The 234,281-nt window shown below is 36.4% G+C and overlaps 3 protein-coding genes across 7 annotated transcripts; 1 reads left to right on the forward strand and 2 right to left on the reverse strand.

The window, feature by feature from the left end:
• Positions 1 to 17,117: 17,117 nt before the first annotated feature.
• si:dkey-262k9.2 (uncharacterized) lies at positions 17,118 to 41,949 on the forward strand. Of its 3 annotated transcripts, XM_058413564.1 has the most exons (9): positions 17,215 to 17,262; positions 17,558 to 17,642; positions 31,346 to 31,397; positions 32,696 to 32,734; positions 32,871 to 32,897; positions 34,002 to 34,055; positions 34,311 to 34,379; positions 37,349 to 37,391; positions 40,420 to 41,949. In XM_058413564.1, the coding sequence occupies exons 3-9, from the start codon at positions 31,352 to 31,354 to the stop codon at positions 40,460 to 40,462; spliced, it is 321 nt and encodes a 106-aa protein (XP_058269547.1). In that variant the 5' UTR covers positions 17,215 to 17,262; positions 17,558 to 17,642; positions 31,346 to 31,351; the 3' UTR covers positions 40,463 to 41,949. The 3 variants fall into 3 exon arrangements, with proteins under 3 accessions (XP_058269545.1, XP_058269547.1, XP_058269546.1); XM_058413562.1 differs by lacking the exon at positions 17,558 to 17,642 and having other exon boundaries at positions 17,118 to 17,262; XM_058413563.1 differs by lacking the exons at positions 17,215 to 17,262; positions 17,558 to 17,642 and adding an exon at positions 20,367 to 20,562.
• A 497-nt stretch (positions 41,950 to 42,446) lies between these two features.
• On the reverse strand, positions 42,447 to 61,558 carry fxyd5 (FXYD domain containing ion transport regulator 5). Its single transcript, XM_058413561.1, has 9 exons — positions 61,281 to 61,558; positions 53,766 to 53,817; positions 53,033 to 53,107; positions 51,900 to 52,058; positions 49,505 to 49,585; positions 48,911 to 48,940; positions 48,216 to 48,290; positions 45,876 to 45,921; positions 42,447 to 43,681 (listed from the first exon to the last, which is right to left on the reverse strand). Exons 1-9 carry the CDS (start codon positions 61,290 to 61,292, stop codon positions 43,657 to 43,659), a joined length of 555 nt encoding a protein of 184 aa, XP_058269544.1. The 5' UTR covers positions 61,293 to 61,558; the 3' UTR covers positions 42,447 to 43,656.
• A 15,204-nt stretch (positions 61,559 to 76,762) lies between these two features.
• nphs1 (NPHS1 adhesion molecule, nephrin) lies at positions 76,763 to 191,221 on the reverse strand. 3 transcript variants are annotated; one of them, XM_058413559.1, is made up of 31 exons: positions 191,098 to 191,221; positions 186,714 to 186,806; positions 174,605 to 174,799; positions 168,779 to 168,901; positions 142,821 to 142,940; positions 140,735 to 140,816; positions 137,731 to 137,834; positions 130,855 to 130,976; positions 127,037 to 127,208; positions 120,925 to 121,082; positions 115,008 to 115,149; positions 114,393 to 114,517; positions 113,584 to 113,752; positions 112,917 to 113,046; positions 109,779 to 109,951; positions 106,583 to 106,723; positions 105,153 to 105,293; positions 100,901 to 101,022; positions 99,321 to 99,483; positions 98,543 to 98,699; positions 96,759 to 96,910; positions 92,119 to 92,230; positions 91,381 to 91,562; positions 88,719 to 88,772; positions 83,659 to 83,769; positions 83,051 to 83,093; positions 80,106 to 80,217; positions 78,768 to 78,843; positions 78,493 to 78,638; positions 77,470 to 77,622; positions 76,764 to 77,266 (listed from the first exon to the last, which is right to left on the reverse strand). In XM_058413559.1, exons 2-30 carry the CDS (start codon positions 186,778 to 186,780, stop codon positions 77,503 to 77,505), a joined length of 3,714 nt encoding a protein of 1,237 aa, XP_058269542.1. In that variant the 5' UTR covers positions 186,781 to 186,806; positions 191,098 to 191,221; the 3' UTR covers positions 76,764 to 77,266; positions 77,470 to 77,502. The 3 variants fall into 3 exon arrangements, with proteins under 3 accessions (XP_058269543.1, XP_058269541.1, XP_058269542.1); XM_058413560.1 differs by having other exon boundaries at positions 76,763 to 77,619; XM_058413558.1 differs by having other exon boundaries at positions 76,763 to 77,622.
• Between the last annotated feature and the right edge of the window lie 43,060 nt (positions 191,222 to 234,281).

Consider the following 234,281-nt stretch of genomic DNA (forward strand, 5'->3'; position numbering starts at 1 on the left):
TTGACATGTACAGTATATGTAGGATGCTGCTTAGGGACCAAGCAGGTTCAGAAACAACCCTGGATTAACAAAAATAAAAATTAAGGTCACTGCTTTTCATATTCTACTCCTGGAATATTGTAACTACACAATTTAATACACTCTCAGGTAATTTTCGAAGTCTAACTTTTGAATAGACTTCCTTCTCCCTCACCTTGTGCCGATTGATTGAAGTTTCTACTGATAGTACAAGAAGATAACTTTAGAAATATTCTCTTCCTAGTTTGATCCTGAGTTTGGATTACTGTTTGTGAGGAGATTTTCATATCCTTTTCATATCCTCCCCAACTCTGCATGGGTTTCCTCTACGTTCATTTGCTTCCTCTGTTCTTCCAAGAACACCCTGGTAGATGGATCGATTATGCTAAATTGCCCCTAGGTATAAAAATAAGTGATCCTGTCCAGAGTGTATTCTTACCAAATGCCCAGTGTTCCCAGGATGTGGTATTTTGTGGCACAGCATTGCAATCGTATTGCATCAGTTTTTTGACAGAATCTTTGCTAAATCACTGCTGTACTGCTGTGTACCAATGCCCTGGAACAACAACACCTAGCAGACATCTTAGAAAAGCTTCATGGAACCATTGGGAATCCCTACTGTAATCAGTGGATCATGACCCTTCACATTGGTGGAGGTGTTTTTCTTTATTTTAGACTCAACAGGCTTGTGATTGTCACTGGAGTGTTCCATGATTTTCATTAAAATTGTGAACTGAAGACAAGGTTTTATGATTATAGGAAGGCAGTTAACTTTCTAACAGTGGGCAACTAGCATCATTATGAATTACCTCAGTGGCATTACCTAGTGAGTGAAGTAAAGGGGAAACATGCCCCTAAATATTTACATGCTGTACCATGACATCTGAAGTAATTTGAATTGTACCATCTCAAATGCAAAATCATGAACAACAAATCAGACCTTCAAAATTTAAGTCTGACTCTAAAATGCATTGTCCAGAGTGAATCTAGTGAATCCCTCAAACTGTTTCAGTGGTAATGTTGGTATTTTGTCTGGAGTGTCACTTTAGATAAAAATCTAATCTCATTTTCGACATTTACACACTCAAAAGCAAGAAAAGATAAAGAAAAAAGAAAAAGAAAACTCAGAAACGAAGTGTTTCCCTTTCAGGAAAGGTTGAAGTAGAACTTCTTCAGAAGGCTATACAATCAATCACCCTAAAAGACCCTTAATAAGACTCTAGTTGTATATAAGTGTTTCTGTGTTCTACTATAGGTTAACCATTTTACCTATACTAAAATGTTGGGTATTTTCCACATGAATAATAGATACAGATGGTGCTAAATATAACTGCTCTGTGGTTTACTGTGTCCAAGTCCCACAAGATGAACCATGAACAAATGACTAGCTTCTGCACAAATGGCATGAAAGACAAATGTAAGTTACCACAAAAATGCTAGTGCGGCAAACACACATTGCCGAGAATTGTGGTTGCATGATCTTCAATTTGAGTGAGAGAAGTGAAGGAAAAAAAGAGACAGCAATAGAAAAGTAGAATGAAAGGTAGAGACATCCGTGTGAATTTCTTTGTAATGTGTAGGTGTAAGCAGAGAGAGAGAGAGAGAGAGGGAGAGAGAGAGAGAGAGAGAGAGAGAGAGAAAATGAACCTGACAGTCAGCCATTTACTAGTCAATAGAACCACAAAATGGGAAACATTTTTCCAGTTCATGAGAAAATGAGATAATGTAAGTTTATGTAAGTTTATTGTCAGGGTTTTTTTTTAACCAGTGGAAATGGGGCAATGACAATTCAAATCAGCAAAGGTGATCAACATTTACTGTACACCTTTGCTGATGGTTAAAAACATTTACATTAAAATACGTGCTAATTGTTAGTCATATATATATATATATATATATATGTATATATATATGTATATATATATATATATATATATATATATATATATATATATATATATATATATATATATATATATATATATATATATATATATTGTAATCAGTAGACATATATTGTTCAGTTGAAATCCACTAAATAAATTATTGCATAATAATTACAAGATATATTCAGTCAATTAGTCTTATTCCTAGATTGTGGAAATAATATGTGAATATAAAAATAAAAAAGGTACTGAATATATTGAAATAACAAGATATCATGTGGAAAGAATGATATAACCCATTCAAATAATAAGTTAATAAACTAATAAGATTTTATGTCAAAATAATGAGATATCAAGCAAAAAAAAAAAAAAAAGACATAGCACTCCAACCATTTAAAGCAACATACAGACAAGAAAATACAACTTTTATGTTTTGTTTGTTTGTTTGCTTGTTTGTTTGTAAAAATATATATAAAATTATATATTCTCTCTCTCTCTCTCTCTCTCTCTCTCTATATATATATATATATATATATATTATATTATATTTTATATTCCATTGACTAATGGGTTGCTGAGTAACAGAAAAAAAAAAAAAAACTATGAAGAAAATGTTTCCTGATAACATAAATTTATATTTGTCATTATCATTAATAATAATAATAATAATAATGATATAGTAATAGTAGTATAAAATGGTAGTGAGAACTCTGATCATATATATATATATATATATATATATATATATATATATATATATATATATATATGAAACACATTACAGCAATTATTATTTTTTTATTATTATTTTTTATTATTATTACAACAATAGCTACATTGTTGTATAGATTTGGTAGCAAAATATAGTATGCAACATTACACCGAAAAACAAGTTGCTATTTGTCATTTATCCCATTCTGTGGTATTATTATTAAAACATACTTTAATGTCATATCCATCACTGGAGATTCCCTCTGTATCTAGAGCTCCTTATAAGCTGTGTGAGAGATGTTACAGTATAATGAGTGAATTGCTAAAAGGATATATTTCATTTCAACTTCTCATTAGTTTGTGCATTTTAATTCAGCTACTTGCACTACACCTACAGTTATGACTGCACTACAGTTACATTTGCATGGTGATTCATATAACTGCAGCTTTCCGAAGTTTGAGGTCAGTGTTTTTACGATACATAGTGAAGATTAGTTCTATCGTTATGAGTCTTGGAGAAATGACAAGTCATGCATGCACCTATAAACTGAGTGAATCACAACAGACATGATTATGTCTGTGATGGCTTGCTAGATTATTTTACCATGAATGGGTCTACATTCGAATGGGAGTGTATGTGATAAGTAGATCTCAGTTAAGAGTCTCAATGTTTTAGTGTTATAGCAGGGTCAAAGGGGACATGTTAAGAATATTCAAAGAGAATGTACTCTAGATTAATATGAATATAATACCAAAGAAATCCTGAATCCAATACTTGAATGACATCCTTCAACTGAGGTATCAAAATGCAATGAAGCATAATAGGCATAAGCTGAAGAAATAAACTGAAGGAAACATTGATGAATTCTATGAAATCTATGATAACCACTTTACTGAAACTATGTTCTTAAAAAATCCTTTTAATTATACAAACAAATCACTATTATATTCTAAGTGAAAGATGCAAGGGTGGCTAAGCCCCCAAGCAGTTTACTGCAATCTGGATTGAATGAACAGGTTATAGGTTTTCTGTATACCATGTTGGTAAACAGTTAGTTTAGCATGTTGGAGAAAAGGCATTATAGGTGTAAAATACTTATTTCTTTTATTATTTTATTATGTTATTTATTAATTTATTAATAATTATTGATAGAAATCAATAATGCAGCTGATTATCTGTCTTATGTACTGTGGGTGTGTTATAGTTTAACCCATATCATTCTTATCATTTCGTCAATGAGAACTAATTGTTTTAATTTAATTTCAAGTTCTTGATAGATATTTAATTTTAGTCTCATGTTTAACTTCATAACCACCTGTCACTGGAAAGACGCATATTATTTGCAAGGTCAAGATGGCCCCACAGATCATGGGTAGGATGACAAATTTTGAACTGACTAAAGCTATCATGTAAGCAGTCATGTACTCCTCTTCATCACACAGCCCCCTAAAGTTACCTCAAGTGCAAAATGGAAAATAATAGCAATGGCTTAAAATGCAAATATCATTCTAATGGATTGTTGTTGCATATCACAAACCATTACAGACTATGTTAAAAAACAGTACATAAGGGTCATGAATGAAATGGGAAAACTGTGTGTAAGTGTGTGGGTGTGGGTGTTTGCATAAGTGTGTGTGCAGCTTTAAGTTTCTAATTCCTTAGAATTGTTGCTAAATACCTATTCAATAAGTGTATCTTAGTCCCTGGGGTTCTGCTCCACCTCTCACTGGTGGGGTTAGTTTGAGTCACAGGGATTCCCCCTACATGTTCACTTGAAATTATGCAATCTGTTTGTACGTGTACTGGACAAATCATTCATTTACTATCTAAAAAAAAATGAGCCTTGCTTAAGAAAGTGCTGTACTAGACCAGAAATCCCAGGTTTGTGCTGTATAGTTTACACATGTTTAACATTCACTGCATTCACTTTGTTATTTTGGCAGTGGCCAACTCCAGTCACAGAGGGCAGGGGGCCAAAACATTCTAATGATTTGTTTTGTTCAAACCAAATTATATACTGGATAATACTATGAATTTAACTCAGTTTGTTTGTTTGTTTGTTTGTTTGTTTATTTATTTATTTATTTATTTATTTATTTATTGCATAGGCTACTAGGTTTAAATGATACCATTTTACTGTGGTAGTTTTATTGTATACAGTGTTTTACTACTAGTCTAAATTATTTAGCCATGAAGTCTATTTTATCTCTGTACCAATATTATTGTTGAGATGTATGAATTGATTGCCCAGTGTACTGTGAACGTCACATTAATACACTGTAAGTATTTTTATCAAGGTAAGTTAATATGCTTAGAAGAAGGACAAGCATTTATTTGTCACATATCATCACATTACAGTTATGTACAATACAATAAAATAATTTCTTCAAATTTACAAGCATATATTTCTACCTAACAAGCTGAGGTCAGAGCACAGGTTCAGACATCATATGACACCTCTGGTGCAGATTGGACTAAGGGCCTTGCTCAAGGACCCATCAGTGACTGTGTCGTTAACTGCTGAGACACATCTGCTTATATAAAAAACAAATAATATAATATAACAAAACGTAAGAATTACAACTGTGATTAGATACAATTAAATTACACAATGAATGAAATTAAATTAAATAATTAAATTCAACAGGATTCATACTGAAAATTGCCTTATTAACAACCAGAAACAGTGAAAGAAAGAAAGAAAGAAAGAAAGAAAGAAAGAAAGAAAGAAAGAAAGAAAGAAAGAAAGAAAGAAAGAAAGAAAGAAAGAAAGAAAGAATCAAAGAGTCACATAACTCTTCTCTACCCTCTAGCGGTTCAAACTCATATTACTTAATTTTATTTATTTATTTATTTATTTATTTATTTATTTATTTATTTATTTATTTATTTATTTATTTATTTGCCTTACTAGAATCACAACTAGGTGTTGCTTTAACAGCATTTGTTTGACATTCACACACAAACAGTACTGTGCAAAGATTTAAGGCAGGTGTAAAAAAAACGTAAGAATGCTTTCAGTGGTATATATTTCTTTTTTTTTTTATTGTTAATTTAAAAAATGCAAAATGAGTGAACAAAAGAAAAATCTAAATCAAATCAATATTAGGTGTGACTCCCCTTGGATCAGAGTGAGGTGTATGATTAACCAGTTATACCAAGCAGGTGTTAATGATCATCACTTTCATATGTAGTTTGAAACACAGTCATTAACTGAAACAGAAACCGCTGTGTAGGAGGCTTAAAACTGTCCAAGGAACAGAAAAACTCTGCTACCATGCTGAGGCTGTGGAAGACAGTTTCATGTCACAGGTCACTGGCGGAAACTAGTGGGACCTAGGTACAGCCATTTACTGTCCAGAGAAGTCTGACCAGAAGTGGTCTCTATGGAAGAATTACGTCAAAATGCCATACCTCTGACATGAAAACAAGACTAAGCGACTTAATTATGCATGAAAATATAGAATCTGGGGTGCCGGAAAATGGCAGCAGGTGCTCTGGACTGATGAGTCAAAATGTGAAATATTTGGCTGTAGTAGGAGGTAGGTTGTTCACTGAAGGGCTGGAGAGTGGTAGAATAATGAATGTCTGCAGGCAACAGTGGAAACAGTGGAGGTTCCTTGCAAGTTTGGGGCTGCATTTCTGCAAATGGTGTTGGAGATTTGGTCAGGATTAATGGTGTCCTCACTGCTGAAAAATACAGGCAGATACTTATCCATCATGCAATACCATCAGGGAGGCATTTGCTTGGTCCCAAATTTATCCTGCAGCAGGACAACAACCACAAACATACAGTTAATGTTATTAAGAACTATCTTCAGTGTATTTTCAAGTGTATACGCACTGTTAATTGAAATAATATTAGAGCCATAATTGAACATGACATTTTAATTCCCAATCAGTGAAGTAAATTCCCAATCAGATACTCAGCACCATCCTTTGAATCTTCTTGACTGTAACAATAGTGAAGACTGGATTTAAAAAAAAGATCACACTTCTAATAATAGGCCTGTATTTATATCTTTAGGTTAAATTAGATAATCAGGAGATAAATACACGTAATAGTTTACGTACACTAAAACAGTTCATGTAGTGCTCAGGCTGCATTTTTTGTTTTGGTCACTAGATGAGGACATTTTGCAGCTTTGTGTGTCTTTTTCTAATATACTTCTTTTTTTTTATTCTCTTCACCTTTGTTGATTAATCGTTGTATTCACATTATTTTGCTTTTTCAACCCTGTTTTGTATTCAGGTGCCTTGTAAGTCCTCTTAGGGTTTTTTGTGTTTTTTAATACACTTAGTCAGTTACTTGCATTTTGTGGCTATACATGTTTGCCTAGATTTGTTTAAAATGCTAAATTTAGCTCTTTGTTTTTTAGATTTTGTGCCACACACTGGCCACTATCTTTCAGTATGTTTTGTTTTTCTCTTTGTTCTGTGGATACTTATCCATCCAATAGTTATCCAACATAACATCATAACTATAACTTAGCATCACTGAGTCTATTAATAGAATGGTTTTGACATTTAGAATATGAGTGTAACATAACCTGTTCTTATTTATTGTTAGTCTGTTTAGTGTTATAGTTATTAAAAAAGCATCTTCGGTCTAGTGAAATGTATTATTATAATTAAAATGGCCTTTTGTATGGTGAATGATAATAATAGTGTGATTCTAATAATTGAGAATAATTATACCTTTAATTATCAAAAGTTATTTTTTTATATCCATATGAAAGGTTAGAAGGCAAAACAAGGTAAGCATGTACACAAGCAGTAACTCAAGCTCAGGATCGAACCCAGGAGTGTCACTCCATTTAAGGCTGTGATAGACTACATATTACTGTCCTGTTGGCGTTTGGTTATCATAAATATCTTCAGCGTAACTGATATTACAAGTGAAAAAACTGCAAACTCACTAGAGTTTCAACTGACATTAGTAAGCACTTCTCCAGTTTCATCCTCACCCACACAAAACTTGTTCCTATGCTCAGGGATCCTCCTGATGGCAGATAAATGCAGAACCAGCAGGCACTTAATTTGGGTGCTAAAGTATTTTTTTTAATCTTAGAGGCTCAAGAATGGTATTTTGTGTGTCTCTCTTTTTGCTGTAAAAGGCTAAGACATTCTCTGCATGCTCACACACACACACACACACACAGAAGATGTATTTACAAACACACAGTCTCCTCCAGAAGTATTGGAATTGAAAAGTTTTGTTTTTTACAACTTTAGAACAGGCTAGAACATGGCAGACCACCCATGTTTTAGGTGTGGTCTGTAAGTATAGGCACAGATGGCCTAAAATGAAAGCACACTCTTGATTGCAAGTTCCTTGCTTGAAATAACTGCTTCAAACCACTGACCCACTGACATCAAACTGTTGCATACTTCTTTTGTGATATTTTTCCATGCTGGTACCACAACTTCTTTCAGTTGTTTGTTTTGGGGGGTTCTCCTTTCAAGTGGTTACATGCTGGTTAATTAGGTCTAGTGATTGACCTTTTACTTTTTTTCTGCTGATGAAATGCTTTGTTAAGTTGGCAGTGTGTTCTGGGTCATTGTCTTGCTGAAGGTGGAAGTTCAAGCACATAAAGTTTTATTTTTGGGGATTCCATCAATCATTTTGAATCTAATAATTAAGATATTAGAGGTTGTACTCTGGATTTCCATTGGGATTAAAATTATTTTCTCTCTGCTCCAGTATTCATGACACATGCAGCATGTAATCCTGCTTGTCTTCTATTCTTTAATTACTGTTTTCAGTTGTGCTGGAGGAGAAATAATGCACTCACGGTAATATAACTAATATTTTCGCTAGTCTGACTGGCACCAAGGTGCAAAAACATGTTATGCTAATAAGGTTTGCTGTGTCATGTCCATCAAAACAGATGGAACCTGTCCTGTAAGATCTGGGGTTAGAGATGTACTTCCCATCGAGGCCACAGGGGACAGCAGAACACTTGCTGCATTATGAAAGACCAGCTATGTGCAGTAATACATTGGGAGTGACAAAGAACATCAGGCCCTTTCAAGACTCATCCATCTATAAAACAGGATACAATAATTCCTTCTGCAACATTTAGTTTAAAATATTGAGAAGCAAGACCTTTGATTCCTTTTAAAATGCTATTCCACAGAAGTCTTTTCAAAGGTCGACATTTTTCAAAAGGTCTTCTAAAGGCTTGATGAAATGCAGCTTGAGCAAGCAATGGCTTGATTAATAACTGCTCTTAGGGGTAATCCAGACTGAATCATTTAGTTTCGTAATTGATTGTCTTGTGTTTGGTAGAAGGTTCAGTAGACGTGAGGTTGGCCATGTCAAGCAGTTCTCTTCTTCCATAAATCACAAAAAGGCACTAGAATTTGTATGACTACAGAGAGAAATATATTTTGTAGAAATATGTTCCAAAGATTGCAACACTACAACATGCTCCTCGAAAAAAACAGACCAAGAAATTCTTGACCATGCGAAAGTCTTACTATTTGACATGAACTTGTAAAGTTTGACAGCTTTTCTGTTATATTCATCATTGTCCCTATAACCCGGGTTATTCCTTAAAATTTTGCATCAATACAACAGTGGATTTCATTTCAAATACCCGAATAAAGCATGTCTTTATCTTTAATATTTTTAGGTTAAACATTATATCTGGAAACTTACATATGTCTGGGATAACCTCTGCTTACAGAAGCTTTAACCTTTACCCTGCTTGAATTGTGCTTGGCCCTAACTGACCTGATATCAGAAAGGAAGGCCCAGAAGGATCTGAGATATGGTATTCTCTCTCCATCATTATTGTATTATGCTTACTGACACTATCATTATTATTTAATCTTGAGTACTAAAACACAAAAGGGAGCAAACTGAGTATAAAGAACGAGGGGATCTATAATTGGTGCCACATGTTGATTGAATTCAATTTGAACTGTAGAATAGGACTGGGAATAATTAAACATTTTTCAAGGTTATTATTATTTCTTTTATTAATTTTTAATGAGCTGTCAAGTAGGGCATCTAATTCTGTCAACACTGGATTTTTTTTTTTTCACTGTGTAATTTATTTAGACACCTGAATGCCAGTGAGTTTATCTGTAACCTCAACTTGAGGCTTTTGTAAGGGTACAAAACATGACCTGTTCTTCAACTCTGCAACAAGTCTAAACTGTGACAGCATGTTCCACCTTCTTGTTGGATCATGCAGTTACTGAGTAGAAACCCTTTTGTCTTGGAACCAACTATTGTTAACAGAACGTGTGCTGTTTAAACAATAATGTCACTATTAAACCAGGACATTCACTGGTATTGAGATTTAATGAGGGGACAGTCTGGTTTTCTCTAGACATTCTAGTATTCTAGAATAAACTAGTATTCTGTCTATTTGTTTCATTCATTTAATAGCTGTATACCATGGTATATATCCAACAGATGGAGCTATTGAACATTCTGAAATCTGACTGTTTTGAAGCATAATCCTGAAAGCATTGTACAGCACCATTATCTGGCACCATTTCTCACTGGTGATATTTTACAAAAAATACACAATTTCCAGAGACCATTACTGGCTCATTATTGCCTTTTCTGACATAATGGACTGACAAAGGTCAGCAAGGGTACTGACTTTTACTAGAGGGCTTCAGGTTTAATAGCCTTCCCTGTCCAGGGTTTATGTCAGTGGGGAGAACCTGTGCTATTTTGACTGGCAAATGACTCAAAACTCCAGTAATTTGTCTCTACTTGGAAATAATAATTCACTTCACATTAATTAACTACCGGCCATTTCTAAACACATCTTTTCTCATTTGTATTTGCAAATATAAGTGCTTGCTGACATCCAGCCTAACCAGTATACGTGTTTTTGCTGATGTAGCTGAACAGATTGTTTTTGAGGAGACCGTCTGGGGCCTCAGGGCTAGGAGCAGTTTTGGCAGTGCAGCCTGCCAGAAGTCATGCTGCCACACCTCCACCTGCAGTCTAACTGTTGAAGAAAGATCTGAATCAGCAGGTTGCTCAACCAGATTATTAACCAATACTGAAAACCAAAAGCAGTTGGCTATGCACTAATGGACAGTGCACACAGATGGCAAAGCTAAACCTTGCCAGGGCCCATATTTCTGAAATGTCAGTGTGTGGCATGGATGTTTTTGGCCTTCTCTTCAACAACACTCTTTGCATGCAGTAATTACAGAAATATAGGAAGCAGGTCAATTCTAGACCTTCAGCTTTCAGGTTTAGATAAAAACACAAACTTACATTAATGAACCAACTACAATGCACAGGTCATGGGATCACTAGCATAGCTAATATTCTTTTGTGTACACCTGATAATCACACCCATATGTGCTTTTTGAGCATGCTATTCCAGATTTTGTCCTCCTTTCACAGTCCTGCTGTTATAATAACCTCCACTCTTCTGGCAAGGATTTCCACTGTGAGGATTTGCCCATTCAGCTACAACAGCATTAGTGAGTTCAGGCACAAGTGAGGCCTGGGTTGCTTCCAACTTTGTGGCAACACCTTGTGGAAGACCCACTTATGTGGCTGTAATGGTCAGGTGTCCACAAATATTTGGACCTTTAAAAAATTTGAGTCATGTAAGCATAATTATCAATGTCAGAACAATCAGTTTTTATTAAAATGAGGTGTGTGTAGTAGGCCTCCTGCATACACTGTGAAGACACTCCCATTTCTGTTATATACAGAGATAGCTTATCCTGTCTTAATCAATCATCATTACTCCACACAACATTACTTAAAAGACGTATGTCCGGAAACGTCTTCCTGTCCAAATAGTACTTAGGGGTGTAATTAAGGTTTAGTTCTTGTGACAGTGTAATTCCATGACCACACCACAATTTCTGTTGATCACTTTTCTGAAACAAGTTGTGCAAAATGATAATGCTGCTATTGAGCAATATGACGTTGGCAACAATAAGAATTATTTTAATTAATCACCCAGACTTAAAGCTATTATATTTTATTTATTGTTAGTTAAGCTTGTGTCCTATTTAAACAAAAATGCTGGACTAACTAATACCCACTCAGACAAATCAAGCCGATGTGCAGAGATGTGGCACATGCTGTGTGGCTGTGCATGTCAGAGCTGAAAGGCAAACAAGCAGGATGACATGCGGATTAAACTGATACAAAGCCACGGCTATATTACTCAGAAATGTGTTGTTGAAACAAGCTCTCTTCTCAAAGCTTTCTTATATACAGCTAATAGATAGAAATTTCAACCAAGGGACCTATGTGCTGAACAAAAATACTCACTGATTAACACTGAAAAACCATAAACCATGAAAATTCACGCTGTTACTGAGTAAAGTGTTTTGTTCTTTACAAATATTAGTTCTTATAGTCCAGGTCCTGGTACAGATCAAAATTATTGCAAAAATGTTCAAATCATACACCATGTAAAGTGTTTTCTACACAGCATTATTAAGATAGTCTAAATTGTTCTCCATCATCCTGTTTTGCGAAGACTTCCACAATAATAAACCAGAAACCAAAAAAAAAAAATGGGGACAAATTGCAAACAATCATAAAACTCTTGCTGGTACCCTGTTTTACAAACAGAGTGTGTTTAAAGTATATTTAATGTACAAAGAGGAGCTTTATAAAGCACAAATAAATATGCATAAAATGCACTTACGCAGCACAGATGACCTGTAAATATTTTAGTCTTGGACAAATTATAGAGAAGTAGATGCTCTTTCCTGGAGTTTATTTTAATACTTTTAGATGACAATCAGCTACTGCAAAGTCTTGGATACAGAAGGTCATAGGCTGCTGTTAAAATGGATGGCCTAAATGAGTAAGGAAGAATCCAGGAAGTAAAATCACTTCTGTAATATTTGTAGACAAATAATAAACAAATACAAAAGGTTTCCAGAGAACAGAGAAGTGCACATAGTCATGGTGGTTTATCCTCATCAAACCATTCAGTGAACCTTCATGCCTAGTGGATGGCATAGGGTCATCCTGGAAGAGACATAGGATAAAGCTAATCCTGCAGTGGACCCAACCCTTCACCAAAAAAAAAATTAACTTATAATAGCATAATAAAGCCTTCTTTTTTCCTGCAATGTTTCATTGGTTTGTATTTTTCACAATTGGATTTTTTCAAGTATAACATCCATTAAACCTCCATCAAATTCATTGCATTCTAAACCAGGATAAAATCCTATTTTTTTTAGTCGGTTAGACTGTTGCCAGTGCATGAAAAAGCTGATTAAATATCGGATGGATTGTTATAGGAAGACGGTTGTTATTGGTTTATTAGGCTAATTGCGTTCTGTTGTCCAATTATGGAATGTTTTGTGATCAATCACACTAAGTGGCCATATGGTAATGACTTTGCACCAGAGATTGTGGGATTTATTTTTTTGATGCACTGACAACAGTCCAAACAACCTGAAAACATGCTGTATTTTTGTGAATTTTTTTTTTATTGTTAATTGAGTCTAAAATATAAGATTAACAATTGCAATTGTCATTTTTAACAATGGGGCAACCCCAAAATTCCTTTTCCCTAAAGAATTCTTCCAATTATTTGAATACGAATTTAATTAAAAACAAAAGCCTGGAATATTTAGTGCTTCTTAGGTGGCCTCTTAATGGTTTATATACACACACACATATATATATATATATATATATATATATATATATATATATACACTATATTGCCAAAAGTATTCGCTCACCAATCCAAATAATCAGAATCAGGTGTTCCAATCACTTCCATGGCCACAGGTGTATAAAATCAAGCACCTAGGCATGCAGACTGTTTTTACAAACATTTGTGAAAGAATGGGTCGCTCCTAGGATGCCACCTGTGCAACAAATCCAGTCGTGAAATTTCCTCGCTCCTAAATATTCCACAGTCAACTGTCAGCTGTATTATAAGAACGTGGAAGTGTTTGGGAACGACAGCAACTCAGCCACGAAGTGGTAGGCCACGTAAACTGACGGAGCGGGTCAGCGGATGCTGAGGCGCATAGTGCGAAGAGGTCGCCAACTTTCTGCAGAGTCAATCGCTACAGACCTCCAAACTTCAGCAGTGAAGACGCGTTCTCTGGAGTGACGAATCGCGCTTCTCCAACTGGCAATCTGATGGACGAGTCTGGGTTTGGCGGTTGCCAGGAGAACGGTACTTGTCTGACTGCATTGTGCCAAGTGTAAAGTTTGGTGGAGGGGGGATTATGGTGTGGGGTTGTTTTTCAGGAGCTGGGCTTGGCCCCTTAGTTCCAGTGAAAGGAACTCTGAATGCTTCAGCATACCAAGACATTTTGGACAATTCCATGCTCCCAACTTTGTGGGAACAGTTTGGAGCTGGCCCCTTCCTCTTCCAACATGACTGTGCACCAGTGCACAAAGCAAGGTCCATAAAGACATGGATGACAGAGTCTGGTGTGGATGAACTTGACTGGCCTGCACAGAGTCCTGACCTCAACCCGATAGAACACCTTTGGGATGAATTAGAGCGGAGACTGAGAGCCAGGCCTTCTCGTCCAACATCAATGTGTGACCTTACAAATGCACTTCTGGAAGAATGGTCAAAAATTCCCATAAACACACTCCTAAACCTTGTGGACAGCCTTCCCAGAAGAGTTGAAGCTGTTATAGCTGCAAAGGGTGGACCGACGTCATATTGAACCCTATGGATTAGGAATGGGATGTCACTTAAGTTCATATGTGAGTCAAGGCAGGTGAGCGAATACTTTTGGCAATATAGTGTATATATATATATATATTGTTTTGGCTATGATGACAGATTATTTTATTAATTTCAAGTAACTGTGGAATAGAAATGTGCTCAGGGGTAAATTAGCTGTCAGAAATCAAATTTAGCTTGAAGGTCAAGGATACAACAAGGTCCTAGTCCAGGGGTCTCCAATTCTGACAAACACAGTGCAACAGAAAATGTTTAGTTTTTCAACTGCAGAGTGCCAAGCCATCTAATGTAAATTATCAGCTAATTAGCAAGCTCATCATGAGTTGGACAGGGTGCTCAGAGTCCAGCACATTTAATTCAAAATGTCTCCAGATGGTGTTCCTGTAGTTGGTTATTTGGAGTCACTTTTAGCCAAACCTAGAATAGCATGCATTTTTCAAGTGAGGTTCTTCCCCTCTGACACATTCAGTGGTGTTCTTACCTCAGCATTCTTTAAGTGGTTTTAGTCTGTCTCTGCAGGAGAAGCATATATGTGACAAAACTTTCGGCATGTCTACTTAGTGTATTGTTTCTGACTAATAACACTACTCCAGAGCTTCTGAGTAAAAGACATTTACTGCTAAGAATACAGCAATTCTTCAGTTTGTGGTCTCACATTTTAATCTCCTGCCAGTAGAAGTGATATGGTTGACAGTCTAAGCTTGAGACAGAGCATCTCAGCATGCACAAAACATCAAATTTGAGGTTGATAAGCTACAAAAGCAGAAGACCACTTTGGCTTCCACTGCAATAAGCCAAGAACATTGTTCTGAGGCTATGATGGGCACAGGCTCATCCACACTTGACAGCTAAAGACTAAGTTTTATATAACATCTGTTTAACTTATAACATGAAAGTAAGGTTAATAATATAACTTAGAGAACATTTCAGTTTTACTCAAATTAGGGTGATGCAAAAATGAGTACACCCCACTGAAAGTCTCTGGAGCAAAGCTAAATTTTAGACTACAAATGTCTAATTTAACAAGAATTCAACCACAGGTGAGTTTAATTATTCATTACAACTGTCCAGCAGACAGTTGACTATAAAAGGGTGTTACTTAAAGAAAACCCCTTCCCATTTCATGCTGTCAGCAATGGCACCACATGGAATAGAAATGTCACAAGACCTGAGAAAGAAAATAATTTCTTTACACCAGAAAGGTGAAGGCTACTAGAAGGTCAGCAAAGCTTTACTTATCAATCAGAATACTGTAACAAAAATAAAACAAATATGGAATTGCAACCATCTCACAGAGATGTCCAGGTTGTCCGCAGAAGTTAACACCTCGACAGGAGCGTCTTCTGATGAGAAGCGTTGAAGAAAATCAAGTTCACTGCAGTTATCTAAAGAAGTAGAAAGCCAAAGTGGGGTGACTGTTTCCCGTGACACAATGTGGTGTACACTGCAGAGGAATGGCATGCATGTGTGCCGTCCATGAAAGAAGTCTCTCCTAAAGCCCAGGCACAAAAAAGCCCACCTAGAGTTTGCCAGGGCCCATGCTGACAAAGATGAAGACTACTGGGACTCTATACTCTGGAGTTATGAGACCAAGATAAATGTTTTTGGAACTGATGGCCTCAAAATTGTATGGCGTTGCAAAGGTGAGGAATACAAAGAAAAATGCATGGTGCCTACAGTGAAACATGGTGGTGGCAGTGTCCTTATGTGGGGCTGCATGAGTGCTGCTGGTGTTGGGGAGCTGCATTTCATTGATGGCATAATGAATTCACAGATGTATTGCTCTACACTGAAAGAGAAAATGCTACCATCACTTTTCCAACATGACAATGATCCTAAACACACATCTAAGTTGGATTTCTGAAGAAGAACAGGGTGAAAGTAATTCAGTGGCCAAGTATGTCTCCTGATCTGAACCCAATCGAACACCTATGGGGAATTCTGAAGAGACAAGTTGAGCATCATTCTCCATCCAGCATCCAGTCTCTAAAAGAGGTCATTATTGAAGAATGGAAAAAGATAGATGTTGCAAAATGTCGCCAACTTGTTCATTCCATGCCTAGAAGACTTGGTGCTGTCATTAAAAATCATGGAGGCCATACCAAGTACTTGATGTAGTAGTTTTTGTTGTGGGGTGTACTCATTTTTGTATCACCCTAATTTGAGTAAAACTGAAAAATGTGTAATCTAAGTTATATTATTAACCTTACTTTCATGTTATAAGTTAAACACGTTATATTAAACTTGTGTACTCATTTACCCTGATATATATATATATATATATAAACAACATTTGTAATCACAATACACATACAATACAATTCTAAATTAATTTTCATTAAGAAATTTTTATTAATTTCTTAAAAATATACCAAGTTATTGCTTAGACAACATCTAGATATGGGAATGAAGATAACAACAACAACAACAACAAAAAACAATAATGACAGTGTATTCAACACTACAATAGTCCGTTATATAAGTTTGCACCTGTTTCGTGTTCCTTTCCAAGTTTCCAGATTATTGACATTACATTTCAAAAAGAAAGGAATTAAATTTCCCCAGCTTAAACCTCTGCAAGCTTGTTCTATTACCTCATTTTCAGCATGTTTTTACTGATAAACAAAACCTTCAGTTGGTGAAGTCCTACACAAGTTACACTTAAGATACACAAGCCTACCGCAAACAATGTTTAAAATGGCAACTTGCCAAGTGCAGTAAAATATGTCTATAACACATATCCTAGTCAGAATAATGCATGTGAAACTTAGGCAGGTGTTGAATTTCATGAGGCATGTCAGCCAATGAGATGTCCACACCTCCCTGTTTCGCAGATCCTGTCTGAACAGCCAAGGCATTAAGACGGCCAGGAAGTATTCATACTGCCAGTTTCACAAAGGAGTCCAGAAAGAAAACACACTGTAATAGCACACGTCTCCAAGCTACTGAACGTGAACATATACTGGTGAGTGGATTTTATTTCAGTATTTTGACAACGTTAATAAAATTGAAAAGACACAGAACTCTTAACATATTAAGCAATAAGTAATGAGAAAGAAATAGTTTTGACTTTAAACTTTAAAGATTTAGGTGAGTTCTATTGTAAATGAGTTGCATGTGCTTGTAGACACTTGTCTAGAATGTATTCTACAAATTGCATAGAATTTGCAGAAAGTACTAACTACATAGATTTTGCATGGTATAATAACAGTGTATGACATTTGGGAAGACTGTCAAAGTGTAATGTGTTCTGTTGGTAGATCTTGAGTTGAAAAAGATCTTACAGAGGAACTCGGCTACTCTAGCAACATCCTGGACATGTGGGTTAAGATGTAACAAGGACAGGTAGATAACAAGCGCTTGCCACTCCTGTGACAGCAGAAGTCTGTTGCAACAGATGAAGCCGCAGGGAGTGCGAGAAGCTCGAGTTATTTCTAGACGTGTTTAAGGAAAATGAGTTCGTATGAGTTCATCAACACTTGGCTGTCAGGCAAGCAGCCTGACCCATAAAACATGCTGTGAACTGGAAACAACCCCAAAGCATTCTTAAAATATTAGTGGAGAAAAACACTGAGAAGTGTTTTTAGACACAAAACATTCCCCTAAAATGGTAAATTAATAATGGATCTGGTAATCTTGCAATAAAGCAAGCACAGGGTTTAACTTCACTATGAAGCCTGACTTAAGCCAGACACTTAGACAGTATAGCAGGGCATAGGGAACGGGACGTTCTCCAGAGACTGCCTTCAACTTTTGGTTTATTTAGCTGCAGGATTTCACAACATAGTCTGACACTTGCATGGTCATCACAATCCTAACGAGGTTAAGCTAAGGTTATTAACATTTTTTTAACCATTGCATCTTTGTTTTTATATATTATTAAAAACTAAATTCATAATTGCCCTATGTTATATACAATATGTAGAAATATCTCAGTCCTCCTGCCATAGCAGGTGTGGCAGAGAACCACTATATATCAGATGTTTCATAATTCCACATATTTAAATTCTAAATGCTCATCCATAAAGTTGTTATTTCACCTAGTGGTCAAATATGAGAACTGCAACAAGCACAAATATAAGCCCACTGGAGCAGGAATCACACTGGCCTATACTTGCTCTATAAATATTTATAGTGGAGGAGAAACTGCAGACCTGCCATAATTACAAGGTGCCAGGTTTCTGGGTGTTTAAAAGAACCAATATAAAAATACTCTAAGGTCATGTTTTATAGCAAATAATTAGAGTTAAATCTAATAAAACAAAGACAAACACAATGTGTGAATATGATGTAAAGAACATCATATTTACTGTATGATATATTGCAAGTATTAAGAGAGAGAAAGGAAGATTATGGAGAGGATAATGTGCATATGTCAGAAGTGCACATGCACCACCAGTGAGAACATTTCCTATGCAAAGGCTAAGAAAAATAAATGACTCCTTTTTCAAATATCTAATTGTCTTGGCATAGTTTCAGATCTGGTTGTTTTTTTTAATTATTATTATTTTTTATTTCTATTTTTTTTTTTTTTTTTTTTTGGAAACTTTTTTTGGTAGAGTTCAGCTGAAACCTGAAAACTGTGGTAAATGGTCTCTTCCGTGTGTATCTCACTAGCAACAGGAAACACACATGTTGTATCAAAGATAAAACCACTCAAAAGTAGCTGCTGAACTGTATGCTGAAAGTCACGTTTCAACTGCCTTCTTATGAGCTTACTCTGAAAAAAAGTCCCAAGACAGTGGTCTATAGCATAAGTCAACCATGATAGCATCTCAGTTAATTCTGTTTGAGGTTACATCATTATTAATGTCATCCTGCTACATCAAAACCCATGGTTATGAACTGCTGCTGCCTGTATGACATGTTATTGCCAAAAGTTCCTAATCTTAAGCTCTGCACTCACACTGAGAGGCTAGTAGTGCAAACACGTAAGAGAAACTGATAACTACTGCTATGCAAATTACTTGTCTAAATCATTGTATACTCACCTCAAACCAATGTGTTTATTCTGGGGTTGTGACAGCTACAAAACTAGTTAGGTGAAGGGTAGAAATTGTTACTTTCAGAGGTGGGAAGATTTAACAGTACTATTTAAAAGGAAATTATACAGTTTTAACCAGTTTTAACATGACTTGTAATAATAAAACATTATTAACTCCAAAAATGTATTTTGATGCAGGTGTGTGATTAATCAGGCATCTTAGCATGGTTAGGTTAAGCATGTAGGTGTAATAGTCTCTTGGGGATACTGTTAGATGCAGTGAAAAACTAAAATAAAGCAAATTTTATATATAACATCTCAAATCTGTGCTAAAAGGAAAATTATGTATTTTTAATTTCTTAATAAAATTGTTCTTTAATATGTTCCTATAACAAAGCAGATAAAACCAAACTATGCAAGCAAGTCCTGAAATGTGTTAAGAAAGAAGTAATAATGTAGTTAATCTGAGCTAATTAAATTTGTGAACATTAAAGCTAAATGCTAAAATTCATACAATCACTAGATTAAATTTCCATTTAAACAAATTTCTTTCACATTTGGTGGCATAATTAGATATGTGTTACATAAAACATGTAAACAACCCTTCTTAATATTATTAAAGCAAAGGATAGTTATAAAAAATCTCTAAATTATGTTCTTTCCATAAATGTTTTCTAGTAGCTCAGGTATAATTAATCAGGCTAATGTGTCTAGCAAATAATTAAAATAGTTGCATCAGACATGCTGGAAATTTCTCACTTTCACCTCAAACCACAAAGATACTTATGATGTAATTAAATTGATTGTAATGTCTGATACTGAATGTGCTCATTCATAAAAGCTAGAAAACTAGAAACATTACAGATAATATAATGCAATAGAAGTGATAGAAATTAAGTTTTAACTATAGTGAGGAGTACGTTTTAGTGACTAAGTAATTTCGCAAAGTGATTTTTGGTGGGAGGGTCTAATTCGAGGACAGAATACCAAGGGTGCCAACACTTATCAGTGTGTGTGAAAGTGTATGTGTGAGCTCTGCACTTAGGTCAAAGTCCTTTTCGACCACCAACCCACTAATTTCCAAAACATAGCAGTCCTGTTCATAAAAATTGAGCCACAGTGTTAGGTGATTTCCAGAGAAAAGTGCACATCTGTGAAATAAACAGGACTGCGTAAGCTTGTGTCTTCTTCATGCTTGTGTGAATCCCCCACTTGGTTCTATCGAAGAGTGAAAAGTGTGTGTATTTCCTGTTCCCGCTCGGTGCATGTTCTGAAGCTAACGTGAGTCTTTTTTCTCTTTTTTCTCACCTGTTTTCTCTTGTTTTCTGATAAATCATTTGATTTCAAGAGGAACTGTGATTTAAAAGATGTGTAGCAAATGCCACACATCTTTTAAAATATTTTAAAACTTTTAAGCTCAGACAGTAATATATTTTCCCTAAAGAGCTCGTTAATATGAATCAGAATTCATAAAGTGTCACAGCAAGGCTTTTTTTTCTCAATACTGTGTGCTAATGAGTGTGGAGGTGTCCGATCTAAACTGCTCTGTCGGGAGTATGAGTGTTTATTGTGGCATAAATACAAGACAGTTGCATAGCACATTAATAGAGTGTTTGCACTGTAGACCATTGAAAGGTCCTGTTCAGAGTTTATTGATCATGGAATGCTAATAATCAAGGAGAAAGAGGTAGAAGTACGAAAAAACAAAGAGAATAATATGGAAATAATTCCATCTACAACGTAGATGTGAACATTGACAAAGAAATTTGTTCACCGTACCGTAAAGTTTATTATATGTTATTTTAGGAATAACACCCTGGGGGCCATGCTGTTATAGGCAAAAAAAATCAGCTTAAGTGAAATATTTTCCTATAACAGTATTGCCCTAAGTGTGTTATTCCTCTTATACCTCTTATGCCAATTAGAGGTAATAATTAATAAATTAATTTAATAGTTAATATGTGAATAGATAGTTAATTATTTAAGGTACATTTAATGTTACAGAATGTCCATGAAACAGGTTCCTGTCATCACTTATCTTATAGCAGCTATAAACAGTTATTTCATAACTAAATCTAGCCTTTCTTTTTTTGTTGTTGTTGTTGAAGTTAATATCAGGAAGAAAAGTCCTGATGTCTAAATCACTTTTAGATTCCTTTTTCAAATGGCTTTGTGTGTAAATGAGTATTTCTCTGTTCAAAAATCTTCGGCTGAGACAATGAAAAGATGTTATAGAGGGGATGTTTAAGCTCTGCATTGGATATGTAGGTCATGATTTTTAATGAGGACAGGTACTCAGAAAGCTGAAAGTGCAAATTCACGTCTTGAAGACTTTCCTGTGGGGGAAAACTTAGTGACATTTACAAAGCATGGGCATCTGTGACTTCTTCTGTAAGGACGGTCCTAACAGAGACATTCTCACATCATTATTTTTATTTAAATAACATTTTTTACTTATTATAACTAGGTGTGATAACCAGGTATCTGACATGAAGACGTTAGCAGCAGATTATTGAGGTCCTGGTGTGATGAATCGTGTTTTCTTTTAAATCATATGGAAGGGCAGGAATCTGTCCGTTGCTTACCTGGGGAAGAGTTTGCTTAAGGACTCTCAAGCTGATTTAGGCAGAGTGATGCTCTGGGCAATGTTCTGTTGAGTAAATTTGGGTCCTGGCATTTGTGTGGATGTTACTGATATGTACCACTTAACACTGTTGCAGACCAAGTACACTCCTTCATGGCAACAGCATTTCATAATGTCAGCATTCTCTTTCAGTGGGATAATGTTGCCTGCCACACTGCAAAAATTGTTCAGGAATGGCTTGAGGAATATGTCAAAGAGTTCAATGTTGACTTGGGCTCCAAATTCCCCAGATCTCAATCTGATTGAGTATCTGTGGAATGTGCTGGACAAACAGATTCAATCCATAGAGGCCCCACCATGAAACTTACAAGATTTAAAGGATCTGCTGCTAGAGTCTTGGTGCCAGATACCACAGCACACCTTCAGAAGCCATGTGGAGTCCATGACTTGATGCTTCAGAGCTGTTTTGGTCTGCACAATATTAGACAGGTGATTTTAATACTATGGCTGATTTGATAACTATGATGATGTTGATGATTATCATATTGAAGAAGAAAAACAGCTTTTAAATTTTAATAAGCTGTAGTAATAGCCATTTTAATAATTTGTTGATGAAAAAGGAATTCCTTGGGGCTTTTTTTTTGGTTGGGGGGTGATTTCCTCTTTGCAATGTTTCACTTACCTTACACAACAGTGTGAGACTGGATGAGCTGATAAACACTGTAGGGAACTTCCTCTCTTTCACAGGACACTTTATTATATTGATGCTTAATATCCATGGCTGCTCTCTCTCTCTCTCTTTCTCTCTGCCATAAGTATTTTTTTATATGACTGCAATGATACACTGCACAAACATTTTAAAGGTTTTGTTAGTTTAGTTTTCTATGTTTTTCAGGTTAGAATCTGCTCTTGAACTTACAAAAGGCCACAGTGCACATTTTAGTGTAACCCAACTAACCAAAAGCTTAATGATTATCTAATATGTTAGCACACTGTCCCTTGGAAACTGCATGTGGTTATTCTGCAACATCTTGACAAGGCAATGCTTCACATTCCCATGAACTAGAATCATATATGTACAACTTTTTAACATTATCCTGTTGTTTCAAGCTATCAGTCTTCATTATCAAAACAATGGGTAAAGCACAATGTTCTTACTTTCACTTCTCTAGAACAATTTCTGTGCTGTATGATGTGATGTCTAATTTGCGTGTCTGTCGCTGTCAGCAATATTTTTTGTCTACAGGAAGTCCTTAATTTAGCAACGTGATATGTAAATGTCACTTATCTGCACATTTTCATATCCTTTCTGACATGTGTCACATGAGATATGCTTAAGTTCTGTGGTAATTCCGTTGGTGTAAGTATGTTTAGAGTCTAAACATTCCTAACTCATCAAGAATTGTTTCTAAGTAAACAACTTCTGTTTTGCTTCATTATCTTGAAGGCACTGATTGAATTCACTTCCACTTCAGGAGAACATGCCAGAAACAACATCATCCAAAAAAAAAATACACACCATCCAAAACTCCCAAACACTTTTACTAATATAATGCAATATACCATAGTAGCCAACATTATAACAAATCGCATGTTAATATGAACGCTCTTGTTTTAATTGATCATTTCTATAGTAACAGCATACATAGGGGCTATTCTGGTGGACACACTAATTTAAAACTAAGAATAACCTTTTTTTAATGTACTGCTATTTAGAAAAGGAAATGTGGAATTATTGATCTGGTAATACTTTACATAAAAAGACAATTTATTATTCATGAAAAGGGTCTGCAATGTCAGCACTTTATAACAGACTCTGTTAGTTTTCCAATACAATAGATTTTGAGCTTTCTGGTTTCTCAGCATGCCAAGCTGAATTTTTAACATCAAGTGTAAGCGATAACAAGAAATTTTTCATTTTGTTTGCCCAGATTTCCATTAATGAATTCACTGCCACTTTAGAAATAATTTCTAAATTTGTAAGTATGTTAAACACAACTACAAGCTGATAAAACATATCTTGTTATTCTTTTAGAAATAGAAAATTTGGAGTTGAGTCAATTTGCTGTCGAATAAGAGGAATAAAACATTTTTTCAGAGATTTTCAGTTTTGGTTTTATTCTTCACTTTGATTTGTTGTGTGTCAATTTAGTTTTTAGTTAAAGTCTGGTTCTGTCATGTTGCATTCAGTGATGTACACACTGCCCTTTTACACCACTAACCTTCGTTCCTGGAGCTTGTGATTAATCTGGAAGCATTTTAAGTTTCTGTCACAATGAAGCCAGTTCTTCTTTATTAGAGTCAGTTTGGTTCCAGCAGATGAATGCTCCTTGTCTGAACAAGTAATGACTTGAAAGTTCACTCAGTAGCAATTACTTTTGGAAAAAATAACAAGACTCTCAAAGATGAGAAAATCTCAACAATGAGTCACCATTCTGAAGTAAAATAAAGCAAAAAAAGTACTTGCTTATAGCTGACTGATTGTTGTATCCAAACAAACTGGTAGCCTACACTGTAAAAGAAAATCTCGTAAACAAACGGTCAAATCACTGGCAGCAGTGGCTGCCAAACAAAAACCGTAAAATTAAAGTAAAATACGTTCATTCAAATAAAGTGCAAAAACAATCATTTTACATACATTTTTCTTAAATATTTTACAGAAAAACACTGTAATTTTACGGATTTTTCCTTTACTATTATGACCCACTACTTTCAATAAAATGACAGCATTAAATATTTTACAGAAAAACACTGTAATTTTACAGATGTTTCCTTTATTATTATATGACATCAAATTGACGCCAAAAAATTATGTCAAAAAACAAGTCAAAAAAGCAAATCAAATTGACGTCAACATATTGAGGTCTTATTTTGAACACCAAAATAATGACACAAAAGTAATTAAAGTAAGAAATATTTTATTTATCAGGCCCTTTTGGACACTTTCTTAGTCTGAACAGATCCATTTTCTATACCAGCTTTATTCCTAACTAGAGTCACAGGGGTCTACTAGAGCCTATCCCACCCTGCCAGTCCATCACAGGGTCACACATATAGACAGACAACCACACACTTACTTCTATGTGAGTATTCCAATTTAGAATTACCAACCAACCTAATGTACATGTCGAACCCGGGATTCAAACCTTAAAACCCGAAATGAAAATGACCCCAAAATTAACATTACTCTTTTGACATTACAAAACCAGCTTCAGATGCCAAATGCCTTATAAGAAAAAGTGCTAAACAGCTGAATTATTGATGTCGATGTGATGTCAATATGACATCAATTTCACAACTAAAACATGACATTGATTTGATGTCAATTGAACGTCAAACATTTTGGCCTACATATATTTTAAAAAAACTTTAAGTTTTAAAATTTTAAAAAAACATGCGTTGGTGTAATGACAAATGTTAACTAAATTTCTTTTTAGAATTACAGAGTTTGAATGTAGAAATACACATACAACACATACACATACAAATGAGTTTTACTGTAAAATGAAGGTGGGAAATGTTAAAATGTTATTATGGGCATAAACATTTAATATAATAAGCTACCTGTTTATTTACAATTTATTATTGTAATTTTACATAAATTGCTATGTAATTTAAGATAACAGAAAAAATACAGTTAAAATAATACAGTATTTTTTTGTAAAAAAAAATGAGAATTACTGTAATTTTTCATTAATGGTATAATCCTTAAAATTGCAGTTAATTTGTTAATTTAAAGATAATATTGGTCATTTTACTGGTTTTTAAATATAATTTTAAATAACGGGAAACTATTGTAAAAAATTAGAGTTATTTTCTGTAAAATTAGGATTTTTTTTACAGTGTATGTAATGTTGACTCTAGATTTTAGGTATATATTTTTCATAATCATTAGGAGTGCTGGGAAAATCTAAATTAAATTCAAATTGTAGGGTTTGGCCAAGAAAATGCAAACAAATATGAGTTTTAACTTTCTGTTATATTTCAGTTGAAATCTCCCAATTTAATGCATAAATATAGTACAAATACTAGTTTTTGGTGATATTTTCACATCTTGAATAGACACTGAAACATTTGATGTTAGATGTTTCCACACCTTTACTTATTTGGAACCAAGAACAATAGCACAACCAACAACTGTAAGTAACAACTGTAAGTAAAACACATATCATAAGGAAAAAAAAACACAGACTGATTATTTCCTTGCCCAGACAGTATAGTAACATTATCATTATTAGTCATGTCAAAAGATCAGGTTGTAGGACCTTCTAGAGGTTTTGCGAGATTAGAGCTGATTTATTTAATCTTCAATGACACATCCATAACATGCCATGAGCAATGACTGAAATATAATAGAGGGAATAAAAAACATGAACAAGTTGGATTAGTTTTTTAAACATTGATTTTTGCAAAATATCACTGGAGGAGAAACTAGAAGTAAATATTGACAGAAGCATGTGTTTTGTGGGGTTTGTCCAAAAGATGTGGCTAATGGACCGCAAAGCAGAGATTTTCTGTTTACCACACTTGTTATTTGAAAAAAAAAACATACTTACAGATTTGAAACACTTGATTTAAGAAATCTCAATCACAAACAGTATTGCCTTTCTTTCTTTCAGCGAATGTGTTATGGTGTATATATGTAATAGCTTTATGCCTAAGTGGAGAGCCTATGCTATAAGCCTCAGCCATAATAGTTTTATATTATGACCAGGTTACTGATAGGCAGTAGAATTTTTCCATTCAACACTGTGACCAGTCTTCACTGCAAATGATTATAAAATTGTGTACACATGGCTTAGGGTTTAAGAGTTTTGCTGGTTCACTGATTGAGCACAATGTCCAGCAAACAACAACAAAAAAAAGGCAACAAAGACCTGAAACTTGTTCCTATAATCCCTAGTAATAAACAATCTCAGTGAACATCACACATTCTGAATAGGTTGAATGCAAGAGTTCAGTGTGAGGGCAACATGAAATGTAATGGAAGTACGCTATCATTTTTGGATACAGGCCTATCTCTGCATGGGCTGTGGACACTCACAACTGACTCATGCATGGTCCACAGACAGGCAGGACTCATTTCCTTCTTCTCTGCATCAGTACACCATGAATGAATAAACATATCCATAGCTTATCCCCTTTCTCACTGTACTCTCTTTGTCCAGTCTGTATCCATTTTTTCCCCCTTCATTTTAATGAGGCTTTTCTATCTCTGCATCTTTTGAATAGCACTCTTGCATAACCAAGGTTTATTTTAGTAAGCCCTCTGTTCATATGTTTTAAAGATTCTACCACAGATTCTTATCCAGCTACATCATGACTCCTTTGTAGATGTGAATAAGAGTGTGTCTGTGTGTGTGTGTGTGTGTGTGTGTGCACGTGTGTGTGTGCATGTGTGTGTTTGCTGGTACAAGCAACAGTGTAGCAGCTCAAGCCTTTAGGAGACACATGGAAAGAATGTTGCATTGTAATTTTGCCCACTTAATTTTATAGCCATGAAATAAAAAAGATGATGTGTTCCAAACAGATAAAAATTCAGATATGAAGGAGGTGGTGTTTATTGCTTTTTTTTTTTTTTTTTTTTTGAGAAAGCTTGCCAGAAAGGTTCATGGGGCATCTGATTTAAACTAAACTGTGCATTGGGACTGGGATCCTATGAGACACAACCAAAAAGTTCTATGATTGAAAGGATGATTTTACTTTCATGCAGGCTTTAGTGAGCAGTCAGATATGAAGCTCATGGGACAAACAAAGCCCAGGAACTGTGTGATTCATTCATTCATTCATTCATTCATCCGTAGTAACTACCTGCATTAAATTAAACCATGCCCACTTTGGGTTTAAACACAATACAAATACAGATATGGATATTTGGAGCACTACACAGATAGAGATATATAATACTGTTTGTGCTTTTAGATTTCCACCCTGTGTATTCTTATTTTAATTTCAGGCCCCAATTTTCCATGCTGAACTATCTCTGGATGAATGGTGAAGGATAGAAAGGCATTGCACTTTAAACAGTTCTTCCTTGCTGAGCTATGCTCATGTTTTCTAGTTTTTAGTTACTCACTATCAAGCTTCAATGGACATCTATCTCTGTTGTGCATAAAAAAAGCTGCACTTGTTAATAATAAGGGGTATTAGGACTGAAGCCAAACAAGTGTGGAAACCAAAGAATAAGGCTAATTCAATTAGAATTCACATCTACACGAAGATATTAGCCAATTGATACAGTAGCTCTGGCTTCAGGAGAAACTGTAATCGCAGTATCAGGCTGTGCTGATAAATATTCCCAAATTGGTTCAGCTTATTATTTGACCCAGAGCAGCCCAGCTCACTAAATTGGATGCACGGGGATTTTATTTGGCCTGCTGAGGTTATTGCTAGTGGAAAATTTGCCCTGGCAGTCTATGATCAGGAGTTGTGTTTTTGCTGAAGCGAGCTCTGCATTGTCTGATTAGTGCAGTAAATGAGTGACTCTCACTCACTGTGATGACCTGAAGTAAGCATGGAAATTCTCAATTAGACCCCAAGTAGACTTGTTTTCTCCCATCTTGTGTTTCTCCTAGCACAACAGAGATGGATGCTGTTTTTCCTTACTGCAGTCCTAGAAGAAGAATGTTTCTGTCTAGACAGTATATCAGATGCTGTGCCGCTGTTGAAAATGGTTATTTAGATAAACGTACCAAAAAGACTACAATTACAATGAAACTGCCATGGTGTAACATGTAACAAGCAAATAAGAAACATGTTGATTATTTATTTTATTTAGATTTTCTTAGTTCATTATTTGTGCAGTTGGTCAAAAAACATACACCATACAAAAAAATTACATTTAAAACAAACACAATCCTATTTCATTTTTACTCATTGTTAAAAAATGACCATTTGAAATGATTTATGCCCAAATATTTCATCTGAAATGCCAGATTTCTTATTATTGTTGTAATATCTCACAACATTGACATGGTTTCACATGTTTGTATTAACACCTTGGTAACATCTCTCTTTACTTTGCTGGGCTGGAGTGAAAAATGCAGTGGTTGAAGGAATTGCCATGAATACATGTGACTTCAGTGGTAACATAGTAGTAGGTTTGAGTAGCTAGCTTGCTAGTAAATACCATTAAACTGTTTTTCCGTTCATTCATTCATTCATTCATTCATTCATTCATTCATTCATTCATTCATTCATTCATCTTCAGTTAGAAATATATCCTCATCAGGATGTGTTGGATGTGGTGGGTATCCCATGTGGGAATACACACTGGATGGGATGCCAGACCTATTTGTTTGTTTGTTTGTTTTAAAAAGACAATATACTCTTGTTCAGTTGCATCGCATTGCTATTGCACCAAGGTTGCCAGTTTGATTCTAACTTAACTATGTAGAATTTCACATCTTCTCCAGGTTTCCTCTATGTTTCTCTTTCCTTCCACTTCCCAAAAAAACATGCCAGTAGGTGAATTGGAGTGTGTGATTGTGTGATGACCTATAAAATTACAATATAATATATAATATAAAAATTCTTTCTAGGGTGTAGAAGGGTGTAGGGTGTGCCCAGTGTTCTCTGGAATTGGCTCCAAATACACAGTGACCCTGACTCGATTAAACAGTTACTGATGAGGAAGGAATGAATATAATTACTTTAATATGTCAGTGTTATATTGTTATCTAGTACTTGAAGTGAGAAATTCCAATAATACGTGAGTTATATTTATATAGTGCTTTTGAGCGCTTGGTGGCTTAGTGGTTAGCACATTTGTTGTGCACCTCCTGCTTTGGAGTTAGATTCCTGTCTCAACCCTGCATGTGTGTGGTTTTCACAAATGATATTGTCACAGTGCGGCTTTGTGTGAGAATATTGATTTAGACTTATGACACTAATGAGCAAGCCAGAGGACATTGGCAAGGAAGAAACCTTGAGAGGAACCAGACTCAAAAGGGAACACCTCCTCTTTTGGGTGACTCCAGATAGTGTGATTATGACTTATTGTTAGCATACGCACACACACACACACACACACACACCATCTGCCATAAGCAGTGAGTTCACTCTAATACATCCAACTACTATACAGCAACACCAGTGCAAGCAGTATTGCATGGCGCAGGTGCACTATGCCTCTGGCATCATTTCCTTACATACCAAAGTGTTGTGTTTTGCTACTCAACAAAGCCAGTTGACAAAGAAATCCACTGATATCCTTTAGCACCAGGAAGTGGAGGTCGATACAATGGACATAAAGAACAATAACCAGAGCAAAGGAAGTTAAAATCTGGGAACTGTACTGGTGAGTTCTCAGTCAGGGTAAAGGAAGTGCCATTCTAAAATAAGCAGCCGTCTGACGCTGTGGTTTACTTCAGTCGTATTTTAAGAACATATACATGGTAAGATTAAGGAAGAGGTAATTCCCAGCAATCTGTTTTAATACACAATTATAATGACGCCCAGGAAATAGAAGTTCATTGCGGGCAGCACTGAGCCTCATACACATCTGTGAGGCATTTAAAGAAGAACTTTTGTTCCAAGGAAGTACAGTAGAACTGTAAACTGTGTGTGTGTGTGTGTGTGTGTGTGAATATTTTGTATGTGGGGGGGGGGGTAGTCAGTTAAGTCAAACTGTCACAAGATTAATCTCATCAACACCTTTTGAAAAAATGAGCTGTTTGTCTTTACATTTTGAGTCAATGAATCACTGACTTATTCATTTGGTTCCATATGAATCGCAAATCAAGATTCTTTAAAGCCCTGTTTTCTTTTATTCTTTCCGTTTTCTTTACGTAAGATTCTACATAGGACCTTCCTGTTTAACAGCTTATAATAATGAACCTTTTTCTTGCAGACAAAACAAGTTGACTGACTTTCTGAGCAGGAGGAAAATAAACTGTCATGTTTCAATGCCACTAAACTTATCTTTTATGCAAATCAGTACATTTAGTGTTTATGTGCTGAGCATGCCTGCGGGGTGATAGATTTTTTTTTTTTTAAAGATGTGGTTGAAGTCATATTAGCACATGCTTTAAATAGTTCAGGGCTCATACTGTTTTATGCCACACTACATCTTCCATTTGACCTGGAAATGTGGGTTGACATCTCCGCCCATAGACAACTACATGCCTGAATGGCTGAAAACAGACAACACACACATTCACACACTCATTTCCATTTCTCGCTGAGGGTTGCAAGAATCAAAGATCAAAATATCACATAGAGCCAGCATGCAAAATCCCAGAGAGCATCATGACTCCTAAGTTTCCCATGGAACCTGCTCCCAGAAAACATCATTGTCTGGAAATTTAAGTGATCTCAAATAGAACAAGGCATGTTTACCAAACCAGAGTTGCTATTTTCTCATGAACCAGAAATCACTTTATTAAAATTTAAAAACAAAAAACTTTAAGATTTTATGATATTATGACACATTCCAGGCTGAAATGTCAAGATTTAATCTGAATACTGTTTTATTTGCAGAATAGCATGATGTTGCGGTTATTCCTCCTGACTTTGCTTCTCACAGTGAAGGGTAGGTTCATTCTGTCTCTAATAAAATACTGTTTTGCATTAATAATTTAATATATAATCACACTGGAATTTCTGGATTTTACTGGAAAAAAATATGCAGAATTAACATAGCTCCTATGATGCAGTTTATTGATCCTAGCATTAGACCTATGGTATGTCTAGACCTCCCTACACTTAAAAACATGCTCCTGTAATTTTAACTCTTTCATGTCCCAGCATGACATCCAATTAGTCATTTTAATGCATATTGTTCAACATTAGCTGTGAGGTATTTGTAACTTCAGTGCAATTAATTGGAAAGGTTTATAGAATGTATCAGAAGTTTAATTTGAATAATAAATATATTTAAAATTAGTGCAAATTTGTAAACATACATACACATACATACATCGCTTGCCTCAGCAGTTTAAAACTAATATTCTAATAGAAACACTTTCTAATATGCAATTCATTTGACGTTTTAAACATAGAACCTATGCTGAAATCCTGCAAGCTAGTTTACTCCCAGTAAGCTGGTCATCTAGCTAGTTTAAACAGAGTACATTACACTTGTACAGTGGTAATGACCAATGAATGCAAATGCAAGGAAATAACTGAACCTGTCCTGAGATTTCTGTAGTTGCTCCATGGTGGTGAAAAAAAATTCTCCTCCTCACTTTAAAAATCAGTCTGTTCAACATGCAGGGTCTCATTTCCCCAATATGTCTCCTTCCTTTCCATAATAACAGTACATCATAGTACATCAGCACAGCATAACCAGGTTAGTGGGGGAAATGCTGCATTGACATCTTTTGTGAGGTAGTGTAATCACCACCTTCTTCTGGGAGTCGGAATTTCTGGATCTTTCTGACAGTCTCAGTTTCAAGCTTCCAGTTGTTAGCAGCTTCTCGAAATATGAGGAGCTTTGGGTGTTTTTTTTTCAGTTTCTACTGTATTAGAACTTATAAACTGTAGAACTTGCTTTAGTTTCTTGCTTTAGGAGATTAAGGATTTTGAGAGACGTGTTAATGTTTGACATAAGGTGCTATATTTTAATGCTAATTTTACTTAGAAATGGCAACCACCATTCTTACCAAGTAGATGTATTGAATATGCATGAAAGGTATCTAATCAAAATAATGGGAAGTTTTTCCCACATTCATGTACCTGCATAATTAGGTATGGGGAGGGGACGGCAAGTAGATATGGATATGTTTCCAATTTGCATATTCATGTATATTCATAAATTCTGCTTTTTTTATTGAAAGAAAGAAGTAAGATGTTTCGACAAAGGTCTAATTTATTCCTTCATGTCCTCAGCTTTTGAAACAGACACTGATGGTTCAGGATACGTAGGAGGTAAGTTCACTTTTAAAGTCTTCTTGTTTGACAGTCTTAGTCTTTTCATGCCTAATCTAAATTTGTTTACAAATTAAAAAGTAAATTATTTTTTATTAGAGAGTCTTGTCTAATTGCACTTAATTTCCACCCACAGATGATGAAGAAGATGAGGAAACACAAAGTAAGCATTCTATAGTGCCACGATCAGATGAAGCATGAAGGCAGGTCGTTACTGTAAGGTCAGCCATCATGTTAATTCCTGAAAGTAATCAGTTAACTGCTCCCAGATGAACCCGGCTCTCTGAACGCTGCTGTCTCTCTGCTTAACATGCACTGTCATTCTTCATCAGCTCGATGATTGCCTTGTGATAGAATCACTGAGCTGTTAAAGCAAGAACTGCTTACCTCTGGCTAAAATTGCAGAATTAGCACAAGCGGAATAAGGAAATGGGAATTTCGGTTCCTGTAAAAAAAATTCCCATGTGCTTTTCTGACTTCCTTTAACACCATAAACAAGTACTATAACACATCTATAAGGCATTATACATATTTGATCATGTTTTTGTGTATACGCTTGGGTGTGCCTATACAATATGCATGCATAATATGTTAGCTGGTATGATAGAATAAAGCCATTTATACTATAGCACTGTTGTATTCTCAGTTCTGTGTAGAAGGTGTAGATTTATTTCTAGATCCAAACCACAGGCTTGTATTAATAAACTCATTCTAATATGTTATTATATCTGTAGTAACAACTTACACAGCAATGTGTATGACTGATGCGCCTTATAAATCAAGTTTCAGCAAAGCTCAAATGAACATCATTGGCAGTAGCATAAACTTTAGCCAAAAAGGTAAAACTTCACAAAGAAGGTTGAGATTTAATTTGCCACAACCACATCCCTGTAAATATCATAAAACATTTACAAGTAGTGAGTAGAGTGAGATTGTACGACAACAGTATGATTCTGTAAAATATTGTGCTATTTAATGCTTTGGTTTGGTTTAAACAGGGATTACATAATGCACTTTTGTTACAGAAAGACAGAACATTTAGAGGGTCTGAGAGAAATAATGGAGGATATATTAACCTCCCTCAATAGGGTCTTGAATAACAGGTGGTGTGAAGGTACAATTTATGTCACAATGACCATTTTTATTATCACATACTATAGAAGCTATAGATTTGTAAAGTATTGACCGTGAGGTCTGTTTCAAAAATCTTAGTTTCAAATTTTATGTGAGATTTTTGTCAGTATGTATGATTGCGTTTTCTTTTCAGCACCAGGAACACATCTTGCTGTGAAAAATGAATTCAGCAATGTCGACCATGATGGTAAAAAATTAATGACCATATTTGATGCTAATCAGATTGATCTAATACTGCATTCAATTAAATTTTATTAATTAATTATATGTGATTTCTTTTTTTTTATTATTCCAATCTAGGGACTGGTGTCTCTAGTAGATGCATCAATATCTCTATAATGATATGAACATTATAGAGATATTGATGCATCTACTAGAGACAACAGTCCCTAGATTGGAATAAAAGAAAAATAAGAAATTCTTGTTCTTGTTTGTGTTGTAGACGGAAGCACCACAATCATTATCATAGCAGCAGTGAGTGTGGTCACTCTGGCCATTGTGGCTATAATAGGTAAGAAAGGCAAATTGGATAATCATTAATGATCATTTGTAGTAATTTCTGATCAGCATGTCCAGAATACTGCAAATGCTAACAGCACTGAATAGGCCTGAAAGTCAGTGTGTACTACCAAGAACCATTTTTTCCCATTTTATCGATAATAAAAAAAAACGCTATTGATTTTGACACATTATATTTCTTAAAAAGATTACATTGTTCAAAAAAGGGCTGCTTTTGCATAAGCCTTATGACATTATGACAACTCACAGTATCTCACAAAAGTGAGTACACCCCCCCTCACATTTTTGTAAATATTTTATTATATCTTTTCATGTGACAACACTGAAGAAGTGACACTCTGCTACAATGTAAAGTAGTGAGTGTACAGCCTGTATAACAGTGTAAATTTGCTGTCCCCTCAAAATAACTCAACACACAGCCATTAATGTCTGAACTGTTGGCAAAAAAAGTGAGTACACCCATAAGTGGAAATGTCCAAATTGGGCCCAATTTACCCTCCCCAGTGTCATGTGACTTGTTAGTGTTACAAGGTCTCAGGTGTGAATGGGGAGCAGGCGTGTTAACTTTGGTGTTATCGCTCTCACACTCTCTCATACTGGTCACTGGAAGTTCAACATGGCACCTCATGGCAAAGAACTCTCTGAGGATCTGAAAAAAAAATTGTTGCTCTACATAAAGATGGCCTAGGCTATAAGAAGATTGCCAAGACCCTGAAACTGAGCTGCAGCACGGTGGACAAGACCATACAGCGGTTTTACAGGACAGGTTCCACTCAGAACAGGCCTCGCCATGGTCAACCAAAGAAGTTGAGTGCATGTGCTCAGCATCATATCCGGAGGTTGTCTTTGGGAAATAGACGTATGAGTGCTGCCAGCATTGCTGCAGAGGTTGAAGGGGTGAGGGGTCAGCCTGTCAGTGCTCAGACCATACGCCGCACTGCATCAAATTGGTCTGCATGGCTGTCGTCCCAGAAGGAAGCCTCTACTAAAGATGAAGCACATAAAAGCCTGCATACAGTTTGCTGAAGATAAGCAGACTAAGGACATGGCCAGAACCATATCATGTGGTTCGATAAGACCAAGATAAACTTATTTGGTTCAGATGGTGTCAAGCATGTGTGGTGGCAACCAGGTGAAGAGTACAAAGACAAGTGTGCCTTGCCTACAGTCAAGCATGGTGGTGGGAGTGTCATGGTCTGGGTCTGCATGAGTGCTGCCGGCACTGGGGAGCTACAGTTCACTGAGGGAACCATGAATGCCAACATGTACTGTGACATACTGAAGCAGAGCATGATCCCCTCCCTTTGGAGACTGGGCCTCAGGGCAGTATTCCGACAAGATAACGACCCCAAACACACCTCCAAGACGACCACTGCCTTGCTAAAGAAGCTGAGGGTAAAGGTGATGGACTGGCCAAGCATGTCTCCGGACCTAAACCCTAAGGTGGGGGAGCACAAGGTCTCTAACATCCACCAGCTCTGTGATATCAACATGAAAAAGTGGAGGAGGACTCCAGTGGCAATGGTGAACTACATGCCCAAGAGGGTTAAGGCAGTGCTGGAAAATAATGGTGGCCACACAAAATATTGACACTTTGGGCCCAATTTGGACATTTCCACTTAGGGGTGTACTCAATTTTGTTGCCAACGGTTTAGACATTAATGTCTGTGTGTTGAGTTATTTTGAGGGGACAGCAAATTTACACTGTTATACAGGCTGTACACTCACTACTTTACATTGTAGCAGAGTGTCATTTCCTCAGTGTTGTCACATGAAAAGTGTATAATAAAATATTTGCAAAAATGTGAGGGGTGTACTCACTTTTGTGAGATACTGTATATACACCTACAGAAATATTTATTTAAAAAAAAAAAATCCAGTAGGCATCTGCTATCCTGGAGGCTGCTTTTGTCAATTTTGATGTCAAGTCTACACAGCACCCATATCAGTTTTTTTTTTTTTTAAACATCGATGACTTACCTTATGTTGACATAAGGTTGCACTATAACACTTTCCGGGCTGATTTACATTAGAGCATCATGATAACCGACTGTATAGCTGAGTAAACATGTAATGCCTGTTTTCAATTCCACTCAATTTTCAGGCCAAAGAAAATATTAATAATTATACAGGCATTATGGTGTCATGACACTTCTGTAGGATATTATCTTATAAATATTGCATTTAAAAGCACTTCAAGTGCTACAGAAATTATATAGCTCTCTCATCGTAGAAACCATCAATACAAGTTGATGCCTTTTGGATAAAACATTTATAAATGTTTATAAGTATTGTTTTAGAACTATTCCTAGTAGAAAATTTCCAAAATACACCATTTAATCAGTTTCCCAGGCTGCCTCAGTATGACACATATTTAAATGAACAAAAACACTATAATAATAATAATAATAATAATAATAATAATAATAATAATAATAATAATAATAATAATAATAATAATGATGATGATGTGTTAATCCAGGCACTGACAGTTCCTCAACTGCAGCTACATCGCCCCTTGAGTCAATAATTACTTTGAACTAGATATCTGGGTTTTAAATTTCACTTAAGCAGTTTGTTTGTACCTGCCTGCAAATCATTTCTGAAGAATTCTGCTTTTCAGACTGTACACAATGTACAAGTAGCACCTTGACTCTGACCAGGCAATTCCTAATGATGCATGAATTAATGGAAGCTGTGAATGCATGTTTAATGAATGTGTCTGTTATACAAGCTTCACACAATAATCACTAAACAATATTTTCACAAAGTTGCTTATAATGTTACCTTAATCTTGCAAAAATCTGTATCAGAACTTATCAAATCTTATCAGAACTATCAGAATGTGTCAACATTTAAACACTTACAGAAAACCATCAGTCTGGATTTGACAGATTATTCATTGAAAGCGTGTTTATGACCATGTAGAGAAGTTTAATTGCTGTCTTTTTCTACCTACAGCTGTAATACTTTTCAAACGTCATTTGCAGAGACGGGAACAAGGGTGAGAACAGCTTTGTTTATTTATATACACATATCTCAATTTTGCTGAGGGTGTTGTGGACAAAACCTGTCACTGCTTTACTGTAAGGTGGAGGATGATTAGCACATACTGTGTTAGACTAGCTGTAGTGCCAGCTATGCAAAAAAAAAAAAAAAAAAAAAAAGTAGATGAACCTGATAACCTGAGGCTCGTGCATGTACTTAATTTTGCAAAGGTTTGAGACTCAGTTTAAAGCCTGTTAACATTAATGTCTGTATAATGTATTTGCAGTCAGCTGAAATGCTTATGACATTTTAGATCAATCACTTTTCTAACACCACTGTCACTGTGTGTGTATGTTAATTACCAAATGTCACTCCTGCACATATTATAAATAATAAGCATTTGGCAATATTTCAAGGTAAAACAAAACACCCAATTGTAAAGTCTGCCCATTTTAGCGCTAAACCATTTTCATTGTTCTCACATGAAAAATTGTGTCTCACTGAGCTATGCCCCTGGGCGTCAGAGTGCACTAGCACATGTATTAGGTGACACGTCGCTGGCCAGGTTTTGTGAGAACAGGGCAGGAGCGGAAGAACAGGAACAAGATGAGACCTGCAGGGCTGCGAGAACGTGACTCCCTGTGCAACACACCAAAATGTTCAAAGAAAACAGCAGGCCACGCTGAGCTGAAAATCAGCCGTGTAAATCATATCTGATGGATAAGGACAGAGTTCAGACCGGCCAAACCAGTTAACCTGGGACTGAAAGAATAACAGTGCTGCAGAAAAATATTGAATGAGCAGCTAGAGCATGTTATTTTGATTTTTTTTCTGAGTGCAGCCTTAAAGTGATGATTTAGTCAGAAATTCAATATGAGCAATGTTACGTTTAATACAGTTGTAGTCTTAGTTTAGAATCAGAAATTTGCTCCTTTACTTATAAAGTAAAGTGATACAGTCGTATTCCATAGTGCATCTTGTTTTCTATGTTAATACACAAAACAAAACAAATAACTGATAGATAGATAGATAGATAGATAGATAGATAGATAGATAGATAGATAGATAGATAGATAGATAGATAGATAGATAGATAGATAGTGATCATTTTTTGTGACCTGTCATTGCTTGCTTTTCACACAAAATAAAAAAAAATAACAAAAGTTAAATCTATTCATGACAGATCCAGAGTGCATTAACATCATTCATGCTGGATCAAGTGCTATTTTATAGGCAAATGTAGGTGCAGTGCATATTCATTATCTGTCCACATTTTTTTTAAAACTTTCTTAAGCATTATAGTAAATATGTCATTGTATTCCTTGAACCTAGTAGCCATGTTAGATCTCATGATTTAGTCCTTGGCCTCTGTATATATAGTATACACAAGTTAGGAACGTTTACCCCACCCCTATCCATAACATTTACCTTTGTTTCATTTTTGTATGGCTTCAGAGGTCAGTGTTACATCTGACCGACTATCTAGGTACAATCAGGTCAGTTTTATCCCACAGTCAGTTTTTTTTCCCCAACATTTATTTATCAAATTGTATTGAACATTACATTATTTATGGTTATTCTTACTTTTGGAACTTTTTTTTTTAGGTTTTTGTTGAATGAGAAACTTCTGACTGTTTAGACAAGTCTTATATCGGCATTATGTCTTTGTCTGAGTGAATGTCTTTGCCTCAAGCTCCAGTATTGCACAGTAATCAGTTTCACTTCAGCTGTTAGTGGTGCTATGTGACCTCAGCAAATTTCCTATATATAATATAAAGCCATCATTCTTGGCTTTGTATTTCTTTGTCTTTTTATATTTTTTTTCTTAATTCTCACTTCACTCTTTTATCAAGGCTAAATTCTTCTGCAGGATTATAGATTACCTCTAGGGAATGTCGTTTGCTGAGCATAGATTTTTTTTCTCTCTCTTCTTGTTGAGAGATAAGGAGGCTGAAAAGTGGCTTAATCTCACAGCAACCCGAGGCTCTGTGGATCAACACTGAGCCTGCCAGGACACGGCGGTGTTTCCAAGCACACTAAGCTAATACAGGCACAAAAAAAAGACAAATTAAAGCAAAGAAATAAGTACATAACCATACAATGCTTCACATGTACTTTGGACAATTTGAGGACCACCAAATACACATGACCTCCACCTGCTCAGTTGAAATTCATCAGAGGCAGAAAATAAGCACATGTTTACATGGTGTGAGGGAAAACTTTGTGTACTGGGTTTGTTTGAACAGTCTGAATAAGTCACCAGCCTCACAAAGAGAACTATTCAGTCTCATGTTTTTGGAGCAATAATTAAATATGTTTCTCTATTCAAATGTCAAAAACGGGGCCGCCAGCACCAATAATGCTCTATGTGTGTAACCTGAGCCACATAATACTAGTGCAACCTAATTCACGCAGTGTGGTCAAAAGGTTTATAGGTACACGGGTTTGGAAAAAAAAAATTACCACAAGTTAGGTCCTGTTACTACAGTTTCAACCATCTTTGTTAAAATGTAATGTAAAAGTGCACTGTGTATTATTATATGGAAGGCTTGTTAATGTGCCTATGTATGATCGGTATAATTACACATAGCCGGGGTTACAATTATGCATATTACACAAAGGTAAAGACATTTTCTACAAACATAAACAGTTTCTTTCACAACAGTCTAAATGAATATTTTAATAATTCATTTCATAGACATTTCACAACATTCATTGTAACTATAAATGAATAAAACTGCAATTAATTCCATATTTCCACAATTCCATAAAGTGGTAGCAGTAACTCTCATATCAGGCCATGCTGTTGTTGATTATGTTCCTGGTGTCCTTCAGCACAAATAAACCTACCAAAATCCCAAGCCAGCTGCTCTGAAGTACCCAAGTGAGCATTATTTCTACCTAGGTTACTGGAAATGCACCATCTCTGTTGGGATCTCTAAGCCAGACTCACTTTGATGAAGGTCTCCATGACACACTGTTAGGTGTTCAAGATTTGTTTCAGACTCAGTTGTCTGACAGAATCTGTCTTCTTCTCTCTTTAGTGTGTACAGTGTACCAGTGGAGCAGGGCCAGAAATGCATCTAAACTTGCAGTTCTCCACTTCTGCTTCTGGGATCTCAGCAGGGACACCTCAACACAAAAAGAGCTTCATTTATGCAGCCTGCCATTATGTCAAAGCAGACCTATTTTCTTACTGTCATCAACTTTAACTTGTCTTTAGATTAATCGATTTTAAATGAATGCACTCTTTTGTTGAAATACTATGGACCAAAGAATGATTTCTGCACCACTGATATCATTTGTTTCTAACTGAGACCAGATGTTTTATTTTTTATTATTTTTATTTTTATTTTTTTAGTTTTCAACATCTCTAAATGTGCTATTCGCTGCATGGTAGCCCTCATGATTCTTTATCTGGTCCAAATCAGATGCACTTTAAGCACCTGTGGTTAGTCAGAGCAATCAGATAAACTTCCTACAATTTTTTCCATTTATGGTAAGCATATCTTCCATTGCCCTCATGCAGAATCTCGAAGGCATTCAAGGGTGTAGGGAAAAGAACAGAAACTTTGTTACATGCGTAGGGCCAGACTGGGTTTAGTAAAAAAAAAAAAAAAAAAGTAACCAGATGGTGACTGAGAAACTACGGATAGACCAGTGACAGTTCTATATCATACAAGAATAAGTTGGACATCTAGTCTTTTATTTTTGCTCTACCTTCACTGGAGTGCTAATCACCTCAAATTTAAATGGCTGGTGCTAGCACAAACAAACCCTCTGAAATCCAAGGATTTGGAGGGGTCAAGAAGGCACTATTTCACCCAGGGAATCTCTTACAGGGATAGCTTTGTAACATATACATTAAAGTGACTAATCCAAATCACCTGTGTGTGGGCGAGAAGGAGGTGTGAAACACACCTACACAGGTGCTGTACATTCATCCTTGCTTTTACTTGTTTTTCTTGCTTTAGGTCTTTCTTTCAAATAAAGTGGTGCTCTAATTGCATAGGCCTCTAGGTGTTTGAGCTTGACAGTTAAGAGTGTGTGTGTGTTTGTGCTGAGCAGCACTCGTCTAAAACCAGTGTAGCCTACAGTATAACAATCCTGTAAAGTCACTCACTGAATGAATTCTTGCACTGATGCAATATTAGATTTTAAAAAACATTTCAATTAATTGTAGCAATATTTAATTTAATTGGGTTTGACAATACAAATTCATCTTTCTAGGAAAACCTGTAAGGATTATTGGTATTATTATTTTTTTTTTAGTACAAAGCCTCATCTAAAACCCATTTTTCCGTTTAAGGTTTTTTTTCTATCTGCTTTGCACCAAGTATTGATTTTACTCATGATGACAGATTTCTTTTGAGTGCCTGTTCTTTGTCCTGTCTCAAACTGTTTTACTAGAAGAAGAGAAACGAACATGAACTTAGCCATTTTATGACATCTGTTACTGGCTTGTAATGAGGCAATTTATTACAGCTTTGATGGATACAATAAGAAAAGAAATATATGTTATATGGAATGTAGGGTTTAAATAAAGCCTAAAAAAAAAAAAAAAAAAAAAACAAGGCATATTTTTAGATCTTAAGATTTTTCATATTTTCAAAATCTCATAAATCATGATATGGTTGAAAATAAATTCATCACAGAATTATCTGAAATCATCAGCCTCCAGGCACATCTCACAGACATTTATAGAAATTTGAAAGTAGCATGTTTGATCAATTGTCTGTCATCAGACTCTACTTACGTTTTCACATTTTATTAGCACTCATGATTTTAATGCTTTGTTTTTAAGGCGTGGTGTTAAGAAGCTGTGCTATAACTGCTTTGTTAATATATTCTGTTTAGGATTAGTTTTGTCATTTAGATATTTTTTATAAGAAAATGAAATGTTTATACCGCATTCTCTATCAGCAAGTTTGCTTTCTATTCATGTGAAATTATATTTCAGTTCAGGTTTGATTAATAAATAGGGAGTGTGAGTGTGTACTTGTAGGAATACAAACTGTCACACTTATCAGTGGGTGTTTTGTTTGTTCTGTAATCAGTAATCATTTAACCATATATATATATATATATATATATATATATATATATATATATATATATATATATATGTGTGTGTGTATGTATGTATACACATGGCAATTTTCACTCATTGATGTTGAAATGATGCAATAGTTTTATAATTTCTACTGAAGATAAAGACTCTTCACTTTGTTTATGTTTATCTACCAAGATATCAAAATAAAATATATGTTTTTTTTTCTTTCTCTTCAATCATCATCATTTAGCCGTTATTTTTTACATTGTTTTTCTACAGTGTTGAAAGCAAAGAAAAGCTCCTAATCTTAAAGAAAAGCTTACATGCAGGTGTGAGTTTAAACCACCGAACAAGCCAGTTGAGTGTTTTGGACATGTTTGTACCATTTCAACATGTTTTCTCATTTAGTCATGGAAATATTCCAGTACAAAGATTACAACGTTGATAGCTGTTGTCTGCCGTCAGCATGTTCCTGTTTTCCATTGTTTACAGTCATCCTTTGTGCCCTGGTGAAGTTTCGTAACCTGTAAAAAGACTCTTTTTTTCCTGTGTGCTCTGAAGCAGTGAGCAAGTATTGACAAGTCCTTAATAGGTTGGGAGGCCAGTCATGTGATTCAAGACACATTGAGAACAAATAATGACCTCATCCAAATAAAATAGCTTTATTTTCTTCTCTGACACCTCAGAATTGTTGGTTTTGTGCCAAAATTAATTTTAGGCCTCTTGAGGGCACTTTTGAGCCACAAAAGCCCCTTTTTCCCATTAAATAAGGGTGATAAATGCAGGGTGTTATGGAAGGAAACACAGACATAGAGCAGTGTAAAAGGTGTGACAGCACAGAGAGCAGACAAAGTCAGACACTCAGAGATGTGTGTGTCAGAGATGTGTTAGTCAGAGGTGTATGTGGTTTGTCTGGAAGGGAGTGGATGCCCTTTGGTGTAGCATGATGGCACATGTCCCTATTCTCCTGCACTTCTTTTGTTACAAACAAGGAAGTCAGGTTTACATTGTGACAAATATACAGGTACATGCACAGGTACACACAGTAAAGCTTAAGTACTGGGGATAGGCCAAAAATCTCCCCATCATCTATTATTCATAATTATTATGAATAAATTACACATACACATACAAACACACACAGAGCATGCGGTGAGAACAGGTCTGACTGGATGGCTGTCCTATGTTGCTGCTCGCCTGCTGGCCCTTTTTGAGTTTGAGACCAGAGTTACATTCTGGTCACATCATATGATCTGAAAACAGGAGAACACATCACACATATTACATCCATGAACACACACTATAAGCCGAATGTTATGTTTACTTGATTTTATTAACTGTTGGATGTTAACACAGAGTTGGGTTCATTTTTAAATCTGTTGTGATGCTGTATTTTTTAAACACACCAATGCTCTTAACTCAGTGCTGATTTATAATGCATTCCTTATTATATTATTCTGAAATCTGCCTTGAAAATAATTGTATTATTTGTGCTGCCCCCAGGGAAAAGCATTTTGTTTCTGAAAACTACAGGTTGAACTGTACTAAACTGAACTGAACTAAAATAATGTACATGGTCAAATGTATGTGAACAATTTTAGCCACATAAAACTTATAACAAGTGTTCCAGCTTTAAATCCCCCTTTCCAGTTGTAATGAGCTCCACTCTTCTCAGAAAGCTTTCCACTAGATGTCGGAGCGTGGTTGTGGGGATTTGTGTTCATTCAGCTACAGGAGCATTACTTTAATCAAAGTACTGATAATAAAACCAGGTACTATTCACTTAAGTATGTAATGCAAGTAAAGCATTATAAAGTACTATAAGACACTATTATATACAGAACTATTTATATGCTTTACATTAATTCTTAGATTAGGGCTTTGATAGATGTATAGTTCAGTAGGTCCTCTGCAGCACAGACAGGACAGAGCAGCATTCGCAATACTATAATACAATGATAAATGCTGATTTGGTACTTTAGCACCTTTTCAATCTCTCAAACTCTCTGGAAAGCTTGTGGAACCTATTATTATCTCTGCCTCACAACGTTCAAATGACATAATTGCCTCTTTTTTTAATGGATGGCCTTATGCTCATGTCATGCCAGCCCATGTCATCCTGACATAATGTGAACACTGGTAAACTGTCAGCTTAGAGCTTTAATTATATTTAACTGCTCTGGATAGCTGTGATTTTGTGCCATAAACACCACTAAGATGCCTACAGAGACAACAGGTTCTCAAAGAAAGACTTGTTCAGTGACCTTCTAAATACATTGTATCATCTGCCAAGTCATATTATAGAATTGTCATAATTCAAGTGTATAGTGTAACTGACATCAAATCACCAGCTGAACCCAGAGAATGAATTCATTCATTCATTCATTCATTCATTCATTCATTCATATTCATATAGAGTAACTATTTAATCCCTGTAAGGATCACCTGTTGACCCAAAGCCTAACCCAGAAACATAATCTTTTTGGTTTTGTACCCATTAAAATTGATATCTGTTGGTATTCAGTTACACCCTTACTATAACTATTAGTGACTGTCAATTCTGTTTGCACATGTCCATTAAAATAAAAAATGCATCAAAGATAGTAGACAGGCAAATTTGAAGCGCAGTTGATGGGATAAAAACAGAATAAAAAACAAAATTATTAGAAATGATCAATCAATGCAAATATTTGCACTGTTTTTCTAATGTAATATGTAGAAAACACAACCATGCCCTTTGTTTGTAGTAGTCTGATATATTGAATGTTACTCCTTTTTATTACCCTTGATTTACCCTTGATTTATAATCTGATCGAATTAATCAACCCGATGATTCAACGAAAAACAAGACTTGCAATAAAACACTATCTAAATTGTAACTGATTGCTGCAGATATTCAGTCAAAACCTTTTGTCTAGTGTTAATAAATATATTATAGATTGATATCTATTAGGGAAAATATGTTATATATTTTTTGCAATGTTTGTCTTGCTACCTGTCTTTCAATCTGATTTGTTTGTAATTGCTGTATAAAAATGTGTTCTCATGTTTTTATTGTCTTTAAATTGATGGCACAAGCCAAAATAGCAACATATCTATGTTGTCAGCCAAACAGGTTTGTACAGCACATAGCAAAGTAGCTGCTATTTTGATATTGTACACACAAAGCATCAAATACTCGACAGGCTCTTTCTGCTTCAGCAAAGACTGGAGTCGAGCAGAAACAATCACTATAATTACTTGACTTTCAGGTTACCCTGACCTGAGAGCAGCACTGGGTTCTACACATTATTAACTGCAGTTTTCAAGAAAATAATAAAGGTCCTCATGGGTACCAGAGTCCCCACAACTTCAAAACTGTCATATATTCCGATCTCTGACTTGGTCCCAACCAACATATAATATCTGCCCACACACACATTAACTCATTGAGATGGCCACACTTACCTTCCTTTGCCCACGTGACAGCAGCGACTACATCTGATTTTCCCACCTTGGTTTACAAAAAAAGAAAAAATGAAATTTTTCACAATGAAATCTCATATATACAGTATATATATATATATAAATATATATATATATATATATATATATATATATATATATATATATATACAGTATATGTACAGTATATTCTAGATTCTCAAGGTTCTTCATATTCATTATCCACTGCCAGTTTGCACATGTGTACTGTGATGCAAATACTAATGTAAATATGTTTCATATCATATCTGCACTAATTCATTTAACTTATTGTATTCTATATATATCATATTTTATATTTTGTGTGTGTTTGTATTATATATTTTTATTGACTAAGCTACTGTACCAAGAGTATTTCCCTCATGGGATAAATAAAGTATATCTATCTAACTATCTTGTAAAAAGTGAAAAAGTTCATATATTAATCAGCATCACTTTTGGCCTTCACAGTTAATTTGTGAGATAAAGTTAAATAGTTGACTGAAATTAGATCATTTTTTTGCGTTTTAGAAAAAAAAAAACACACACACACACACAACCTTGCACATTTCCCTCCTTCCTACGTTTTCTCTATAATTTGTTCATTTGCTAATTCCCATCCACTAGCTGCCCCTATAATAGAACAGCTACCAGCTGGAATGGTTGAACTCTAGCACATGTATCTTCCGAACCATTGCATCTTCTGAACGCGCTTAGAGACCACTCTCTTCTAAGAGCTAACAGATGCCCATGATTAGCTACTGTCACTCTGATTGACAGAAGAAAGTTATACTTTCACTCACACACACTGACAACACAGCCGATTTTGCTCTCTTGGATTACATCTACTCACTATCTCCCAGTGACAGAGAGAACACCTTTCTGTCATGCCATTCAAAAGATCCCTATTCATAGGTTTAAACTGTGTGATACTAAGATGGCAGACATATTCATTTGTATTCATTATAAGCCTAATCATCTTTCTGTTTAGCAGTTAAAAGATTACTAATTTACAACAAAAAATTGAATAATAATAATAAGCTTACAATGCAAAACAGAGCGTCAGCTTTTTCAAGCCGACATAATCAAAAACTCACCAGAGTGCTGTTATAGGACAATAATTGGCTATATTCAATGTTTTTAATCCTCTACAAAACATCTGACAGGGAAAACTTTTTACAGAACTCCCTCATAAATGTTTTCCTAAAAAATAGCTTCACTATTCCGACAACAAACACATTTTAAAAAAATGAATACAAAAGGATTTCTTAGGTTTTCCTGTGAATTCGAGAGGAAAAAAAATTGCATTGTGCAAAAATTTGCATTGTGCTCTTAAGTACATGTAAACATTCACAAAAGAAGACTAACAAATGTAAATCTTGATTTAAGTACTCCTTATAATACAATTTGCAGGCAGTACCATAGTTTTATCTATCTATCTATCTATCTATCTATCTATCTATCTATCTATCTATATATATATATATATATATATATATATATATATATATATATATATATATATATTACTATTATTATTATTATTATTATTATTATTATTATTATTATTATTATTATTTACACCATTTCGCAGACATACTTACACAGAGCAACTTATAGAAGTGCTTTAGGAGTCTCTAACAAAAACACATTCTCATGCTAGTTCACTAGGTCAGGGACTTTTTACTGTTTTCCAGGGAATTTTCCAGGGAAAATTACTGTTCCATTTTGATAAAACTAGTTTTTTAAATTATTTTCACTAATTAAAAAAGATTATTAAAATTAAAAACAAAGAAAATGAACTTATACAAATGCATAAATTAAGCCAATCAAACTGAGATTGACAAAAGACAAAAGAAGCGAGGTACAAAAGGCAGGTCTGTCTGTATGTAACTGCAAGCTGTAAACAAATACCTCCACTAATGGAAGATTTAGCACACGCTTACTATTGTTTAATATTTTTTATGGGGAAACAAGTGAGTCAAAATAAATGAAATTTCTGCTTTTACCTTGTGCTGTATGTGTGTTTTACCTTGTATGGAGTTTGTGTATGTCACTACATGCAAATGAGCTATGATTGGAACACGATTTGCATTTTATCATGCAGTGTGTGAAGAAGTTTGAAGAAAATCAGTGTTTCTGAGATGTTTGTCAGTCTGGCAGAGAATTCTAAACTGGTTTGGCTTATTCAAATGTTTATACACACCTTCACTAAAACATTACTAAATGAGACCCAATGTGTACATGTGTAACTAGCTGATATATTGTAGCACATTATGACAATTATATTAAAAGATCATATCAGAAACTTTGTAAATTACTCACATGTAATCACCATGATGCCCAACACGAAGAGCACAGCAGCTATGGTCAGCCCTGCCTTTCTCAGAGAGCTATAATCTGTGAGAAGAAACAACAACACATATACTTAAATCCTATACTAAATGATAATGTTTAATCAATTCTGAATGTCAATTTTAGAAAATCAAATCAGTCTTCAACTGAGATTTAACCATGTTTTAATTTTGTCTAGGACTTTCAACATTGGCAGAAATTGAAAATGAAAAGCTTTTTAAACATTTTAAATGCAAATAAAAAGACCCACACAAATGGTATAGCTCTTATGCTTTCATTTCTTTCATTTCATTATATCCTCCATTATATGGTTCGTATGTATAGAGAACATTCTGGGCCAGATCGAAAAGCAATCAAGCTTCAGTAGAAAAGATCTTATAACATAAGCTTTGTGTTTCAGTTTTCCATGTTGTCCTTGTGTCACAATTTAAAAGCAATATTAACCATGTAGTGTGTTTCAATACTCCATGTTCGAGTGTGTGAATTTTTATCTGAAACAGAACCTGCTCCAAAAGTACAGTATATACTATAATAATAATAATAATAATAATAATAATAATAATTATTATTATTATTATTATTATTATTATTATTATTATTATTATTTATTTTTTTTATTTTTTTTTCAATTTATTTATTTATTTATTTTTTTGTGGTTCTCTTACCATATATGAATGGCTTGTCCCATTCATCAACTGTGGAGAAAATACAACAACAGAATTGGTACAACTTTACAGCAAATGTAATTTACTGACAGCTTAAAATTACCCTACCATTATTTGGCACAGTAATAACACATAATAGCGTAATAAATATGCTAATGAAATCGGAACTATACTTTTGTCTAAATCACTTCTAACATACAGTACTGCATACGGACTCAATGATTGAGAGATGCACTTTGCTGCATATGAAATGTGAAGCTTTCCTTAATTATTCGCAACATTACCGTGTAGCTTAAGTTCAAAACTAAATGAATTAAAATAACTTCAGTCACCAGAGATGTCTTGGTTAATCAGCATTGTATATATATGGTTTGTGTGTGACTGCAGTGACTAAACAAATGGTATGAGAGATACACACTCATCTGTCTGAGCAGTGAATCCCTATTTATCTGATCCTGAAATAGCTTGAGAGTGTATGTGCTACTGCTCTAGCAGGGTGCATTGTTCCATGAACAGGGAGCTGTTAATGTCAGCTACAGGGATGTGATAAAGAGAGAGAGAGAGAGAGAGAGAGAGAAGTTTAATTTACTTTACCCAATTTGATATCCTTAGCCCTAGTTCTGTTAGGATCATTGGGTCTTGGGCTCGTTGTTGTTAAATTGGTGATCGGTGAAGCTGCAATGTTAAGAGAGATACAGTAACTGATGGAGAGAAACTACTGAATATGCTGAATACACAAAATGGCAAAAAAGATCCTTTATTTCCAGCTCATTTTGTATGTGTGGAAAATAATTTCCTTCCTTAAAAGAGAAGAATGTTCACAATGCATGGAGATATCCAGTTCTTATTAGACTCTTCGCCTGGGAGGTACAATCCTCTTATCACACTCATATGGATCCATCCATAATTACTTCTAATTAATTTCCAGGTGCACTCATTTTCTTTCTGACCTGTCTTTCAAATTGATTTTTAATATATTTCAATGACGTGCCTCTCTGAGGGAATGTGCTCAGTTTAATGGCACGCCATAACGCATAGCAGCAGAAATCCTACATATCTTTAAGCCTCTCAACATGCGACGAGGGTTGAACACTTTTCTAATTACCTGCTAATTAGTTTTTGAATTACGAGTGCCCTTGGTATGCACTACAGACTGACAGTCACCCTGTTTTATTTTCCCTCAGGAACTCACAGCCTTCTAAACACTTACTGAAAAACATATTTTTGTTGTCAGTGGTCATTAAAAAGGACTTGAGCAGGTTTACACCACTCTGATCTACTGATTAAGAAATGCCACAGGTTTGCATTAATGCACTCATTCTAATTGTTTCTAAATGAACAGATTTGGTTTTTTTGGTTGATGGACGTTTCACATTACAACAAAACGTGCAATTGTTGATATGGTGATTTTTAGTGAGGAGACGTTTATGTAACATTTTTGGAAGGAGTCTCCAGCATCAGAGCTTTGTAACAATCAGGGCTATAAATCCTTTGGGAAAATCATCAGGACAAAGGGCTCAGTAAATGACAAGGTGTATTTTTTTCTTATCAGAGAATTTAAGAAAGGCTTGTGAGTGAATGATTGTTTAGCTACTATGCTAACTACTGTATAGATACTATAATTAAATGCAATGAAGTTTAACATTTATTAATGGATACAATTCTGCTGTTGTTGGTAAACTGCTGTGGTATAAAGGAATATAAAACTTATAGGATATATATATAGGATATGTTATCATAGGGTAAAGCGAAGCATCAGGTCACATCACATCATCCCTTTACTGACTATTTTCTTTATTTTATTATTTTACACCTCTTAATGTTTTCCTCCAGACTTAATTCAGTGGTTAAAGTTTTGTGATAGTAAGCAAAAGGTGAGCTCAAATTTCAAGAATGCCAGCCAAGGCCAGTGCATCTACTATTTTATCTGTCTCACTGAATCTGTGCTGACATTTTTGTGCTGTCTTGGTCACCTGAACTTGCACAATACAAATGTGTGGGCAAATGCTTTGTACATTTCCATTTATAGCATATAGCAAATACCCTTTTCCAGACTGACAAAATAGCTTTATAGTCGATGAACAGCACATTATCAGGCTAAAATAAAAAAATCACTTTGTTCAGGGTATTATGTGTATTATATATGTGTATTATTATATTTGTGTATTATGTTCTATAGGTGCTTTAGCACTATTGTACAGGTGCAAAAATAGTTTTATTCCATCCATAGTTATGATGTTGATGACCAGATGAGTTGTGCGCACTACTGATCAAAGATTGACATTGTCACACAGAGGCCCATTATTAGCAACTATCAGTCATCCGTTTCAGTCTCATGTTGTGTTTGTTAATCCAAGTTAATAATTTTATAAAGCTAATTGATTATTAGAAAACCCTTCTACAATTGTGTGAGCACAGCTTAAAACTGTTGTACTCAATAAGGGAGTCATAAAAGTGGCCTTCTTTAGATTAGTTTAGTATCTGGAGCATCAGGAGTTGTAGTTTGTTTACAGGCTCAAAATGACCTGAAAGAAACAACATTCTTTCTTTTCATGGTAAGAACTTATCTTACCATGCTGTGAACTACTCCCTTCATAGAACAGCGCAAACTGGTTCTAAGCAAAATAGAAACAGGAGTGGGAGGGAGGCCCAAGTGCAAAACTTGAAAACAAGGAAATTTCCAAGTAGTAGTACAAGTAGTATTATAATCCTTTTGGTTTTTATTATCTCTCTTTTTCCAACAGCATCTGGTTTCATAAAAGATAATTCATTCAAATTGATTTCCTTGGCATGTGTCCATGGTATAAGAGGAATGGCAATCACCCCTTACTTCTGTCATCTGTATTACAATAGTGATGTAAAAATAGATCTACCCTATTTACCAATGTCCCTAAGAACCCCTAGCTACCTCTAGTTTCTCCCACTGGATCTTGTCTTGAATAGTGAAGCATTTGTAAATGTATCATTAAAACAAGACTGATAGCATTACCTAGTGTTGTTTTCATTCTGACACTGGTTTCGTTTTTATCGTTGTCCAAGTCACTGGAACGCACTGTAGTAGTGACTGCAGTACCATTTGTTATCCCATCATTGTAATTGACTTCCAAGGGTAATGTAGTCAAACCAAGTTTGGTTGTTTCCTCTCCATCTGGGAATGTAAAAGAGATTTTAAAGATCTAATTATTGCATGCACTCCATATTATGGATGCACAAGCCATATAAATATGGGGCATATTCAGAGAAGTAGTAAGAAGTCTAGAAGTGTGCAAATTGATATCTCATTACTAAATTGAGATGCAATAATAAAGTGTATTATCCAGAAAGTATTCACCACCACCTTGGCACTTTTTTTTTGCTGTATTGTAGCATCAAATTTAGAATGACTGTCTACTAGACAAATTTAGAATGACTGTAAAGTAACTGTCTACAAAAATAGTGGTATACTTATCAATTAAGATTTTTTTTTTTTAATGAAAATTTTCTGAAAAAATCCAGTGTGAATTTTCTTTGTGTAGCAGATACAGACTTGTGTTTTCTCAGAAGTGTTTATATTAGCTTTACACATTTTGATTTTGGTTTGATTTTGGATAAATGATCGTAGACAGCAATTTTCAGATCAGGCAACAGATTTTTAACTAGACATCAAGTCTGGCCTTTCCTTGTCACTGGGGTGGTACCTATAACCTTTATCTTTTAATAAGAGTGGTGCATTTTGTCTAGTTTTACAGATTTACTGCAAAAGATACATATAGTTTTGTATCGTAAACCATTTTTAATGCACAACATACCCAAAACTCCAGCTAAAACGTATTTTAAAGGTAGAAAGATTAAGGTTACCAATGGCAAAAAGGCACCAGACAGAAGGAAATGTATAGTTTAATATGTTTTATCTGACAGTGTAGATCTTTGTTTTAATAATTGCCTTCTTCTCATATGTTTATTAGTCTATTGATCTTTATGTCATTTTTATTTATGATACATAATATTGCATTTTCCTGCCTATCTATTGACATACAATTTGACCTATATCACCCTATATTGATACAGGGAATTCTGCAGTAACAACATATAAACATAATGTACAATTGCTGTGTAAGGCAGCTAGGAAATGAGAAAGATTACCTGTCTCAGCTATAAGGTTTGTGGTAACTGGAGGTGGGACATCAAGTGAGAGTGAAACATTTTCAACAGCAGACGCTTTGGAATGATGGAATAAACATGTGAGAAACCTTAATACTTACAGTATGTAATTATATAATTGTGCATTGTAAGTGCCTGAAACTTCCAGAGGGAGTTGGAAACCCCCTGGAAACCAAGAAAACCATTAAATTCTTTATGATAATTCATGCAGATGGAAACAGTGCTAGTTTAGAGTTTGAAGATCTACGAATTGCTGCATCAACAAGAAGAAAAAAAAATCAATAATTATGGCATTATGATGCATTAGGAGAAAGGGAACAATAAGAACGGTAATGCTCTTCCAGTCTGCACAGTCTTTGTATAAAAAAATAAAACCTTGCTATTCTCAGATGGATGCAAATGTATGTGACTGCTGACATAATAGTGATGTGATGTAGAGATTCTGTTCCTGTGTTATAAAAGGAGCTTTTCTCTCTAAAATCATCACACAAAGAAAAGGATTGTGGTGAAAATGACTATGGTCCACTTAACACATTCCTAAAATTTCCATATCATTCTTTCTTTTAGAGAGAACGAATGAAGATCTGAGCTCTATGTAAGAGGGAGAGAAAGACAAGGAAGCGTGTGTGTGGGAGACGTTTTCAGGAATTAGTAAGTGAGAGACGAATACAAATACAGATTAAATGTTCTGAGTTGGGGTATTTTGATGACTCACCTCTGAAGAAGAAGAAGAAGAACAGTAATAGTACACTTCCTTCCCAGACTTTCTGTAAAATAGAGCACACTCATAATCACGCAAATACACATCTGCTCTAATGGAACTATGTGCTCCATTCATCTCCATAAACCTCAGTTTTAGTGATCTGATTACATTTTTCTGCCTCTTTTTTTCTTATTATATCAGAATTCTCTTGAATTTTCAAAAAACAATTGTCAAATGTGTTAGCTGTAATTCAAATCATAAGTTTATAATATATGACAGAAAAACACGCAATCCTAATATGTTGAACCTTCTGTAAGAAGACATTTATTTAACATTTATGAAAGGAGTAGTTTATATGCACTTAGAGTACAGACACCAAGCATAACCGGTTTTCCAGTTGTCCATACTTGAAACACTTTTGGTAAGTACTAACCACTGCATGCTGGGAACATCCCCTGTTTTGGAGATGCTTCCATCAGATTCATTTACACTTGCCCATTTTTCTCTGGTTTCAATACATCAACATTGAGAACCGACTGTTCACTTGCTGCCTAATTTAGCACACCCATCGGAAGGTACCAGGTGTCTCGAGAATCAGTATTATTCGCTTCACCTGTCAATGGTTTTAATGTTATGGTCAATCGATGTACATTTCCTGTTTTTATTAGGGGTACTTTCACTTCAAAATAATAGCTGAGACCCATTTTTGTCATCTATTATTTACCACAAGACTTTTTAAGTGGCTCACTAGTTTATACAAATATGTTAATATTTGGTGTCATTGCTTACATTTTGGCTTGAACTTAAAACACTCAGACAGCTTTCCCCAAGCTTCACACAATACTTTGCGGGAAAGTCTGCTTCTTCAGACAGAACGGGTGTAACTCAGTCAGGTTTGTGGGCCTCAAGTTTCTGTAGGATTCAGGTCAAGTCTTTGTGATGGCCACTCCATTACTTTGACCTTGTTGTCTTTTAGCTATTTTGTTACAACTTTAGAGATGAGGATCACTGCTGTTGTGGCCACCTGTTGGCTGATGTCTTGAGTTTTTTTTTTTTTTTCATTCATTAATTCTATGTACTCAGTCTTCATAATGATGCTATATATTTTCTGAAGTGCACCAGTCATTTTTTTTTCTATAAAAACACACACACAACATGATGCTACCACCACCATGCTTTACAGTTACAACAGTATACAGTATAAAGCCTTTTTTACTCTATATATTGCATTGATCATTGGTCTAACAGTTATAAGTTATATTTGGTTTCTTCAGACCAGAGAATACTCCACTGGTGAAGTCAGGCTTCATGGTAGATGTATATACTTTTGTACCTGAGGTGTCCTACTCCTTCATGAGTTGCTTTGTTTTTGTCTTCAGATTCAGTAAATCTTTCTGACCAAAGTTTGTCATCTCTAGAAGTCTAATTCGCACTCTGTGTGTGATGCATTGTCGGTGTGGCCCCAGACCTATTTATTTGCATACAGTTGCATGTACAGATGTTTGTGGAACCTTCAGTACAACTCTCTAGTGGTCGACCATTTTATAGCAAATGGTGTGCTGCTTTTAACTCCTAATAATGACAATCTGCAAATCAGAGGTTTCTAAAAGTCATTACATCAATTTCTAGAACTTTCAGAATGTCAGCTTGGTGTCGTTAACTTGGGGCCTACTGAAATTCTGATATACTGAATTAAAGCTGAAATAAATCTCTCTTGTTTTTTTTTTGTTTGTTGTTTATTGTTAATTGTTTATTATTAATTGCTTTAAAATGAGTGAGATCACACCAAGTGCTCCAGTACACATAACAGCCTGCATGCTCTTCTGTGTTTATCATGTATTTGTTTACTTTGCCATGTGTTTTGCATTGGATTGTGTCCTGTACCTGCCCTTGTATTGTCATTGGTTGTCTTACACATGTTTCCCAATTACTCACAACTGTTTTCAGCTCACCCTTAGTCACTAATTAGTTTTTGTATTTACACCCTCATGTGTTTTAGTTATGTGCACATTATTGTTCAGTGTTTACCCGCCTGCTTGTACTGAGCCTGTTCTGTATCTGTCAGTACTATCCTGGTTACCTGACTTTGCAAGTTTCCTGTTTTTCATGTTTTGACCTAGCCCAGTTTGCTCTGTTTGTAGATCGCCAGACTTGCCCTGCTTTTGACCCTGTTCTTGCCTGACGTTTTGAATTTGTCTGCATGCTTCATTAATAAAAGACTTAAACTGCATTTGCATCTGTCTGAACTATTTGTTCATGACAGTGGAGTTCTGAAAAACTGAGACTGAATAGCTTTAGGCTGGTTTAACTTTAGACTTTAATACATTTTAACTTTTGACCTTGAATGTACATTCCACAACATTAAATATGAATATATTTCTATGGTATAGGAGGAATAAAATTCAATTAAATTCAATTTATTTTTATAGCGCTTTTAACCCTAGACATTGTCTCAAAGCAGCTTTACAGAAGTACTGAAACATAGAGAAGGGAAAAAAAACGTTGCTATAGGACAATACTTAATGGTGGTAACATTAACTCTGCTTCATATTGCACGGCCCTTTTTGCTGGCTATCTTCTGGACATCTTTTATTCCTTACATATTGTACATTAATCATCCAGGAATTTTTTTCTAAATGTACAGGTCAAAATTATTGGAATATCAAGGTAAATTATTTTTGTTTTTTGCTATACAAGGCATTTGTGATCAAAGGATGAACATGAAGACTGATCAGAATTTCAGCTTTTACTTCCCTATATTTCCCTATATTTCCCTATATAAGTCAGGATGCATTAACATTTAACTTGCCAATGCTAGTGTTAGACCACAAGTACTGTTCCAGTACTTTTGGAGGGGACTGTATAATGTGTGCAGCTGTCAAAAATCCCATTATGTAGGAAGTGACCTAGAATTTAAAATCTATTTCCCCTGTCTTAACTTTCATTTTTTGACAAATATTTAGTTTTTCAGTTGCAAATTTAAGTTGTATATAGTGCTGCCCCTCTCTCATGTTGTTTGAAAAGATTATGGCCAGGATGTCCAATCTGATCCACAAAGGATCAATGTGGGTGCAGGTTTTTATACCAATCAAGCAGGAGCCCGTCTGATTCCACCTGTTTAATCAGTTGATCTTGACTTTCAATAGACTCAGATGTGGCTTCTGCTTGGTTAGAATGAAAACCTGCACCCACACTTTCTGGATAAAATTAGACATCGTTGGACTATGGTGCTTCTCTTTCCATTTGTCACATCTGAATCCTCAACTAATCCAGGAGCCACCACAAATCCACAATCCACTCCAGTCCAGACATTAGCTCACTCTCAGGTTCCCTCTAACTGAACTCACCTATTTCCTGTTAACCCTCATTTACTTCTGTGTATTTATACAGTACCAGTTCATACCTCATCTGTAAGGTTGTTGCCTTTTCAGTGCATTTCTGAGCACTGTTTGTAAGACCTGCTTTCTGAGGTTTTTGTTTCTGCTCATATACACGGAAGTAGAAACCCAAAATGTTTATGATTATCAGTATGCATGCACCCTTATTACTGAAATCAGTTCTTTATTTACTTTGATTTTCATCTGATATAAAATATTACAGTATGGTGGTATAAGGTGGTGTTGGTCTTGTAAAGGCTACAAAATAGGTCTTTGTGGAGAACATGGTGCTACTATGAGAACATAGTATTGAATTTGTTTGCTTGTTTGTTTGTTTTAATATGTATCTAGGAAAAATGGCTGGAGAATGTTACCCTGTCATGTGACTCAATAAACTATTCATGATTGGCTTTGCATAAAAACTGATTCTGGTACAGATGGAATGCCACCGGTTAGCTGGTGACTCCATCCTGCTAGCATTATATGTATAAAAAGATTTGCGTACATTCATCCTCCAATTCATCTGAAGTAGTATATCCAAATATGTTTCTATGACATAAGAAATGTTGGAATATGTATTTTTAAAATCTTTATTTAAAAAAATCTTAATGAACAATCATTCATGCTGTAATACCAATTGTACTTTCTGCTGTCCACAAGAGGTATCAATGGCTTTCAACTAATTCCTGTTATTAGTCATCATGTGCACCTGTTGTACATTTATTCTGTGTATCTCTATTTACTCTAGTATCTATTTACTTTTTAGGTTTAGGTTTGTTAAATTTTAAAATATTTAGGTAAGTAGAAATAGGTGCTCAATGGAAGTGGGTTTGGAATTTCCACTACAGTTTGTGTATAGAAACTGAGAACACAATGAATTTTATTTTCTTGGTAAACAGTAAAATAGGAAATTAAGAAAAGTAAGATTTAAAAAACAATTTTTGAAAAAATACCAACTATTTCAGTGTGATTAGAGTTGAACTGCAAACTATTTTACATGCTTTATTAGTCTGAATAGGGTATTAAATCTGGAACCTTATTCTGTTTACATTACAGATCTGATAAATATGGGATCACACTTGAGCTGATTTAAAAGGTTTCTAAACTGCAGCCCCTATCTCATCTTCATTTACTGTCACACTCCTGCATTTTTTTAAAGCATGCAGTGATTCACATTTGGAATACATCAGGCAATGGCCACAGCTCTTCGAGATGTTTAGCTACACAGTATTTACTGACAAATATTGGAGTTATTCAGGATCCTTTGTTCATTTTAGTCCTAAATGAAAAAGCTCATAATTCATTTTGTGTGCATTTGTGCACTTTATCCAACCACCTGCAGCTATCAATAAGCAATTATGAGCCATTATTATTGTTACATATACATTACAGCACATTTCTTTACATATTCAAACTTTGGAGGTTGGGGCCAGAGAACAGGGCCAGCCATGACACAGCGATTCTGGATAGGGCAGGGTTAAGGACCTTGCTCAGGGGCCCAACAGTGGTAGCTTGGCAGTGCTAGACCTTGAATCAACACTTAACTGGTCAACCAGCTTGGCCTGTGTTTTGTCAGAACTAGCTGGATTTCTGACAAGGGTTATGCCTCTGAATTCACTCTTGTTTGTGCCTGTCTGGAACACCAGCATTTGTACAACTCATGTTGAAGTGTTTGGTTGAAAGAAAAAAAAAAGATTTATATCATGTTTGCACTGGTCTCTGCTGAGAGATTAATGCTTAATACACATTGAATATGGATTGTTTCTATGTTCCAGAGTCGAAATTGTTCCATAAGCCATACTAAATTTACTCTAGCTGCTTGAATTTGGGTAAATCTCTATCATGGACCTTAGGGCTTCAGAAGCAGAAGAACCAAAATCTGGTTTGATACCCACAATAAGAAGTTGAACACAATTTTCTTAAATGTTTGGAAAGAACCATATAAGGAACTAACTAATTAAAAATAGGAAACTGCTAAATAAAGCTAAATGCCCTTTGAATGAGGTGGAATAAAACACTCCCATCAGGATCCAAACCCTTAATCATGGGATAATGGTGATCTGACAGAAGAACTTTCTGTTGATTTGGAGAAACAAGTGGACTCCATCCATGCCATGTCTCACTATGTTATGTTTACATGTGACCATTTTGGTTAGTCTGATTGCAGATTCTGAATGTTCTGTTTAGCTGGACCCTAAGCATTGCACTGTAATTCAAATATTTGTCTACAAGTGCATAACATAAATTGTGAACTAAACATCTGCCTTGAGCATCTGTTGTCATGTTCACACCACTGAACTGTGCATATGCACAAGATCTTTTAGGATCTAATCAAGAACATAGGTTGGTTTAAGCATTTGCATGACTGTTTTTTTCTTATTTATTTCCTATATATTATTTCAGCTGTACACCACACTGACTAAATTTACGTTCAAACCGAGCTTAATGAGGTGTTTACCTGAAGATATTTCAATCCAGGTGATGTATCAATCTGGTTGATTGCATGTAAACATACTGACTGTTGGGGCAAACATTCAGCCCCTGCACCATAGTAATTTACTCTTTTACACTTGTATAATATGAGAAAACAATGATTATATTCATACTATTTGGTGTGACTCAGAGGAGGTTGAGTTAAATCTTCAACTGCATGTCTGTAAAACTAGTGCAAATGCAAATAAAATTGTCATGACCTCACCCAATTGTGGTGAAAGCAGCCACTCATATGATGTAAGTGATTTTGAGAGGAAGTTGAAGAAACCATTAGAAGAAGTGGTCTATCAGTTACAGTCCCCATTTGCCATGGATGTGCTTGCAAACATTACACTATATATATATATATATATATATATATATATATATATAACAGCTACATAGTAATGGTGTGACAGCACAATAATCTCCAAAGACTAGAAGCAAAACCTTTTATAACAAATTTATAATTTGTTTTATAAATTAAAACACTGCTACAAATGATAAACTTGTCTAACAGCCACACCCTGAGAAAGATTCTCACTGTTAAAACACGCCACTCTTCAGCATGTATCCCATTTCGGTCTCTGCACCTTAAAATATTGTAGCATCTTCTGTAGTCAGTCAGCAGTCAAAAGTATAGAAGACAGTACAAGCATGATTTAAGTGCAATTAGTATGCAGCAAGCAGAAAATAACAACAAACACTACAGGTAGATAAACGATGCTACGTGAGTGGAACTTTCAGGATTTAAAAGCTCTGTGGCTCTAAGTGGACAAAATATTATTGAACACATTTAAATAATGTACCTCATATTTGAATAATTGAATTTGCAAAATTATGATGTTTGTAAGAGGAATTTGCACAGATGGGGTCTGTCTATTTATTTATTTACTTACTTACTTACTTACTTATTTAGGGACTGTATTTAGGACAAAAAAAAAAAGAACCACACTCTTACAACATTTTGACAAAACTTGGTTTTACTCTTTAGTTACTGAATAGTGAATAATTATAAATGATATACTGTACATAGCTATTCTAAGGGGGAAAAAAAAACATCAAAGATAATAAGAATAAGTATGAAAAATGTGCAGCTATTAAATGTACCTAAGGAAATATCATGTTCCATCTTACTTGATGTCACTTGAATTTCACATGCAATAATGTGTTAGATGATGAGCAGGTGACAATCAGTGTATGCTGTCATATGCTCTGAAATTAAGCAATTAGCTCAGCATTAAAAATAAGATCATGTAACTAGAAAGATCTACTCTTTTACTATTCTTTTTAAATCAGATTTCCGTTATGAGCATATGATTTTGTGCAGAGCAGATTAAGCAGGTTATACTAGAATATAAGATGGAGGACATCTTGCTGACACACTACTCCGCTCTGATGATATATTGATTTCATATTGACAATCTAAGCTACATAAAACATTTCTCTATGTTTATTGAGTTAGAACTGGCATTTGGTAGCATTGTGAGTGCCACAATAATAAAAACAGGTAGGATCTGACCTCAGAACAAAGGAGCACGTGTGTTTCTGACACTGCAGCCATGATGTTCAATTAGCATAGAGCTCTTATCTCATTCACAATCTTCTAAAACTAATCTTTTGTATTTTGTATTGTATTGCTCTCTTGTTGCTACAATCCAACAAACATTAAGCTTACCTTAGTTGCCATACTGAAAAAGTTTCAGGTTTCAGCGTCCGACAGTCCAGATGCTGAAAATTGAACCGTTGTTTGGCCACACCCTTTCCTTTCTACTTCCTTTTTTCACCTCGTGGTTTGTTTCTTTCTCCCTTTCTGGCACTCATGTAATACATTCTATTCAACCCACCCTCTCTCTTTTAGTCTACCAGCACCAGCCTTTGTCTGCCAGTCTATGCCCAGGTCACATGCTCTCTCTGACATTGCGAATGTGTTTGTGTTGGAAGATGAGACACACTGGTTGTGTGCATGTCTGTGTTCTAGCTAAACTCAGATTAAGAAATTGTTACTCATAGGGTTTTTTTTCTGCATTTTTTCTACATTACACCAAGTTAACTCCCTTTATCTGTTGATAAGCTGCATTTTTAGTCCAAATTACCCATTTATTCAACACGCTGTTAGAGTAGGTAGCAAATGTGTAGTGGCCTGGGGAAAATCCATCAGATTTTGTTGTGGTTACAAGCATTCTAGCAACAAGGCAAAAACAAAATACTTTTCTTTTTTCATCATTCATCAAACGATATTGAAATCTTGTTAAAGAGAAGAGCCAGTTTATATGTAGGAGCCAGTTTAAATATGTAGGTCACATACCTAAAGCCTTGCTGCTATAGCAGAGTGTGACTTCCTTAAAACACAGAGAATGTCCTTTTGAGTAATATTTATGCTCTAGCAAAATGGACATGCCTAATGCCTAATCAGGTCAGCTCGTAACCAGATAACAGCTGTCAAAATGTCATCGATTCTTTCTTTTCTCAGATCTTTCTCCTCTCCAACATAATAATATTTTGTTTCTTTCCATTTTCCATTTTGTCCATCCACTGTCTATCAGTATTAAAATGGAATGTTTTACCTTTAATTTAGTCTTATACAACATAAGTTATACTATTAATAATGAAGTTCTCACAGTGATTATTCCTTCTCTTCAACCTATGAGCCCACTTTCATTCCGGTCGGCATTTGTTTTCCAGCTTGAGCATGGGTTACATGATCTCTCACTTAGTGTGTGGGTGCATATGCTGATGTTCACTGTTTGATTAACTGCTCATGAACACACACACACACACACATGCACGCATAACTCCAGCAAATTAATGTGCTTTTCAAATGAAACAATTTTTATTCCAGTACACATTAAGTGCAACATTCTCCAGTCTATTGAATATATTCACAGTAAAACATACTAATAGTATAAGTAAGGCATAGCACACAGTGCTTAATAGTGCAGCCCTTTTTTCTGACCTGGTTATGTCCCAGGTCAATTTGACCCAGCAGAGAACTCTCTTACTCCATGGTCTCTAACTCCCTTACGAATGATGATGACAAATCTGTTTGATATTTACTTTTTTACTAAAATTTACTTCTACTAAGTCACTTAAAAATGAAAATGTCATCTGTTTTTTTGTAACATAAGCAATGAATCAGCATCACACATTGGTATAAAGCATAAATCATGTTTTTGCTGAAAAACATAAATAGGGGAAATGGTTTCATGGCTATTGAGTTTACCTCTATCCATCCATCCATCTGTCTGTCCGTCCATCTGTCCATCCATCCATCTCTTCATCTAGCCCCTCATCGGACCATCTGTCTGCATGTCCATTTGTCTGACCCATCCATCCATCCAGCCAGCCAGCCATCCAGCCAGCCAGCCATCCATCCATCCATCCATCCATCCATCCATCTTCTTCCACTTATGGTATGGGTTCTACTTATGGTATGAGTCATGGGTGCATCAGTCTAAACACAGATGCCCAGACCTATGTAATTTTACTATGTGATGCAGTACCCCGGTTAAATCCTGAGCTTAAATAACCAACTGTGTGAAGTTTCTCATGTTCTCCTCATGTCCATATGTTTACTCTATTTTCCTCCCAGACTGTGTGTGTGTGTGTGTGTTCATGGTGCTCTGAAATAGAACGGTATCCCATCCAGGGTGTATTCCCATCTCACCCCCAGCATTCCTAGAACAGGCTCTGGACCCATCATGGATGAAACCATCAAGATCAGGAAGGGCTCAAAATGAATTGTACATTGTGAACGAAAAAGCAAGCAGAAAGTCTGCATGAAAATCTCACAGTGAATAACCTTTATTTCTGTTTCTCAAATCAACACCTGCTTTCTCTAAATGACAGTGAGACTGAGTATGTTTTTTTACTGAAGACTAAAGATGGCACAACTCTAGCCTCTTGCTTTTATGGCACGGCAGGAAGGAAGAGTGGAAACTGTGGTTTGAAAATTAACAGAACACATCAACGTGCCATCCTCGATCTTGCTTAGCTTGCTGACATGCAAACTGTAACATTCCTTCATTGTGTCATCTGTAGGTTTTAACTCCATTTTGATATCACCCAACTGACTCTTTAATTCAAATGTCACAATTTGGCACTAGAAGTGTCTGAATTACACAATGTTCTAAAAAAAATGGCCTTACCAAAGTAATTAGCGCTTGCAACATCTATTCTGAATGACACAAGAGATGAGACAGTGTTGACTGAACCCAGCAGGCACTGATACTCTCACTGACTGGTTGATTAGCTTTATTTAGATTTGTCACAGCTGCAATAGGATACTATTACTCTATGAAATTAACATCAACAGCCTGCACCCATGCTCATTAAGTAGTGCACATGTTGTGTGCAATCATTCAAGATGGTGAAGGTTTACCTGTGCATTAAGCCATGCCAGCCAGCTGGCTAACAAACACACAAACCTGATTTACCTGCTTTTATAATACAGAATAGGAATAGCTATCAATATGAGTTCATTAACTTGATGATGATTGAGTAATAATTTTATTGCATAACAGCAAAGACAAAGTTAAAACGAAAACATCAAACAAAGACACACAGGAGCTAGGTCATTTGATATTAAATGGATTATTAAATGTCCATTGATGTTAATTAGATGAATACTTCCAAACATTATGTTTTTATGCCACCATTACCACCACTGCCTGGCTTCGATTTTTGATCAGAGAACCAACTCAGACACTGAGGGGTTAACTCTCAGTGCCAGTCCCAATGAAGGGTTAAGTCAGGAAGAGTCATCTGGTATAAAGCCTGACCCTTATCAAAATATATGTGGTTTGGATGATCTGAACAGAGCAGCTGAAAGACAACACATGAATGTATTATAGCAGTTGTTGAGTATTAGTATTCATATTAGTATAAGTAAGTATTAGTATTGTGGGATGTGGTAGCTTAGTGGTTATGGTGTTACTGATCAGAAGGTTGGGAGTTTGAATCCCCGGTCCACCAAGCTGCCACTGCTGAGGCCCTGAGCAAGGCCCTTAACCCTCAGGTGTCTAAAATGAGATAAAATGTAAGTTGCTCTGGATAAGGGCATCTGCCAAATTCTGTAAATGTAATGGTAGCCCACCATGTTAGTTTGTCTGAGATTATATTGAGACACATGCACTGATGTGTTCTGTTACAACATTAAATACCTTTTCATAAAACAAATAAAACCAAAGTTGAACTCTATGGGTGTGTCTCAATCAGCTCTTTAGGTGGTGAATCAGTACAGATTGCAGATTTCGTGCACTGGTAAGTACTCTGACTAACGACCCATTGTGACACTGATGACACAATTTCCGACGACATTCAAATTTCCTCACCAGTCACTGTAAAAACCCAAAGATATCTAAAACATTTAAGTTTTATTTGTCATATAAATGTATTAATCGCATGTGTTTTGGTCATGGTACTTCAAGCAGTACTAGGCTAGCTAGTGTATTTAAAAACCTAAAAGTATTAGAACTGTATAAACAACTGTACATCAAATAAATGTAAAAAATGGCTAATGCAAGTAATCATTTGAGAGCTACAACAGTGATAACAAGATACTTAGATTTGTGAACAAATTTGGCTGAGAGTTTGTTTGAGCTCGGGGGTTGCAGAAAATATTTCCACTAATGGAACATAGTCACCATCAATACTCCCCAGTTTTTGTAGTGCATTGTTGGATTTTTTAGGGAGCAAATGTTCCAGTGCAGTAGAAGGATTTTTTTGTAATTCAGACAGCCCTGAAAATGTCTGACTCCCTGACAAGTGCCCTTGACTACTGACCATGCATTCCATAAATGGTTTTGAATATTTAGAGTTGCTTTCTAGGGAATAAAGGTTCAATAATGTTTTGGGGTTTTATCGTGTAAAGTCAATTTATATGTCCAATTTATATGTCCAATTGACCTCGTTACTAAGGACTTGTTTTTTTTTTTATTCTGGTATGTGTCACCCATAACACAAAGACATGACTGGACCATGAAGAGCGTTTCAACCCGTCACTGTCTGTCATAAGTTGGCACATACTGAATGTGTTCTGTACGCTGAAATATGCTACAACTTGCCTAGTGTTGACACACAATGGTGGATATTCAGGCAGCTACACAAGTGGAGTCGGGGGTGGTTCTGAAACTCTTCAGGCAGGGTCACATTCTCACCATTGACCCACGCACTCCACACATTCCTGTTTATATTTGCATTCGACAGAAATCTGCAGAAATGTTTGTCTCATGCCATTCTAAAGTTTCAAGGGCATCGCTTCTTTTTCCCACACTTGGAGAAACTGAACCATTAATACAGAGATCTGTGAATGCTTTTCTCAAATACAGTCATATTTTAAGTACATTAAGTATATAATTATACCATTTATCCTTATATTCAGGGGTTTAAGAGATGAATCATAAGAACCTCTAGTCAGCTTTTACTAAACAAACTGAATTCCTGTGAACTTCTGGATTCAAAAGCATAGTTTTTATTTAAAGTTAAACTATTTAGCATCCTACACAGCACAGGGACAATCACATGCAAGAAACTGCATAAACTACAATTGCCTGCAAAATGAAAACCCCATCTCACAGTAAGTGAGTGAAATAGTTTCTTCTTACATACTATACCTGGTTAATTTGATATTATAAGAATTACTGTACAAGTAGAGAGAAGTGTCTCTGTTTATTTTTTATTATTATTATTTTTTGGATGATTGCTGTTTTGTGCTTTATGGTAACTACTGCTTACTAAGAGTGGTCTACAAACAAAAAAACAAGTGAAATATCTGTTATGGCAAACCCTACACAATAAATAAATTGGTTAAAAAATCTTTAAATAAAATTGTTGTACTTTTGGTCATTTTGACAGAGTAATAAGTATAAAGCTACTTTTTTCTAGTAGTGTAGCTAGCTACTTTATCAGAAGTGAAGCTTGGCTCTAGCTTAGATATTTTGACCCCCCACCCCATAGACTATTGGATCAGGTGCCACAACAGCTTCAAGGAGCCCAGTTTGATCCTGAGCTCTGATTACTGTTTCCATGTGGGTTTCCTTTGATTTCCTTTGACTTTCTTCCCAAACTTGTAGCTAAACTGCCCCAATGTGTGTGTGTGTGTGTGTGTGTGTGTGTGTGTGTGTGGGTGTGTGTGTGTTTTCGTGAATACATATATTCATTCTGTATTTCAATAGACTGACTTCCCACCATTAATATATTCTTGCCTCAAACCTAGTGTTCACACCACACCTAATTTGAATAGCTTCAGACCCAGCACAACCCTGACCAAGATACAACACTTACTTAACATGAATATAAATGGCCAGGAAAAAATTAAATTAAAAATTAGATTAAAATTAATTAAAAAAAAAAAAAAAAGTTTGTTCAGCAGTGTTATAAATTTTGTGGTTTTCTTCAAATAACATTTTCTTCCTACATACTTCATGTCTTACTTTAAAGGTATTCTTGTAAATAACTTGCTTGAATCAGCACCATGATCATAGAAAAGATGCTATCAATCATACCAAGTATTTAAATTAAGGATGTGTAAAATGCATGCTCCCAAGTGGCACTGCATGCACTGCCGAGGTGTGCATACCAGTTCCCAAGGGAAAAACTGTTTCCTTAGAGGAAAGTCTGCGGTCAAGAAGAGGTCTTGCTGTTATGAATAATGCTAGATAGTATGTTTTGAAAAGAGTACAAGTTTTTGTTTGTCATATTTCCATTTGAAAAATGACCATGAAAATTTGTGCAAGCAACAACAGAATTTAGTGGCCAAGAGTGTTTTAATCTACTTTTTATGCAAAGAGCTTCAAAGAGAGGCAGAATCCAGTCCAAATATTAATCTGAGAAATTGAGGAAGCTGAAGCTTTTATGTGGAACTCTTAAAAGTATAGCCAGGGCTTTCAACTCACTGCAAGAGATTCCTAGAAGGAGTGTGTTTTATTTCTGTTACCAGAGCTGATATAGTGGAAGTTTGAAAGCTCGACCACCTTAACTAAGTTTCACAGGGAATCGGGATCTAAGCTAATTGTTGGAACTAATAGATTAAACAATGACTACTTCTGCTACTCATTGGCTTCCAGTATTTCACAGCATTAAAAGATGGCATTGAATTTTTTCAGAATTTGCGCACTAAGGGTCATTAACAAAAGCAATTGATCATTAGCCAGTAAACATCTAGGTGGCTGATTTTCATTCTTAAAAGCTAGTTAGAACTTGTGTTAACAAATCGGTTGAAAAAAACGTTGAAAAGACGTGTAACATAAAACCACATAGTATCTTGCCAATGAATCAACTCTAACAGCACTCCCAATTAGCCGTTCTTAATTGTCCCACTGTATTCTGTCATAAACTGTAAATTCACAAGAGGATTGCTGTCCTCAAACTGTCACTAAAACACTTTGTTGTATTTTAATTATTGTCATGGACATACCCTAACTTGGCTAGTTTGTCGACCTACTTTCTACATCTACGTTAAGTACGATCTACGATACGTTAAATGCAAATTGTGCCAATTAGCTGCAATAATCATCATCCACAGCAGTTTCTCTAGTATTTCCTGAGTTAAATATCAGTCATTTTAACCCAAACCTCATCACTGCTCTTCATTTGACTGATCATTGTCTGCTCTACAGTGTCAGTGGAGGTGTGTGTGTGTGCATTGTGTTTAATTTGACAGCTGGTATTTAGACTGTTTATGATGTGAATTAGGCTTTTGTCCATTACACAATGGAATGTACCCAAAAACTTGATCAAAGCATAACTGGCTGTTTATACAGTCAAGCTTGTTAAACTGTCTCCTGTCGTACCTAGCGTTATGTCTGCAGGCTAAAAGCCTACGCAATTTTAGCAATGTAATAAAATCATTTTTGCATTGTTTTGGTGGAGTATACTTGTTTTCTTAACGTAGACAAATCAAAGCATGGTAAAGGAGCCAGAATTCAGTCTCAGCCAAAAACCGTTCTCCATTAGTCCTTCACAATGTAACAAGAGACCAAATGGTGCCAGATGTCATGGTAAGTTCTTGTTCATTAAATTTTGGAACATTTTTTGGTACATTCCATTCAGTGCCTTTGTTGATAGACGCTGATGCTCTCTGCTATGAGGTCCATTTAAAACCATCAATATTTAAACACTCTCATTAAGCATGCAATTCCAGAACTGTCTTGGAAAAATCCTCATCTAATATTAACCTTCATGTGCTTGGAATTTTGGTCTCTGTCCTGAAAATAGAATGTTAATTAAGGCATGCAAAATATGTGCTGTTTAATTAACTCCTGCAAACAAATCTGGTTTAAAGGATTGTCTTGTATAATAAAAACCCTTTGGATGTTTGCATTGAACTGAAGCTTACAGCAGCAGAACAACAATTTTATCTGCATTTATGAGCCACCAGTTTGATGCCTGTTTTTGTCAAGAAATGGCTTTTTTTTAATGTGTCCTAGAAAACTGATAAAGAGACAGACCTGAGTGGGATGGTTTGAATAAGGCTGGCAGACAGACAGTTTAGCACATTAGCGTATTTCTCAGTAGGCACATCATGCTCCATATATGACTCTATTTAAATTCTGTCAATCACACTGACATACACACAATAGCTTAGTAATGAATAAAGACACCAGGCAGGCTAAATAATAAATTATGAAAAATGGCAGGTGTAATATATAAACAGTGACATGCTATGTAGCTAGAAGCACCTTATGATCTAACGCATCTTGACATGAGAGGAGTTTTTTCCATTCATTATGTTGCAAAAATGTCTGGAGGTAAACCTTCAGTATAACTTCCTTCTCAACATAGCTGTATGTTCAGCTCATTTCAATTACCGGTGTTGTGTTTTATTTTGGATCAGGTTGTACCAAGGTTAGTCTAATATGAGAATGAGATGTTAAATATACCATTTAGTTGGTTTATGCAATGCTTACTTATAATCAATATGTTATTAATTATATTAATAGCATTGATAACTTTAAGAATGAAATAACTAAATGATGCATTCCATTTATTTAAAGTGTATAACATTTTACATTTTACATTTAAACTTCCCATTAACAGCAAAAGCCCACAGACTATTTGACACATAGCACACAGTAATTTGACTGGATTGTGAAAATTCCTAACTGGAAAGATTGATGTGACATACAGCAGATGCCACAAATTCCCCTTTTCAGAGTGTTGCTTGCTCATTTATTCATTCTGCATGTGCCTTTGTTTTGGTACCTCCACCCCTGTCATGTCATTGGTTTGTTCCCCAAGTGTAATGCACCTTATCCCTTTTCTCCATTTAGCCCTCAATTATGTTGTATAGCTGTACCCTGCTATTGCTTTGTTTGCTTGTTTCTTTGTCTCATGATCCATTTAAGATACTTAAATCTAAGGCTTAGTGGCTCAAGTGGTTAAGGCTCTGGGTCTTTGATTGGAAGATCAGGGTTCATTCCCCAGCACCACCAAGTTGCCACTGTTGCAAGGCAAGGCCCCTAGGCAAGGCCCTCAACTGTAATGCTCCAGGAGAGCTGCATCATCTCTGAAAGAAATAATTTCACCGTACTGTATATGTGACGATAATAAACACTTGTTATTATTATTTTACAATTTTGCATGTTTTGGATTTTATTGCTATTTACCTGTGTATTGAATAATGATATGCATTCTGACCATATGTGGTGTTTTTCTCTCTGAAGGTTCATCGTGTGTATTATGAGATGTCTTTCTGCTCACTACGCTTGTAAAGAGTGATTATTTGAGGTACTGTGACAGAACTCATCAACCCTAAGTTCTTGATCTGTCTGTTTTTATGCATAGCATTGCTGCTATTGATGGGCTGATTTAGATAATTACATGAATAAGCATTAATGTTCCTAATAAAGTCAGGGGTGAGTGTATACCCTAAAAGACACTCATATTGAGACAACGAATGCCATTGTGCAAGGCAGAATGTGCTCTTGCCCACTCCTCCCATGGCATTGACAGCTGTTCTGAACATCTGTTCCACAAATCCCAATTAGCAGTTGATTTCGATTACTAGTGCTATGCTATTGTTTATATTTTTAAACTCCTACTCACTGCCGCCATTCCTGTTTATTGTTTTTAACTTGTCGGTAAGATTAAAGCATTGAGCATTTACATTGTGGTGTATGCCTGGTTGTTACATTAAGTGTTTGTGACTGATTGCCAAGCAGAGCTCCCTCAGACAACAATATGACAATAAACCTCAAAGTACAATCTGACATAAAAATAGCCTGCTGCGTTAACTGGAAAAAATGTCCTAGCTAATGAGGGAAAACACACACAAAATCAGCCCTGCTTTATGCCCCTCCTGTAAATCTGTGTATGGAATTGTGTTTACCTTCAGATTAAGGCTCTGCTCCTATACTGTACTTAACAAGCCCGCTTCAAATTGCCCTTGCTGTTTGATGGAATATCCTTTTATTAAACCAGCAGAATTACTGAATCTAAACATAAACACGGGCAAGGAAGTAGTTGCTATATCATATTATGTCAAAGTAAACAGTCTGTAAATTAGCATGCAGCCTTCCAACATAGACATTAAGAACATCCAAGACGGGAAGTTTACAAAGATTAAAAACACTACTGAAACACAGATTTAGTTTGAGTTAAACCTAAAGACTATGTGGTTTTCATATAAGTCATTGTCCACTATCATTATTTACAGTATTTCAACTTCACTTAAGTCAAAGGATTATACTAAGAAAAAAAATAACATCCAAGCATTGATAGAATCTTATTATTCTGTAAGTTCAAATGCTGTTTAATTTTAGAAGGTTATATCTTTTCATTAAGCACTCCCTCAGTCTCAAACTAATGAATATATTATAATAAAATTCATCAGTGAATGAAAGTCAGCCTATTAAATCAGCCACACTATGATCAGGATGCTTTTAAATCAATTTTATTTTTCTGAATATTTTCTCTCAAATCCAGGCTGCAATTTGTTGCCATTTAAACATTTAAGTTGCTTCTATGAAATATATTTTACCTTTAAATTTGAATTCTATTACGGCTAATCAGAAGCACATCAACACATCTTTTCAGACTCTTGAAAAGATCTTGAAGTATACCTTATCAGACTATTCCTAATTCATACACAGTGGCAAATACACACTTAAAGGAGATGTGGAGCTGCCTGAGTAATAATAATAATAATAATAATAATAATAATAATAATAATAATAATTATTATTATTATTATTATTATTATTATTATTATTATTATTATTATTATTATTATTATTTATTTATTTATTTATTTATTTATTTATTTATTTTTTTTTATTTTTTTTGTATGTGCATGCTTCAAGCCTGTAATTCATGCTGTGTGTATGTGTGTGTGTGTGTGTGTGTGTGTGTTTTCTGAAACAGAGGTTTTACTTTAACTATTTCTTTTAAACCCAACAACCCACTAAATTCTGCCATCTGTCCTTTAGTGTAATTTGTACTTTAATTAGACAGTGTCTGTTCAATCTATGAACTTTTGCTTTCTCTTTTAAAATACTTTCAGGGGAAAATGATAAAATTAAGCAAATAAGCACTTCACTCACTTTTATTACATCTAAGTCTGTGACTGCTGATTACATATGATGGAAATATCACTGAAGCAGGCTTTGAGATTATCAGAGCTTGGATGTATGGGTTGTATAGGTCATGAGTCATGTGACATGACTGGACTGGCTGTGTGAAGCTAGAGCACTGAGTTTATTAAACTTAACCCACAGACTCTCTTCATAGCACTGTTTCTGTTTTCCTAATGAGCACTACTGGCACTATAAACCAAAATAATCCCCTATAAAGCATATATTAACTGCAAATAAGATGACATGGATACCACAATGTATCCCTAACCTTACGTTTAACCACTTAACCCTGGGTTATCAACACCCAAGTAAGAAACTGAAAAGCACATACCTCATATCATGAAAAAGCACTGAAAAATATGACACTGAAAAATTTGCAGACATCAGTGGATATCAACGAGCACCTTGTCAACTACGTGACAAACTTTCAAAAATAGATTACAAAGCTGTGAAAGATATCAATACCCAATCAGGTGCAGAACGACAGACCTGTTATTTATTCCCCTCACAAGGGGGCTGGAATTTAAAATAGGTGCACACTGTATTTATCCAGTCATGGTTGTTGATGATGCAAATATGCAAATAAGAACATTAAGCCAGGGTTTAGAAATGAACAGTGTGAAATGTTAGATTATGAATCCACACAATTAACTGTTAACCCCAGGTAAAGTATGAGCCGTGTGAAACCTCAAATAAGGTAACCCAGGGTTAACTATTTCAAGTGTGAAAAGCCATCTTATATTGATTTTTGTTTTAGTTTTAAAAGACAAGTGGGCCTTAGTCCCTGTAGCCCAATTATCTGAGCTGACCCTGCTGTTTTAGCATTTTTGCATGTTTCTACTTTAAACCTTATTAGCCACTTGCTAAAAACACACTCATTCCCACTGAGATTTTGTCATCATATTTTCTCTGTAGGGAAATAGTAAACTGTAGAAATTGTAGCAGAATGGTCAGTGTTTTGCAGAGTAATACTGTTACCCTAAGGTATAGTTACTAAATGGGTAAGTGGGTAATGGTGTTTAATAAATAAATAAATAAATAAATAGAAACAAAACAGTCCAGCTCTTGCATTTAGAGTAACAGAGTGGTAATGTTTGTACATATCCTGACTGAATTTCACTGTCAGGTTCACCTGTTAAATGTGTAAGTAAACAGAATGAAACGTGACACTTTTTGGAATTAAAAAAATAAATAAATGAATGACAAAGGCATTATTGCAAAATTAGACTACAATAAACTCAATCTTTCTTTTCTATTAACTAATATATTTGCGTAAGTGAAAAATAAAAATACAATTATCATACATAACAACTGCCTGGAAACTTAATTACCTTAAATCACTTTTTCTGTAACTGGTGCTATGTTTCCACACTTTCCAGTGGTTTTATCAGAGGAGCTTAGAATTAAATGAGTGTACTTATACCTACTGTTTACAAGACCCCAAAAAAGAGGAAGAAATATAATGCTGAAGTTTAAAAAAAAAAAGGTTTAGTGAGTAATGAAGTAGTGACAGTTACATTAGTGGTTGTATTAAATGAACGAACATACCAGATGGTGAACTAGTAAGTATGAATTCAGCTTAAGTTGCTTGTTAGTAGACACCTACAAAATGGGAAAAGATCCAAAGGATCCACATTCTGTTTGAACTACTTGTAATTATGTGGAATGAAATTCATTAAGGCTATATATTTTTTCACATTTAGATTTACATTTGCTTCCTATTGCGTGACTCCAACCCACTTATTTCATTAGTTTTCCAGAAATAACTCTGATAAAAACATACCTGCAAAAAAATACAGACCCTGCGAAAAATTTTTTTAAATATACACTGTATGTTCAAAAGTTTGTGGACATCTGTCCATCATGCCAATATGTGTGGGCCCTCCCCAAACGGTTGGCACAAAGTTTGAAAGCACACAGTTATATAGAAATCGCTGTAGTACTAGAATTTCTCTTTACTTTATGTTCCAGCATGACAATGCCCCTGTGCAGAAAGCGAGGCCCATGAGGACATGTGTTGCCAAGGTTGGAGAGGAAGAACTCAAGTGACCTGCACAGAGCCCTGACTCTGACTCAACAACACTGAGCACCTCTGGGATGAACTGGAACACTGACTGCACTCTGGACCTCCTCACCCAAAATAATTGCCTGACCTCACGAATGCTCTTGTGGTTGAATGGGCAAATCCTCACAGCCATGCTTCAAATTCTAGTGGAAAACCTTCCCAGAAGAGAAAATTAAATCTGAAATGAGCACATGGTCAGGCGATGGTCAGGTGTCCAAAAACCTTTAACCACACTGTAAACACTACTTCACATGTCATAATCTTGTGTATCATCCAGAATCATTTTTCAGAATCATCAGGTTTTTGAGTGGGTGTGTATGTTTATAGGATGTCCCTGGAATGTGACCTGGGATTTCAAAGACCTTTTCAAAAATGATCATTACCACCAAAGCCCTGTGTGATCTTGATCTGGGCATGCCAGCTAAATAACGCTGCATGTAATATACAGTATATACACCAGTGGTTTAACTACAAAGACAGAAATGATCAAAGGATGACTGTTTGTTATATAAGAGAATTTATTTAGAATCACACTATTCCATGTCATCCAGATCAGGATGAATTCCCTTTAGAGTCTGGTTCTTCTCAAAGTTTTTTTTTTTTGCCTCATATCATCTCGAGGAGATTTTCTTTACTACAGGAAGGAACCTTTACTTTGCTCATTATGAATAATTTTATGAATGAATAAATTTATGAACCAAGAATTTATATATTTCTGTAAATGGCCATTGATAACACATTCAATTTATTTGTAAAGAACTTTTATCACTGTGGAAAATAAAACTGCATAGTATATTCTACATATTCTAAGTAACTTTAACAATATTAACCACATGAATAGCCACACGATCCACCTTATTATTCTGATTTTTAAAAAAATCTAAATGGAAACCATGAATGGCGTGCTAATGATGAGGTTAGAATTTGGATGCGGGTCAGACTACCAGCGTAAGTCTATTGTGTTGTGACTGCATTACAGGGAGTTAACTGCCTGTAATAATGTTTCAGGACATTGAACAAACAACCCTGCTTCCTTGTCAGCTTTCAAATGACACACATACGCATGTGTCGAAATCCAGATGTTTCTGAATGGCTGGTAACTTGAAAGCAGGTTCACACACATTCAACAGTGACAATTCATCATCGCCGTAAGAGTCCGGAGTAAATTAGCTCTATTCTGTATCCTAGTCTCTAAGGATGCTTGTTCCAATCTACTCAGAGAATTTAGGAGTTTATCTATTTTTAGGCTAATATCCTCCGGGGAAATAACACACCACATATTGCATAGTGATTCTTATTAGATGAGCAAATTGCCAGCTTTGACTGTGCTTGGGACTCTGTCATTAAATTAGCAAGGGAATTCTGGGTTTAAATCCTGTAAATATTAATACACTCCACTGAAGTCTGGGGTTTATTTAAAAGCATGGATAAGCAGCTTAAACACTATTGGCAATGCTGTGTTTTGCAGTCACAGTAGTTCTATGTAATGAGTGTTGATAGTGATAATTTTCATACATACAAACATTAAATTACTGATTAGTTTATATCAAGCAAAAAGACTAAAACTATCTATCTCAGTTTTGTTGAAAAGTGTGACAGACGACATGGCAGCCAAATTAGTAAATGATATAAATACAAGTAGCACAGTACAATAAGAACTACAATTTGCACAGTATCAGGGCACATGCATGAAAACAGTTGTCAGACTTCGTTTTTTCTTCTTCTTTCGCCTCCATTGCCCTGCTTTTTAATTGCTGTCTCTCTGCTCTGAGTAATTACCATTTATTTATCATTTTTTAAATTATATGTCAAATTAATCCAGTGGTCCTGGTATGAGTATCTGACTATAATCTTTTGAGCCAAGCCATGCTGTACTGACACCCAGAGAAAATTTAAATTAAAAAGCCTCAGAGGAATTGCAAGAAAAAAAAAAGACAGAATGCTTGAGCAAAAATTATATTTGTTAGTAACCAGAACTAATCACCATTGGATTCTTTCCAAATCTGCAGCAAATTTGGAATAAAACAGGATTAGAGGCCCAGATGCAGCTCCTGCTTAAAGACCACAATGCCACACTCATTTAATGATAAACAGCCGACCGTCTACCAGCCAGGCATCATGCCAAAATGAGAAACACTTACAAATTAGGGTTATGGTCTGTGTAGGGTTCTGCTTGTTCACCCTCATGTCCGTGTGAATTTCTTCCAGGTTCTATAGATTCTTCCCACATCTGAAAAACATGTTCCTGGTTCCAGACTCTAAGTGACCATGACCAGGAAGAGGTTACTGAAGATGAATGTATAAATGAATGAATCATGTATATACTGTATATAATGTTACACGTTATTCATTTATTAATAACTTTCTTTCCAAGCATTTTATAATAAAGCAAAGAAAGTTTAGAATGTCACTTTTTATTTCAGACTACTATGTGTACAGAATATTATATCTACATATTACATAGAAAATGACATCGGATTGTTCAGAAACAGTGTGAAACTATGATAATTTCAAACTGATACTGATCATCATAGCACAATACACAAATGTTAGAAATGTTAGAATTTTATGATATGGTGTAATAACTACAATTACTACGTACACTTTTAGAAAGATTTTTTTTTTTATAATTTGCAAATGAATACATAACAATGACCAGAAATTGAAAAAAAAAGTTTGTTTTAATGCTTTTAATACCATTATCTTTTTTTCATTGCCTTTTAATTTTATGATATTCAGCTATTATTTTTTTTTAAATGTAATTTCCTTCAAATATATTACATAACCAGTTTGGTATGAAGGATACTTTCCAATAGGTCATGTGAAAAGATAAGGAAATAAGATAAGGGTATAGTAATGACTGCATTGTTTACTTCCAGGAATCACGCAGTTTGGCCCCGAAGTCTTCACCCTCGACATAGATTTTGTAGCAGGCTATCCTCTCAGATTTCCCAGACAATAATATGACTACAGAAGTCAAAGTAAGAAACTTCTATGTGTACTATTTAGCTTCCAGACAGTGCCCTATCACCAAAAAGAAAACAAAAACAACAAAAAAAAAACAAAATTCAATTTTAAGATCACATCACTATATGTATATTCCTGAAATTACTAAAAATGATAGCTTTGTCTCTATAACATAAACTTAAAAACAGATTGAATGAATATAAAAAAGTAAAAGAAATATAGTAATGATGAATGCTTTGAGTTATACAGAGAATACAGACCTATTAGAGAGTTTTCTAAGATAATGGGAGCTCTTAAACCAGCTCACCCCTCAGTTCAAAGGGCAAGCCTGGGTTCTTTCTGTGTCTGTAAGTGACTGAACTGTTAACTCCACTTGCTGTGTCCAACTCTGCTACACCAAACCATCTACTCTGCTGGAGAAAACATAGGGAAGAACAATAATAAGTTAAAGGAAAAGATTAGACAATATTTTTTTTTACTTGAAATGTATCAGTGACATTTAAAGTCAGTTTAGTGATAGTTTTAATCATCAAATACTAGGAGTATATTTATATCACATTTTGTGGTTAGTATTTAATGGTTAATATTTATTTATAATCCCAATTCCACCCACTTCTGTTGAAAGACATAAGCTTATTTGCAGTGTACTCTCAGTTACAGGTTCAAACATTTCATTTGAGCCACAAGTGTATCATGACTTAAAAGTCATGATTTGGCTCAGCAATATCGTTAGAACATTGACTATTTCGTTTGTACGTTGACTTAAACATAGTAATATTGTTTCAAATATTATTCACATCTGAATCACAATGCCTTCTACCTTCTAAGTAAATATTGAGAAAGAAAGAGCTTTGGCCTTTTGAAAGCCTGTAATGTCCAATTGTAAAGAAGCACAATGCCCTAATGTGTCAGAAACCACATACACAAGACTAAAATAATGAGCACCTCACTGTGCTTTGCGGTGAGTGTGAAGATTTATGCATGTAGTTTGCACCGTGTTAGCCTTAAGGGTTTAATTTTCAACTGCAAAAACAAAGAAACAAAACTTAGACACTAAACAGGTCTTCTTGCAGAGCAAGTATGCTTGAGGTAAGGGAAATATGTAGGGCATGTATTCAAATAGCATTCTAAAATGCCAGTAACTTCCATCAGCATTTACTCCAGATTGAGTCCATACTAAATGACCAATTGCATGCGGCTGAAATCATTTTAACATGTCTACCTCGCTAATACTGAATTACAGTAGGGCTTGTGTAAATACCTGCATATGCTTTCAGACATACCTCATAAGTGGATGCTGGAATTTGACCTGCTCCATCAACTCCAAAATTCAGAGCTGGGAGATTTGACCCAAATAGATCCTGATATGGCCCAAAGTCTTTGACTTCCTCATAGTCATGGCTGATCGGGTTTGTAATGTGTCTGCTATCTGCAGGGAGAAAATAACACAAGCTAAGTCATTAAGCACATTTCAGCTTTCCTGAAATGTTAGTAAACATTCCACTAATGCTTCATAACCAAATGAAGATTTGAGTAAAATAGTGTGCTGAACTCTTACCAAGCTTCTCTGGTGCCTCCAGATGGGTATAAAGAGCAGGACTATAGGCCTCAATGGGGTAATAACAGTGATAGCTCTATGATTAGAACATAAAAGAACATGATGGAACAGTCAGTAAATCAAATTTTCCTGGCAAAATGTTGTCATGATTAGGGTGTACGCACACATATACTCTCAGCATTAGCAATAAGATTAAGTAATGATTTCCAGTCTGTGATATCACCAGGAGAAATTGTCAAAACTATGGAATCGGTCTTCCCATTTGGATAGAAGGGGTGTGTTTAATACTTTATTAAATATAGTCTTTTCAAGTAATTCAGATAAAAACAGAAAGAGAAGTAACAGGTCCTGTACACATTTGCAGCACCTAGATACCCCTTTGATTTAGAGCCTCAGCCAACAAGTTTTCAAATATCAAATAAACAGCATGAAGCTGAAGATATGAAACTTAATATGCAGTACATGCTTTATACCATGTTCATGAATTATGGAATTTTCTGATTGGCTGACAGGTGGGCAATCATTTTACATGTCAGGGCACACAGGGCTGGTTAGAAATTCAAACATAAACCAAAATATGTGCACATATACATGGTTTAATACGCTTTAAAAAATCCAAGACAGACTATAAACTAAATAAGATCAAAAGTTGAATTAGGGATAATGCCGAAGCTTCAGCAGCTATCAACGTGTAGTATTTATTATTATTATTATTATTATTATTATTTTTACAAACACAGGCACACACAGTCCATCATGATTACTGTCGTGATTGATTTGGTTGGGACTAGAATCAGAGTTGCTCTGGTAATATCATCGCCATGAAAAATTAATCCAATCCGAATAAAAAAAGATAAATTACACGGATTTTAATATCAGATTTAATTTCTTGGGAGAGCAAAAATATTGGGAGGAATACGAGAAAGCAGATTCAGCACTAGAGAATTGTAACAGCAATCTTCTAAGGCCAGCCTGTGGACATGAGAAATTAAAAATAATAATAATATATAAAAAAAAGTAGCTACATAAAATATGATACAAGCCATGATTCATTTATTGCCACACGTGCAAGCCAGGTGGATTTATTTCTTGCACATAATTTCTAATGATTATAGATTTTTCTCTTTGCATCACTATCACCATGTTGAAATGACTTGTGCAATTTCATTCTACAGAACGTGGGAAAAAAAACACTTCTGCATTACTTGCATAATCAATTGTCTACATGCCAAATGTACGTATGTGATTTTTCCATAAGGGATAACTTGGCAGGATTTCCCATCCCTTCATTTTCTCCTCTTTCTTTCCCTTTCCTCTCCCATGCACCTTGACCCTCACCCCTCCGTAGCTCTCGTAGACGCTGCTGCTGCTCTCTGGCTCCGAGTTTGTGTTGATGAGAAGTGTTCGCTGTGCTGAGGCATTGATCGGTTCTCTGCTGCTCACCGATGACCTGTGTGAAAAATCAAGATGTTTCTCATCTAATACTGGAAAATAAAGGTTTACAGGAAGATTCATTTGGAAGCTCCTTCTGACCAGCTGTAATATTTTTTCTGCTTTACTGTGGAATAGCAAAGTCGGCCTGATCTGACCCAACTAACACTTTCTAACAGTAGCCAAGCCAAATAAAGACCAAGAGTTTGAAGATGACTAATATTCTATTTTATCATTTATCAAAAATTACCAGCAATATAATTTTGACACGTTTCCCTTCATATCCAAAAACAAATCTAAAAAATCTATTAGATCTAAATTAACTAAGAGAGGTCTAAAGTGCGTGTACAAAACACTTGCACGTGCTGTTATAGGGAAAGATGGTGGTGTGATTAAATTCAGTGTGAATTGGTGCTACTGTTCCCACACTGAATTTTTTTCTTATGACAGTGCATAACGAATGTTTTATTCTTCTTTTTATCCTTATATTTCACAACAATTTCCATATTTTATATTACAGTTAATGTTGAAGATCATTTTCAAAACAAGTTAATGTTACATTAACTATAAACAGCTAATAAATAAGCAGATATAAACACTTTCACTCTCTCCACACTACAACATTATATTTCCTTGTCTCATGAAGTTGAAAAGATACAGCTAGTCATGTTACTGAAAAACAGCAAAATTCCTCTGCTTTCCCATGCTAGAAAAAGCTGCTGACTGTTACAAAGTGCTGATACACAAAGATTCAAAATATTAATAATTATAATTATCATTTTTTTAACAACCTAATAGTATCATTTTTAAGACAAATCATTATCAGTCTTAGATTGTGTGGAGTGTCCACCATAACAGTCCATCTGAATCTTCTGTTACAGAAGAAACTATAGAACAATACCATAGAACTTAGAAGTACATTAATATAAACCTGTGGTTTAAAATACAACCTAAACTACTGTCAGAACCGCTGTTCTAAACAAACTAAAACAGCATATGAATAGTTTTATCTCATTTTTCATGTAAGGTCTTTTACTGCTAAAGTACATATCATTACCATGTTGTCCTTGTGTCACAATTTAAAAGCAATATTAACCCTGTAGAGTGTTTCAATACTCACTGTTCGAGTGTGTGAATTTCTGTCTGAAAAAGAACCTTCTCCAAAAGTACAGTTTATACTACAGATAGATAAATAAATAAATAAATAAATAAATAAATAAATAAATTAATAAATTAATAATAATAATAATAATAATAATAATAATAATAATAATAATAATAGGGATAGGGATAAATGTTAGGGCTAAATAGTAACTTAACTTTAAACCTTATAATTTTTCTATGTTTCTATACTTCTGTAAAGCTGCTATGTCCATTGTTAAAAGTGCTATACAAACAAATTGATTAATACTAATAAATTAAAAATACAATTCAAAATACTTTAGTAGAAAAAAGAGCAATGGAAAGCATTCAAAAACAAAGGTAAACTAAACTAGAAATTATAAAAAATAATCAGCCATAAACCTTTGGGACAAGTACCTCTCCCACATCTCTCCCACACCTTTGTAAGCTGATATTTAATCTGACTGACCTGATATTTAATCTAACTGACTTTAAAACCTGCATTTCTTCACCCATTTTTATTAAATAGAATGGTTCAGTCACAGCACCATGCAGGACAGATGAGCTCTTCAGAGGGTGGGGCGATCAGCTGAGCACATCATCTATACCAAGCTACCTGACCTGTACTCAATCTACAACAAGCAGTGCTGGACCAAGGCCAGGAAGACCTCAGCCACCCCAACAATGGACTGTTCTCTCTGTTGAGGTCAGGAAATCGCTTCCGTTCTCTGAAGGCAAACACAGAGAGACTGAGGAGAAGCTTCTTCCCGCAGGCTATACAGACTCTCAACCAGAACTCCACATAGGACTCAACTGATTGGACGTTTTATGTTTCCTTCACACATGTGTTGGAACTCCAACCAACCACTCTAAACATTTTCACATTTGCACATTGCAGGACTGAAGTACATAAAACATATATGTTGCACATTTCTACTCCTGTTTACATATAAAGTATGTGGACTACAGGGACTACTGTGCACAACTGCACTTTAAAGATGGACAGTAACCCTGCTGCTCATCATTTCATTTCACTCCATGACCACTCCGTACTGCTGCTGTCTGCACATTGCACGTTTCACATATATACACTTTATACAGTTTATTTACACAGATCTACTTTTTTTTTTTTTATATATTTTTATATGCATTTTAACAGATTTCTGCTTCTACTTTATTTTATTTATATTTTATTTTATATTACTGTAACAAAACTGTAGATTTTATATTTTATATTTTATTCTTTCCTTTGCCATTTTAGCTCCTTATTTCCTTTTCCTTTTCAAGGTCACAAACAGTTGTTTAAGCATTTCACTGCATATCGTACCGTGTAGGATTGTGTATGTGACAAATAAAATTTGAATTTGAAAAATACATACCAACCATTGAACTTTAATCTAAATTAAGGTGTAAATTATTGTATTATACTATATTGTGTAAATTGTCCCATCTCCAAAACTGACATATTCGGTGTCCATTCAGGCCTGTTACCTGTGAGTATTTTTAAAGTATAGTGGCATTATCATATTTAAACTTAAATGTTTGTTATCAGAACTTAAAACCAAATAAAAAATTCTTCATTCTCATCAGTTGGTAGTCACACATTTGCTCCCGATGCATGTGTACAGACAGATCTTAGGTTGTAAAGTGCTGTAGTATTTCTTTAAGCTGGGATTTAGTAACTGTTGCTGTAACTGTATTTAACTGATCATGAGATTTGCATGCCTCACCCCTCATCGCTCCTCTTGCCCTCTGAAAAGCTGCCTGCTCCCTCTGGAGGAGGAAAAAAGAGATGGTTAAAGACAGCTGAGGGTAAGATGCATCGACTCTGTTCCTATATTATACGAAAACGGGTCATAGTGAGATGTTTTTTTCTTATTATTCTTATTTATCACCTCTACTCTACAAATCACACTACATTTGCAAGAACTATATTTTTTCAAATAGATGAAGAATGGTGAGGGCAAAAATATGGAAGGAAAAAAGAAAACAGACTGAAATACAAGATGATTTGACGGAAATGGAGAGTCGAGTAAAGCCAGAGTGAACCTGAACTGAGATAGACAGAACAGAGAGCGACGATCGAAAGCAATAGGGCAAGATGAAGGCAAAAAGACAGGGAGCGGAAATGACAGCTGCCGAGGAAAAAAGACACGACAGATGTGTGAGGAGATGAGGGTGAGATGAGACAGAGAAAGATGGATTTGAAAGTGACAGGCATATTAGGATGCAGACAGGCTGTTCCTTTTGAGTGCTATACACTTGCTGGTGGAAGTAGTACACACTGTCTGACAACACGGCGGCAAAGACGCGGCATGCCAACTCCTCCTTTCTTTACCTTTCAGACTCCGTCCCTTCTTCCACTTGACCAATAGAAAGAAGCCTAAGGCGTTGACCAGCAGCAGAATTCCCACAAGGATGGGGATGACAAACACTGGTATAGCTAGGACTGAACAAAGAAATGCAGAACTGTGAAACAGTGGATAATTCTTTGAAAAATTTAATAAAGGTCTAATTAAGTCTGAGCCTAGAAGCAAGTACTGGTTTTATTTAAATATTAATGCTAAATTTGACTCATTTCACACTGCATATATTATTTACAACTGTCCATCTTGTAGCTGTTTGGCAAGTCTTTGTCTGAAATAATATTTGAATATGCTGTACACACACTATACAGCTATTAGGATTACCATGACAATATATATTTCCTTTAAACATGCTATTCTTAACACACAATAAATCTTTAAATAGCAAGGTATATAAATGTTCCAAACCAAACAAAATAATCCTGCAAGATTTACAAAAGGTTTGCTAATGTTCTTCATTCTACAATCACAAGCAAATTAAGAAGGGCATTCATGGTACAGCTGATTTTGTATTTAGCAACACCCACAAAACTCTGTCAAAGGCAAAGAACTAAAGATGATAAAATAGCAGCTGAACGGTGAGAGTGCTCTGCAAATAATGTAGCTAGAGTTAGACAGCTACCATAAACACACAACAGCTCTTACTCCCTATTTCTTTTGTGCTAAATGAATGGCTATTCCATACGGTTCACTTTCTATACAGCAGGCGGTTTTATGAAATGACTGGGTTTTACTAAATTGTCATTAAATTAGAATTAAATAAAACAAAGAATGAGGGGATGTGGTAGCTTAGTGGTAAAGGTTTTGGACCACTGATCAGAAGGATGTGAACTTAAATCCAAAGTCCACCAAGCTGCGCCTGAGCACGGCCCTTATCCCTCAATTGCTCTGCTGTATAAAATGAGATAAAATTGTAAGTCGCTCTATATAAGGGCATCTGCCAAATGCCAGGAATGTAAATGTAAATAAGCAGTTTCATCTTGACAGCATAATAAACGCACAACATTAGAGCAACTTGTGCCAATTATACAGTTTGAAAGTTTGGAAACTGACAACTCAGGAGCTTTTGTATGAAATGAGCATTTGACTTTTAGCGTGAGACTGCTTTTTACCTCTTTTGAGATAAGTGTATGCAGATTTGTACTGGTTGTAGATAACACCTTCAAATTTACCTTATGAACAAACACTTGGGGCATCACAGAAAGCAGAAATGGATTTGATATCACCATTTACTTTGAAGACAGAAACAATTGTGTAAAAATATATATAACCATTCTGATTTTGTGGAGCTTTTCTGTAAATATATCGCCCCTAGTAGATTAGGTATTAAACGGAAATACTTATGAAAATCACCAAATTCTTAAAGCCTTTTAAAGAAAGTGTTAATTTCATATGAGTTATTAACCACCACTGTGGGGTTAATAGAAGAAATTCGATGTTAAACATGGACACCAAAAAACAACCGCAAATTCAATTTCTGGCCTCTGTTAAAGAGTTGTAACTGTACATTACTGTGGACCTGAAAACATTTAGAAATTATGGGATGTAGAGAAATGTCCTGTTTGATTTGTGGAATCAATGTGGTTGCTTGTAACACTCCTGATGCACATCATGTTCCTAAACATTGCTTTCATTAAGATTTTAAAGATCTGTGAGAATGGATCAAAACACTTTACGCATGCTGGTGGGTTAAAAGTGGTCAAATTCGACATGAAAAGCAATACAGCTCCAAACATTCACTAATTTACAACTCAAAAAAAATAAATAAATAAAAAGTCACAGGAACAAAAAAAACCTCAGCACTACTCAAAGTTTAGCATAATTATGATTAGACACTTATTTTTGCAATCTTTTTTTTTCCCCGACAATGCTCCATCGAATGCATATGTATGAGGGAGAGAAGTGCAAATAAAGCACACATACATCATCCTCCTTCATATGGAATTTTTCTGTACTTAATCAGGGTACGTGTCTAACATCACAGCCTATTCAGCCCATGAACCAGACACCTTGTGGAACTTTCTAGAAAGCCTTCCCTCTTCTATCTGAGAAGGCAAGCTAACCATGCTTCAAAGTATATACTGTATGTCTTACGTCCCAGTTAAATGCTGTATGTCCTTCCCAAGTGAATAAATTGTTTATTACAGTTGACAGCAATCACCATCTGATAATAATGTATCAGAATTTCTTTTGTGTGTTACGTAGCAGTTTAAAAAAGATCTGGACATGCTAACAGAATCTATTATAAACCTAGGATGGGTACAAATAGCTTGTTTACATGTAGTTGTGAATATTTTCAGGCAAGTTACTGACATGATTTTAAAAAATGTTGACTATTTTTGCAATTTTTGCTGCCATGCATTGAGGTTTACCCTCCATATTTCCCAGTTGCCTAGCACCAGTGTTCACATGAATTCTAATGTAAGGCATCAATTATGCTGGAAGTGCTGGGTACATTTTATTATTATTATTTTTTTTAATAATGTACTAGCTTGTCATAGAGAATGATCCAAGCAATTTCTATAAATATAATTTAATCCATATTTGCAGCGTTAGTGTGGCCATGGCATCTAAATTTTAAAAGACTTCCAAAGCATCCATCATTCTCTCATTTTATGATTGCTTAAAAGCTGTTTTGGATTTAAACTCTCCGGTGCAGATATCTTTTCCCTTCCTTTTATTTTTCACCGTCATTTTTGTCCCCTCCACTTCTCAAAAGCCCATAATCAAAAAGAGACATTCATCAATGCCATTTAAATGCACTGTTATTAGCCAAAAATGATTTTACATTGTCTAATAAATATCATCGTTAATGTTTGGTAACTGATGAAACAAAAACAGTTCTTGGTTTACTCTGACATTTGCGATGGTTTCCTGACAGCTGCATTTGCATTCTTTTATCCTGCGTGTCAACGGATTCTCACTGTCGCACATTAAAGTGCAGATTGTGAGTGCTCTCACAGATGCAGCTCAAACAGAGTGTGTCACTTCTGAGCGACGTTTAACAGCACTGTAGACTTGCTAAAAACAGACACCCATAAGCTATATTTATGTAAAATTCAAAATATAAAATATTTATTTAAAATATAAAATATGCATGTAAAAGGCAATCAGAGATGCACAGAGCATTTAGTAGAACTGCTAAAGTCTTACATAAACTCTGAGATGAAGAGTAATATGCCTAAATGTTGTGTTCTGTTCAGGTTTAAGTAACACAAGTAAAAATCTGAAATGATATGCAAACCTCTAGGTTAGGGTACGGCCTTTGGGGTAAACAGTATAAATGATTTTCGTGGTTATTTAGTTTTATACTGGATATTCTGACCAGTCTAATCTGAGAAAAATCCTGATGTGATGTAATCAGACTACAGCCCAATCTGCTTCATGACTCAACCTAACATAAGAAGTCAGTTGAACTGGTATTCTTCAGCCTACATCAATTATTACGGTATATGGTATATTTGCTAAGTTAGTGTTCGCTTGCTAGCTTGTTCTTATTAGCTTGTTTGGTTTTGCTTGCTAGTTCGCATTTTGCTTACTTGTTTGCTTCCCTTTGCTAGTTTTACACTGGCTAATTTTCTTTTGTTAGGTTGTTGCTTTAGCTAGTTTACTTACACTTGTTTTTGATAACTAGTTTACTTTTGCTCACTTGGTTGCTTTCCTTCACTAGTTTGCTTTCACTTGCTATTTTGCTTATATATGCTAGTTTGCTTTAACTTGCTTCTTTTGATCACTAGTTTGCTTTTGTTTTGCTTCTACATTTTGGTTGGCCTTAAGTAGCTTCTTGGTGTCTTTAGTTTGCTTTTGCTTGCTTATTTAGTCTCCATTTCTACTTTCCCAGTTATTAGTTTGTGCTTGCTAGCTAGTTTCCTTTCAAATGGTGTTTTGCTTTCATAAGGTAGGAGGTATTTTTACTCACTAGTTTGCTTTTTCGCTTTCCTTTGATAGTTTTTTACTTGCTGGTTTGCTGTCACTATATAGTTTGCTTTCAGTGGCTAGTTAATTTCTTTGCTTGCTAGTTTACTTTTGATAATATAGATAAGATAAGATAAGATAAGATAAGATAAGATAAGATAAGATAAGATAAGATTTTTTTTTGCTAAAACTAGTTTGATTTTGCTAGCTAGTTTGCCTTCACTTGCCGAATTGCTTTCATTAAGTAGTAGATATGTTTGATCTCAAGTTTGCTCTCAGCTGCTAGTTTGTTTTATTTGCTTTCAGCTGTTTTTACTTGTGTTCATTAGTTTATTTGTTGCTTTCTAGTTTGCTTTTGTTTTTCAGGTCTAAATTTGTTCATTATTTACAGAGTTAGTCAGTTTGTAGTTTTATTGAATACTCAGAAGACAGGCAATGGCAACTTTGGCCTACTTATTATTGTGAGATGCTCACGTTTTTATTTTTGTCTTTGTATGATTAGCTTCTGTCAGTTCCACCCACTTTACAGTGAAAGGGAAAAAATTCTGCAGAAGTACATATGAACTTTGGAAAGTCAAAAATTACTGATGCTCAGTGCTACAAGAACAACATTAACCTAATTAGAAAGCAGTCACAGATTTAGGCTCTCTGGGGCATTAGCAATATATTACGTTTCATCATGTCTCTGTACTGTCACACATATCAATGGAACAATATTAAAAATTAATTTTACCACATGAAAATTTATAAACATTTTAAAAATATTTTAGATTTCTGTACTGTTACATTTGTTAGTGAATAAAAGAGATATGCAGTGTGTTTTACGTAGCATTTTATGACTCTATTAATACATTTAAAAGAGCTGCCCAGAGCCAGTGCTAAATAGTGAATAGAGCATGACAGTTCTGACTTCAGCCTGATCAAGATTGCATTTGATTACATCAGGTATGACATCACGGTCCAGCTGCGTAGCTGCATCACTGTGCATTAAAGGAGAAGCCCTGGCTAATTAGCCGTGTGAGTGCAGATATTGATCCTGAATGTAAAATGACAGATTGGCTCTGCACTTGATGGATAGCAGCAGCAAAAAAGCTGATCAGAAATGCCAACACAGCACCTTCTTTACGCTCTGGGGCTTCGGGATGGGGCTCGTCTGGCGCAGGATCAAGATCTGATGAATGAGAAGGGAGGGGAGAGTCAGCACCAAATACACACCACACATACATATTACAGGAAAAATATGTACGAGAACAAGATTTCAGGTTTGAGTACACACTTGTTTATGCTCACAGACACTCATACAGATCATTTCAATTGATTTTAGAATTTTAATTTGTAATTCAACAAGGAAATGTCTGGGGTTTTGACATTGGGGTCAGTGTTGGGCAGTGGCAAGGATCTGGGTTACTAATCAGAAGGTCAGAGGTTCAAGCCTCAGCATCGTCAAAATGCCACTGTTTGGGCCCTTAAGCAAGGCCGTTAGCCCACTGTGCTACATCATATCTGACCCCAGCTTCCTAACAAAGTAGGACATGAAAAGAATTGCACTGTGCTGTAATGTATACAAAAGAAATACCAGGCTTCTTCATCTAAATGTGCACTGAGATTTCACTGAACACTAAGGCTATATTAATTAAATAGATTTTTGCAGCTATTGTTATTGTAATTATGTATTTATATTAGTCAGTATTTAATAGAATAAAACCAGTACTGTTTACCGATGCTTGCTTAAACCTATGCCAAGTTTACTGCGGTACTCTTATTCAAAAGGGCTACTGAGATTTCAACATAAATCCTATGTTAGTATATTTTTTCCCCTTCCTCCTTATTTTTTTCCTGTAAACACTTTTATGAGTAAAACGAATGATCCAGCCCTGTATATTAATAATTTTCTGTAAAACGAACAGCAAAAGATTTTTTGCACAACACTGCAGAAATGCATTTTTCCCACCGCAGTAATTTGAGACAGGGCTGAGTTGCTAACGATGTGCTTTATCTGGACCGATCCGCAACAACACAACATGATTACAGTGATCTGAATGTGCTGTTTTATGGCTAACACGCACTCTGTTTTCTGAGAAAACCTCAGCCTAACGTTCAAACACTTAATTACTTTTAGTGGCATACACAGAGTAATAACTCTCTTTGCTTGTGCTGATTTTGCTATAACGGTTACTCTTTTCAAACAAACTTTGGAGCTGTCAAAGTATTTCCTGTTTATTTACATTATAATTTTTTTTGTTGCTCTTAGAGAGAGACATTCAGGAGGGTCCATTACATATTTCCTAAAATGTACACTGTGTTTACACTACAACCTTGTGAAATTGAATACTTAGTTTTCTCTAGCAGCAGCTCTTCCATTAGTCCCAAATGCAAGGTTTAGGTTGAGGCTGTTTTTGATTGACATTTGCTCTTTCTTTAAATGATAAATAATATCTGCTCAGACACTGACTTGTTCCAAAGATGTTCTACAACATTAAACATAATTCTAATAAATAAAAAGCATTCATTAGTAAATAACCATTGGAAAAAATGCTGCGGTATGAAACACGTCAGGATGAGCTGTTATTGGAAAATATTAAACTTCACAACTTCCTCGTGTGATTATTTTCCAATAACAGCATCTCCTAGCTTGCTCTATTTTGTATGTAATCATCATTGTTACATGAATTCATCTAGTGGCATGGAATGAAAACTCCAATTCTATCTAAATAAACACTTAATATCTGATTTTTGGTGACCTTGCCATGCAGGCAGGTATATATTTAACGTCATGTGTCACTTTCCCCTTCCTCAAACCCTGTTATTAAGTGGAAATGTGGGGCTGTTTCATTTAAATACACAGAAATATGTCACGCTGCAATACAAGAACAATAATTTTTACTCACCTTGCAAGGGAAAAATACCGTAATTGCTATAATGATATGCACAAACTCAAACAAAACAAAATCAATGAGTGTGATGTTTTATGTCTATCTTGTACATTATAAAGTATGGCCAAAAGTGTATGGACAGCTGACCATCACACCCAAATGTGTTCCTTCCCCGAACTGTCGCCATGAAGTTTGAAACACACAATCATTATGACTTTCCTTCGCTGAGGCACAAACTTTTTCCATCATGACAATGCCCCTGTGCAAAAAGACATGGCTTAACAAGATTGGAATGGAAGAACTCGTTTCCTTCACAGAGCCCTGACTCCAACCCCACTGAACACCTTTGAAATGAATAGGAACAGACTGCACCCCAGATCTCCTCACTCAACATCACTGTCTGATCTCACTAATGCTCTTGTAACTGAACTCAGAAAAGTGGAGCTTATTATAACAGAAAAGGAGGACTGAAACTAACATGGGATTTTCAACAAACACATACAGGTGTGATGGTCAAACATTTGGCCGTATAGTATAATGCTGTCTAACCATGACTTATGTGAGATTTAATACAGATTAAATAGAACACAAACTGTGGGTACATATGTGAGATTTTATATTACAAACAACTTTTCGACATTTTTTCTTATATAATTTCAAAGATAATTGGAACTGTAGTGGAGATTTTCATCTAGACTCAGTAGGAGATATTTTTTTTCCAGATCATAAGAGTCTAAATCCTCTTTAACCCTCAATTGCTATTTGTTTTGGGTAAAACTGTCTCCCGGATAAATATTAAAATAACGTTGTCAGCACAACAAGTTGAAACACACCAGGAAGTTGGTATAATCCTGACAGAGGGCACTGATTCCACCGTAAAGTCGCATGTCAGAGCTCCATACTGACCCTTAGTGATGATGATGAGTACTGCACCATTGTCTGCGTAGCCACTCTCTCCCATTGAGTTAATGGCGTTAACTGAGAAGTTGTACGTGGTGGAAGGCTTCAAGCCGGTCACTGTGTACACGGTTGATCTCGGAGGAAAAACATCAACGTATAGGTAACTAGCAGACTCCGCCCACCGGTACCTGAATGTCAGACACAGGCAGAGGAAACACGGTAGATGTTAATTCAGCATTAAAAGATTTTAGTGTTAAATACAACACATGTCTTCAATCCTTTATTATTAGGCTTTGATAATGTGGAATGTCTATCATGTAAGTTCCTGTAAATGAGTTGTTACTATGGAAACAAAAATGTATTAGAAAGAGCAAATTAATATAAACCTATCATTAACATTACAGCTGGTGTTAAAGCTGTGCTATAAAATGAGTAAATTAAACACTGAAGGTGATAATCCTGAAGTATAGTTGAGGTTGTAGATGATAAATTTGTAATAAAAGTGTATGTTAAATAATTAACAAGATCACAACCCTAAATCTCCACCTACTTACATTCTCAGTCACTGTTCCCTCGTCAACAGATCATGTATTTTTCGCTTTGCCTTTACAAGGTTACTGATAAGACAGTTGACGTGATAATATTAAAATGTTGGAAAGCATGGCAGGGTGTGACAGATCCACTCACAACACTTACCTGACATAATTTACAAGCACTAATTTCTAACTAGTCTGTGTGTCTGACCTGACTCTGAAATTCTGAGTGAGTCCTCCGTCAAAGCCAGGCATCCACTCTAGAGTAACGGAGTTTGAGGAGACTCTAAGAATCTTCAGGTCTGAGGGAGGGTCAGGGTAATCTGTCAGACAAACAATAACAGAGAGAGAGAGAGAGAGAGAGAGAGAGAGAGAGAGTCAGAAAGATGCACCCAATATTGAAAATGTTGAGAGAACACAAAGTAAATAACTGGAAATAAAATTGAGCTTTTTCGAGAAAAAAAACAACAAAAAACAGAAACAGTCTAATCTTGTCCCATCATTCATCACTCGTTCGTGTATAAATATTAACACTGAAAGCACAGAGCTGAATGCAGTCCATACAGATGCAAGCGTTTCTGCACAAACGACATTCTGACAGCGCAGACTAAATGCACCGGCCATGCAGTAATGCAGAGCTACTATTAGGAAAGCAAAACACACACAGCAATTACAACCCTGGTGGAGCCTGACACTGCCGCAGTGCTGGCAAGATGAGCCTTTGCTGATCATACGGTTTGCCATTCCAAAACTGGCAACAACACTGGGATTTAATTATTAACGCTCAACTTCAGGCTCTGCTCACGACATACAACCTTCCACCGTGATGCAATGAAAAAAGTTGCCATTGAACATTTTTATTGCTTGTTGCATAGTCCTGATAATGGAAAAAACGAATGACTTGCTCCTATTTTGAATGGAAAAGGTCTATAAAGGCATTTGCATGGTTTAGCTATACAAAATTCTCCTGTGACTCAAATATAATGCAAGACCTTCATGCCCTAGCCTTTTAATGTACTGCTTTAAGTACTCTAACCTTGCTAGTCATATATTTTTAGTGCTGTAGTTTCAAAATAAAACAAAGTGCAGGACCTATGTTTATTGCCAGTAAAATTGATTAATAGTTAAACTGGAATAAAATGAATTCATTTGCACCTAAATTATTGGAAAGGAAGAGAGGAAAATAAAATAATGCTTGAAATATAGGATCTGAATCATTTAATATTTTGACAGTGCGGTAATCTGACTGCATCCCTGATTGCATTGTGAGATGCTTTTCTACCCACCATGATTGTAAAGAGTGACTGGGTTATTGTAGCTCTCCTGTCAACTGGAACCAGTCTAGCCATTCTCCCCTGATCTTTCTCATGCCCAAGGTGTCTGTGCTTCTCACTGACTTTTTTTGGTGCATAAACTCTACAGATTGTTGTGAGGGAAAATCCCAGGAGATCAGCAGTTTCTGAAATACTCAAACAACCACCAACCATACCACAGTCGTCACGGAAATCTTTGATACTGGATGTGAATATTAGCTTAATCTCTGACCTTGACCTGTATCTGCATGATTTTATTCATAGAGCTAATGCTTCCTTATTGGCTGACTGGATAATCGAATGGATGTGCAGAGATTCAAATTAAAGTCAGTATAAATTGCTAGTCTACAGGTGCAGACTCTGGTTCAGCAGCTACAGAAGTTAAAAAAAATACACCAAAAGGCTCCCACAGTTCTCCAATATGTTACTGTAATAGGAAGCCTTGCTGTCTGGAGAAGACCAGATAAGATATTTTATTTAACAAACAGACTTCTGAATAAAGTGTTCTGTTAGGGATTTGTAATGTGCTGTAAGCTGTTTATATGCCATGGGTGTGATAATTGTCTGCTTTCTCCTGTTTCTCCAGAACTACTGAGACAATTATAATAGTTTAGGCTTTTGTGTTCAAAATACAAGTAATAAAATAATTTTTGTGAGTGTGTGTGTGGACTGCTATTGAGCAGTTAGACATCCTGTATGAAAAGAGACAATGATGATGATGATGAGGGCTGCTGACAGTGGTGATGAAGTCAAAGATGATGCTGGTTAATGGCAGCGATGGTGATATGGTGATGATGATGATGGTGATGATAAGGTTAAAGCAGATAATAATGAAAGCTTTGACAGAAGTGATGATGAAGATGAGGATGATGATGTTTGTTGGCAGTGATGATGATGATGATGATGATGATGAGGATGGTTGATCATGATTATGAATGTGGTGGCAGTTATTCTGATGATGATGGCTCCTGATGGCACCACTGGTGATGATGATGCTGGTTGAATGCAGAGGCAATTGATAGCTGATGGGACAATAATTATTGCTGATGATCAAGAAGGTTGTGGTGGTAGCGATAATCATGATGATAATAATAGCTCATGACTGTGACGATCATTCTAATGATAATAATAATGATTATAATCTTCGTGTTTGACATTGATGATTATGAAGACAAAGACGATGGCAGCAATGATGAAGAAGTGGTTGTGGTGTTAGCTGCTGATGATCTGACTGTGATGATGATGAAGGTTGTAGTTGTGATCATTCTAATGATAATATTGATTGGTGTGTGACAATGATGGTGATGAAAATAAAGATGATGGCAATGATGACAATGATGATGAAGGTTTTTGTAATGATGGTGGTGGCAGTACCCAAAATAAATGCAAATGTAAGAAGTTTCTCAGTGCAGATGTAAGGTGATGACCTTACGTAGACCTGTGAGTATACATAAACAAATAAATTTTCCCTCGCTGCTATCTTGAGGACAGGAAGTGATGGAGAATGAATATATAAGCCCAAGGAAAAGTGTCCTTCAGAGCGACTGAAGAAAAGAATCACTGCATGGGGGAGAAAAGAGAGAGGGATGTCTAATTTATTTCCCCTGGTGAGTAAATAGTAATTATGTGCTACCACTCCAAGTACAGAGTAGAGCAGAAGGGTCAGTCTTGCTTCTTTAACTTTCCAAAAACTCAGAAAAAAATGTAATGTCATGTAAAAATGATTGAGTTTCTCCTCAGGCATCTAATGATAAGAAGCATATAGTATTTATGATCACTCTATCAGATTAATTATGAATATTCACAGCTGTAAAAATATAAAAAGGAGGGAGCAACATGAATATTGGATTGTATTTCATGGTTTTTATGGTAAACATTAAACATACTGACGGGGTGTAGTGGACTCGCTGGAAGACAGAGAGAGAGAGACAGAGAGAGAGAGAGAGAGGGAGATGAAAGTATAGAAAATAAAGAGAGGCTGATACAGTTAGAGGAGAAATGAGAGCACTAAAAGTGATTCAAAAGAAAAGGAAACGAGGAAGGAAGACAGAGAGTGATTGCTTTGCTGTTGCTTAGGCAATAGTGAGAAACTTTGACTTTTAAAATGCCCTTAATGCACCAGCATAGAAAATTTAATAGACGCCACTATCAACTTTCAACCCAATTTTATAGAATGTGTATTTTCACGGCTAGTTCACGTTTCCTTAAGGAGTGCAAAGCCCAAACAAAAAAGCATATAAACACAGAGACAGTCCTGCTTACTTCCAAATTCAGTCCCAACCAAAAATAACGCTAGCTAGTTACTGTAGCAGTGAGGTTAGCAAGCCAAGCTAATTGTTCTGAACCTATGACAAATGAAACAATCTGTTAACAAATAAAAAGGGAAGGCTGGTGGAAGCTGGTAGAGAATTACAGGATTCACACGGCTGTAATTCTCCATCAACCTCCAGTTGTGACAGTTAGCCATGCAGAGTGGAACCTGAGATAAACTTTTGACATATTTATCATGCCAGTTATAGATTTTAGGACATGTCTTTATCTTCTCTTCACCATTCTGACATTGTCCAGGTTTTAAAAAATGCTTGTTTACCTGAAAGCAAGCTTTCTGTATATTTCACTCGTCCCCCTAGATTGCAATACCATACAAGACTTTACTTGTGTAACCTGTGCCAGTAACACTTATACACCTGCTCATTCATGAAATGATCCAGTTATGCAGGTACAGAAAGAGTTTCAGTTCACATCGAACATCAGAAAGGGAGAAAATGTGACCTCATTGATGCTGACAGTGGCATGATTGTTGGTGCCAGACGTGTTGGTTCAAATGTTTAAGAAATTGTGATCTCACACAACATGCTTGTTAAGGAAAATGGCCAGACCCGTGTGAACTAACAGGAAGGCTGTAATAACACTCTTTAAAACCATGGCAAGCAGAAAAGCATCTCAGAATGCACAACATATTAGGGACAAGACATCTATGGGACAAGTGCAGGAATCTAAGGCTACAGTAGTCACATGCACACTGGACAATTGAGGATTGGAAAAATATAGTATGACATAAAAAATGTTATGCCTACTGTGGTGCAGGAGCATCATAGACACTTTGACAACTGGATTATAAACTGGGTTGATCAGATGTGTCTACATTGTGCTACAGAACATATCCAAACACTTGATCAAAGCATGACTTTTACTATGTGAGGAAATTAGCTAGCAAGGGTTTAAGCTAGCAATGTCTTTAAGCAGACTGTGTTAACAAGCTTGATTTTTGCAAGATTAAAAGGTAAATAACATTTTCATCTAGTTGTGATCAAATATATTTAGCTTTCTTGTTGAGTTGTAGAAAATTCAGCCTCTGCATCAACCGTAAAAACTGTGTAATATCATTTACTGCTGATCCTGTGATACTCTCACTTCCTCCGGCCCCCTACATGGCAAATACACAATGAAAAGTTGGTTGGGTAAGGTGTTGGGTATTTAGCTGATTTCAAAGTCACCGGAAAAAAAGCAATATTGCTGTGTGTGTGCATGTGCATACTGGTGCTGAGCAGCTGGATATCGAGTGTGTCCTCTCCAAGGCTGTTTCGGGCAGTGCAGGTAAACACAGCATAGTCCAGAGCTGCACTCACATTTACTACAGTCAGAGTGCTGGTGTGTACAGCCCCCTCTTTCACTGTCCGCTCCAGATACCTTCACACACACACACATACACACACACACACACCACATCACATCAGTGTGTTGTAATACAGCTGAATCTAATCTACTTTTTTCTGATTTGTATCCAGCCGGTATTTTCATAATTTGCTAGCTTAAATGCTGCTGTACTGATGTGGGTGAAGTGGAAGTGTGCAGTGATATTTTCAAACCCACTTTGGTGTATAATTGCTCTAATCTCTCAAGACTTGCTTTTAGCTCAGACATTAAGCAAAATGGTTTGTTCAGAACATAAAGTAAGTTGTTTCTTACAACCCAGTTTTGGGCATTTATGTTACAACAGCTAACTCAAGACAATACAGATGATTATATTAATTAATAGAATCAACAAAATGTCTTGCATTACTTAATACTGACAGTTATGTTATCCAAATATCACCAAAATATACTGCATACATACAGTATATAATGATGTGATCTTCTAGCTTACGAATATTTATTTATAGTCACAGTAATAGTAGTAGTAGGGATATCAGTGGTGGCAGTAGTGGTAACAGTAGTAGTTGTAGTAGTAGCTGCACTATTGGTATTGGTATTGGTAACAGGAGTAGTGTTAGTGTTACTGGCATTAGTGCGGCAAATGTAGTAGTAATCGCAAAAGCAGTAGTAATAGTAGTGGTGCAAGATTTTGTATTAATAGCAGCAGTAGTAGTAATAGTTGTAGTGAAAGATTTTGTACTAACAGCAGGAGTAGTAGTAATAGTTGTAGTGAAAGATTTTGTATTAATAGCAGCAGTAGTAGTAATAGTTGTAGTGAAAGATTTTGTATTAATAGCAGCAGTAGTAGTAATAGTTGTAGTGAAAGATTTTGTATTAATAGCAGCAGTAGTAGTAATAGTTGTAGTGAAAGATTTTGTACTAACAGCAGGAGTAGTAGTAATAGTTGTAGTGAAAGATTTTGTATTAATAGCAGCAGTAGTAGTAATAGTTGTAGTGAAAGATTTTGTATTAATAGCAGCAGTAGTAGTAATAGTAGTTGTGGAATATTTTGTAGTAATAGCAGCTGTAGTAATAACAGTAGTGGAAGATTTTATAGTAATAGCAGCAGTAGTAGTAATATTAGTTGTGGAATATTTTGTAGTAATAGCAGCTGTAGTAATAATAGTAGTGGAAGATTTTATAGTAATAGCAGCAGTAGTAGTAATGGTAGTAGTGTCAGATTTTGTAGTAATAGCAGCTGTAGTAATAATAGTTGTAGCAATAACATTCATAGAAGTAATTTGAGCAGTAGTAGTAATATTAGTGGAAAAATTAGTAGTAGTAGTTATAGCAGCAGCAGTAGTAGTAATATTAGTGGACAATTTAGTAGTAGAAGTAGAAGAAAATCTAGTAAAAGTGACAGCATCAGTAGTAGCTCTAGCAGCAGCAGTAATAGTAGTGGAAAATTTAGTGTAAGTAAAAGTGGTAATAGTAATAGCTATAGCAGCAGCAGCAGTAGTGGTGGAAAATCTAGAATTAGTGGTAATAGTAGATGTAGAAATAGCAGTAGTATTATTAATAGCAACATTAGTCCTAGTAGTTAAACCTCTGAGGTGTTATCTCGGAGAGGGCCTCCATTCCTTTGTGTGTGTGTGTGTGTGTGTGTATGTGTATGTGTGCACACACCGTGGGTTGCCGAAGTTCAGTGGTATGCCGTTCTTTGCCCAGCTGAATTTGACACGTGGGACTCCTTCAGCCTGACAAATCACATCAGCGTCAGTAGCACCGTCTCCTCGACTCGCCACTTTTCTCCACTGTGCCCCCTTCTGCAGCTCTGGAGCAACTTCACCACAACACACAATATTCATTAAAAGATTAACAGTACAATGACCAAGAAATATGGTCTCCATATAATCTAGAGACAAATCTCAGTGCTATGGCAGCATCCCTGCATATTCACTTCTCACTGCTTACAAATCTGAGAGGGGGAAATTTGTTTTCTGAAGTCATTTATACAGTATATTCACACATGTTCGGTCTAGTGTCTAAGAGTGATAGACAAACTTGCATAATGTGTACAAACTCTTAGTTCAATCAGTAGCTTTAAAGCATTAGTCATTATAGTGAGTAGGTGATGTTTTGAACACAATGAAAGAGTGGATAATTGCTTGTGCTGTCTGTGTGGGATGGATGGCATTGCTTTATCCCCTTTTAAATCAAGGCGACATTAACAAATTGCATGTGTCGGTAAGCTCATGTATATGGAAAAGTTAATTTAGTACTTTCTTCAAAGTGTGTTGTTAGGCTGCTGTGGGAAGCAGCATTTTGAAAAGAGTTGAACATTTCTTGAAGAAATCTTAGTTTATAGCCTTGCAGAGTGGAGCATTTCGTATTCCTAGCTCTGTTGCTTAATTTTGCTTAACACTTAATTTTGCTTAAGTGTTAATGTAAGTGAAGAACTTACAGCGTACAACAAGCTGGCCCACCACGCTGGCAGAGGGCACTATGCCGTTGTTTGCAGTACACTGGTAAGGACCTGCATGAGCTCGGGTCACCTCATAGATGGTCAAAAGTCCAGTTGATTTGTCTTGACTCTTCTCTCCAAACACCTCACGCTCACCTTCTCCCTGTATGACACACAAATGACACACACAGAACACTACAATGATTGAGTTGAGCTCACACAAACACATACATGTACACATTGAAAGTATTTAAGTAAGTATTGAAATTTACAAAACAAAAAAATAGTGTTTTTATAAACTAGTCGGCTTTTCCATAATTAAAGCAAAAACTGATTTGGGGGGATAATTTTGTTTAGCAAAAATAGAGATTATTTGTCATGACACAAAGCTTGTTACTGCTAAATGATGGATAGATGGAGAACATGATGTCTACAACAGTGTCAGTTCCACCATGTTCATTCCCAAAAATGTCTTGATTGGCCTCTGTAATGAACGTCTGCCCTGACGCCACCTGAATCTAAACTATATGAGTGGGATACGATAATGATGTGCAACCCGTGGCTTCAAAAGTGCTGGTCACAACAGAATTCACAGTGAAACGGTTATAAGACTTTTTAGTTTATTTTTTTTACATTTTATGTATCTTTAAAAGACAAAAAAATAAATAAATAACCAAACACACACCTTCCCACTCCATGCAAAGTGAAAAAGTGTTCATTTTCCATAAAAGCAAAAGGAATTAAAACAAGATTTTTCCAAGCATAGCCTTTCAGACTGTAGAATTTGCTTCATCAATATTTTCTGATTAAGAAAGTAGATTACCTGCCTTCTGCCTGCGTTTCCTTACCATCTGCCTCTCTGCTTTTCAACTACCACAACTATTAGACATTCTAAAAGCGAGGACTTGCAAATTCTATGCAACAGTCACATCTTTCCCTCACAAGCACATCTTCATGATTAAGAATAGTCTCCTATAATATCAGAAAGCACAATGGTTGTGAACTTTGGACAGGAAATGCAAAAAAAAAGCACTAAAACGGCACAGCCTGAGCTAACAGTGACGAATGTAGCCTGTGGCAAAGCCGCTTTAATGAAAGCTATTTTTCTCCATTTGGGACGGAGAAGGCGGAGCGCAGAAGGGCGAGACACTTAGAGCACACTTACGGCAGTGAAATATAGCACGTCCTCTCGCTAAAGAGTCGCCAGCGTTACACTGAGAGCAGGAGAACGCGAAGAGAAAGAGGAGGAGGAGGAGGAGATCGAGAGAGGCACTGAGAGTGATGGAGAGAGACATAGAGGGAGGAGATTATTCAAAGAGATTGAGGAAGGGTGGGGAAAAAAAAGAAGAAGAAGGAAAAGCAATCATTGATTTCAATTTCAGTTTCATTTTCAGCATGCTGTCATGGTCTGACAAACACCTGCACTGTCTTATGAAGAACATGAATATTAAAGAATAACAAAAGAGGGAAATAGAACATTTGTACTTCAAACAAGTCTGTTATAGTTTAAACAAAGTATAAAAAGGGAAAGCTGTTAGGAGGAAATACTGTAACGAATAAAGTATGTGGTAGTGTCGCACCATCCACTTCCAGGAAAACATGTCATCAGTCACAGGGTTGGCGTCAGCGATGCAGAACAGATCTGCGGTGTCTCCAACATTCACCTGCACTGGATCTGTCTTCATCTTCACACTGGGGGGATCTGGGGGAGGGAAATGCAGGTTGTTGAGTATAATTCATTTTAATATAGTGAAATGCAGCCTTTTATAGTGAATGTAGTAAAATGTAGGTGTGATCTGGCCTCACATAAAGCTGAGTTACTGCAACATCCCTTATTTTGTATGGAACCATGTTGTATTTTTTAAACATTTATAGGTATATTTGATGTGGAATATCCAGGAAACTACTATCCCGGCTACTATTTAGACTGTAGCAGCTATAAACATCCTTACCTCACTAGCACCATTTCTTTCTCTCTGTTTAAGTAACAAACTGCAGCATGTCATGTTACTAAGTAGCTTCAGTACTGAATACCTGAAGCACTAACACTGGGGACTCTTTCTTTAATAAATCTCACGAAACAGTTGTGTGAACATAATGGGAATTTTACCTTGCGTTATGTTTTGTGCATTTTTCATGTGTAGTGGATGTGTTTTTATATTTACTATAAAGTCTATATTTTTTTTTATATTTGTTTCACGGTTCATTTATTTTGCACTTATTTTTTATGCATGATTAATTTATTATCAAATGTTCCTTACATGTGAAAAATGTATGATCATACTGTAGGTAAAAGATTTTTTATTTTTTCCAAAGGGTTAAAGAGGGAGTTGTAGATGTTCTTTAAAAAGAGTCTGCTGGTTGCTCTCTCTCTCTCTCTCTCTCTCTCACACACACACACTCACTCTCTTCTCCCACTGGGCTCATAGCCTTGAGAAAAGCAGCCCATTAGTACTTGTGTAAGCTCTCGCCTGTTGACACACTCGAGACGCTTCCCATTGTCTCAGACATAGAAAATAGGAAGTCCTATGTGGAAAACAGGGCCATCTGTAAAAGCTATTAAAACGTTCTATACATAATGAATGTGTAGCTCTGTCAGGCGCTATTGTAGCAGGACGCAGGGATCCATTAGTGACGGAGGATTTTCTAGAACATGTAGGCCTAGTTTTGGTACAAAGCAGTTATTAAATCATTAAGGAGGTAATTGCAGGTCAGTAGCATGCGCTCTCTGTCTCCCTCTCATGCGTGCTCTCTCTCTCTCTCTCTCTCTCTCTCTCTCTCTCTCCCTTTGTCTCATCTTTTGCTTAAAACATCAGAATAAATTTCCTAACCATACAAGTAATAATTATGGTTACATCTGCAGTATCCAAAAAACCCTAATAGAATGTTGTCTGTTTGATACATTAATTCAAGAATATTTTATTTGCAACATGGTCGTGTACATATTCATAACACGGTATGAAAAGATACGAAAGTCAAGGTTGAGAAAATCTTTGGTTCGTATAAGCTTTGCTTGTGTAAACATATTAATTGTTATTGGAACGTATTTGAGAAATCCTGATATAATTCAATCCTGATTCAATTCAAATATGAACAAAATGTCATTTTAATGTTAAATCCGGTTAAATACATTTGAATACTGAGTTTTGAAGGTGATTGTTGCAGGACTTTTGGAGTTGTCAGGACTCTACTGCATGTCTATAGCAGAAACATTTGTTATACAGGATGTTTGGAAGACAGAGGTATTTAAACCAGTCCCTGAAGCAGGGCCCTTCTAATTTCCACCCAAGGACAAAAATGGTTAGTTTCAAAAAGTTCAACCAGTTTGAATAAACCACCACTAATTGAATTGAAACTTTAATCAATTTAAGGCTCTATAGCCTTAAATATCTGAACAGCGTACGTAACCTGGTGTGATATTTCAAATCATGTACCGACAAGCAAACGTAAAAATTATGAGAGTTTAAAAAAAAAAATGGCTGTACAAGCAATTTTCCAGACAATATATTCAGTTATCTGGGCAAGCTACTAGCCTATATATCAGCCAATGCACTGGTGAATGAAGAGGATAAATGTGTGCCTGTGAAATACAGTAAGGAAATCTGCTTGCTTGCATGAACACTCTTTCTTGATAAATCTATTTATTTCATTACATTCTGCTCTTGTTCATTAGCCAGGTAGCATCTGTGACCGGTTCACATGGAATGAATTTCTAAAGAGTAAACATTATAGACCCACATCCAACAATAGCACTTTCTATTAACTGTAGACTTCACTTAAAATCATAATATATAACAATGTCATGCCTGTTGTGTGTTCAGAAATGACAGTCATGAGTAAACACGTGTTCTATTTATTCACTGTCCTGCTGTCGCATGTCTTTATTTTGACATGTTGTAATTACACCTTGTGCAACATCAGCTGTTCAACTTCAATCCATCATGTTTTATTTGACACTGTCATACAAATACAGGGACAAGCACTTTGTGTGTCCAGGTTATTTGGTTTAGATTCATAGTTGCCTAGGGCTGGAGTAGTGAAGGAAATTGCCACTGAGGTGCATCACCCTAATGATTTTTGCATGTTTTCATTTGGTGTATGTCTGCATGTTTTATAGTTTGACTTAATCCTTTATGACTAATAATATTTAGTAATATAGGACTGTAATATAGAAGCAGATGTATGAACCCCACTTCTTAGTTTAAAAAAAGCCACTTTATTTTATTGCCATTTGTTAACTGAAAAATAAATAAAATAAAATAAAATAAAAAACAACGCGAAAACAAGTCTTGTAATAGAGCGGAAGGGGTGGTGAATACAGTGAACTGTATGAAACGTAACAGTAAAAAAAAAATCCTTTTACAAATTGTCTAATGTTCCCTTATTCAACCATAAATGCTATTTAGAAGTGTTACATTTGAAACTTAATAATATAGGCATATTTGCTTGTTGCTTGGTTGTATTCAGAGGGTTCATAAAACTCCTACACAAATGTCAAGCATTCCAGACTGATGTCAATTGACTTATCTGTCCATTTTATTACAGGAGAAAACTGCTATTTTTTTCTATACATATTTCAACATTCTCTTAAAATGCAGAGCTCTCAGGCAAAGTGTGATAGACAAATAGACAAGTCTAAATGGTCATTTAAATATTCATATTTTTTTGTAACTACTTTCAGTCTCACTAGTAAATGCCTCTAGACTATTGTTTAGCCATTTATATATTAGCCAACATACAAGAACATGCCACTAACAATAATCTATGCTCATATCTATCTATCTATCTATCTATCTATCTATCTATCTATCTATCTATCTATCTATCTATCTATCTATCTATCTATCTATCTATCTATCTATCTATCTATCTATCTATCTCAATATAAATTAAAATAGTACACAGTTTTAGCTTTTAACCAGTATAAAATGAATTCATACAATTATCACTCTTATAGTTTGTTTAGTTACACAGCATTGGTACATACAAATCAGACTCAAATAGCTTAATAGTATAAATAAGTTCGTCCAGGTAATGTTAAAAAGGGGGCTGATTTAACAACCGCCTGAAGAAAAGAAGATGGTTAAAACAAACATTTAAAGTCCCTGTTGTTTTTACTGTCATCTGTTCGTGACCCTTAAACTACAACTGCATTCTTTTGCCTCCCTTTCATGTCTGTGAACATTTATATTAAAAAGAAGGGAAAAAAAAGAATTCCTGTTGATTATAACCAAACAAGACTTGGTTTCATCATTTTCTCATTTTCATACACTGTTTTGACAGTGTCTCGCAGAACTCGTTTAACAGCTCTATGCTTAGATTGGATTCTGCTGCACATCTGAGTCCCTTTGGATAAAAGCTTCCGCCAAGTGAATAAATATAAATGTAGACATAAGACATGCTGATGCTGATGTGTGAGCTTCAGAAGTAATGGGTCTTTCATGTTTTCTCTCCTATATTGTGTGTCTCTCTAACATTACAGAGACACTAATCTTGTTTCATCAATGACAATGATGCAACTCCTTTTAGAACACTGTCTTCCATTTACATAATGCCAATGTGACGATAAACAGCAGGAGGAAGATCCTTCTCTTTTATAAGGTCTGGGTTTCAAGCTCTTTAAATGCATATATGTTGCTGTGTGGTCTGGGTAAACCAGTAACTTTGGAGACAGATAATAGTATTATGTTTGTTTTTTGGACAAAATATCAGTTTTCCGCCTATGAAATTTTGACCTAAACGTTAAAGAAACTATTTCACCATGTTCAATGGTACCATGCTGTCACAATAATGGAGTTTAAAGTGTGTGGTGGTTCTGTGAAAGGTTCTTACACTGGACATCCAGTTTGATTTTGGTTCTGTTGCTTCCTTCTGTGTTGGAACACTCCACTGTGTACACACCTGCATCACGCCTGGTCACATTCCAAATCTCCAGACCCCAGGTCTCGGGGAAATGGTAACGAGGATCCCGATCTGTTTACACACACACACGAATACATACAGAGACACAGTATAAGAATTGAAACTTAGAATTGAATGCAAATTTTACCAAAAAAAACAAAAAAACCAAAAAAATTTAGAGTTGTTAGTTGATTTACCATGCTTTACCTGCAATTAATTGACAAAGAGCTGTGCACATAATAATAATAATAATAATAATAATAATAATGATAATAATAAGAAGAAGAAGAAGAAGAAGAAGAAGAAGAAAAAGAAGAAAAAGAAGAAATTGTGGTCTTTTAGTATCCCAGCATTCTAGGGTTTTTTTTTTTTTTTGATCATCTCATGTTTAAAATATGCACGTTCTTTCTTTTTTTTTCCCTTTCCTTTTAGACACCATGGGAAATTCTAACTTTTGCACTTAACTATAATTTGAATCTATCTGAACAAGTACAAACGTTTTTTTAAGCATCTGAAAAGGTCATGCACATTCTTATTTTTATCTAAGCTGTAGTTAAGTTTCTTTAGAAGTGCAGCTCTGGCACACACACACACACAAACACACACACACACACAAACACACACACACACACACACACACACACACACACACTATACTGTGAAGTTCTGAAGTCGGAGTCCATTAGATTACTTGGTTTATTTTCTTTCATCCGGTATGAAAATGAATACTTGCAGTTGCCAGAGCTTCCTTTATTCTTCACTAATAAAAGTCAGGGTTTTTTTTTTTTGTTGTTGTTGTTCTTGTTGACTAACTGCAACAGATTTCGGTGTAACGGGTAAGAAGCGTACTAATCGAGTCGGAATTAGGTGTGAGAGGAAAACAATTAACCGTGTGTTTGCACTGGGCATGTGCTGGCGCTTGAGTGAAATGTGTGAACAGGATATTTAGATAAATTTCAGCTTGCTCCAAGAATTCTGCCAACAAATTTTAAATGATGTGATCTCAGTTTTAAATGAGGTGATCCTAATTAATTGGTAACTTTAGAATTCTGCCATACATGCACCAGATGCGTGAAAATAATCAAGCGTGCTCAGATTTCCAGTGTACCATAAACACAGCTTGTAACACACCTACGCTTAGAGACGAGCACAACGTGGTGAAAAATAGTCAGCATTAAGACTGCACATGCCGTGTCTCATTCCAAGTGACAGCCATCTTCATTTAACCTGCACGCATTAACACTCCAGGCAGGAGCACATCTGGCATAGAAGCTGCCAATGCTTCATTCAGTGCACATATAGTATGTTGTGACAGAACAAATGTGAGACAGCTTGTACTGAGATGTTAAAATGCCTATTACCTCTAAGCACCTTCTCGCCATGGAAGATCCACTCACAGGAGATATTGTCTGGATTGGCTGAGACCTTAACAGGAAGTGTTGCGACGTCATCTTTAATCACCTCCACTAGTTTTACCTGGTCTTCTGCAAACTCAGGAGAGACTAACACACACACACACTTTTGCTATTTGTCTCATTATAAAATCATTCAAAATTTCATGTCACTATTTATTAGTATTATTAATAAAAACACCATCAGCATTAATACATGATCAGTAATGTTTGCCGAGTAACTACACAGCAGATGTTAAATGATGTTTAAGTGCTAATTAAATACGCCTGCATTAACAATTTTTTTTTCAATCATCCTTGACTTAAGATAAATCCACCTCATTTAGCGCAGATTAAATTATAGCATGGATAGTGTACGCTAATAATTAGTCAGTTCTCAAGGTGTGAATACTGGATCCCACATTGGATTTTTTTTTTCTGCACCAGAAACACATTATTTATGGCTTAATTTATTCAAGACTTTTTTTTTTTCCTCACAGAAATAAATAATTAATGCACTGTTCATCGTGTGGCTTGTTTGGTCACTCAATGGATAATTAATGGACAGATCTGAAGAATCATCAATAAATATATTCATAATAAACTTCACAGATTGTTAACTGTTAACTACTGGCTTCATGGACATGGGTCATGGCTAACTCACTCTTCACTCATTCATACACTTGTTCATACGCCCACTTACTCACTACCAAATTCTCCAGTCCATCACTCACTCATCTTAATCACCCACGTATAAACTCACTCATTCATTCAGTCACACATCCATTCCCTTTTTCAGTTCATTCTTCACTCAGTCACTCACTCGTTCACTAGCTAACCCACATTCATTCATTGTTTCAATCACTTACTCAGTTATCCTTTAAGCCATAGACTCATACTCTCACTCACTCATTTACTCACTCTCTTGCTCATATACTGTATTTCTGTAGTTCTTGTTCCATTCTTGTACTAGTTTGTGATAAATTGTGAAAGCTCAGTCTTGTTGAGCTTTTATCACTCACGGCTCATGTAACAGCTGGATTAATTTCCGTATCGCTTCTATGTCCCTTTGGATAAAAGCATCTGCCTGAAAAATCCATGTAAATACAAATATAACACACACTGATCTGTGAACTTCAGAAATGACAGGCCTTTCATCTCCCTCGCTCTCTCTCTCATTACAGAGCTGTTACTACACACTAATGTCACTGTGTGCAAGTGAAGCAATGCAGAATTGACCTTAAAATAACATTTAAAAATGAACGTAGTTCTTTTTTTTGTTATAAAATAAGCACATACAGTATATGTGCATTAAGCACACATATGTCAGACTTATAGGTTAGCCTCCAGTGATTTTCGGAATTCGGGATAATGAAATTCACTCAGTCTCAATGCAAGGGATTTTTATTTTTGCATTTTAAAATTTTTTGCACTTTTTTTTCCCTTGCATTTTTGTTGTCTAGAGGACAAAAAAAGCCACTTTCTTTACCATCTGCCTCTTCCAGCACCCTGTCTAATCATCCACACAGGAGCAGCAGTGACTAGTGAATGTATTAATAGACATGTCTGTGCAACCCCTTAATACCACAGGACTGCTGAATCTGTGATTCTTATTGGTCACAGTGTTACAGCTCTGACAGTATTCCCAGTTGTAATTTAAATCACAGTTTTTGTTCTGATACATGATCGTTTTTGACAGTTCCAGCTAGGTCAAAGGAAGGAGGGCATTCCCTGAACTTTGCTTTAAATAGATGTTGCTGTACTTGTTATCATGGCATCATTGTCAAGAGAACACATTGATATTTATTAGCCTATAAACTGTATAAACTCTCTCCTCTTTCTCCATCCTCCATTTGCATACCTTGAGACATGCAATAGTGCTTTATTTATGAAAGCTCCACTTGAGTTTAATGTGTAATGGATTTCCTTACTCGCTCAGCCATGAAAGATTTTGCCAGCTTATGGATTCCATAAAGTTCACTTGAGTTATTTGTGTGTACTGGTGAGCGCTTTCATATTTGGGAGCCTTGTTTGTGCACAGTGTTGATGCAGACATTTACCGTTTACACAGACAGGCACTTGGACAGCTTTAAGGGAAAAAGAAACGAAACAAAAAAAAAACCCGAATCATCTCGAGAAAACAATTGCAAACAAAAGCAGTAATTAATGTTAAGCGTGAAATTCACACTGCAACCTCGATTAGATGAATGAAAGCAACTCATGAGAAGCCGAGGGCCACAACAGGACAAAAACATTTTCAGCATGTTAACACACACACACACACACACAGTCCTTTGTGCTTTTAATTCACTGCAGGCTTTGAAGAGGTGGCTGAAAACATCAGGCAAAACAGCATCAAAGTGAAGCGAGTCTGTCGAGCTTGAAAAATGCATAATCTCCCCACACACATGCATGCACGCACACACACACACACACAAACACACACACACACCGTAACACAATGTTTACTATTACAAGCACATTACAATACCTAGCAAAAACTGTCTTTCCACAAATGCACACAAAAATGTCCTGGCCAAATGTAAATGCTTTCTCAGGGGTAGCACACACACACACACACATCCTGGCCAAAAACAGTGTTGAAGTTGAACACTAACCCTATGTTCATGTAGGGTCCTACAGACTCACTCTTGTAATTTTCAGTCTGTCTCTTGTGTACAAAATACACAAAGGGTGAAAATTGGTTGTTTGATCTACATTAAGTGCCAGGCTTTATATATTAACTTTGTTAGCAGATTAGCAGTGCAAGCTACCTGTAGTTACATACACTCACCAGAGTCACTACTATAGTCTACTGTATATACTGTATCTATATATCTTATACATAAACACTTATGCATTTAGTACAATATCTACTGCATTTAATTTTGTACATGCTGTGTTTGATTCAGTACCTGCTGCATTCTATTCAGTACCTGCTGCTCGGCCGTTGTTACAGTATGAACCAATCAGTATATATGTGTAGTATGAATACAATATGGACATAACTACATCCACCAAGTTAGCAGTTAACCTTAAAATGTACCTCCACCTGTGAAAAGTGATTCTTTGTCTGTGTGTGGGGGTGGTGGGTGGTTAATGATATTTTTAGATTTAAATCATGCCTGTTCTTTCTTTTTGTTTTCCTTCACACACACATACTCACAAAGGACGTTGAGCGTGTAGAAGGTGTTGACCCATCCTGAGAGTGCAGCGCTGAAGGCCTGACAGGTGATCCTGCTGCCATGGAAATGAGAAGAGAGAGGGAGCAACAGAGAGCTGCTGACTGACATACCGCCATACACCGACTTCTTAGCGGCATTCTCCTTTCCTAAAAGACTTTAGGGGGAGTGAAGTGATGGAGTGAAGAGATGGAGGAGGAGGAGGAGGAGGAGGAGGAGGGGGAAAGAGAGAGAAAAGAACAGGGAAGCAAAGAAGAAAACAGTAGGCAAAGTAGAAAAGAGTAACATTGAACATGATACTACCATCACCATGCTTTAGTGTGGAATGGTGTTATTAGGGTAATGAGAAGTGTTGGTCTCATCAGAACAGAGAAACTTTTTCCACATGATTGAAACTACAACCACGATTTCATGACTTACATCTGTTCCAAAAATGTCAGCTTTGTGGTGCCCATGCTGTGGTTGTCCTGTGAATCCACTCCTCTGAGCTATGGATCAGTCCACCTCCTTCACAAGGAACCTTGGGCTTTTAATTGTTTCTCTGACTGAAGCCTTCCTTACCTGGTCACTGATGTTTAACCTCTTATAGGCAGAGTGGTTTTCCATATCACTCACCTATTTTAATAATTTACATTTACAGCATTTGGCAGACAACCTTATCCAGAGCGACTTAGATTTATTTAATTCATCTCATCACAACTGGTCAATTTAGGATTAAGGGTTGCTCAAGTTCTTTGAATCTTTGAATCTTGGAACTGCTGGGGCTTGAATCCCCAACCTTCTGGTCAATAACCCAGAAGTTTAACCACTGAGCCACCCTTTCTGAAATAAGTTCTCTAAAAAACTGAGACCTTCCAGAAAAATCCAGCACATCTACTTGCTGTACAACTTATTTTATTCAAGCTTGTAGGGAGCCTGGGGCACAAGGCGGGGTAAACCCTGCACATGGTGCCAACCCGTCGCAGGGTGACACAATCGCACATATTCATTCACACACTATAGACAATTTAGGGACTTCATTTTGCCTACAATGCATGTCTTTGGACTGGAGAGGAAATGGGGTTACCTGGAGGAAACACCAGAGAAATGCAAACTCCACACGCACACAGGGTCGAAACAGGAATCAAACCCCCAACCCTGGAGGTGCAAGGCAAGCCAGCTAACGACTAAGACACCGTGACCCCAGGCACATATCCCAGGAGCTCATGTGATATCTTAGTGAAAACAGCTGAAGGCAAAATGAATAGTGCAATAACAGAAAATGATAAATTAAAATAATATATACAAAGTTGTATAAACTACACAAGCTTATTTCTGCCAAATATGAAAAATATTGTCTAACAATTACAACTATTTATCTCACAGTTGCAAGATGATTGTGAGTTTTTATCCTGCAATTGCAAGTTGATTGATCTCACAGTTGTGACTTTTTATCTCTCAAATTATGAGTGTGTGTGACTTCATGCTTCCACTTATTAGCATTGCAGGCACGCTATCCTGATCAGCCCAAGACATTCCCCCAGAGTGGCCAGATCCTGCTGAAAACAATATTTCAGGGAGGTTATATCCCTTTTTTGCAGACTGCTACACAGGCAAGGTTTCATTATTCTTTGATTAATGGAAACAAAATTCATTGCAATTGTATGACAGTATTAAGTAATTGCAAAATAAAAAGAAACAATTAAGAAATATTAATTAAATTTTGTGTGATTTGTCACAATTGTGCAATATTAGCTCATAATTGGGAGATAAAAAGTCGCAATTTTGAAATGTGTGTATTATTTTAGGTCAAATTTTTACAGTCATACATAACTGTACTGACTGTACTGTGTGAACTGTGTTCCGCATTCAGAGTTCCTTTCACTGGAACTAAGGGGCCAAGCCCAGCTCCTGAAAAACAACCCCACACCATAATCCCCCCTCCACCAAACTTTACACTTGGCACAATGCAGCCAGACAAGTACCGTTCTCCTGGCAACCGCCAAACCCAGACTCGTCCATCAGATTGCCAGATGGAGAAGCGCGATTCGTCACTCCAGAGAACGCATCTCCACTGCTCTAGAGTCCAGTGGCGGCGTGCTTTACACCACTGCATCCGACGCTTTGCATTGCACTTGGTGATGTACAGCTTGGATGCAGCTGCTCGGCCATGGAAACCCATTCCATGAAGCTCTCTGAGCACTGTTCTTGAGCTAATCTGAAGGCCACATGAAGTTTGGAGGTCTGTAGCGATTGACTCTGCAGAAAGTTGGCGACCTCTTCGCACTATGCGCCTCAGCATCCGCTGACCCCGCTCCGTCAGTTTACGTGGCCTACCACTTCGTGGCTGAGTTGCTGTCCTTCCCAAACACTTCCACGTTCTTATAATACAGCTGACAGTTGACTTAGGTTGCGAGTTGATTTAGGAGCGAGGAAATTTCACAACTGGACTTGTTGCACAGGTGGCATCCTATCACAGTTCCACGCTGGAATTCACTGAGCTCCTGAGAGCGACCCATTCTTTCACAAATGTTTGTAAAAACAGTCTGCATGCCTAGGTGCTTGATTTTATACACCTGTGGCCATGGAAGTGATTGGTACACCTGATTCTGATTATTTGGATGGGTGAGCGAATACTTTTGGCAATATAGTGTATATATATATATATATATATATATATATATATATATATATATATATACTATCGGTATATACACTATACATTATCTCTGTTACTGTTGTACATACAATGTACATAATGCACACATACTGCAATGATATATAAAGTTATATTTTTCTTTACACATTATGTGCTGATAATACAGCTTGCACATACTTTTCTATGTACATACTAACTGACAGCCTTATTTATTGATGTACATATTTACATATTTATCTGCACTCGTCCATTTGCACAATTTCTACTATTTGTACTTGTGGTTAATGCTAAGTGGCAATTCGTTGCTATATACCTGTACTTTGCAATGACAATAAAGTTGTATCTATCTATCTATCTATCTATCTATCTATCTATCTATCTATCTATCTATCTATCTATCTATCTATCTATCTATCTATCTATCTATCTATCTATCTATCTATCTATCTATCTATCTATCTATCTATCTATCTATGTGTGTTACCTGGTGGTGCCCAGACTCCAGCTGATGTTAACTTTAGGGTTACTGCTTCCAGCCAGACAGTCCATCGTGATCGTCTCTCCAGCACGCAACTCCTTCTGTTTCACCATAATCTTCAAACTTACTGCAGGAACTTTAAGAAAAATTCAACACACAACACCAGAACACATGAGCAAATGCTGTCACTGAGTGCAGAACGAAACAGCTCTAAAATTGTACTCTCTCCCATGGGATCAGCTCTGCTAGAGTGAGTGATCACAATGACACTCTTGCTGATAATGATGATCACAGAGCTACAGATCTTTTGGGAAATCAAGCAGCAGACAGGTTGATAAGACAGGGAACTGGTTTGATAAAAGTTAGAGGAGGTTAAAGGAATCTATCCAGGCTTGTGATCTCTGGAGGTTGGCTGCGTCTTCAATCCACAACCAGAAGCACTGTCGACGTCTTCTGAGAATCATATGGTGCAGTGAAAGAGTCATTGGATGAATCAGATGCCATAACAGTTCTCATACAACAGCAAACTCATTTTAGTTTCAACAGTCATTTTCGCCAGCTGTGGTCATGGTTGGAAATGTGTTTAATTGTCATATATAAACTCTAAACCACTAAGCCTGGATATTTAAAAAGACATTTCAGAGAAATGCTAAGTATGTTATGATTGACTCACATTGGACCCAAAGTTTAGTCTCTGCTGATCGTACTTTCTTGGCCTCATTGGTGGCTTCGCAGCGATATGTGGCTAAATTATCACTGGGCTGGAGAGTGAAAAGGAGCTCTCTTGACACACCACGCTCAGACTGGATGTGTTTCGATGGCACCTGCACAACTTTACCATTCTAAGAACACACACACACACACACACACACACTTACTGGCAATGAGGCAAGATCATGAAATAAAGCTATGAAACAACATATTGAAATGAGGCACCATATTCAAAGCAGGCACCGTTATTAATTGAGGCTATTAGGCACATCTTGAAACAGGGCAATGGGCCATAATCTTGAAATGAAGCAATGAGTCACCATATTGAAAACTTGAGGCTATTAGACAGATGTTACAACAGTGCATCGAGCCACCATCTTAAAATGAGGCACCATCTTGAAATGAGGTAGTACCTTGAAATGTTGGCTTAGTGTATGGAGGGGATTCAGGATTTGTGGTGTGATTTTCCTTCACACAGTGCTGCTTTATTTATTTATTTGTTTTAAAGTTAATTTGGTAGGGATTTATGTTTTTGTGTCCAAAAAAAAAAAAACTGTGATGTGGCAGTGTCGCTAGCAATACAGGTCTGGAAATCTCTCTTACTGCACTGTCACACAATTACAGTATGGAAACATTTCCACCTGGCATCACATGGTAAGTGACAAGTCAGTCATCATTAGTATGATTCTGAAATGTTCAGATTTTTTAAAATTTCTTTAAAATGGTAAGACATCTTGATATATGAATACATTTTTATATGTATACACAGACCTTCAACCACGTCAAGCTGCCTGTGGGGTTTCCTCCGCTGGAAAAACACACCAACCGAATGATCGTCCCTGAACGCAGGAGAGTTCCATCTGGTGGAGCGTCTAACCAAACCTTCTGAGGAGGATCTGAGAGAGAGAGAGAGAGAGGGAGAGAAGAAGAAGATGAAGAAGAAGAGGATGAGCGAAAAAGAATAAAGGAGAGAGAAAGACAGAAAAAAATAGAAATAGTGAAAAAGATAGAGAGAGAGAAAGAAGAACAAAAAAGAATGAGGGAGAGAGAAACAGAGAGAAAGAGCAAAAGAGAAAGAGAAAGAGTACAAAAATTACATCCTGAATCTAGTCAAATTTCTGCACTATTTCTTATTATAAGATTAGAATAAACCATATATAAAATTATTAAGCCTATTTCTAGTGTACTATTGTTAAGCTTTACATTTTTGTTCTATGGGCTGATAATTTCTTTCTAGAAATGAATTCTTAAATGGATGCTAAGAATAATCTGGCAATCAAACAACAACATGTAAAGTTTAATAGTAGCAAAATACATTGAGAAGTAGGCTTTATATTCTTATATTTGGTTTACTGCTCAGTGAAGTAAAGCAGGCGTGACACTCACAGAACACAGTGAGGGTTTGGGTTTGTATTCTGGAGAATCGTGTGCCTTTATTAAACGCCTCACAGGTGAGCAGCAGTCCGTTTTCCTCCCTGGACACGGTGTGAGTCAGGTTAGACATCGTCCTCATCCCACCATTCTCTCCCTTCAAAACGCAGGGGAGACATGACAGTTTACTCTTTCTGTTTTCTTGCTTTTCTCTTTTTTTATTTCTTGAGAGAAAAACAGAGATGCTGTTGATGGAGCTTGATTTGTGGCACAGCAATAAAAATAAATAAATTTAAACCAATTTAAACTGCAACATGTTTATCTTTGATTAATAGAAACTGTAATCATTGGAACATTGCTGTTGTGTAAGAAGAATTATTCATTTTGGGACCTGCTGTTATAGGAAAATAATTCACTTCACATCAGACTGCCATGCTTTTTCCTTTTTTTTTTTTTTTTTTTTTGGTAAAAATAGTATTTCCTTTGAGTAATGTATGAGAATTTTTCAAATACATTTTTGCACCCTAGGAGTTTTCACACTAAATTTAACCCTGGGTTATCTACATTAAGCTGTATCTAGAAATATAAATAACATATACATTACAGCACAGTGAAAATCTTTCTTCGCATATCCCATCCTTGGAGGTTGGGGTCAGAGCGCAGGGTCAGCCATGATGCAACACCCCTGGAGCAGAGAGGGTTAAGGGCCTTGCTCAAGGGCCCTACAGTGGCAATTTGGCAGTGCTGGGGCTCAAACCCCCAATCTTCTGGTCAATGACCCAGAGCCTTAACCACTTAAGCCACCACCTCCCACTAAAACCCACTTTTAACCACAGGGACAGCAACATTTCAGACTTTTTTTTTTTTAAAGAAGCAGGGCTAGCATCACTTTTTTACCTGGGATTATGAAACACTGCTCTGAAGCAGACTTAGCAGCACTTTTACATGGTTAACGCTGCATAATGGAGCCAAACAAAAAGCATCAAACAATGTTAAAATGCTACATCTAGATGCTTACCAACAGAATTCTAATCAGAAATTTGAGCATTTATCTGGATCCATTTTTTTTCTTCCTAATGATAATGACAAGTTCATATGCTGGATTTATTTATGGTTGTTGACATTGTAAATATGCAAATAAGAAGGTTAATTCAGGGTTTAGGAATGTACAGGTTGTTACATGAGATTATGAATAGCTAGGATTAACAGTTAACCCTGGGTAAAGTATGAGCAATGTGAAACGTATGATAACCCGGGAGTCTGTTGTTATAATGTCCCAGAGAGAACTATATCAAATGTGTAAAGCTCTCATCATGTTGGTAAGACTGATGTTTTAGCACAGACCTGAATTCCTCTGCCATGAGGTTAATGTCTTTCTACAAGAAAATAACCCCAAACAAAGAAATGGCTGTGGTACATATTATGTTACACATATTCTGCAAAGGCCAGGTCAGGATTTGATTACAACTGTTTGATTTGTCTAGGTGTTGTTCTAATAAATTATGATGAAATCAAGCACAAAAGAATTACAGGGCTTTAAAACAATGTGTACACAAACAACTGCTTTATTAAAGACTATCATCTAAATAGATAAAGTGTACAAAGCTAAGGCTACAGCTCATCTCGTTTTCTGTATTTATTATTTTCTGCACACTGTACTGTAGATGACAGCTCTTCGCTACAGTGACACCACTGACCTACTCATTAAAGTCATTCTCTTCTCAAAGCTAACTTGCACTCTAGCATAAAGGCAACTTAATTAACAATGAAAAAAAAAAGATCATTATGTCTAAGCAGCTAAAACGCTATCTCCTGTCCAAAAGCTAAATATATCATGTCTTCTGTCTACATTGTCTTATGAAAGCTTGCATGCGGAGACAGATGATGTGCAGTTACTGTCCAACTAACTGAGGAGGAAATTCAGAATGAATTTAGATTTGTAGGCTTAAAAAATCAAATGTTGTCTACTGCTGTAATTCTTGGAACCAGTGAGACTTGTAAATCACTGATTACAATAATAAATCTGTCTACTCTAGGTTGCATTGTCTGTCACTCCAAGATGAGACGAAATGTACTACACCTGTTAATACACACAATAACATTCTACGTATGCTGTATCTGCATCACACAACTCCAACTGACTGTACATGACTGAAGAAAGGACATTGTTCATAATCACACGCTCCGTTGTTTATAATAATTTATAATCACACTCTCTGGTGTCACCCAAATGAGGATGTGGTTCCCTTTTGAGTCTGGCTCCTCTCAAGGTTTCTTCCTCATACCATCTAAGGGGGTTTTTCCTCGCCACAGTCACCTCAGGCTTGCTCACTACGGATGATATTGTCTAACATCTAGGACTTTTGTACCATGTTCTATATGTTCTGTAAAGCTGATTTGAATGTCCATTGTTAAAAGCACTATACAAATAAAATTGAATTGAAAAAAATGTAATTGAGTTTTTAGGCAAAAAGCACAGAAGATCTCTGGTTTCGGTTTTATTTTTTAATCCTCAAATGAAAAAAAAAAAAAAAAAATAGATGGCTTTTAACATCATGTCTATTCATGTCTGCTGCCGCACTGTAATAGGTCAGTAATTAAAGTAAATTATAGGTAAAGGTGACTGATCTAAAGTGTAGTCAATAATTTCTTGCTTCAGAAGTTCAAATATGACTCATTTGTCCCTGTACTTGCTTTTCAACATGGACTTTTACAGTGGCGAGGTTTGAAAAGAATAATTATGAGGTTTGAAGAAAAATACATTTTATAGATAAAAGATCCAAAAGGTCTCTGACAGTGTTTTATTTTTTCTCCTCCAGAACAAGCAGCTCTTTTTTTTTTTCCTTTTAATGTCAAGCTCATTTGCAAGCAGTCTGATTTGCGCATGTGGAGAGGTGGCCCCGGCCTAACCTTTGCAACCTCACTCTGCACGCTTAATTACTGTCAAGTGAAGAGAAAACACGTCACCAAAAGCGCAGGTAGAGACCAAAAAAAAAAAAAAAAAAAAATACAAGCACTGAAACAGCACGCTGCAAAAAGGTCATTCTTATTCTCCCGTAATATATATCAAAGTGTAATAAAATAGCACAGGGTGCATGCAAATGAAAAATGTAATCAAATGGAAAATTTATCAAAACGAACAAGAGGTCCGGAGAGGCGCGAGGCAGCCTTGTGCCGGCTTTTATTCACTTACATTTCATTAAACTCAAACTCTACCCAAAAAGGAACTGGGAAAATATAAGAAAAAAAAATTAGACAGAACACATTTCTCAAAGGAAATTAAAGTGGCAGCAAAAAAGGGTCCACACAAAAAGAGTGAGTTATTCAAGCTGTGCTATGGTCAAGGCGCAGGATTTGTGTTGTACTAATGTATAATAGCAGAATTTGAGTTTTAATCAAATACACCACTCAAGGAAGTGATTGAGTGTCAGCACACAAACCCCAGAAGGTTTTTATTTGACAGTGTTTCATACCATCCCCGGACTTCAAGACTGAACTCATCATGAGCTCAAAGCTCTGAAGTGCTTAAAGTCTTACTTTAAAAAGAGCAAGTGATTCTTAATGTGTCCAAATTAATCAGAGCTACATGAAGGCACAAAGCCTGTAAATGATCGTTTTCTCTGAACACTTAGTCATGGAAGTGTAATGCTGAAAGCCTGAATGCTCTTCTGAAGTGATGCTTGTTTTTACTCAACACACAAAAAAGCAGACATAAGACAATTTCAAGTCAAGTGACTAAAACAGACGCATCAGTCTCCAGTATCAGATCTTGTGGACTACAGTAAACCAGGATGTTGTCACTCATGGGATCTACAGTATAAATCTAGTATAACATTTAGGCAATTAAAAAAAAAATGGTAGAATAGCACAGTGGTAATGTGTCTGTTACAAAACACCAGCATCATATGGGTTTGATTCTCAGCTCAGGTGTGAGCTGGGTGTTTGATTTTATTGAAAACCTATGCGCTAGAGCTTTCCGAATGTATGGTCTCCTTATATAGATCACTTGCCTTCAGATTTGAGAAAATAGTTTTAGTTGCCAATTCAGGTTCCCTGCGGGTCAGATTCCTCCTCCTGTTAATAAAGAATGGTCTTGGTTCTTCTGTGTTCTAAAGTTTTTTCCTTTTCAAATCACATGTTTTCATTATAGACTTATATAAGTGGAGATATCTATGGAAATATCCATGGGAAATCTTTTCAAGTGCTTTCCTATAGGTTGTGACTATTAAACTATCCAGTCACCAATATTAATATTTGTAATTTTTTCTAAAAAATAATTGACTATTTTCCATTTATTTTTAATATGTTTACACATGTGTATCATCTTTGGAGGTGTTTCTGTAGTTTATCGGAAGCTAAATTCACGTCTCACAATATAAAATCCTTGTGGTTAAATTATGGTATTTTTTTTTCCTTCACAAAAGCACATTATAGGTAGATAATGTAAATATTCCACACTCAGATCACGTTGAATGTATTAAAACTAATGGTGTTGATGTTCCTCAGTTCAATCACATGGAACCGGAGTATGCATTCAGACTAAATAGATTTAACAAGCTTTTTTTTCCAGCAAGTCGAATGCTTATGTTATTTATGGAGGTTAAGGTTATGCGTAATCAGAATCGGTTACATACAGACACAGTAAGTTGATTTTCAGCAAGCAGCACAATCAATATGAGATAGGAGTCTGTTATATTATTAACATAAGTCTACTGCTACATTAAAAACCTGAGTTAAAGTCCTAGACCTAGTAATTATTTCAAAAATCATCATTTCTTTTTTATGCTTAGTCTATGGCCAAGTTCTATACTGTCCTTTTTTGAATATATCACGCACCAACAGTTAATTAAAAGCTTAATAAAAGCTTAAAGACAACAAGGTATACATTATATGGTCAAAGTTTTGTGGACTCCTGTGTCTCACACCTGTATGTGCATCTTCCCCAAACTGCTGCCATAAAGCTGGAAGCACAGAATTGAACACAATTTCTTAGAATGCTGTAGAATTAAAAAGTCCCTTTACTCAAATGAAAGGCCTCAAGCTTCTGAGCACAAAGCGAGCTCCATGAAGACATGGACTGCTAAGGTTGCAGTGAAAAAACTCGAGCAGCCTGTACAAAGCCCTGACCTCAACCCAACTGTACACCTTTGGGACGAACTGGAAAACCAACTAAACCTCAGATCTCTCTCTTACATCAGTGTCTGATCTCACTAATGCTCTTGTAGCTGAATAAACACAAATCCCCACACTTTATATTTTAGTGGAAAGCCTTCCAAGAAGATAGGAGAACTGAAGATATAATGGGATGTTGAACAAGCACATGTGGGTCTGATGGTCAGGTGGCCACAAACATTTGGCCATTTAGTGTAGTACACTGAGGTCATGAAATCAATGTGTGCACAGCATGTGGAATATTTTATCATGCATTTACTCTATTGCCACTGCTCAAGTCTGTGGTTACGTCTGAGGTTTGAACAGTGAAGTGTATAATTATTAAGGCCTACAGAAAAAAAATGCATATCTAGCATATGTATGACTGTCAGATTCAATGCTTGGAGCTTGGAAACCAATGGACTATAACATAATAGTTGATTTTTTTTGGCGAATATGTGTAGGACTTATTTTTCAAGTAACGAAAAGAAAAAAATTTGACTTTCCTGTGATTGCTGTGAATGAATTATGCACAACATGACCACGACATGAAGGTAAAAAGTGTGATTTGTAATTTCAGCTTGTGTTTAATATTACATCAAATTGTTCTACTTCTGCTAAACTGACTGATCCATAAGAGGTCTTTTTTAAAATATATATTTTTGTTTTCAATTTTATGAACTCAAAAAAACTTGTTCAGGGCTTGCTCTTTTCATAACTGCTGAAATAAAAACAGTTCTTGGTATGTGAGCCAGATTCTCAGAATAATCCTGTCATCTACCTCAGTGATAGTGTTGACGATGGTGTTGAGCTCCTTGAAGCCGAGCCACCAGCGGATATGTACTGGTGGATTACTGGAGGACGTGGAGCAGCACATATTCACCTCTGTTCCCTCTACAGCTTCAGAGGAGCCACTCAGTTCCACATTAGAGGGTTCAACTGGTAGATTGTGCACGGGGTGGGGGGGTGGGGGGAGAGAAGACAGATGCAAGTCAGTGTTGCTTCACAGCAGAAAAAGAATAAAATACAATAATGACAGCTTAATGATTTACTATCTACACTGAAAAAACTCATTTAATTTCCTAAATTCAAAAGATTGCATCAGTTCCACATAATTGAATTGAGTTGTATTAACACCATTTGTTTTCAACCATCTAATATGATCATGTATTTACAAAACCAAACCCTGCTGAGAATCAAACCCAGGCCACTTGCATTCCGCAACACATGATAATAATATCACATAATACAACATGAGTAGATTGTGCTCACTCATAATCCATAAATCTAGTCATTAGAATGGCTTTTTTTAAATGAAGTTTAATGTAAGCAATGAAATCATGCTTGATGAGAAACTTCTATAAATACATCCATCCATCCATTTTCTGCACCATTTATCCTGCCACTTATCTAACACAGGTTTGCTGGGAACCTTGAGTCTAGGAGGAGGAGACTCAGGGCACAAAGCATGGAACACCTTGGATGGAGTGCCAACTCAACTCAGAGCACACCCATTCACACACTACAGACAATTTAGAGATGCCAGTCCTCCTACACTGCATGTCTTTGGACTGCAAGAGGAAACTGGAGATCCTGGAGGAAACCCCTGAAGCACAGGCAGAACATGTAAACTCCATGTACACAGGGCGGAGGCAGGAATCAAGCCCCAGCCTGGAGGTGTAAGGCAAAGAAGCTAAAACTATAAGCCACTATGGCCTCCATTTCTATAAATATCATATTAAACATTACAATATTTTTAGACAAACTATGAACTTAAATCTGACTGACCACATATTCCATGTTTTAAATTGTGCTGTCTACTGGCAAAATCTTGAGGGAGATTTCTATTTTTGTTTGCTTTTGTTAGCTAACACTTTATACCGTTATACATGCTATCAAATTAAAATTGAGTTGATAACTGAATAAATGCTTCAGTGTAATAAATAATATCATAACATTTTATTTTTCAGCCCCAAAATATATTTCTTCAGTCACTGTTCAGTTCAGTTCCACTATTTATTATTTCATTTGCTGATAGACAGACTGGGACTAAACAAAATATTACTTTACAATAATATTGCAGATTTGTAAACATAACCATTAATCACCAATGTTTCCTTTTTTTTAAACCATTTTTCCCCAGGACGTGGCTCAGATGTCTGAAGGACAAGGGTAACTCTTAAAGTCTTGAGAATGACAATGTTCTGAATGTCTATTGAATGTGAAGTGAATGTCTATTCAGTTGAATTTGATCTGTATAACCACCTTTAACAATGGACAGAGTCAAAAAGCAGCTTTACAAAAATATATCAAATCAGGATCAATAAAGAAAAATTCCACTTATTTTCCAGTAAAGGCACTCGACTGAGTAGTTAAGCATTTTCATAAATTAAAGAGCAGCTAACCTACCGACACTTTCAACTGTACCACTGAAACGAGGATATTTGTTCTTTGAAATGATTTTTTTTCATAAATTCTATTAAATTTCTATTAGACCTTCTCTATGAGGACTAAAAAAAAGTGACATAGCTTAGCACTTGTGTTGAATGCTTTGTATCCTTCGTTCATTGTCCTTCCACCTGTGATATGACCTTACATTTAGAAAAAGCAGCCTTTGTCACATGCACATTACAGCACAGTGCAATTTTTCTCTTTATATCACAGCTTGTTAGGAGGTTGAGGGTCACATTTACAGCAATTGGCAAACATCCTTATCCAGAGTGTCATATTTATAAAACTGAACAGTTGAGGGTTAAGGGCATTGCTCGAGGATCTCGCTCAAGGGCCCTGAGGTGGCTGCTTGGCAGAGATAGGATATGAACTCGCAACCTTTTGATCAATATTCCAGTGTCTTAACCACTGAGATCCAGCTTCCTCTTCCTTTAAACACCGTAGACCAAGGCTAAGCAAAGGCCTTTGAAAACCTCTGGCTTTATATAAATTAAAGAAAGACTTGTATACATACAGTATGTTCTAAAAACATATGTATAATACACAGACATCCACTTGATATCCTTTTTATCCTAGCTTTTATTCTCTCAGTAAGGTTTACATTTGTGCTTTCTATGTTGCTGATGCTTTTACTGAAAGCTATGAATCAGTTCACCAGCATACAGATCCTGAATGTATCTGAGCACAGACCACACATTGGCTTTCTCGCAGTCCTGGAATTTACATGGTCCCTAGAGGTCCCTAGAATGGACCTCAATTACTCAGTTTTCTTCTCATTATAGAGAGACAAAAGAAGATTACTGTATTATGTGATGGCAAAAGAATCACACAAATCACACAGTAGAAAAAAATACAACTAAAATTTCTTTACATGTAGATGAACTGAACTGCCTGACCTGCTATGTTTCTGTTTTTGTATGTATGCATGTTAACTGCAAGTTAAAGTTCTAACATTTCTAAGGCATGTATAGGCTTCCTATTTAAGCAATTCCATCTAAAGTCACCAGCATACTAAATGCATTAAATTCCTTTAATTTAACATGTGATACAATATTACAATATTAATCTCCCCATGCATTTTATCAGAGATTACTTGTTTACTATGAAAAATGTGCAATCACTTATACGTAAGCATGATACATGTAAACATCCATCTCTATTACATTTCCTGAGGTAAAGACGAGGCACGTAATTTAAACAGGAGCTTCATCATCGCGTGTGATGCAAATGACCAGTTTACTATTCCTGTAGTACTGAAATAATCACTGATTACTTAAGTGAGTTGTGTTCTGTTGGCTAAACTACCATTTAACCTTTGTTCTCTGCTGTCTCTACACAGTAGGCGGCTGCTCAGCTTAACACTGTTTACACATTGCATCTATTTATGTCCATTTCACTGCATATATTTATGTCCATATCGCTTATGTTCATGTCATTCAAAACATGTTAATCGCCGCATGAAATCACAATTAAATAGCAAGCTAAACAAGGACATGAGGCAGTAATATTTTTAATAATTAAGTATTATTAATCTGTCTCCTGATGTACCTAAAACGATGCTTGCAGAAATCCAAAAATTCAAGACAATATTGATTTTGTTTTCTTAAAGCAGATTTTCAAAAGCAAGGAATAAAGGTCAATACCAGATTTATTTCCTTTTTGTAGGTTTTCAATAGTTCCACACATATACAGACATGGTAAAAAGAAAGTATGCCCTCTTTCAATTCTTCTTCTTCTTCTTTTTCTTCTTTAATATCTAGGTGTAAATAACAATTGTGTGGCCCTCACCAACTTACAGAAACAAACAAATAACTCAACAGTTATAACAGTTGGAAATACACATACATTTCAACAGATGTAGTCATTTTTTTTCGCTAAAAGTAAACCAACAAGTATTTATTTTTTCCAAGTGGGAAAAAATAAGTAAACCCTATAGTCCAGCAACAATAACTTGAAGTAAACCGTTTCTGTAGGATTTTATCTCTTTTTTTCTTTTGAAATTACGGCTCTCTCTCTCTCTCGCTCTCTCTCTCTCTCTCTCTCTTTCTCTCTCTCTCTCTTTCTCTCTCTGCAGGAGGTTACCTCAGAGGTCATGACACTTAACTAGTATTCATGACCCCCAGTATCAGCTACGACATAACTTTATAACAAGCCTTCAATTAGTTGTAAACTACAGTCTTTTGCTCTGCTAATTGATTCTTCTCCCTATGCATCACTTACAACTTCATAGGCTTTTACAAATCAGACTGCTACAATTAAAAGGTGCACTCATTAAAACAGTCTCTGGAGGCAACCCAAATGTCTGTGTCGGCATGATTTCCTTTTTCTTTCCTTTTCACAAATTTGATGAAGCATTTTAAAAGCCACAGCGGAAACAATAACAATTACTCCCATTTAATGTTCACCCCAGGTTTGAGACAATTACTTGATGAAACTCAAGCATTAAAGAACAGCAGATTCATTAAGATGCCAGGGAATGCAAAATATTAACAAAATATTTAATGACACCAAAGTTTAGTGTAAAATATCCAACAAAGTTTTCATGGAAGGAAAAATGCGAGAGAGAGAAATATGATAAAATATCAGGGATGAGTTTCCAAAAGCATCACATTACACATTTAAATGGCAAATCAAGAATTGCTTTAAACACTCTCTGTGCTTTATGAGGCTTTTTAGGCAACTAGAAGTATTAAGTGAGCTTGCCTTGAAATTATAATGTACATGACTGACTGACATCCATCTGTCCGAGACTCCCAACCGAAATATCTGTTCAAGAAGGATCGCTATCCTGTTGCATGTTGGAGAATTTGGATTGTTCACCCATTTGTATACATATCTGCTGTACTAAGTTATAGCATTAGTAAGCTATAGCTATAGGGCCTTCTGCTAATATCGGCACCTTAGTTAAATATGAGCAAAGGTGGCTGTGAAAAATGTGTTCATTGTTAAACCTTTTGATCTTTTGTTCTCAAAAATACCATCTCACTGATATCAACCAGTTGCAAACACACAGTTTTATTAAAAAATATATCATTGTTAAATATATGTCTGAATTATTGACACCCCTATGAATTCACATGAGTAAAATATTTTTTAAGAATTTAAGTATTTACATATTTAAGTATACTGGGTTGACTAGGGACTGTTTGTTCAGTCATAACTTCCTGTTTCACAGGATTATAAATATGAGGAACACATAGGCCAAATTCCCTTTCTCATTCATCACAATGGGTAAGACCAAGGAATATAAATGTAATATGTAGCAAAATGTTGAGTTTCACAAAATGGGAAAGTTGCACTAAGAAAATAGCAAAAAAAATTTTTTAAAAATGGCCATTTTCACCATCAGGGTAATAATTAAGAATTTCCAGTCATCTGGAAATGTTATGAATCAACCTGGAAGATGTTTCTATATCGTCTCAACAGACTGTGAAGAGTACGGTTCCAGTGGACTGGTGCTCAAATGCATATAAGGAGCTTTAATGTAAAAACATAATTGTGATAATGTGTGTTGAACCAACTTCAGCATTATGATGACTGAGTATAAATAAATACACAAGCTTTATCAAAAATGGAGAAATTAAAGACACTGAAAAGTCATCATCTGTTTATACATGGGACATGCACTGTTACTGTATACAAATATCCCTTCCTTCTTAAGACGTAATTAAAAACCTACGTACATATAAATAGCAAAATATTTTTTAGACGTTTATTCATTTACTAATAAAAGCTATATTTTAAAAGCATGTCCAGATTTATTGTTCATTAATAGTAATATTTTTTAAAACTGTCAACATGTATGAATAATGTGCATCAACATTAGTAAAAAAGAAGTAAACAAAAAAGGGGGGAAAAGTACTTCTTTTGTAGAGTTTGTTTAACGACGCTTGCTAGTAGTAGTAGTTCATACTAAACATTAAACGAGCATCTCCTTAGCGAAAATTTCACATCACCAATTATCCAGTTTTGTTGGTTAACAGCAGCACATGTTTTATTAAATCCATTCATTATTAGTCTTAGATTATGAGAAGCATCTGCCATACAGATACAGATCCCTGTGTTGCTATAGAAACTGTAAGATATTAGAACGAGTTAATTCATAATCGTAAACCTGTGATTTACCATCGGCACAACCGCATGTCAGAGCTGCTGTTATGGAAAATGAATAAACACATTCTGACCAATCCGATTGGTGAATTGAGCTGCACTGTGGTAAAACGAGTTTTTAATAATAAACCTGGTGATAAATGAAATGAAGAATAGTCTGTAACCCAATTACATTTTCTTGATAATGCCAATCAGTTTATTTGTTTTGCAAATAATACTATCAGGTCAAGACGTGATTAATGCTGCACTTTTTGGTTCTTTAGACACTGAGAATCAAAAGGTCAGAATGAAATAAAGGTCATATGAACTGAAAATGAAGCCTGGTGACTCACAGAGGACGGTGAGGATGCGAGTGATGGCCATAGGAGATTTGGTCACTTGATTAACACTCTCACAGCGCAGCACAGCTTTATTGTCTGCTGGCTTCACCTCCATCACCAGGGTACTACTGGCCTTACGGGTGACAGTGTCCATTTCCCAGATAGTCAACACCTCCTCATTATTCTAGGAGAGACCAAAAGAAAGAGAGATAGATTATTATTATTATTATTATTATTATTCCTTTTATGGACATTAATTGATATTTCTAACCGATGCTGTTTATTAATAATAAATACAATTCTTTTGTATCCCTGTAACTGTCCACCAAATTAGAATGAATAAGAGTGGAGCTTTTATTTTATTCAGAGACAAAGAATCAGTCCAAGAGATCTTGAAATAAACAAAGAGATAATAAAGGAAAAGAAAAAGATAAAGCAGACTGAAAGACAGGAAAAGCAAGGGATTTAACATAGCTAGCTAATTAATGCAAATTAGCATCTTACATGTGCTGTATCTTGAACCATTTGACATTATTAACTTACTGAATTGCCTGATTAATGTACACAATTTGTTAGTTAGACAGACAATAAATAAATAAATAAATAAATGCTAAACGTTCACTCCATTTAACCAAAGGCACAACTTCTGGCAAATGATGCATTAATTCAGCAAAACAAGGGAGAAAAAGTTAGCTATGAAACAGACAGTTAACTTACAGATGTATGGAATGTTTTCCTTCATAAAGAGTAAGCTGGTTAATAAAGCTAGCTATTAAATGTTATCTAAAATATCTAACCATATAATTTCTAGAAGATGATCTGTTGGTTAAGCAATACAAGGGAAAAAACATTAGTTGTGAAACCGACAGCTAATTTACTGATGTATTTATTCCTCAATGTAAAGTAAGCTTGCTAACATAGCTAGCTTGGTAAATAGCTAATAAATGTCATCTAAAATGTCTAAACATATAACTTCTGCCAAATACTATTAATAATGCTATGTGCAAAATAAACAATAAGCTATTTATCACGCAGAAAGACAATTTGTTTTTATACTTTTGGCAATCTGAGTGGGGAAAAAGACTAGCGTGAAAGAAAGATATAGCATACGCGAGTGTGTAAGTGAGAGATGGCAAGTCAGGCAGTGACTGAGAGAATAACACTTAAGTACTGGAAGGGAGAGTTATTGACTAAAAGGTGGGGAAGAAAAAAAAGACAAAGGAGGGCATAAAGGAGTAAGAAAAAAGATAGACAGGAAGAATCATGAGACAATCTCATGCTGTGAGGAATTTGCTCAGTTTTAGCCATGAATGCTAGCGTTAGCCTTTTCCTGCAGACATGGCAACTGCATTCACACACACACACAGACACACACACAATCCTAAAGTTCAACACAGTTAAAAAACAAAACAAAAAAATGGCCCTTCAGAGCATAAACATGCATTCTTTTCTTTCTGCTGCTTTTTTTCTTCATCTGGATTTTCTGGTGTCCTTGGTGTGTGTGTGTGTGTGTTTGCCTTTGTTTATATATTCACCTGTGTGTCTGAAAGCTGTGGGAATGAGTGATCGGAAAGAAGCTGCTGACTGTGAGATGCTCAGAATTTAGCATGGCCTCAAACAATAAACTGCCAACCACGGTTCTTACTCATCCGACTACAAAGCCATGCTACGGTACGCAGCTGTCACTGTCAAACATTTAAGCCTGTGGCCCTGACATTTTGATGTAGATAATACACTATTAGCTTTCCATTTCTATTTCTTAATTTGAAAGACGCTTTTATCTAAAGTGACATACAAACCAAGCGGAATTCAATCCAAGTACAGTGATGAGCAGTTAACGGTTAAGAGCCTTGCTTAAGGGCCCAGTTGTGTCTCTGTGGCAGTTTAGGGATTGCATTGAGCAAGCATTTGTCCTGTTAGCTTATGGCTAATGTCAAAACCAATCCAAGTAAACAGAGCTATGAAACCAAGAGGCCAATGTTATAGAGAAAGTACACTTCTAGAGAAAGATACTTCAGAAAGCAGGCATGAAAGCAGACACTGTAAAAATAAAAACTAAAGTTTGTGTTTACATTGATTCCTTACACCTTACGCAAGTTTAGTTATTTTATTGCAGAAAAATTTTTTGCATTTGATTCCCAGGTCATATTAACACACCTGTTCCTGATCACTAATTCTCAAGTCCACCTTTATAGTCTTTACAGTAACAAATTACACTATCATGGAGAAAGTGCTGCCACTGGTTATTCCGCTTTTACTGAATTTCCAGTTAAGATTTTTTTCTGAAGAGCAGTGTGGTCTTCAGCTAGAAGGAGAATTATCTGGCTGTGCTGGGCGCTTACTGATCTCAAACTGAGATAGGGATCAGAGTGTAGAGGCTCATGTAAACACAAGCACTCCAGAACATAGATTTCTCAATGCGTTTCCTTAGCCATATAACATTTCTGCTGAGGCTATTGTTTTGTTTTTTTTTTTAATTATTTTCTACACATTTTCCAGGTTAATTGTACAACACAATTGCATCATTAAACACCAGGATCCTTTATCAGTAACTAAGAACACATACACAGGTCAAAAACAAAACAAGAAAAATTGACACAAGAGCATCTTGGATGATAAAACACAAAACAGCTTCATGGATACAAACACACAAGAAAATGATTAATTATTGGGAAACAAGAAAGAGGTGAACACATTCAGGGAAACACTTGATAGGTAACAGAATATGGGGAACAGAAAGAGGACCAAAAAGAGAAAATAAAATAATTTTTAGCTTTTACTATTAACGATTTTAAAGAGCCTTTTGTCTGGTGATTGCTATCCGGTTGTTGTTGTTGTTGTTGTTTTTTAACTCCTGTTGTTGTTGTTGTTTTTAAGTCCTGGTTTCTGTATTGAGGGTTTTTGTTGTAATTGGGATCAGATCTTGCAGTGTTATGGTGGTTTTGTTAAATAAAAGAGGTGGCAGATAACAGATTAACAGGAACTCATATTTCCAACCTTTTTATCCAGCATGTTTGTTTGTAATATGATCCGCCATGATTAAGATAAACATGTAGTGACCTAGTAACATTCAGTCATTCTAACAAAAGGAGAATTTCTTGATTTATTTTTGGAAAAAAAAGTAATAATTGCAATACTTATTACAGAAAGGTCTTGCAGATTAGATTCCCCTACTCAACACACACTCCCTCTACCAGACTATTTGTACAGCATATACTACACTACACTACACATATTGCAGATTTATTGCACTACAGTTGCACACATTGGCATGACTGCACTTTCCTCGCAATAATCCTATTGTTCTACCATCCATCTGCATTCATATATAGTACATTTATATATTTTTGTCATGTACTTTCTTCCATTTCCCATCTGTTTAATAAATTTTATCTTTCTTGTCATTTTATTGAAATTTTATTTCACTATCTGTCGTACTATGTATGATTGAAACCCACAACATTTGTATTTAAATTAATTTATTAGGTGATTAAATAAATGATTAACCTAGAAAATTTGTGCTTAAACAATAGTTTATTACGCTAGTCATCTACAGCTACATTTCGTAAGCTATACTGTACAGAGTTTAGTAAATATAGAAGGCTGAGGGGAAAATGGTCTCCCTGTAGATTCTGCTACCCAAGAATATTGCTTTCTACTGAATTCTTTCCATATTCCATTCTAACTCACCTGTCCCCTACGGAAATATATTTTTAGAACAAGAACCTTTTGAAATCTACAGAGAGAAAATACCAAAGAGGAAAAGCAGCGGAATGACCTAAAGTCTGGAGGCCATACTGCAGTCACTGATGGCTCTTTTTCTATCTCACCTTACTCCAGTGCAGAGTAGCCAAAGGGTTTCCTCCGTATGACAGACAGACCAGCCGGAGATGGGAACCAGCATTCACCTCTTCACTCCTCAATCCGTCTATCACCGGAGCCTGAGGTGGGACTGAGAGAGAATGGAGAAGAGAGAGAGAAGACTGTGAGACCTGAGCCAATATATTATGACATTCTGACATTTCAGACTATTCTATAATCCTCTACATGGTCAGAGAAAGCACTGATAGCAGAAGAGGAGTGATAAAAGAATAAATATGATGGACTGTCTGGTGGTGGTGAAAAGGATGAAAAATTTGTTTATATCATTAATTATTCAACAGCCTGATCAACTTTATTCAAAGGCGATGGTGAAATGATCACAAACACTAGGTACTAATGTGGAAATTGTGTTTCATACATATTTAAAAAAAAAAACCAATATTTCAATCCTCAAACCAATTGAAATCAATAGCAATTTAATTTTAGTGGTCAGATTTCCACTTAAAACACTTATTTTGCTCATACTTTATGAATATGTGAATAATCCATAGACTAATACCTGACTTAAATATAAACTAATGATGAGTTAAGGCATGTCCTAATCAAGCTAATTAAAAATTTAATTTTATAAATTCATGTGTCAATAACGACCAAATTTTTATGTGTTAGATGTTTGCTAGTTAATGTACTAATTAATAAGGAACTAATTCAAAGAAGAAGAATCTAGGACATAACACTGATTTTAAATTCGAATAAATAAAGGTATCTAATAAAGGAACGTAACGCCCCCTACTCTACACTCACTATATAAAGCTGAGCACCAGATTACTAATAGTTTTAATAGTCCTTAATAGTTGCCTTAACTGTTTTCCCAATAAAATAACTAAATAATATAACAATATTCTCAGCTATAAAAACTGTGAAGACTGAAAGATAACGAGTGAAAAAAACAATTAACAACAAAATTTATTTGCATAAAAATACTACGACAGAATAACGCAAATCATACCTATAGGTAAATAAACTTAAGAAACAAAAGGATTTTAAATAAATACAATGTGCGCCTTCCACAAAAAAAGTAAAACAAGACTCTCAAAGAGCAAAATAAAATAAAACAAATCACCTTTTCGTAAGTAAACTATGTCATGGTCCAACAATGAAATAAACAAGCCCACAAAATGTCTGTAGTCAAATGTCCTTTGAGCTACACAACACAAACACGCGTGAATGGTGGCTCTCGCACTCAATTTCAGCGGGAAACAATTGAACTTAATTAAACTGTTATCCAGAATAAATTATAGAAAACAAAATGCAAATACTTCAAAAACTTTAAAAACTTTTCCCTCGATACTATGAGCTCTAAAGGGAAGAAATCTCCACCCACTCTTTCTTTAAACAATTAACAATGACGCTTTTCACTGTAAGGGTGAAAATATACACTAATTGATCTAATTATCATTCACTGAACAAACATGTTGGTTAAAAGCACGTTTCAGAAGAACGCAAACAAAACTTTATTAGTATCCCTATCAAGCTACATAACTTTATTGCAACAGGGTTCCATACATGTTACTGTACTTACATTTATGGCACTCAGCAGATGCCCTTATTTAAGTCTCTATCAATAAATACATCGATACTGGTTCACTAGGTCAGTGTCTAAGAATACCATCAGTATTAAGACTCTATTTGGAAGTCAAATAGCAAGAAAAGCAAACAAACTTTAAAAAACCACACACACTGACTCTTGTTTAAGTACATGAGGAAGAGGTGGGTCTTTAGATGTTGCTGGATGACAGTGATTCTGTTCAAACATCTACGGGCCACAGCGTAGGTGCCAGGACAGAGAAGAGTCTTGATACATACCTTCCTTGTTTAATTTCACCCTTGTGGGTAAAGGAGCAGTGTCCCAGACTCGAGTCGCCCAGAGAATTTGAAGAGGAATGGTTGGAGAATGATTCAAAATGAGTTGAGATGAAATTACTCATTTTTCTATGTTCAATATAGAAGATCAGTGTAATCCAGTGCCATCTGATGATCTGAGGTTTGTGTACGCAGCTGCATATGGTAAATATGAACAATTTGAAATAATGTAGAGTGTGTTTGATTTGGTTTAAGTCTATGTGTCAATTAATACATTAACTAGAAATGTTAATGTTAGCTCTTTATTAGTTCATGAGTTAGCTCTTTCATGGTTCATATTTAAGTCAGTATTAATTCAGTTATTAGTGCAGGATTTTTCATCGCTTTTGTTGTAAAGTATTACTCATTTTTTTGTGTGTGTTTAGCAGGCTACAAAGGTATAGCTTTGTTTAGACAGGAAGCACAAACCAGATTTTTTTGTTGCATAGGCAATTTTTGAACAAAAAGAAATTAAAAAAGCTACTGGTCCATTTCAAGCAGTTTACCCGAGTAGGTGAAGTGTAACAGGGAACAAGGATGCGAGTAAACAAGCAGGAAATATGAGTTTAAGGAAACGGACAGAGAGAGCGACTCATTTTATTCCCTGACAGTGCCGTTAAATTGGGAGCCATTTAATGCTGCCGCTGCAGAGAGGAAAGCTCGGCCCTCTGATGAAAGCATTAAGCACTGAGAGTGAGCTGCGTCCTGGCGCTAGTCCATAAAGCAGAATAACAGATGTTTAAACAGTAATAAGGTGAGGCGGAATATGAATAAATTACAGGGTGGCTCCTGAATAAAACATCGTGCCGTAAAAACGAGTCTTGGCCTTTGTTATTGCCGACGGACAGATGAGGACCTCGCATGACAAAGTGGCGTCTCGCTCGAAATCTGGCAGGGATGGAAACAGGCATGGATTTGATGAGCCGGGTGTGCTGAGTAAGGCTGCCACGTTGGACCTCGTTTCTGCAAGATTAGCACTTAGTGTATCGGTCGAGAAGAAATGGAACTGGGAGCAGGTGGAGGGTGGGAGGTGTTAGGGGGTGCAGGAGAAAGAGAGCGAGAGAAGAAGAAGAAGGAGAAGAAGGAAGATGAAGGCAGAAAGATAATTAAGATCCGTGGGAGGAAAGCGGAGGAGACGGCTCTGCATGCAAATGGAAGGACATGGAGTGTCACAATCTGCACCAAAGTTTTAATTAATGATGCGTATGAATTTTGCAAGTTGAACGAAAATTAGCTAGCACTTGCAGTGATTTGCTCTTATTGAATGTAAAGTGATAATATAAGATGAGAAGGATATGGATTTAGATCTGTGCGAAACAGGTTGGTGGATTTGCGATGGATTTCATGTAAATATGCCCAGAGGTAGATGTAAATTATCAAAGAAAATTTAGAGAGCCTCAGCAAGTCAGTGTATGAGAGTTAGTACAAAAGAATGATGCACTGCAGATCTGAAATGCTTTAACAATATTAACAAAAGTATATGATCAAAAATTGCATAGAAAACCTCTATTCTGAAATGCGTCACATTGATTTATATCAAAATATCTGTGACGTGATAAGCGATTCTGGTGCTAATTTGCCGATAGTCCACTATTTTCATTAAGAGGTTAGTGATTGTCTGTCACTCTGACATCACAGGGAGATGCTGTTATTGCTAGCACACTCATAATGGAGTATTACAGTACAAAAAACACAAGCTAGAACAATCAGGAGCTTCTTTTCTCATTCCCTATTTTCCATCAACATCACTATTAATGAGAAATCCGATACAGAATTAGTGGAGACAGCAAACATTGGACTCCCAGAATGCAATGCAGCTATACATCACAGTGGTGCTGCGTTAGAGCAGAGACTCAAGAGTTCAGCAAATTAGCTATGTCTGAGCTGGAGAGCTTGATGGTGCTGATGGTGGTATTAGCGTAAAATTTAAAGCTTTAGAAACTGATCAGAGTGTATAGATGAATAAAGGACTAAAGCACCGCTGCATCACCCTATATATTTTGAAATAAAGTAGTCAGAAGTCAGAATAAAGCAGTGCTAAATCCTACTGGTAGAGCTATCAGAAGGTAGTCAGATGGAATTGTGGGTTGGAAATATAATTTCAAAATCCATTCATGCTTTTTTTTGTACCACTTTTCCTACACAGGGTCTCAGGGAAACCTGGAGTCTATCCCAGGGGACTCAGGGCACAAGGGCACAATCCCACACACACACGACAGACAATTTAGAGATGCCAATCAGCATTAGATACACATCCGTAACCAGAACGGCTTAAATTTAGCTCATTTGTCTCATTTAACTGAGCAGTTGAAGGTTAAGGGCTTTGCTCAAGGGCCCAGCTTGGTGATGACGGGATTTGAAATCACAACTGTCCAATCAGAAGCCCAGTGTCTTAACCACCATCATTTTCTTGATGTAAACTAAAATAAAGTAAAATACAGGCAGGAAGGATACATCACCTTTAAAAGGACACTTTAGCTACATTTACATCTATTAGTTTGGTGGTAATCTGACTCATTTCTCTATACAATTAAAACCCCTTAAAAACGAGGTGGATAACCTGTTTAATAATCAGTTTTATCGACAACTAACTGCCATGTAAGTATTTTCAATATAATAACTCTTACAGTGGAAATATTGACTATGTTCTGTGCATGACCAGTTACATTATGGCACATGCTGTTCCTGTGAGGTTCACCCAGCAGATTTAAAATCATCAACGGCAAGAGGCTGGATGATGAGTGGTTAAGGCTCTGAGATAGTGATTGAAAGATTGAGAGTTTGAATCCAGAGAGCAGTTGAGCCCTTGAGTAAGTCCCTTAACACTCAAATCCGTAGGTCATGTCCTCTGTCAAGTGTCTGCCAACAGAATCAATTAAAGACTGGCTGAATCATGTGGCAAATTGTAAGTGAAATTCCAAAGCTTGGTCAGTAGGTGTGTGTGTGTGCGTGAGAGAGAGAGAGAGAGAGAGAGAATATGCAATAAGGTATACAACATTATTTCAAGCATAAGGATATAACAGTATTCGGATATTTGGTAGACATTTTGCCGAAATTGATGCCATATATGTCTCATTAGTAACACATAAAAAATGGCAGCTGCTAGCATGCTGAACTCACATCAGCTACTGCACTGATATTTCAACACATTTATGAAGTCTGGGTAAATATACAGTAACCAGTTCACTTCCTTAGGAGTGGTAAAACTATTAGCATGTAAAAACATGCTCATATTATGACAAGATAGCTTCAGGCTAACAGGAATGTGCACAACCCTGAACTAACAATATGCTGTGTGTGTGTGTTGAGTTTCTGTTTATATCTAGCCACACCAAATTTCTATGAATTCATGTGAGCATTTATTTGAAACTCATTGTTTTTTATAACCAAGACCATGAAACACATTTCTCACCCAAATTCTAACCATTTATATTCCTGCCACTGCACATTTATTAAAAAATGTATCTATTCAGCTCATTTTCTTGTCTACTTGGCTCATTTCTTCCCTCATGCCCGAATTCAATTAAATCTAATCTGGACTTTTTGTTCTTGCAAAATATCAGGTTTATATCTCTCTTAAAACCACTCAGTGATCATTTTTCAGGTGCATTCATACCCTAAAGGTCGCTTTGTAATGCTACAGTTACTGACTGTAGCCTGTCTGTTGCTATGCTACACCATTAATGGCAAAAGCCTACCACTTTTGATATAATCAGACACTATTTTGAGGATAGATCATCTCAGCACTGAGATGACACTAACATGGCTGTGTGTGTGTGTGTGTGTGTGCGTGTGTGCGTGTGTGTGTGTGTATGAGGTACAGCAGTGTTTCTTGGGGTTTTAAATACCTCATTGCCACAACAGGGTTGAAACAAAAGTCCCTCATTCTTAGAATACCATATAGAAAACCATTTAGATGAAAGATAGATGATGATTTGCATAATTTACTATAGAAAAAAAATATTAGCTAGTCTAATCTTACCTCTCTAGCAATAGCTAGCTAACTTCACTCATCAACATTAGGCTAAGTATTAGCTTAACTCTGAATGCTACTAAAACTAGGATCCTAGCTAGCTAACATGTGGCTAATCATCATGTGTAATCAAGCTAGCTCATTGTTACAGTGTGTACCAGTAAATATGCTAGGAAGCTAGCTTTAAGTGTTATAGTGTATTTAATGCTAAGCATTAATTCTGGAGAGGGAAGTGAAAAGAAAAGCAAGTGATGAAAATGAAATTTTTAATCCACCTTTTCTTTTTATTTGGTAAAATCTGGACATAAACGGATTAATAAGCGGTGCTAAGGAACCTGTGCTCTTTTGATTGTTTGTCATGCCCACATATACACAAACTGTATATTTCTGCTCTCTTTGTTAAACCTCTCTCTTTTTTCCTCCTTCTAGTAATCACAAGTACATGTTTACAGCCCATTTGCTGTCAGGTGGCCTTTCAGATAAGCAAACTCACACTTTCTGTTATCACCTTTGGCTGTAAATAGTACAGATTAACGACACACACATCCACACACAGACATCCAGATTTCTCTCATCACCCCTACATCTCTTCTTGACAACGTTAGCGCCGCTAATTATTGTGGGGGTTTTTTTTCGCATTTTATGCACATTTTGCTAAGCTTTGATAACATCAGTGAAGGCTATTTCTTCACATCATTTACTTTATGTGGACTATCCAGTGAATTGTGCAAATCTGTGGTCTACTGAGGCTAATTTAATGCATAACAATCACTTTTACTCTCTCTAGTATATAGGTGAAGTTAATCTCTCTATACAGGGAGATCAGAGAACAGAGGAATAATATGGAGGAGATGACTAAGACTACCTACTATGCATTAGAAGTGTCTAAAGCCTGTGTACCTGGAGCACATAGTAGCCTTTGTTCTAGCTAAACTGGGGATAACATTGGTTAGGTCTCTTACTATTTTAAGAGAAAATGCTAAAAATATGAAGGAAAAATATTTCTTACAGTATACTTTCATTAAAGTCATGGTTTCCAAAGCCTGGTTGAGAGCTGGGTTCTTGACTCGACAGAGCAGGGGTCGGCCATCGTCCGAACGCTGAGGTCTGATCCTGTGGGCAGAGAATGGTAACATGATAACACAGTCTCACACTCTTACAGTTTGGTTTCCATATTCCTTATGATCATGATCACAGCTCCAGTAACTGATCCTGGCCAAAGGGAAAGCAGTTCTTTGCATCTCTGACCTGATTCATTAATGTTTGCTTCTTCAGATAACACTATAAAAAAAGTGCTAAACAATTTTTACAGCATGATGCAAACTGATGAAACTATTGCTGTGGGTGTTAATCCCATCTAAACACATATACAGAAAAAAAGATATTGTAGCTTGTAATTCAAGTTGATTTTTTGCCGCTTGGCTAAATGGTAACAATAAAAAAAAAATAAATAAATAAAATAATGTATGTATCATTAATCATCTGGGTAAATCAATGCTATTAAGACTAGATCACTGAGTATCATTCATCAGATGAAACCACTGCCACTAAAGAACTAATGAACTAATGATACTCATCTAGTAATCGATACTAATCAGTGTATTTTAACTTGTGTGTGTGTGTGTGTGTCTATTGGTAGACAGCCACATTAAAAGCGAGACTTCCGTATTGAACTTTTATTGACCTCATGGATTTCTAACCTGCTGTTAATGAGAGATCAGGAACTAGTGCTACAGGGAGGAGAAAAAGCTCGCACTGATAGAATCTCTCATTTAAAAACGCATTACACTCCAAATCAGCCGTTTCATTTGCAAATCCTGACTGGAGATTTGGTTTGGAGCGAGCTATGCTCAGTTTTCCAGGTCTATTTGGCAATGGTATATTAGATATTTAAGGAATAGTTTGGCAGGAAATCAAATTTACTCAATGTTCCAGTTATGCCAAATGTATTTCAGTTGAAATGTGTTTCAGCCCACATTCTATAGAAAGAAAGTGTGACTTAAAATAATCTATTCATTCATTCAACTTTAGTGGTTTTTAAGTGTTTCTTTATCCAAGTCAGAGTAACAGTGGATCCAGAACCAGAGTCAGTACCAAGTACCAATTCTGGTCTTATTTTGGAGAACGGATTCTGTACCAAGAGACCTTCATGTATACAATTTTGCAAAACATTACAGTCTTCAGTGAAGAACACCACTTCCTAGAGGCATAGCATACCTTTATTCAAGACTATCTGCAAACGAGGTGATTATTTTTAGCCATGCAGGCTGCTATAAAATGTGTGTCTTTTGTGATGTTCTTTCTCCATGAAAGCACAAGTCCACATATTGTAGGTGAGTTAGTTCCAGTGCTCCAGTCCCAAAAAAGTGGTTTTATAGACACTATATACCCAAAACTATAGTATGCAGGTTTTTCTTAAACTGTGGTTAAATAGTGCAGTTGTCGATTTGCGCTGTTAACCATAGCAACTCTTTCTATCTCATAATAAAACTTGACACAAGAAGGGAAGTGTTGAACAAGTTGAACCACATTTCATGGCACAGAAATTTGAGAATGGCTAGTTTTCATACGTGGTAGGCACCAGGGGTTTGATGGAAGTGGATTCCAGAAAATCATTTTCAAGGGGACTTTGGCTGGGGATTGGTTCTCTGAGCTGACCTTTCAGACTTCAAACACTCTGAGCCAAACACTTCCAAGTCTGGAAAAAGATGTGAGAATGAAAATGACCTTTATGTCACCAATCCACCTACCAGCATGTCTCATGAGCATAGAAGGGAACCAGAGAACCTAACCAGAGAAACTAACAAATCGGTTATGTAGAAATTCAGATTATACACATTTGTGAGATTTTTGGAAGCTATGATATAGCATAAAGACTGAAAAGGATTTTGGCTACATTTTCCTTGTAGGTCCTATACAAAATGGTAGAAGCAAACATGTCTCCAAATAGGTCTTGGCTTAGTGACAAATTTGGGTAAGGCACCATTCTCTGGACTTAATTTGCACTATTGATCTGAAACCATTATTTCAGGGAGCCTGTTATGACCCAACTTGACTGATGGTGATTTGGGCCATTTCCATTTCCTTTGTTTGTCAAAGCCACAAACTCACCAAGCAGGTCAAGAATCCCTTCAGCCTGAAACAAGAAGAAGTGATGTGTTCTTGTTGGCAAGGGTTAAAATGTCCCTTGCAATTGAATTATTATCCCCATATTTGTAAATCACAAAGGATTTTTTATTTCTGGTTGAATTGGAGCAGGAGTATGAGAGAGAGAGAGTGCAATATCAAATGGAAAGTGAGTTATTTATTTTACAATACGACCGAAGTAATTTAGTTTTGTAAATTATTTTTCTCTGACTTAGGAAAGGTAGCTGGCAATAAATTCAGCTTTTATTGACGTGTACACATACACTGTACAGTACACAATGAAATTCTTACTTGTATGTGCTTTACAGCATTACAATGTAGGGTTAAGTGATCTTTTTTTTTTCAGTTAGCTCTTTTAACTTGAATACATTTTAGATAACACAGCCATATTTGACGAAAGCAGCATAATTCTATTATATGCATACTTCTGTTAGAAATAAAAATAAATAAAATAAAAAGCATCATTAAAATTCCACAGACGATCACAGTAAATTTTGGAGAGAAGTGGAGTAAAGTGCTTAATTACACATCTCAAGATATTTTTTTCCCTAAGCAAGCCCATTACAACCAACTAAAATCACCTAAGTTTAAAATCACATTTTATTTTTCTTTTCGGAAATGTTCTTCAGGAGACTTTGCAATTCACCAAATGAAACTCCTAGCAATCGAAACTAATCATCAGTATTTGTAGCAGTATTCTAAAGCCTCACCTCACAGTACTTCGCCTCACTCGCTACTGTGTCTTTCTTTAAAACCTTAGTGTTGCGCCCCAATGAAAAGCATTTCTTAGAATTTTACCCTTCAAGTAAAGTTCTGAAGGACAGCTGGATTTTAAAGAAGAAGCAACATTAAAAGAAAACACGTACATAACATCAGTTTGAGTGCTCAGGAGTTTATCTTTAGAGCCTGACATGGGGGAAGGCATCGCGTCTGTCAGCTCCTCTCCATCTGAGAATAAGAAGTTATATTAGTTACCGGAGCACACTGTTCCTCTGGGCATCAGGTTTTATATTAGAAAGATATTCATTTAACATTTTTCCCCCCATATTTAAGGTACATTTTGTTGAAGTCTTTATTCAACAGCACTACAAAGGATCTCTGCAAAAGAAAAAAAAAAGGTCCTGTAAAGGTATCTTTAAGATCCAATTGAAAATCCTCTATGGTTCAAGATGCTATAAATAAAGAAAGGTATAAAAGTACACCCTGAAAGATGACTTTAGTAGATTTTTCTGAGAGTCTTGGGATTTGAACTCATACCCTTCAAATCCCAGAACTTTCAAGGAATACACACAGATTTTCAGAGCATATTTCTATATTGTCAGATAAAGACAGGCTGCATGCATGCAAATGCAGGCGAGTCAGGTTTTATTCAAAGGCAGACAAATCCAAAAGGGAGGTGTTAGGCAAAAATGGTGTAACAAAACAGGCAATTAATGGAAAAGTAATAGTCGAGACAAAAACCAAGGGTTAAGAGGTTAAGAGGGTTTTACTGTCATTTTAACCCTATATAGTTACACAGAAAGCAGAGCTACATAAAACAACAACAATAAAGTGCATGTGTGTAAACGTGCAGAAATTACAAGACAAGAAATTGCAGTACAACTGTGTACACAGACCAGCACCAGCCAGTATACATGCTACGATTGTAAACATAAACAGTTAGAAGCAGATTGATTGTATCAGCATTAAAAAACTAAAAAAGTGTGTAAAAATTGCTGTGTGTGTGTGTGTGTCATGTTATATAGGCTCTAACATACTTTAGCACTTCTGTAATATGATTAAATTAAGTGTTTATATATAAAAATTTATATAATACTAATTTGAAAATCAATTTGAAAGGCAGGTTAACTCTTTTTAAGATTATTTATTTGATTATTTACTTATTTTTACGTCTCTATAATCTATTCCTTCAGAAATGTGACTTTTTATTCAGTTGAAAGAATTTGTTGTACTTCACTGCAATAAATCTTAACAATCTTAACAGTATATTTGTATATATGGACCTTTTTGAATATATCTATAAAAAGATCCAGTATTTCCAATTATAACATCTCAATACAGCACGTTATATGATTATTAAACCAATTTGTAGAGATTTTTACTAATTTCAAACCTTATATTTTTCTTATACTGTTGGCAGATATTTTTGGTTCCTCCTAGAAATAAAGGCTTAGAACTACATATTAAGAAATAATGAGTAAATTTGTTCATTAAGGTTTTCTTTTTGCAGTGGATAAACACAGAAGTGCTTCAGTTTTACAACATGTGAATGGATGCTACAAAGCTTTTGGTTTAGCATCAGTGACTATTATTCCAGTGTTGAAAAGAATTAACAACACATCGTGAAGTGTTTTATTCTTCTGATAAGACAACAATTAACCCACTCCTACATTTTCTATTTTATTATATTTTGAATTTTATTTATTTATTTTTATTTATATTTTGAATATTTATTAAACGTTGGAGTATTTAACTGCTCACTTACTAACAAAGAACTGAGAGGATATTTATTAGAACACTCAGTGAGAATTTAATAGGATTAATGAAGAGGTTAATCTTCCAATAATAATAGTAATAATACCAATGCAGTTAACATTGTACTAATATTTGCAAATAATGTCCAAAAAACCCGAAATACTGAGCGTTCTACAGAAGAAAAAAAAGTTCCTCGAATAGTAACATTCAGAAAAGATTCTTGTAAGAGCTTCAATGCGTTTTCAGGAAAAAATAAATAAATTAATACCTGAAGTGTCATGAGGAGCAGCAGCTAATAAAAGCTAATAACTACTATGTTTCCTTAAGCCACTCCTTAGAGCATTTAAAGGCCAGATGTACCTGATCCACAACCTGAAGATATTGTTTTTCCTTCCCTGCACCAGTTATTAGACAAACTGGCCCTCAATATCTATGTGGATCTGAGGAGTCTTTATTAACTTTTATGTGTAGTTGTACCTTTAAAGAGAGTGACTTCAGCAGCCGGTTTGGCATCAGGGGCAATGCAGGTCACCCGGTAGTCCTGCCCCTCCACCCACGGCTCCGAGTACAGGACGATGGAGGGTTTCGATGGAGGAACTGAAAAACAGAGTCAATATCAGAGACCTAATGAAGGAACTGTTAGATTCTAACTACTGACCCCAGGCCTCCTCAACTGCCATCAGTGCCTGACCTCACTAATGCTCTTGTGGCTGAATGAGCACACAGCCAAGCTCCAAAATCTAGTAGAAAGCTCTTTTTTGAAGAATGGAGGTTATGGGGTAATAGTAAACTGGGATTGAATCTAGAAAAGGATGTTGAAAAAGCACACATGGGTTTAAGATTTTCATTAATAGGTGATTGGTCATATAGTGTGTAAAATGTCCAAAAGATATTACCATAAAGATATGTTGCCTAGTCTTATATCACTGCAAAGATCATGTAGCATACTGAGCCAGTTTAATAAACATAGTGGAAAAATTCAGTTCACCTAAAGTAATGTAAAAATGTCTGCAAAATGTGATTTTTTTTTCTCACAGTGAATGTCACACTTTGATCAAGGTGTTTGATAGCTATGTCTCGTCGGGGAAACAGACGTAAGCCTAATTAATTCAGTTTGTAATCAGATACCGGCTGTCAAAAAGAGCATCCGTGATGATCAGAAGACACCAGCTGACAAAATCAGTCAAAGTTTGTGCACACTTAGTCTATCCTGGCAGTATAGTAGATTGTCTGGAGTATCAGTTTGCAGTCAGAATAAAATCATAAGCGTAGTCTTCTCTATTTTTATATTTGGGGTAGGAAGAGTGTAAAATGCTCAAGCTGAACTGCACTTCTGAATGAGATATATCTCCACAGGAGAAACATATTTCAGCTCAGGAAAGTCCGTAGTTTTGTGAACTGCTGTAAGGTGTAGGTTTTTCCAGGTGGATTTCGCAGTTTGCTTGCAATCCAACATTACAGACATCTGGTGGAAGAACTGGAAATAACCTAGTGACACTTTAAGATTCATTACAATTAACATGACTGAAAATGCGCAAATTGCATCATCCAACAGCAGCCAGACGTTGTTTCCCAGCCTGCTTCTTAGCACCAGATATAGTCTTATATATATTATTTTGAAATGAACTGAAACATTGTCATCATATGGAGATCTAATACACTGAAATCGTCCACATCCTGGACTGTATTTTCATTTCAAGTGCAGAGTAAACTGATAATCCAGACAATCTACTATACTGACCAGATGCTGGACTACTGACTGGAAGGTTATGAGTTTGAATCCCAGGTCCACCAAGCTGCTACTGCTGGGCCCCTAAGCAAGGCTCTTAAACCTCAATTGTATAAAATGAGCTAAACTGTAAATCCCTCTGGATAAGGATGTAAATAAGTGTGCACAAACTTTGACTCATCTGGAATCTTTTGATTCTAACGTATTAATGCACAAAATTCACTTTGAGATCACAAGCGCAACACGAACCTATAAACGCACCGGGGATCTGATATAACAGCAGAGTAGACAGTAACTACACAGAACAGTGGGAGCGTCGTCAGGATAACTACATGCTGTAAATGTGTGACAGTGAACAAGCTGACTGTGCAAACTTCATCCAGCTGTAAACCATCGTAAAACAGCAGCCAGTTGTTAGTCCCATCCCTGCTCTCTTCACCGTACGGCTTTGGAAATGTAACTCATTACAGCATGTTCTACAGACTATATGTAGAGTCATAAGCTTTTACATCATGGTCTGATATACTGTGAACAAATCAGATTGGTCTGATGTACTGTGAACAAATCTGATTGGTCTGATGTACTGTGAACAAATCTGATTGGTCTGATATACTGTGAACAAATCTGATTGGTCTGATATACTGTGAACAAATCAGATTGGTCTGATATACTGTGAATAAATCTGATTGGTCTGATATACTGTGAACAAATCCGATTGATCTGATATACTGTGAATAAATCTGATTGGTCTGATATACTGTGAACAAATCAGATTGGTCTGATGTACTGTGAACAAATCTGATTGGTCTGATGTACTGTGAATAAATCTGATTGGTCTGATATACTGTGAACAAATCAGATTGGTCTGATATACTGTGAATAAATCTGATTGGTCTGATATACTGTGAACAAATCCGATTGATCTGATATACTGTGAACAAATCCGATTGATCTGATATACTGTGAACAAATCCGATTGATCTGATATACTGTGAACAAATCCGATTGATCTGATATACTGTGAACAAATCCGATTGATCTGATATACTGTGAACAAATCAGATTGGTCTGATATACTGTGAATAAATCTGATTGGTCTGATATACTGTGAACAAATCCGATTGATCTGATATACTGTGAACAAATCCGATTGATCTGATATACTGTGAACAAATCCGATTGATCTGATATACTGTGAACAAATCCGATTGATCTGATATACTGTGAACAAATCTGATTGGTCTGATGTACTGTGAACAAATCAGATTGGTCTGATATACTGTGAACAAATCAGATTGGTCTGATATACTGTGAACAAATCAGATTGGTCTGATATACTGTGAACAAATCTGATTGGTCTGATATACTGTGAATAAATCAGATTGGTCTGATATACTGTGAACAAATCTGATTGGTCTGATATACTGTGAACAAATCAGATTGGTCTGATATACTGTGAACAAATCAGATTGGTCTGATATACTGTGAACAAATCTGATTGGTCTGATATACTGTGAACAAATCAGATTGGTCTGATATACTGTGAACAAATCCGATTGATCTGATATACTGTGAACAAATCTGATTGATCTGATATACTGTGAACAAATCTGATTGATCTGATATACTGTGAACAAATCTGATTGGTCTGATATACTGTGAACAAATCTGATTGGTCTGATATACTGTGAACAAATCTGATTGGTCTGATATACTGTGAACAAATCTGATTGGTCTGATATACTGTGAACAAATCTGATTGGTCTGATATACTGTGAACAAATCTGATTGGTCTGATATACTGTGAACAAATCTGATTGCTCTGTTTCACTATGATAAGATTTGATTGCTCTGTTTCACTATGATAAGATTTGATTGCTCTGTTTCACTATGATAAGATTTGATTGGTTTGAATGATCTGTTTCACCACAATCAAATGTGCTTAGTCTGTTCCACCATGATCAAATGTAATTGATCTGATTCACTATGATCAATTCTAATTGGTCTGATACATTGTGAACAAATCTGAGTGGTCTGTTTCATTATGATCAACTCTGGTCTGATTCATTAAAATCAAATGTGCTTAGTCTGATTCACAATGATCAAATGTGATTGATCTGAAATCTGATTGGTCTGAAAAGCCATGATCAAATTCAGTTGGTCTGATTCATCATGATCATATATGATTTGTCTAAAATCTGATTGGTCAGATTCACCATGATGAAATCTGATTGGTCTGATTAACCATGATAAAATCGGATCCATCTGGTGTCCAAACCTGGATCCAAACCTGTGCCAAATCGAAACATGCGGACCAAAAGATCCACTGTGGAGTCCCCGAACAGGGAGCAGCCGAAAGAACAACAACAACAAGAGCAACAACATTATTATTATTATCACTTTTCCATGAGGATGCCTTTATGGGAGTAAACCAAAAACTTTTCTATTTGCTGCAGCAGTTTATGAAGTTCATGATCTATTTCTAGCTTTTAATCAATAAGAGAAGTGACTTCATACCTGTCAGATATCCCTGGCATGTGTGTGTGTTTGTGTGTGTGTGTGTGGGTGTGGGTGTGTGGAGAAGGTTATCTCCACTAGGGGGTGCTATTGCAGTGTGAGGGCCCGAGAGCTTTGTGAGCTTAGGTGCTGAGACAGATGAGATACGGCTCGAGCTACAAACTGATTTAAACGAAGCGCTCAGATCCCTCTATGTGTGTGTGTGTGTGTGTGTGTGTGTGTGTGTGGTCTCTGATGACTCCGAGACCACACTGCAAAGCCAAATAATGACATGCATTTGTAATCTCTCTCCTCCTCCCTCACACACGATCAATCGCTATATTTCCCATTTTGCTTTTCTCTTTATTCTCTGCTTCTTTTTTCTCTTTCATCACACTCCAACATCCACCTCTCTCTCTCTCTCTCTCTCTCTCTCTCTCTCTCTCTCTCATCCCTCAACCCTCACACAGTCTAACTCTTTTGTCTTCCTGGTTATTTGCTCTGCATTTTTCCCTTTCATCACTTCTCAACATCCATATATATTTTTTTCTTTTCTTCCCTTCTTCCTTCTCTCATTTTCTGTCCTACACTCTCTCTCTTTCTCTCTCTCTCACACACACACTATCAGTTGCTAAATTTTCCCTTGTCTATCTTTATCTTCTGTCCACACCCTCTTTTTGCTCCTCCACCACACCACAACATTCTAGCTCTTTTTTCCCTTCTTCCCTCCTCCTTTCTCCCCCTCTCTCTTTCTCTCCCTTTATCTCCTCTTCCTAATACTTGATGATTACCCTTTTGTCTTTCTGGATCATTCATTCTTTTGTTACCTCTTTCAGCATCTCTCTCTCTCTCTCTCTCTCTCGCTATTTCTCTATCACACACACACACACACACACATACTTAATGAATCACAGAATTATATTTTGTACATATTCTCTCCTTTTACTTCTCCATTAATGTATATCATCATTCTTCTTCTCTCCTTCACCTCTCTCTCTCTCTCTCTCTCTCTCTCTCTCTCTCTCTCTCATCCCTCTCTTCCTCTGTATTCTTCCTTTCTATTTTTGCTTTATTTCTAGCTCCCTTCATCACAGGAGCTTTTGTCTTTGTCTTTCTTATCTCTTTCTTTCTCTCCTCCATCACACTTTTTTTATAGCTTCATTTTCACATATATCCAGAAGTCTTTCTCTTTCCCTTTCTTTTTGTCTCCTACTCCCCTTCACCCTCTCTCTCTCTCTTTCATCCTGCACACTTTACCAATCCCTGCACTGTCTTTCTTAATCTTCTGTCTGCCTCTCCTTTTTCCTCCCTCATGCTCTATCAGTCACTTTATTTTCCCCTATTTGCCTCCATTCCCTTCATTCTTCTCCTTCATGTCCTCTTTCATCAATTCACAACATCCCTACTTTCTCTTCTTCCGCCTCACATTTTTCTCTCTCCTCCCTGTGCTCATGTTCTCAGGTTCATCACTTGTTGTGTCGGCGGAGGCGTCGGACGGTCGCACAAATCTTCTAAAATAAGAGTGATGTTCCTAAAGCGGGGAGGCAGTGGAGCATTTCCCCTCTCAGTTCATTCTCTCTCTCTCTCTCTCTCTCTCTCTCTCTCTCTCTCTCTCTCTCACACTTTTACCCCCTTCATTGTCTCTCTGTCTCTCACTGCAGGTCTTTATGTATAGTTCCTTCACTCATTTATTCCTATTCAGCAATTCTATCTATCTATCTATCTATCTATCTATCTATCTATCTATCTATCTATCTATCTATCTATCTATCTATCTATCTATCTATCTATCTATCTATCTATCTATTTATCGATGCCCCCCTTTTCTCTCTCTCTCTCTCTCTCTCTCTCTATCTATCTATCTGTTTGTTTGTCTGTCTCTTGAGATCTCCCTATGTCTCTCTCTTCTGAATAAAGCTTTTACTAAAGATGAATAAATAAAAATATATGACATTTGTATACATCTTTGCAAAAGCAGCAGGTCTTTACATTAATGCCAAGTTCAGGAAACTCTGACTAAAATAATTTGCAAATTTTCTTCTTTCTTTTTTTTTTGTTAACCCTGACAGAACAGTCAACAGACAGTGTGCTGAGCTCTGACAGTGATATAACACCATAATGAGGGTTTTCTCTGACCATGAATCTGAGGGAAATAAGATCAACTTTACTGATGCCAGCTGCATATCAGTTCTTATGCCAGTTGCTCAAGACCATACAAACCAATGAAGGATAAATACTGAATAAATTTAATTAACATATATCTCCTAGGAATAAAACAGAAAAAAAGTATTCTTCTTCTCAATTCTTCTTTAATGTATTAATTAGAATTCATCCTAAAGATACAAATAACAAACGTAAATATTGTAACTGAGTAAGTATTCACCCTTGTTGCTGTGAAACCTCTGAATGATTTTTATTGGAATGAGATGTGGTAAGTCTTAAATTTTTATCTTGTTAACAAAAAATCCTACGGTCTTTGAACATTTTGTTTGTTGCTCAGTTTATGGCCCCGAGTTTATCAATCTATTGTTCTTCCTAGTGGAATACCAGAGACTAGTGCATTTTTCTTCTTTCAATTCAGTTATAGTTCACAAGAGGATTTTTATTTGGAAAAACCTGGGTTCTAAATTCATTTAGCGGGACATGAGCTGTACATTTGATCCATGTTCTAAGTCAAGGGTGTCCAATCATGTCTGCAAACCACTTGTCTTAGAGTGGAGGTGTCCAATCATATCCGGAAAGGGTTGGTGTGGGTGCAGGTTTTCATTCCAGTAAAGCAGGAGCCACACCTGATTCCACTTGTTTAATCAGCTGAGCTTGGCTTTCAGTAGGCTAAGGTGTGGCTTCTGATTGGCTGAAATACAAACCAAGATTACACACCCCTGCTCTAAGGTAAGCCAGTCTGTTAAGTGTCAAGCGAATGTCAAGAAAACATCATAAACCTTTCAAATGAAAATAGAATAGAAACAGCTTTATATACCAATTGTGCTTGTACACACACACACACACACACACACACACAAAAGTAATTTGCTTTCCAGCATACATGGGCTTATGGTACTTATAATAAAAGAAACACAGAATTTTGTGCAACATCTAAAAAAAAAGATATATTAAATAAATAAATAAATACCAATAAATAAATAAAAACAATGAATGAATACGCAAATGATTAAATAAATAAATAAATAAATAAATAAATAAATAAATGTTAATGTACAAATCTGTCAGTGGTTATAAAGGGCATGATGTGGGTGTAATGTAGCCTTAGGAGCACTGCTGCCTTTAAGAAAGTATTAGTCAAATGCAGCTTTAACCCTTAAACAAACAAAAGTGAAAAAATATTAACAAATAAATAAATAAACAGTAACAAATAAACTACACAATGGAGTAGACAATAAGACTGTCACTAGTAACCTTATAGATGTCATGAATACGAGATCTCAGTAAAAAAAAAAAAAACAGGTGAAATTTTGTTGGATTTTTCAAGGCTTTGCAAGCAATTTCGTGAGTTTTTAGCGGTGATTAAACAAACTCGACATATCTGACATGAAATGATTGTCTATATGAGTACAAGCTAAATTTAGTTGTTTTTTTCAGAGGACACTTGGACATGGTCGACTTTGTCGTACCAAATGTCATCCAGAGAGTCGGAAGCTCGTGGAGCACGTACACTACCCACAAGGGTACTAATTATTATTTAGTATTAGTTTTCAGGAAATCTTCAAAGACTGTGCTGTGGATTTTTCATGCTTATGATCTTTTTACTGTAAAAAAAAAAAATTGTTATATGATTTTTATTTCTGTTTTTTTTTAAAAATCCACAACACAGTAAAACAAAGTTTGTTAATTGATTGAAGCTAAATAATAATTCAGATCTTTGTAGGATTAAGAGCACCAACCATTGAGCTCACAGTGCATAATGAAATAATCTATTTTACATATCAGTGTGCATAAGCCAGGCAGACAGAAGACAGCGAGACACAAAACTCGATTCATTAAACAAATACAGACAGATAGACAGATAAAGAAGATAAGAGACAGATTAACAGAGACAGCTGCACAGGTTTTGTCTGTCTTTTTCTCTTTCTAACGTTCTCATGATCTTTCTCCCACTCTCTATTGCTTTTTTCTTTCACGTTCTGTCAAACACACACACACAAAAAACTCAAAGACACACACACAAACTCAAAGACACACACACACGCACACACACAGACACACACACAAACAGACACACAGACATACACACCCACTGAGACACATGCACACACATACACACACACACCTACTGAGACACACACACATAGACACACAAATTCACAGACACACACACCCATTGACACACACACACACATACAGACATACACACCCGCTGAGACACATGCACACACATACACACACACCTACTGAGACACACACACATAGACACACAAATTCACAGACACACACACACAAACAGACACACACACCCATTGACACACACACACCCATTGATACACACAGAGACACACACACCCATTGACACTCACACCTACTGAGACACACACACAGACACACAAACTCACAGACACACACACAGACACACACACCCATTGACACACACACACAGAGACACACACACACCCATTGATACACACAGAGACACACACACCCATTGACACTCACACCTACTGAGACACACACACAGACACACAAACTCACAGACACACACACCCACCCAAACCCACACACTAAGACACAATCACACATGACAGACATACACACAAACTCACAGGCACAGAAACAGACACACACAGACCCACTGAGACACACACACACACACAGACACATACACACCCACTGAGACACACACACATGCAGACAGACATACACATCCACTGAGACACACACATACAGACAGACAGACTGACATAGACACCCACTGAGACACACACACACACAGACAGTTCGTCTAAGTTTTGATTTAGGTTTAACACATTAATGTAGTTTCATCACATTAAAGAATTCGTTTAGAGGGGAAAAAATTCAAATTAGCCGAATTATTATCCAGTTGATCTGTGGTACTTTCTGCTTTCCTTCCGGAGTTCAGTGGGCAACCCTGCTTTTACACTAGCGAGCGACAGCATGACAGGTGTCTGTGTGTTGTCTATGTGTGTGTGTGCTACACAGAGCCATGATTTCAGCGACTGACAAAACAACAGACAAGCATTTTGAGATTTTTCTTTTCTATTTAAATTCATACAATTCCGGTATAGATGTTTTCATTTCCACTCTCACACCTTTAGTTTCAACCTGCAATTAGTTCCTATTTACTGTTTACCCTAAAAACAGACGGATTCAGACAAAAAAAAAACAGACGGAAAAAAAAAAAAACAGACGGATTCCAAACTGGATTCAGCTTATCTTGTCATAGACACAACTCCTCATTACATGTGTATAGAGACACTGTGAAGAAAACAAGCAGCAGAGATTGTTTCTGTTAGCTAGCTAAGAGAGTTGTAACTAGCACAGTTAGTTGGAACTGCAAACTGTATTTTGCTAATAGCTAATGTGACACGTCAATAATTCAACCAGATTTATGTATTTATTACACTTAATTAACTAGTGTTTAACAAGTTAGAAGCAGATGTATAGATATAGATGTACAGGCAAAATGCTGGTTATACCATGTTGTGGTAAGTGTACATAGCTTGTATAGTTAGCTTGCACTGCATATTGTATTTTGCTAATAGCTAATGATACGTAATATGAATATGAATACCACATTTTTCTCATTAATTTACTTATGTAGTTGTTTTCATCTAGTTAGAAAGAGATGTGTGTATTTAAAACACATTGTGGAAAGTGTACATAGCTAGTATTGGTAGTTTTATTTGCTAATCTAGTAGCATACTGAATAATGTCATACTTTTTTATACAGTAGTAATTTGTGTTGTACAGACAATTTTTGGTTCTTTAAAAACACTGGAGGAAAAAGTACAAGCCAGACCCACAAGAGATCACTAGCACTCACTTCCACATCCACATGAAACATGTTACACACGAGAGTGTCTCGAGGTCTACATATATCGTGTAATCTTTCCTTTACATTTACATCCCGATCTTTATACATGCTGTCAAATATTGATAAGATATTAAACCTCGGCTTTAATTATATTCAAACTGCTCAGAAGGTGTTGATTAATTTTCTATAACACAAGCTCTTAAAGGTTTATATTAATGTAATTTTTTCTTCTAATACTTTATTGTTTCTATAGTAACAGGCTATTCACACGCTCCTCATCATCTAATAATAACATATTGGGGGAAAAAAAGCTCTATTTCCCTTTAACTCACCACGATCTGTGCTTGTTCTCTGTCTCGACATGAACGTGGAGGATATTAAGACCTGGGATGATGGACATGATTTCTTTTTCTGTTAAATGAGAACAAATTATGACTCATGCTTTTAGCATCTGCAGAAATTCTGTTAAGTAACTTAGATGAAAGAGCCTGCTGCTTTATTTGATTGTGACTTCAGATTTGAGCAGTAAATCAACCCTTTGTGGAAAAAGAAAATATTATTCATATTTCTTCTTCTTCCTCATATTATTATTATTATTATTATTATTATTATTATTATTATTATGTATTTATTTTAAATTACATTCATTTTTATTCTTTTTTTGTCTCCCCAGGATTACATGAAAGTTCCCATCTACCAGCCAGCTCTCCCCATCACAGAAATAGATAGATAGATAGATAGATAGATAGATAGATAGATAGATAGATAGATAGATAGATAGATAGATAGATAGATACTGTGAATTACCATAGATAGATAGATAGATAGATAGATAGATAGATAGATAGATAGATAGATACTGTGAGTTACCATAGATACATAGATAGATAGCTAGACAGATAGACAGCTAGATAGATAGATAGATAGATAGATAGATAGATAGATAGATAGATAGATAGATAGATAGATAGATAGATAGATATCTGTATTCTTACCCACTGTTAACACAAATAGACAGCACATAACCCGGGTTTCGCTATCTCTTTGGTACTTCTTCCTCCATCACAGAATCCAGTATTAAAGTTTTACAGTTTGTTTTTAAAGATTCTCAGATCTTCAGTGTCAGTACTCTGTTCCTGGGTCTCTGAAGTCTTCAGATCAGCTAGTCCTGGCTGTTCTATGATCTAAGCTGAAGGTAAATCTGTACTGAGGTTGTTGAACTCCTGCTGCACATCAGATGTGCTTCTGTTATTTTTTTCTTTTAATTCACAAATTACTCACTTTTAAGATATTCAATATCTTCCTGTCATATTTCTTTACATCAATGTTTTCTGTACTATTTACCATTGTTAATTTGATCTCAGCTAGTAGCATCGAATCAGACAACATTTATCGGTTTAAACGTGAACTATAAATAAATAAAATGTACCTGCTTACTGACTGAAGAAAAATCTGTAATCATTGATACAGTGAAGCTTTCAGTAAGTCGATATTTGTTTAACATTTATGGAAGGAGTCTCCAGTGTCAGTGCCTTTTAACAGTGCTAACAGGGTAGCTGTGTGAAGGTGCTGTAACATTTAACATTGATAAATCATTCACTCATTAGTAAATAAAATGAATCTATAAGTTAAAATAAGTCAACTATAAGTTGAAATTGTTGTAGCGTAAGAGAAGCACACTGCACACAAGTAACAAGAATGACTTTAAGTCTACATATGTCGCTTATAATATTCTGTAAATTTATCTCCAGATCCTGTTTTCTACTTGCTGTGAAACCTCGTTTTGAATTATAATTTAATTTCTCAGGAAGTGTTGATTCATTTTCTTTAACACGAGCTCTGGCAGTAATTCTGGCTGCACTGCAAATCCCAGGTTTATATTAAATTGCTTGTTCAAATACGTTATCGTTTCTATAGTAACAACTCATTCAGACACTCCAAACTTCTGGGTGAAAACAGTAACTTCGCTTCATTTCATGGATGCTTTAGACATCTCCGAAAACTCTATAAGAGCACAGACAGGCTGTATGTACAAATTGAAATTCACACTAGGTGGAATTGTTTTATTATACACATAACATCCAGCCATCTGGTCCAATTCTGCCTGAGTATAACTGCTCTGAGGCAGAAAAGTGATTCCGTGAGCTCATCTTTATAACATTAGAACATTACAGTGTGCCGTGTTTAGGTGGAGGTCTTTATAAATTCATCTTCACTGTTTATTTAAGAACTGAATGTAGGTTGAGGCAGATATTTCTAGAATTTGCTATAGACTGACTGGTCTAGCTGTTCCTGTTTTTTCTCTCTTGAGAAAAAGAAAGATCACCAACTATATAGAGTGCAACACCTCCAACACACACACTCCCTCTCACACACACACACGCATACATACACACACATAGAGTACAGGCAGGGGATCTGGGAGGTCTGTGTCTGCTGTTTAACGATGAGAGAGAAGAGAGATCCAAACAGACAGCTGTCAGCATACACCAACAACCCACAGCCTGAGGAGACAGCCTGACACACACACACACTTTCACACACACACTTTCACACACACACACACACACAAGAGCAGACACACCATGGAACCAGGTAACTAGCGCTCAGGAGGGATCCTTTCACACACACACACACACACGTTCATCTATAGGGATGCCAAAACAAAAACTTCAGTTTCAGTCAGCTCAGTTTAAACCATATCATTGCAGCTTTACAGAAATCAGGATGTAAATTTGGATTCCTATTCAAAACGGCAGAGCTATACGTTCATGTACAAGTAGATCTATGTTGTCATCCCAGCCATATATACAATGTGCTGTACACAGTGAGATGAAATAACGTTTCTTCAGGACCCAAGGGGCAGCATCCATGTATGACATACACAATGCTGACAGGACATAAATAAAGTGCAACCGGAATAAAAAGCACGCAGGGAGGTGGCACGGGAAACTGCAGGGGTGCGTACAAAGACGGGTAGTAGAGCATAAACTCTCCAAATAGAGCATAAATTCTCCTAACTGTGGATCTGAAAATGAAGCTAGTTGATGCCTACAAGCAGATGAAGACTATAAAAAGATATCAAAACACTTCCAACTTCCAATTTCCCCTGTCAGAAAACACTGTTAATAAATGACAGTTAATGGGAACTGTGGAAATTGTGGCAGAAAACCCTCAAATCTAACTGTCCATATGATAGCCAGAACTGTAAAGCAAAAGCATCAAATGACAGTCCTGTAACTTAAACCTCAATGAAAATATGTCAGTAGATCTTAGACATGCTGTGTATGAAAGACAGTCCAAGAATATCTCAGACCCAGACATGTTCTACAAGGAAGAGAAGTTGAAATGTATTGACCAAGAATAAACAGAGTCCTAACAAGCTCTGATATCTGCCAGAGAGAGTGTTAATGAGTACTAACTTAGTAGGGTACATATCATTCTATTCTTTTTGAATCAAATATAAATTAACACCACGGTAATATGTGCTACAAATCTTTCCATCCATTTTGTGTACTGCTTTTCCTATACAGGATAATAGGAAACCTGGAGTCGGTCCCAGGGGATAAACCCAGGTGGCACCCCACACAGGGTGCCAACTCATCACAAGGCACACACACGCACACAACAAACAATTTTTAGATTCCAGTCAGCCTACAATGAATGCATGTCTTTGGACTGGGAAGGAAACTGCAGTACCTGGAGGAAACTCATGAAGCACAGATGAACACATAAATTCCACACACATAGCTAACCTTAGAGATGTGAAGCAAAAGTGCTAACTACTAAGCCACTGTGCCTTCCTTTGCTAAAAATTTAGGTGGTGTTAAATTCTTTTTCAGTCATAAATCAACAAAATATGTAATTGGTCAAGGTTGCATAAACTTACTAAGTCTAGCTTTTTAAGAAAAACTTTTGTGTTCATGAGGAGCATCCAAATCATCCCGTCAACTCTCATCCCCACAAACAATGAACCACATGTCCAGCTACACACACACACACACACAGGGACAGATATGAGCATGCACACCCACACAGCCATCATGGGGGGGCTCAGGTGCAGGCTTTGAAGCTGAAAGCTATTGAAGCATTCCCTTTCGTCCTCCTCTTTGTCCTCTCCTTTTTGCTCATTCCCCCTCTCTTCCCCGCCCGTTTCATCTTATCTTTTCGTCTTTTTCTCTCTACTCTTGTCTCTCTCTCTCTCCACAGCTCTCCTCTCATCATTTTTCCAAGAATGAAAGAGGAGCAGGTGTGGTTGAGAGCAGACGACCGATAGCAATATCATCCCTCTTTCTTCATTCTCTCATTCCCCACATTTCTTCAAACACCGTGTAAGAACAAACAATTTTTATTCAAGGGAACAAGAAGCCGAATTGACTTAGTCCGTCTGACAATTGATAAATGATTGAGAATCTCCGCCGTCTACTACAACTAATGCACAGATACAAAACTAGCGGGAATTAAGTGTCTGAATGCAGCAGCTGGGCCTCTGTCGCTGTCACATTCGGTCTGAAATAACCAGCAAAATAGAGTAAAGGAGGTTTATGTAAAGATGCTCCAGCAGTACTAGAACAAACAAGCCTGGCCTTAGGGGTAGCATGGCTCTGTTTACTCCGATAAGATTCAACTAGATTCCAGGATTATTGCAGGGCAAATCCTTAAAGCTCTTGATACTTTCCAGTCTGTAAGTAAACCCTTGCAAAGAAGACATATCTAGTCGTGAAGACATGCTCGAGATTCATTTATTTGCAGGATTATTTCAGAATGGTATCATATCAGGAGATAAAAAGCATGTATATTAACTAACTGAGTCATACATGAATAGCCAATAGCCATAATTGTGAAATATCTTATTAACTCATTCTGTTTATTTCTTTCTTGGTTTTTACATTGTATTTTTGTACACATTACAGGTTAACCAAAATATTAAACATGCTTGTTAACTCTTTTTGTCCCAGAAGATGTTATGGTTGTGCACATGTTCAGCACTGGATGGTTTTGTCATGTCACACTACACAGTGGTGCTTAATGGGTTATATGAAAGCAGACACTCAGAGCTTTAAGGATTTATAGTTTTTACCTACTAATGGCAAAATTTTCATAGTATAGTTCCAAAAGAATTTAAAGTAAATGATGATTTCTGGTTTCTGATACACCCCAAGTGCTTGTTCATAAGCAGCTAAAATTTGACACTGTTAATTTTAACCACTAAAATTCTGTGTAATGTTATCCAACAGAGGGAAAAATACAAATCTCACACTGAAAGTCAGCATTGTCCTGACTCATTTTATATCAGACCTGCTGTGATAAAATAACTCATTTGTTTAGACTGATTGAAAATGTCGACTTCCATTCCACCGACATATTAATAAAAAAGGGTTAGGATAATTTGCAATATGAAGCCAACACCACAAACAAATTGAGACACACTTAAGATTGATTTGTGAAATAGTTTCCCACCAACACTGATGAATACTTATGCAATCGCAACATTTTGTATTGGTAAATAATTCCCCCCTCACTTCTGTACTTCAATATTCCGGGGTATTTCATGTCAAGTACGTTCACTCCACTTCATTTGTGTATTTGAAGAATTTACATTCAATATAAATGCTAATAAATTAGTTCTTAATATGTTATTACTCATTAAACATATGTTCTGACTGGTCCACTTGATTTGGATTAAATTGAATGTGGCGTGTTGAGGAAAATAAGTTCACCAGCTTAAATATTTTACTTTAAATAAGTTAGCACATTGCTATGTAGTAAAATGACCAATCACAGTCACTGAGGGTTACTATTTCAACAGATGAATGAAAAACCTTGTGGCTCTGTAGGAGGCATTTTTATTTTCCTAGCATGGTTTCGGTCAATTTTCCCTTCTGCAAATCAATACAAGGTTCTTCACCTTCACCTGATCACCTTTATCCTATGATGAAACATTTCTATCTTGAAGGGATTGATGGCTTCAAAAATGACTCTGCCCCTCATGTCCAGGGCACTATGTGTTAAATTGATCTAAAATGTAAGCGATGACCGAGAGAGTCACCAGATCTCAACAAAACTGTAGACATAGGGAAGATTTTGAAGTTATTTGGAGGATATTTGTTGTTGTCATCTAAACACCAACTGAGGGACTTTTAGGAAGAATGGGTGTTTTGAAGTTTATGGCTCCTGGGGGTCCAAAGCAATACAGTGTAAGACATTTCAAAATGGTAAAATTCACATCTAACTATTCATGTTTTTAAGACAACAGGCAAACTTACATTTCCAAATGGAAAAAATTCACCTGCTGTCTTAAAAAACGTGAATAAACCCAAAATGACTTTTGTTTAAACTTGCATTTATATTCATCTTTGAAAATTTATAAATTTTAACATCCAAAACACCGTGCCATGACAAATGGAGTAAAAGACAAAAAATAAGTTCACATAACTAAAGTAAGTCATGTTTGCTAATGTACTAATACACATTCCTACACTTCATACAATTGTTCTTTTCTAATTTGTTACTTTGGAAAAAATAAAGACAGATTTTACTGAGTTAACCAGATTAGCATAAGCCATGTTAGTTGCAAATTGTAAGTGTAAAAATGAGAATGCTAGCTTGCTAAACTCAAGCTAGTCTAGTGAGTTTTGTCATCTTGATAAAGCACTACTATCTTCCCTAAATAAACTAAAAAAAAAAAGACCTGTATACTAGCACCAGTTTCACTGAAACACTGAAACAAACAAACTAGCGGTTACTACATATGGTTTATTTTAGTTTGTTTAGTGAATCTTCATATTAGCAACTATCCAGCACCTAACCTGGAATAACATGCTCTTAGTGTTGCAGCAACAGTGCTTATCTGATTATTTATTCAGCCAAGCTTTAATTTCAAGGTATGTCTACAGGATATGCTAATGCAACTGCTAAATAGTTTGAAGGCTTCATAATGATTGCTAAGAAGCAACCTGAAGGCTAAGAAAGTAAAGTGCGACTTGGGAACATGAATTTGGTGTGGTACTATTTCATAGCAAGCAGGAGTTAAGAGCCTGATAAAGAGCCACCCGGAGACTGTAAAAAGGCTAATGAACTCTGCACTGGCTGTTTGCTAGCATGGCTAATTTAAGCTGTGTACAAGCTGAGGCTGTGTTGTTTTGAATTATGATGCCTCACATGATCTAGTGGCGGTTGCAGTAGTGTCTCAGTGACAAGAAGAAAGAAAAAGAACACACACACAGACGCACACACAGAGACGAACACACAGGGCTAACGACGCACTTTGTTAAATGGTTCTGACGAGGACCACTCCTCTTCACGACGCCTCTGTGTAGCGCCTGTGGAGCTGGCTATTGATGCAGTGGCCTTGCTCTTAGCCGCTAGCCTGCACGGGGTGATTCATCTTGAATTAGCCCATTATAAAACATATCACATGGACACGGGGAATCCAATTAAGGTCCTGCCTCATCCTTTACTCTCCGTTTCTCTCCCTTTTCTTGCCTCCCCACTCCCCTCACTAAAGACATTATGCCGTTTGTATTAGATTTGCGAAGGTAGATTTAAAGCAGGCGCGGCCAGGCGCAAGTCTGAAAGGAGCGGTAGTGTGGAGAACGGGAAATTATGGTGCAAAACAACTGGGAAATCAGCCCAAATGGATAAAAGCGAGTGCCGCCTCAATATTGGTATTATTCTGTTTTGCAGCGTAATATTCGGCTGTACAAATTGTCTCCCTCAACAGTTGATATGTACAAGTTAAAGATGTGCGGTTGTGTTAGTGGTAGCTGGTGGTACATAATATATGCGTAATATAATAAAATCCCCATTTATGAGAGATTTTGGCACAGCCATCTACAGATATATTAGATATAAAAATAAATTTCAGATACATGCATGTCATCATTATTATATCATCATATATATTATATCATCATCATCATTATTATTATTATTGCTATTATTAAAAATTAAACACAAACCTGTTTAAACCTAGCCCCTAAAAAGAGCCAAGTAATTAACACTGATATGTTTTTTTAGATAAATAGCAATATATCATACTGTATCATACTTGCTCATGCATCTTGATTATACAATGAGCTTAATATCTACATTAAAAATGGATCCAATAAACATTTAATAGATATTGATGTATATAAACAATCACTCAAACCACATCAGCCGTAAATTCAATTCAATTGTTTGTATAGCAATTTTAACAAGAGACATTGTCTCAAAGCAGTTTTACAGAAGTATAGAAACATAGAATAAAAATAGAAAAAAAAGTTTAAAGTTAACTTACTATTTATTCCTAACTTTTATCCCTAATGAGCAAGCCTGAGGCGACAGTGGCAAGTAAAGACTCCCTGAGATGATATGAGAAAGAAACCTCATTTGGGTGAACCTGGACAGTAAATTATGTAAATGTAAATAATTTAAAGCTATACATGTCTCTGTATATGCTATACTTAATGTAGAAAAATATTTCTCCTTCTTGTACTTCATGACTCACACTGTCCAAGACCGCTATACTGCCATCACTGACAATGTGTTGTTTCTAAAGTACTCCACTTATAGAGTTTGCATAACAGCAACAGAAATAAATTAGCAAAAAGTTTGAAAAAGCTAATATTTAAACATACAGAACAAACTCCATACACTTCAACTTCAGTCCTAGTTTTATTTAGCTTTTATTGCCATATTATTATTCCTGTCACGTCATGTAACGTCGCAGCCTCCGTTTCACCACAGCTGACATACATGGCCACCATGGTCTCCAACTTCCAGCAACCACCAGTCAGTCACCAGACTTTTTCTTATGTTCTCTTATTTCTCACTCTTTTTGTTTCTCACCTTTTTAAGCCTCTTGGTTTCAGTTCCTTGTTGTGTGGTATATGCTCCAAAGGTCTATGACGTTACTAAGCCATTTGATATTTGCTGAGGTTTTTGACTCCACTTATTATTCAGAATGTGATCCTGATCAGCTCCGATATTCCTGTGATTTTACCTGCAGACCTTTGCATGTTTAACTAGTGTTGTTAATGTCTGATTTAAGTGACCTGCTGTGCATGTGTCTGTGTGTTCCAATACTTTTGCATACACATGGTTTCTAACTGTCCCAATACTTTTGCATATCCCTGTTTTTTTGTGACTGCTTCAGTGCTTTTGCATGTGCCTATTTTTGTGACTGTTTTGTTGCTCCCGCCTTGTGACAATTTCTATTAAAAAAGCTCTGCATTTGCATCCAACCTCTTCGAGTCTGCTTCATGACAGATACCAACTTCCTGTTTGAGCAGAAAATTACAGCTGACAACTGCAATAAAGCATATATATCAGAAACTTGAAATGTACTTGATGAATTGAATTTAATTAAAAACATAAAGAAAAAGCAGTGAGGGAAAAAAATCATACTTTTAATGAAGCATGAGGACTTGTTACAGCTCTGTATTTGATTAGTTATTGCCTGAGATATATGGCAACTATTTCAGGGAACGACTTATGAAGACGATTTGGCGAAGGCTTGTGATTAAAGCATGTCTTCACACTCGTTCTTGTGTGTGTGTCAGTACAGAGTGATAAATGTGTAAGCTGTACTACTGGTGCAGGTGCATGCATGAGTGAGGTTCTGTTCATCTCTTACTTCTCTTACTGTTGTCAGGAAAACCTGCTTCATTCCCATGCTAAAAAAGAAAGAAAGAAAGAAAGAAAGCCACCAGTGTCGTCACAGCAACCCTCCCCCATACACCCTCCTTTCAAAAACACACTTGTTCCAGTCTCTAGCGGAGCAGACGACGCAAGAGGTGAATGGTGGATGACAGAAGAAGAAAACAGGCTTTCAATGCCCCCTGCCTAAGCCATATGGGTCGGCTCCCATCTCAGCAGCGAAAGAAGGAGGGGGAGTGAGCGGAGAAATGAAAGAGAGAGAGAGAGAAAGAGAGAGAGAGAATATTTGCACGTGTCTTTTCTTCAGGGTGAAATTGTATGGTCTGATGCCAGGCTGCTGCTTGTGAATTCTCTGTGTTGGTCGGAGTTAAGCTTTACCAGGTCCCTGACCTCAGTGCGTTGGTAATTGATTATACAAAATACTGAAATATTCAACAGGCAGGGTGTTATATTTGCAAACTATTTAATGTACCTTCACTCCCCATGACGAAGACAATCATCCAGAGGGAACATTTTTGAGCTGGAATCTGAGACATCTGCCTACTAGGGCTTCTTATTTTGATGATATTCCCAGTGACAGCTGGTCACGTTATAAGAAATGCGGAATAAAATCTTACATCTATCAATAGCTTTAATGAGCAGAGCTTTATAGTCACCAGGTCTCATTAATGACATAATAAGAAAGATGTGGGCTAAAGCATATATACCCTTAAAGACAGATTTGTTATTTCAAGTGTTACAAGTCTGTCATGCTCTACTGGATTTGTGCCATGTTGCCTTTCAATGCCAAATTTGCTTAATCAAAGGCAACTTCTTAATCGCTGCTAAGAATGTGTCAGCAAAGCAGATTGAGAAATGTCAGCCAAAATCAGAGATCAACTCTAGAGTGTATCAGTGCTTGCATGAATCTACAGTCTGGGATAGAAAGAAATCATCCCTAGCTTCTACATCTTACTATTTGGTGTATTTTTTATGGCCATTGGTGGTGCTCTTGTGCAATGGTGGCTCAAAATGCAAGACCCCTAACCCTCTCTATATCCAGGGCTGATGTATTATGGCTGACCCTGTGCCCTGACCCCAACTTCCTAACTATCTAAGCTGGGATATGTGAAGAGAAGAAATACACTGTGAATTAATATGTATTTGACAAATAAAGATGTTTGCTTCTATTGCACTTGGATCCACAACACAATTCCTCTACTTTGAGACCTCTGTTAACATTAAATAATCTGAATATATTGTTGATTTTGAAAATAAATATGTTTTTTTATATTTTTTTTCTTGTAGCTCAAACCATTCTAGCCATTTTGCTCTGATCTCTCTCATCAGCAAGGTGTTTCAGCCTGCAGATCCTCCGCTCACAGGATGTTTTTTTGTTCTTTACACCATTCAGTGTAATCTCTAGAGACTGTTCTGTTTGAAAATCCCAGGAGTTCCTAAAATACTCAAACCAGCCCATCTGGTATCAACAGCCAAGTCACAGAGTACATATTTATTCCTTTTCTGATGTTTGATGTAAATGTAAACTCTTGATGCATATCTAGAGGATTTTATGCATTGTGATATTGATTGAATGATTGGGATTTCAGAAAGGTTGTGTGTAGAATAAAATTAAGAGACTAGAACATCCCTCCCTAAAAATATTACCATGATGGTAGGTACCATGGTATTTTTATTGGTACCATGTCAAAGCATTTCAGAAATCCCATACCAAAACATAGCAAGGCATTTTCATGCATGAATTTCATAATGAATTTCATGAATATAACATGAGTTACCAGTTTATTAACAGTTTGTCAGCCACCTTCAGGTCTGGATGCATTAATATAAAAAGACATCTCAAGACAACTGTAGAGCAGATATTATTTGGGTGGTGGATTCATTCTCAGAGCAATGACACTGACATGGTAATGGCATGTTGGTGGGGTAGATCCGGACTGGCTCATTGAGCACAGAAACACTTGAGTTGTATATGTACAGTCTAACCTTTATGTTTATACCTTTTAAAAATGGCTAATGGGTCTTTCTACAGGGTAGACCTATGAAATAAAATGGCAAACGTTCATTGTTCAAAAGCATGGATTAAATGACTGTGTTTAAAAGATAGCCACAGGACATATTCATATAAATATTAAACTGCTTTTTATTGTGGATGCAAATCGAAAAAAGCTTTATTTCTAGCTCTATAAGCTCTAACTCTGTTTTACGTTCTTTTTTTTTATTTCCTCCAAGACACTATTGAGCAGTTAAGAGCAAGTAAGAAAAGGGCAAATGCATTAAAAGCACATTAGAAGTTGTGAGAAATCCTGGATTCCTGTCTGTGAGGAGTTTTACATTATCTGCATGTCTGTACAAGTTTTTTCTCCAGGTTCTCCAGCTTCCTTCCCACCTCGCAGATGCATGCTGGTTGGTGGATTGGCTACACTTAATTGCTTTAGGTGTGAATGGACTGACATCCTGTCCAGGGTGTATTCCTGCATCACTTCCAGTGTTCCCTGACCAGGATGAAGCAGTTACTGAAGATGAATGAATAAATATTGTTTGGCTAATGTGACCTGTAGTCAACTCATATCCAAAGAAATGAGATAAATAGCGTTAAAATCATGAGAGGAGATGCAACACTCATGAGTTGTCTTTAGTAACTGTTTCATCCAGGCCGGTACCTGCATAAAGCTCACAGCATTGTCAAGGATGTCTCTCATCCAACCCATAAACTGTTTAAACTCCTACCCTCTGGGAAGAGGTTCAGGTGCCTGTGGTCCAAGACCAGCAGGCTAAGAAACAGATTTTTCCCAACAGCGGTCTACTTACTGAACTCTTCAATAAATATATTAGGCCTCAAGTGAACATTTTGTCCTCAAAGTTGATGTGCTAGAAGCAGAAAAAATGGGCAAGTGTAAGGATTTGAGCAAGTTTGACAAGGGCCAAATTGTGATGGCTAGACGACTGGATCAGAGCACCTCCAAAACTACAGCTCTTGTGGGGTGTTCCCGGTCTGCAGTGGTCAGTATCTATTAAAAGTGGTCCAAGGAAGGAACAATGGTGAACTGGTGACAGGGTCATGGGCGGCCAAGGCTTATTGATGCATGTGGGGAGCGAAGGCTGGCCCGAGTGGTCCGATCCAACAGACGGCAACAGACGAGCTACTGTTGCTAAAATTGCTGAAGAAGCTACCTAAGCATTGTTGCAGACCATGTACACCCTTTCATGGAAACGGTATTCCCTGATGCCTGTGGCCTCTTTCAGCAGGATAATGTGCCATGCCACAAAGCAAAAATGTTTCAGGAATGGTTTGATGGGCACAACAACGAGTTTGAGGTGTTGACTTAGCCTCTAAATCTCCCAGATCTCAATCCAATCGAGCATCTGTGGGATGTGCTGGACAAACATGTCCGATCCATGGAGGCCGGACCTCGCAACTTAGTGGACATAGGCTCTGCTGCTAACATCTTGATGCCAGATATCACAGCACACCTTCAGGGATCTAGTGGAGATATATATATATATGTATATTCTCTGTACAGTCACTCATATATAGATATATCTATTTAGTCTGTAGATCTGCATTGTATGTTTATATTTCACTACTGCTTTGCACTTCTGGTTAGATGCTAACTGCATTTTGTTGCCTTGTACCCATGTGCAATGACAATAAAGTTGAATCTGATCTAAAAATCTAAACTTCTGGTGAATTGTAGACAATCAGATGGGTGTATAACCAATGCAGACTGATTGTGTACTAGTGTAAGCGTATTAGTTCTGGGTTGTCTCCTGTAGTCCTTTATTGTATGTAGGAGCATTGTAAGTTTCATTTTACTGTTTTCTGTATCAGCTGTATAGGGTTGAAATGACATTAAAAGCTTCTTGAATTGATTTTGCAGCATGTTTGCTGGCTAGATGACATCATTCTGCTTTCTATCCTCTGATGTAAGCCTAGTACTAGAAAACTCAAATGCCACGTGCTCAAGCTGTTCATGTATTAGCATGTTTCTATGACAATACATGATTAGAATGTATTGAATCATCTGAGACATAAAGGGTTAAAACCAAATGAATAAAGAATTTGAGGAAAACTGCTGCATTATATAGGTATCTAATCCCCCCACATAAACTAAATATAGACAAGCAAACCTGAGGAATCTTTTCCTGCATCCTAATTTATTTAAATTGTGTTCTTACTCTGCTCAAAAACCCTAATGCTGCAAAGGGTGCATTGTACCAATTACATGGAAATGCACGGCTCAGCACGAAAAATCAGCAGGCTAAAGTGCGTCTTAGGTGAGTAGGGGCAGGGATGAGTGACCCACTTCCAGCTGAAGCATCAGTTAGCTGAGTGAGTCAGTTAGCCATGGATTAACGTAGGCTGATAATTGGTTATACAATAGCCCATTATATTCAACATGCAGTATATGTGTGTTTTGGATATTTAGTTACAGTCTGTAATGCAGTTTGTGCACTGCGATGCTAATTCTATTTAAAAGGAGATTTTGTAAATGAGGTCAATGAGTTTTCCCTTACGCTCACCCAAGCTCAGGTGTATATATGTGTTATGGGAAGTGGTAGGTTAGTGGTTAAGGTGTTGGACTACTGTGCAGAAGGTTGTGAGTTTGACTCCCAGTCCACCAACCTTCCACTGCTAGGCCCTTAACCCTCAATTGCTCAATCATCTAAAATGAGTCAATGTCTACAAATGATTAAAAAAAGGCATACTGCAAATTTAAAGCATGGACGCAGTTTTTACTAAAATGAGAAGTGTGAACAAATCTAAAGTAAATAAAGTGTAAAGTGAATATTGTATTAGAAGTCATGTTGTATGATTAAGCTTAAAAAATAGCATGGAAATCTACAAATAAACATATTTCTTTCCCAGTAAAAAACTTTTTGATGGCTTTGCAATAATTGGTGCATGAAAACATAATACAGGAACATACTCAAGCCAATGAGGCACAAAATAATATACCGTGATCAGGAAGGTGGTTTGCCCAGGGTGATGCTTAGCCATTGCACCGACTGTGCTGACTCTTGCAAGTATCACTAATGCTGAAATCTAGACTGAATAATTTCTTATAATGGAAAGCTACATTTGCACCATCTCTTGATTCTTTGAGATTAAATCTAAGGGCTGGCAAAGGCTGATGGAAGTCAGAAGGGTAATAGTAATACCATAGTGTCCTTCAATGGCCAGGCCCCTGAGCAAGCCAGTTAAAAGAAAAAAATCATCCTGTAGCACATTACATTTATTTCATTGAAGTATTTATGGCATGGTTTCTGGATGGATTCTGGTGCTAGTTGGTTTGCTGGTTCTTTTGTTCTTCCTGTGAGAAGTTTGCAATTGCTTGCCATGCTGATGTCACAACATATGACAAATACAACAGTCTCAGTCTGAATTCAATGAGTCAAGTTCTGCTGTTATTTCCTAAGATCAAGATAGCAAGAGCTTCTCGCTCTCCATTTTCCAGCACTGTTCAATGTTGCGTTAATGAGAAATGTAATGTAGATATACAGCAGTGGAGACAACATATCTCAAAGTAGGACACAAGTAGAAAGTTCCAGAATGCAATGCAGACAGACAGCATATGTCAGTTGTAAAGAGATTTGGTTTGGCTAGTAAGTGATCTTCACAATGGCAAATGTGATGGTATTGCTTGGCAGTATTAATACAGATGATGAGGTGAGAGAGCTGGACAGAGTAAAAGACTAAAGTGCTGCTGCATCGCTCTCTTTAGGAATAGGTTAAATTCTACTGGTGTTACTTATCAATTTATTTGACAGCATTGTGGGTAATAAATGTGAATGAAAGAGGATTAAACTCAACTCAAATGAAATGCCGTTGAAAATGAAAGTTATAAAGCTTAACATGCAAGCTGTTCTGGATGGACTTTTCCTTTAACCCTAACCTCTCTGGTACTCTGACCCTGTACTTCTGTTTATGTCTGAGAAAGCACATCGGGATATATAAAAAAAGAAAAAGGTTTCTGTACTTGCCAATACATATTCAGTTCTATTCTGAGCCTGGATGATCTGCAGTGTTGAAAATGTTATGGCATCCTTCATAGACAAATGACTTCTACGAAATACCAGTGTGTGCAGCCTTCAAACTTCCATGCTGACAGTTAAAAATTGATCACGGCCATCCATAGCCTGGCAAAAACCATATAATACAGTGAATATTGCTAAATAGGCTGCAATATCATTATGTAGACAATGGATAAGTCATTTGACAAGACAGAAAAATAACCAAGTGTGAAATCTACGGTTTCTTAATCAGCACTTTCTTTTGGCCTAACCACACACACACACACACACACACACACACACACATATATATAGTCCCATTGCTGAGACTCCATCCTGCACACATGCGCACCCCATGCCTCATTAGGATCCCAAATGTAGCCGAGAAGGAAAGTGATAGGCCCAGGTCTGGTGCTGTGTGTCACCTTTTCGATATGTGCAGAGCCATTAGTGGTCCAAGCTGAGCTATCTGTCATTGCTAAGGATGACCGTTGCTTCTCAAGCATAACCCCCCATCCTCACAGTGAGAGCACTGGTTCTGCTTACTTTGCACATTGATCCACACAGTGCGTGAGACGATGGGATGACTGGTTTCGGAACGGCCCACCTGGCATTCGTAGGGGGAATCGTCTTCCAGGCGTATGTCTTCAATCTGGAGATGGTATTGCCCTTCAGGGGAGAGAGAAAGAAAAGAAAGAAAGAGAGAGAGAGAGAGAGAGAGAAAGATGTAGGGTGAGTTTTTTTTTTCTTCTTTCACAAAATACCTGGTGTAAATGTCATTAAATAGTCATTTAACTTTAAGATTAAAGCTTAGTAATAAGATGGTTATTAGTAAATTCCACAGAACACTGGATGTTAAATTCTTGGTCAGAAAGTGTTTCTATAGTAACAATTTACCCAGGGACTTGTATGGCAGAATTTAATAATATAAAGATCTACAACAAATGTGTTTGTTATTCAACAGAGATTCATAATCATGGGGAATGCTTATTTAATGTTTATGGAAGGAGTCTCTAGTGTCAGCACTTTGTATCAGTACTTTCTCAGGTACATGACAAGCTGGGTCATTATTTTTCATCCATTGTTGATTATTTTCCCATAACCACACACCCCAGAGTGTTTATTCCATGCTTTTTAAACGTATAGGAATCCTTCTAAAGTGTTTGTCAAATAGCATCTCCTAATATGCATTACTGAATTTGTACAGGATGTTCGTTTAATATGAGCAATTATTGCCACTAAGGGAAGACTTTATTCTATTTGATGTTGTCCCATTTTTTTTTTCCTCTCTCTGAGATCCATATATTATTTACAAGATGAATATTGTGCCGCCAAGGGGTTAGTTCACTCCGACTCGTGACGATTAATGGCTCCTCTGCAAACTCTAGGCATGCTGTTTGAGACTTGAACAATTTTTTCCCTCTCTCTCTTTCCCTTCAGAAGAAAACTAACATGCAGAAAATAGTATCTTAGTATGACAACCCACTGCAGCTGGGAAAAAGGAGGTGTCAACCAAGCTGGCAAGATAATTAACACCAACCAGTAGCAATTTTCAGATCAATGCTATCATAGAAGGAGAAGAAGGCACTTTAAAATTATTAATTATTTTCCACTCTCTTGGAGTTGCACTTAGTAAATGCTGCAATGATGTTTGTGTCGAGGATGACGGGGAGTGTGTGCTTGTGTTTATGTGAGAGCAGTAATTATGCTTCTGACATCCAGCATGCTAGGCTGACAAGAAGAATTTCACGTGTTCATATTCTCTCATCAGGGTGTGTGTGTGTGTGTGTGTGTGTGCCTGTCTGTCTGTCAAAGTTGAACCCCACTATAGCTATGTGAAGTTATTTACAAGTGTATTTATAATACCTCATTTATACACTTTACCAAGGAGCATTGCTTAATGTTGCATTGTTCTGCATTACATTGATCATTTTCAGATAAAGTAAGTAAGGACTATTAAAAAAAAAGTAGAATAGTATAGTCGCTTTGGTCTTTATTGAACAGACGTGTGTTCCATGGCCCTTATTTAGCCTTGGGTTTAATTGCTGATGGCTTTTTATAGACGCTGCCTGCCACACCTGCTACACGCACCATGACTATTGAGTGCTGTAACCCTCCAAGCAACAAACTTAATTTCCCCTTATTTAACCCTAATGGTCGCTTAGGATAGCAATGATTCAGCGGCGGTTTTTGTGCAGGCGCTCGAGCTCCAAAAAAGAGCTGCTCATTTCTCAAAACCGGATCCCGAGAGCGTAAATTAGAACCTTATTTTTTTTGTTAGCGCTTCACAGAGCTGTTTGTAAAAAAAACAAAAAGCTTGTGAGTCTCAATGTTCCCATAAATGTCTCCAGCACACTTACATGAATGTATTACTAAAATATCCATTATCACCTATCAATTCCAAGTCAATTTCCAAAGTTAAAATAAATACTTACTTAAAGGAGGATTTCTTTTGTAAAAAAGCATGGAAGTGTCCTGAAAAGTGCACTGCATACATTTGCACTATATGCATGTAATAGATGTGTACATACTGGACATTTACTGTTCTACATCTGTATAGTGTTCCACATACAAGTGCTCTATATAGCGTTTTACATACAAGCACACTATATAATGTTCTAAATACAGTGCAGGGGCATGTACTGCGTGTTCTACATAAATGTGCAATGTAGTGTTCTACATAGAAGTGCACATAGATTCATCAGCATATGTACTCTACATAGGGATGAACTATATACAGTGTTCAACATAGGAATACACCATATATAGTGCTCTACATATAGATACACAGTATATAGAGTTTTTTATATAGGGGTTGTACTATGTATTGTATGCTACATAGGGATACATTATATATGGTGTTCTACATAGGGATACACTATATATAGTATTGTACACAGGAGTACACTATATATATTGTATGCTACATAGGGATACATTATATATGGTGTTCTACATAGGGATACACTATATATAGTATTATACACAGGAGTACACTATATATATTGTGTTCTACATAGGAATACACTCCATATAGTATTCTACATAGGGATACACTGTATATATATATATATATATATATATATATATATATATATATATATATATATATATATATATATATATATAGTGTTCTACATAGGAATACACTCCATATAGTGTTCTACATAGGGATACACTGTATATAGTGTTCTACATAGGGGTACACTATATATAGTATTGTACACAGGAGTACACTATATATATAGTGTTCTACATAGGAATACACTCCATATAGTGTTCTACATAGGAAAGCACTCCATATAGTGTTCTACATAGGGATACACTATATATAGTGTTCTATATAGGGATATACTATTTGTAGTGTTCTACACAGTAATGCACTATATATAGTGTTCAATATAGGGATACACTGTATATAGTGCATTCTACACTTTATATAGATTTTTTTTTATAAGGGATTACATTATTTATTGTGTGCTACATTGGGATTGATTTTATATTGTGTTCTATATTTGGATGAACGATATGTAGAGAGTGCATTCCTCATTTTATTATAGCACTTCATAGGTATGATAGACATGTGATAGTGATGTGCCACTTTGCAGGTGTAATTACATTAATAGGTATATTAGTAGTATTAGCAGTATTAAGGGGCTTAGTGGTTAGCATGTTTGGTTAGTCTGACTGGCTTCTCTAAATTGTCCATAGTGTGTGCATGTGTGCTATTGTGTCCCGCAATAGACTGCCACCTATTCTAGGGTGTACACTGCTTTGAGCCACAAGTCTCTCCCAGTGACCTATAGTGACTTAAGCGGTACAGAAAACGGATGGACAGATGGAATAAGCAGTATTACCGAAAGTAATGTACTTAGAGAACGGGGTTAGCCTGATGCTTAATTGCATTATGTTTTATAGAGGCTTTTCTTCTTAAAATTGATGAATGCTATGAATGCTTTTCATTGTATTTTTTATTATATTACTATTCAAAATAGAGCTAGAGTCCAGATGGCAGATTAGTTAATGGATTATGGACAATCCTGTAAATGACTGACTCAAATAATGGCACATAGACCATTCTTGCTTTTGCTGACTTAGAAATATTTTGGAAATTGGATAATTGATTGTGTATTCATTTAATTTTTAAAGTAATCATATAATATTTACATTATCTTTGCATAAGTTCAGTTAAATGTGAGACTAGTATAGGCTTTTCCTACAAGGCCTTTTGCATTTCTGTAGCTATATTCATTAGCTAAGTTAGTGCATGAGATGTTATATTGAGATGTCATATTTGCTTGGTAATGATAAGATTAAGACATCTACACATCCTGAGATTGAACGACATACTATTTCTGGACTAGTGTTACAGTGGTAAAGATAATTTATCAACATGAATTAAGAAATGTAAATAGGGCAAAGTAGGTATATAAGGGTTTACTGTTTTTATTTAATAAAACTGAAATTTTGTTCCTGCAGTGTCGTTGGGAAACTACTTTAATAATACAGAATAGTGCATAAAAAAATAATAAATCATTAAAAGTGGTATTTATGTGGGTAGAATGTAATTAGATTAGAATTAGTCATGAGGCAGGAACTTAGCGTGCTGTATTGTATGCAGACGTATTCAGCCATTGTCAAAGAATTAAGTAGTTATTCAGAACAAGCCTCTGCAGTAGGAAATAGCAAGAATTATGATCTAAGTGGCTTTGACCATGAAATCATTGTTGGCACCAGACTGGACTAGAAACAGCTGAAACAGCTCCTGGGACTCACAAAGAAGTCTCAAGAGTTTATTGAAACTGGAACAAAAACAGAAAGAAGCATCCAGTGGGTGGCAGTTCTGTAGGTTCAAATGGCTTGTTAATGAGAGAGATCGGTGGAGAGTGGTTGACAGGAAGGCAAAAGAAAAAAAATGTTACAATAGTGTTGTGCAAAAGAACATCTCTGAATGAAGTACAGGATCACACAGGGTCACTCATGTCAGCTAAATTTATCAAAGTGAGGCTAGTAGAGCACAGGCTCGCTAAAAAGGACTGCTGATTGGAAAATTGTTGCCTAGTCTGACAAATCGTGTTTTCTGCAGAACCATACACTGAATGCCGTGTAAACAACATGAAACTATGGTTACAGCCTGACTTCTTTTAACCGTTCCTGTAGCTGGTGGCAGCCTGCTTGAGCATTAGTTCTGACCTTTTATGGCCACAGTCTATCAGTGCTCTAATGGCTACTTTAAGCGCTATAACCTACCATGTAACAATCATGTTATTATAAGATCTAAAGAGCCACAAACTGTAGATTATTAGATTCACAAACATGACACTGAATTCAGTACCACAATGACCACCACATTCACCAGATATTAATCTGATCGATCGCCTTTGAGATGTAGTGGGATGTGGGGTTCACTGTGGCCAGTGAGTGTTTACACAGTGTGTATCCATGAAAATAAGAAAGTAAGGTCAGATAATACATTAAAAGTAAAAGAAAAGTATTAAAATAGATGAAAAACTAAAGACAGAGTGACGTCTGAGGCCAGTAAGTAAATCATGCCTATATAACACTTAATCAACAATTAATCAACAGTTATCTACCTACTGTGTAGAGCAAAGAGAAATAAACTCTATTTCTGGAAAGGAAACTTCTATTGTCTCAATTATAAATGTCAAACTAGAGAAAAATTTATTTTATATTCAAAATAATGTATATTTATACTGTATATTCTGTGAATGTCATTTGTCATGTTAATGAGGAAGTCCTTAAGACTATCTAATATCAGAGAAAGGTTTTAAGCTTTACCTCTGAGTTTTACAAAGCATTAACTTTGGAGACTCCAGAACATCTCCTCACAGAAAACTTTATATCAATCTTAACAATCTTAGACATGTTTTCCCTTCAAGTCCCTGAGAACTTCTAACTAATCAGAATCAAGAACTTAGTAGTGCTGTGGTATAGCAGTGCACGCAGAGTGTTTAGAATAGGAACCTATAACACAAGCCTATATAGTTTCATACAAATTTATGTACTACTTAATTTTTAATTCAATAATGAATAATAGATATGATTACAAGCAAACAACTTTACGAAACTCTGGGTCCTCAGCTAGCCCGAGATGGCAAAGCTTTGACCCGTTGAGCCCGGGACCCATCCACTGCCAGCTTACACTGGATAGTAGGATGAATTACAGCACAATATAAAACACTCATCAAAGTCTTCATCACGTCGAAGTAGTTAAGTTTCTATGGCATATTTTTTCATATAAAAATGTACTATGCATGAACAGAATTTTAGCATAAAATAACCGTTTTTTTCCGTCTGCATATGTTTAGCAATTGCCACGGTTTCTTTTCTCCATCTCTCCCTGCTTCTCACCTCTGTTCTCATCACCAGTCATGGTGTAGCGTGGGTGGCCGGGCAGAGACCTGTGTGGCCCCAAAAGCAGGCCATCCTTCACCCACTGCACGGTCCCCGAGGCCCTCAGCACTTCACACTTCAGCAGAGCCGTGGCTCCAGCCCTCACGGTCACGTTCCTCGGCTCGGTCTTGAACGCCTGCTGCCCACACACGCCTGCACAGGGCAAGAGAGAGAGAGAGAGAGAGAGAGAGAGAGAGGGATGAGAGTGTAAAAACAACTATAAAATTCATCCCTTCCATCCAATGAAAGTTGTCTTATAATGAGTTTTCAGACATCTCTGGATGTTTTGGTTTGACTTGGCTGCAAGATGGTACATTAGATCCTATAATTACAACAGCTGCAGTGTCATGTACATGTTATCTCATTAATTGAGTTCTAATCTAAAACGTGCTGCCACATGGCTTTATGAGTCGACCAGGAAATGGTGTGCAAAACATTCCCAAAATACATAAATTCAGTGGCTCCTTAGACATCCGAATACACTTTAGTACCATTAAATTACTCGTATTAATCATGGTCATGTCTAGTTACGGGAAAGTCGAGCAGGAGGATATTCAGCTTTGTCCACAGAGAAAAGAAAAAAGCCTATTGCTTTTCTCTAAGGAGTGTGAGGATCCACTTATGGCATTACTATCCCTCATCCTAGTGTATGTTTTATTGATAGCAGATTGGAAGCAATTCCGCCTTGCAAATGAGTCAATAAAGTAATTACGGTGAATTAAATGTCTCCTCGGCAGGGAGGATAGGCCAGGGAAAGATAGTAGGTAGCTTCCTCCCCTCATCGTTTTCCTTCTCAGTCAGTGTACCACCAAGCCAAGATTCACAGAGAAGAATGACGGCCGAGTGTTGGCGACTCCTAATTCATCAAAGCCTCGGCTGTTCCTCACTGATCTGTCTGATATTTCACGACTGTGCAGACTGTAGCTCAAATCCGACATATCCGTCATGAACATGATATAAACCTATAGGCTATAGGCTATAGCTCAGACAAAGGCTGACTGGGTATACAGTAAATACAGCTTCAGACAAGGATTATGACATGTGTCAAAGAAAACTAATAATGGTAGCTAATAATGCTAATCCAGTTTTGCTGATGCTTACGGCTAAGGTGTTCAATCAAAGTACGTATTTTTCATTCTTTTTGAAAGCATCTCTAGGCCCTCTTTTGCTACATATAGTATGTCTTATCGCTATAAATCATGGTTTTTAAAACTGCACAATATCTTGCAGCTTCGCTTATATATAGCGCTTCATGTATCTTCGTGTGTGTGCTCTAGGCAATGTTTCATTAAATCCTCAAAGAAAGTACAATGAGTATGAAAATAACTCTGAGCAGTTTCCACAAGCATGAGAACGAGGTCACATCATGTGCAAAAAAGCACAGCTGGGAGCTTCCATTTGATCTGTGCTAGTTAGCATGCTAATAAATAATGAAACTGTTTGTGGTCTGATATAGCTAGTTGCCAAGCTAACCAAAGTTCAAATTTTCCACTTTGACTGTTAAATCTCAAATTGGATGTTAATATTTACTTGATTAAAGCAGGAAAGTGAAAGAACACAGAAGAATTAGCATTATCTAATTAGCATGGGCCTAAAGTTTCAAACACAAATCTAACTATTGATTGTCTGGTGACATTTAGCACAGTAAGAAAGTTTTCTGCACATTGTATCATTTAGTACACTTTTTTTCTAAATTGTTTTTGAACTGTTGTAAAGATTTGGATGACCAAAAAATAAAAAATAATGAGTGTTTGCTCAGAAAGCTGTGTATTAATAGTTTAGCTTTACTCTGAGATAATGAAGAAGAAGAAAAAGAAGTTTATTTGTCACATTTACATCACAGCACAGTGAAATTTATTTTTATTAATTTTTTGCGTATTCCAGGTAGTTAGGAAGTTTTGTCTGAGCACAGGGTCATCCATGATGCAACACCACTGGAGCAGAGAGGGTTAAGGGCCTTGCTTAAGGGCCCACCAGGGGCAGCTTGGCAGTTCTGGGGCTTGATCCTCCAACCTTCTGATCAGTAGCCCAGAGCCTTAAACATTAAGCCACCACTGCTCACTCAAAGAGATACTGACAGGATCATAGACATTTATGGATCTCACAAACTTCAAAAAAAAAAAAAATCACTCCTATGTTTTTTTAACGAAATTGGAGGAAACCAGAGAACTTGGTGGAAACCCATATGTAAGGAGAACGTGAGATTCCAAGTCTACCAAGTCAGCAAATGGAGCTTAGGATAAAACAGGAAGCTGTGGATCTGTGAGGTGTTGGAATGCCACCCACTGTGCCATTGTGACACCTTTATTCCTATTTTATGCCACATTTGGCACCTACATGACCAATAATAACTCATTAGAGTAATAAGATTCATGTAACATAAACGAACATTTCCTGGAGCTTAAATCTGGTATGTCTTTGCAATTCTTTTGCTTCTGGCCATTAAAAAAAAGAAAGACATAAAAACACTTTCTCTGTTTGGCCCTATAATTATTCATTAGCTGAAGGAGACAGCTCTGTTAGCTGTGAGCTTTATTTGCATATATAGTTCAAAGTGTGACTTTAGCAGTGTTCTTCAGGATCATTTCATCCGATCAAACTTTTTTACACTGAAATATTCAACACTTATGTGATGTGATTGTAGTTTACTCATCAGACCCAATCAATCCATCTCCCTAGAGCTTTGTGTATTAGCAAGACTTTCCAGCTCTTAAAGCAGAGGTTCAGGCAGGCCCACTCTGCTGCGCTCGGTGGCCTGGGCACCGTCACATCAAGGCTGCATCAGTCACCTCACGTCAGACTGGAAGGGCGCGATCGGACTCGAGCGACAAGGCGGAAAACACATTAGCATAATGTTTACATAAATGAATACGTAAACACGGCCGTGAGATAATCAGCGTGGCGAGTTTAAACGTTCGCATCACGATGCTTTCTCCCCTTGGCTGCCCGAGAAGAAGAAATATGAGAGGAAAGACGTGTCAAATCCTTGCCAGGCTCTGATTCCTGATTCCCGACGCGCTGCTTTGACATCTTATTTGAGAAAGATAATGGCATGAGATTAAGTTGTTTGGCAGAATCTGACTTTCAATCTGAGCTGGGCGCCGCATGACTATGGGTTCAGAACGGAGAGTGTTACTCCTAATACAATGCACGACATCTCATTACCCTGTGGCTATTGAGGTCTAAATATGCATTGCATGTAATCGTAATAATCACCTTTGTGTGCCTGCTAAAAGACAGCAAAGGTTGGTGATTAGCTTCATTTAGAATTCGAAAAACTGAGAATTTTGTCGGATCATGAGCCTTAAACAAGCATTTGTCCTCTAAACGAAGATGTTTGTTTTCCTTAAATGCTTCACATTTTCAGCATTCCAAGTCAAACATGCCCAAATGCAGACACTAAATGTGTTATCTCTCTAATTAATGTCTTTGCTCAGCTATCCATTTTCCCAGCAGTTGTCAAAAGTGCCATGATGCACACTTGCTCCCTTGTATCATTAATCTGCGTTATTGACGTTACTGTGCTGTGGTCTGTCTGAAGCTTGCAGCATGTAACCGTGTATTTGAACATGAAGAGGCTTAATAAAAATAGACTTTGCTGATCAAACAGCATTACAGTCTGACACGCTGTCATAAAATGGTTTCAATTTGCACAACATGAACTCAGGAGTTGCATCCGCTGTTGCTAACTGCTGATCAACTGACATTAGCAGACAAAACAAGACAAAACAAAACAAAACAACAACAAACACGTTATAACCCAAACACACAGGTCTATCAGAACATTTTCAAATAAACATTCAAGCAGTAGCCTTTAATGTGTGTGTTTAAGATCTTTCTCACAAGAGCAGCTCAACAATACAAGATTAGCATGTGTTAGTTAATGCTAGCTGGGTTTAACATGCTTATTAGTGTCATTAGCATGCGATTTGGGATGTGCGTCACACAGTCACTTTAAAATATTCATTTCTCTATCATATCAAGCGCTCTCTGTTCTCCTTCAAGCAACTTGAGATTGATCGCCTGCCCGATTTGCATAGCCTAGATACGCTGAACGTCCTGTAAAGCTGGCGTTCGTTTGCATCGCTTGTTCACCGTTTTCTTGGTATAAAAATAGAGCCGCATGTATTAGCGATGCAGCTGGGCTCTCTCATCAGCGGGATTGTTGGAGAGAATTGACAATCAATCCGCAGGAAATGAAAATGATAATCTATTTCTACAGTCTATCTTTCAATCTCTGCGCTAGTAAAGAACAGTGTTGGCTCAGGACCATCCAGCTGAGCCAACATGCAAAGCTACAAGAACTGAATACAAGAAGCTATTTTTGTTCTTTGTCAGTTCTAAAGGTTACTCATGCCATTCAAATAAATGAGACAAAAATGGTATTTATGTGCATAAGAGCTATCATAGTACTTTCTGTGCAGGTACCAAAGTTCACACCCGACAAATGTAATTATGTTGTTTGGCGTAGCGTAGCAGCACAAAGGCACCACGCTATGTGTTCTCTCATGGCCTTCAAAACACCGTGCGCGGCTGTGCTCAAGTAGGTGGCAGGTGCATTATGGTGACTCGCCAGCAGTACAATTGTGAGGTAAAACCATGCAGCGGAAGGTGAATAGCGGCAACCCAGAGCCTGGACACAAAGATCCCACACCTCAGGAGAAACAGTCATGGCAGGAGTTATGGGTACGCTCTGCAGCGGTCCTGGCTCAAGCTAAACACGCTGTCAGGAACTGTAGTCAGGAAGCCAAAAGAGCTTTGTCAAGTTATAAACAACTTGGATTTGTTCTTGAATTTATTCCTATTTTGTTTTTTAATACAAGCCTGTGTTTTATATGGTGAACTGATGCTCCTGAATTCAGAATTCCAAAATTGTATTTAATTTTACTGTTTAAATTTAAAAGAATTAGTAGAATTAGAAGTAGCTACAGTATAGTACAGAAGCATTAAAAAAAATCAGCTACCAAAAAAGCTGCTGTAAGGTTATTACATTTTTGTAAAGCTGTACATTTATTTATTTGTTTGTTTGTATTTGTATATATGTTAAACTATGAGCCCATACTGCACTTTATTTTTAACATTTTTTATTTATTTTTACTGAATACAACAAATTATGCTGTACATGATTTAGAAAAATTAAACCTTACAATCCTATCCAACATGAACAACACCTTAATCGCCATGTTTATATTGTAATAGTATACATTACTGTTTTATAGTAACAATAGTACCCTAAATCTACTACCAGATTTCATGGATGTTAATGAATAAATTATCAAACTGCACTCAATAAAGTTCTATCTATCTATCTATCTATCTATCTATCTATCTATCTATCTATCTATCTATCTATCTGTCTAGCTATCTTTTTTTTGTTAACCTTTAAATAGCAATTAATAAAGTCAGATATCTGTCCATTTTCGATATCATTTATCCTACACAGGATCACAGGGCCTGTAGTATCATAGGGGACATGGGGCACAAGATGAGGGACTCCATGAATGAGGTGCTAACTCATCACCAAGAACAATCACACACCCATTCACACACTACAGACAATTTAGAGATATCAATCAGCCTCTAACACATGTATTTGGACTGGATGAGAAAACTCCTGAGAGAGCATATAAGGAAGAACATATAAGCTCCACACACACACACACACACACACACATGACGGAGGTGAGAATCGAACCCCAACACTGGAGATATTATGCAAATATGCTACATATGTTAACATGTATTGTTATCATATTGTACAGAATATTAATGGTAAATAATTCTGTAAAAATTATGTAATTTCTTTTTTCTTTTTAAACAATTGTCTGTTATTGATTAATTAAACCAGATTTTGATTCATAAATGTGAAATTCATAAATATATATATATATATTATTCATATATTTTCACTAATTTTTCTAAACAATTCTAAAAGACATACAGTTTTTGCCATAGGTTCACTCCCAGTGAATAAAATTCACGTCCTCACCTCACTGAGGGGAAAAAAATCAGATTAAGCGTCTTATCTCATTAAGAATGCATTTGTAACTGAAACCGTGTTTTGTTCGTGAAACCCCCCGAACCTCAAGGTGCATCTGAATATCCTTTTCACACATTGTTTGTATCTCATCGCTGAATATTTCCTTCGAATAGTACCATGTCCTCACCTGTGACGCAGAGGTCACTGTCATCATCTGTTAATGACTAACATCTGATATTGATTCAGTTACTAGTGTGATTTATGGTCCGTTCTGCTTTCACAGAATACCAGAAAAGCTGACATGGTGTAGACGGTAAGCTGAGATGAATGAGCTCAGAATAAGGAGATTTAATAAGGTCACCTAACGGAGTAAATAAATTGTGTGTAGAGAATGACATTGTGGGAAACGTCATTGCAATTAGCAAACGTGTTACGTTGTTTAAATGCAAATTCTGTCAATGGTGTCGATTGCGTGCTCTATGGAATATTAATGTCTTCAAAAATCAACCAGTTCTTGGTTCTTTCTTCAGTTCTTTCTTCAGTAGTACAGGTTGTCAAGGTTGTGATACTGTAACTTCCTTTGTGTTGATATTGTTGGAGAAAAAGGGCATGTATGTAAAAGTGTTCTGATCTGAGTGGGTTTGCAGTCAATGTTTTCAGAAGCATTAAACTGCAAAAGTCTTATACACATAATGCTGTTTGCAAACACAAGTGCTATGCGCATGAACCGAAGCCCTCAGGCGGTACTTATAGAAGCTAATTTACAAGAAGCTTGCTATATTGGAGTGTGTTGCTACCTGCTGAACGCTGTCTGACTCATCTGAGTGAGCAATGACCCATTTTTACATTTTTATTCATCCGGCAGCCGCTTTTATCCGAAGTGACTTACAATTAAGACGAAGCTGATCTCGAGTGAAATTGGTGCAAGTTGGAAGAAGCGAAGGTGACACACTTGGATTTCATTCAATTTTACAAAGTCATAAAAAAAAGAAGGTACAAATACACAACCTGATCCTGAGTCCAACCTTTCTACTTTATACCTTATTATGGAAAGCATGTTATGTAAGCTGGTATAATTATACAAAAGACAGAGGAATGTGGTGTTATAGGAATATATTCAATATTCATGTTCATGAGTGTTTTATTTCTCTGACACCTCTGCAAGATGTCAAAGAGGGTTAATTAAAGAATATTTGAGGACAGTGGTAGCTCAAGTGCTTATGTCTTTGGGTTGTTGATCAGAAAATCGGATTTCAAGACCCAGCACTGCCAAGCTGCCACCAATGGGCCCTTGAGCAAGGCCTCTAATCCCCCTGCTCCAGAGGCGCTGTATTATGGCTGACCCTGCACTACCTCCAAGGTTGAAAACTACTGTTTGTTTCTTACTTTTTTTTACCTTCCATGTTTTTGGATTTAAGCAGCCATCACACAAGACTTTCAATACTGCTGAGAAGATATGTGGCAACCGGATATGACATCACATGCTGAGGTGTTTATTTATTTGCTTATGTATTTATTTTAATCCACTTATCATGGATTCTGACACACTACAAATGTATAATCTAAATAAATCTAATACTGTACAGAGAGCACTACAGTATGCAATAACATTACCGCAGTAATTAATTCAGAGGATGCTTGAAGCGATTATGAAAACACTTTACAATTATTTGTTTTAATGTTAAAATAGACCACCTCTTCCTGCATGCTGTGGTGCCGCAAACCAAGCAGCTTCTTTTTCATTTTCATTTTATATTTTTTTTAAACTTGTGTCATATAAAACAGGACCGCTATTATCAAAGCTTCCTCCATCTTTCTTTTTCTGTGATGCATCAAGCTTATTTTGGTCGCATGTCTTTTTTGGTCATACAAATTCAAAGTCAAAATTTATTAACTTAAACATTAGAACGTAAAATCTTTGGAACTTTCCAGTCTCCAGTATTTGGATGTGTAAAAGTCAAAGTCAAAGAAAAGTGTAAAGCTTTAGTTATGGATTTTCATCTGTGTTTACTGTTTTGCTGTGTTTTGTTTGCTCAAAATAGTAAATCTTATCAAAAAAAAAGGAAGAAGAAGAAGAAGAATGCCATTCTGTATATTTTATCCATTTACAGTTATATTGAAAGGAATGTTCTGGAAGGTTTGTGAAACAAGTTAATTCCTATTATACTTCATTTTATAAGAGCTATAAACAGTTGTTCCTTCACCAGCCTTGCTTTTATCCTCTTTCTGGAACATAAGACGAAATTCAGATTATGTTATCTTTCAGAAAGCCTTGCACTGACCCTCAGATTTTTTTGTTTCCAGCACACAATGAGAAATTAACCAGCATATATTTTGGACAAATAAAAGAATGAACAAATAAATAAAAAAAGAAAGAAAGAAAGAAATACATTTTTCAGCTTGTCCTTCTGGAGGGACCCCTTCAAGCCCTATGTAAACACACCCTTTCGGAGATGGTAAGGAGTGAATATTGGCTTATTGTATGCATAGTCAATTATAAAATTTGGAAAACTAGATGTAAAATGGTCATAAACCAGTGCTATATTTCAGCTGACATGGTCTATAAACAAATTCTATGTGAACTAAAAAGACAAAAAAAAATAGATAGACGAACAAGTAATAAGTTTTCTTGGACTCTTCTAAATTTTTAAAGACTGGATAATGAAAATATGTTTTATGTTATTGATTTCGCTGGTAAATAATCTAAATATGCCTATTTTTGTGTTGTGATGTGTAAATACCAAGACTGTTTGTATGAGATATAACAATGTGTTGATACAAATATATATGAATCTGTAAAGTGTAATCACCGTTTTTCTTTTTGTTGGTCTGTGAAAAATTTTGATTAATGGTATGCATGTATGTATTAATTAATACAAATGAGCTTGTAATATGATTTTGAAATCTCTCAATAAAGATTGATTTAAAAACGTAAGGAGTGAAGAACCCTTCACCCTAAGAACATGATAAACATAATTTCCAGGCATACTTGCACTCAATCTTCTTAGAACTGTTTATCTCTCATAAATATGGCACACTTCATTAGAAAGAGAAGGTCAGCTTACAATTAATTTCCTTTTCCCCAAACATCGGACCACTTTATTGTGCAATATCCATTTTAAAAATACATGAATATCAAAATATTCAGAACATCTCAGGGTTTATTCACAATTGAGAGAAACTGTCTGTTTTTTAGGGTTGTGATAGGTTTAATGAGTGTATCATTAGTATCACAGATTTGTCCAAAAATCAGGGGAAAAGAGATTTGTTCATTTATCCCTAAGAAACACTTACCCTTATTTATTTAATTTCTAATGCACTCTTATTGGTTATTTAGTTTCATTTTATGGAAAGTATGAATTTGTCATGTCACTCAAAACACACTCAGATGATGAGAGCTGCAATAGCTCTACTGGCTTTATAGTGTGTCAAAATGCAGGAGATTTTAGTTTGTTGCCTGTAGGAAAGACACATAGATCTCTCGAGAGGACAGACGATGATAAAACTGCTTCTGGTGCTGAGAGTGCGATTTAACTAAATAATACTTCATTTAATCTTTCAATTAACAAATATTCTAAACAAATGAACAGATTCCCATGTCATCCAGAATTTAAAAAAAAAGAAAGAAAGATGTATTTAAATGCAGAAAACAAAGAATGTAGTTAAAAAAGAGCACAAGGAATTTCTTGTTTTTTGGCATGAAACCAAGTAAGGATAATAATATCTCTATCTATCTATCTATCTATCTATCTATCTATCTATCTATCTATCTATCTATCTATCTATCTATCTATCTATCTGTCTATCTGTCTGTCTGTCTGTCTGTCTGTCTGTCTGTCTATCTATCTATCTATCTATCTATCTATCCATCCATCCATCCATCCATCCATCCATCCATCCATCCATCCATCCATGTTACTAAAGCTATAGAATATCCCATCATCAAAGTTAATATATTATCAGATCACCAAACATCATCTCTAAAATCTTGTATTTCTAAAATGGTATCTCTGTTTAAATCACAGCTCACTGATACACAAACATGCACTTATTTCAGAAGACACACGTTTTTATTTAGAAATCTTATTTGATTAAAATCTTAGTGTCTTAATAACAATATTTCAGAACTGTATTTTAAAAAATGTATATGCTAGGTTTCTAACTGATCAGAAGGTTGGAGGTTCAAGGTCCACCAATCTGCCACTGCTGTGTGCTGTATTATGACTGTCCCTGCGCTTGGACCCTAACTTCCTAACAAGCTGGGATATATATTCTATTCTATTCAATTCAATTTTATTTGTATAGCACTTTTATTGTAACATAAGAAATATAGTACAAAAAGTTCAAGATTAATATTCAACAAATTTATTTGTATTAATCCCTAATATGCAAGCCTCAGGTGACTGTGGCAAAGAAAACCTTCCTTGGATGAAAGAGGAAGAAGAGGAAGAGAGAACCAGACTCAAAAGGGAACCTCAACCTCATTTGGGTGACACTGGAGAGTGTGAATTACCATAAACGCTGGAGAGTGTGATTATAAATTATTATAAACACCGGAGAGTGTGGTTATGAATAATGTCCTTTCTATAGTCATATACAATCAGTTAGAGTCGTGTAACCAGGAGCTCCTGAGTAACTCATAAATAAGCTCAACATCTGAGTTCATTATAGATTCAACACCAACTCCACCATGCTGAACCCTTTAAATGCTCAATGATGGAGATACAGCATATCTAGGATGTTATTTTGTGTATTGATAGGGAGCTTGTGTCCTCAAAGTCCACATGGGGTTGGTATCTTCAGCTTTTCAGATGTTTGTGCTGTAGTGTAAATGTGACAAATTAAAGGCTTCTTCTTATCTCACTTACGGAACAATTTCCTGTTCTTTGTTACTTAATCATTCTGATGAAGTGTTAAGTGTTACATGTTCATTTGTTTGCACCTAGATTGCGACCGGAGATCACTTGTTTCTGATGGGAGCAAGTGATTTCCGGTGACATGCGACAGCGACTAGACAATGTTGAGAAAAATGACGGAAATTGGATTGACGACTACTAGTAAGAGCGAAGACTGCTTATCCCTCATCTGATTTGTTGTTAAAAAGCGGAATGCTAGTTAGTTGCAACACCCATTGATAAACATTGTCATCGCTATGGCAACCAGTAGTAGACACACCTACTGGAGAATTCACAGTACAGCAACTGGAGACTTGCAGTTATAAAATATTTGTAGGTGTGAAGATAGCTTTATATATACAGTACTTTGGGGAAAAAAGCTTCATTCTAGACCCATAAAAGTTCTTCCCACTATAAAGTGTTTCTCGTTATAAGGGAACACTTTCATTATAGGTTCTAGGACCCTGAATACCTTTATAAAAGGATTCCATGTAAAACATTTGAAAAGCTCTTTAAAGGACCAGTGGTACAGCTAGAGCTCATTACAGGCTATACCTTTTATAAACATCATTATTGAGCAGTTACTACACAAAGATGTCAAATAAGATTGCTTGCGCAGTAATTATGCTATATCGATGTTACCTCACACGTCACATGCACTCGCTCTGATCACATGTTTAATTAGCTAGCAGCTGCTATGTCGTGAAACTGTGAAGAAGATGAACCGATGGAAGTCATGCAGTGTTTGTGTTTTGCAAGCCACTGAGCTGCACTCTGAACTCAGGGATATCATGAGGACAGTCAATGAAGTGCTGGACGTTTGATGCAGAGGAGGAGAAAACGCTGGGGTTATAAGAAACTATGTAATTTCCTTCTATTACTAATGTCTTGTTTGAGTTATTTCATGACAGTGGAAGGGTCATAAAGATATTTACTAACAGATTAAATTGATGGTTGGTGATAGATTGTGCCTTAAATGATGAAAATCAGTCTGTTCCTTTGTTCGCTGCACTTACTGCTATCTCGCATCCAGTCAAATTTGTTGTGTTTCTCAGATTGCTTGTGTTGTGTTGATTTTATTCGGTGCACATCCTCATTCTAGACTGAAATACATTCTTAGCAAAGCCGGAAACATTAATAGAAATAATATCCACACGTGTGTGTGTGTGTGTGTGTGTGTGTGTATCTTTACCTTGTAACTCAAAGAGGAGCAGAAGAATGGTGCTAATGAGCTGATGAGCTGATGACAGCACAGCCATCTCATCCAATCACAAGTCTCGCTATCCTGTAACACACACACACACACACACACACATTACAAGCAAAAATCACAGTATAAAGCCTTCTGCAAGTTCCAATGTGTCCTAACCCTTAGCTTTAACCTTTAAAGATGTTAAAGACCTCCTCAGAATAAGTTCAGGTAATGAGATTGAGTGTTTTTCCAAGCAAACGAGTCTACCAGTGTGTGTCAGTCACTCTCTCGGGCATCGTGACCATTACAAGCTTCTTGTACTCCTCCAGTCTCGTCTCCTACAGCTTCATTTCAGCCTAAGCTAATAACGCATGGATTTCAGGTCAATAGCTTCACATTACCAAGCACCATGGAACAAATAATAGTGATTTACTTAATTAAAACCCAAACATTCTGCCGTCTAAGTAAACAAAAGGAGTAGAACGCTTTGGCTCTTTGAGGCATTTCCCACTGTCTATTAGTCGCACTTCATCAGGCTTTGATGAGAATTAGCTCACTGTCAGATATTCCCAATGCCAATAAACAGTGCCAGGCACTTTCTTTCTTTTCTTTTTTTTTTCTTTTTTTTGCAATTATTATAATTTTATCCTTCACAGCTGCAGAGCGATAGAGAGTTTTCCAATTCATCTCCCATTTGTGCTACTCATGCCATGAAGTCTCTGTTTTCTCAAATCTCTCTCCATTTCTATCTCTCCCTCACGTTTGCTGGCTAATCACTTACCGTGTGATCTCGGAAATAAACCTAAACAACAGCTTTTAAAGCAGTGACACAGACTCAAACCCTGAACGCCATCTCCGACAAAGTGGTATTCCAGAAAAGAAATTTTGTTCAGCTTGTTTATAAACTGCTGTTATTTTTTAAGGGGAACATGCTCATCTTCTGCATTTTCAATAAGTGTGTGTGTGTGTGTGTGTGTCAGTTTGTGAGAGATCCCACAGCGAGTGTGAAAGACTCAAACATCACACCACATGTAATGAGACACAGCTTGTGTCGTTTCTGACCTCCTTGAGCACCAGGACACACACACACACACACACACACACACAACAAAACAAAACAAAAAAACAACAGACACTTTAATTGCAGAAAAATGCTGTGATAAATTAGCTGTTTTTTTGTTTTTGTTTTGTTCTGTTGTGTCCCATTGCATTCAAGTGTCTTGTCAGACTCAGCTGCTTTACTGTGCTGGAAGATTCGTGTCGACAGGCACGAAAGGGCAGAAACAAGGAGCTGCGATTTAACCTGAAAGAAGCAGCAGGCATCAGGATTACAGTGGCCAAGAAGTGCAAAACACATTAACAAAGCAATAAGGTGACAACTAATAATAAAAAAGGAGCTAAAAGAAACCCCACAACATCAAGTCAGAAAACACAACAATTCAAAAACTCAAAAGCAAACCAACCAAAACTGAAACAGTAAAACAAAACACAACAGCAAAAAACAAAACAAAACAATGCAGTAATCCCAAAAACACCTTCTAAAACACAAGAGCAAAAATGAAAAAAACAATCTAAAATACTACAGCAAAATGAAAAAACACAATCTAAAACACAACAGCAAAAATTAAAAAAATACAATCTAAAGCACAACAGCAAAAATTAAAAACACAATCTAAAACACAACAGCAAAAATTAAAAACACAATCTAAAACACAACAGCAAAAATTAAAAACACAATCTAAAACACAACAGCAAAAATTAAAAACACAATCTAAAACACAACAGCCAAACCAAAAACCACAGCAATATCAAAAACACCATCTAAAGCACAACATCGAAATAGAAAATCCAAAAGCAAATCTAAAAACACAGAAGCAAAAAGCATGACACAAGATTTTTGTTCGTTCCTTTGTTTTGTTGTTGTGCTTTTGGAGTTTTGGTTTGTTTGTTTGTTTTCCATTGTGTTTTTGAATTTACTTTTGTGTTTGAATTTTGCTTTTTGCTTGTGCTTTTTAAAAAGCTTTGATTTTCTGTTTTTCGTTTGGCTGTACTTTCATTTGCTATTATTTTTGTTTGTTTGTTTTTGTTGCTACATTTTATCATTTGCTGTAATGTTTTCACTTGATATTGTGTTTAATTGACTTACGGGTCACCATAACATGCAGATTCAAACAAACCTCCCTGGACCACTAAACACAGACCCCGAAACAACAAGCAGCCGTATTAGTGCTGAAATTATACAGCTCCTGATGGATGACTTTGAATCTAGCCCGAGACACCAGCAGTCGGCTTTTATATGCGAGTTTTCTCTTCATAGCTTCAGAATTGAAATACGTCCGTGGCTATGAGAATATCCATCAGTCCTGGCAGATAAAGCTCTGCAGCGCTCTAATCTGTTTAGATCCAGGCCTGCTGTGTCAATATGCTTTCCGCACGCTATCGAAGATGGCAGCACATGCTGCGACAACCGCACTGCCTACGCTCCACACGTTTCCCTTCCATAATCGTTTCTGACCTTGCCTCTCTCTCTCTCTCTCTCTCTCTCTCTCTCTCTCTCTGAACATTTCAGAAAGGGGAAAGTTTGATTTGAAATTTGATTCGCCGATGCAACTTTTTGGTCGGCCGAGGGGAGAGGACGCCGACCGTGACCCTGTTAGGTGAATTTTAATGGCTTCTTTCATAACTCCCTCCAACGGCTCAGCGCTCTCTGGCCTTGGCCTATTTGATGTGAAAGGCCCATGAAATCAAGCGATGTCCAGGAAATGAAGGCTTCACCCAGAGCCACTCCTGAGCTATGCAGATTGGAACACACATCCCAATACAAGCTCCAAATCCCTGTTTTGCTTTGATTATATATGGTGCACGGTATTTCAGTTCTTTTGAGTGAGCTGGATGAAATGAAGTGCTGTAAAATTCAAGAATTTCTGTTCAGGAACCAAGAATTGCCCTAACATTATTGCTAGTGTACTGATAGTATTTTTTTATTTATTTATTTCTGTATTTTACAGAACCAGATGAAGCAAAAGCAGCAAATATATGAAAAGCATGTGGCATTTTGGGCACAATAGGAACAAAGATGTTCATACATTATATCAAAAATGCCTCAAAATCACAAAGTAAACTTGATAATAAACACAAAAACAATATACAAGCTGATTCATTTACGCTCGGACAGATCATATCTTTTATACATAAAATACAAAATAGTGTGTTGATGTGTTTGATGTTTCTGCCTAAGGTTGTTGTGTATTTATTTGTCGCTCTGTTTGTTTTGAATGAGCTGGTATTTTGTTTGTTTGTAATTTTGAATTTGCGGCTTTTTTTTGTTTGCTGTTTTTATTTTTGCTGTTTTGTTTTTTAGATTTGCTGTTGTTTTTGATATTTCTATTTTTTTTTTTAGATTATTTTTTTGAATTTTTGTTATTTTTGCTATTGTTGAATTTTTTTTGCTGTTGTGCTTTTTATTTTATTTTTTATTGCTCCTATGTTTTTGAATTTGCTGCTATGTCTTTTTCTGCTGTCGTATTTTAGTTTTTCTATTGTTTAGTTTTCCCTGTTTTGCAGTTATATTAATAATCAGCAAGTATGTCAAAAAAAGCAAAGAAAGGAATTCTTCTTTCCAAACTATTCACATTTTCAATATGATATTTCCATTTTTACTCTATAACTATTCTACAAATTGCCCATTTGTACAGTAAATACACCGTAAAGATAAGCTAAGAACACTTCTGCGCGTTAAATGTGAATATGAATAACTTCACGAGTCAAAAATTTCTCTTTTATATAATACAATATTATTTGTTCAAAAACATTCAGAGCATGCTTGTGAAAGGCCTAATGTAGGTAACCTTTAAAAAAAGTTTATTATTTATTATTATCATCATTATTTTACTACTGATAGAAAAAGTGGGTTTCCAAACCAGTAAAATAATCATTTTAAAATAATAAAATGATCATAAATGATAATAATAATATTCATAAATGACAAAATTACAGTTATTCTTTTGAATTCTGCTGTAGAAAGATGCGTGAGTATCCATAGTCCAAGGCTGAACCTGAGATAACTGTCCTTGGCTTAAATCCAGCAGAGTTACTGTGCTTGCTGTTGTGCTATGTAGTCAAATCATCAAGATTCACCTTTAAGTTGTCAACTTTCCCAAACCGGCCCCCCTCCCTCCCCCCGAACACACACCTGTCGCATGAGTCAACTCAAAACTGACAGAAAGAAAAGGGAACAACAAAGAGGGTGATGATCGAGGCCTTCTTTCAGCTTCACGTCACCTCACTCTGACTGAGTCTTCTGAGAAGCGCTTCTCCCAGAGAAGAAAGAAAGGAAGTAAAGCAAAGTGAGTAGATTTGCATGAGAGTGAGGAGTAAAGCTTACCTTTATCCGACGTGGTGCGACTCGTTACTCATCGCTTGGTGCAAAGTGTATACTTGGAGCACTCTTCGGATCTGATGGTGAAGACACTTCAAGCTGACGATGTTCACACCCTATCTCACTGACAGCTCCAAAATGACACGGGGGAGGCAGGAATTGAGGGAGGGGTGTGAACGTGGGGAGGAAAAGACATTACAAGAAAATGCTGACGTTAAGGAAAAGATCAAGAAACCACTGGAATACGATGCTGCAGCTCTTCGCAGGTCATTGCCCTCCCCTGCTTTTAATGATATGTCTTTTTACAGCCTCTGTTCAGCAGTATTGTGTGATTTCCATCTTTTTTGTATATTGCTGTGATCTATTAACATTTTCCTGACAGTTTGAATTAACAGGTCTGTTTGGGTTTATAGATTACATTTTATTCACTTGGCAGATGCCTTTATTCTTATATGTTAGGCAGAATCCAAAGAGGAAAGCAAAAATCTGAAGAGTTGCAGGTTAATGCCTTTGCTCAAGGCCTCAACTATGATGGCCAAGACATTAGAATCTCAGCTGAATACTAAATAACTCAGTTTCAATATAAAGCACACTGCATAGCTTATACCAACCATTTAGTGGTTGTATGTGGGCCCCTGACCATCATACCCATACATGTCCCTTTCCCAAACAATTGTCTAGAATGTTGTAGTTTGTACAAGCTGTAACATTATGATTTTCCTTTCCTGAAACTAATGGGTCTAGCCCATACCTGTTCCAACATGATAATGTCTCCTGGCACAAAGCAAGGTCCGTAAGCACATGGGTTGCCAATGTTGGAAGAACTCGAATGACCTACACGGATCACTTACCCCAACCCAACTGAACACCTTTGGGATGAATTGGAGCACTGATTACACCCCAGGCTTTCTTGTCCAACATCACTGCCCAATGTCACTAATGTTCTTGTGCTTGAATCAGCAAAAATCCCCACAGACACACTTCAGAGTCTAGTGGAAAGACTTCCCAGAAGAGTGGAGGCTGCGATAGATGCAAATGAGGGTGGGAAGAAAGGTAACTTCATATTAATGCCCATAGTTTTGGAAAGGGCTGATTAACAAGCAAAATTTGTTGTGGATGGTCAGGAATCCACATACATTTGGAAATATAAGCTATCACCAAACTTCAGGTTCAAGTAAACTATTTTATCTGGTCAACTGGCTGCAATATTGCTTATTCATGGGAGTTGTCCTAGAGCAGGGGTATCCAATTGGATCCAGAAAGGGCCAGTGTGTGTGCAGGTTTTTATTCCAGCCAAGATCACTTGATTAAACTGATGGAATCGGATGTGGCCCCTGCTTGATCGGTATGAAAACCTGCACCAAGACCAGCCCTTTGTGCATAAAATTGGACATCCCTGTCCTAGGGCAAGTGATCATAGCTAATCCACTTCCAGGCTGAACCTCACAACTCCCTGGTTTAATTCTGAGCTTAGGTTAGTATCTAAGTAGTTGCACATGTCCACATGGGTTTCCATCATGTTCCTTAGTTTCCTCTGGTTTCAGTCAGTGCATACTGTGAATGTGTGCATATTGATGTGCCCTGTCGTAGCCTGGCATCCAATCCAGGAAGTATTCCTACCTCACACCCCCTGTTTCTGGGATAAGCTCCAGATCCACTGTGACCCTGGCAAGAAAAAGAACTTACTCAAGATGAATGAATAATATTTGTTAGTTTTGCAGTTGATATTTTTCTTGTTTGGTACTTCACAGATAACAGTTTGAGTAATTTATATTCCTGGTTAAGTTTGCTATTTAAACACACAACAGTAGCATTCAGTTGATCCTGGCATTCAAATACATCTTAAGCATTCTGGCACTCAGGTCATGGAATAAACTTCCTTTTTTCTTCTTTCTCTAACAATACAAACACTGACAATTTACCTCTTCACCAAGCACTTAAAAAAGAGACTCTACTTGTATTATTTTCATCGCTGAACTAATTGAGCTGAATTTATTTGAACAGTCTAGACCTTCAGCTTAATAGAATGTCTTGCCAATTGCATCAGCAACATGCTGTAAATGTATATAGTCGTGAACATAGAACCATCACTACTGACAACTGTGTTGTGAAATCACTGTCTGGTACAGTACTTTTTGTATTTTTAACCATTTTTCCCTACAAAGCCTTACAAGCTCCATGAGTGCAATAGGCAAGGCACACAGAACAATACGAGGTGAAGTCTGTAACAAAGAGCACGAGACAAACAAGAGACGCTTTAGTGGTTTTTAATAAAAAACACACAGGATAATTCTGTTTACAAGAAGCAGGTGAGAATGAACATGAACAAAACAAGAACATAACACTAGAAATTGTAGTCTTTAAACTAGATTGTGGCAGACAAAGACAGGCTTATCAATTTGAACATTGATTGCATCTGAATTAGAAGAATGAATAACATTATTTAGACACAGACAAATAATACAATGTACGTGACTTACTGAGAATGTGTGCAGAATGAAACTGTAACTGATAGGGAATAGGAAAATCAGGCAAGTGAGAGGTCACCATGGTCAGAAGGGTGAGACGGTTGTGGTGGCATGCTGGGACATGGAATTACACAAGACCTTCTATTAGGAACTACAAGTGAGGTGATGAAATTACAAATGGATGGTTGACCTCGTTGACATGGTGCTGGGTCATTAGTATGGCAACAATGGAGGTAGGGTTTGGAACTGGACTAATCCTGATCTACCCAGAGATTGAGCCCAGTGATCTTTAGATCTTTGGACTAGAGGAGAACATTCCAACTACAGGCATAGAAACATCCTCCCAGTTCACTTCCTGTTTCCAAGTAAATGAGTCGGCTTTGTCATGTTACTCAACAATCAACTCAGGAGTTCAAGTCTATACACTGGAGTCCAGAGCCCTAACATTAAAGACACAAGCCCATAGAAATCATCCTCAGGTCCTGTCCATATTTATATTTATGTTCACATTTCTGCCATTTGGCCGACATCCTTATCCAGAGCAATATACAAAAGTGTTTAGAAGTCTCTACCAAGGAATTAACTCTGGTTCAATAGGTCACAGACTTAGGATACCATCAACCTAAAAACTGTGTTGGGAGGGAAGAGGTAGGTCTTCGTCTTCTTTGTTTAAACACAGCCAGTGACTCAGCTGTTCGGACATCTAGGAGAAGTTCATTCCACCACCTCGGTGCCAGAACTGAACAGAGTCTTGATGTATACCTACCTCTTACCCTGAAAGAGGATGGGACAAGTCGAGCAGTGCTAGTAGATCTGAGGGGGTGTGGTGCAGTGCGAGGAGCTTTTGGTTCCTTGGGTTCCTAGGATTTCTTTCTTCTCTCATATCCTGCACTAGACATGCTCTACTTGCCCTCAACAAGCAATCTGGCCTGATCAAGAAAGTAATCAGCATTCTGTAAGAGCATGGGACAAACAGGATGCTTTAGTGGGTTTTAATAAAATCCTTCAACAAACAGGATAAGACTGTTTACAAGAAGGAGGTGAGCATGAACATGAGCAAAATAAGAATATAATGTAACTTAAGAAATCTTGATCTTTAAACTAGAATGTGGCAGGCAAAGAGAATACCAACTTGAACTTTGAATGAACTTGACATAGAGGAATAATTAACAGAGGAGTATTTAAACATACATAGACAATACAAAGTACATGCCCTACAAATACTTTGTGTCAGGGATTGGATGTGGAGGCAGATGTAAGTATAGGTTTAGTTTATTATGAGTAAAAACACATGAAAAACAAAGAGCAAGAAACAAAACAAGGATAGCAAGGCAAGGCAAGGCACCAACATAAATAAGATATGAGTCAGGTGCACAGATACCCACTTCAAAGGGCAAAAGCTAGGTCCTCTGTGAGTGCTGGATCAGACGTGACTTAAATACTAATGCTAATTAACAGAAATGTGTATCAGGTGCGATGTGTGAGGGTCGTGATCGTGTGGTGTGCAGTGACTGACGGGAGGTGTAGTCCTATACGCAAGTTTGTAATTGATCTCAACCAGAATTGTGTGCAGAATTGGGTTGGGGGAGTTTGCATGTGATGTTCTCATGCCTTAGGGGTTTCCTCCGGCTACCCTGGTTTCCACCCCCAGTCCAAAGACATAAGTTGTAGACTGATTGGCATCTCGAAATTGTCTGTAGTGTGTGTGATTTTGCCCTGTGATAGACTGGCATTCTGTCCAGGGTGTACCCTGCCTTGTGCCCCTAACCTCCTGAGATCCAGATTCCCTGTGACCCAGTATTAGCTATAGGATTCATCCTAATATTTGCAAATATATAAATAATATACTGTATAACTGCCAGTAATCTATCTATCTATCTATCTATCTATCTATCTATCTATCTATCTATCTATCTATCTATCTATCTATCTATCTATCTATCTATCTATCTATGGTAACTCACAGTATCTATCTATCTATCTATCTATCTATCTATCTATCTATCTATCTATCTATCTATCTATCTATCTATCTATCTATCTATCGAACAAATAAAAACTAATAAACCAATCTAAACTGCAAATCAAACATGAGTCCAGGGGGAAAATGGGATTGGAAATCCAGAACCAAAAACTGGGAAATATGGAGTATATCCCCCACTTTGAACAAAGGAATACACAGTGCTTTAAGTGGGTAGGTAACAATTATATACAATTATGAATAGATGATTGTAATCAAAATCCAGTGACTGAGATTGTGGAATTGTTGGTAGTTGGGTACACCATTTATAACATAGATAACGCTTAAAATACGGTATCAGTATCAATAATTAATGCTTTAGTAATAAAAAAGTAAGGGTTGTGTGTGACTGATGTACATGTAGATAACACAGTGGTTCAAAAGCGGATAACTTTCATCTGTCTTTCTGTCAAAAGAGCTATAGAAAAACAGCCGACATATTTCCTGACACTTTTCTGATAGTCAAAAACAAAAAAAATCTTCCTGAAAGGGAATCCCAGTGTTGTAGAGTTCACTGTAAAAAAAAGGTTTTTCTCTCAGAAAGACAAACTGAAGAACCTTCTAACATTCAGACACAGGATGCAAAACAAGTATACAATCACACAGCCGAGGGTTAAAGGTCTTGTTCAAGGGTCTAAGAGTAGCAATTCCTGCAGTGCTGCTGATTTGAGCTCGCAATCTTTAAATCACAAGTACAGAGCCTTAACCGCTGAAGCAGGGAAACAAAATCAATTTGAGCTTTTAGCTTAGCTCAGAAACACTGTGTGATGGCCCCTGGATCTCTGGCACACTCGTACTTTTCAGTCACAAAGTCTCTGAGCACACTAGTTTGTAACATTTATGCTCATTCATGATAAACAGGATAGAGATGATCCAGTTTATTTCATATACTGAGCACCCCTGAGGCCCTTGCCCTCCAAGCATTCAAATTTGATACGGAATTCATTTTCCGCAGTAGAATATTTGATAATGCGTGAAGTACCACAATTCTTTCCTACTTGTGTCTCACTTCTTAAATACACACAGGAACAGTGCACTGAGACTTGTACGGAATGGCTTGGATCTAGTGCTGCCTTGGGGGAAAAGAAGGGTTTCAAAGGATGACGACTTTACAGGTATTTTCTTGTTTCTGAATAAAGTGCAATTCATTTTACTATTTTAGAGAATCTCGTCTGAGGAGCCTCATGAGACATCATGAAAACTCTATAAAGATACAGTTTACAAGGGTTGTTTTGCTTATGAAAGGATATACTGTATAATGTACATTACATATTCCACGTATGTACAGCCGTTTTATGAGAGCAATACGGTTCCCGTTCATAGCCAGTAATCACATTTATAGTTATGGAAGATGACAACAGATGTGGCTCGTGTTAAGATCCGTGCATAATTTCCCATTTTCTATGATCTCCAGAGTGTCGAATAAGCTAGACTGAATTCTCCGGTGACTCCAGATCCGATATATAGACGTAGCTCACTACATACTGCAGATAAAAGGAGCCATTTTTTTATACTTGATTTAGTGCACTAATAGGTAGCGTGCAAGGGGTTTTAAAAAGCTGACCAAATGAAGCAAAAAGGTTGTTACAAATATGAAACTGGATTTAATTCTTGTAATTAAAGGCTATTCATTTTTGTATTGTCAAATATCAGATACTATGGAACTTACTGTGTTTTTAAATCAGATCGAATGGAAATGAAAGTATTGGCACCCTTGTTTTCATGTTCGGATTGTGTTTTTAGGTAGCATTGGGTTGAACGGAAATGAAAGTATTGGCACCCTTGTTTTCATGTCGTCACTACTCAGCATCACACTACCTCCAGAGAACTCATACTACTGACACAAGTAGAGGTATGTGATGTGTGATGGAAAACAAACACAGCTGATCATCCTGGATACAGATAGTTCCTGGTTTGGATTTGCTACAGAGCTGTGTTGTACTGTTACTATAAATCATTATTAGATTACATCACCAAGAAAGGTAGAGTACAGAGCAAGTAAATTGTATAAGTTTTAAAAATAGAAATTAAAAACGTAAATCTGGTTTCTTATATTAATGCAACATTGCCGCATCATTACATGATCTCACTCACACACAAACACAGACTCTCTCTCTCTCTCTCACACACACACACACACACAGTCACTCTCTCTCACTTTCTCTCTGTCTCTGGTACTTTCTTTCTCTCTCCCTCTCCCTCTCTCTCTCTCTCTCTCTCTCACACACACACACACAGTCACTCTCTCTCACTTTCTCTCTGTCTCTGGTACTTTCTTTCTCTCTCCCTCTCCCTCTCTCTCTCTCTCTCTCTCTCTCTCACACACACACACACACACAAATGAGTGTCGCTGAGGCACAGAGCTGAGTTTCTTAAATTTGGGCAGAAGGGGCAAATGTGAACATCTGCCTGCTGTTGTTCTGTCATTAAGTACAGTAGCCTCAGGCCAGATGCACACACACACACCATGATTGCAGAGTTCGCTGTCATTAGCATGAAGGTGTAACTTTTAATAGTGCATAACAATAGAACTCTCACGCTGGTGCAGGGAAAAAATTGTACATTTTAAAGAAATTCATGAATTTGCAGGACTGGGAGGTAAACGGAGGACATGTGTGAAAGGTTAAATGAAAAGATGTGAGAAAGAGACATAGGATGAAGAAGGGAACAAACAATATTCACAGCCTGAGCGAGGCAAAAGCTGGAACATGAAAGAAATCAGCAAGAAAAAAAGAGCAAGGGGTAAGCAGAATGAGAACAGGGAGTAAAGCAGAGAAAAAAGAGAAAAGACAGGTCTGCAGGAGAGCTAGTTTACAGAACAGAGAACATACACACACACTCACACACACACACAGGCACACACACACAGGCACTATCAGGAGAGACGTAGGGAGAAGAAAATGGTCAAAGAAACCAATAAAGTCAGCAATAAAGCTCATAGCAGTGGGAGTGTGTGCGGGTCCAAAAGCTATACTGTCGGATGGTTGTACACACATGTATTCACACACACACACACACACACCTCAGTAAGTGAATGTTCTGACTCACACAAGTGTTCTTACACAACAATAAATATCCAATATTCCCTTTCATCTCATTTTCTGTTTCTCAATCTCTCTGTTCTTTACCTCACACCAAGAGAAGAGACGCTTCATTATAAAAAATGAAACAATTTGTAAAAGTTATTTGGAAGCAGGAGAGAGCAGCAAAACAAACAAAAATACACACACACACACACACACACAAACCTCAAACACATCTCATTAGAGATCCCGCGTAATGAAAAAGCAGCCCTATGTGAACCTGAGATCCGCAGTGAGCCCAGACCAAGCCTCATTCCCATCTGTGTGGATGCTGAATCCAGGATTTATGCCCTGCCCCTGCTCCCAGCTGCCAATTGCATCTTTCAGCTGCACTATCCATGCTGTTTGCTAATGCCTCCCATCATGGTTCTACTTTCAGCTAATGCCTCACACAGGGCTTCTCTTTTTAAGACCACAACTATTGCTATACAGAGCAGCTTCACCTGTGTGTTGATGGTAAAGTGTCACACCCTGAGGGCAGAAATCCAGCTTGTGTGCTAAGTGAGGACTACTGGTGTAGTTTTTTAACTGGTTAAGTTCCCCACAAATATATTGATTCAGGTCTAAGTTCCACTATAGTACTTCAATCCTTAATTTCTTATATACATATTATCTGCTATATCATTCTAGCACTTTTATCATTCTAACATGATTTGCCAAACAGAGCTTCACACACCAATGTAGGAGGGCTAATTCAAACCCACTAAAAGCCTAAAAAAGGTCATTGGTTGTTGGTTCTTCAAAGCTCAACCAATGAATTTATAGTGAGGAGCATGCTGCAGGCTCTGCCTGAAGGCTTTCACACACTTCACAGAACACACCCTTATCTGAAGTTCCTGCCTGATGCCTCTTGGGTGGATTTAAAAAAAAAAAAATATTTGCAATTACAGACCAATATTTTCTCTCAGCACCAATAAAAACGTCCAACCTGAAACAAATTAGATCTGTTTAGATTAATTTATTTTTAATGTGTTTTCCCTAATTCTGCTGCTAATTTGTTTGGTAATTGGGGCTGTATTTTTAGTATTCCTGCGAGGAAATTGTGGTAGTTCTATCTGCTGATGGACATTGCTAGCACTTTGTCTAGTCCAAGTTCTGAGATCAAGTCAAGACCAAGTCTTAAAGGCATCAAGGCCAAGTCAAGATCGAGTCCAAATAAAAGAGTGAGTGATGATCAAAACTAAAAACCATCAAATTCTTTTCAGTGCCAGCTCTTTACTTCAGCTAATTGCCATCATTTGTGTACTGTGTCAATGATTAGGCTGTTTTCTAGAAGATGGAATTACTTTTTTTGTGCATTCAAAGAAGAAAACACAAACATTATTTTTAAAAGTCTCAATCAAGACCAAGACCATGCAGTGAGCCCAAATCCAAGAACAAATGCCAATAAAAAAAAGTCAATACAGAAAATGTCTAGAGACCAGACTCCAGTCCAAAACCAGATTTGAGCTCTACAGCTCTATAATTTAACAGGGGCAAAAAATTTTGACATATTGGATAAAGGTCAGATTTTTTGATGTTGATCTTGAGCAGAGTGTACAGCTCTAGAGATGAGAGAGTTGGAGTGACTGTAGGACTAAAGTACCGCTGCATCGCTCTCTAAAGCTAGAGATAATGTCCCAGTTTAAGTCTATCAGAGGGGAGTCAAATGGCATTGCGGGATGTAAGAAACCGTTAAGTGAACATAGATAGCCTACATTAAAAAAACCCTCAATCTTAAAACAAATCTTTAGAGGAACTGAAGATTGCTGAAAATAATACATGGTGAATTTTTCCTATAAAGGTGGACTGAGTCATTTATTGCTTATGTGATGATTTGAGCAAAATCTGGTGGGTTTTGTTTGCTGGCATTTAATTGGACAACTATAATTAATGACCAGGCCACACCTATTCTTCCTCTCTCTCTCTCTCTCTGTCTCTCTCTCTCTCTCTCTCTCTCTCTTCACAACAAGCCCAGAATCCACCTGTTTAGGCTTTCTGTCTCCATCCTATATACCTATTCTATACAGATATACTGTATGATTGGTATATAACACACACACAGATAGATAGATAGATAGATAGATAGATAGATAGATAGATAGATAGATAGATAGATAGATAGATAGATAGATAGATAGAACAGACATAACACATGACACACTTGCATGCACACTGCTCTGCTCCAACCTTAGATTGGGTTGCCATCAGACAAACAGGCATCTGGCACAGGTACAAGCCTGATTCAATCTTCATTGCAGACCCTGTTTGGGCTTGGGTGAGATCATCATTCTGGATATTTGAGATGCCTTACCCCCTCACTCAAGATCAGAGGCGCCGGAACAACATTAAGAGCGAGAATAAGGGTGGGTCAGGGTCTGTGTGTGTGTGTGTGTGTGTGTGTGTGTGTGTGTTTGTGGGTGGTGGGGTATTCACTTGACCATGGTAAATAAGAAATAAGTGTGTGCTGTGAACTGCTTCTGAAATCTTATTCAGTTCACAGCCATTAAATAAAATATGTAACATTTTTTGCAGCAGCAGAGTAAAACTGAATAGAGGAATTCACAAATAACAAAAGAGCATTCCATTCATTTTTTTTATTAAAGCAAAGGTGGCGACTGCCCTCTGGATCAATTCTTTAACAAAAAGATAACTAACATTTTAATCATTTTATCATTTTTATCCCATACAGAATAGTCACTTGCTAAAGCAATTTAAAGCAATTTCCTTTCCTCCTTTAAACCTTTCCTCTAAACCATTTTTCAAACTTTTATCCTCTTTCAACATCTTGTTTCTCCCTGGTCTGGGATCCATTTCTGACTTTTCTTTTTTATGAAATCTTGCCTGTGTGATTACAGATGCCTTTAAAAATTATTACAGTGTGTGAAACAATCCTCTTGCTTGAATTCCGCAACAGACTCATAAGTTCATAACATGCATTCTCCCTGTCAGATTATATTATCAACATCTTATGATAGACCTATAATTAAAGAAAATACATCATCCTGCTTTAGCCATCAATCAATGTGGTCCAGGCTCATGCAAAAATTAAAGCAAACTCTTAATGTATCTGCAGCAATGTTATGTCTACAATCACCAAGAATAAGGTGAAGAAGATGAGTTTAGAACTGTTCCTCGCTAAATGAGGAATGTCTGTTCTTCAAAGTGAGCTTGAGGCACTAAGGGTATTTTTCTGTCCATTAGCATGCGAGGAATTCACTGGCATGCAGACTGGTAATGTTATAATTAATGTGAGCAGATCAGGATTTTAAAAGATTGCTTGCTGAAACATTTCATTTCATGTTTTAAGCTTTGCATCATCCTATTGTTGTTTTTAATAACCTTTGCAGCAGTGTTCATACAAAAAGAGGGAAAGAATGTGAAAATCTTTGTTCTCAGATATCTTTGGTAGCATTTGTGTTGAACTGGACACCAGTAAGCACATCATTTTATACTGTATGTTCTTAGAGCTAACAAAAGAATATTTCAAAATCAGGCTGAAGGTCTTACAGTATAAACCACTCTAACCATGCTTGAGCCTTCCTTCCCCCTTTTTTTGTAGACGGCTCTTGATTTCCAGGTCAGGGATCTCCAGGGCATGGGTGACAGTGTGGGGTCATTCAGACCAGGTGGCGAAATGTTTATCTGGGTTAAGAAGGATTTGGACATGAAGGCTTGATGTGATCCAAGGACTCACGTGTTCTGGTGTAAGGATAAACCAGCTGCTGTAGCCAGATTATCTCCAAATCAGCTTCATTTAACCAGAAGCCTCTAACAAACATCTGAATATCAACTATGTACTAACAATAATACACCTGTATATGGATTAAATTGACACTTGGCTTGCAGAACCAGGCTCTGATGAGTTCACGCTGATCACTTTCCCTGCATGCTTTCAGAAGAATTCATCATTATTCCTTCCTATTCTTCCTCCTGGTGGATTCCACCAGTCGTGTTTTTTGTTGTTGTTGTTGTTTTTACGCCGTTTGTTGACGCACAACCCATTTGTTTCTTTTAAAAGCATTCAGTTGGAAATCAGCATCTCCAGAAGGACATCCACCTAATGAAACCCATCAGACATTCTACCTAATGAAACACTTCACCGTAAGAGTACACTAGTAGGGCCAGGAATTGATCCAAATCCTCTTCACGCACTGCGTACTGATAAGATGGAACACTATCCACAGCTTTCATCCTCTAGCAGCTCTGAAACCACACTGTTGCCTCTTGTTGTACGCTCATTACTGTGACTTTAATAGCTAACAAAATAATCAGCTTTATTTTAGTAGTGTGCAAACCTTCCACCACTGACATATGATTGAAAACAGATATTACTGTTAATACTTGCAGGGTTGTAACCAGGATCAATATAGTGATATCCACATTGAAGAAATGTGAGACAATATATATTCAACATACCACAGCATGCCTTTTTTTAAAAGTTACACTTCAATATCCTCCATAAACTGTTTCTGTTTCATTTAATCAAGTAAAATAATCCTTGACTTGACATTGACATCTCACTAATACTTCACTGCCTGTAATCACCTTGTACATTCCACCCTGTGCATTCTCTTATGTCTTGTCTACATCATTATATTACTACATCTTTAATTGTATATATCTGTAAATTCACAGCTTACCCTATATATATATATATATATATATATATACTATCTGTACATACGGAACATTTTATTCCGGTTACTGTTGTACATACATTGTCCATAATGCACACATATCACACAGAAATATATATTTATATTTTTACACATATCATATTGTTTATACAACTAGCAGATATTCTTATGCACATAGTATATGCCATAGCTTATGTTTCTATTTACATATTTATCAGCAGTTGTTCATGTTCATGTTAAATCACGGTATAGTATGTGCACATAGAAGCATGTATCAGGGTTTATAAGACTCCTGTGATGAGAACAGTACAATCTTTATGATAACAGTAGCAGCTCTTCTATACTATCCAGGTTCTATATATATATATACACTATATTGCCAAAAGTATTCGCTCACCTGCCTTGACTCGCATATGAACTTAAGTGACATCCCATTCCTAATCCATAGGGTTCAATATGACGTCGGTCCACCCTTTGCAGCTATAACAGCTTCAACTCTTCTGGGAAGGCTGTCCACAAGGTTTAGGAGTGCGTTTATGGGAATTTTTGACCATTCTTCCAGAAGCGCATTTGTGAGGTCACACACTGATGTTGGACGAGAAGGCCTGGCTCTCAGTCTCCGCTCTAATTCATCCCAAAGGTGTTCTATCGGGTTGAGGTCAGGACTCTGTGCAGGCCAGTCAAGTTCATCCACACCAGACTCTGTCATCCATGTCTTTATGGACCTTGCTTTGTGCACTGGTGCACAGTCATGTTGGAAGAGGAAGGGGCCAGCTCCAAACTGTTCCCACAAAGTTGGGAGCATGGAATTGTCCAAAATGTCTTGGTATGCTGAAGCATTCAGAGTTCCTTTCACTGGAACTAAGGGGCCAAGTCCAGCTCCTGAAAAACAACCCCACACCATAATCCCCCCTCCACCAAACTTTACACTTGGCACAATGCAGTCAGACAAGTACCGTTCTCCTGGCAACCGCCAAACCCAGACTCGTCCATCAGATTGCCAGATGGAGAAGCGCGATTCGTCACTCCAGAGAACACGTCTCCACTGCTCTAGAGTCCAGTGGCGGCGTGCTTTACACCACTGCATCCGACGCTTTGCATTGCACTTGGTGATGTATGGCTTGGATGCAGCTGCTCGGCCATGGAAACCCATTCCATGAAGCTCTCTGCGCACTGTTCTTGAGCTAATCTGAAGGCCACATGAAGTTTGGAGGTCTGTAGCGATTGACTCTGCAGAAAGTTGGCGACCTCTTCGCACTATGCGCCTCAGCATCCGCTGACCCCGCTCCGTCAGTTTACGTGGCCTACCACTTCGTGGCTGAGTTGCTGTCGTTCCCAAACACTTCCACGTTCTTATAATACAGCTGACAGTTGACTGTGGAATATTTAGGAGCGAGGAAATTTCACGACTGGATTTGTTGCACAGGTGGCATCCTATCACAGTTCCACGCTGGAATTCACTGAGCTCCTGAGAGCGACCCATTCTTTCACAAATGTTTGTAAAAACAGTCTGCATGCCTAGGTGCTTGATTTTATACACCTGTGACCATGGAAGTGATTGGAACACCTGATTCTGATTATTTGGATGGGTGAGCGTTTATATATATTATATATTATATATATATATATATATATATATATATATATATATATATATATATATATATATATATATATATATATATATATTTATATATATACATATATATATAAAGTGATTATTCACTGAAGCTAGGGTGAAAACTAGATTTGTGAATCCATGTGGGATCATCCACAGCATAAACACGTATTAAATACTAAATATATATATATATCAATAAGCCAATGAGGACAGTTTAGTTTATCTTACAAAAAGGGATACCCTTTAATAATAACCTCACCTTCTTTATAAGCCATTAATGGCATGTTATCGCTTATTAGTCATTAAAATGCATTTATATTGTTGTTCATTAACCCATATTCTAACAATCATCAATATATATGGTGCTATTATAATGGAATACTCGTATGAGCAAAACTCTATTACATGTTCATGTATAGTTTGCTTATTAATATGAATACAGCATACAAGCATTCATTTGAATTAATTTGCCCCCAGAAAACACTAATATTGCTTGTATAGGAGAAGTGGTAGCTTAGTGGTTTAGGTCACAATTACTGGGCCCCGGAGCCAGGCTCTTAACCCCTTTTCTTTTTCCATAAAATGAGATAAAATGTAAGTCACTCTGAATAGGGGTGTCTGTCAAATGACCGTATGTTTGAGGCCGTTGTCTTGTTGAAATATCTATCATCTCCCCTGATTCAGTTTGTTGGCTGATGAGATTAAATTCTACTCTCTTAAGTTCTGGTAGATTGCTCCATTCATATTTCTCTCGCTGACGGCTCAGTAGCCAATTGCAGAGAAGCAGCCTCATAGGATGGGCCTCCCATTTCCTCACTGTGCTTCACTGTGGGTGTGGTGTTCAGAGGATCATACTGTTCACAAAGTTCTTGTTTCTCCAAACACATGATCAGCTGAATTATTTGCTAAAAGTATTTTTATTTATTTATTTATTTACTTATTTATTTATTTATTTATTTATTTATTTATTTATTTATTTATTTATTTATTTATTTTGCACATATACTAGATATATTGCTTATATGGGGGATGTGGTAGCTGCTGAAGATGGCCCTAAAGATGGACAGTCTAAAGACACATGAGATTAGCGTGGCAGCTTGGTGGAGCTGGGATTGAAACTCAAAACCTTCCAATAAGCAGTTCAACAGCTTAATCACTAAGCTACCACATCCTTCGGATGTTTGAAAAATCACCTGCAGTATGAGTGTGATGGTCGGGTGTCCACAAACATTTGGCCATGTTGTGTAACACTAGTACACTTATTATAAAGCAAGCAAAATATTAAACAAAAGTCAAAGTTTTGACTAGGGGGTGTGGCCAGGCAAGACCAGAACTGAGCTAAGATATAAGAAATTCATAGCTGATAGGAAATGCTTGTGTGTAGAGGTTTGAGACACAGCCTATCTATTTCATGACAGTGAAATCCTGTGTATTGGCAACATGTTTCATTATTCATGTGTGTTTAGATTCTGTGCACTGTTCAGCATCTAGTGCAATACCAAAAGTGATGCTTTCCCCAAATCTCTCTTCTTCTTTTTTTTTTACTATTCCTGCAAACCAGCTGTTATCCTTGAGAAATATATTAATGCAACCATAAAGTAGATTTCAGACACACTTTATGTTTTGGCTGCCAAAAGCAGTTTAATTTGTCTGAATAGGGATATTACTCATGATGTATGGCTTTTGAAGCTTATAGTGTACTGGGAGATTGACTCAAGACAGCGTCAGCAATTATGTACACTGATGTTGTGTTTGACAAAAGAAGGCTGGGTAAGTGTGTGTGTGTGTGTAAGAAAGGGAATGAGCGAGGCGCATGCCTGTATGTGTGTGGGTGGTAAAATATTAACAGGTCAGTGTAGAAAGGGAGCGGGGTCAGATAATAAGAAAGACTCAATCGAGCTGAGTGAAACGGACTGGGAAGGAAAATGCTGACACGCTCGCTTTCTCTCTTTCATCCAATTGCGGCCGATTGCTCTCTCCATCTCCCTCTCCCTCGCTCTGTCTGCTTTTTTTTATGCGCAGCAATGCTGGCTGCATGGGCCACAAACTTTAGCGCCGCACTCAGCTCTTCCTCTGTCCCATCTATCACCATGAAGCCCTGATGGAGGGACAGCAAGCGGGGGATGAATAAAAAAGAACGACGGAGGGAGGGAGCGGGGGATCATATTGAAATAGGTGGTCGAAGTAAATAAGCATCATGGCCAGCCTTGTGTGTCCTATTCTCTTATTTACTGCTCCAGCATGGACAGCTTGTTACTGATGATACACCCACACTCTTTGCAGACAACTGCAAAACATTCATATACACACACAAACACACACATGCCCAATTAAACGTTTATATATATTTAAATTACACTAACAAGTTCTGTTATATACCCCAAATTCACAGTTATAATATGCCTTAATAATAAAGTATGTATGTATTTATAAGCCTAAACAATTTTAAAAGGATCGGAAAAAGAGGCATTTTATTCCAAAGCCGTTGTTGTTGATAGCAGTTCTAAGAAGGTATATGGTAAGGAGTACAGTATAATTAGCATCTTTTGGTAGGTCTATGATTCAATATTCAAATCATCTTCAATTCCTCCAGTTTATGAGGGTCCTTCTGACAATTTCAATATCCTCTATACAATTTCCAAAAGGTTTTCAAGTCAAGAGATCAGCTACTCCGTACAAGGCTTGCTTGAGTTATTATGACCGTTTGTTTGAGGCTGTTGTCTTGTTGAAGTATCTATCATCTCCCCAGATTCAGTTTGTTGGCTGATGAGATTAAATTCTTCACTATTAAGTCCTGGTAGATTGCTCCATTCATATTTCTCTCTCTGACGGCTCAGGAACCAATTGCAGAGAAGCAGCCTCATAGGATGATCCTCCAATTTCTTCACTATGCTTCACTGTGGGTGTGGTGTTCAGAGGATCATACTGTACACAAAGCCCTTGTTCCTCCAAACCTGATTATTATTATTATTATTATTATTATTATTATTATTATTAATACTAATAATAATAATAATAATAATAATAATTATTATTATTTATTTATTTATTTATTTATTTATTTATATTATTTTTTTCTATTTTTTAGTTATTTTTTTATTATTGTTGTTGTTGTTTTGTCCATTCAAATATCAAAGGCGCTCTATGTAGGAATGGAGATTATCATGGTATCGTTTCATCACTTTCATTGTTCTCTGTTGTTCCTGCTGCTTTCAGGGCTTCCTACAACTCTTTTCAAGTGACTGCTGATTTCTCTTGTGCCTTCTTTATCATTGTGAAATCTTGCATGACACACCTCCCAGGGATGACTAGTTTTAGTTCTACTCATATCTTTCCATCTGCATATTATAAAAGCAAGTGGGAAGTTTAAGGACAAATATACTTTGTTATAGCTACATTGAGGAACCTACAGCTTGTCATTCCTGAAGGAACTCTGGCTAATCTCGCCATGTTCCACAGTTTGCTTGCTGTTTGCTGTCAAAGTCTAAAAACTGATCAGCTGCACAATTTTGACCCTATTTGTGATTTTGAGTGGAAATTATGAATGAAAGTAGTAAACATATTTATTTTAACTAAAACTTTATATTATACTTTAACTTACTTTTCACAAAACTTTAATATCTATACACTCATGTTAGTGAGCCCTTTTTTATGGGGTCCTGATGCATATTTCCACAGCCTAGAGCAGGGGATCTCAAACATTTTAGAGCCAGGGATCCCTTTAAATACATTTCACGGCTTCCATTCAACCCAGATTTATTTTATTATCATAAGCCAGTCATTTAAATATTATTCTCTTTAAATATTGGGCTCCATATTTACCATAATACAGAGACATCTACTTGTTTTGAGGTTTGAGGGACATTGGGAGACCATTTAAACATGCTAATAATTATATGAACAAAATGATGCAGACAAGTTTGATAATGGTGGCTTGTGATTTCCATTACTAGAAAGAAAATAATACATAAAATAAAATAAAATAAATCAATAAATAATGCACAGACCTACTGGCTGTGCTTCAAGGACCCCTGCGGGTTCCTAGACCTCTGTTTGAGAACTGCTGGCCTAGACCAAACAATGCCAAATCTGTTAGTATCTTGGCAATGAGACAATGCACAAGATCCAGCTAATGAGGTCCATTAACCCAGATCTACAAAAATGGATTGGCAAAGTGCAGGTGGAGTTCTTCTCCAATGCCAAGTCAACACATTATTGAATCTCACCATACTTAGGACACCAGTGTCTTCAGAGTGGCTGCAACAGCTGGTTTACAGCCTGTTTTAAGCGAGCAGAATCTGACCCCAACCTTTTCTCAAACTTGGCTAGGTCATTAAAAGCCTGGAAAAATCTCAGAGGGATGATGTCTAGTCAGTGTACTATAAGGAAGCTGATGAACACCATGAACCTCTTAGTTCTATAGTCTCAGCTCCTGAATTATTGATTTAACCTAAGTCATGTCTTTCACCAGGTCATTAAGTCACCTCGAGAGTAATTCACGCTGCTTCGTAGGCTTCTTTTCAGTCTTATCAGTTGATGCCAGATGTGGGCATTTGCAAGTAGCTCGCAGTTTATGCTGTGGAGCTTGGGTCAGGGTCCTGGATATTGAATCGGGGTCTAAATCTGTCAGCTGAGTGAGTGTGCTCTGTTGAAATCGGCCATGCTTCACAGTTGTGGGATTATCGTCAGACTCAGCATCTGTACTATAACTTATATATTTGATAAATAAAGGCTTCTTCTTCCCTTTTTCTTAATGCATTTTCATTACTCTGTGCCAGAATGAACTGAAAAAAAAAAAATCAATGCACTTGGTTCTATTTAAATAATGTAATCTTTATACTAAAATAAAGACACTTCTGGACTTTACAATAGTGTATTTCTCTACACAGACTACCAAAGTAAAGCTCTCCTATCTCAAATTCTTCTAAAACCCACTGCTGCAGAGGAGGCTCAATCTCATCTGACGATGATGTCCGTGTGTCTGAGGGAGGTGCTGAACACACACACACACTCATAAATGGCGCTAGCAGCTCCCTTCCTCAGAGTCAGTAACAAAGCCAGCAGGATTAGTGCCTGAATTGAAGCTAAATCCTGCCGAAGGGGGAAAATAGCGGGTTCATAAATAGCCTGGAAGCGATTGGCCTGAAACCTCAAACAACAAAATGATTAAACTGTAAAAACAGTGCTTTAATAACTAAAGCCATGTGCTCTATTATTTTAACTCCTCTGCCTACACACACACAGACACACAGACACACAAATACAGACACATACACACACTGTCTCATAGCTGCTTTCCACCCACACACACACTCACACAGACAAATATGTACCTAACCCAACAGATGGGCTGTTGAATGTGTTTAGGTATGAGCTATCCGAACTGTCCTTTTCCATTTGAACAAACCTGTAATTAACATTATCAGCGGTCAAACCTTTTCAAATCGGAGTGGTAAATAAGGGCAAGCCTGTAAACACACAGGTCAGGTTTTAAACCACTGTAACACATTGAAGTGCACTTGATCAGCTCTTAGTCAATGGCATAAAGTGCAAAAGTACGGAGATCAGAAATGGCTGTTTGCCACGCTTCAGTCGGGTTTTGGTTTGCATTTAAAAACACTACGAGTATGAAAATGTTGCCATGTGGGAGAACTGAATTCGAACAGGGTCTCAAATCCCCTTAAAGCATTCAGGGTCTCGCATGAATTTCAGATTATTTTTCAATTCCAAGGTGCAAGGGTGAATTCGGGCAACACAAAAAAATGAAAATCTCACTCTCTTAGAGTTTACATGCTTGAAACCTGAATAAATATAAAAGAGATTTTCATCGAGTGTATCAAAGCACAAACACAATGCCTTATACGGACCTCACATCTGTTCAGGATATGCATAGTTCTAGGATATTTTACAATTAGCATTTAGCCAATTTTCCATAACAGCTGCTCAGATTGTTGCTGGCTGGTGCTCAAAGGGAAATGCTAGCTTAGTAATTAAGGTGCTGGACTACATTACAATGACATATAATCCAAGACAACAATAAATGGACTTTAAAATGCTTCATGTATAGAAATATTTAATCAACATCTATGGAAGGAGTCTCCAGTGTCAGTGCTTTCTGAAAGTTTTCTGCTATTTAAAAGTCATCCAAACAGAGGACAGATGATTTTCCAGGGTTCTTTGTAACATGTTTCTTGTGGTATTAAATAACTCTTTATATTTGCTAATAGGAACTTGTGGATGTTCCACAACAGTAAATGTAACTATAAATGGGTAAAAGTATACCATAAATTGAAAATAATCAGCAGTAGCACATTGCTGTGGTCTAAGAGGAATAAAACACTTTAGTATGTTGTACTATAGGAAAATTAAATGAAACTACACCACCCTGTCATTTATTATTTTCCTACAGTACATCTGGTCATTTTTAAATCCTTATCTAACTCTGTCTGACACATCCAGGGTAAATGTAATGACACTGGGTACACTTCAGTCAGAGCTCTCAAATGATTAATTATATTACCAATGTTTTACTTTATTTGACGTTCTCTAAACAGTTTTTTTTTTTTTTCAAATGACAAAAAACATCCACTAGCTAGAAATGCTGCAAATATACGTAAGAGAACAATCAAGGAATGTTTCACAATGTGCTTTAAACAATATAGAAAATGGTCCTTACAAGTGTACACACTATAAAGATCCATGGCCTAGGGAGCTAGGATGCTGATTGAGACACTCCCAGTTTTATAAGGAGATGATAAGTGGTGTATCAGATCCATCCACTCTGTACAGAGATGGTTTGGCCTGCCTTATGTCACTTAAAACCTCCAGACGTGGAATGATGGTGCGTTGCTCGTTATTTCAAGCTGTGTCAACAAACACATATGTTGCATTTATATTACGATGGTAAACTTTAGGTGGCAAACAGCATGATCTGTGTTTCCCAGTGGAGCAGAAATGGAAAAATTAGGCCTCCAACAGTGCATCACAAAGCCAAATGAAGTAATTTCCCCAACTTTTGCTGTTACACTGTAGAGGTGGCATAAACAACCCTAAACAAGGTTTATTCAAAGTTCAGAAATACTGGTGAGACAAGATTAAAATTATGCTTGGTGAATGTTTGAGCCTTGAGGCACTTATTTTTCACAGACTTTTCATTTATCAATCTAATGCTAATATTATTGCTCCAGGTTACCTAACTAGCTATTGTGATACATTTACAGTATTTTATACAGACACCCTTGTCCAGAGTGATGGAGCATCTGAGGGAAAGAGGTCTTGCTCATGGACCCAGAGGTAGCAACTTAGCAGTAGTGGGATGTGAACACATGACCTAGCCTAACAACTTAACCACTTGGTGGCTTAGTGGTTAGCATGTTAGCCTAATATCTCCAGCTTTAGGGGTTCGATTTCTGCCTCCACCCTGTGGATGCGATGTTTGCATGTTCGCCTTTGCGTCAGGGGTTTCCACTGGGGACTTCAGTTTCCTCCCCCAGTCCAAATATATGTGTTGATTGCTGATTGGCATCTCTGAATTATAAGTGTATGTGCAATTGTGCTCTGTAATAGACTGGCATTCTGTCCAGGGTGTACCTGCCTTGTCTCCTGGGATAGACTCCAGGTTCCCTGTGACCCAGTAGGATAAGTGATGTAGAGAATGGATGGATATTTATATATCATGTAGAAGCAGCAGTAAGTATCCTGTGTATTTCTGATTATTCTGAGCACTAGCAGTACACATTTTGAACTCAGACACATCTTAAATCTGTGTTGAGCATAGGAAAGATGAAGGAGTTTGATTTTTGAGTGTGGTAGATCATTAGAGGACCAACAAATCAAATCCTGAAAGTAAGTCATACACTTTCGGGGAGGAGGGGGGGACTAAACAAGGAAATGTTGCTGCTTATAAATCAGAGACTTCTTCCATCTCAAAAATGGAGCTCAAAGGTGAATAAAAAGTAAAAGTAAGCTCACTGAACATTCATCTGTTTAAAAAATGCATGTCATGTCTTGATTAATCTTCATCTACTGCACTCTCGAGTCATCATTTAGCAGATGTAGATGGTATAAGTAAAACACAAAAACGAAAAACACAAATGTACATGGTTATGGGGAAATAATCAACAACATGGTGGTGTGATGCAACCTGACAAAAAGCACGGTCACTGTTACCACCCCAGAGTGGATTATTTTCCTATAACACTTGTCTCATATTGGTTTATTCCTGTTATAACACAACACACTGCCAAATATTACAAGTTTAATGTTGTTTAATATACCTGAAATGTTAGCTACAAATATTTGTTCCCTTTTTATCCCTTTTCTTCTCTATTGTGAAAAAGTCCTCCATCCCATGCTACAGCAACAGCTCACACTGGAGACTCCTTCCTCGGGTGAATAAATATCTCCTCACAGAAAATGTCCCTAAATCAGCAAGTGCTTCTATTTTTTAAACCCTTTCATGTGGAAATTTGTTAGAAACAATAACCTATCAGAATGAGATCATTAATGAAAACCTGTTCCTTGCTATCAGAGGAAATGAAACAACAGCATCTCACCAAGCAGATTCGAGATTTCAGTGCTGTGGTTGAATACACTTTTAATTAACATGATTATTGTTATATTTCGTTTGTTATTTCAGTGTTTGAATGTCACGTGGAGAAAGGCCTGTGATTAGACTTGACCTAATGAAAACGAAGCACAGAGGCTCATAACAATAATGTACTGTATACAACAATGGCTTAATGAACAACAGTAGGGAGGTTTTCATTTCAAATTAATACAGCTAATTAACACCATAATGGATTAAATGTTAAATTAAATGGCAAATAAAATCCTTTCGCCATTTGTTTTCTCTCTGTCTTTTTCTTTTTCATGTGATATGGTTTTTAAAGGCGCTTACTAGCAGAAAATGTCCTTAACATGTGACCAGTCTGAGCTACTGCGATCATTAGTGTGACACTTTTGCTTCACCTCTGCCATGTTGAAAGCACTTAAACTGTAGCGAGGCAGTCACCTACTATCTGCCCCTCTCTACAGTGGTGAAAGTATCCATGGAGACCAGCGTTGGATAGATTGCCCCCCCTTGCTGAACCACTACCACCACCAGCCACCCACTGCACCCCTTCCTCCACCTGTGCCATCCATTCGAGCTTAGGAAATGGAGCCATAACAACAGACTGAGCCTATTGTCTGAAGGAAAGAGGAATAAAAAAGGGCAGGGTTGGTTTGTGGAGAGCAGGAGGGGCCGGTGAACTCACGACGTGCTGCTTAAAAGCTGCTGGTCAGTGGGAGGGGGAGTTTGGTTAATGGAGTCCCTTGGAATGTGGCCTTGCTTGGTTTTTAATGAACACCCCCACAAAAAGACTTAATGAAGCATGCTGTCTTTGCCAGTCTCTCTTTCTTTACATCTCTATTTGTCTGAGTCACAGGCACACACAGCACTTGACCCCCTACCACACCCACGCTCACGCTTTAACACAGAGTCCATTAATGGCTAAGCAGAAGTGTGGACAAATCTGTGTGTAAAGAAGGTCAGTGGATTCCAAGTCACTTCTAGCACTACGCACTATAACTGTGATTTTATTCTTATTTCCAAATTTTCATTTTATGATTTCTGTGTATTTTCCATTTATAAGTTAATCCACAACCTTAACATGCTGAAATGTTTTACTATATATCATTCAGAAAGGTACAGGCCTTCCAGAAACTTTGAATTATTCTCTTTTGATGCATCACAGCTGCTAGTTCAGGCACGTAAAAGTCTGCCTAAGCAAAAAATAAAATTTAAATTAAAATTAATTAAATAAATAAATAAAATTTTTATTCTGACTCTGATTTAACTAATATCCGATTACAAACTGAATTGATTAGGCCTATGTCTATTTCGCAACATTGTGTTGCCACTCAACAACTTGCTCGAAGTATGACATTAAATGTCTGAGGAAATCACTCTTACCTTGTTGTTTCAGGGAAATATGCTTTTATAAGTTTATAAGTATAAATTATAGTTTTTATAAGTTGAGATGCCAGAGTACACTATACAGACAAAATTATGTGGATACCTGACCTGTACACTTATATATGCACCCACCCACCCCCAAATATTACCACAAAATTAAAACCATACAATTGTCTTTGCATGCTGTAGTACAGTTTGTAGTACAGAAAATTTGTATTGCGAAATTAATTTTCTCATAAGAAATATTGTAAATGCATATAATCTGTTCCAGCCACCCAAAAATATTACCAGTATGACCAATACGAAGCGTATGTAAAATGTATGGCTGCTCACAAAGAACTGACCTGAGCCAAGCTTTGTATGTCAAGGGTCCTCACAGGAAGTCGTGCCACCAAGCTTGGGCTAAAAATAGAACAGACCACCCACACCACAAATCTACAAAAAAACAAAAAAACGTGTGAAAAATCATGTAGCTTATGAATGCATGCCAAAGGCAACATTGGTATCGTGGGTTGATTCTTTCTAAACAGCTTTCACTGACTGAAAAAAATTCTTAAACTCGCTTCGGTTGGCTTTCCACTTACGCAAACAAGTTCTGAACGGCTGCCGGACATACAGGCAACTTAGCTGCTATCCGGTTCAGTTTGTTTGTATGCCGAGAAATGCTTCACATGCCGATGCATAATCCATATGCTGAGGTTCCACTGTATTATGGTTCTTTTTCACTGGAATTAAGAGGCCCAAACAAACAAAAGTCCCTGTGCTCCATAAGCACATGGCTTGCCAAGGTTGGCGTGAAAGAAATCGAGTGTCCTGCACAGGGCCCTGACTCTGACTCAACCCCATTGAACACCTCTGGGATGAACTGGAACAATGACTGCACCCCAGACCTCCTCACCTCACATCACTGTCTGATCTCAATAATGCTCTTGTGTCTGAATGAACACAAATCCCCACAGCCACAATCCAACATCTAATGGAAAGGTACAACACTATAAGCTGATCAGTGCTGGGATTTGAATACACAAACATCTGGTTACAGTCCACACTGTCCACTTCCACTTTTAATTGACTCACAGACAGTACGTGTTATTAGAATTGGTATGTAAAGCAGTAGTCACTCAGCTGTTACAGGCTCCAGGCCAGTATCATATCAGTGTATTCCATATCAAATGTAAATTGTTGTCTGATTTTCTGCTAAAAAAATTTACATGCTTCGGAGAATTTTTGTTTCAGTTTCTGAACAAAGCAAGCACTTTTATTTGATTTAGTTTCATGTAATATATATATATAACTCAAAATTGGCAACTCAAAATTAGCAAAATCAAAACACCACACAGATGCCATACTTCTTAGCAAATATACAGAAGCTTCTTCAAAGATTTGTGTAATGCTTTGTCTATTGGTGTGTGTGTGTGCTATGCTATATGCAATATGTCTTCTGATTGCAGTTTTGGTTGCTTTTAAGTAAATAAGAACTTCATTTGTTCAACTTTTGTTTAACTTCAACTTTATTTGCCAAAACAAATCAGAGCAGACAAAGAGACAGTACTGTGGGGGCGACTGTATGTGTGTGTGTGTGTGTGTATGTGTGTGTGCGTGTGTGTGTGTATGTGTGTGTGTGTGTGTGTGTGTGTGTGTGTGTGTGTGCGTGTGTGTGTGTGTGTGTGTGCGTTTGGGTTGTTTTCTTGTGGCTCTTTAACTGCCAAAGCTGCTAATTAACCAGAGCTTTTGTTTACATTCAATAGCTGCCTTATAACCCAGCTTGCTTCGGTATGGGAAAGAACGTGAGAGTTGTAGATACGCATGTAAATAGGCTCAGACAAAAAGAAGCTGGAAGGTGGCACAGGAAGCAAAAGCATCCCACTTCAAAGGAGATTCTTTCCAAATTGCTGAGTTGAAAATCACATTATTATGTTCAGAGGAGAGGAATGCAAGTGTTAGGAATATGAATCAGTGGCACAGTTAGTGCTACTTAACCGGTAATATACAAACACACTGTGTATGCAACATGACATCATATTGTGGAGGCTTGCATTAGTTTAATAGTCCAGGAATTGCAAATTGAGCGTGGAGATGCTGAGGAACGACAGCGAGTGATTAAAATAACCTTCGAATTCTTTTGTACTCTGTTTGAAATTCTGCTCCTGTTTAATTATCCGTACACTGAGGACCTCCTTCTTTCCACATTTTGGATATAAGCCATTATTACTTAAGAGAATGTTGTTAAGGCCGAACCTGTAGTCTCTATAACACTATACATATACGGCACTCTTGTCTATTCATCTTCAGTAACCGCTTTATCCTTTGCAGAGTTTTAGTGGATTTGGAGTCTTTCACGCTGAGTACAAGTAGTGAATGCGTCTTGAATGGGAAGCTAATTTAGAAAAGGGCACCACACACTAGAGGTTGTGTAGACTAGTGGTGTGGAGTAATACATTCACTAGTCACTACTGTGGGAATATCAACCAATCAGGACAGCTAAAATACATCAAGGTAAATAATCCACTCAAGGTGAATTTATCTTGTAATTCCAATCCCTACAACTGGGGGAAAATGACCCAAAACACCCTCTTATCTTGAAATTTCAATTCATCAAGTTGGAGTAGTCTTCATTTCATCTACCAGTTCTTTCTCTATTTATGGAGTGGACATCATATCATCATCAACATGGCCGCTTATACCAATAACACTATTCTCTCACAGTTTATAACAGTTTTGACTTTAGATATCATATACAGACATAGTACATAAATCGTTAAATCGTTAACCAGTCCCCCCACAATTTTAAGATCAAGGAAATTAACCTAAAATCAAATGCAAATTCAGACACATTTAAAGGAGGTTGTATTTTTTTATTTTTTTAAAATAGTGCAGATTCAGCAAAAGCTCTCTTTGAATCACGTTTGTCCAACATGAGTACAGCCTTTATAAAAATTTATTAAATTTGTCTTTTTAATGGTTGGGAGTTTAAAAGAAGAATCCTGTGCTTGCAGCAGCAATAATAATAATAATAATAATAATAATAATAATAATAATAATAATAATAATAATAAAGCATAAAAAACTCTATTTTTTGTTGAGTCACAAAATTAAAAAGTAAAGATAAAAGAAAACAAAACTCACAGCAAAATCAAACATTTTTTGATGCAACAATTACAAATATTTTCACACAAACCCTAAAGGAAATGTATAACACTGACCATTCAAATCACTGAATTCAATTATCATCAATAATTAATACTGACTCTGATACTCATACTGACTCATAATAATACTGACTCTGATAGTGACACTGACTCATAATAATACTGACTCTGATACTAATACTGACTTTAATACTAATACTGATTCATAATAATACTGACTCTGATACTAATACTGACTCTGATACTGACACTGAGTCTGATAATAATACTGACTCTGATACTAATACTGACTTTAATACTAATACTGATTCATAATAATACAGACTCTGATACTAATAATGACTCTGATACTGACACTGACTCTGATAATAATACTGACTCTGATACTAACACTGACTTTAATACTAATACTGATTCATAATAATACTGATTCATGAGAATACTGACTCTGACACTAATACTGACTTTAATAATAATACTGATTCATAATAATACTGATTCTGATACTAATACTGACACTGATTCTACTACTGACTCTGACACTGACACTAATACTGACTCTAATACTAATACTGACTCTGATACTGACACTGACTTTTATTGATTTTTATTTTTTCCACTTCTCACTTTGAACATGTTGAGGTGGAACATAACGTAACTATTGCAAATTACTGCTTACAAAGTATCACAAACAAAGCCTATGGAGAAGCAGACAGCTAAATGTACTAAGACAGTTTGAAAATATTTCAAAAGTTTTTTTTATTTTGCAATTTTTTGCTCACTATTTGTTTCTATTAACACTTTGATATCACTTTGAACGAAATACCGGAGACATTTTTTTTATTTTAAAATCCCACTCCCAGTAGCTCCCGAAAGAATTCCTCCCACAGTTGTAGTCCTTTAAAGCTACATAAATATAAATAACATCCTTTGCTGATTTATTTAAGAGTATAGTCTAAAAAAGCAAGGAAATTTAATTTGTAGTCTGTTTATGGCTGTTAATTGAAGTGTGGTTCGAGATGTTCTTTCCTGCACAAATAAGACAGCCTAAATATAGTCATCTCTCAGACTGCTGTAAACCTGAGATCCCAGAGCAAACCCACAGGAAGAACATGTCACATGACACAAAGACAGTAGCTACGGCTGTAGACTGAAAAGAGGAACCTGGAGCTGCATCACGCTTTACCCATGACTATGTTTACATTCAAATATTAAACTAGCTAGCTATTATATGTATAGCATATATTTATTTTTCTTCTTATAATCTGTAGCTACTGTAGCATCAGGATGAGAGAGAGTGAACTCAAAGCCAGTAGGTTATTGTATGTAGGTTCTGCTGGACTTTGGTCAAGACTTCTTCATACTTGATGATTAAGGCTTAGAGTTATAGTTGAAGCAAGCTTTCCTATTCCTCCAATTCAAAAATTTCCTATTTATTTATTTATTTATTTATTTATTTATTTATCATTATCTTTGCACTTTGCAGTATGTATTCCGCTGTTCCTGAGAAGAGGTTTGGTAGCAGGTTGGCGATCATCCTGGAGACACACATAGCCAAACCATTTCAGTCTTCATCTCTGGATTCCTATGGATAGCCACAAGGTTCGAATTTTCTTTCAGAAATTCCAGTAAACATCACAGTTGGGAGACCTCAAGTTTCTTCTTGTCTGACCTGAACATCATTTAGACTTAAGTCTATAGAGAAATGCTGTCATTATGAGTGTTCGGAATCTAAGCATTTTGGTCTCAATAGATATGTTTGTGATTTAGTGATTATTTTATGGATTCATATTTTTTTATTCATATTTTATTGATGCTGTGTTCATTTTATGAACTATATATTCTACACAGGGTCATGGGGAGCCTAGGGACTCTCCCAAGGTGACTCAGGACACAAAGACATCCTGGACAGGGTACCAACCCATCACAGGTCGCACACACACACACACACATACAATACAGATCATTTAGATATGCCAATTAGCCTACAGCTCATTTGTTCTGGACTGAAGGAGGAAACCAGAGAACCCGGAGGAAACCCCCTCAAGCACAGGAAGAAAATGTAAACTCCAGACATACAAGGCAGAGGCAGGAATCAAACCCCCAACTCAATTTGGGTTGCTCCCCTTATCCAGATGATTATGTTTAATATTTTAATTCATGGCTATATTAGCTTCCTAGCGGTTTATGTTTAACCAAAATACTCCAGTCAGTCTGTGTTTGTAATGCTAGTTAGTTTATTCAATTACAAGCTAATGTGAAGAGTTGTTGTATCAATTAGCTCTTTCTTTGGAACTTACATTTGTTCCTGGAAAAAAAAAAACTGTCTTTTTTGACAAAGTACATTTGAGCATGAAGCAGGTGAAGTGATTTTGTTCTTTCAACTCATGGTTTTGTGTGAGGAAAAATGAAAATGAGAACAACTGAATGCTGAGCATGGCATTTTACTTGTGTGACACTGCGCATTCATCATTAAACACAGTACAAGCAGTAGGACTTCTTTTACGTTGTCAGATCAGAGGAATTCAAGGAGTTTCCTAATTGTCACTACTTCCTGGGCACCAGCGAGACAAAAGTGAAAGACAGCTGGAGCTCTATCAAGCACTCAAATCTTGATTTTCCGTAACATTTGTAGCTCCGTAGATTCAACTTTATTTAAAGAATCGATGCTGAAGCTACAATGAGGCACAATTCATCATAATCCATGATGTATTTGATCTCAAAAGGCCAACAGTTGTGACCTCTGCGAATGAGGTTTGGAATTTTCTTATTAATAACAGATTTTCAGAATGGCTCCTCGGCCGCGTACAATATTGACGTATTTAATAGTGTTTGTGTCATTCTTCTTATTATTCAAGGTAGAAGCTTTGGATAACCTTGGAGAATTAAAGGAAAGCTCAGAGATTTCAAAATAGAGCACTAGCATTGAATGCCTGCTATATCAAATGCTTGATGAGCGAGGGTCATCTTTTACAGAGCTGCATTCCCTTGTCTCAGATACTTCTCCATCGAATACTGTACTGAAGTTTATAGAAAAACTGTCTTCGGTTTGTGAATTCAGTGTTATTTAAATGTCAAATTTAACCAACCAAGAACACTGTGGTATGAGCAAGGAAGAAAAGAACTTGAATAAAAAATGGAGTTTATTTAAACCTGTAAATGATCTTGTGCTATGCTTTAAATATGCATTATATGGTTTCACAAAGAATACTCAACAGATCATATGAACCTTGTACAGAATGTTCAAGTCTTGCTACTTTTATGAATGTACAGGGTCATACCTGGCATTATACAGTGTTATGTATGCTGTATGATGTTTTATATAAATGATTGTATCATGCACCATGAAAACCAAATGTTCCTAAAAAACAGTTGTGCACTGAATCAGAGATGGAATGTTCAATAAAATGTTCAATAACCTTATACAGAAACCATTTCTCTCCTCGAAAACAATGGTCTCCTTGTTGAGCTTGTGTTAGGTTTACCTGGTATTATTGCACCTCTGGAACAGATCTTTCCTCTAATAAACAACACCTGGCTGGATGAGAGGAACCACATGGTTCCTTATAAAAAGACCTAACCTTGACCACAGCCATACAGAATTTCACAGAGTTTCGGGAAAAACAGGAATCAGCTATAGAATATTAACTCCACTCCTGCTTGAAAGAGTCTCTATAACAAAACCTCAATATGTTTCCATTTTTCATTGCAAATTTTGGACACCTTATATTCAGACATTTCCTTGAACAAATTGAAGGAATTTAAATATTTTTTTCATTTATAAAATTAAGCATTCAGCGCACATTCCTTCTCCCCCAAGCTGCTTTTTTTTTTTTTTTTTTTACTTTCCTGAGTGCACAGTGTAAGTGAACCAACATGCACAATTTAACGAAATTATGCAGAGGAAATGGAATTTCAAGAACATGTAATTTCAAACTAGTGACTCATTTGCATTGTCTTGCATTATACAAACACCAACCCTACTTTCTACTATAGAAAATTCCCACCTCTCTGCCCGATTTGTGGAAATCAACTATAGCATCTAACCTACAGCAGAATCTTAGCAGAAGACGTGATCATTCTAGACCATGCGAAAATTCCTTATACAGTATAACCAGGATATGCTTAATGTGTACTGATCTATCACAGACATTACAGATGGCTCATTATTTGACAATATTTTTTAGAAAAAGTGATTTAAGATGCCATGCTACTTCAATTTCACCACTCAGTGGAATGATCAGGGGGTGCCAATTAAAATGGGACTAACACACAGAGATTAATCGAAATCAAAAACATGGCAGTAGGTGGATTAGTGGCTCTAAATTGCCCCAAGTGTGAATGTGTGTGTGGTACAGTGTGAATGTGTGTGTGGGGTACAGTGTGAATGTATGTGTGGGGTACAGTGTGAATATGTGTGTGGTACAGTCGTGGATGTGTCAGCTCTGAGTGAATCACCAGCAGACTCAGTAAATCAGAGTTGCCTACTCTTCAGGGGAAAGAAGTAGTTAATGCGGGCTCAAAAAGTCAGTAGAAGTTGCCATATGACATTGCAGACTAGTTTGCATATTGATTGAATCGTCGTGATGATTTGCATATCAAAACGTCTTAGATGAATTTTCGGAAGACGCTCTGAATAGTATGGTGGAAGGGAATAGAATTGTGGTATAGGAATGATAGGAATGAGAATTGGAAATAACAGATTAGAGTATTTCTTATAGAAAAAGTCATGATACCATACTCACAATTTGTGCATTTAGAAAATAGAGTGAAGAATGTTGGAAGTTATAGGTGAGAAGAGCATTTCAAACATGTAACGATCAAAGAAGTTTATGGTGGACAAACAGATCAGTAATCAATCATTGGGAACAATAGTCATCAGTGAGTAGTTGATAGGAAGACTGGTGATCAGTGATTGGTTGCTGGAAAGAATTTTGATTGGTTATTGGTCGTGTTGAACGATGGTGATAAGTGACTGGGTTTTAGAAAAAGTGATCACTGATTGGTTGTTGGGAACAGTGTTGATTAGTGATTGCTTTTTGGAACAGTGGTGATCTTGGGAAGAGTGGTGATCTGTGATTGGGTGTTGGGATCAATGGAGATCAGTGATTAGTTGTTGGGAACAGTGGCGATCAGAGATTGTTTTTCGGAAACACTGGTGATCAGAGATTGTTTTTTGGAAACAGTGGTGATCAGAGATTAGTTGTTGGGATCAGTAGTGAACAGAGATTAGTTGTTGGGAACAATGGAGATCAGTGATTACTTGTTGGGAACAGTGGTGATCATAGATTAGTTGTTTGGAACAGTAGTGATCAGTAGTTGTTTTTTGGAACAGTGGTGATCAGTAGTTGTTTTTTGGAACAGTGGTGATCAGTAGTTGTTTTTTGGAACAGTGGTGATCAGTGATTGGTTGTTGGGAACAATGGAGATCAGTGATTACTTTTTGGGAACAGTGGTGATCAGTGATTCGTTCTTGGGAAGAGTGGTGATTGGTTGTTGGGAAGAATGGTGATTGGTGATTGGTTGTTGGGAAGAGTGGTGATCAGTGATTCGTTCTTTGGGAGAGTGGTGATCGGTGATTGGTTGTTGGAATCAGTGGTGATCATTGATTGGTTGTTGGGAACAGTGGTGAGCTGAGATTAGTTGTTGGGCACAGTGGTGATCAGAGATTAGTTGTTCGGAACAATGGTGATCAGTGATTGTTTTTTCCAAACTGGTGATCAGTTACTGATTAAAACCAAACATTACATGGAAATGTAAACATGACTGAGAAAGTTTTCCAGAATGCTCATGTTTTGGCTCATTACAGATGTTACCTGCACAACCTGCCTCTCAGCAAAGCACATTTCCCATGTTACAGCTTCCTCCTTTGTGTTGCTGTTCTCATGGCAACCAGCAGCATGTGCTTGTGTTTTGTTTTTCTGGTTCGTTCCCGTCCTGTCATTTGTGTTCTTCCTCGATTGTTTCAGTTAGCCCTTGATTACTTTGTATACTTATGCCCTAGTGTTTCTTTGTCATGTTGTGAAGTCTTGCCTATCAATATCATTCCTTAGGGTCCTTAAATCTAAACCTTGTTTTTATTATTATTTCAGAATTCCTCTGTTCTTCAGTAATGGATATGTCCATGATAGTCCTGTCTGCCTGTACTTTAACCATTACTATAGACAGTGTCAAGGAACAATTCCTGAATTATCCATAATAAAAGACCACAATGACAAGCATCCTGCGTAATTAATTGTCATGCGACACCACTTAAACAGTTCTATGTAATAAATAAATAAAGAAATAAACAAAAGTGAAAACTGATTCAATGCAAGAACAGAGACTTCTATTAACATTAAAAGCAATGATGACTGAGTCGTGGGGGGATAAAGGTAATATAAATAGATAAATAAAGTACTCCAACTAGCATGGAACAAAGTACTTCATTATACATTCCCACAAGCAGCTCTTAAGATTGTGTTCTTGCTGTTTTTATTGAATAAAAAGTGAAGAGAAAACCTGGCTTGCTTCACTTCTCAAGCATAAAATACACTAAGGAAGGAAAACTAACTCTCTCTCTCTCTCTCTCTCTCTCTCTCACACACACACTCACACAACATGGATGATTGGCATTTTTTAATTAAAAATGAGGTATAAAAAAATAAGCAGGCATGATTTTCCATTTGGAGGACGAATGGAGGGAAAGGGAGGGAAAGTTCGCTGCTGCTTTTTACAGCTGTGGCTGAAGTTAACAGTGAACTGATTAAGCCATTCATTACAGTTCTTATTACAATAAACACACACCTTTTATTGCATAATAACACACTGAATGTGCCGGTCATACACAATCAAATAAAATTAAAATCTCATGCTCTGAAGTGTTTGTGTGCATACGCAGACACACACACACACACACACACACACACAATCAAATACACAGGTGCACATGCCATTAATTTTTTGCAAATATTTGTATAGCACTATTATAAATTTAAAAAAATAGCACACACACACACACACAAATACATAAGCACATATTAGGCATGAAGTCATGGAAATGAGGGTACATGGTTCACTGCAAGAGCAGTCTGTGCTCTCTCTCTCTCTCACACACACACGCACACACACACGCACACACAAGCACAGAGAAATTGTGTATTTGTTAGTTTTTGAAATGTGTGTATTTGTGAGTATGCACTTTTCTTTTTCTAATTAAAAACGGCCATGCACACACTCGTATTTCTTAAGAAAAAGTTTGTGTGAGTACACGTTAGACATTATTTTTAGCTTTGGCCAGTGTGTGTGTATGTGTGTGTGTGTGTGTGTGTGTGTGTGTGTGTGCAAACAAGAGCAAAGATCATGAGACAGCAAGAAGCCTTAGAGCTTAGTGTTGCCAGGTGAACATTGTTTCAACCTTAAGACTAATTGACTACTTTACCTGTGTGTGTGTGTGTTGTGTGTGTGTGTGTGTGCCAGAGGCCTGTGTGCAGGCCTCTATATTTCTTGTTTCTAGCACATTTCTGCCTCTATTTTTCCTCTACCTTTTAAACCGTGTTTGGTCTTACACTGTACTGCACTGCAATCATCCTCAACTTCAACACTCAATCATCTCAATCTTCACGTGTTACAATGTCACATCTGATCAAATCCAACAGGCTTCAACATCAAAGCTAATTCCCGAACTCACACACTTTCTGGATCCATGAAACATAGTTGGAGCAGGTACAGTTTAGTTACAGTGCTGGAAAGCACGGCTAATTTTTTATACTTATTGGCCTTTTCCCTACTAAGCTGGGCCCTTTGAATTGAATTGAATTGAAGATAAAAAATAAATAAATAAAACAATCCAAACCAACCAAAGTGCTGTGAGTTCAATTGCACTGGAACTGCACTGTGATTCCTGTGAATGCGAATGCAACTCATACGTGGGGCTGCACTTGTTCAGGAAGTACCAGTAAGTAACCGGTGCATGTGTTTCACTAATGACATCATTAGTTTCCACACCAAACATGTAGCATGAGTGACAGGGAAACATTTTTGGGACACAGAAGAGGTGAGATGAATTTCTGTGGATAATAATAATCACTCAGAAAATAACTCAAATAACTCACAAAAATAAATGCTAATTCTATCAGGGTTTGATAGAATCAAGTGAGCCTGGAAGCAGTCCTAGCAAACATCTGAAAAATGATTTGGATCAAACATATGAAAAACATCTAAATAAAGTCACAGTAGAGCCCAAAAGCTCTTAATTTCAATTTATACTGTTGTTGTTTTGGCTGCTCCCTGTTCAGGGTCTCCACACCATAAATAGGACACTGGTTTTATACAGTGTACCCTTCCTGACACAACCCTCCCATTTATCTGGGCTGGGACAAGCACTGAGAGTTAACTTTTCCATGGCTGGGGTAGCTCCCTGCCCAGGAATTGAACCCAGGCCTCAGCAATGAGAGTGCAGGATCCTGCCATTGGACTACGAGGAGGCTAAGCTGCTAACACTTTATAACACCCACAAATCTAAGGTTAAGAGTTCTTAATCCACATGGACTTCTTTAGCAAAAGCTCTCAGCTTGTATATCGTCTCGCATAGAAATGAAGTTCTGCCAAATGAATAAAGAAAGAAAAAAATACCATTTTTTTGTATTTAGAGATCCATCAGGAATTCAATCTCATTAATACCCACTGACACCTTTATTTTAGAGACCGGATGCAGATGAAGCCAAAACAGAGTGCAATTTGGCAGAGAGGATATTTAATCCTGCCAGTCTACTTGGGTCTATGGCCAGCTAAACCAATTTAGGTTGAATAAGATTTCTAATAAAGTCCATCCAAAGTAGGCAAAGCAATATTTTTCTTTTTTTTTTTTTTATTGTTGGCCAAAATGTATTAAGGTTAGACTATCTATAGTCTACGCTGTGCTCTTAAACCTTATATCCTCAGCTGTAAATTACTTAGTAGTAAAACCAGATTAATTGAATATTATGAGAAAAAAAAAGGAAGAAAGAAAAAAGCTTTCCTAAACTCTGTTCTAATATGGAATAAATCAAGGACAAGCAGATTAGTCAAATTGACTCTCCCTAATTTCTAGCAGCTGCTTATCACCTCAAGAGACCCAACACAAATGCAAATTTGTGTGTTTTGGGAGGAAGAGATCTGTGAAACTCTCTTGAGGAAGGCTGGAACATCAGTTTTTTAAGATGCTCATTACACCTGTGATCATTTCATAATGATTCAGTAGATATTGTAGGTTTCTGCAGAATCCAGGCACTTAGAAATAGCATTATAAAATGTACTCGAAGTAAAAGTAGTGCATTTTAGGCATGTTTTCTTCCTGAAGATGATACTGTAGCAAGCAAGTGCCTCCGGACTAAGAAATCCAAAGTCTTGTGAGCATTTTCCGTGGAGCCGGAGGTCACCAGCCTGAGGGTTTCGCCAAGTGTGGAGGATTGCACTAGCTGCTCAACAACTCAACAAGTAAGTGAGTGCCAAACTCGTCAGTATGTCAGTCTGAGGAGGAAAAGTGATTTCCACCCACAGTGGCGCATGCTGAAATTCCCCGGAGCTGCAGAGACGGTGCTTACACAGATTTGTCACAGATTTGTTTTGGGCTGTCGGAAATGAAGCTAGCGGGTTTTGTTTTTTCGGTGATAGTCTTCATATGTTGACCGAATCTTCATATTCAACACTGTGGCATTTAATAACCATGCATATCTCGTACTTTGATTTAATTAAAATAAATAATGCTCCAATCTACCGTCAGCTAGACGCCATGTAACATGTTGGGTAACATTTGCTAAGGCCGTGCCATATAACCCTGAAATCTCACTTTATTTACTGTTTATTCTTGTTATTTTTGTTCATTTCAGTGAAATTAAATTTAAGAACCACAACACATTCTGTTCTCTGTGACACCAGACAGTGGAATTATAAATCATTACAGTAGAATAGGAAGCACCAACAGTGCTAAGTGTGTTTCAAAGATATTCTGTATGAATATATTGTGAATTAGAGTCCTGGGATAAGCACAAGGCAGTCTTTATGATTATAGCAGCAAACAGCAGCAATGCAACACCGTAGAAATGCAACGCCGTCTGACAATTTTTTTTTCTTCATTTTGTTGTTGATCGATATTGAATTTCAAGATAATACTATCTCTTGTTACCATTAGCGCAAAAAACCCGACTACCTAAACTGCATCTAGGCAAGTCTATCAACTCATTTAACATGCTAATCATAGCTAAACTCAAAAACATCTTAAATATAGGCTAGGCTAGTGTACACTGTATATTGATACTACTAAGTCATGCCCTCCTAGCTTTATTTTTATGGCTAGCTTAGACATGGGGTGGGATGGGATATCATCACACACTGTTTTAGCATAGCTAGTCCACCTACTGGCATGTTTTTTGTTTTGTTTTTTTTCCAGTTGATTAAAAACCAAAGAATCCAGAGGAAACCCACATGGACAGAAGAACAGAATCAACACAGACAATTTAAGTTCATGCTTAAATATAGAAACCTGGAGCTGTAACATTTCCTGCTAACATGCTTTATAATGCAAGGACTACTTTGAGGGTAGGTTAAACTGTATGCAAGTGTACATATGTTTACAACCCTCTTACTGTTTACTGTATCTCTCCATTGCACAATTCTTCATGCTACGTGTTGCATTAGCATAAAGTTCAGGGTTGAAATGTAAGATGTAAGTTAGATAAGCTAGAACGGATATGACTAAAGAACAAAGAAATTCTGTCATTTGAAGCACATGCTAATCACTCTGAGAGAGCTCATTTGCAAAGGAAAATTGGTGTGCTTTGAGGAAAAAGGAAAAAGAGGAAAAAGATCCCCAACATCTGGAAAACATCCTAAATATTAGTTGGGTAATTTAATAATTTTATTGACCTAAAAAAGCACTTTATTATAGAATTCCCCAGGTAAAACAGATCCAGCTCAAGCTATTCCTGCTTTGTGAAGATAGTGAGTTGTGCCTCCAGCCTGGAAACATAAAGGTTACCCAAGCTTCCGCTAAGGTGCTGAAGATTCTCGCTAAGCGTAGATGGAAGCGATGAGGTCTGTCACTCTGAGAAGGAAGCAGCAGAGCCTGATGAATTCCCAAACTTGCCAACATCGATGGTTTAGCTTTAGTATTTCCAAGTTTTGTCCAATTGCACCAATAGGTGTGAAATCTGCAAACTACCTTTCTGCTTTGTTAGCCAAAGTAGTGGTCAGACTGAATGCAAATAAATTTCACCCACTGGAAAAGCCAGTTTAGTGAAAAGGAAAAGTTTCCAGGATGTGAAAGAGGCATATGAATCTCTAAGCAGTTATTTTGGATGCGTATTTTTGCACCAATTTCATCTAAGTGAGCTGGAATTTACAATTTAAGACATGTGGATTCAAGACCCTCAGACTTCCCTCAGCCAACAGGAAACAAGAAGGTGGAACTGTGGCATCTGTGGATTAGGGAAAATTTGAGGAGCTGCTTATTATTAAACACCGGATACACTGAAGGTTGCTTAGCACTAACAAAATGTAATTGCTGGGAAATTAAATATTATGCGACAGGAAATTCCTCACAACTAAAGAAGTGAAGAATCATGTGACTCACCAGTGTCATGTGATCAGTTAGGCTATGTGTAACTGTTGCTGAGTTGGAAAAAAATTGAGATTATTTATCTGTGTGAGAAAAGCTGATAGATAGATAGATAGATAGATAGATAGATAGATAGATAGATAGATAGATAGATAGATAGATAGATAGATAGATAGATAGATAGATAGATAGAGATAGATAAGTTAAAAGCAAATATAGTTCTAAAAAACCTCACTGTTTTATTTCATTTCATTTTACTATCTTGAAATTTTTTTATTTATCTTAAACGTTTTCTGTTCCTATTTGTATGGGCAAGTTAATCTGTTTTGTCTGATGTTTTTCTTCCATGTTAATAAGTAGTTTCAGTATTATTTATTTTTATTTTTTTTCTGTCAATGTCATTAACAGAAAAAGTCAGTTAAGCAACAGGAAATATTTTTCATTATACTTCTACACAGGTTACTATCGACATCTGGCATGAACTGGACTGCAGACACAAACACGTCTGTTTTAAATAAACAGGTTTAAGCTTCTACACTCAGAATGTACATACAAATATTTGCAGATTACAGTTGAATATCAGTTCAACCTTCAGAGTCTGCTCCAAAACTACTGAAATGGCAAAGTCAGTCCTTTTGTTTTTGTGATACACCAAAGACATTTGGGTGTGAGATCAAAAGATGGTTATGAGATGAGGGTATGAGATTTAACCCTTCTATTATCCTTGGGGTCAATTTGACCCCATTCACTGTTTAATGTCTCTAAATATACTGTATGATTGACATATATATATTTTTTTGCTTCAAATTTAATTACTTTTTTAAATTTAATGGGACAGTCAAGTAAACATACAATGATCATGATAATATGTTTTCAGTGTCCTGTACACATTTTGTGGCATCACTGATCCTTGGGGTCAATTTGACTCCAGGCTGTTTTAGCTGTATAAAACACATAAAAATACATTCATCTGCTTTGGTTGTTTTGGATAACATTGAGGTCACTATAACAATTTTATAATCTCCCTCTGCTTTAGGGCCTTAACCTAAAATAAACATACATGTGGTATTGCGAGAACCACTGAGAGTTCACACAACATGGTGGAGGGGAAAAGATAATGTCTCAGAGACCCTGAGGAACAGAAATGTTACTATAATATAACAGAAAGTGTACTACTTTCCAAATATATTCTTATAATATAATATATTTTTTGTAATAAATAGCAAAAATCTGCTTAGAAATAAAAAAAATTATAAAATAATACTTACATATTTTAATACTTATAAAATAAAACAATTAAAAACAAACAAAAATGATTTTTCCGTCCAATCAGTGAGATTTTAAGGTGATTTGTCATTTCTTTTCTAAAGTCATGCGATAGAAATGCTGGGTGTTTAGGAGAATGGGGTGGTGAAGTGGGATGGGGTTATATTATGTAAAAAGGTATTTAGGCTGTCAACAAAGAAACATAAATTACCTGACAAAAAAAACTGGGTAAAGATTATATTCTTAAGCTTATATATAAAATGTAAGTCTTGTCAGGATTTTCTAGCTACCAATGCTAAATCATTAACATTGTAATGGTAGCTGAATGTAAACTCCTCTGGGAATGTAGGAAAAGTATCTAATGATTTTTATTATTTCTTTGTTTGTTGTATTTTATTTTTGCTGAAACCTTTATTTTATTTTATTTTATTTTATTTTATTTTATTTTATTTTATTTTATTTTATTTTATTTTATTTTATTTTATTTTATTTTATTTTATTTTAGGTATGTCAAGCTACAAATTCTAATTCAACTAAACGCTACAAAGCCTAAACCCTGCCAGATGAAACAGCCATTCTGTTATTTTTTCCATTTCAATTGATTGCATCTTTCAAACTTGTTTTGAAGGCGATCTTTAGATTATTTCTTTACACTCGGAGTTGCTGTAGGCATGCCGTTTCTCATGCTTTGATTACAGAAGTGCTGTTTGAATCATTTGATCTAAGTAAATACATCCAGGAAGTGCAGCTAAGCTCCCAATTATTCCTTCCTGCCGCAGGCCCTCGTCTATTCACGCAGGTTTTGGAGGATTAACTAGGTTAACCTTTATTGATTTACATAAAATTTAGCTCTAAGCATAGCTTTAATAAACACAGATATGGGTGCTCACCTTGACCAGCGTTTGCACCAGTAACCATGGAGATTGATTAAGAATTGTTCCTGCAGCAAGAACAAACAAAGTGAAGAGTTCAAGCTTGCAATGAAACCAGAAGTGGAGCTCCAGAGGCCTGATGGGTAAAACAGAAGAAAGCTAGTCTTTGATCCATAGAGAAATTGCACAGAAAAATATTTGGCCATGTAATTGTGCACAATTAGCTTTAATGTGGCTTGTTGTTGAAGCTATATCATTTCTTCTCTTCGGGAAGGATGTATTTTCTTCAACTTTCTTCAAATTGCCCATGCTATGAGCACAAAGTGCTGGCTATGATGAGGAAGTACTGTGCCTCCTGAATTTCTAGAGCAATTTCCACCATTGAGCCTTTAACACACTATTTTCAGCAGATGAAGGGCACGGCAGTTACAATTCAGGGGATTTGTGCCTCATTGTTGCACAACAAGAAGCCAATTGTTTCTTTTTCTTTTTTTGGAGTTCACCTTGCTGTGTTTTTTATTTTGAGTGTAAAAATAGATTAGTTAAATGGATGAACATATTTTGTAAGCTTTCAGGTTTTTCTGACCTTTTTTATTTCAGTTTTAATATCTCAGTGTTAAGACAGCTAACAAGCAATGTGCAGGACAAAAAAAAAAACACTTTTGGGGCCATTGATCATGTGCTTTAACAAATCATCAACTCCATCATATCCTATTACATTGCATTAACAGTGGACATTGTCTCAAAGCAGCTTTACAGATCATAGAAATATAGTACAAAAAAAATCAAGATTAATATGTATTATATTCTATTTTTATTATATGTTTGTAAATCCTTAGTTGGTTCTGTTTGTTGTTGCAATATGGATGAGGAACTAAAGCAAAACATTTCACCCCCTTTGACCCCATGTATGTAATATGTATGTGACAAATAAAGAACCTTAAAAGTGAAATAGACTTAAACTGTATTGTGAAGCATTTGTACTTTCTCTTGGTATGTCTTTATTGGGGTAAAGAATAATAAAAAAAAACAAACATCCAGGGTTTGTCAGTATGACAGATCGTATATTCAGGAAACATTGCAACTAGGTGATGAATGAGGTTTTTAACAGTCAGAAAGCAGAGCACATTTTGTGAAAGATCATTCTCATCATCATTTTAGTGAATTGAACAAGCTTTCCTCAGGGAGGTGATCTAGTGCATCAACAGCTACATTTCATCTATTTAGTGACTCGAACCCCAAACTGTTGTCTTAATGAACCCTTTTTGTTCCTTTGTGAGCAATTGAATGATGTAAAGGATTTCACTGTACATATTCTCACCTAATCACTGCATGCTAGAACCAGAGATAGACGCTTTTTGTGTTCTTGTGTTTTTTGTTTTTATTTATTTATTTATTTTTATGTTCTGGTTAATGAATCAAATTTTCAAATTCAATTATTTTTTTTTAACATACACAATCATAGACAGTACAACATGCAGTGACATGCTTTTTATGACAGTCTGAGTTATAAAATTAGAGTAAAAAAAATAGAAAATGGAATGATGAAAATAGAAAATGGAATTTAAAAATTAAATAAAATAGAATAAAACACAATATGACATGCAGTGAACGGCTTCTTACGACTGCCCAAGTTATAAAATTAGAGTTAACATTAAAAATGAAAAATTGAAAATGGAAATATCAAAATATAAAATGTTAAATAATAAAAATAATAAAAATATTATTTTTGCAATATTAATAATAATAATAATAATAATAATAATAATAATAATAATAATAATCTATTATTATATATTATAATATATTATAATAACTATTATTAATAATAATAGTTGCAATATTGGCCCAGTCTCTTTTTTTTTTTTGTAGGATTTCAATCTGTTTCTAGTCTGCCAGCAAAACTGATTTAGGAAAAGAAAAAGAAGAGAAGGAAAAAAAAATCAATGAAGCTGAGTTAAAGGTGCTTTTGTCTAGACTTTAGAGGTCAAGTAAAGAAGTTTGCTTTGTTTTTCATAAATCGTTAATCCACAATCAGGTAAAAACTGAAAAACCCGCTAGATTTTACTGTAGATTTTTGTATGTATTCTTGTCTAATCGCTCACTGAATGAATCTTCCTTATGTTCTTGCATTTTCTATTATTTATTGTTTTTGGTCTGGTTATTGAATCATGTCTTCATGATTCTGTGATCTGTGTTTTTGGTGTAGCTATTGTAAAGCCAAAATCAACTTTGCAGAAATAGACAATAAAGTTTGCAATAAAGATTGCATTCTTCCAAAGCTGCATTTTGTGGATTAAAAATAATAATAATAATAATAATAATAAGTTGCAATATTGACCCAATCTCATTGTTTGGACTGAAGTGAAAGTTTACAATAGGCTTGCACTTTATTACAGCAGCTTCTGTGCTATTGTGAGGGGAGGAAAACTGATTTTAAACTTTATAAAGAGTTCATTATAAAGAATCACCTGGTTTCTATCAATTCCACTGACTGTCTCAGATTCCAATTCACAACCTGTCCTCGCTTCCCAAAGCGTCTAAGAGCTCCTCGGCACA

The sequence above is a fragment of the Hemibagrus wyckioides genome, linkage group LG17 (genome assembly GCF_019097595.1).
Source record: "Hemibagrus wyckioides isolate EC202008001 linkage group LG17, SWU_Hwy_1.0, whole genome shotgun sequence".
NCBI classification, from domain to species: Eukaryota; Metazoa; Chordata; class Actinopteri; order Siluriformes; family Bagridae; genus Hemibagrus; species Hemibagrus wyckioides.

Coding starts and splice junctions, on each gene's coding strand:
- si:dkey-262k9.2 (XM_058413562.1), top strand. CDS start 31,352: ATGATGTTGCGGTTATTCCTCCTGACTTTGCTTCTCACAGTGAAGG. Junction 32,735..32,870: donor TGGTTCAGGATACGTAGGAG/GTAAGTTCACTT, acceptor TTCCACCCACAG/ATGATGAAGAAGATGAGGAA. Junction 37,392..40,419: donor TTGCAGAGACGGGAACAAGG/GTGAGAACAGCT, acceptor TTCTCTCTTTAG/TGTGTACAGTGTACCAGTGG.
- fxyd5 (XM_058413561.1), bottom strand. Junction 49,586..51,899: donor CAGAATGAAAACAACACTAG/GTAATGCTATCA, acceptor TTAACATTGCAG/CTTCACCGATCACCAATTTA. Junction 45,922..48,215: donor GGGCATCATGGTGATTACAT/GTGAGTAATTTA, acceptor TTGTAAACCAAG/GTGGGAAAATCAGATGTAGT.
- nphs1 (XM_058413558.1), bottom strand. CDS start 186,780: ATGGCTGTGCTGTCATCAGCTCATCAGCTCATTAGCACCATTCTTCTG. Junction 127,209..130,854: donor CTACTCTGCACTGGAGTAAG/GTGAGATAGAAA, acceptor GGTCTCTCCTAG/AATAATGAGGAGGTGTTGAC. Junction 115,150..120,924: donor TCGTCAACACTATCACTGAG/GTAGATGACAGG, acceptor TGCGTTTTGAAG/GGAGAGAATGGTGGGATGAG.